The sequence below is a fragment of the Pseudorca crassidens genome, chromosome 7 (genome assembly GCF_039906515.1).
Source record: "Pseudorca crassidens isolate mPseCra1 chromosome 7, mPseCra1.hap1, whole genome shotgun sequence".
NCBI lineage: Eukaryota > Metazoa > Chordata > Mammalia > Artiodactyla > Delphinidae > Pseudorca > Pseudorca crassidens.
The window spans coordinates 989,356-1,252,041 of NC_090302.1; the positions used below are offsets into that span (position 1 = coordinate 989,356).

Here is a 262,686-nt window from a genome sequence, read left to right on the forward strand (position 1 = left end):
GCGCGAGCGGGGGACGCCTGTGTGCGCGTGTGTGCGGGCGTGTGTGCAGGGTTCGCTGAGACAGTGACCTGGGCTGTCTCGAACCTGCAAGGAGCCGAGTTTGGAGAGGTTGGAGGGGTTCGCGTCACTGCGTGCAGCCTTGCGTGTCCTTTAACATGACTGAATGTGTCGTGCCAGTTTGTGTGTGTGCGCACACGCGCGTGCACGAGTCCTCACCCACAGTCAGTGATACTTCGGGGCCTGACTCTGCTGGCTGGAAACCAAGGCGTGTGGAGAGGCCCTAAACCGTGCCTCTGGGAGAGGGACGGCGGCGACCTCTTCTCCAGAAGGCTCAAAAATGGGGGAGAGACCTCATCTGCCTGGCCATGTGACTTGGACTCCCCCCAGAGGGTTAAAAAGAATAGAAGGGGTGACAGTGGCCGCCCCTTGTTGAGCTGGATCTTCCAGGAGAGTCTGAGGGTCTGAACCAAACCAACTGTGGAGAGACCACGGCCAGAGGGAGTCGTCTCTGCAGCAGATGGGACTAAGGTTAGACATCAGGAAGCACTTGCTGATGCGGGGATAGACATCCCATACATATCCCCCCTTTCCACGCTCCTCCCCTTGGCAGCCCCTCTCCTAACTCACTCCCAGCACCCCCTCCTGCCCCTTTCCAGAAGCTCCCTGTCCTCTGGTGCTTGTGATCCCAATTCTTTGTCCTCACCGTTCCCCCCACCCAGTGTGCTTCCTTCTCCCTAATTCAAAGGATGGCTGAAGCTCCGCCTGCTGCCAGTGACATCACCGTTTCCAATAGCAACTGAGGATTCTGCAGACCCAACAGCAAAAGCCCCCAATGGGGACAAAGCAGGGTCGCCTCCACACCTAAGTGATGTCCGAAGCAGTGGAGAGGGGAGGAGCCATGTCCCTCCCAACAGGGTCACACCCCCTGCAGCTCTCACCACTAGGCTTACCTCCCCACACCCAGCCCAAAGCAGACCCCGCGGGACTCCCTGGCTCTGAGGCAGGGACTGCAGTGCTTGGCCTGCTCCCTTTCTTGTCCCCTTCTCTCCTGATGCAAGAAAATCATTGCTTGGAGGCGAGTCTCCCTGCCTCCGGCTGCAGCCCCACAATTCTCTCTGTTGTGGGATTGAGGTCTGTAGTGGAAGCAACACCAGCCCTGGGGACACAACTCCTCCTGTGGAGTCTCAGGAGAGCATATGGGGTGTGCTCAGGGGCCCAGAGTGGGCCCTATCTCCACAGGGTCTGCGGCCTCTGGTAGCTCAGCGCTTGGAGGCTGCCTGCGTGCCTGGGAACGGGCAGCCGCCAGCTGCTGGCTCTGGTGTGGCCCAGACAGCTCCAGCACATTGCGGGGAGGGAGGGATTCAGCAGGGGGCTGCCGCCAGAGGTTCAGGCCCCTTCCACCCACCCCAATCCCCCAGTCGGGGGTGCTGGAGAAGCTCCTACTGGTCCTGGAAAAAGAACTTCGAAATAGCCAGAAACCTGAGGGCTGGCTGTTCCACAGCTGGGAGCTTGAACTCGGTCTCGGTCGGGGTACTTAGGCCGCGGAAATTGCGAAGCCCTGCGAATCAGGCCTCGTTTCTCCCTTTAGAAGCCAGTTCACCAGCACACCACCGCCTCCCCCAGGCTGGAGGTGCTCAAGCTTCTGTCCTGAGGCCCTTGCGTGTCCCAGGCCTCAGCCCCTCCCGTGCTTGAATCTCTCCTGGGCTCTGCACTCCCTTTCACCTTGTAGGCTTCCTCCACGCCTCCAGCAAGGGGGGTGCGGTTGCAGAAGGCCTCGACCTTGCTTTGTCTTGCTGTGGGTCGCGGCTGCCTGAGGCTCTGGTCCTGCGCTGGGATTCTTGAAACCTTATTAAGAACGTTTGGATCCCCGTGGAGCCCTAAGCCTTGAATACCAGGAGATTTGGGTAGGAACGGGGGTGACGGGCTTCATCGTTTATAAAATCAGGCGTGCCGATCAAAGAGGTAAAGCCTTGAAAGCTTCCAGTCCTGCACCTTCTCATGGTCTTCATTAACCAGGTGGGACGTCCGTCTGGCTGTGTTGTGGGAACGTGGGACATCGAGTTGACTTGCAGCAGTGAATAAATGCATATGCATGAATAAACGTACCTGTGAGACACGCGCGCACAGGTATCACCGGGACTTGGACCCCTCTGAATCCTGGCCCATCACACTCTGTGGTGAGGACCAAGGAGACCTGGGCTGCTGCGCCTGGCCTCGGTGGGAGCGAGGCCCTGTCGGCCCCATGGGGAGGGGGCTGCTTCAGTGCTCACTCGTTCTTCCCAACCCGTTCCTTCCTCTGGGAACTGCAGCCCCATGTGGAGCGAGCGGCTTCACCTCCTCCCCGACTCCAACCCACGGGCTCTAGCAAGGGCTGTCAATCATAGATACAGTCCCTCCTTGGCCTTGGTCTATTGGCCGAGAGGTAGTCACGTGACCCAAGCAGACCACTCAGGGTTTTTCCCTAAGATTTTGGCTAGATCAGAAACTGTGACAAGAACCCATCTCTGCATCTTCTCTGGAGGTGAATCTCTGAGAACTGAGCCACCTGTGGACACATTTCTCTCAGGAGGAAGCTGACAGGCAGGGAGGAGCCATTATGCAAGCTCTCTGTGCAGGCATCTTGCCTGTGGCCGGCCAAGTGGGCAGAGGATGGGCCTTGGCCTCGTGTCCACCCACTGCAAGGGCCCACCTCCAGACCAGGACTGGGGAGATGGGGCTGGCTGTCAGCAGGCCTGGCCACCAGGACTCTATCCTTGATCTGGGGGAGCCCAAGGACCCTCACAGACCACAGCTGCAGACACCTGTGGTGCCGTCTTGCTTGCCCTCAGGTTGATTTGCACTCGCACACCTTCATCCACATGGTTCTACTACCTGCCTCTCCACACGATCCCTCCTCTCCCTGTCCCCACAGTCTCTGACTTTCCAAATCCCACCTTTCCTGGAAGCCCATCTTCCCAACATCACAAACTCCCCACAGATCCCACCATATGCAAGGCTGGACTTTGACATTTAATTCACTCATAGACATTTACTGAGCTCCCACTGTGTGGCAGGCACTCCTCTAAATTATTGGGGTACAGCAGTGGAAAAGGTAGATCGCCGACTGAACATGTGGAAGACAGATAAGCACCTTAGACCGTTTCATGCCGCGCTATGTACCCCAAGGGAAAGGAAAGCAGAATACAGGGATAGAGCTCGATGGGGCCGTGTGGTAACTTCAACCTGTCTGCACGCTCTTTGACGCGCATCCCTTCAAAGGGGAGCCCAGTTCCTCTCTCCTCGAATGTGGATGGACCGAATGACTCTCCTACTGGGTGGAACGTGGCGGAAGTGGCAGTGTGACTTCTGAGGTGAGGTCTAGAAGGAACGGCTTCCCTCTGGCACTGTCCTTCCTGAGTCACCTGCTCTGGGGGAGGCCAGTGTGGACAGGAACTCTCTGTCAATGGCCCCCTGCCGGTGGCCAGCATCAACTTGCCAGCTATGGGAGTGAACCACCTTGGAGACTCCAGGGGCCCTCTGGCCCCCTTCGAGCCTTCAAGGGATGACAGTCCTGGCTGATGTCCTGACTGTCACCTCATGAGAGACCCAAGCCTAAGCCACCTTGTCAAGCTGTGAGAGACAATGAATGTCTACGGCTGTGGGAATCAATAGATGACTAAGTAATCAATTCAGGTTGCTTTTTTTCTGAATGAAATGAGAGAGCAAGCCCTGCACATATCTGAGGAAAGGGTGTTCCAGGGAGGGGGGTGCAAGGGCATGGAGCAGAGGGAGGGGGAGACAGGAAGGAGGCCAGAGGGGTCGTGGGCCAGGTCCTGTGGGATGGGGCTGGCTGTGTAGAGGGCCCCAGCTTTATTCTAATCAGATTGGAGGGATGAGACCAGGAGAGTGACACTGTTCAATTGACCTTTTAGAAAGGACCACCCAACTGCTATGTGGGTAACAAGGGAGGAGCGGTGTGACCAGCCAGGAGGTTACTGGGATAATTCGTGTGCCAGGCAGGAGGTGTAGAGGTGACAAGACGTGGGACGAGAAAGTGAGGGGTCACGAATAACCCCAGAGCAACTGAGAGAATGGCAGTACTACCACTGAGAATGGAAAGGTGGGGTCCAGGAGGAGTCAAGGAATCAAAACTTTTATTTTCTTATAAAGTTCCCACTAAGCTTTTAATCCTGCAAATTTTGATACGTTGTGTTTTTGTTTTTGTTCAGTTACATATTTTTTCTAATTTTCCTGTAATTTCTTCTCTGATTTATGGGTTATTTAGAAGCCTGTTGTTTAATTTTCAAATATTTGGAGATTTTCTGCATGTATTTCTGCTATCGATTTTTACTTTAACTTCAATATGGCCAGAGAACATATGTGGTATGATCTTAAATACACTGAGACTTATTTTATGGTCCATAATATGGTTTTTCTTGGTGAATATTCTATGAGCACTAGAGGAAATTGTGTATTTTTCTGTTTTGGATGTAGTGTTTTAATAAATGTAAATGTTTCTCATTGTGGTTTTTTTAAATTAATTAATTATTTTATATATGTTTGGCTGTGTTGGGTCTTCGTTGCTGCGTGAGGGCTTTCTCTAGTTGTGGCGAGCGGGGGCTACTCTTCGTTGTGGTGCACGGGCTTCTCATTGCTGTGGCTTCTCTTGTTGCCAAGCACAGGTTCTAGGTGTGTAGGCTTCGGTAGTTGTGACTCGTGGGCTCTAGAGCGCAGGCTCAGTAGTTGCGGCGCACAGGCTTAGTTGCTTCACGGTATGTGGGATCTTCCCGGACCAGGGCTGGAAACTGTGTCCCCTGCGGATACTTAACCACTGAGCCACCAGAGAAGCCCCTCTCATTGTGGTTTTAATGAGCATTTCCCTGAACGACTGATTAGGTTTAACATCCTTTCATGTGCTTATTGGCCTTTTGTATACTTTCTTTGGAGAAATGTCTATTCAAATCTGTAACCATATTATCAGATATATGTTTTGTAAATATTTTCTCCAAGTCTGTGACATGTTTTTTCATTTTCTTAATGTTGTCTTTAAAGTGCAAGAGTTTTAAATTTTGATGAAGTCCAATTATCAGATTTTTTGTTGTTGATCGTGCTCTGGTATATCTAAAACATCTTTGCCTGACCCAAAGCCACAAAGATTTTATTTTATGTTTTCTTCAAGAGTTTTGTAGTTTTGGTTCTCGCATTTAGGTCTGTGATCCATTTTGAGTTAATTTTTTATATGGTATGAGGCAAGGTGTAAATTCATTCGTTTGTATCTAGGTATCCAATTGACCCAGCACCATTTGTTGAAAAAGAGCTTTCCTTTCCCATTGAATTTTCTTGCTACCTTTGTAGAACATCAGTTGACCAGAAGCGTAAGGGTTTGTTTATAGAATCTGGATTCTGTTCCATTGATCTGTATGTCTGTTGTTATGCCAGGACCACACTGTCCTGGTTACTGTAGCTTTGCATTCAGTTTTGAAATCAACTAGGGTGACTCCTCCAACTTCGTCCTTTTTCAGTATTGTTTTGGCTCTTCTGGGTCCTTTGTAATTACATATACATTTTAGGATCAACTTGTCAATTTCTGCTAAGATTTGATAGAGATTGCAATGAATTCATAGATCAATTATTAAGACAACTGCAGTCTTGGGACTGTCCTGGTGGCGCAGTGGCTAAGAATCCGCCTGTCAACACAGGGGACGCGGGTTTGATCTCTGGTCCGGGGAGATCCCACATGCCGCAGAGCAACTAAGCCCATGCGCCACAACTACTGAGGCCGCGAGCCACAGCTAATGAGCCCGCGCACCTAGAGCCCGTGCTCTACAACAAGAGAAGCCACCGCAATGAGAAGCCTGCACACCGCAGTGAAGAGTAGCCCTCGCTCACTGCACCTAGAGAAAGCCTGCGCACAGCAACGACGACCCAACACAGAAAATAAATAAATAAACAAATTTATTTAAAAAACAACAAAAAAACAAAACCTAGTCCTGGCTTTAAAAAAAGAAAAAGACTGTCCCTTGTGAGCAAGACCCCCAGTGTCTGCCCAGGCCTGGCCTGTCTGGTGCTGGGATGGCCCAGGCTGGGCGAGCATCCTGGACTCTGGCTGCAGACCGGAAACCCAAGGTCCCAGGCCAGGCTAGGGTGGAGTGGGGAAGGCTAACCATTTGGGAAGCCTTCCGGACGCCCTCACACTGTCCCAGGACTGTCACTGTGGCAAGCAGCATAGTAACAATGACTGTCCACCAGGTCACACTGCTAGCTTCCAGAGACCCTCACACTGTCCCAGGACTGTCACTGTGGCAATCAGCATAGTAACAATGACTGTCCACCAGGTCACACTACTCCATGGACACTGGTGTGGCTGCCACCAGACGGCAAGGGTTCAGGTCCCCGCTCATTCTGGACGTGGACACGGCCAGGACACTGCAGGCCTGACTCCCTCCTAGACCTGCCGGCCCCGGGGTCCCCAAGGCTGAGGAAGCAGCCCCGGCCTGGACTCCAAGGAGGAAAGCAGGCTGCTCTGAGTTTCTGACTGAGAACATGGACCACAGAGGGTGGGAACTGTCCCGCCACCCGCTCCCCTGGGCCCAAGTGACCGCAGGCCCGCTGTGGGCCCACTCGGCCTCTCTGGCTTTGCTTCTGCTGTGGGGTCCAGGCCGCAGGCAGAGGGACTCAGGACCTTGCGCAGAGGGGCTCAGAGGAGGCTGATGGGGCCCGAGGGAGTGTAGCCGCTCCGGCCTGAGCTGAGGCCTGACAGGACAGGACGGGGCAGGACGGCATGGTGGCTCCCCGGCCCCAGGCGAAGCCGCACGGTGAGAAGCAGCAACCGCCCCGCGCTTCTCTGCAGAGATGAGGACAGTGTCCTCCCCTCACAGGGCGACAAGTTGGAAGCGGCTGCCCCTCCCTCCCTGGCAGCTGAACCTAGGGGCCGCGGCCCAGCCCCCTTCCCCGCCCGGCTGAGACCGACAGCAGGTCGGGATGGCTATCCGGAAACTTGGCCTGCACGCCTGGCACTGAGTTCTCTCGAGTTCCGCCCGAGGCCTCGGCCCCCAGGAACCAGTGGGACTGATGCCGGTGCCGGGGGCTCCCGTGGTGGCTGATTAGTCTGGAGTTTCACCAGGAGGGGAGCGCCGTCCCCGCCCAGCCTGCCGGCAGCTGCTGACGGATCCCGGGGCTCACACTCTGCCCCTGCTCTCTGGGGCCGTGGCCCCCTTGCTGCACCCCGGCAGCCTGGCCGAGGCAGGGAGAAACCAGCTGGCTCTGGTCTCTTGCCCCTGGCGTGGCTGCTCTGGGTGCCAGTGCCCGATGTCCCATCTGGAGAGCAGCAGGCGGCACCGGCCTCTTCCTGCTGACGTGGAGCGCATCATAAAACGCAGCCTGCCCAGCCGACGCCGCCCGCCCCCTCGCCGCTCCACAGTCCACGCGCAGCAGTGCTTTCCCCCGGGAAGGATGCTGTCCGGCGGTGGGTTCAGAGGCAGTGATCCCTCTAGCGACTTGGAGTGGACGGTGGCTGCGTCCACGCCTCCCGACCTGGGCGTGCCGGCGGGGTCAGGGCCACGCCCAAGGCCCACAGGACGACTTTGCATCCACCCAGGCGCTGCCACGTTTTTCAAGCCTCAGAATCGAACCTTGTGCCTTAGTTTCCTTCTCCCCGCTGCTCCACAGGCGAGCAGAGGGCCTGGGGCAGCGGAGGGTCGCCAAGGGGGAGGCCGAGGTTGAGGCTCCCGCCGCGGCCCAGGGGCTCCTGACTGCCACACAGGGGCACCCGGCAACCTTTTTCCTACACAAGTACAGTTAGTGGGGTAAACTGCTGAAGCAGCTCGCTTTTGAAAACGCTTTCTATTTCCACGTGAAGTTTCACACGTAGCACAGAGGGGTCCGGGGTACCCTGCACTGGGTTTCCTGCAATGTTTGCATCTTCCGTGATGCTAGGACACTGTGACCAGGAGACCCTGCTTGTGCTGAGCCCTTTCTCACAGGTGAGGCTCCCCTGTGCCCACCTAGCACTCGGGGGCAGCACGGTCAGTGGGTCCCTTCGCCACAAGGGCCTCCCTCCTGCTCCCTTGAGGGCCACACGCCCCCACCATCTCTAACCCAGACGGCCGCTAGTGAAGCAATTGAGTTGAAAGACGGCAGACCCTCGATTTTCCACAGAATGTGGGGATTCCCAATAAACACGAGGTGCTATGATGCCGCCTGGCCTGCTGACTGCAGTTTCTGACCAACACGTGTGGGAGCAACACCGCGGCTGTTCCCAGGGCCACGTCCATCCAGGGGCTGCAGCCGGCTGGGCCCTGAGGGGACAAAAGCCCACAGGCTGTGCTGACCCCGCTCTGGACCACCCAGGGATCTGCCCCATGCTCCGTCTAGCTCTTTCCCAGGGTCTCAGGGGAGCCCGAGGTGACCTAGTGGGGCTGGCACCCTGGGGACGGGCCCAGAACATGCCCTTTGAACCAGGTGTCGGGGGGGCGGGGGCTCCTGCGCCCTCAGGTTTGACAGCCTGTGACTCGCCCTCCTGCACATGCATCCTCCAGATGCCAGCGTTTCCCTGGTAACTCACTGCAGGGAGGGGCGCGTGAGGACATCGCTGGAACTGCCAGCAAAGCTGTGTGTGGGAGAAGACCTGAGGAGACCCCAGGGACGACCCCTAGAAGGGAAGGGGCAGGAGGGGAGGAAGATCTTTCTGGAACGGGTTCAGACAAGCCTAGGAGCTGAGCAGTAGGTGCACGTGCTGGGGAGCCCTCCTGAGGCCCAGAAATGTCAGAGCTGAGAAGGCAGGAAGCAGTGGGCTCCCCACGGAGGGAGTGGGCAGTTGGGGCCTGGAAAGCCCTAGAGAGGGGCCAAGTTTGAGGTTCACCAGCAGAGAACACTGGGTAGGGCCGTGAGCTGAGCAATCCTGGGCAGCACAGAACTGCTTTGCCCTGCTTATTGAGGGGAAGCATGCTCGCAGCAAAGTGCAGTGATCTTTATTTTTTTTAAGTCTTTTCTTCTTATTTATTTATTTGGCTGCACCAGCTCTTAGTTGCTGCACGTGGGATCCTCTTAGCAGCTTGCAGGATCTTTTAGTTGTGGCATGCAGGCTGTTAGTTGCAGCATGCATGGAGGATCTAGTTCCCTGACCAGGGATTGAACCCAGTCCCTTGCGTTGGGAGCGAGGAGTCTTAACCACTGGACCCCCAGGGAAGTCCCAGTGCAGTGATCTCTAGTACATCCTGAAGACTATCGAGTCTGTTGACCTTAAGAATGAGCAAAAGTGGATTTATTTGGGAACATCAGAGGAATTGCGATTTGGGACAAGCAAGCTACAGCAAAAGCCATAGGTAAGTCCAACAAACAAAGGAGAGGAATGGTTATTTTACAGAGAAAAATGAGGAAGTTGAGCGGTTTGTGTGGGTTTTGCTTTTTGTTGCTGTTGTTGTTTTTTGGTTTGTTTGTTTTTTATGAAAGCCCTTTGGAAAAAAGTGAGAGTTCAGGGTGAGGATGGTTTCTCATTGGCTAAGTTGCTGAGGTAGTTGATTTCTTGTACAAGATGCAATGTACATCTTTTCCTGTTGGGGCCTGTGATAGACGATTCTCCCCTGTTATGATTCTTCTGCTGTAGTTCATAATTGACTGTTGACCTGAAGCAAGATAACAGCCAATTATTTTAGCAGCCACATGGGTTTATTCAGGAACAGTAAAGAATTGGAAAACAGAACAAGCAATCTAAGGTGAAGGGCAGAGAACAAAGCAGTGCAGAGAACAAAGCAGAGGAGACTCTTTTATAGAGGAGAAGTGGGAGTTGCGAGGGGCTGTTCTAATCAAAGAATCCATTGGAAGAAACTGGGAGTTGGAAGTGTGGTGGCTTTTCATTGGCTGCACTGTGATGGTGTCTCATTGGCTGGGCTGTTGCTGGGAGCAAAATCCTCCTTCCTCCTGCTGGGTAGTAAGTAGTAACCTTCCTGTTGGGTCTGCAATTAAGGCTGCGCGGTAGGGTGTGAGAGCTCCCCCTTCTGGCCTCCTGGCTGCAGTTTAGTGAGGGTTCCCTTTATTACTTTTCACAGGTCCAATGGATGAAGACCCCAAGAGCCCGCCTGCCGCTGACCCTACGGCGGGCCCCCCAGGCCCCAGCCCCTCCAGGCCCCCGGGCAGGCCCCTGGGTCGAGACCTGGGGTTCGGGGCACAGGAGCTCCCCGCCGACGTGGCGGAGCGGTGGGACACCTGCTCAGGGTTAGAGCCAACTGAGAAGGCCTGGCCGATCCCCACTGCTTGCTCACAGGCCTTGGGGGAGCCGCACCGGGGCGCAACAGGACGCAAAGCCGCGGATTCCGGCGAGACCTGCTCGGCCGGAAGCCAGCTCCTCCTGTTGCCTTGGCCACCGCCCAGCTAGGAAGCGGTCGGCGCATGCGCAGAATGGCGCCGCCGCCAACCGCTGCAGGTCCCGTTTCTGCGCACGCGCGCTGCGCCGCGAAGGCTGGTCGTTGACTGCCGCGCGAAAGACGCGTGGGGGCGTCAGGCCCGCCGAGCGCTCTGCATCTCCGGGAGCCCGGCCTCCTGACGCCGCCAGCGCCCGCTCGCTTTCACGGGTCCGCGGCCCGCCCCGCCGGGGGCGCCTGGGCGCTGACTCTGAGCCCGGGCCGGAGCCCGGACGGCGGCTGCTGGCGGCACTGCTGGTGCTGGCGGGTGAGCGTCCGGCGGCGCCGGGCCCGAGTCTTGGCGTGGGACAGCCGGGCCGCGACAGCCTCCCCGGGACGGGACGCCCGGGACCCAGCATCGGACACGGGCATCTGAGACCGTGAGGAGAGACGAGGCGGGGCGCTCCCACTCCCGCTGAGCGCAGGACCCCAGTCAGGCTCGCCGCCCCCCTCCGCCGGCGTCTGGTCTAGAGCAAGCCCTCCCCGACCCCCGACCAGAGCTCCGCTCCCCGAACGGTTTCTTCCCGGCATCCTCCTCCCGAGACCCCCCGCCCCCAAGTCCCCGCGGTGCCTGGAGTAATGACCCCACCTTGCTAACCACAGTTGTCTGTGGTGGGCTTTGGCACAAGGACCCTGGACTGGGACCCTGGGCTCGGTAACGGTGGGCCCATCTGAGGCCCCTGTGCCTCTGTCTGTCCGAGGAGCCACCTGTCCTTGAATGGGAAGTAAGTTCACGCTGAACTCTGGTATTTCATTGACACCCTCAGCATTGAGTGTGTGTGTGTGTTTCTGGGAATAACTCCGTCAGTGGGGTTTTGGTTATCTGATTAGATTTGTATTTTAATTAGGTGGAATTTTTTTTCCTGGCCGCTGACATCTGCTCCCTAGTGCTTTGTCTGCTTTCTCATGTCTTCAATCGTCTGTCCTTCCTCAAGCTGCCCTCTTGAGCTAAGACATTCAGAAGGTTTCTTCTCAAACCCATTTCCTTTGATAAACTGCCCCGTCACCATTTAAAACTTTATAAGGACTTCTTCCTCTGATTCGGGTGTCTGTGTCCCAAATGCTGCTTTTGTCTTACTTCTGCCTAGAATCAGGAGGTTTTTGTCCAGCCACTGATAGGAGACCAAAGGAGGAAAAAACAAAACAAAACAATTAATATGATCTTCCTTACCTTCATTCTGTAATTTCTCTCATGGTCTCATAAAAATTAAGGAAAAACAAAACTCTTATGCGTTTTCCCCAGACAGACCCTGCAAGAGGTCCCTTCTGGTTCTTAAGTTTCTTTCACATCTCTGCTCCCGAACTTAAGTTGTGAACATTGAACTTGACCTCACTTCAATAAATGTGCCTGCTGGGGGTTTCCCTGGTGGCGCAGTGGTTAAGAATCTGCCTGCCACTGCAGGGGACATGGGTTCAAGCCCTGGTCCAGGAAGATCCCACATGCCGCAGAGCAACTAAGCCCATGCACCCCAACTACTGAGTCTGTGCTGTAGAGCCTGCGAGCCACAACTACTGAAACCTGTGCGCCTAGAGCCCGTGCTCCACAACAAGAGAAGCCTGCAGACCGCAACGAAGAGTAGCTCCCACTCGCCGCAACTAGAGAAAGCCCACGCACAGCAACAAAGACCCAACACGGCCAAAAATAAATAAATAATTTAAAAAATAAAGTGATGGAAAAATTGTCAACCAAGAATTCTATATCTAGCAAAACTGACCTTCAAAAATGTGGGAGAATTTAAGGCATTCACAGATAAACAATAGCTGAGGGAGTTCATCACCACCAGACCTGGCCTACGGGAAATGCTCAAGGTAGCCCTTCAGATTTAATGAAAGGACGTTAGTACCTCAAAGCCATAGGGAGAAATAAAGATCTGTGGTAAAGGCAAAACCATGGGCAAGTATAAGAACCAGTATTACTGTATTTTGGGTTATGACTCCACTTTTTATTTACTACATGATTTGGAAAACAAATGCATAAACAATTACAAATTCATGTAATTGTGCACACCGTGTACAAACATGTAGTTTGCAGTGACAACATAAAGCAGATGGAACTGCTTAGAAGCATAGTTTATGTGATTGAGTGAAGTTGTCCACCTCAAGTACGCTGTTATAAATTTAGGATGTTAAGTGCAGTCTCCCTGGTAAGCAAAGAAAATATCTAGAAGATATACACAAAAAAATCCACAGGAAAGCTACTAGAGATAATAAATGCAGGAAAGTTGCAGGGTACTAGATCAACAAACAAAGTCAGTTATGTTTCTACGCACCTGCAATGAACAATTCAAAAGGAAATTAAGAAAGCAATTCCATTTAAAATAGCATCTAAAAGAATAAAATAATTAGAAATAAATTTAACCAAGGGGGTGATTTAATTGTACACTGAAAACCATAAAACATTGTTGACATAAATTAAAGAAAACCTAAATAATTGGAAAGATGTCCTTTGTTCACGGGTAGAAAGATTTTTTTTTTTTTCTGGCTGCACCACGCGGCTTATACTTAGTTCCCTGACCAGGGATTGAACTATGGCCCCAGCAGTGAAAGCACCGAGTCCTAACCACTGGACCGCCAGAAAAGTCCCAGGAAGACTTAATTCTAAGATGTCAGTACTACCCAAAGTGATGTACAGGTTCAATGCAATCCCTATCAAAATTCCAGCAGTGTTTTTTTTCTTTTTTTTTTTTGCAGAAATTTTATGTCAATCCTCAAATTCATATGGAATGCAAGGGGGGGCCCTGAATAGCCAAAATAATCTTGGAAAAGAACAACGTTAGATGACGCACATTTCCCAATTTCAAAACTTCCTACAAACGCACAGTGTTCAAAACAGTGTGGTGTTGTCATAAGCATAGACATAGACCAATGGAACACAAGTGAGGCTCTAGAAATAAACTCATATATCTATGGCCAATTGATTTCTGCAAGGGCAGTAAGTCTATTTAATGCGGGAAATAATTTGTCTTCAGCAAATGATTCTGAGAAAATTAGATTTCCACATGAAGTTGGACCCCTACGTCACACCATATGCAAAAAGTTAACTCAAAGTGAATCAATGACCTAAATATAAGAGCTAAAACCACAAAACCCCTAGAAAAAAACATACAGGTTAATCTTCATAACCTTGGGTTTGACAACGGATTCTTAGATAAAACTCCAAAAGCACAAGCAACAACAGACACATGTTGGACGTCATCGAAGTAAAAATGTTTGTGCAGCAAAGGACACTATCAAGAGTACAAAGGCAGCCCACAGAATGGGAGAAAATATTTTCAAACTACAAATCTGATAAGGGTTTAATAACCAGAATATACTTTTTAAAACTTCTAAAACTCAACAACAAAAACAAAAACTCTTGAAACTCAACAAACAACAAAACCTCAAAAACAAAAACCCAAATTAACAAAAAACTAAAACTCAACAAAATGAAGAATGAAAACACCTTTTATAATGTCAAAAGGGTACCTTATATGTTATGTATAATTTAACACACACACACACACACACACACACACACACACACACGAACGTGGGCATAACTGCAGGTGCCGCGTGGGTCAGAGCTGAGAGCACTGGGACCTGCTTGGGGACACCCCTTGCCCATTCAAGACATTTCTCCAAAGAAGATTTATAAATGTGCAGTAAGTACATGAAAAGATACTCAACGTCACTAATCATGAAAATGCAAATCAAAATCTGAATGACAGACCACTTACACTCATGGGATGCTACTATTAAACAGAAAACAAGTGTTGGCAAGGATGTGGAGAAATTGGAACCTTTGTGCACTGCTGGTTGAAATGTAAAATGATGCAGATGCTGTGGAAAACATATGGAGGTTCCTCAAAAAATGAAACATAAAGTTACCATATGATCCTGCAATCCCACTTCTGGGTATACCCCCCCAAAAATTGAAAGCAAGGTCTTGAAGAGATATTTGTATACCCAGGTTCACAGCAGCATTTTAAACAATAGCCAAGAGTTGGAAACAACCCAGGTGTCCACTGATGGATGAATGGATGTGCATAATGTGGTCCATCCATACAATGAAATATTATTTACCTTTAAAAAGGAAGGGAAAAAAAAAAAAAGGAAGGAAATCCTGACACAAGCTGTGACATAGATAAGCCTTGAAGACGTTATGCTCAGTGAAATAAGCCAGACACAAAAAGATAAATTCTGTATGATTCCACTTACATGAGGTATCTAGAATAGGCAAATTCATAGAGACCGGACAATAGAGGTCACCCGAGGCTGGGGGAGGGGGAATTGGGAGTTGTTGTTTAATGAGTGAATGGTTTCTGTTTGGAAAAATGAACTCGTTTTAGAAATAATGATGATGCGTTAAAGCCAGTGCATTTAGGGACTTTCCCTGGTGGTTCAGTGGTTAAGACTCTGCGCTCCCAATGCAGGGGGCCCAGATTCTATCCCTAATCAGAGAACTAGATCCCGCATGCCGCAACTAAAGATCCCATAGGCTGCAACTAAGACCCAGCGCAGCCAAATAAATAAATAAGTAAGTAAGTAAGTAAAAGATTATTTGTGTTTGGGGGGGGAAAAAGCCAATGCATTTAAATGTGGTTGAAAGTGTATAACTTAATGGGCCAGAGCTGAAAGCCCTGGGACCTACTTTGGTACCTCCCATCCATCCCCCCTCCCCACCCTTGGTTCCTGGCAGCTTTGAGGTCTGAAAAGGGCAGAGTAGGTTGTGATGAGGGACTGGGCCTGGCTCCCCAAATCTGTGGGCTGTGGAGGGGGAATCAGGCCCCAGCTTTGTCCCCAAAGTCAGTGGCCCCGGGCAGTTGGGGGAAGGGCCCTGGACCCCCAGACATACCCGAGTGTTCAGGGTCACCAGGTGTGGCAGGACAGTCTCAGAATGCACCTCTCTGGGCCTTTTCAGTTCCACCCCAGGCATGGAGGAGCTGCCTGGAGGGTTGGGAGGGGGGAACGTGGTGGGTCTGTGGTGGGGGTGTTGGGATCAGGCCCCTGAGCTGATAGAGGAAGAGATGCAAGTGAGAGCAGCCTGGGGAGGGGCTGCCATCCAGGGGAAGGGGCTGTGAGTCCTTGTGTCTTGTCCTTGCCCCCACCCTGAAGAGGCCGTTGGGGGCCTTCAAGTGTAGCTCTCTCAACACAGGACAGGAATCCCTAGGTGCGGGGATGGGGACCCAGGAACAGGAACATGGGAACCTGGGCACACAGGGACACGGAAAAGGGGGCATGGGGACACAAGGATGGGGGCATGGGGGTGGACACACAGGGATGGGGACACGGGGCCGTGGGGGACATGGAGTCACAGGGATGGTGCCACAGGGATGGGGACATAGGGACATGGGAACACGGGGGTGGGCACATGGGGACATGGGAAAGTGAGGAACACAGGGACACAGGGATAGGGACATGGGGACGGGGACACAGGGACATGGGGATGGGGACAGGGGCTGTGGGATGATTGTGGGGTGGCACTGGGTGACCTCAGGGTGACTACACCCATAGGGTGGTGTCATGTGATGGACAGTCATTGTCACCATGCTGACTGCCATTGCAACAGTCCTGGGACTGTGTGAGGGGAAGCCAATGGGCCAGCTGGCCCGGTTTCCCGGCTGTGGCCAGAGCCCAGGACCCCAGCCCAGCCTGGGCCGTCCCAGCACCAGACAGCCCAGGCCTGGGCAGAGCCTGGGGGTCGAGCTGGCCGGGGACAGTCTTGGGAGTGGGAACGGGTGGCTCCCCTTCCCTCTGCTGCCTGGCTCACTGCCCACGTCCCCAGCAGGACTGTGGTCAGCACGGCCCCACCTGTGCTGAGCGGGCCGCCCAGCTTGGCCTGTCTGGTCCCTCACCGGGCCCTGGACTGGCACCGGGGGAGAGGTGGCCCTTCCGTCCTCTGGGTACTGCGGAGCCAGTGAGGGGGCTGGCCTGATGGGGAGGGGAGGGGGTCCCAGATCCCAGGCTTGGCCTCCTAGCCTTCTCCACCCCCACCAGCTGCCCAAACTCCTGCCTGGGCTCCGAGGCCCCCGCTCGCCCGCCCCCTGCCCAGCCACACGGGCCCTCACTGTTGCTCGGACAGGACAGGCTCTTCTTCCACGGCGGCCGACCCTCTTCGACGGAGCCCCCACCCCCATCCTCCTAAGGCTCCCTCCCTCCCTCTCAGGGCTCGTTCTGAGCAGCTGCTCAGGAGGCGGCCTTCCCCAGCCCTGCCCTTGACGGTGACCCTCCCCTGGGGCTGCCCGCTGGGGGGCCCGACCCAGGACAACGCCGTGCGGCCGGGAGGCGGCTGGGCAGCGGGGCAGGCACTTCCGCCCGGTGCGTGTGTGGCACGGCGCCCGGCCCTCAGCAGTGGCCGCTAGAGGACGGGTGACTGGCCAGGCACGTCCCCGCCCCAGCACCGGGCCCTCGAGCCCTCTGCCCACTTCCTGTGCCCCCACAGCGACCATCTTCGTGGTGACGCAGGAGCGCCAGAAGCTTGAGGACCCGGCAGCTGGCCGCCGGCGGGACACGGCAGAGCTGCTCACAGCCCCGCCCACGCCGTCACGTGAGGGCGTCCTGCCGGTCACGTGACCCCGCCCACCTGACCCGAAGCCGGCGGGCAAAGTGAACATGAGCTCCCCGCCGCAGGCGGCCCCGACGTGGGCCCTGGCCCTGGTGCTGGCCCTGCAGCTGCGCAGCCTGGAGGCCGGGGGTGAGTGCCGGCCCGCGGGCCCCCCACCCGGCACCCCCAGGTGCCCCCCGCTGAGCGCTGTGCCCTCCAGCCCACAGAGCCACGGACCCTGACTTTCAGGAGGCCTACTTCGAGCAGCTCCTGGACCATTTCAACTTCGAGAGGTTTGGGAACAAGACCTTCCGCCAGCGGTTCCTGCTGTCAGGTGAGGTCGCCCTGGGGACAGTTCCTGCTGTCGGGTGAGGACGGGCACCCCACGCCTCACCCGCCCCCTTGCCTCCATCCGACAGAGAAGTTCTGGAAGAGGGGCGAGGGGCCAATATTCTTCTACACGGGCAACGAGGGGGACGTGTGGTCCTTCGCCAACAACTCGGGGTTCATCCTGGAGCTGGCGGCGCAGCAGGGGGCCCTGGTCGTCTTTGCCGAGCACGTGGGTACCGGCTGGGGCTGGGGGTGGGAGTGGGGGCCAGACCGGGGCGCGGGGTCAGTGACCCCTGGTCTCCTGCCCACAGCGGTACTATGGAAAGTCTCTCCCGTTCGGTGAGCGGTCCAGGTGCCGCGGGTACACGGAGCTGCTGACGGTGGAGCAGGCCCTGGCCGACTACGCGGGGCTGCTCCGGGCGCTTCGGCAGGAACTTGGGGCCCAGGACGCCCCCGCCATCGCCTTTGGCGGGAGGTGCGTCCTGTCTCCTTTCTCTCTCGGAACAAATGCAAGCCTGGCCCCGGCCAGAATTTCTGTGGGTCTTAGAAGTTTGGGGTCCTTTGGAGGCATGGGGTGGGGGGCTCTGAGAAAGGAGAGAGGAGGCAGGTGTCGTCGCGGAGGCGCACTGGGGCCGGCGGGAGCGGGGTGCTGCAGGGTGGCGTGGGGAGCCACCCAGCTAACCCTGCGCCCCTGCCCAGCTATGGGGGGATGCTCAGCGCCTACATGAGGATAAAGTACCCCCACCTCGTGGCGGGGGCACTGGCAGCCAGCGCACCTGTCGTCTCGGTGGCAGGCCTCGGTGACCCCTACCAGTTCTTTCGGGACGTCTCAGCAGTAAGTGAAGCCTCCGGCCCCCGACCCCTCCCCCAAGCAGCCCAGGCTGCGGGTGCAGCCACACCCTTCCTTCCTCCAGGATTTCGAGGGCCAGAGTCCCAAGTGTGCCCAGGCCGTGCGGGACGCCTTCCGGCAGATCAAGGACTTGTTCCTACAGGGAGGTGAGGAGGCCGCCCCCTGCCTCCCTGCCCCCCATTCCCCCTCCCCCACATGTGCCTGAAGGCTCCAGAGGCCCTTGTCCTGCTCCTCCTGGCAGCCTATGACACGGTCAGCCAAGAGTTCGGCACCTGCTGGCCACTGTCTGGCCCAGGGGACCTGACCCAACTCTTCGGGTTTGCCCGGAATGCCTTCACCCTGCTGGCCATGATGGACTACCCGTACCCTACCGACTTCGTGGGACACCTTCCTGCCAACCCCGTCAAGGCGAGGCACCCACCCCTGGCTGGCGGGAGCCCGGGGAGGGCAGTGTCCTGTGGATAGGGAAGGGCCCGGCTGCCCTGGGGTGGTCAGAGCTGGCCAGCCCCAGGACCTTGCACCCACTCTGGGACCTGGGACTAGGGAAGGTCTCGAGGGGGGTGGCCGGCTGAGGGGCTCTGCTGGCACCCACAGGTTGGCTGCGACCGGCTGCTGAGCGAGAGCCAGAGGATCAAGGGGCTCCGATCGTTGGCCGGTGCGTCTGCCCACCTGCCTGGGCTGGTGTCAAGCGTGAGGGGCCCAGTGTTGGCAGGGGAGCGGGTGGGCTGAGGAGTGGGCGGGCAGCAATGAGGGCCGTACGGGGGCGGGGAGCGCAGAAGCCTCCACTTGGTCCCTGGGGCAGGAAGTGGCCATCCCCCTCATGGCCCAGCCTGGAGAGCGCGAACCCAAGGGCCTTCTGGGAGGTCCCTAGTGCAAAGGGCAGCACACCCCACCTCGGCCCACCCTGCTGGGAGGGAGAACATCAAGGTGGGCTGCCCAGCTGCCCTCAGCAGCCAGGACAGGAGCTGATAGTACAGATCCACTCCTCACTGGGCCCATAGGACCCCAGAGCCCCTGACACCTGCTGGACCCGTCTAAAGGGGCAGGGTGAGTGTCCAGGCACCCAGCCCCAGTACCCCTCTCCCCCAGGCCTGGTGTACAACTCCTCGGGCACGGAGCCCTGCTATGACATCTACCTGCAGTACCAGGTCTGTGCCGACCCCACGGGCTGCGGCTTGGGCCCTGATGCCAAGGCCTGGGACTACCAGGTATGTGGGAGCTGGGGGCCTGGGACTGCCAGGTATGGGGTGCTACATGTGGTGTCCTGGCCCCCTGGCCTGATGGTGGTGCGGGTGTCCTGCAGGCCTGCACTGAGATCAACCTGACGTTTTCCAGCAACAATGTGTCGGACATCTTCCCTGACCTGCCCTTCACCGAAGCCCTGCGCCAGCAGTACTGCCTGGACACGTGGGGCGTGTGGCCCCGGCAGGACTGGCTGCAGACCAGCTTTGGGGGAGGCGGTGAGGCTCAAGACAGGGTTGGGGGCGGCATCCTTCCCCCTGCACTGAGCTGCCTCTGTTTCCCACACTCCCTAGCCCCTGGGTCACAGACTTGGGGGGGGCCCACCCGGTCCCCACCACTGCTTGCTCTGTCTGTTTCAGACCTCACGGCTGCCAGCAACATCATCTTCTCCAACGGTGACCTGGACCCCTGGGCCGGGGGAGGGGTGAGTCAGGCCAGGAAGTCCCTGCCCTGTGTGGGTCCCGGCACTCTTGGCTCTGCACCTCCTTGGTTTTTGTTCCAATCTCCCTTCTTCCCTCCTCTCCCTTTGTTGGTTCTTTTCCTACTTCTTATGGCGGCCTGGCTTCTGACTCATTCGTCTTCACCTTTCATTTCTAATGGGACCGTTCAGGTCTATGCAGTCACCTCAAACTATTGCTTTAACTGCACCCCACAGGCTGGGACATGCAGCCTCCCAGCAGGTTGTGCTGCGAGGCTGAGGCCGAGAGCACAGTCTGCACCCCTGACACGGATGCTCCTTCAATGATACAGATTCAGAGCAACCTGAGCATGTCAGTCCTCGCCGTCACCATCCACGGGGGAGCGCATCACCTGGACCTCAGGTGTGGTCCTGCCTGGGGAGGGGGTGCAGTACCTGGCCTGGGCCGATGGGTGGACGTGGGCTAGGGTGGTGTGAGGCTCGGGGCCTGCCAGCCCTGCTGAGTGCCCCCCACGCCTGCTCCTCAGAGCGTCCCACCCAGAAGACCCCGCATCTGTCGTGGAGGCGCGCAGGCTAGAGGCCACCCTCATCGGCAAGTGGGTCGAGGCAGCGAGGCATGAGCAGCGGCTGCGGCTGGCACAGCACAGGGGCTCCGAGGCTGAGGGGTGCTCCCCCAGCAGGACCAGGGAGGACTTGCTGGGAGCCTGAGGCGAGTAAGCGGGGGAGGAGCCCTGGCCCGACATCCTGAACCTGGAGCTCGGCCAGGGTGGGCAGGGCCTTGCCCGAGGGAGAGGCCAGACAATCACTGGTGGCCTGTCAGGCATGTCCTGTCCCACGTCCTGTCCTGTCTTGAGGCCCTGGACACAGTGAACACACTTACACCACCTCCTAAACTCCGCTGATAAATAAAGCAGCGTCCTCAGCTCCCATCTGTGCCTTGGGTGACGGGGGATACCGGCCTTTCCTGCAGTGGCCAATCCACACCACCACGAGAGGCCACCCCAGTGATTCTCCACCTCCCTTCTCAGCTGTCCTCTTCATCCTCTTCGTCCCCAACCACTGCAGTGTCCGTCTGGGGAGCCCTGCAGCCCCCAAGTCCCCCTGCTTGGGGCCAGGCCTGGGCGGGGCCGGGGGGCAGTCTGCCTCACTCAGCGGACTCAGGCCCCACCGTGTGGGAACCCTGCTGTCCCGAGTCCCACACCCACCGCTGCCCAAGAGGCTCCTGCGCTGGGGTATGGGGGGCGGGGGTAGCGACAGGGGGCATCACGTGCCCCCCCAGCTGGGGAGGTCGTGCCAGGCAGGCAGCCACAGCCGTGAGAGGCAGGGCAAGAGGCCGACTGAGACACGGGCCCCGCACACCTGCCGGGCACCTGCCGGGCACGGAGCCTGCAGGGCCCGTGGGCAAGTGGAGGGCGGCAGCCCTGCCTGAGGGTGAGCGCACAAGGTGCGAGCGGAGGAGGGGCCACAGCAACAGGCCAGGCCCTGCCTGACCCTGGGTCCGGTGCCTGTGTAGAGGCTTCTAGGGGTAAGGACGAAGTCTTCTTACGTTTAACACAGAGAAGGGGCTGGCCTGTCCTGCAGGGTCACCAGGGCCTGGGAGCTAGGGCCAGCCGAGGCCCAGGATCCTGGCTTCTCTCTGAAAAGCTACCCCGGGGTCAGTCCTAAGGCATGGATGGAGCCGGCTGAAGAAGAGGAGTGAGGGCTTCCGTGGTGGTGCAGTGGTTAGGAATTCGCCTGCCAATGCAGGGGACACGGGTTCGAGCCCTGGTCCGGGAAGATCCCACATGCCACAGAGCAACTACTGAGCCTGCACTCTAGAGCCCACGAGCCACAACTACTGAAGCCCGCGCACCTAGAACCCGTGCTCCGCAACAAGAGAAGCCACCGCAATGAGAAGCCCGCGCACCGCAACGAAGACCCAATGCAGCCAAAATTAAATAAAATAAATTTATTTTTTAAAAGAAGGAATGAAATAGGTTGACCAGGCACCCTGAGAAGGAGCCCCAGGCGCGGACACCCCACACGCCAGGGAAGCGGGCAGAGCAGGTAGGGCCCGCCATGCTCACTGGCGCCGGCAGCCGTCACAGGCATATTCTCACCCTGGGCACCACTGTGGCCAGCACCTGCCCTGGGAAGCTGGCACTCCCAAATCTCTCCCCGGGGGCAGGGACACAGCTGACCTCTGGGCGCCAGACCTGACCCAAACACTGCCCCTGCCGCCCCTCCCCGTTTCACAGTTGCGATTCCGGAAACAAAGACACAGCGGGTGCCGGTTAGAACAAACGTACTTTTATCTCCACTGAAAAGTCCATCCATCAGGGTTGGCCTGGGAGCCAGTGAACTTGCCGGCCCAGCCCCGCCCAGCCCCTGCAAGGGCAAGGGGAGGATCCCTGAGTCCAACGTGTAAACACCACAGCCAGCCAGGGGCCCAGATCCCCATGAGGTCACGGATGCCCCCTGAGACCCCCGGGTTGGGGCGTGTTCACAGGCTGTGAGGCCTCGAGGCTGAGCTGTACCCAGGCTGTCCCCGCAGCACCTGTTTCTGATCTCATCATGGGCTCTGGGGACCCAGTGTGGCCCAGGACCCCTAGGAAGCCCTGCACGGCCAGCAGGAGGGCATTCGGGTTTCAGGAATGTAGTCACGACATCATTTTCTCAGGAAGAAGGAAGAGGCTCCCCGGGTGGACGGGACCTCCCTGAATCACAGCACTGATTTATTCCTACTTGTTCCTAACGGTGTCCCGACGAGAACCAGGCAAGGAGCCCAGACCCGTGGCAGAGCACCAGAAGCCCAGCGGCCACCCCAAGCAGCTGTGAGGCCCCGAAACGTCCTGGCCCAGCTGCTGCTGGCCTCGGTCATCAGCCCGGCCTGGAGCACTTCCAGCCGGCTGGGAGGACACCGCACAGCCAAGGTCAGGGCCATGGTCTTGCCCACAGGCACGCTCCATGACAGGACTCATCAGTCCCCCGGGCAGCACCCACTCGGGAGCCGTCCCGCCCTAGGAGGGGGCCCAGATGGGCAGGGGGTGAGCCTCCGTGTTGAACACGTAAGTGTCCAGGCTGAGCAGGTCTGGGTCGTCGGAGAAGAGCAGGTACAGGTACTTGAGCGTCTCCCCCAGAAAGAAGCTCTCCATCTTGTCCCTGGGCTGGGGATTGCGCGGGTCCTGGACGTTGCTGATGGAAGAGTAGCCGCCCGAGGGGACCTGCACGAGAGCCAAGGCCACGGCGTCACGACGCAGGCTCAGCCCTTTCAAGGGCTGCAGGCTAGAGGCCCCCCAGGGCAGGGTCTGGGGCGGTGAGGACACCAAGGCCCACAAGGGGACTGGCCGCCCCGGAGGTCAGCCGTGGTTCCTCCAGGGATCCCCTGGGGGATGCCAGCAGCCTGCAAGTGACCAGATGGAAAGTGCAACCTCCAGAACCTGTAGAGGTCTTGCAAAAGCCCAGAGGTCACCCGAGGGGTGTACAACCCAGCACCTCATGTGCCACGGGACAAAGACCAAGTCTCAGCTCTGCTGGGCTGGGCACTGGGCACTGGGCCCTGTGCAGGGCGAGACCTTCTCTGAGCCATGGCCCCGGCTGCACGATGGGTGGCTGGGCCTGAGCACAGCGGGGGTGGTGGCGGTCACGGCACCCGTCCTGGGGAGCAGCGGCCGAGACACAGACGACCCAGGAGGGACACGCCCTGTGCACCTCGGGCCGCTGCAGGGACCCGCCCCACCCAGGCTGGCCCCCCGAGACAGGGAGGAGGGATGCCCTGGCCCCCTGGGCCCTCCCCCACCCAGTCCAGCGGCAGGCGACGGCGAGGAGCTGGGGATGAGACCCAGGGGCGGGCGGCCTCACCCTCGCGTACGCGTTGAAGCTGCGGAGGATCTCCCAGCCCCAGTCCTGGTACTTGCGCTGGCCCGTGAGGCGGTACAGGTAGAACAGGCTCTCCACCGTCTCGGGCCGCAGCAGGTTGTGTCTGTCGGCGGCCTGGGGAGGAATGCGGGCTCAGGATGAGCCTCGCCACGCCCCTGCCCTGGCGCCCCTGAGCCGCACCAGCCCCAGCGTGGCTCACCTTGACCTGCACGTCCTTATGGGACCTCTGGGGGTGCAGGTTGAAGTGCACGATTTCGGGGCTCAGCCCCGTCTCCATCTGACGGTTCATCTGGTAGCAGGTGTCCATGAGCGCCTGGGCCAGCTCCATGTGGTCGGCGGGCAGGCCGTGGTGGGCGCCCAGAGCTAGCGTCCCCGGCAGGAAGCACACCAGGTGGTCCTGGAATCAGAGGGTCACCTCACCACCATGGACCTGCGGCCTCACGGGTTCCACACGGGTCCAGCGTTATCAGGCCTCCCGTGTTCCCAGGAGCCAACAGGCCTGAGTGCCGGCAGGGCTCCAACAGGGGACTGAACTGCAGGCCACACACCAGGGCCCCACGTGCGCAGGGCAGAAGCTGCTAGAAGGACCACCACCTCCCGGGGAGCACATGCTGAGCCGGGTCTCCCTCACCTCTTGCCCCAAACGGCCGATGGAACACCAGCTGCAGGAGGGCGGGGGAAGGGGGGCTGGGGGCAGGGGTCCCCTGGAGCACGGGAGGCGGGGCTTGGAGCAGGGGAGGGGCCCTGGCACCACACAGACCTCAGCTCCCCCTGTCACGGGACAGCCCAGGCTGCGCAGCCCACGTCCACTCGGGACGGCTCACACTCCGCGGCCAGAATCGCATGGTTCCCTCCGACGTCCGGAGTCTCAGAGCCATCCGATGTCAAGGACAGAGGGCGGAGCCCCAAGACCCCACTCGGCCGCGTCAGCCCAGGCTCACCATCTTGGCGCTGAAGCGGCCGTGGGCGAGCTCCCCCACGAAGGTCAGCTGGCCGGGTTCAGACCTGCGCAGCAGGTGCTTTCTGATGCCCTCCACGGCTTCGAGGTAGTCTTCCAGTAGCCTGTGCAGACCAGCGGGGCCCATGTTCCGGGAAAGGGCACGACCCTGAGCGCCCGTCCCCATTCTCGCGGCTGCCCTGTCTGGGGTGGTGCCCCGCCAGTCTCCGCGTGGAGGCCCGCGTCAGCCCCGTGGGCTTCTGCCCCCGCCCCTCACCAGGGCCCGTGCCTCCCAACCAGCCCCAAGGGGCCACCAGAGACCAGTCTCTGCCGAGCCCCTGGCCCCGACGCGCTCACCCCGGTTCTCTGAACCAGCCCGCGGGCTCCCCAGTGGGTGACACCCTCGTTTCACCCGTGGGTGATGGCCTGGAGCTGCCCCTGCCCCTGATTCTGGGTCACTGTCACCCCTGGGCCTGAGACTTGAGGGTTAATCTCTATTTTCCAACCTTGACAAGGAACTACGGCTGCTCCCCGGGAAGCGTGCATTTTCAGGGTCAGGGCACTAAGCTCGAGGAGGCCCAGGTGGCCCCGGTCGTCTGCCACGGGAGCGGACGCCAGAGGGGCGGCCACAGGCCCGAGGAAGACCCCAGCTGCCCGGCACTGACGAGCCGTGGACCCCAGCGGCCAGCCGGGCCCTGGCTCTGCACACAGGCTGTGAGGAGAACCCCACCCCGCGGAGGGGCCCGGCCCCAGCTGGCGCGGCTGCCAGTTCCCACCACCCTGAGAGCTGAGAAACGGGCCTCACTGTGTCTCCTTCTTCCCACCCTGGATCCACTGCTTCAGCAGGTACTCGTAGTAGCTGTCGGCCCTGGCGCCCAGGGTGAACACGCCCAGGTGGGTGAACAGCCCGCTGTTGGTGTTGATGAACATGGGCACCAGCCCGTCCTTCTTCCCGCGCAGGGAGTGCACGCGCCTGGTCACCTCCTCCACGGCCTCCTGGGGCACAGGAGGGCAGTGCAGTGAGCAGGGCGGGCTGCGCTCCCTGGATGCTGTCGCCCCGACGGGCCTGACCACAGGGCTGACCCCGCCCTCGCCACGGTTCTCAGCCCCCACCCTTGGGGGACATCTTAGGAGCAAGTGGCCACCGTAGCGCGTGTATGCGTCCTGACAACATGCACACGACCCCTTCAGTCCACCGATGGGCAAGGGACCTGATGACTCACTTATACGCGAAGATACACAGCAGCCCAACACACAAACTCAGAAAACAAACCACTGACTGTCAGAAAAGTTGCTCCAGCGAGACACAGTCACACACCCACGAAGAGGTACAAGTATGGCTGGACAACACACGAGGACGTCTGTGCAGGACGGGACCCGACAGGAGCCGTGTTGTCAAGATCCCCAGTGGGACACAGGCCAGAGCTCAGCAGGTGACCGTCCAGACACACGGTCAGCCCACACGAGGAAGCCTGTCTGCGCTTGGAAAGGAAGGGTTCTGACCAGTCCTGCAACCTTGAGGACTCCGTGCTCACTCAGCGCCCAGACTGCAGTCACTGCAGGAGGGACACGAACTGACCAGAATGGGGCCCATGCCAGAGCCCAGCCCTGTGCGGCTGCCAAGGGGGGTCGGCAAACAGTGCTGGGTTCAATCTGGGTGAGGGAATTGTTCTGGAATTACATAACGATGACGGTCACAGACATGTGAGTACACGCAATGTACACAGAAGACAGGATTTCTCGATATATAAACTAAATCTCAATTAAAAGCAAAAGGGAAGGCATCCCTGGTGGCGCAGTGGTTGAGAGTCCGCCTGCCGATGCAGGGGACACGGGTTCGTGCCCTGGTCCGGGAAGATCCCACATGAAGCAGAGCGGCTGGGCCCGTGAGCCATGGCCGCTGAGCCTGCGCTCTGCAACGGGAGAGGCCACAACAGTGAGAGGCCCGCGTACCGCAAAAAAAAAAAAAAAAAAAAAAAAAAGAATCCGCCTGCCAATGCAGGGGACACGGGTTCGAGCCCTGGTCCGGGAAATCCCACATGGCAGCGGAGCAACTAAGCCCGTGTGCCACACCTACTGAGTCTGTGCTCTAGAGCCCACAAGCCACAACTGCTGAAGCCTGCATGCCTAGAACCCATGCTCTGCAACAGGAGAAGCCACCACAATAAGAAGCCCACGCACTGCTACGAAGACCCAACGCAACCAAAACTAAGTAATTAATTAATTTAAAAAATAAAACAAATAAAATGCCATCCTTTAAAAAAAAAAGGAGAGAGAGAAAAAAAGCTGAACGAATAGAGGCAACCTTAGAGGAAGGCCCACAAGCAGAGACATCGTCCACAGGAGGGGCCCTGCCTAAGGCGGTGAGCAGACACTGCTAGAGGCAATAACACACAGAGAGCCAAGAACAAAACCCACAAGTCAGCCCTCCGTTCCACGTGCACCTGCTGGTCCCACCACACAGCAGGAGCCATGCCAGCAACACCGCTCCAGCCGCCCGCCCAGGACAGACATGTGCGTGGGCACAGTCCAGGTGCCACAGCTGGGACGACCACGGTGTCATCTGCACTGAACTGGCTACAAAACCCGGTGACTCCACACATCCCACGGCAGCAGCCACGACAGAGCCGGCCGCCCTCGCTGGCTCAGAAGAGTCCCGGACAACAGTAGGTGGACCCGGGGCCACGCACAGCGCCACACGACAAGACGTCCACTGCCAGGACCCTCAGGACACAGGACTGCACGGGGGTTGGGCCAGGCAGAGGACTCACCCTCCAGTCAATGCCTTTCATGCCTGCACCTCTGATATCACGAGATAATGGGATTCACCAGGAAAAACGTGGGACAAAACCAAAAACTCACTGGTCTCTGGCCCCAGGATCAATGACCACACAGACCTGCACCTGCCCCACTGAAGCAGAGACGGCCCCGCTGCAAACCCGCTCCAGCTGGAAGCACAGCCCCTCCGTACCTGAAATTTCTTAACTCCCGTGAGACGAGAGAGCTCTCGGAACTCCAGCTGAATGCTTGTCACCTCGGCCACCGTGCTGTCAGAGGTCCAACGCGGTGGGTGGGCAACTCCAGTGCCGATGTTTACGTCGGAGTACGGGATCTTAGAGGGTGTTTGGAACGCAGGCATTAACCGATTTCCAAAGTCCTCCTGATACACAACACAGCGACGAGTCAATGATCCCTGTCCCAGAGCGGCCTGTCTCCATGGCATGACACTAACCTGTCACCCGTTTCCACCTAATCCAGTGGAGAGTTGAGTTTGCTGGCTTCATGTGGCCCCACCCCTGAAGAGCTGCAGAAACCGAGCTGGACTCAACCAGCTCTGAATGACCACGCCTGCGGGCAGCGGGGCCACTTCAGCCACGCACGTGCACGGAAGCAGACTCGAGCGCGCAGAGGGGAGCGCAGACGGCGAACAATGCCTCCCCACCCTGATCCCACGAGCAAAGGACCGACTGTGCGGCACTCGAGACCCCAGGGCCCCCAGGACGTGAGCCGCCCTGGTGCCAGGACACTCACGGCCTTTTCCAGAAAGAGGACATCCCCGGACAAGTGGAAGGCGCTCAGGAGACCCCCCAGGATACGGATGGTGCTCTCAAACAGGTTGACGTCCACATTTTTCTGAAATAATAACTTCTGGGACACCCACTTCCTGGCTTCTTCAAATTCTATCACATGAAACAGCAGAGATACAGGAACAAATTAACAGTCCAAGCGTTTCCCTGACTGCTCCCTCTGGGGCCACATGCATCCCCTGCAGGGTTTCAACATCACTTCCTAGTGCAAGAGGGTACCCTGAAGGCTTCCAATCCCGCAAAAAAAATCGAGCCAGTGTGCAGCTGGGGGAAGGCCATGCAGCACGAGGTCAAGTGCGCGACAATCACAGCCACGCTACAAAGGACCACGAGGGTGAGTGAGTGGCAGGCGGTCTTCAGCCCAATCAGAAAACTTAAAGCAGGTGTTTAAAATGCCAGTTTAGAAACACCTAGAGACACACCATCCCAACTTAGCCCCATCTGCGCGGCACAGGAGGACATTAGGGAGAGATTCGGGGCGCTGGCGGCTCCGTCAGATCACGTGTCACCTCCCACCACCGGGCCCCGCCTGACTGCAACAGAAACACGGGCTGGGAACGCCCCTGGAAGCCCACCTACAGCCTCACTCAGCTCTGGGCAGGGGGCGCAGGGGACACTTGGCCTGAGCATCCCCAGGCCGCCTGGACGTGAGGGGACAAAGGAACTGCCCACGGCCAGCACGGCCACCCTGGCGCCCAGGACGAGGGGAGGCGCAGCCCAGTGGGACACGGCGCGTGGACACCTTCCAGGCCAGGCTCGCTCGGGCCCGAGGGTCACGCACGAGAGCTCGGCCCCCCAAGCTAGGGATGAGCAGATACCTTTCTTCAGACCCAAAATCCACATGGTGTCCAGGGCGTCGATCAGCGTGAGGCCGAGGCCAAACCACTCGCTGAAGGACTTGGACACGGGCTTCAGCTCGTCGTGGCCCCAGGCGAACTTGCGGTATCCGGCCCACGCGTGGCGGAAAGCGGCGACCACAGCCTTCTGGCGCTCGTTCTGCGAGGCTGCGAGGAGGGAAGCGGGGCGTGGGCGCCCGGACAGAGCTGTCCTGCAGCCCCTCGGTGAGGGAGGCAGGCGGGGGGCACCGTGGGCTGCAGTGAAGGTCTGAGCAAAGACCCGCTGCCTGGCCCGGGCCCATCCGCCTCCACCAGAGCCCGGCGGGGACCACCCTCCGGGGGGCAGTGAACACTCGCAGAGCAAAGGATCGGAGGCCGCGGGACCACTACGGCTGCGATGTGCAGTCTGGTTTGGGGACATCAAACGTGACAGGCGCTGGTGACCCGGACAAAAATACCTTGTCTGGCGGTGCTGCGTCCTGCCCGATCAGCTGCGGACACTTCCAACGGGGACGAAACGGGGAGCAGAACCACCAAGGCCACCCCGACACTCCCCAGGGCGCCCTCGGGGCGCGTCCAGAGGCTGCTTCCCGCCACACGCGGGGGGACCACGTGCACACACGTGGCTACCGCGCAGGGGAACACGTGTGTCCACAGCTTCGCCACATGTCCCGTCAGTGTCGACACCCACGGCTCTGCCGTCCATTTCTAACCCCACACGGTCGCCCCGTGTCCCCACGTGCATGGCCACGAGTCCCCACTCCGGGCTCTCTTGTCCTCCCTGGGGGCTCCAGCACCGAGAGCAGAGGGTCCCAGTGGGGACCCAGACTCAGTTCTCCTGTCCATGGAATGGGAACAGGACAGACTGACCCCTCAAGGGGCGACATGAGGACCGCAGCACCCAAGGCCCCTGGCTGCCCGGACACAGGCAGGAAATGAGCCTCCCGCACACACGTTCCTGTGCGGCTGCAGCGCCGGACACGGGACGACAGCCGCCAAGGAGCCCCACGTCGTCTGCAAAGCTCTAAGGGGTGCCAGACGCTGAGACCCGTGCGTCCTTGCACCTGGGTGTCCAAGGCTGAGCAGCGCTTGTTGGGACGGCAGGAGCCCCCCGCCGCCCCGCCGCTCTTGTGCGTGTCCGCACGCCCCCTCCCTCAGAGTGCCCAGGGGAGGCCCGAGAGGGCGCAGGCGGGACCTTACCTGGACTGTTCCTCATCCTGAGGGCCTGCGGGGAAGGCCTGGGGGCGGCCTCTGCCTTTCTCGGAGAGAGCTGGGGGCCCTGCTCCGGTTCGGTCCCTGTGCCCCTCCAGCTGCAGTGGGAGTAGAGAGAGAGCTCAAGGCAGGGGCAGAGGTGCTGAGGCCCCGCGGTCGAGGTCGAGGTCGAGGTCGCAGCCGAGCTGGGCTCAGGCTGGGCCTCCACGCCCTCCCACCCCCCACGGGACACACACTGTCTGCGAGGAACAGAAACCAGAAGGTGCACTATGCGTCAGGCTGCTTCTCTCTTTTCCAGGAAAAGAAATACCACAGAGACCGCCTGGCGGCCTCTGCGTCCCCATTCAGTCCAGCTCTGCTGTACCTGACGCGGCTCCCCTGCGCGTCGTCTTCCCAGCGAGCCTCGCCGGCTGCCTCTGCCCTCCTCTGGGCCTCGTCCTGCCTCCTATCCTTGGCGTCTCCATCGGGGGCTCTGATCTGCAGGTTGGGTGGTCCCCGTCGGAAATGCCTTGGAGGCTTCTGGACAGACACAAGCAGAGACAAGAGTCACTCGTGAAATGATTCAATCGTCCATCTGGGACGCTGCCCCCGTCTGACCCGGCCCTGTGCAGGGAGCACTGTGGACTGGCGGAGCAGCTGCAATTTCCCAGAGGAAATTGTTTTCATTTTTCATACGGCGGGCAGCTCTGGGAGGAGCCCTTTACTCGCCAGCTCCTGGCCCTGACTACCCGGCTGGAGGCTCTGCCAACGGGCGAGTGCCACCCTGGACAGCGGGTTAAGCCGCTGGCAGGGACGTTTCCGGGTGTCAGACCCTGAGGGTAGCAGGGCTGGCAGGGTGAGAGCCAGCACGGCCCCATGGATGGAGCCGCAGACACCGTCGCAGGCCCGCGCCCGGACTCCCCAGCTTCATCCTCGGAAGGGCGTGGCAGAGGTGGCCAGTCAGTGACAGAGCGCTGCGGGGAGGGCAGCGCCCCTCCTGGCTCCCAGCCAGCCCTGACCAGTGCGCATGATGGCAACCCCTCCAGGATGTGAGGACGCTGAGTTGTGAATGGAGAAGACTCTGCTTTTCAGCATCCGTGGAAACCTTGCTGGCAGATCCCGGAAAGCATTCTCCTTCCAGGGATTCAAACCCCACCCAGCTGGGCCCCCCTGGTCAAGAGCGCGGGTGTGGCCGAAACAAGGATGCATCGTTGCTCAAACAGGTCCTGGGGACGAGGGCTGGCGTCTGAGCGGGAGAGGAGGTCCGAGCGGCCCCAGGACTTGTGCCAGGGGAGACACAGGTGTTCAGCCCCTCACGTCCAGCCCCTCCTAGACACCAGAGACGGGGTCGTGGACGCTGAAGTGGGGAAACGTGCCGCACTCTGCTTTCACAGGACCGTGAAGGTCAGTAGGCAGAAGAGCAGCCACAGAAGCGGCAGGAAGAATGCTCGTGGCTCCGGAGGAGAAATTCCCTCTTCTACCCACAGACCCTCCAGTGAGACACGGGGAGAACGGCTGCCTGTGTCTCCCCGGGGCAGCCCTGCAGGGGTGTGAGGCCAGCACCCGTCCCAGGATCCTCTCCCTGGGGGGCCCTCGGCGCACCCGCAGTGCAGGGTGTCCCCAGGTGCAGAGCGCCCTGGGTTCTCCAAGGCCATCCCCCCCAGAGCCACCGCCCTTTGCAGGGGACTTTCCCTGGCTCTCTGGCTGCCCAGACTGCCCTCTAGTCTCCACGTCCTCCCCCCGCCCCACCTCCCCCACCCCGGAAGGCGCCCCAGGGCTAGACCTCGCCCCTACTTCCCCTTTTCTGGACAGCAGGCACCACGCACCTGCACACTCCCAAACCTCTCTCCCAGGCCCCGACTGACGCTCGGGCAGGTCCAGAGCGGAGTGCCCACCTGAGTGTCCCCCGCCAGTTGCTCCCAGAGAAAAGGGATGGGTCTCACACCTACCAAGGATCCGGCACAGCAGATGCACAAAGAAGACGAGGGACAGAATGGCCCTCTTCCTTTGCCCCGTCTCCTTCATCCAACCAGCCCAGAGCAAGAAGTGTGAGGTTAAAACCTCAAACAAATGGTAAGAAACAGAACCCTTCCCAGACTGTGTGAAACAGCACGTACTGTCTCGAAATGCTTCTGGCACAGGCCCGGGTCACAACTCCACGTACAGTTTATTCAAAGTACCTGAGGTGACGCCCCCGCGAAGGTTTCCGGGTTCTCAGCGGCTCTCCGAGGAGCTGGCAAGACGGGTGGATTTGCGGGTCTCATCTTCGGCCCTTCTGCCGACCTGCTGCCCACGGCTAAACAAGAGAATCTACTTTATCTCAAATTCGCCACAAAGCCTGGAGAACATTCAACGTGCACTCGAGACGGCATCCACACAGCTATGACTCCGTGTAAAAGGACGCGGCGGGACCTCCGGAGAGGGCCGTTCAAGCAATTCAAGAATGGCCAAAGGGAATCAAACCTTTTCCAAAGCACCTGGCCGTTTCTGTCCTTATCCCCACCCACATCCCCGTTGCTCTGCCTTTATGATTTCCGTTTCGAGAAGGGCACAAGGTGGCACACGGGCCATTTACTGGAGCAAACCTACAGCAGCTCTGTAGCCCTCCTCCTCAAAGAAGCCACCCTAGAGCAATTCGGAAGGGACCCTGCACCTCCTCACTGGCACCCTGCCCGGCCCTTCCCAGCTCCCGGTAGCGCGTGTGAGGAATCCACGCGACGCGTTCGGACTCAGCATTCAGCCTCAGGACCTGAATCTCACTGCGAGACAGAGAGGGTGAGATGCCGGTCCTCACAGCAGACATTTGGGGAACAGTCACACAACCTCAAATTAACAGCCACCTCCTAGCCGAGGCTTGGGAACACTCTAGGCTTCTCTGTTTCGACTTCCTGCCACTGTGTCGAGTCTATGCCTCCTGCAGCTGCGAGAGCCGCTGCTGCCGCTTAGTCCGACCTCAGGAACCCCCACGGATCCCAGCGGAATCGTGGAGCTGGTACCTTTCCACTCGTCGGCCACACTGATGTAGGACAGGAGGCCGCAGAGCATCAGGCACGCCAGCAGGAAGAGGACCACGTTCCGCTGTAACCTCGACAGCTGCTTCCATTTCTGAGAGAGAGAGACAATGGCACTTTTTACTGACAACAGCACAGCTGGAAATCTCTCCCACTGTGACACACTCCGTGGGGGCGACGAGGAATTCCGGAGCCCAGCGTGGGCTCTGCTGCTTTTGAACCGGAGGAAGCTGCCTCTCGGCAGGGGCCGCAGGCTGGGATGATCCTGCTGCAGACGACACACCGCGCGGGCCCGCGTTCGAGGAGAATGCAAACCCACGCGGAGACCGTTTCTGGCTGCCACGGGGACAGCGGGGAAAGAGCGGCAGCCCGCGTGTGCCGGCTCAGGCTCCGCCGGCCTCGCCTCGGCCCTGCAGCCCGAGACCCCGGGAGCCGCGTTCGTGCGCTCGCCCCGGGGAGGCCCCCAGGCCGCCCCTCACCCGCCAGAACGAGCGCCGCCTCAGGCCCTGGCCGCCGTCGTAGCTCCGGCCGGGGCTCAGCGTCACCGAGATGAAGTCCCGGCGCGGCGGCAGCGGCGGCGGCGGATACATGACAGCGGCAGCGGGCCGGGGAGCTTCGCCCTCTGGCGTCGTCAAGAGGCCCGGCTCCGAGCTGGGCAGTGAGGCCGGCAGGTCCGACGCCGGTAGGCGGCCATCGCGGCGCCGTCGACTCCCCGCCCATCGCTCTGAGCCAATGCGCCTTTGCCGCGCCCTCGGAGTCCCATTGCGCCTGCGCCCGCCGTCGCTGCTCCTGCGTGCGGGCTTACGTGCCACGGCGCGCCTCCGTGCGTGCGCGGTGACGTCACGCCCACCCTGCTCGCTCCTGCGCACATCTCGCTGGTGTGGCTGCGCAGCCTGTGGGGTTTCCGCTCGAGCCGGTTCCCCTGGGATTTCCCTGTCATTGCGGCCCCGCGCGGCTTCCCCAGGGCCCGTGGGCCGTGGGATGGGCCGGGCCTTCTCGGGCTGGCGCTGACACCGGGCAGGTGTGCCACCGCTCCGCCATGTCGGCGGGGTGCCTCTGCGCCCCAGACCCCAGATCTCGACCCCGCCCTCCCCCACCAGGTGGATTTGATCCGGGTGCCTGCCCCAGAGCCTGGAGGGGCTGGGGCCTGGCGGGGCCGGGGTCAGCGAGAGGACTGGGGGCCCGTTGCACAGTAAGAGGCTCTGGGAGTTTTCATCCATGGACCTATCAACCTTAAAAATAGCTGGCTATTTTATCAGCAAAATGAGTTTATTCAGGAATGGCAGAGGAATCGCAGTTAAGGGTGTGCAAATATAGCCTGTAATAGCCATGTCCAGAGACCAGGGAAAGCAATAGTACTTTACAGAGAAAAAAGGGCAGTTGGGAAGCGCTGCTTTGTATGAAAGTCCATTGGAGGTGGGGCTTACTGTTAGGTTTGGGGAAGTTCAGAATGCCATGAAGCCTACCTGGATCCTACTGCGTCCTTGTTCCGAGATCCGGTGACCTAAAGAGCGATCCTGAGTTCGAGCAACTGCAGTGTTTCCTTGGAGGCTTTAATGCTCCTTTGAAACCAAAAGTGTTAGCAGTTGGATGATGTCTTCCTGTGAAGAGGTTTGAGGAGGCGAGCAGAGCAGCTAGTCATCCACATACTGTAATAAAGCAGAGCCTGCAGGAAACAGCATCCGCATCAGCCTTTAAGCCTGGGAAAAGCAGGAAGGAATTTCAGTGAAACCTTGGGGCATTCATGTCCAGATGTATTGTCCTTCCCAAGTGAAGGCTGAAAAGGTCTCAGCTAGCCTTATCAGCTGGAATTCAGACACACCTCGTTTTATTGTACTTTGCTTTATTGCACTTTGCAGATCTTGTGTTTTTTTCAAATTTAAGCTTTGTGGCAACCCTACATCCAGCAAGTCTGTGGGCGCCATTTTTCCGACAGCATTTGTTCACTTCCTGTCTCTGTGCCACATTTTGGTAATTCTTGGAATTTTTCGAACATTTTCATTACTGTTATATGTGTTATGGTGACCTGTGGTCAGTGATCTTTGATGTTACTATTGCGAAATATTAGAACTTGCTGAAGGCTCGTGATGGTTAGCATTTCTTGGAATAAAGTATTTTCAAATTAAGGTACGTATATCGTTTTTTAGACACAATGCTATTGCACATTTAATAAACTGCATTAGAGTATGAACATAACTTTTATATGCACTGGGACCAGAGCATTCACGTGACTTGCTTTATTGTGATACTCGCTTTTTTGTAACGGTCTAGAACCAACCCCGCAATATCTCCGAGGTGTGCCTGCAAAGCGTGTGCAGCACAGATTAATAACAGTGAAAAAATGTGCTTTCAGTAGGAACGGATGCTGGTGGAGTAGGGAGGTTAAGAACAACAGGGTGTCGAGGGGCAGCACGTTGATTATTGCCTGCAGGTCCTGGACAGGCCTCCATCCTCAGCCGTTGGGCTTTCTCACGGGTTATATTTAATAGTATTACAGAGACTAGCACAAGGGGTAGTGAGGCTCTGAGCCTTGGAATCCTCTTACGGGCTTTACACCTTGAAGGGCTTCTTTCCTCATAGGGTATTGATTAGTTCTGGGGAGAGGTTTCGAGGGACCTATTTGAGTCTTAATGGGAAGAGCACTGTGGGTTTTGCCAATATCAGTTGGAGACGTTTTGCCCATAAGGAGGATGGTAGCTGACTCAGCAGGGACGAATGAGCAGCGTCTCCCGAATCAGCTCCAGGACCGTCAGAGACAAAGCAAAGCCAAGCCAGTGAAGGGTCACTGAACTCACCTGGTTGGCTATTTTGACTGTTACTGTGAAATTCTAGAATTATTTCCCCTTTTGGGAGAAAGAAATTCCGGCATATTTGCTGAGCTGTCTCGGCCCAATAAATGAATAGGGGCGGAGAGACTAAGGAGGGAAGTGTGGGTATCTCTCAGGGGCCTAAGCAAAAAGGAACAGGTTCAGGGACAGGACCCTGTTGAGGTTCATCAGAGACCCCCACTACTTGGATCACTTTCGTGCTCCGAGGCCGGGGCTGCTTTACCGCAGTTGAACTGAGAGTGAGGCTCTGGTGCCAAGAGATTGATTCCCAATCTGGAGAGTTGTTTTTCTGAGCTGATGAAGAGGGAGGGTTGGGAAGAACCCCTGTGGTTCCTCAGAGGCCCGTTGGTGGTGGTCAGGAGGGCGTTGGAAAGGCTGGTTAGAGGGCTGAAGGCACTTGAAGCACTTACACTTGTGACAATCTTTTCCCCAAAGTCCTGGCTTTTTGCGATAATAGCAGGAACTAGGAGGGTTTGGGTTTTGTCTCGGGACCTTCATTTGCTGGAGTTGAAGGTTAAGGGTTTGAGTGGACTTCCTTTCAGTTGAATAGTCTAGAGTGCAGATGAGTTGGTGGCTAAATTAGCTAAATCTGGAGTGGACACGGTTTCCGGTTCAAGCCTGGTCCTTTTATCTAGAAGGGAAGGATCCCAGTTACGCCTGTTAATGAACACAGAGTTAAAGGCTACCTGAGGGGATTCGTGACCAAAGCAAACTTGGGTCTGATCGTCCATGCAGTAAAGCCAATCTCCTGACACCAGCGTGTGAGGAAGGAAAGGGCAGCGTTTACTGCAGGCGCTAAGCAAGGAGTCCACGCAGCTAGTGCTCAAAAGACCCAAACTACCTTAACTCTTCCAGGTAAAGGTTGTTGTTGTTTTTTTTTTTTGTTTTCTTGTGGTACACGGGCCTCTCACTGCTGTGGCCTCTCCCGTTGCGGAGCACAGGCTCCGGACGCGCAGGCTCAGCGGCCATGGCTCATGGGCCCAGCCGCTCGGCGGCACGTGGGATCTTCCCAGACCAGGGCACGAACCCGCGTCCCCTGCATTGGCAGGTGGACTCTCAACCACTGCGCCACCAGGGAAGCCCCAAGTAAAGGTTTTTAAAGACAGGGTGAGGGAGGAGGGTTGTGGGGTGTGTGATCAGCTCGTGGACATTTTTTTCTTTTAATAACTTTACTGATTTTTTAAGAAACATTTATTTTTGGCCACGTTGGGTCTTCATCGCTGCGTGCGGTCTTCCTCTAGTTGCGGTGAGCGGGGGCTACTCTTTGATGCAGTGCTCGGGCTTCTCATTGCAGTGGCTCATCTTTGTTGCGGAGCATGGGCTGTAGGCACGTGGGCTCAGTAGTTGTGGCGCACGGGCTCAGTAGTTGTGGCACACGGGCTTAGATGCTCCGTGGCACGTGGGATCTTCCCGGACCAGGTCTCGAACCCGTGTCCCCTGCATCAGCAGGAGGGTTCTTAACCACTGCGCCACCAGGGAAGTTTGGACATTCTTCTGATGGGTTGGTGGTGAGGTTATTGGGAATCAGCGTCATCAACCTTCTGGTTCCAACCGGTCTGGGGTCTACATGCTGGAGCGACAGAATACAGTTAGCTTCTTCCACCTGGTGGGGTTTTCAGTATCTGCAACACAGCTCAAGAACATGGCTCAGAATATTATCTATAGCCCTTGAGGAGGAACTAAAGGTCCTTGGCTTTGTTTAATGGCTAAACTATTGTTTTTTGGTATTGTTTGTTTTTCTTTCTTCTGCATTTTCTCACTTCTCTGATTAAAGGTACTCTTGGAACTCGGGGAAGGCCTGGGAGACTAAAGGTTTTCTACAGACAAGAGGCAGGTGGAGGACATGGTGGGGGGGAGGGGCTGTTCTGGGAAGGCCCCCATAGTGTCCTGCTCGTGTACAGATTCAGTCTCCAGAGGAAGACCAGAATTTTCTTTAAGGACAACCTGAAGTCGACTATAATAGCTGTGAACACGTTTGTCAGATCGTTGCCTGCCAGCCTGAATTTTGTTCCCATCAACAAGCTTAGGAAGAGCTTTTGAAATGTTCAGTAAAGATCTCCAGCAAGTCCCCATGCCTGTCAAGAGTCAGGGTCTGTTTTTCCAAATCCCTTCCAGATTCCCGCTTGGTTTCATTCAGTATGGGGCCTGACCTTCACTAATAAGCCTGTGGACTAATTGATACATATCTGAGAAGCCAGGCTGACAAGTTTGAATCACTAATGTTAAATTCTTCAGCAAACCTATGGGTTTCTCAGCTACTTTCAGAAGATCTTTGGATTTTCTGAATCCAATTGTTAGCCATCTATGGATGGCTAACAATTCAACTTTACTTAGTTCGGGGAACATAAAACACTAAGGATTTAGCATTTGGACCCCCAGAAGGTTTAACTTTAATAAGTTCAGGGGAGGGGGAAGTGGGCAGAGGTTTTGAGAAAAAGGGGAGTCTCAGCAGGAGGGTTAAGAGGAGGGGATGGGAGGCCCAGAGGAGGTGGGGATGGCAGGGGGTGAAGGGAAGGCAGGGCTGGGGGCACAGGGAGGGGAGGGGAAAGGCCTCAGAAGCCATTTCGTGTTCTTTCAAGTGCTTGCTCGCCTCCATTAGTTAGGTTAGAAGTAGTGTTTTGTGAAGAGGCAATTTTAGAGTCCTGGATATGTTTGGAAGCCTCAGGGTACAAATTAAAATAAGCATCCCAGAAATTCCCTGGCAATCCAGTGGTTAGGGCTCTGTGCTTCCACTGCAGGGGCCGCGGGTTCAATCCCTGGGCTGAGGAACTAAGATCCCACAGGCTGGAAAAAAAAAAAAATCCCACTCAGTCTGTTTAGTTTCAGAGCCATGGCTTTCTGAGTTGATTCTCAGACAAACAAGTTTGGGGAAAACCAAAGTTCCCCACAATGGCCACTAGTGTTCTGAATTATTTCTGGTTAAGGGACCATAGTTTTTTTTTTTCTTGCGGTACACGGGCCTCTCACTGCTGTGGCCTCTCCCTTTGCGGAGCACAGGCTCCGGATGCGCAGGCTCAGCGGCCATGGCTCACGGGCCCAGCCGCTCCACGGCACGTGGGATCTTCCCGGACCGGGGCACGAACCCGTGTCCCCTGCATCGGCAGGCGGACTCTCAACCACTGCGCCACCAGGGAAGCCCGGGACCATAGTTTTTAAACATGAAACCAGCTGAGGTTCCTGAAGAGGGGCCGCACTTAGGGCATCGAGATGACTGGGATCGCATCTCTCAGAGGATTTCCCGAGAGCAAAAGAGAAAATCCTAAATGACGTGACCCCAAAGAAGTGTTACGAAAATTCCAGCACAGGCTGGGCGGACACACCTCGTGTCTCCTTGTTTTCCAATAAGGAGAACAAACAAGTATTCAGCAAAAGGACAGAGCCTTCCCCAAAAGCCAAAAAACAGAACAGATGGATCCCAGATAAAGCCAGAGAGCTCAACCAGGAGGGCCTGAATACCAGAGACTGGCCAAGGGCATCGGGCGGCAGGGCCGTCAGCCCCCAGGCTTCTCCTTCAGACCCCACTTCTGGACACCAAGTCATGTCCACTTTACAAGTAAAGCGGCTATTAGCTCTTTTACCAGCAAGATGAGTTTATCCGGGAATAGCAGAGGAATTAGAATTCAGGACGTGCAAACCACGGCTAACCACAGGCAAGTGCGGAGAAGAAAGCACAGGACCATTACTTTGCGGAGAAAAAGGGGACGTTTCACTTGTGGGAAAGTCCATGGGAGGAAACAGAGTTCAGGGTGGTGACAAGTCTCCTTGGCTGGGCTGTCGCCTTCCTCCTGTCCAGGGATGAGTGGGGGGCCCAGGGGCAAGCAAGCTCCCCCTTCAGGCCTCCCTCAGCTCAGGGCCCCTCCCTGGTGTTTTCCAGGCCCCAACTGCCCACTCCCTCCGTGGGGAGCCCACTGCTTCCTGCCTTCTCAGCTCTGACATTTCTGGGCCTCAGGAGGGCTCCCCAGCACGTGCACCTACTGCTCAGCTCCTAGGCTTGTCTGAACCCGTTCCAGAAAGATCTGCCTCCCTCCTGCCCCTTCCCTTCTAGGGGTCGTCCCTGAGGTCTCCTCGGGTCTTCTCCCACACACAGCTCTGCTGGCAGTTCCAGCGATGTCCTCACGCGCCCCTCCCTGCAGTGAGTTACCAGGGAAACGCTGGCATCTGGAGGATGCATGTGCAGGAGGGCAAGTCACAGGCTGTCAAACCTGAGGGCGCAGGAGCCCCCGCCCCCCGAGACCTGGTTCAAAGGGCATGTTCTGGGCCCGCCCCCAGGGTGCCAGCCCCACTAGGTCACCTCGGGCTCCCCGAGACCCTGGGAAAGAGCTAGACGGAGCATGGGGCAGATCCCTGGGTGGTCCAGAGCGGGGTCAGCACAGCCTGTGGGCTTTTGTCCCCTCAGGGCCCAGCCGGCTGCAGCCCCTGGATGGACGTGGCCCTGGGAACAGCCGCGGTGTTGCTCCCACACGTGTTGGTCAGAAACTGCAGTCAGCAGGCCAGGCGGCATCATAGCACCTCGTGTTTATTGGGAATCCCCACATTCTGTGGAAAATCGAGGGTCTGCCGTCTTTCAACTCAATTGCTTCACTAGCGGCCGTCTGGGTTAGAGATGGTGGGGGCGTGTGGCCCTCAAGGGAGCAGGAGGGAGGCCCTTGTGGCGAAGGGACCCACTGACCGTGCTGCCCCCGAGTGCTAGGTGGGCACAGGGGAGCCTCACCTGTGAGAAAGGGCTCAGCACAAGCAGGGTCTCCTGGTCACAGTGTCCTAGCATCACGGAAGATGCAAACATTGCAGGAAACCCAGTGCAGGGTACCCCGGACCCCTCTGTGCTACGTGTGAAACTTCACGTGGAAATAGAAAGCGTTTTCAAAAGCGAGCTGCTTCAGCAGTTTACCCCACTAACTGTACTTGTGTAGGAAAAAGGTTGCCGGGTGCCCCTGTGTGGCAGTCAGGAGCCCCTGGGCCGCGGCGGGAGCCTCAACCTCGGCCTCCCCCTTGGCGACCCTCCGCTGCCCCAGGCCCTCTGCTCGCCTGTGGAGCAGCGGGGAGAAGGAAACTAAGGCACAAGGTTCGATTCTGAGGCTTGAAAAACGTGGCAGCGCCTGGGTGGATGCAAAGTCGTCCTGTGGGCCTTGGGCGTGGCCCTGACCCCGCCGGCACGCCCAGGTCGGGAGGCGTGGACGCAGCCACCGTCCACTCCAAGTCGCTAGAGGGATCACCGCCTCTGAACCCACCGCCGGACAGCATCCTTCCCGGGGGAAAGCACTGCTGCGCGTGGACTGTGGAGCGGCGAGGGGGCGGGCGGCGTCGGCTGGGCAGGCTGCGTTTTATGATGCGCTCCACGTCAGCAGGAAGAGGCCGGTGCCGCCTGCTGCTCTCCAGATGGGACATCGGGCACTGGCACCCAGAGCAGCCACGCCAGGGGCAAGAGACCAGAGCCAGCTGGTTTCTCCCTGCCTCGGCCAGGCTGCCGGGGTGCAGCAAGGGGGCCACGGCCCCAGAGAGCAGGGGCAGAGTGTGAGCCCCGGGATCCGTCAGCAGCTGCCGGCAGGCTGGGCGGGGACGGCGCTCCCCTCCTGGTGAAACTCCAGACTAATCAGCCACCACGGGAGCCCCCGGCACCGGCATCAGTCCCACTGGTTCCTGGGGGCTGAGGCCTCGGGCGGAACTCGAGAGAACTCAGTGCCAGGCGTGCAGGCCAAGCTTCCGGAGAGCCATCCCGACCTGCTGTCGGTCTCAGCCGGGCGGGGAAGGGGGCTGGGCGCGGCCCCCAGGTTCAGCTGCCAGGGAGGGAGGGGCAGCCGCTTCCAACTTGTCGCCCTGTGAGGGGAGGACACTGTCCTCATCTCTGCAGAGAAGCGCGGGGCGGTTGCTGCTTCTCACCGGGCGGCTTCGCCTGGGGCCGGGGAGCCACCATGCCGTCCTGCCCCGTCCTGTCCCATCAGGCCTCAGCTCAGGCCGGAGCGGCTATACTCCCTCGGGCCCCCATCAGCTTCCTCTGAGCCCCACTGCACAAGGTCCTGAGTCCCTCTGCCTGCGGCCTGGACCCCACAGCAGAAGCAAAGCCAGAGAGGCCGAGTGGGCCCACAGCGGGCCTGCGGTCACGGGCCCAGGGGAGCAGGAGGCGGGACAGTTCCCACCCTCTGTGGTCCATGTTCTCAGTCAGAAACTCAGAGCAGCCTGCTTTCCTCCTTGGAGCCCAGGCCGGGGCTGCTTCCTCAGCCTTGGGGACCCCGGGGCCGGCAGGTCTAGGAGGGAGTCAGGCCTGCAGTGTCCTGGCCGTGTCCACGTCCAGGATGAGTGGGGACCCGAACTCCCGGCCTCGCAGGTACACCTCCAGTCCCTGGAAACAAGCAGGTCATGATGCCCAGGTATCCAGCCCCTGGGCTCCGGGTGAGATGCCAAGTCAGCCTGGAGTCAGCGAGGGGCAGGGGAGAGAGGCTTCTAGAAACAAGGCTTGGATGTCCTGAGACATCAGGTCAGGGCAAGCCGTCCCCCAGTGCAGGCCAGAACTTTCCAGAGAAAGGGGAGCCAGGTCTCCTGCCCCAGCGACGTTCCCACCGGCCCAAACCCCAGGCTCCGATGAACCTGGCTTGTCCTCCCTGACCCCTCGAGGCCTCTCGACACCTCACCGCAGCCCACGTCTCGGAAAGTTCTCTGCAACTAAGGGGCCGCTTACCCCGCTCGTCGACTGAGGCAGAGCTGTGACTTCCCACCAAGCTCCCAACCCGCCCCCGTCCTCTGACCACACAAGCCCGACCCCAGAAGAGCCCCAGATGGGCCTGGCGGCTCTCACCTCTCCGGAGTATGACACCAAGGGCGAGATCTCGCAGATGGCCGGAGGCTCTCCGCTGCCGGGTGGGCTGGGGGGTGCACTTGTCAGCATCTGCTCGGGGGTGCGTACCCCAGGGCCCTCCCCTGCCCTCCCACACTGGCTGGCCCAGTCCCCACCCAGCCGAGCTGTCCACACCTGCCGCCCTCCTCGCGGACAGCTGGGCCCCGGGCACCGACAATCACAGAAGGAGACACCTAAGGTCTTATTCTTTCTCCACCCTGAAAAATGACCTGGTGCCGCTTTCTGGATGTCATGCCTGGGTCTTGGCTTCAGAGCTTCTGATGAGCAGGGAAGGCGTGACCCCCATGTCCCCTGGGGCTCTGAGCAGAGCTTGAGGGCCGGGCACACAGCCATCTGCCTTTGGTGTGGGGCCGGGGCGGAAGTGCCCACCCCAGCTCAGACCACAGCACAGCCAGCAGGGCCCTGGGGCTGGGGCTTGGGCCGCGACACCCTGACATCCCATCCTTCGGGTCGCACCCTGCAGCCCACGCTCACCTGGGCTGCTCGGGGAGCCGGGCCCCGTGTGCGTCCAGGAAGTGGGCTCCCGCCTGCAGGGCCCACCGGTGGTGCTGAGCGAGCAGGGCCCGCCGCGCCGTGGAGGGGTTGTCTCTCTCAGCCGAGTCAGCGTTCTTCAGAGGGGAGAACTCCTCCCCCCGCAGCACTTGGAAGGCCACGAAGTTCCTGGGAGGGCGGGGACGACAGCTGGGGACCCAACCTCCCAGCCCAGACGCCCTGGTCCTGGGCAGGTGAAGGCCAGGCCGGGCGACAAGGACTACGTGGGGGTCTGGTCTGCAGGCAGCAGGCTGGGGAGGGCCCCGCAGGCACCGTGTGAGTCTTTGTTCCTGAGATTCCGGAGCTGCCCTTAGTCCTCCCTTCCCTCCCCTTCCCACCAACCCCACCCCAGAACCTGGGACCCCAGGGTGAGGGCCACATACCCTGGGAGTCCCCAGCAACCTCGCCTGGAAACAGCTTCCTAGCTCCCGGCCAGGGGCAGGTGGAGGGCTCAGGAGAGAACATGGGTGCCCTCCAAAGTCCACAACCCCAAGGGCTCCAACTGCCCCAGACGCTCCCTGTGCTCCCACCCCAGGGGCTGCTTCTTCTGGCCTTCTTGCCCTGAGACCCGCCTGCAGCCCCCCAGCTCCCCCCTGCAAAAGGGCACTCCCACTGTGAAGCCCCCAGCTTCCACTTCCCTGCCTGGCTGGGCCTCAGAACCACCACCAAGTCAGGGAAGGGAAGGAGGAAGAAATGAATGACTTCTCCACTAACTTGGCAAACGGGAGCACATCAAACACGAACTTCTCCATCTTTATCCCGTTGGGCTCGAGTGGCTTCACTGGATTCCCTTGCTCATCCACGTAGGGGACCTTCTTCACAGCCACGTGTGGCTTCAGCAAGGGCTCGAACTCCCTGGGGGACAGGAGGCCAAGGGGAGGAAAGACACAGCTCAGACAGGACATGTTGGAGCCCCAGCCCACCTCCCCCATGCCCGGCCAGCCGGGGCAGGTGGACAGATGGACACAGCAGGCACAGGGCGGTGGGGGCTGAGCCCTGTCTCTGGAGGGCCAGGCATCCTCATGCACCCCGGCCTGAGAGCTGGGCACCATCGGCCACATCCCTGCCCAAGCCACGGGGTGGACGTGGTGCCTACGGGCAACGGCCCCCACCCGGGAGCAGGGCCACGCCCACTCGGCCACAGCCTTGTACCAGATACTGGAGCGCTCTGCTGCCTCCAGCTTGTCTGAGCGCAAGACCCTTTCCGTACCGCACCCCACAGCCCCACCCAGCTCAGGTCTCCCCCAGTCCCTGTGGCCCGGCTGGCCGCCCTGCACACCTGGTGGCCATCTGGAGGAAGTCTCGCGTGAAGAAGTGGTTGCAGATATTGCCCGCGTTGTAGAGCAGGCCCCCTCCGGGCGCACGCAGCCGGGCCGTCTCGGGGCTGATCTCGCTGTACTCCACCACCTGCGGGACGCCGTCTACCTGGCACACCACACCCACCGGCTCCTCGGGGGACGCCTTTTCCACCACCTGCGGCCGCCACGAGCGGACGGGCGGGGACAGCTGACTGGGTCGGGCCCGGCGTGCGGGGGAGGAAGGGGCGGGGCCAGGGCCTGGGAGGAGGGCGGGGCGTGGAGGGCAGGGCGGGGCGCGGAGGGCAGGGCGGGGCGCGGAGGGCGGGCGGAAAGGAGAGGCGAGGGCGACGCGAGGGGGCGGCAGGCTCACCTTGGCTCCACAGTCGGCACCCCGCAGCACGCAGAAGCCGATGAAGACCGGGTCGGCCAGTCGCACCAGGATGTTGTCCACACAGTACACGTGCACAAACTCTACTCCGCGCCGCTCCATGTCCTCTAAGACCTGGTGGTCCGCCAGCGCGCAGTACAGGCCCCCGTTGCCATCTGCAGAGGGAGAAAGCAAAGGGTCTTGGAAGGGCTCCTGCCGGCCTCAGCCAGCTAGTTGAGGGCGCGCTAGAGGCAGGCGAGGGCCCCCGGGGCTGGGCCTTGTGCCTGAGGCCGCTGTCTGTCGCCATCCAAGTAGCCCTGCGGCTGTTCCACGTGACAGGTGGGAATCAAGGCCCAGAGAGGGAAGGCCACTGGCTCAGGACCATGCGGCCTCTGTCCCCGGCCTCCTGACCCCCAGCCAGCTCCACGTGGTAGGCCTGGCGGACCCTCCCTGCCGCAGGGATGGGGGGGTGTACCTGGCGCCATGGCAACCTTGTCTTTCTGCTCCAGGATGGCCCTGCCATCGAAGGTCACAGCAGGCAGCATGCGCTGTTCAAACATGACCACGTTGTTGGGGTCCAAGTGGAAGAAGTCATGCTCCTTGAAGAACTTGGCTGTGGGCCCCAGAGTGAACTCACTGGTCATGATGTACCTGCAAGGGGAGGCAAGCCTGAGCCAGGCTTTTGGAAGGCCTGGCCCCTCCGGTAGACGGGCTGACATCAGGGTGCAGCCTTAGGGCAGCGGTCAGGCCTCTGCCTGGGTGGGTGCTGGGCTCTGTCCGGGGCTGTGCTGGGGTTGGGGTTCAAGTCTTGGTGTAGAACAGGGCTAGGGCTACACGGGGCGGATCACTCTGGGGCCAGGGTAACGCAGGAGGGCACACCAGGGCACGGTGCAGCGGGTCCCATAGCGCTCGCCAGCCAGCTGCTCCACCCGCCGAATCCGTTCTGCCTGCAGCTGATACAGGGTCTTCTGGCTGGGCAGCCCCACCTGATACATGCCCTTGGGGTAGGTCACGCCCAGGCGAGTGCCCTGCCCACCAGCCAGCAGCAGCACAGCCACCTTGTTCAGGGCGATCTGGTGGAAACCTGGGGGCATGGGGCGCCATGAGGGGATGCCTGGAACCCGTCACACAACCACCCTTTCGTTTTAGAGCAAACCAAACTTGTGCCTGGGACGGTGAGACGTCTGATAGTCGCAGAACAGAACGATCCAGATAACATTCTGATTTGGGCCTGGGCCTCACCCAAACCTAACCCTGCCCCGGCCCCGCCGAGGCACTGACCATAACCTCCTGGGTTCACTCCCAACATAGGTCCTCCAGAGGAAACACCAGGTGGGCCTGGCTGGAGTTGTCCAGCAGGGGCCTTGGGCAGGCTCCCCTGCAGGAGCGACTGCCTCCCCTCCAGGCCAAGAGGCAAAGGGCGCAGCTGCGCCGACGCTGGTGTGAAAAGGAGCGTGTGCAAGTGTCTAATGGGTCCCCTGCTGTCAATACGTGGGCTGGGCAGCTGGCCATCCAGGCGTGCCCAGCACAAAACACTCTCCCCAGGGAGTGCGGCCTAGGGGCGGCTGCCAGCATGGCAGCGTTCGGGGGCTCCAAACCCCAGCCCCGAGCTGGTGCGTGTGAGAGCGTCGATTTCACGAAGGAGGCAAACTGAACTCCAAGTACCCCCTCCCCTGTCGCCCCGCTCTGTGGGCGAGGCCGCCTTCCGGAGGCTGGGGCGCCCGCCGCCTGGACCTCCGCCCCGCTTACCTTCCTCCTCCCAGAGCCGCCGCGTCTGGGGGGCGACCCCGCTCGCGCTGCCTACGCGCTCGGGAGGCAGGGGCCGCAGGCGCGCGGCCAGGTCAGGCGCGGGGGCCGGAGGGCGCGCGCAGGCGGCGGCCGCGCGCCGGCAGTGCTCGCGCAGCGCCTCGGGCTCCAGGAGCTCCAATTGGGCCAGCAGCGCGGCACGCGGGCCCGGCGCCAGCTCGGCGCAGAAGCGCAGGAGGTGCTCCTGGCCGGCGCGCTGCAGCCGGGCGCGCACGTCCAGCTCCGAGGCCATGTCGCCGCCGCCGTCGGCCGCGCTGGCACTCGTGACCCGCGCTCTCGGACCAGCGTCACGGGACTCGGCGGGCGGTGCCGACCCCAGCTGGGCGGGCCCGGGGCGCCCGCCTTGACCCCGCCCAGGCCCAGCGCGGCCGGGTCGCGGACCCCCGCCCGCCCCGCTTCTTTTCGGCCCCGATCCCGCCCCGGTCCCGCCCCCGATCCTCCCCGCCTCTCTTCGGCCCCGGAGGCCACGCCGAGCCCCGCCCCTGCCCACTGAGGCGCGGGAGGACTGACTTCAGTTCTAATTCACCAACCTGCCCACAGCCCTGGGGGGCGGGGCACCCGAGGGAAAGGCTAGGGTCTGTCCCTGCCCGTGGACCTGTTTGCATTTACCAAGACGCCTGGCGCCGGGGACAACAGTCCGGGGCTCAGTGAAGAGGCCAGCCGACTCACGGCTGGGCTGGGGAGGACAGAGCCAGATCACCAGCAGGGCTGGGTGCCACCCAGCAGGGCCACCCTGCCTCCTTGGGGGCTCCCTTCTTCACATCCTCCCTCCTTCCCCTTGCCACGTGACCGGAACCAAGCAGGAGCTGCCCCTCACCCTGCCTTGTTCCTTAGCTATCTGGTTTTAAACACCTTGCTGTTTACAAACTCCCTTGTGAAAAATATGAAAGAGTAGCTTCAGCCACTTGAAGACAAAACTTTCTTTTAGAAATGAGTTTTATTAAGTCTGAAAGTAATACATGCCCATGGTTAAAACAAGTTCAAATGGTGCTTAAGGACCCAAAATGAAAAGTAAGATCTCCCCCAGCCTGTCCCAGGGAACCTGTGTTAAGGCCCTTGCCTCTCCTGGCAGGCAGGTTCTGCCCATAGAGCCCCACCCCTTCCACTACCCTTTCTGGGTTAGGACGTGGCGCTTCACAGCCTCCTGGGGGCCCACTGTACCTTCTCCTGGACCTGAAAGAAGTCAGCCTGCCTCAGGGCCTTTGCACCTGAATGGCTCTTCCTCAGAAAGTCACGTGACTTTCTGCCCCACTTTGCCAAATCTCGCCTCACAAGTCACAGTTGGAGAGACCTTCCCATCCTCTTCTGTTCCTTCGTGCCTTTCTACATTCTTCCCTGCCTGACTTCCCGATGAGAAGTAAACCCCATGAGAGCTGGATGCTGTCTGGTTCACTGCTCTGTCCCTCACTTTAATTTTTTTTCTTTTTTTTTTTTTTTTTGCGGTACACGGGCCTCTCACCGTTGTGTCCTCTCCCATCGCGGAGCACAGGCTCCGGATGCGCAGGCTCAGTGGCCATGGCTCACGGGCCCAGCCGCTCCGTGGCATGTGGGATCCTCCCGGACCGGGCCACGAACCCACGTCCCCTGCATCGGCAGGCGGACTCTCAACCACTGAGCCACCAGGGAAGCCCTGTCCCTCACTTTAGATCCACGCCCAGCACACAGTGGACACTCAGTCAGTGTTTGTTAACGGAACGAACGTGTTGGACCCCAAGCCTAGCACAGTGACTGGGCCACACAACTGGTCGAGAGCGCGTGCTGAATGAGTGGATGGCCTGCTCCTGTAGCCTGTGGCAGAGAAGGGCGGCCCGGGGCAGATGCTGGAGCTGGACGTGAAAGGCAGGGAAGCAGGGAGCAGAGCAGGCTCCACACCCCAGGCCAGAGTCCACCCAGCTCTTACTGCCCCTGCACACGTGCCCTGGAAGGCAGGTGTCAGAACATCAACTTGGGGTCCATCTTGGTCAGGGTAACCCCTAAATCCCACCTCAAGGCGTGGGTGAAAGTGAGATCAGCAGGGTTGGGACGATCGGGGCTGGGGAGCCAGAGGCCCCTGCAGGGCCAAGAGCACGAGAGCTGACCCACCCGGGCAGCCGGGGCGCAAACACGCGGGAGACGCAAGGAGGCAGGGGCGGGCGACAGCTTCCCGGACCCCTGCCAAGGGCACGCTTGTGGCCGTGAAGCCACCTTTCCTTTGGACTAGGGCCTAGTCCAAAGGGTTCGGGGGAGCAGGACCTCAAGGCCAACAAGGGTTCCTGGTTGTCACTGTGGGAGTGGAGGCCAGAGAGCCCTGGGGTCTGCTCCGGACTGGAGGCAGGTGCCTGTCCCTCCTCCCACACCCCGTGCTGGCTGGGGACAGAGGGGCCCAGGGCCCCTGCCCACTCCAGGGAGCTCCAGGCTGGCACAGTGAAAGGTACAACTGAGGTGGCTACCTCAAAAAGTTTAAGGGCCGCAGAGCACCTGCCTTGCCTGGGGCTCTGGGAAACTGCCCCAGGTGACAGCAAATCTGAAAGCTGATGCTGGGAAAGTGGGCCAGGCTGGAAAGCAGCTTGGAAGGAGGAAATCAGACTTCAGGATAAGAAGGACACGGGGGCCACGCCTTAGTCCCACGCCCAGAGCTGCCACTGATTCCAGTTGCCTCCATGGCTTCCTCCAGTGCCTAGCCCGGGGCCACGGAAAGCCCACAGACCAAGGGCCAGCGGGGGCCACCTTCCCCACAGCCCTAGATGCCCTGAGAGGCCTTTGCTTCCTCAACACAGTGGGTGCAGGCTCACAAGGGCCCTAGTCTCGTCTGGGTCCCGCTGGCCACGTGGCCCTGAGAGGCAGCAGTACCACTCACTGTCCGCTGGCCGCCGGCCTCCACACCCGCACTGACCCCCATAGAGCTGTCCCCAGGCCTCCCCCTCGCACAGGCCTTGCCCTGGCATCCCACACAAAGATGCTCTTTCTGCTGCGACCTCCAGGGTGGTTTCTACGGGGCACCACTGAGGACCAGCCCCTGCTTCCAGAGAGCACAGGGCGCAGCCAGGAGCAAACAGGAAGGGTGTTCCTGGTAGGAAAGCCACCAAGTGCAAAGGCCCAGAGGTGAGGGAATGCTGGTACCCTAAGGATAGGCGAGTGGGGTGGGGGGGTGTTGCTGGAAGCAGAGAAGGAGGGGGGAGGTGAACTGTAGGACAAATGGCTTGAATGCCCCCTGGGACTTTGGCTGGTCCTGACACTTTGGGAAGACAGGGACGGACCAGTCTCCATGGGGTGACTCCAGGCTCACAGCTTTCTAGGTAACCCCCAGATTCCTTACCACAAAAGAGTCCTCACTTTGAGGGGTAACCCCAGGGGAGAAATGGACCCAGGACACTCCCTGGCCAGGGCAGCTGCCCCTACAGCCTGAGACACAGAGCAGTGCCTGGGGCCCAAGGACACAGAGACCCAGGTAGGCAGGCCAGCCAGAGGGTGGAGCCGAGCCCTGTGCCAGCAGCCTGTCTGGAGGAAGTGTTTGGCGACTCTTTGCTGTTTTACCCCTGAAGGCGGACAGTCTGCTTCTGAAGCAGCAGATAACACATGTGCAGTGTTCAGTGGCAAGGCGCCAGCTGCATGTGGAAAACTGTCAGGGGAGGGGAGGGAGCAGGGCAGGGTCTGAGGACAGGCTGTGGTGAAGGCAGGGGTCCCAGGGGGTACTTCCCTGGTTTGGGGGGGGGGTACTTCCCTGGTTTGGGGGAGGGGTTCCACCGGTTGGTCCTGAGATGGCCTCCCAGAGCTGGACTGCAGGCTAAGCCCTGTCCCCTCCCAGACTGACCAGATGGAGTGACCACATCCTGGCTAGAAATGAAGCAGAGGCAGTGGTGGCGGCGGTACACACGGCTGCCTAGCTGGCCTGAGGAGGCCATGAGAGCCCTAGGAGCAGCTGGAGGAAGTGACCAGCCAGAGTAAGGGGCCGGAGCAGAGGACCTTGCGAGCAGACGGGAATCTGGGGACACGGGAAACGTGGCTTTGTCCTGCAGCCGACAGGAAAGGCCAGGCTATCCCCAGGGGCCAGAGGAAAAGCTAGCAGCCGTGGGGACAGAGAGGCCTCTGTGAGGGGAAGCGCCCAGCTGGCTGGAGCCCACAATCCTCTTGGGGCCCGCCTGGCGCAAGAGAAAGGAGCCCCAGGGTTGCGCCGGGGGACCCTCAGCGAAGAGCGCCCAGGGGAGCTAGAGGGGGAAGGTGGGTGTCAGGAGGGCTGTGCTCCCCATCCATATCCCAGGAGGCCACCTGGGGACAGGTTTTCTGCCGGGCGCCTGGCCCCGCCCTTGGGAGGTGGGTTGGGCGGCCAAACCCCGCAAGGGCGGAACCGCGGCGGGAGGGCTGGGGTGGTGGGGGTTGGGAAGTATAAGGGGGCCGCTCAGGGGTCCCTCCCCCACCCGCGAGGTCGGGAGGGAGGCAGAGTTGGGGGACCCAGCCCTCTACTGGCCGGGGGCCTCCGCGCGAGGCTCCGACCCCTCCGCTCGAAAATCAAACCGGGCTGCCGGCCTCTCAGCCAATCGGAGAGGAGATGGGTCAGCCTCGGCCAATGGCCGCCGCGAATGCTAATGAGCGCTGACAACGCGAGGAAGCCCATTCAAAAAGTCGCAGCTATTGTCGCGACGGGTTGCGTGCCGCCGGGCCCGCCGTCGGGGCGCGCGGGGACGGACTCTGGGCCACGCGGGGACCAGCCCGGGGCAGGCCGAGGACCGAGGCGTGCCGGCGGGCGCCCATGGCCGGAGCCGCAATGGCCGAGCCCGGCCGCGGGCCGCCTTCCGCGCCCGCGCCCGGCACGGAGGGTCTGCCGCGCGCCTTCTTGCAGAGCCTGCGCACCCTCTTCGACATCCTGGACGACCGGCGGCGCGGCATCGTGCACCTGCGCGAGATCGAGTCCCGCTGGCAGGGCGCCGACGCTCGCGAGCTGCCCCGCGGCGTACTCGAGGGCCTGCGCCAGGTGGCCCCGGCCAGCGGCTACCTGACCTTCGAGCGCTTCGTGGCCGGCCTGCGCACCTCACTGCTGAGCGCCGACGGCGGCACGCGGGCCCCGGCGCGCGCCCCGGCCCGAGGAGGCTGCCCGGCGCGGCCCGGGGGGCAGCCGCTGCCGCCGCAGCGCCTGGTGTTCGCGCCGGCCGACGAGCCGCGGACGGTCCTGGAGAGGAAGCCCCTGCCCCTGGGCGCGCGCCCCCCGCCGGCCGGCCCGGGTGGCGCGGCCCGGAGCCTAGAGAAGCTGTGCAGCCCGGCGGAGGCGGCGCCCGGCCCGGAGGAGCCCGAACGGCCCCAGGGCGCGGCGCTGGAGCGGAGCCCGAACACGGACGCTGGTGAGTGCGGGGCGGACCCCGGCCCCGCCTCGTAGCTCCCCTCGCCGGCGCACCGAAGAGTGGTGCCCGAGCATCTCCCAGCGGGGGGACAAGAGCGGACAGCTCTTCATCGGCTTCTGAGCCTGGTACACACCTGGCGGCCCGGAGGGGAAGAAACCTCGTCCCCATGCCGGTGTGCTCAGGGACCCGGGCCAAGGGGCTGGTGGGTGACTCAGCAAACCCCACCAGGAACCCACTCTGTACCAAATCCTAGCGGGGCACCGGGGAACCTGTCCAGTATGAGGGGGCTCTCCACCTCCAGTAACTGCCCACACTGGGGACACCTGGGCCCTTGGGCTCACCTGGTGACTTAGGCAGAGGCAGTTCTCACTGGTGTAGAGCGAGGACCCCCAGACTGTGAAGGGCCCTTGCTGCCTTCTTGAGTCCCTCTCAGTCTGACGGCTCCGCCAAGGGGCCTGGGCCCGCGGCCCCGCTCTGAGGCCGGGGCAGGCAGGAGCTGCCAGAGGTGGTGCAGGAGGACCTGGCGTAGCTGCCGGGAAAAGGCAGAGGGGTGGGTGGTCTCCAGCCCAGTTTTCCAGGCCTGGAGCCGTGGCACCTCTGACACCTGGGAGGGACCGACCACAGCCCCTGGGGATGGCCTGGCGTCCGGTCCACTTGGCAGGGACAGGAGATGGCTGAATGGTCCCCTGTTTGTCCCCCAGAGTCTGCCCTGGGAACAAGACCTGCTTTATGGCTGTGGGCGGGGGCTGGGCCCCTCGGCCCATTCAGCCTGTGCAGGTGCAGGCCTTCCACCCGGGCAGCTGCCAGCCCTTTCTGTGCTGGCCACCGCTCTGCCAGCTTCGCTGGACCCCCCCCGCCCAGGCTTGGACATATTCCCCAGCCTGAGACTGCCAGCTGGAGCTGCGGCGACCCCCTAGCCTCCCTGGTGAGCTAATCCAGCAGCCCACCCGAGGCTGAGGGCTCCCGCACGCAGGCGCCTCGCTGCCCAGCCTCCCTGTCCCCGAGGTGTGTGTAGGGGGAGTGGGCTTCTGCGTGTGCCTGGCCTGAGTCCAGGGCTGGCGCAATCCACGCGGCTGCACAGCTGGAAATCAGCCGTGGGTTTGGGGTTTGGCGGCCTCAGTCCTGTCGTCCACCCGGCTTTGCCCTGGTGCCCTGTGTGACATGGGGCCCCTCACTGCAGCCCTCTGAGGTCCAGCTCCGGGGTCGGGCAGCTGGCTGCTGCCCACCACGGGGCAGGGTTCACATCCGTCCCTCTCTCGGCTTCAGGCCAGGGCTCTCGCTGTCACCTTTTGCAGGCAGAGGCCCAGCCAGGGCGTGTGGCACACTCTTTGGGCGCCAAACCTTGAGCTCCAAGAGCCCCCAGCACCCCGGGAGGAGAAAGGCCTCCATGCGCACAGCTTCCCAAGCCCTCTCGGAGGCCCAGGTCCCGCTTCCTGTTCCCTCTCGGAGCTCAAGAGTGCACAGCAGGCCGGCCTGGGCTCCATAAGTACCCGCTGCTCTATCAGGCCCAGACACAGGTGCTGATGCCTCTGCCTGCTGCCCAGCCGCTGGGCGTCCAGCGTGCCGTCCTCTGGGGGTCCCGGGGCTGCCCTGCAGACCTGACAGTGCAGACGAGCCCAGGTGTTCCGGGGTGTCCTGTCCCCCTTCCCCCGCGGTGCCTTCTCTGCTTGCCGGGCAGCCCGGCAGGTTGGAACGTGAACTCGGCCTGCCTGGAGCCTGTCTGCCAGGGCTGGCTGGTGGCCTGCGTGGCCACCTGGTGCCAGTCCTCTGGGTGTGCCCCTAGCAGGCATACCTGTGCCCCCTTCTTGCACCACCCGCCCACCACTGTGCGGGGCGGGGCACAGGGCTAGGGAGCCAGTGGAGGGTGCCCTCCTCACCTGCACCCCACTCCTGCCCTCCTGGGCAGCCCTGCACATACGCCCCCATCCCCCAGGAAAGCCTGCTGGCCCTCCAGGAGGCTCTCCCAGGGAAGTACCTGGCTTTCCAGCCCCCAGCCGACTGCAGCTGGCCACATTCGCTGTAGGAGTTGCCTGCTGAGGGCACGGCTGGTGCACACACGCAGGGAACTAACTTTATGCTGCAGTCACCTTCCCGGGAGAAGTCAGGTCTCTGCCACCCATGCCCCACGTTTCTCCTGCGTGAACTCCAGTCACCCTTAAAGGGCCTGGGTGGGCAAGGAGACAGGAGTGGACTCCAGAGGCCGCCTCGCTGGCTCCGTACCTAGCAGCCTTTGAGCCCCTGAGGTGCGGGCCCTGGGTGTGCACAGATGAGCCAGATGAAACGCCTGCCCTCAGGGAGCTCACGCCTGAGGCGTGTGTGTGGGGTGTGTGCAAACATGCAGCCTCAGCGGCCACACGGCTCTCCCCAAGGCAGGTGTGAGGGGAGCTTGGGGAGGTCGAGTGGGGCCCAGACCCCAGCCTGGCACCGGCAGGGTGTGGAGGTTCTGAATTGCTGAGGAATCCCGAGGCATGCAGGCCGGCACACCTGGCTCTGCATGGCTGGGGTTGGTTGGCAGGGGGTCCGGGATGGGTCTTTGCGGGGCTGGGGGAGTCAAGCTTGACTTGGCAGGCCTGGAAGTGAGCCAGGCCCTCGCCTCTGCTGCAGATGCAGTGGCCTGCAGGGCCCGGGAGCTGGGCGTGGGGGACGCCCGGTGGGGCCCCCGTGCCCGAGGGGAACGTCGGAGACACACCATCACCAACGGTGTGGACTGCGACCTGGTGAGTAAGGGCCCGGGGGGCTCTGGGGGGCTCTCCATCTTGCCTGGCTTTGGCCTTGGCCCCCAGACGTGGCCTGCTGGACCACCCCTCTGCCCGGGAGGGGACAGCTGGTTTTGGGTTCTGGGGGATTCTGTGGCAGGAACGTCGGCAGTTCTAAACCTCTCTCCCCATCCTGCTTTGAATCCCCTTGCGGGCCGGCCCGCGGCCAGGTCAGCAAGTCCTTTAGGGGGAACGTTTGGCCCCCTCCTCAGCACTGCGCTGGCCCCTGCCTGCTTCCCTGCTACGGTAGGCCGGCCCAGCAGCCAGGGGCTACCACTCGCCGTAAAGAGAGGGGAAGGTTCCCCTGGGGAGGGCTGCGTGGAGGGCCTGAGGAAGGCCAGGGCCCCCCGGAGGAGGAGGCGGGCTGTGCTTCCCAGCGCAGGAGGGCTCACGCGAGTACGGGTGTGCGCACACGGGCCGGTGGGCCCGTTCCTGTGCGGGCTGGGTGAGTTGCGGACATAGACAGGTGCAGGCGGCACCCGCTATTACGCCCGTTGGCATGGCGCGTGCCCGTGTGTCGCAGCTGAAGCAGATGAAGGAGCTGGAACAGGAGCAGGAGGTGCTACTGCAGGGCCTGGAGATGATGGCACGGGGCCGGGAGTGGTACCAGCAGCAGCTGCAGCGCGTGCAGGAGCGCCAGCGCCGCCTGGGCCAAAGCAGGGCCAGTGCCGTGAGTGATGCTGTCCAGGGCTAGGCTGCCCCCCAGCCCCAGGCAGAGTGGCCCTCGCCCAACACACACAGTGATCACCCACCCAAACCCGGGCACCCCCAGCTGGGCACAGTGGCTGTCCCTCCACCCAGAATGCTGGGCCACGCCCCCCCCCCGTGATATTCCCCACCTGCTGCGACACCCCTGGGCTCCCTCAGCTCAGAGCAGTGACTTCCCCCCGCCCGTGGGGACCCCCTTCGAGGCATTGGGGCTGACCCTGGCCGGCCTGCGCTCTGACCACCCCTCCCCCACTCTCCTCCCAGGGCTTCGGGGCTGAGGGGAGCCCCCGCCTGCTGGGGCAGCTGCTACCCAAGGTGCAGGAGGTGGCCCGATGCCTGGGGGAGCTGCTGGCCGCGGCCTGTGCTGGAAGGGTGAGTGCTCGCCAGACCAGCTCGGTGCCGCCCTCACCCTTGTCCTAGGGGCTGTGCCAGGGCTGCCAGGCCTGCCTGACCGTGCCCTCCTGTAGGCTCTGCCCTCGTCCTCCTCAGGGCCCCTGGGCCCCGCCCTGGCGCCCGCCTCGCCCGCGGTCCCCAGCTGGCAGCAGCAGACCGTCCTCATGCTGAAGGAGCAGAACCGGCTCCTCACCCAGGTGAGCTGTGGGCGGGGTGCGTGGCCCGGGGCCGGAGGCTGGGCAGGCCCTGACTGCCCTCCTGCCCGCCCAGGAGGTGACCGACAAGAGCGAGCGTATCACACAGCTGGAGCAGGAGAAGTCCGCCCTCATCAAGCAGCTGTTTGAGGCCCGTGCCCTCAGCCAGCAGGACGCTGGGCCCCTGGACTCCACCTTCATCTAGCCGGCCCCAGGCACAGACGAGGGGCCTCGCGGCCTGGCACTCAGCCCTGAGGCTGAAGGCGCCCTGGCCAGCCCGAGCACCGCCCTCCTTCCTCCCTTCCAGTCTGGGCTCCCCTAACCCCAGGATGTTCTGAGACCCCAGACATTGACTCCATCTTGGTCTTGGGGGCCTGACCTGGGGTGGGACTCCATCATGCCAACACACAGCCCGAAGCTGCTCCTGCCACTGTCAGTGGACAGTGGGGGACACCCCCTCGTGTTCACCAGATCTGGGCAGCCCTGGCAGCTGGTGTGTCTCCCCTCCCACCTGGGGTCTCCAGTGGAAGGCACTGATCACACTAGGCTGCGTTCCCAAGAGTGGCCAGCAGAGGGCGCCACATGCACTGGTGACTGCGGCCTTGGAGGCCCCGCTGTGGTGTCTCAGATGGGGCCCGGAGTAGGGGAACCTGGGGCGGGCTGGGACACCTGCAGGTCCAGTGGGTGATTGGCCCCGGGGGTCCAAGGGCGTCTTGCCCTGCTCAAGACTAGGCGGCTGTCCCTCAGTCAGGAGCAGATGGAGGGTGGCCTCTAAGAAGGGGGTTCTGCTTGTGTCCAGTTCCAGGGGAGCCCCGAGGGCATGGTGTTGGGGATTCACTGGATTCGTGCCTGGGCCAAAGCTGGCCTGCTTGGTCCTCCCCACGGACCTTAGATGCTAAACAAACGGGCAGACCCAGGCCCCAAGCAGGGTTCAGCCTCCACATCCCCGGCCCCCAGCCCTGCCGGCCCGGGCTCTCCCGTTTCTGGGCTTTGCAAATGCTCTTCCGTCCCCGGGAACACCCACTTCCTGCTTCACCTGACTGGCTCCTGCCCAGCCCTGCACCTTGGATATAGGGGGAAGGAACCGGCAGAGGCTGAAACGGCAAAGGGGGTAGCCTTTGCCCTGAGGGTATCTGCTTTCCCCCTGAGGTCTTCGCGGAACTTGGAAGGCAGGACCAGAAGCCAGTGTCTGCCCCAGGGGTACTGCCCACAGAAGGCGGACCCTCCAGCTGCAGGGTGAGTGTGGAAGAAACCCGCGACTCAGGGAGAGGCCTCGTGGCGCTGGCTTTCCACGCAGGGTGGCAAATGCATCCTATTCATTTGCAGTCTGAAATCAGGCTGCCTGTGCGGCCCTAGAGACCCCAAGGGGAGAATTGTGAGTGGCCCCAGGTTGGCGGGGCCCAGGCGGCTGGTGGAAGCAAACGTCCTCGCTAGAGCAGCGAGTGTTTCTTAGCCACGCACGGGGGATGTCTGGGGCCGCGTTAAGTCTTGGGGGAGCTGTCTGTGCCCCGTAGGATGTTTAGCACCACCCCTGGCCTCTATCCACTAGATGCCAGCAACACACACACACACTCAGTTGTGATGACCAAAATGTCTGGACATTGCCAGTGCCCAGGGGGCAAAGTTGCCCTTAGCTGAGCATCTCTGCTCTAGAGCAATGCAACTCCACCAGGCCTCAAGGATTTCCTACAGACCAAGTTCCAAGGAAAATGAGCATCTCCAGCTTAAAAAAATGTTCACAAACACCACAAGGAAAGAATCTACCATGAGAGCCAGCAGAAACAGCAGATTCAGATATTCAATAATCAGAGAACATAAAATGGCTGTGTTTCGTACGCCTGAAGAAATAAAAGAGACCCCAGAAAATACGAACAAGGAATAGTCTTTATAGTTTCTTATTCTGTTAAAAAAAAGTGTAATCTTTTCTTCTATAAAGGTGACCGATAACATGAAAAAGAGTCTAATAGAACCAGGAATTTAAAATATATATAAAGATTTAAAACTCAAATGGACCTCAGATGGAAAATTTCAGCATAGCTGAAGGGAGACTTAGTGAATTGAAAGACAGAGCTTAGGAAATGGTCCAGAACACGGCCCAGGGAGACAGAGTTGAGAAATATGGACGAGAGGAGGGTCTTGAAAGATAAGGGGGAGAGGGCTGCTTGTCTGATTGGATTTCCTGAGAGAGAGGCTAGGGAAGGAGGGACAATATATGAAGTTAAACTGGCTTAAATTTTTCCAGAATTGGCTAAAAATATCAATTCTCAGATCCAGGAATCCCAGTGGATCCCAGCCAGGATGAATAAAAAGAAATGACATTTTCTCTTAAAAGATTGCTAAAGACATTGAGGGAGACGTCTCTAACCTTTACTGTGGGGTTGGGGGCAGGTGTGGTTATTGGGGGAGGGGTGAAGAGACAGTTCAGGGAAAACCTCTCCTGGACAAGTTGAAAGGTGAATGGATACCTGAACCAAGCCTCAGATGATGAGTGAGATAGAGGCAAGGGAGCACATGGGTCATGCCAGGAATGGAGAGGTTTAGAAGAGGAAGAGTTCAGGAGGCGTAGAGCCAGGGCACGATGGGCTATGGATGGAGTTTGTACTTTTTCCTGAGCTCTGTTAGAGAGCTATGGAAGGATTTTAGTTGGGGGTTGCCTATGTGTGTTTTATGTAGCTTATAGATGTTTGTTATAGAAAAAAATAGAAAATAAAAATAAACAGAAAAAAAATTGTTAAAGAATCCAGAAACAGAAAAACAATTTGCTGCAAAAGAGCTGCCACAGTGGCATCAGAGGCCAGAGAGAGTGAAACGCCGCCAGTGGCTGAGATTCTATACGTAATTATTAACCTAGAGGCCGCGCCCCGAGAAACTGTCTCTTGAGGGTGAGGGCAAAATAAAAACATGTTCGTACAAAGTTGAGAGTTTACCACCAACAGCACTTGACTAAAGGAAATTCCAGAGAAGGATTTCAGAGAGAAGGTACAGTTCAAGAAGGAATCACAGACCGGGGTGGGTCAGTTAGCTGTGGCTGCAGAACGAGGCAACTTAAAACTTAGTGGCTTAAGGCAACATATTTTCTTGCCGTTTCTGTGGGTTAGGAGCTGGGTGGCTCTGGCCTGGAATCGTGTGAGGCTGCGGTGAAGATGATCTGCCGGGGCTGCAGTCTCCCCTGATGCCGACTGACAGGCAGGACCCACTTCCAAGACAGCACATCCACACGGCTGTCGGCAAAACATCGCCGTTTCTTGTCTCCGTTGTAACAATAATTAATGATGATGATTTGTGGGAGAGCAGGACAGGACCCAAATAACGTCAATAATGCCATAAAAATGGGGAGGAGTGATTGGAGATAAACAGTTCTAAAGTATAATTGTTCAGGGACTTGCCTGGTGGTCCAGTGGCTAAGACTCCGCGCTCCCAATGCAGGGCGGCCAGGTTTGATGCCTGATCAGGGAACTAGATCCCACACGCATGCCGCAACCAAAGAGCCCAGCTGCCGCAACTAAGACCCAGCACAACCTAATTAATTAATAGTAAATTTTAAAAATTCATCAAGTGTTAAAATAATAAAGTATAATTGATCATAAGGAGGGAAAAGATATTAACTTTATATTTTATTTTATTAAATATGTATGTTACAATAACTGGGAGAACCAGATAAAATAACTGCTATTCGGTGTATACCTTCCAAAGAAGGGAGGGACAGCGAAATGGGGGAGAAAAGGGAAAAGAAGTTCAACTCTACAAGAAAAAAAAATCAGAAAACACATAATAAGGGACTTCCCTGGTGGCGCAGTGGTTAAGAATCCACCTGCCAATGCAGGGGACACAGGTTTGAGCCCTGGTCCGGGAAGATCCCACATGCCGCGGAGCAACTAAGCCCGCGTGCCACAACTACTGAGCCCGAGTGTCACAACTACTGAGCCCGCGCGCCTAGAGCCCGTGCTCCACAATAAGAGAAGCCACCTAATGAGAAGCCCGTGCACCGCAAGGAAGAGTAACCCCCGCGCGCCGCAACTAGAGAAAGCCCGCACACAGTAATGAAGACCCAACGCAGCCAAAAATAAATAAATTTATTTTTAAAAACCAATAAAATAACATAAAATTGACTCACCACGTATGATGGTTAATTTCACGTGTCAGCTTCGCTAGGATAGGGTGCCCAATCCTTTGGTCAAACACAGAATTTGCCGTGAAGGTATGTTTTCGATACGACTGACGTTTACACCAGTGGGCTTTGAGTAAAGCAGATTGTTCCCCATAGTGTGGGTAGGCCTCATCCACTCAGTTGACTGACGTTTACTCCAGTGGGCTTTGAGTAAAGCAGATTGTTCCCCATAGTGTGGGTAGGCCTCGTCCACTCAGTTGAAGGCCTTAAGAGAAAAGACTAAGAAACCCCGAAAGGAAGGATGTCGGCTTGCAGACTGCTTTTGCGCTCAAGACTGCTGCATCCAGTCTTTCCTGGGTTCCAACCTGCTGACCTGCTTTGCAGACTTCAGACTTGCCAGCTCCTACAACCAACCGCATGAGCCAATTCCTTAAAATAAATCTGTTTCTCTCCCTCTCTCCCTCTCTCCTCCCTGCCACCCCCATATATATATTCCTGTCGGTTCTCTTTCCTTTCTCTGGAGCACCCTAACACATCATACACACAGCGATTGCATTCTTGGGCATTTATCCCAGAGAAACGAAGACTTATTTTCACGCAGGAACATGTATATGATTGTTCATAGCAACTTCACTGGTAGTAGCTCCCAACTAGACACTGCTCAAATGTCCTTCCTTCTATGGGTGACTGTTTGAAGAAACTATGGTCCATCCACACCACGGGATACAAATCGGCAATGAAGAGGAAGGAACTATTGATAACACAGCAACATGAATGCACCTCAGGGAAATTATGCTGGGTGGTGAAAGCCAATCTCAAAAGGATACATTATGTGTGACCCATGCATGTACCAACCGGGAGATAACATGATTATGGAGATGGAGGGTGTGGGTTGGCTGAAGGGCGGTGTGAGGGGTCTCGTGGGGATGGGTCAATTGAATTTCTTGCTTGTCGTGGTGGTCCCATAAGGCTACACGTGTGGTAAAATTGCAGAGAGCTACACACACAAATGAGTGCAAGTAAAACCAGTGAGAGAGAAGTACGCTCCTTAGGTTGTACCAATGTCAATTTCTTGGTTTTGCTATTGTATGATATGTTAAAAAATCTACCTATCTATCTATCTATACGGCAAGACTTATCAGAACTATAAAGAAAAATTGACAGACTCACCATCACAGTGAGAAATTTTAACATATATCTCTTGATAATTGATAGGATATAGTAGATTTGAACATTATTGGTAATGTTGATCTAATGGACAAATCCAGACCGAGACACTCACTAATTGGAGAATTCTTCTGAAGCACACGGAGAGCATCTATAACTATTCATGACCACATGCTGGGCCCAAAAGGCAATGCAACAAATATCGGAAGATTGCTCTCATGCAGACTACATGATGCAACCACGATGCAGGTACCTTAGAAAACAGCCCAGACTTTTGGATATTAAAGCACACACACTTCCCCCCAAAAAACAAAACCAAAAGAAACAAAAAAAAAAAAAAGGGGAGAAAAAAAGAAAAAACACACAAAAAATAAAAAACAGGAAAAAATAAATTTAAAAAAGGAAAAAACCCACACCCACATCTAAACAATTCATACATCAAATAAGAAATCACAATGAAAATGAAAAAAATTATCTAAATGAAAATAAAAAGAGTGTGCCTCAAAAGCAGAGACCAGAGGGAAATGTATATAGACACTTAGACACATCAGGAAAGAAGAAAGCCTTGTAAGAAGTGAATTAAGCATTGAACTTCAGAAGTTGGAAAAAGAAATAGAAATAAATACAAAGAATATAGAAGAAAGAAATTATAACACATTATATTAAAATATTTTTATTGACTATATATATGTACTCGACACATTTTTTTGGCCACGCTGCGTGGCTTGTGGGATCCTAGTTTCCCCACCAGGGATCGAATGCGGGCCCTTGGCAGTGAACGTGGAGTCCTAACCACTGGACCACCAGGGAATTCCCCGACACTTTTCTTGATGCTGGGGAACATCCAAACAAAAGAGACACGAAAACTCCTGCTCACATAAAGTTATATTTGAGTAAGAATAATAAAGGTTAGAGCAGAAATTAGTGAAATGGAAAACAAACACACTTTATAGAAAACATCCATGAAGGCAAAGACTTGATTGAGGAAACTAACGAAGTGCAGAAGCATCTGCCTGGAATAGTGAAGAATAAAAGAGATAAAAGGCAGAAATAAAATGATTGAGCAATTTAAAAAAATAACAACATATGCTGCAGAAATTAAGTAGATGTTAACAGGATTTTTTTTTTTTTTGCCCTGCTGCACGGTATGCAGTATCTTAGTTCCCCAACCAGAGACTGAACCCGTGCCCCCTGCAGTGGAAGCGTGGAGTCCTAACCACTGGACCACTGGGGAATTCCCACTAACAGGATATTTTCAACAAGATTATGCCAATCCATTAGCGGTGGATACATACCTCATGGCAGATTATGCGTACAGGACCCAAAAGGAGCAAATGATAGAGCAGAAAATGGATACATCTGGACTAATCAAGCACTTCTATGATTTCACTGCAAAGGACTCGTGTCCCCAGTATACATAAAGAATTCCTGCAGATCTATAAGGAAAAGATAAACAATCCCTAGAGAATGAACAAAGATTTGAAAAGATGCCTCATGGAAGACAGGAAAGACTCTATTTCTTCAGTAATCAAGGAAATGACATTAAAAGCTCAAAGAGAGGACTTCCCTGGTGGCGCAGTGGTTAAGAATCCGCCTGCCAATGCGGGGGACACGGGTTTGAGCCCTGGTCCACATGCTGTGGAGCAACTAAGCCCGTGCGCCACAACTACTGAGCCTGCGCTCTAGAGCCCGTGAGCCACAACTACTGAAGTCCGCGAACCACAACTACTGAAGCCCCCATGCCCTAGAGCCCGTGCTCTGCAAAAAGAGAAGCCACTGCAATGAGAAGCCTGCATACCACAGCGAAGAGTAGCCCCTGCCCACCGCAACTAGAGAAAGCCAAGAGTTGCACAATACCAACCAAAATGGTGGTGTGTGCTCTTGAGATCGCCAGGTGGCGCCACCATCCTGAAAACAGTGCAGCTATTTGCAGGTGAACCTGCACACACAGGTGCGCTCTGGTCACCAGCTCCTAGGCTATTCCCCAGGGAAAGGCTTGCCCGCGTGCAAATGTGCACAGGAGCAATCTTAGTGAAAACAGCCTGAAGCCAGGACCCCCGACACACTCACAGCTGAAATGCGAGCTTTGCAACACTCACAGCAGAGGACGATGCAGCAACGGGGCGGACCATCTACAGCTTCACAAGCCAGCGTGCTGAATCTCAAAAATACAGTGGGAGTGAAAGAAGCAAATCCCAGAACAGTATTCCAGTATAAAAAAAAAGAAGAAGAAAGAAAGGGACTTCCCTGGTGGCCCAGTGGTTAAGAATCCCCCTGCCAATGCAGGGGACACAGGTTCAAGCCCTGGTCCAGGAGGATCCCACATGCCGCAAAGCTACTGAGCCTGCACGCCACAACTACTGAGCCTGTGTGCCACAACTACTGAAGCCTGCGCGCCTAGAGCCCATGCTCCGCAACAAGAGAAGCCACCGCAATGAGAAGCCCACGCACCACAACCAAGAGTAGCCCCCGCTCACCACAACTAGAGAAAGCCCTCACGCAGCAACAAAGACCCAACGCAGCCAAAAATAAATAAAAGATAAAATTCTAAAAAAAGAAACAACCAGGAGAAATAGCACAATATATTATTTAGAGAGATGGAAAACTATAAAGAAAAGCAAGAGAGTAGCAAGTACAAAAGTCAAGAGAGTAGACACCTCTGGTCAGGACAACCGAAGGCTCTCTGATATGCCTGTTCCTGCACTGTGATTCTTTCCACAGGGCATGTGTACCGCACTTGCTCTCCTGTCTGTCTGCTGCATCTCACGAGGCAGCACGGGCCTCCCCTGACCCGGGGAGCCTTTGACAAGCCTGCTCTCCCCTGGACCGGTGGTGGGTCCCCCCACATGCCATGGAGTCCGTGAGCATCCCTCGCTCACTGTGCATGCACGCAGCCTGGTATGCCTCTGGCCCCATAGGAGGTGCTCGGCAAACGTCTGTTGAATGACTTGATGAGCACGTGTAGAAAGGGCGCAGTGAGTGAAGAAGATGTTTCAGCCACGAGACACTGTGGCTTCCGATGGAGAGACTGAGCCAGGGACAGCCAAGACCTTAACCGGCCCCCCTGGGAGGTCTGGATCCTGTCGGGGGGGAGGAGGGTTCTGAGGACCCCTCTCCTGAGGGCCTCTCCCGGCACCTCTCTGCAGCCGCATGCCTCTGCTTGGAGCCAGGGCCAAGCCATGTGCAGCACATCTGGAGCCCCACCCCTGCTGAGGTTCCCGGAGGCCCAAGGCCTGGGGCTGCCCCGCCAGAGCCCCCTCCTGCCGGTGGGCTCCTGCCAGGGCCTCCCTGCCGCCTGTCCCCCAGCCCAGTTTCCAGGGTCCCATCGAAGGAAGTCTCTGGGCCAAGAGGGGATTCCCGCCCTGGTCTCCCTGGGAGAGAACTCGCTCCCAGTCTCCGCCGTGGCTGTTCCATGTCCCCTGGCTTCTTCCCTTCTTCTCTCCCCAGGCTAGTCTGGGCCCCTGCCACGAGCACCAGGGCAGGGTCCAGTTCTCTGTTCTCCAGGACCCCTCCTCTCAGGTCTGGTGGGGCTCCCTTGGGCCTAGAGGGGTGAGGAGGGGGCAGGGGCCGGCCGGCAGCACCAGTGTCTCCTGCCCTTTCATGTGCAGGCCTCTCTCTGGGCCGCCTTTGTCTCTTACATTTCAGCCTAAACTGCAGGCCTCTGGCTCCTCTGAACTTTCTGGGGTGGAAGAAAGGGCCTGGGGGAGGGGGAGGAGAGCTGGCAGGAAAACGGGGCCTGGAGCCCTGTGCTGGCCTGCCGCACCCAGTGTCTCTCTGCTGGAACCCAGCCCGGCGGGGCTGGGGAGGCCCAGCAACGTCCCGAGTCGCCCACCCTTCCCACTGGGGTCCTGAGCTGGAAGAAAGGCTCCTTTGCTGGGCCTGAGACACCAGACCCTCAGCCTGGGCAGCCGTCCCAGCGATCCCAATTGTCCCTGCCGGTTCCACCCGGCCGGGCCATTGCCCAGACCCTGTGCCCATCAAAGGCTGTCCTTTTGGTCCCCTAACCCCGCCCCCATCTGCTGGCTCTCCTGGGTGGTCTTGCCACATGGCTCCCTGCTGCTGGAATTCCTATTTTGCACAAAATGGGGGTGGCCCCTGGCCAGAGAAGGGGGTGATGCTTGGCCAGGGTGGCACACAGGGCCCATGGGGATTCCAAGCACAGCGGCCAGTCATTTCATGGGGTGGAAGGGCTGAGCTGGGTCCTGCGACCAGCTGAGCACTTAGCCCAGTGTGCAGGGACCTGGGTGCTGACAAGCCCGGCCTGGGGGACCCTCTCCCTCATCCGCAGAGGCTCCTCCTCCCTCCTTGGGAAGCCTCTGGCCTCCCCAGCCCAGGCTTCTGGGTCCCCCAGGAAAAGGGGGCCACCGGGGTGGGGGGTGGGCCAGCCTGAGCGTGGGTTCTCTTGTTTCTGGGCATGGTGCGGCTGTGGCCATCCCGTTCCTCTCTCTGCCTGTGCCCTCATCTGTCACCTTGGAACTGTGTGAAGTAGGTCTGGCTTCACCCTGCTTGGCACTCAGCTTTGAGGTCTCAGCACCTCCAGAGCAGGCTCAGCCTGGGTCAGCTCAGTGTCCTGGGGGGTGACCAGGGCGATGCCCTGCCATGCAGCCCAGGACTGGGTCAGCATCGCAGGCTGGCCAGCCCTTTCTTGCCGGGAGGGCATGGCAGGGGCCCAGCCAGGAGCCCACGTGGTTCCTGTAGCTGGCGTTGCCTCCTTCCTTCACGACCAGGCCGGGGGAAAGCCGGCTCTGAAGCGGCAAGACCCTTGGAACAAGCCTGCCTGGGCGGCAGCCCAGCCCACCCCCAGGCCAGGCCTTCTGCCGCCGTGCCCTAAGGCCCGAGGGGCTGGGGGCTCTCTAGGTCCTGCTGGAGCGGAGTGCCCAGAGGCAGAGCGTGGTCGGCAGGCGCTTACAGGTCAGCGGGACAGGTCAGAAGGGGTGAATCTTTGGGGCTGAGCGGACAGGAAGAAGGTGGGACATAGACTCAGGGCGCCAGGGCTGAGACCAGGGCGCTGAGAGGGGCAGCGCGGGTGACTCAGCCGCCGCGTCTCTCACCTGTGCTCCGGAGCCAAGCGGGAGGTGGGCGGGGCGGCCCGCCAGTGGGCGTGGCAGCCGTGGACCGGTCCGCGCCCCGCCCCAGGCGCCTACCCGCGGTCCCGGGACCTCGGCCTCCGGCTCCCCGACGCCGCGCCGTCAACGCCTGGTCCGCCCCGCGCCCCCATGGCCGGGAAGGCGCTGTCGCTGCTGCCGCCGCTGCTGCTGGCCGCGGCGGGCCTCGCCGGCCCTCGCCGGCCTCCTGCTGCTGTGTGTCCCCACCCGCGACATTCGGGAGCCGCCCGCCCTCAAGGTGCACGCTGGAGCGCCCTGGCAACCCGGCGCAGTCCGGGAGCTGCTGGCTGGGCCGCGGCGCCGGGCGGAGAGGCTCGGACCGAGCAGGGCCAGGCTGCGCCCGCGTGGCAGCCGGGACCCCGCGCGCTCCGCTCCCGGCCCGGCGGGATGAGGTCCCAGGCCCCTCACCAGCGCTCTGGGTCCCGGTCCAGGGCGCGGCAGCGGCGCTTCCGGGGGACGCGGTGCGGGAGGCCGAAGTCCCGGGAGCTCTCCGCTCGCCGCGCCCGCCGCGGAGCCTTTCGCGGCGCGGCCGAGGGGCGTCTCTCCACACCCCGCGGCTCCCTGACCGCGGCCCGGCCCGCGCCCCCAGCACGTTCGGCCTCCAGGGAGGCATCGCCTCGGGGTTTGGCCCAGATGGGGTGCGACAGGCGCTGGGGCCCAGGGACTCCTCCCCAGCCTCTCCGGTGGCTCCCACAGTGAGGGGGCAGCCCTGGCTGGTCCTGAAGGGGTCGGAGCGGGCTAGGCCTGATCCCCCCACGCATCCCCGCCAGACTCAGCCTCCAGGAGCCCGCCCTCCCTAACCCTCTATTGGGCTTGTGGGCCGGCCTGATGCGTGGGTGGATGGTAGGTGCTCTAAGGCCCAGGAGCCCAGGATGGAGATCGCTGGGGTGGGTGCCCTGTAGCCAAGGGCGACCACCCGGTAGGGGTGCGGTGGGGCGGGCCACTTGGCCTGCTGCTGCTGGAGTTCCCTGTGTCAGGGAGAGGACCAGAGGGGCCCCCTTCCCGGCTCAGGAGGGCATGCTCTCCAGACCGCCTCCTCCTATTGGAATCCAGGCCCCTGGGGGCAGGTGCTGGAAAGTGGCTCTTGCAACCTGGGTGCTGACCGTCACCCGCCCGACCTGCCTGGAAGGCCCATGTGGCGCCGGGGCAGCTCTCTCTGGCCCTGCCTTTGAGGCCCAGGGAGGGGGTGTCTGCTTATCGCAGGCCCACGCGCAGCCTCAGTCCAGCTTTCCCCCTCGCTTCCACATCCTCAGGTTGGGCTGAGGTCAGAGAGGTAAGGACAGAGGGGAGGAAGGAAGAGCAGGCCCGAAGGGGCGCTTCCTGAAGCTCTAGCTTTTCTCCTGCAGCCTGGGGACCTCATGCCCCCCCGGGCAAGGTTCCAAGCGTGGTCCCGGGACCCCTGACTCTGATCCTGCCCCTCATTTGCCCTTGCCAGGAAGGCTCCCGCAGTCAGAGGGCCATCCGCCTCCACTCCCACTCTCCCCCCAGGCAAGCTGTGGCACAGTGAGTGTCCCTGGCCTTCTCTGAGCCTCAGAGCTTCATTCTGAAGCTTCCACCCTCGACACAGGGTGGGGTGGGGTGGGCTGGAGAGCTGAGAGAGTCAAAGGGCATGGCTTCAGGCCCCCGCCCCCCCCCGAGGCTGACCTTCCCCCCACCCCCAGTATGGCATCGTTCTGGACGCCGGCTCTTCCCACACATCCATGTTCATCTACAAGTGGCCAGCGGACAAAGAGAACGACACAGGCATCGTGGGCCAGCACAGCTCCTGTGATGTGCGTGGTAAGGGTCCCCTGTGCACTAGGCGCCCCCTGGCCTGGACACCCACTCACTGTAGGGTCTCAGGAGCCCTCTCCGGCCTTAGCCTTTGCAGACACCAGCCATCAGAACCCGCTGCTTGATGCCAGGTGGGGCCCAATCCAGGCAGGAGCTGCAGGAGCTCCCCCAAAGACAGGCTGCGTCCCTTCTTTTCCTAGAAGAGAAGCCCCAGGAAACAGTTGGAAGGTTTGGGCCCTCCCTGGCCCAAGACTGGCCTCTACATCCCAGGTGGGGCAGGAGGGGGTCCGAGGAGCCAGTGGGCACACCCAGGCAGGCCCCTGGGCAGGCTAGGCTGGGTTGACAATAGCCAGTGCTTTGTCCTGCCACCTGTGTGCACATCCACTGGGCAGGTGGCAGCTCAGAGACTGTGGGTGGCACACGGGCGGGCCCTTTTGTCTCTGAACTGGTCTCAACTGCCGCCTGTTAGGAGCGCAAGCCCCTCCCCCACCGCCCCCGCCCTGCTGGCCTATGGTCCACCTAGAGGCTGCCCACCAGGCTTAGGCCCCTCTTGCTGCCTCCCTCTAGGTGGGGGCATCTCTAGCTACGCTGACAACCCTTCTGGGGCTGGGCAGAGTCTTGTGGAATGCCTGAACCAGGCGCTTCGGGATGTGCCCAAGGAGAGACACGCGGGCACGCCCCTCTACCTGGGAGCCACAGCGGGCATGCGCCTGCTCAAGTGACCTCCTGGCCCCGGGGACCACGACGGCCTCAGCACAGGGCAGGCCCTGCATGTCCCCCGCAGCAGCCCTGGGCTGGGGCCCCCTCGGCTGGCTGTGCACCCCAGCAGCAGGATCACGGCCATCTGGGGAAGATGTCCCTCAGAATCCTCCCTGTGTCACAGCCTAACCAATCCAGAGGCTGCGGCCAACGTGCTCGCGTCCGCGACACAGACGCAGACGCTTTGACTGCCGTCGTGCCCGCATCCTCTCAGCCCAGGATGAGGGGCTGTTTGGCTGGGTGGCCGCCAACTGCCTGCTGGAGAACTTCATCAAGGTGGGCCCGGTGGCCCCCACCCACTGACTGACCTCACCCTCCACTTCCCACAGTATGGCTGGGTGGGCCAGTGGTTCCGGCCAAGGAAGGGGACGCTGGGGGCCATGGACCTGGGGGGCGCCTCCACACAGATCACCTTCGAGCCGGCCAGCGCAGCTGAGGATCCGGCCAATGAGGTCCAGCTGCGGCTCTACGGCCCACAGCTTCCTCTGCTATGGCCGTGACCAGGTCCTCTGGAGGCTGCTGGCCAGTGCACTCCAGGTACCCTCCACTGAGTCCTTCTGGAGGTAGGGAGCCAGGGGGAGTGGGGGCCGAGGGCCCAGAGCAGAGCCCGAACAGCAGCCGTACTGAGGGGGGCTTCTCCAGGAACCAAAGTTGGGCTTTCATCAGCTGTAAGGACAGGTGGGCAGGGATCCAGCATGGGTAAAGGCCCAGGGGCTGGAGGTGAGCCTGGTGAGTGGCTGGCTGGGGAGGAGGGAGGGCCAGGGCCACATCTCAGAGGACCTGGACAGCCTGCCTAAGGGGGTTGCTTTTTGTCCAGCAAGCAGGGGGAGCCATGGATTGCTCCTGAGCTCAGAAGTGATGTTGCCAAAGTGGAACTTGTGGGAGATTTATCAGCTGGTCCTCTGGGGAGGCCCTCCTAGGGTCTTAGGGCGGGGATGGTGGGCACTGCTTGGAGTGGTGGTGTTGCCACACACACCCTTGTCATCTGCCCAGACCCACGGCTTCCACCCCTGCTGGCCGAAGGGCTATTCCACTCATGTGCTGCTCCAGGATGTGCATGAGTCGCCATGCACTGCAGCCCAGCGGCCCCAGACCTTCAACAGGAGCGCCAAGGTCAGCCTGTCGGGAAGCAGCGACCCTGCCCTGTGCCGTGGCCTCATGTCTGAGCTCTTTAACTTCTCCTCCTGCCGCTTCTCTAGACGCTCCTTCAACGGCATCTTCCAGCCCCCTCTGCCTGGAAAGTTCATCGTGAGTCCAGAGGACTGGGGTTGGGGGGCCGGGGGCGTGCCCCGAAGTGCTTGGGGTCTGGTCACGGTGTGACTGTACCCCCCTCACAGGCCTTCTCTGCTTTCTTCCACACGGTGGACTTCCTGAGAACTGGGATGGGGCTGCCCGTGGCAACCCTGCAGCAACTAGAGGCGGCCGTGGTCACCATCTGCAACCAGACGTGGAGTGAGGTGAGGCCTGCACCCCCCTCCTCCAGGGCTGCTCAGGGGGCTCCGCCAGCCAGTGTCACGCGTCCTGATCATTCGTTTGCTCTACGAGTAGAGGGAGTCTTAGGCCTCTCAGAATGCCCACTGCAGTGGGGGATACACTGTTCATCAGACTTGAAAAGTGGCCAGGCTACGGCAAGGAGGCCGGGAGCCAGATGAGATTGCAGAAGCCTCCCTGAGGCCTGACCCTAGAACCAAGATCAGGAGGGTAGAGGGAACAGCCAGTGCAAAGGCCCTGGGGCAGCAGGGAGCATGGAGTGGACAGGGTGGGGAGGCGTGTAGCTGGGAGAGTGTGGGGGAGAACAGCCAAGCAGGGGAGAAGCAGAGGACTCAGGGGAGACTTAGCAGATAGAACTGGGGGTGGGGGAGTGAGAAACCCCCAGGTTTCTGGCTGCCACCATGGACTGGACACTGGCTCAGGTGAAGGATGGAGGGGTTCGGACATGCAGAGGAAGAGGTGACTCCGGGAGAGGCACTGGAGTGTCTCTGGAGTGGGGCTCGGTGGTGACGCAGGCCCCATCCTGTCCTCTTCGTGGCTAGTCTCAGACAGACTTGGGGCTGCTGGAAAAGTGGGGATCGGGAGGCAAGCCCAGGGGCCTGGGGTCAAGCCTAGAGCTTCTCCTGTTACCCCGACCATCGCCAAGTTTGCTGCAGCCCTCTGCCCGCTGCGTGGCCACCCCTGCTGTCCCCTGGAGGTCCCCCTCCCAGGCGCAGGTTCTTGCTGCCATCTGGAAGTCACGCTGTTCTGCCCTGAGGAAAGAGCTCTGCCTGGGGGAGGCCCCCTCAGCCTCGTTCTTTCTGGGACCTGCGGGGGGGTCTCCAGCCCTGCATTGCCTTTCTGTGTCTGGTGGGGCAGAGATCTCCCGGTGGCCCCTGGCCCTACAGTCTCCCACCTGCATTCCAGCTGCAGGCTCAGGCGCCGGGGGAGCGGGCCCGCCTGCCCGACTACTGCGCTGGGGCTACATTCGTGCAGCCGCTGCTGTGCCGCGGCTACGGCTTCGACGAGCGCACTTTTGGAGGCGTGACCTTCCAGAAGAAAGTGGGAGCCGGTGGGCCCGCGCGCAGGGGGGCGGGGCCGAGGGCGGGGGGGCGGGGCCTCCCGGGCTGCGCCTAGGCTGAGGCCGCGCCTCCCGACCGTAGGCCGGGGACACCGCTGTCGGCTGGGCGCTCGGCTACATGCTGAACCTGACCAACCTGATCCCCGCCGACCCGCCCGGGCTGCGCAAGGGCACAGACTTCAGCTCTCGGGTCGTCCTGCTTCTGCTATTCGCCGCCATGACCCTGGCTGCGTTCGTCCTTCTGCTGAACCGGGCGTGCTCTGCCAAGTCGCCGAGCGCCATCTAGGGGCGGGTTGGGGGCAGCTGCCCCAGCCCCAAGTCCCCCATGCCTCACCCCACCCCACTCTCAACATCTCTGTCCCTAATGAAGCCCGGGAGCAAGGCTCTGGCGACCACGCCCACATTTGGCCGGATCGGCGAAGGCAACCGGCTCCAGCGCCCTCCTGCCCACTCCTGCCTTGGCTTCATCGCTGGGCGTAGTGTGCCTCCTCCTCTTACTGTGGGTGGGGATTCAGACACCCCGCAGCCCTCAGCCTGTGAATGCGGGGTTGGGTCCGCAGGGAATGGAGTCCTGAGAGTCCCCTCCCACCCCCAGTCTTGGGTTTTAGGGGGAGGGTCAGAGCCCACAAGCTGGGAGCCAGCCCAGCGCCTACTTGTAAAAATTTTGTAGTAAAAAGTTTTTCATAGAGCAGTGGAGAGAATGTCCGTGGGGTGGGGCGTCTCTGCTGTTGCCGGCCCTCCCTCGCTACAGTTAAAAAAATTTTTTTTTGGCCGCGTTGGGTCTTCGGTGCTGCGCACGGGCTTTCTCTAGTTGCGGCGAGCGGGGGCTACTCTTCGTTGCGGTGCGCGGGCTCTAGGTGCGCGGGCTTCAGTAGTTGTGGCACGCGGGCTTAGTTGCTCCGCGGCATGTGGGATCTTCCCGGACCAGGGCTCAAACCCGTGTCCCCTGCATTGGCAGGCGGATTCTTAACCACTGAGCCACCAGGGAAGCCCTCCCCGCAGTTGTGTTGGGTGCACAGGCCCCCTCCTGGACCCGAGGGAGGACCCCGGTTGTTTCTACTTCCTTCCTCTCTGGGCCCAGACCTGGGGTGGTGTTGACTGACCCTGGTCTCTTGCTCCATGGTTGTGGCCTGGAGTAGCTGCCAGTTGGTTGGCCTAAAAGAGTCCCTGAGTCCCTTGAGTCTTCTCTGGCCAGCAGAGCCCCTGCAGCAATGGCAGATCTGCAGCAGTGACCTAGGCCAGACTGGAGTCTGGGCCCCGGCCTCGAGCTGGCCTGGGTGCAGGTGCGAATGGCAGGCCGGAGAGTGAGTGGGCAAGGCAGCTGCCTAGGGTGCAGGCAATGCTCAAGACCTGGGGGGGGGGGTGAGGGGCAAACCCTCAACAGGAGGTGGTGTCGGGGGATGTGGAGATCGGGGCCAAGACGGACGAAGGGCCCATTGCTCAGAAGGATGACCCTTGCCAGGAGCCTGGATCTGGCGCCAAGCCGTGCAATCACACCAGACGTCGCGTCCCTGCTGCCTGGGTGCTGTTTTCCGCGTCCTCAAGAGACATCAGCCGCCCCCACCTGCCGCTCCTGCAACCCCCCTTCCCTAAGCACTGTTTTCTCCAGCGTGGGAACGCGTGGTCTTGGCGGCATCTCCCCGCCGCCTCCCCCTTTCTGGGAAGTGAGCTCAGACACTATTTCTGTCTGGTCATGCCTTGTGTGGGAGGATGGCAGTCCTTGTTCGCTCATCACCCCCCTGCCCAACGCACGCACCACGTACACTTCTGCTGGTTTCTGAGCCATTTCACAAACCTGAGGGCAGCCAGCCCCATCTTCGAAGTTTTGAAACACAAAGGGCTGAAAGGAAGCACCGTGCTGGGGCTCACCCCCCCCCCCCCCGCACTTGTTCTCTCAGTAACGTGAGCCTGGGAGGTTTCCAGGTGGGATGGGGTGCGGGTGCTCTCAGGAGGCAGCCGGTGGGGGTAAGAGGGGGCATCACAGTGCTTGCTGTCGTGGGGCACCCCGGAGCTAAAAGGCTGTCACCTGGGCACCGTGGACAGCTCTCAGCTGGCTGTCATCAGTAGCTCCAGGTCACTCTTGCCCCCTGGTGGCCTCACTGAGAGCGGCCGTCCCACTGCAACCACCGTGGCCGCCGGCACCGACCTCGTTCTGTGCGCGTGTGTTTGCCTTCACAGTGTGTCTGTATGCCTGGGTCTTTGCGCACACCTGGGCACCTCTGTGCACCTGTCCAGCTGTGTGCGCCTGGTGTCCTTCCAGGTCCAGGCAGGTCCTCCGCTCCCGGAGGGTGGGGGTGGGGTGGGAGTTAGCAGCCCGAGAGGGACGGGGCCCGGGGGAAGCGCATCCCGGGGAAACCCATCCCCAACCAGTCCCTAGCCTAGAGAACATCCCCGGCAGCACAGGCGGCAGTGGTTGAGGCACCCGGAGGACTGGCTGGATGGGTGGGTGGAAGGGGGAGCAGAACTGGAGGGAGGGAGAGGGGGCGCAGCCTCACAGCGTCGTCCCGCCCCCGCAGGTGGAGCGCGCAGGCGCACTCCCGGCACGCGCGCCTCTCGCTGCCTAGCCTCCGTCCCGGATCCTTTGCCGCAGCGTCAGCGCCGCCGCCGCCTCTTTTCCTCATCCTCCGCCTCCTCGGCCTCTGCCTCCTCTTCCTCCTCCGCCCCCTCCTCCTCCGCCTCCGCCGCCTCCCCCGGCGCGGCGCCCGGAGCCCGTGCCCAGCCCCCGGCCGCGCGGTGCCATGCTGCCCCGGCGGCGGCGCTGAAGGATGGCGACGCCTGTCCCTCCGCCCTCCCCGCGGCACCTGCGGCTGCTGCGGCTGCTGCTCTCTGGCCTCGTCCTCGGCGCGGCCTTGCGCGGTGCGGCCGCCCGCCGCCCGGGTGAGCGAGTGCACTGGGCGCGGGCCGCGCGCGGGGCGCCCCGGGGACGGGGATCGCCGGGCGTGGGTCCGGCAGCGCGGCGCCGCCGTCATCCTCCCCGCCGCCGCCCTCGCCAGGGCCCGCAGGCCTCGCAGGCCCCGCGGGCCCCGCAGGCCCAGCCTGCGAGCCACCGCGCCGGCCCCGCCTCTCGCGGGTCGGGAAAACAGGCCCGGCGGGGAGGGCGCGGCACCGGGCTGCCGAGGGGCTCCTCTGGATGGGGCTTCTGCCGGCTTCTGATGTTGATTCGCTTCATGTCTTTGTCTGGGTCCGTGAGCCTGGTGGGTCGGTGTCTCAGGAGGGCTCTCTCTGCGTGGCCCCGCGGCCTGGAGTCTGCCCCGTGGGCGTTTCTGTGTGTGCGCGTCTCGGGCACCGCGGGTGCGGGCCCGGCCCTGGGTGCCTGCCGTCCTTACTGCCGGTGTCCGTCCTGGAGTCGGAGTCGCAGTGCTGGTCGGTCCCTGTGCCTCGGGTGGTGGACATGCGCCTTGCTTTGCTGCCATGGTGGGTCTGAAGTTTCCCTGGGCATCTGACAGCTTGTCCCAGGCTTAGGGTTTTGCTCTGGCCTCAGTGGGGACAGGAGGAGCTTACAGTCTCTGCGTCCACACTCACCCTCTGCTCTGCAGGGCCCCTCCATTCTGTCTTCTGTGCTTGGGGTTGGAGGGCACCCCCCAAGGTAGACTGAGGCAGAAAGGGATGAGCCCAGGGTCCTGGGAGATGCTCCTGGCTCCCCAGGTGGGCACTGGGGTTCCAAAGGTCTGCAGGAACGCAGAACCCAAAATGCACTCTGCCAGGTGGCAGAGTTGGGAGACTTCGTACCCATGACTTCACTCATTTTTCCTGGCGGCCCCGTAGGAGAAGTGTTGTTCTCAGCCCATTTTACAGATGAGGAAACTGAGGCACAGAGAAGTGACCACTGTATGATGCCGCTGGGATGCTAACCTGGGCCGTGCGTGTGGTCTGCATGTGTGGCCTCAAGAGGCCAGAGCAGGGCAGGCTTCCTCCTGGCCACAGCACCCCTGGACAGAGGCCTGGCACCACCAGGGTAGGCTCCCCAGGAGGCCTGAGGGCCAGATCATGGCTGGCCAGGGATGGTGGAGGCTGCCTGCTGCCGGCCTGGCTCCAGGGCGTACAGGGTGGGGCCTCCTGGGGAAACGGCTTATAGTCCCAGTACTGAGCCTCTGGGCTGGGCCGGTGCCGCCCAGCTGCTCATCAGCTCTGCACCCAGGTGCGGGGCAGGGTGCCAGGCACTCTCCAGCTGCTGCTGTTCCTGGGACCTCGTCCCTCACCCTGAGTCTGGAGCAGGGGCCTTCCCAGGGCTAAATGGGCAGCAGCCACATGGTCCCAGGGTGGGGGACTGGGAGTGGAGGGAGGCCCCGGAACCCGGAACCCAGAGCCAGCTCTGGAACTCAGGCCTCTACCCTTGCTCTGGCGCACTCTGGGTTCTCTGCACTAGGGGCCGGGGCTGCCTGGCTCCCCAGGTGCCCAGCTGGTGGGTGGGGTCCAGACGGACCAGCTGGCACAGGCTTAATGTTTAACTAGCCCAGGCCCTGGGCCCAGCTCACTGATACGGGCGCCTGCTGACCCAGGTTGTGCTGGAGGGGGGATCCCTGGGATGGCAACCTCAGCCCACTTGCCCACCTGCTGTAGGAGCTGCTGGAACTTCCTTGAAGGGATGCCTACAGCCAAGAGGCTGTGGGTGTCAGGTTACCAAGGAAACCAAGCCAGGCCAGCCAAAGTCTGGAGAAGGACAGAGCGGGCATTCCCGGATGCCCCATGTCACCCTTCTGCAGCAGGGACTGTCCTGGTTCTCCGAGATGTGCCCACCCGCACCTCCCCAGACACCACTGACAGTTCTGCTGGGTCTCCCCTGGCTCCGCTGGCTCTGCTGTCCAGTGAATGGGGCTAGTGTCCCAGGTCTTGAGACATTCCCCACCTTTTTTTTTTTTTTTTTTTTGCGGTACGCGGGCCTCTCACTGTTGTGGCCTCTCCCATTGCGGAGCACAGGCTCCGTATGCGCAGGCTCAGCAGCCATGGCTCACGGGCCCAGCCGCTCCGCGGCATGTGGGATCCTCCCGGACCGGGGCACGAACCTGCGTCCCCTGCATCGGCAGGCAGACTCTCAACCACTGCGCCACCAGAGAAGCCCGAGACATTCCCCAGCTTTGAGGCAACTCACCTTCTGCATCCAGAGAGGAAACTGAGGCAGAGAGGGCCACCGCCCTCCACCCCCCAGCATCAGAATGGGAGCCTTGGTCACGTGTACAGGACACTGAGGTCTGGGCCCCAAATTAGAAATGGCCTGGCCTGTAGTCCTAGGCCTTCCCCAGTCCCTGGCAGTGGTGGCTGCAGGAGTGACCCCGGCCTGGCTTGTGTTTCCGAAGCAAGTGAGACTGGCAGACTCCGTCGCATGTATCCCCAGCCCCAGCGGCTCGGCTGTGCCCTGGGGACAAGCCAGTGGTTAGATGTGGGGCAGTGATTCGACCTGTGCTGTCTCCCAGCTTGGCCCTCTAGGGCTGTAGGATGTCATGATGAGGTTTGCGGTGGGGTGGGGAGGCAGCCCTGAAATAGGAGACAGCCCCGAGGTGGTGGGAGGGAGCGACCTGGGCCCCGCCCTCTGGGGCTCCCAGGTTGGGCAGGGGTGAGAGACTCGCTCTAGGACAGGTTGAGACTGGAGATGGGACTTGGAGCGCTGCAAGGCCCTAACGTTCTCTGGATGGTAGGGGACAGTTCCTGTGCGGAGAGCTGGCTCAGGTCAGGGGAGTGGACTCTGGGGAGGGAGTGAGGCAAGAGAGTTCCGATAAGTGTTAGGACTGTTTGTTTTCCTGGTTCTGATTCCCGGTGCAGGGGAGGAAGGGCCCGCCCAGAACAATGGCCGGAGCCAGGCTTGGCCGGCTCTGTAGGGAGGGGTTGAGGTGGCCAGGACAGTCCTACTTACTGTGCAGGGGCTGAGTCAGGCTGGCCGTGACCCTGTTCTGCCTCCGCTTTCTTCTCAGATGCAGCCGTCTGTCCTGGGAGCCTAGACTGTGCCCTGAAGAGGCGGGCGCGGTGCCCCCCGGGTGCACGTGTCTGTGGGCCCTGCCTTCAGTCCTTCCAGGAGGACCAGCAGGGGCTCTGTGTGCCCAGGATGCGCCAGCCCCAGGGTATGGCTTCCTCCCTCCCCCACCTGGTACATTTGACCCCAGCCTTAGCTCTCAGGTCTCCTGCGCTTTGTGGGGTGCCAGGGACTCTCAAGTCGCCCTCCAAGTGGCCTGGCGATCCTTTCCAGATGGTACCAGCCCAGAGCTGGGTGGTGGGCTGAGGCCTGGGGCAGTTAGCCCCTCCCAGGGCAAGAGGTATCCAGTGTGAAGTGCTGGGTGATTCTGGGAGAGGCGGGGTCAGAGTTCCCCAGGCTTGGGTTTCCGCAGGGCTGGTCCCAAACCCCTCAGGCACCCACTTCTCCGCCCGCTGGGCCGCCCCTGCTCCCTGCCCAGCGACCCCTCTCTCTCCATCGCTCACCTGTCCTGTCTGATTGATTGTGCTGGCGGTGCCCTGCCCGCCGGCCTGAGCCCAGAGTCTGTCGGGATGGTGCCAGAGTGACTCCAGGTGTGATGGGGCATTGCAGAGGGTGCTCTGGGGGCTGAAGAGTTGGGTGGGCTGGGAGGGGCTTCCTGGAGGAGCATGTTCCTGGCAGCGAGCGGGGCGGGGGCCTGCTGCAGAAGGCGCATGCTCTGCGCTCTGGGTGCTGAGCGGGGGCGTCTACTCGGAGCCCCTGTCCGGACTGTGGTGCCCACGGCAGGGCCGAGGGGGACCCAGCCACGGCCCCGCCCCAGCTGCGGCCCTCCCTTCCTCCTGATGGCCTGGTGGGGGCGGGGGTGCAGAATGGGGCTTCTCCGCATTCCTTGGGGGGTCCTGCTCGTCTTGGCAGCGGAGGCAGTGGGCCAGGTGACACATTGTCCCCGTGCTCCTCCCACCACTTTGTGGGTAATGCGTGGGGTGTGGGGCAGCACCCCTGCCCTTCTCCTGGCCTCTGCACGTTCCCATAGCACCTGCACCCCCTGCCCGCTTTCCTGGGAACGCTGGTGCTCACACAGAGCTCCCTCAGTTGTCACCATGGCAACCGGGATGGCCAGGAGCAGGTAGGCTGGTACCTGGTCCTCTGGCCACAGGTGCCTGGGAGGAGCCTGCAGGGAGAAGGAGGCCTCGGCCTGGGGCTGGCTCCCAGATGGGCCTCTCCCTCTCTCCCTCTCGGAGGGCGCCGGGTAGCTGGTGTTGCCAGGGAGGGGCTGGGGGCCTCTCCACCTGATAGCCCTTCACCCTCCCCAGGGGAGGGCTTGCCCCAGCCCAGACTGGAAGAGGAGATCGACTTCCTGGCCCAGGAGCTAGCCCGGCAGGAGGCGGGGCACTCCAGGCTCACGGCTCCACCCCAGCCTGAGGGGCGACTGCGGCTCCTGGAGGCTGGTGAGACCCCGCCCCCTTCCCCTGTCCAACTCCCCACCGCCCTTGACCCCGGCCTGGTCTTGCCGTTTAACTTGCTCTCCCTCTGCAGCATCCACCCTGGGGCTCTCAGAGCGTGGCCGGGGCCCCAACCTGGGCCTCCCCTCCACGCGGGGAGCGCCCACGCCCCGCACCTCCTCCCTGCGCTCCACTGTGTCATCTGGGCCTGTGCACATGTCCCCGCTGGAGCCGCGGGGCGGGCGCGGTGACGGCCTTGCCCTCCGTAAGTCTGGCCGGGCGGGGAGGCAGGGTCCTGCCCGAAAGGCTGCCCTCACTGCGCCCCCTCCCTGCAGTGCTGATCGTGGCGTGCTCCGTGGCCGGCGCGGCCGCCCTTGCCGTGGCCGTTCTCTGCTGGTGTCGGTGAGCATGGGGCCGGGCTGGGGGCGGGCGGCCGGGCGGCTGGGCGGTGACCCCGCGGGTCTCAGGTGTGGTGTCTCCACTCCCCGCAGGCTGCAGCGAGACGTTCGCCTGACCCAAAAGGCCGACTATGCGGCCCCGCAGGCGCCCAGCTCCCCAGCCACGCCCAGGATCTCGGTGTGTGGCCGCGCCCGGCCCCGCCCCGCCCCGTCCCGCTCCGCCGCTCTGCCTCGGCCTGACCCTGTCTCCCCACTCCCGCAGCAGCCCGGGGACCAGCGGCTGGCGCACAGCGCGGAGATGTACCACTACCAGCACCAGAGGCAGCAGATGCGGTGCCTGGAGCGGTGAGAAGCCCCACCCGCCCCGCCCCACCCCTGGCCCAGCCACCCCTACCCCGGCCCGCTGCTCCCGCCCCTATCCCGGGCCACTGGCACCTGGAGGGTGAGGGAGGACCCGACGATCCTGCCCCCACCCAGGCATAAGGAGCCCCCCAAGGAGTTGGACTCCGCCTCCTCCGACGAGGAGAACGAAGACGGCGACTTCACGGTGTACGAGTGCCCCGGCCTGGCCCCGGTGAGTGCGGGGGTGGGCGGTGGGTGTCCCTCCCCAGCCCTGGACCCACCTAACGCCAGCGTTCGCAGACTGGAGAGATGGAGGTGCGGAACCCACTGTTCGACCACGCCTCGCTGTCCGCGCCCCCGCTGCAGTGACCCGAAGGCTGATGCCCACCCTCTCGTGGATGCGCGGCCCACGGGGGGGGGAGAGGCAGGCCCCAGCCTTTGCCATTAAAGAGACTGTGTCCTGACACGCGTGTGCTTGCGGCTGGGGCCCCGGGGCGGCTGGGAAGCCCTTGCCGGGGAGACTCCCTCTGCTGCCAGGGACCTTCTCTGCTCCTTGCACCTGCCCCCTCACATCTGGACACCCCCAGTCGAGGGGAGGAAGACAACCCGAGAGACAAGGCACGGATTGGGAGTCCGGGAGACAAGCCAATTAAAGTACATTTCAAAACTTTGGCTGGGTGTGCCGGAGACTGACCTCCCCCCTCCCCGCCACTGGGAGGGACCCTGGAGCGGGCCTCAGGCTTCCTTCCACGCCCCTAGAGAGGCGGGATCTCTGTGCCCTTCGTGGGAAGACCCTGTCACCGCCTGCTGGGGAAGGGAGGCTTTATTTTTCCTAGGCAGAGGACCACCCTAACCTCTTTCTCCTCCAGGCCTCCCCCCACCAACACTCGTGCCCCAGAGCCGGGGAGGGGAGGAGTGCGGCGCAGGGCCAGGCCAGTCTGAAGTTGATGCCCCTCCCTCAAGACCCCGTCCTCTTGTGTGATAAAAAGGGCTGGGAGCGGGCACCCCAGGCCTCCGTTCCTGCCCTGTGTCCACATGGGCTGGAGGGCGGGGAGGGACGGCATGCAGGATTGACTGTGGGCCCCTGCAGCCTGTGCGGGGGGCACGCCAGGCAGAGCGACACAGGCTGCACACAGGTGGGTGGGCCAGGTCAGGGGACAGAGGTGGCAGGGGCCCTGAGTGTCAGGAGCTGGGTCTTGGTGCAACCCAGTCCCCCGCCAGGGAGCAAGGAGGCCAGTGGAGGGGGAGGGGACCTCCAGCTGAAGGCCCGGAGTGGTGGCCGAGCTTCGTGGTCAGAAGTGCCGAGACTGGGCCTGGCAGCGGGGTTTCTGGGGTCCAGGGGCAGCGGGGCCTGGTGCACACAGGGTGTGGGTATCACACCTGTCTGCCTCCCCAAGGCTGGGAATGAGGGATGGGTTGGGTTCAGAAGCCCCTTAGTGATTCCTAGGGGTGGGGCGTCTGGAGAATGCTGGACCTCTGGCTCCTAGATGGATGGGGGCAGCCGTGAATGGGGAGCACAAAGCCAGTCTGGGACAGTCACGTCCCTGAGGTGGGGCTGGGCCGGGGAAATGGGGTTGGCTCTGCTTAGAGCTAATGGCTTGTCCTAAAGCGGTATGTTTCTGGGGCTAGAGCCCACCCCTGACTCCTGGGCCGTGGCCTTGGGCTGGCCCTCAGCAGGAAGCCTCAGTTTTCCTTTGAGGCACTGGTGTGGGAGATGAAATGGGCCGGGTACAGGGAGCTGGGAATGAGGGTAGGGTGGGATGCAGGCAGGACGACGAGGACTGCTGTCCACTGTCATCTAATCTGTATCGTGAGGGGAAATGGCCACAAAGAAAACTGGGGGGCAGAGAGGTTAAGTTCCCACTCAAGAGCAAGGCACCCAGCTGATCCGGCCAGGCCAGTCCGTCTCGCCAGCAGGACCTGCAGACCCAGGGCCGGCGGCTCCCCTGGAGCCCTGGGGTCAGTCCCCGGGCTCCTGGTACTTGCCTTTCCCACCTCGTGCTGGCCTGACCGGGGCAGAGAGCGGCCACCCTACGTGCTGACCACTGTCACCTTCCAGACGACAGCACCTAGGCAGCAGGAGTGGGGAGCACGCAGCCCCAGCCCGAGGGGCGCCTCAGGGAGAGAGGGCCAGAGCCTGGCTACCCAGCTGTCTGCCCCAGGGGTGGGCCTGAGCAGAGCCAAGTCCAGACACGTGCCCAGAGGCCCCCTGGTGGCCATGCTCCCAGCCCCCGGCTCCTGCAGGAGCGGGCTGAAGGCGGCAGAGGGAGCCCGCACACCCTTTACTCCCAGAGAGAGGGTGAGGCAGGGGCTCAGGGAGTGCCTTTGGGAAGGTGGGCGCCCAGGCTGGCAGGTGGCCAAGGGCGCCCCAGGTTGGGGGTGCAGCTGAGGGAGCAGCACGAGGGCAGTGCCGGAGGGCAGTCACAGCAGGCAGCAGCCTCCCCGTGGACCACCTGGAGGCCACCAGCCCCGCCAGCCCTCCTTCCTTTCCTGCCCAGGCTGTGGAGCATGGCCACATCCTGTCCAGGGGGAGCTCCAGGACCTGCTGGGGGCTCCTCCAGGGCCCTGGGGTGGTGCAGGGTGGGGACTCGGAACCCCGGAGCATCTCAGCCACCCAGGCTGGCGGGAGGACATCTCCTCCTGGGGTCTGCAGCTGGGGAGGCTCCCACTGCCTAGGCTCTTGGCTAGGGGGCCACCCCACCCCGCGGCCTGTGCCAAGCACCATCTTGGCCCCAGGGTCTATGCTGGGCTGTGGCAGTGTCACCCTCTGGCACCTGCACTCGGGAGGACAGAGGCCAGGGAAGCTTCCTAAGGAGCGGAGGCACACATGCATCACCGGCCCCGCTCCCCCCCCACGCCCTCTAGTGAGAACCGGGTGGAGGTGGGGTGAGGGCTGCCAGAGATGGGGCCTGTGAGAGTCCCAGGTGGGCTCAGGGCTCCTGGTGCGGTGGCCAGGAAAAGTGCTCGTGGGCAGGGCACCTGGGCTGGGGACGGGAGCAGCAACTCCAGCCCCAGGGCAGCCCCCTGCACCCCAGGGCCTGTGAAAGGAAGGGTGGTTGAGGATTTGACCAAGCAGGGGCCGGCTCTGTCTGAGCTCGCCTGGGGCCAGTGGAGGCCAAAAAAGCCAGATGGGGAGCGGACATGGAACTGCTCGGGGCCTTGCGCCCGGTGAGTGGGCTGAGGGAGGCCCTCCTCCCTGGGGGACCCCAAGCCCCTGCCCTCCCTTCCCTGACCCGGTCTGCTGGCCCCTAACTCGTTGCGGAGGCTGCCGGAAGGGGGATCCTCTTCCCTTGGGCCCTGGGCAGTGGGAAGCAGGGACCCTGGGGAGAGGCTGGGGGCCGTCTGATCGGTGCCCGCCAGGAGGCTGGCCCTGGAGCAGCCCTGCGCTCAGCTGCGGGAGTGACCCTGTGTTCCTGGGTCCCAGATGCTCACGGGCTGCTAAGCTGGAGGTGGGTGCCCGCCGGCATCCCAGTGACTCCGAGGCCCAGGGCTGAGCTGGCAGGAGGAGGCGCCACTTTCCCTTTGACTCAGACGCTCTCACCTTTTTCATTTTCCTCTGAGAACCTCTCGTTCTGACCCATCTCTGGGCCAACCTTGGAGCCCCATTTCCCAGCCAGCAGGTTCTCACGAACGGGGGGGGCCCCAGTGACTGGCAGGCATGCCAGGGGCCCCTAGGAGCAGCAGACCTCACGTAAGGGTGGGGGAGGTTCCCTCAAGTCCACCCAGGAAGGGAGTGGGCTGCGGGTGTGGGTGAGGCCGGTGGCAGGGCCCCAGCCAGCCTGGCAGTGCAAACAGGAAGGGCAGAGGCTCTGGCAGCCAGGAGCCAGGTCACTGGCAGGCTGTGGCGGGATCAGCTCCTTCCTGCTCTCCCCCACCGCCCGAGGGGCGCCTGCCACAGGCAGAGGGGGTGTTCTCCTCCGGGGACCCTGTGCCAGGGAAGAGACGCCTGGGTGGGACCAAAGGCCCAGTGCCACTGTGGTCCTCTCTCTAAATGACGGGTGCCGGAAGGGCAGGGGTGGCAGCAGCTGTCTGCTCCGGTCAGGGCCTGACGCTGGCCCGCGGGAGCCAGGCCTGGCGGCTGCATCCACACCTTGGGCCACCAGATGGTTTCCGACCAATCCCGCAGGCCCCGCTCCGCCCCCTGGACGATGTTGCACAAGGCCTCACCGCAGCTCAGAGGTTATGCAGGGGGTGGGGAGCCTCAGAGGGGCCAAATTGCCCCCCTTCTCCTGGACTTGCCTCTGTCCCCCTCCATGGGTCTGCCACCAGCTCCCCGGTTCCTGCCCTGAGGGAACCAGCCAGTCGTCACCGGAGGGCGGGAGTTGGGGGAGGCCAGCAGCCCCGGGAGCCCGCGTGGATCAGGACAGGGACTTCGGGGCGATGGGAGGCGCCCAGGATGGCGTGGGCGGCAGATCCGACCACTGGTTCCTGGTTGCTGTTCCTTCCACGACACCCAGCCCGCAGCCTCCAAAAACTGGACTGGCCTGAGGCCTTTAGGACACTAGCATGAGGACTGGGCCTTGCCTAGCCACGTCCAGCCAGGTTGAAGGAAGCTGATGGCTGAGCGCGGGGTGCAGGCCAGAGCCAGGGCTGTCCAGCTCCGAGGAACCAGAGCAAAAGGGGAAGGAACAGGACCTCCATGCCTGGGCCTCCAGGGCTGGCCGGACGGCGGGGGAGGAGAGGGACTCTGGACTTCAGCCTTCCTTTTCCTGGAGCGGGTGCCAGCCCCCTGCCCACGTCAGGGACAGAGCGACTCCTTCCCTTTCCAGCCTGGAAAGCCCCCTCCCTGCCCCCACTCCCACCCTGGGCTGTGGGACCTGGAAGAAGAGACCTGGAGACCCCAAGGGCAGGCCTCCCACCCCAGGTTCCTGCAGCTCTTCCCGGCCCGGCCAGAACCTGGGCCCCGCCGCCGGGGCTTCCACAGACACGGTTCCTTGGGAGGGAGAAGAAGGTGTGGCAGCCCCACAGCCCGCGCCGGGGCCAGGCCCAGCCCGGCACCTGCCCACCACGGGCGCGTGCTGGGGCCTTGTGTGGGCAGACGCTCCTAGGACCCCTGGACGGAACCCCTCTCTGGGAACCTGGGTTCTGGGACAAAGGTGTTCTAGAGGCAGCAGGGGTGGGGTGGGGTGGAGTGGCCCAATTAGAAGCAAAGAATAGGACAGACCTCAGCCTCCTGGCAAACAGCTGAGTGCAGCACATCTGCGGCAAGAGGGTCTGGGAGCCCACAGCGGAGCTGAACGGGCGGTGAGCAGGGGAAGTGGGTGATGACACAGCACTGGGGGAGGTGGTGCTGGCCGGGGCTCGGCTGGCCTCCGAGGGAAGCGTGCCTGCTGTCCACGGGCACCCCAGGCCTGGGCAGCAGGCAATAGCTGGGTGCTCAGTGGCTGGGCCACCCTTCTGGGGCGGGGGCCACCTCCGCTCAGGATGGCCTCCCTTTCCCTGAGGTCCCACGGGCCCTCTCCTCCTCCTGCCTCCCGTGCCTGCCCCGTGCATCACCTCCAGGCCTTTCCAGAGGCCAGCCGGGTGGGGGACACGGTCCTGGACCCTGGCTGGGCGCCCTTCCTGTAGCCGCCTCCCCTCAGCAGCCAGAGGGCTAGAGGGGGAGGCGGGGTGAGGATGGCAGTGATGCCATAGGTCACCTCGGGGCGGGGGCGAGGGCGGGACGGGAGCGGGAAGGTACCCTGGTTGCCCTCCTCCTGAGCAGATGAAAGGACGGCGTTTCGAGGTGGGGCTGGGTGCAGGGGTGCAGCCGTGATTTCAGGGCATCCCCGTGCAGCCGCGGCTGTGATTTGAGAACCTCCGGCTTCTCGAGTAATTAATCTGGGAGCTGCCAATGCATAATGCCGGTGAGTGTCTGGTCTTCGGGGAAGCTTGGGCTGGGAGGATGGGGCCTGGGGTGAGCCCGAGGAGACAGCCTCTCTTCCTGTGTCCTGTGCAGGGGTAAGCCCCGCTCCAAGGCCTCGGGCTTTGGGGGGCCTGGCGGTAGCGGCTCTTCTCTCGGCCCTCTGGCTCCTGTGGCTGCTCAGATCGGCCCCTGGGGGAGCTCCGGCGCCCCAGCCCACAATCATCATCCTCATCTGGCACTGGCCCTTCGCCAGCCAGCCCCCAGAGCTGCCCAGCAATACCTGCAGCAGCTACGGTGTGGCCCACTGCCGCCTGACCACCAACCGCAGCCTGTTGGCCAGCGCCCACGCCGTGGTCTTCCACCACCGAGAGCTGCAGACCCGGCAGGCCCGCCTGCCCCTGGCCGAGCGGCCGCAAGGGCAGCCCTGGGTGTGGGCCTCCATGGAGTCGCCCAGCCACACCCGCGGCCTCGGCCGCCTCCGTGGGGTCTTCAACTGGGTGCTGAGCTACCGGCGTGACTCAGACATCTTCGTGCCCTACGGCCGCCTGGAGCCCCGTGAGGGGCCTGCGCCGCCGCTGCCGGCCAAGAGCAGGGTGGCCGCCTGGGTGGTCAGCAACTTCCAGGAGCGGCAGCGGCGCGTGCAGCTGTACCGGCAGCTGGCGCCCCACCTGCAGGTGGACGTGTTCGGCCGTGCCAGCAAGCAGCCCCTGTGCGCCGACTGCCTGCTGCCCACCGTGGCCCGGTACCTCTTCTACCTGTCCTTCGAGAACTCCCAGCACCGAGACTACATCACCGAGAAGTTCTGGCGCAATGCACTGCTGGCCGGCACGGTGCCCGTGGTCCTGGGCCCCTCGAGGGCCACCTACGAGGCCTTCGCCCCACCTGACGCCTTTGTGCACGTGGACGACTTCGGCTCGGCCCACGAGCTGGCCGCCTTCCTCGCTGGCATGAACGAGAGCCGCTATCGGCGCTACTTCGCCTGGCGAGACCGGCTCCGAGTGCGGCTGTTCGGCGACTGGCGGGAACGCTTCTGCGCCATCTGCGCCCGCTACCCCCACCTGCCCCGTGGCCAGGCCTACCAGGACCTCGAGGGCTGGTTCCAGGCCTGAACTCTGCCGGCTGGAGGAGGCCGGGGAAGGTGGCTGGGAGCCGGAGGCGTGGGCGGAGGCCTGGGTGTTGAAATCCAACCCCCCGGCATCCGACCAACCCCCATGGGCAACCCACAGGCTGACTTGGGGTCTGGGGATGGAGGCCAGGAAGCAGGAGTAGCCTTGGCAGGCTGCCCGGAGGTGGAGGCGGGTGGGCACTGGAGCCACTATTTGGGGGCAGAGGTGTGAGCAGGGAGGGAGCAATGGGGGTGCACGTCGCTGGGGCCCATCAGAGTTGAGAGGCTACGGAGGCCCTCCCTCCCCACCTTGATCATACCTTGGGCCGGTCAAGGCTGTCCTCCTGAGGTCTGTGGGGGCAAAACCTGTAGCCACGGTCCCCTCGTCCGGGACGTGCAGGCTGGAGCCCCGCGTACAGACCTGTGTGGCCCGGACCCGAGACAGCCAACCAGCTTCTTGGGCTTTTGGCAGCCTGCAGTCAGTCCCCTCGGGGGAGGGGACACCAATCAATAAAGAAACAAAGGACACGGATGGCATGGCACGCGTCGAGTCTGCTTCCCGCTGCCACCCTGGCCACACGGGCCTTTGTCCTGGCTGGATCCCGCCCTCTCCATCCCAGACCTCTGTCCTCCCAGCTTGCTTCAGCCGCACTGAAAGGCACCGCAGCAGAGAGCCTTCCCTGACTCCCCAAAGGCCTGGGGGCGGAGAGCAGAGGCCAAGGACAGAAATGCGGCTGGGGCGGGGGAAGGTGCCCCATCTCGAAGGCCTTGGGATTTCATTCTCGGGCTGCAGGGTGTCCGAGGTGTGACGAGGTCTGGTTTTTGACGGGGGGTTCCCTCTGACTGGTGGCTGGCGGCAGCACGGGCATCGAGGAGGCACCAGGGTTACTGCTGCAGCCGAGGGAGCCCTCGTGGCAGGCTGTGCGGGGGGGAGGGGAGGCCGATGGTGAGCCTCCGGGTGGTACTGACAGGGCCCCAGGAGCGCGTTCGCCCCGGCCCCAGGTGGGGTGGGCAGCAGGTGGAGGCAGGAAGCTGCCCGCCCCCTTGGCGTGGCTTGTGGGAAAGGCCCACCGGTGACTTCCGGCCCTGCCCTAGCCCCGGTACTGGCCGAGGAGAAGGAAGTGTCCTCAGGCTGCTGGGTGGAGCGGTTGGGGATTGTACTCTGCCCCTCTTCCTGGGACTGCTTCTCCTCGCCCGGTGAGGAAGGAGCTGGGACGGGGTGGGGAGGTGCGGCCCCCAGATCTGCCACTCAGTTTAGGATGCGTCTTCTTTGTGCAGCCCAGACGTTGGACACCACTCGGTTTGCCCGTCCCGTTCACAAGTTGGGAAACTGAGGCTGGGAGGAGCCATCAGAACCCACCGCCAGGCCTCTGTTCCCCGCAGGGGCCGGCCTGACCTCTGCTGGCCTCCCTGGGAATGGACCGCCCCACCTGGCTCAGACCCGGCCTCCGGCTGTCCCGCCGCTTGGCTCCGGCAGGCACCAAACCACCTCTGCGGAATTCACTGGACCCCAGACTCCCTGTGCAGAGGCCAGACTCACCCTCGCATATAGGGAGAAAAATGAGCCACTCACAGAGGGAGCAGCCTCAGTCTCCCCGAACTCCGGCCTACCCCGCCTGCAGGGAGCAGTTCTCTCTCTGGGTCCCTTCCCTTCCTCGCTGGGCCCAGGGAGCTGCAGCCCCGGCCGAGCCCAGCCAGGCCAGTCCTGCTACTTGGTCACCAAGCGGCTCATTCACAAGGAACGCAGGAAACTTTTACAGGGGTAGGGCAGCCCACCTGCAGCCCCTCTCACCAGCCCCACCCCCTCGTAAGGGGTACAGGTCGGGGCTGCACCCAGTGGGGCAGGAAAGCTGAGCCTTGAAGCAGGTGAGAGCAGGGCCCGCCCTGTGCACAGGTGGGATCTGCATGCAAGGCGGAGCTCCCCTCCCCAGGTGTGGGCGGCTGCCTCCCTCCAGGCCCCAAGTGCCCTGGGCACTGGGACCTGTCTCTTAGGTCCAGATGAAATTCCTGCCATCAGCCCTTCTGCGGGGAGGGCAAGGCGGAGGTGGGGACCTGGTGGGGGACGACCGCTCCCAGCATCCCCTCAGGGCGCCCTCGGCCAGGGCCAGTGACGACCTTGGGGTGCCTCTGTGGGAGGAGGGTTTCAAGAGGGTGGGGCGCTGCGCACAGGCCTGGCGCCCGTGAGAGAAGAGCGCCCTGGAAGGGAGTGAGTCGGGGGTCTTGGTTTAGATGTGGGCTCTTGGGCGCGTCACTTCAACGCCTAGCGAGGTGGGGGGCGACCAGAAAGCCATTCTTGGCGGGTCAGAGCTCCAGGAACGGCCCGGACGGGGGCGGGCGGGGGCCCCGAGCGGCGGGCACCGGGCGGCCCCTTTAAGCGGGGGCGGCGCAGGCGGGGGGCGGGCGCGAGCGGTTGTCGCCGCGGCCGCCGGGGCGGAGCCAGCGCCGAACCGGTCCCGGACGCCCGAGACGCCGCCCCGCGCGGGCGATGCCGAGCGGCGCGGCGGGCGGCGGGGCGCGCAGAGGAGCGGGCCGCGGCGCGGAGGCGGCCGGAGCGCGGCCCCGCCATGGGCTTCCTGCACCAGCTGCAGCTGCTGCTCTGGAAGAACGTGACGCTGAAGCGCCGGAGCCCGGTGAGCGACCCCGCGCGCCGCGGGCCTGCGGGAGCGGGAGGCTGCGCGCACCGGGGCCAGCGGCGCGCTCCCCGCGAGCACGTGCGGCGGCCCGGCCGGGCACGCGCGGACCCCGGGCAGGCGGGGCGGAGGGCCGGAGACCCCTCACCCGCCCCCGCCCCTGCCCGCGCTCCGGCCTCCGGGGAGGGGGCTCGCCAGTGCCCGGCCCGCCGCCCGCGTCCGCTGACATTCGTGGTGCTCGGATGAGTCACGGAGCGGGCGTCCTCCACAACGCGCTCTCCGGGGCCAGCTTCGAGGGTGGGAGGTGGCCCTGGGACCCTGGGGTCTTGAGAGGCTCTGCTTCCCGGGGCAGAGGGCTGGCTGGGTGTATGGGTCCAGCTCAGAGGCTCTGTGGTCTCTGGACCCAGCCCCCTGGCGCCCCTGCAGGGACCCTGCCCCTCCCCTCCGTGCAGCAGCCCTCTGTCCTTGGGCAGGCACCTCTCCTCCCCCCTCCCCCGCCCACATCCACTGGCCCTTGCTCCTGCTTTCTCACCACCGGCAGTGTCCTTGCTGTGCCAGCCTCAGCCAGCCTGAGTCCCTGCATCCTTTTGTCCTTTGGGGCCATCCTCCCTGAAGCTGATCCACTCTCTGATCTCCCCCACCCAACCTCCTCTGGGGACTGGGTCGTGCTGTTTGGAGCTGTGACCACCCCGGCTCTCTGCCCTGTGCCTGAGGTTGCAGGGCACAGCAGCTGTCAGGGGCAGAAGCCCCGGTGAGGGGCGGTGCCGGAGTGGGACGGATGTCATCATGCCGACCGTCACTGCTCTGGCCCTGGGAAGGACAGGGGCATCTCCTGCTGGCCTGCCCAACCGGCAGCAGCCACACACACCAGAGAGGCCTGGGCAGCTCGGGTTCCTGACTGGGCCCTGGGGATTTTCCAGGATGGGGCCCAGAGCAGGTCAGGGTCTGGAGATGGAGCCTGAGGCGGAGGCATCCTCTTGCCCGTCTGGGGTCTGGGAGGCTCCTGTTCCCCCTGGCCCCGGGACCCCTTGGGCTGACCAGCTCCTGCCTGGGTCCCTCCTTGAGAGGGGTTTTGAAGTGCACAGTGGGAAACCCAGGCCTGCAGCTGGGCAGGGTGGCCATCGTCGCCGGGGCCTGGCAGGATTCCCCTGGGCACCTGGCCCTGGCAGGGAGCCAGGGCTGTGTACACTCCCTGCCCGGGGCGCCCGGGGCTGGCTGGCACTGGGCTCCATGATCAGGCCTGCAGCCTCGGGCAGCCTCTGGCGCACCTTCCTCCACCTCAAGTTTTGGGTCACTGGTGACAGCAGGGCAGGGATCAGGGATGAAGGGGGACTGGGACATGGGCATGCAGTAGTATCAGCCCCAGAGTTCTTGGCAGGAGGGACCCCCAGGGGCTGGGAGCAGAGGCTCCAGTGACGGCCCCAGCATCCACGGGGGACCCCGAGGCTCGGGGAAGGGAGCAGTGGCTTGTTGGGTACCTGACAAGCAGGTGGGAGGTGCCCACTGACCTACACCCAGGAGTAGCTCCCGTGTGCCAGGTTGGACCTCCCCCAGAACCTTCCTTGCCCCTGCCCCGCGGCACTCCAGGGCATGGTTAGGCATCTGGAGGTTCTCGGTCTGTGGCCACAGCAAACCAGAAATTCCTCCTCCAGGGTGGCTGAGGCCTTGCTGGGCCCACGCCATGGGCTGGGGCTGGCTAGATGTCGGGCACAGTCCCCCACTTTTCTGGGAGGGTCTTGGGCTTCACACTTGGACCCCTGGGCTTGGCTGGCAGAGGTTGTACCCTGCGTGCTGTGTGCCTTGCTGAGGGGGGCGTGTGTCCTGTGGAAAGCTTGGTCTGGGGAGTAGAAACCAAGGATCTCTGTGCCCTGCTTGCTCCCTCTTCCCAAGCTCTGTGCCTCGGTTTCTCCATCTGTCAGTGTGGCCTGTGCCCTCTTAGCTGGACATCGTTCTACCCTGGGGCCATAGGCTACTCCTGGTGGGGGGACCAGGTCACTGTCACCAAGTCCCTGGAGTGGGGGGCAGCACCTCCATCCTCAGGCCTCACCTATTCTCCCCTTGACGCAGGAGGAGGGGGCCCGGAGTGGGACAGCATGGGGTGGCAGGCTGGTCTCCAGGAACAGGGGTTTGACCACCTTGCAGGCCGCTGGGTGGGGCGCCCAGGTGGGGCTGAACCTGTACTGCCTGCCGTAACCAGATGCCCTTCTGGCCGCCCGCCCGCCAAGCAGGCCTCCCTCCTCCCAGCAGCACGTGCGCGGCCGTTGCTATAGCAATGAGGAGGCAGCGAGGCCTGTTGCTGCAGTTACTGGTGGAGGTGCCTGGTGGCAGGGCGGGTGCGGCTGGGGCTGGCCCCGCGGCCATGACCCTGGCCTCCCGCATGCCGCTTGCACACGGCCACCCTCGCGCTGCGTGCGTGTGGCAGGCGCCTCTCCCAGCCCACGATGCCTCCTTGGCTGGCCCTGGGCTGGATCCTGGCTCCGGGTGGGGGTGGAGGCTGGCGCGGGCTGGCGCGGGCGTGGGGCGCAGACACACGGCGGGGTGTTCCAGACCACAGAGCTCTATTGTCAAAGCCCAGTAAACAGGGCAGCAGCTGCCCCCGCCCCGGGGCACCGGGCTCGGGCCCTGGGCCAGAGGGAGCGCCACTCACTGGGGGCTCTGAAGTCTGTTTGGGGTGGGGGGTGAGGGTGAAGCAACCCTGGTGCCTCTGGGAAGGGTTGGGGGTGGTCCCCCAAAGAGCAGCCGGCCCGAGGTCCTCCTCCCCCTTGCACTCCTCCCTGCCCGAGCCAGGAGAGGTGGAGGTAAGAATGGCAAAGTCCTTCCGTTTTCCAGGTGAGACAGAGAGAAGTCTGGGCTCCTAGGCCCCTGGTACTTCTTTGCCACTCCGAGCAGGTCCCAGCAGGGCTCACCTTGGTACCCAGCCTGGAGTGGCAGGAGCTGCCCTGGGAGCCCTGAGCTGATGCCCCAGGCAGGCAGGGCCACTGCGCCTGCCTGAGTCACCTGGGGTGACGGAGAGGGGCCGGGGCAGAAGGAGGGACCTGTGCCTCAGGGACTGGGGGCTGTCAGACCCCTGAGCAGGTCCTCCGGGAGGCCCAGGGCCCTGGGCTACAGCCAGGCCTCCCCGCCTAGGCCCTTGTGTGGGGGTGTGACGGCACCACAGTGGCGGGAAGGAGGGCTGACCCTGGGGGCGTGCGGGAGCTGCAGGCCAGTCCAGAGACTGCCTCCGAGATCTTGCCCAGGCGCCCCTGCGGATGGGAGAGAAGATGAGCTGGGCAGACACAAGGGTCAGAGTGGACCACAAGCTGGCTGATTTGTCTCTGCTGGCCTTCAGTGTGACAAGCAGAATCTGGGCTGGGGGTGGGAGACCTGATTTGCTTGAGCCGGATGACGCTGACCCTCTCACTCTTCAAAGAGGTCCTGGAAAGAAGGGGCCGTGATCTCTGTGGCCCTGGGGGGGCCTGGCGTGACCTTCTGTGGCCCTGGGGGAGCATGGAGGGTCCGGGCTGGGCTGGGCTGGCCCTGCGGGGAGGGTGGCGTGTGTCTGGTAGGGAGAGGAGGGTTTGGCTTTGTCCTGCCCAGCGCTGGGCAGGTGGCGTGGGGGGCCGGGCCGCCCCGCACAGTGGCTCACTCAGCCTGCCCTTCCCAGTGGGTCCTGGCCTTCGAGATTTTCATCCCTCTCGTCCTCTTCTTCATCCTGCTGGGGCTTCGGCAGAAGAAGCCGACCATCTCTGTGAAGGAAGGTGAGGGGCCTGGGGGGAGGGGAGGGGCCCGGGCACAGCCGGGTGGGCGGGGAGGGCAGGCCCTCACTGCAGCACACACGCACGTCCCGGTGCAGTCTGAGTGCCCGTCCCCTGGTGCGGGCCCTGGCCATGCCTGCTGGCTGGGCCGGAGAACGTGGCTGGCCACGCGGCTGCGAGGTGACCGAGGCGCCCGTTTCTCACTGTTCTCCTCTGTTCTGTTCTGCCCCTCCCCCGCACGGTCTCTGTCCTCCTCCCGGGCCTGCATGCAGTCTGTAAGTGCGCGGCCGCCGCCTCCTGGCTGGCCCGGGCGGCAGCCACGGGAGCCCTGCGGGGCCTCCTGGTGCGGCTTGAGCCCTCCCCCGCCCGCTCGCTTGCATTAACAGCCCCTCCTGGCCAGCTGGGTCCTGCAGGGCCCCCTGCCCGCTGTCAGGAGCGGCTGGCTCTCGGTGGGTGGGGGTGGGGGGAGGTCAAGGGTGGAGGCCCCTGGACCACAGTGGCTCCCAGGTCAAGCTCCTCGGGGTCAACCCTCTGTCTGTGGGGTTGCCTGGCCCCGCCTTGCTGGGCTGGGGTGCCTGGCCACTCTCCACTCAGACCCTTGTGGGCTCCTGCATTCACTCTGCTAACCAGCTGGCCAGAGAGGTCAGAGGTCGCTGCCCAGGAGGGGCCCCCGTGCTCCCCTGGGCCCTGTGGGCAGTGCCGCATCGGAATCCTCGGGAAAGGTGTCAGAGCATTTTGGCCTTGACTGGCCGAGGGAAGGGGGGCGCTCCGGGAGTTGTCGGGAAGGGGTGGTGAGATGCCCTTTGACCTCTGACCTGCTGGGTCATTTGCACTAGAACTCTTGGTCCTCTGTTTCTTGTCTGCTGCCTGAAGCTGCTTTTCCTTCCTGACTTTCTCTAAATCTCTTTTCTCGGCCTGTCTCCCTCCCCCTTCTTGATTCCTCCCTCTCTCCCCCCGGCCCCGCCCTGGGCCCTCTCACCTGCCCGCCCCCCAGCCTTCTACACGGCAGCCCCCCTCACCTCTGCCGGCATCCTGCCCGTCATGCAGTCGCTGTGCCCGGATGGCCAGCGGGACGAGTTTGGCTTCCTTCAGTACGCCAACTCCACGTGAGTGCCCCCTCGGACCTCGGCTGCCCCCCGTCCCAGGCCTAGGCGACCTGCGGATGACATCCAGTGGTGGTGGTGCAGGGTCACGCAGCTGTTGGAGCGTCTCAACCGCGTGGTGGAGGAGGGCAACCTGTTTGACCCCGCGAGGCCCAGCCTGGGCTCGGAGCTCGAGGCGCTGCGCCAGCACCTGGAGGCCCTCAGATCTGGCCTGGACACCTGGGAGAGCCACCTTGACCAACCTGCAGGTGCGCCCTGGGTGGGTGGGGCAGTGCGTCTGCTGCAGGCGGCCAAGCCCCGAGCTCTAGTGTCAGCTGGGTTTGAGGCCCAGCTCGTTCGCTTCCTGCCCTGGGCCTGCGTGTGCCTTGGGCCCTGCTACCTACACGCTGGCTCTGAGTTCTCAGGGTGCACGTGCTTGGGGCCTGGCGCGCCACCCGCCACTGTGACCGAGCTGTGATGCCGGGAGCTCAGCTCTGAGGCTGTCTGGGGCACGTCGGCCCCAGGCAGGGCTGGCCTTCAGCCCCATCCTTCTACCTGTCCAGTGTCCTCCTTCTCTCTGGACTCGGCGGTCAGGGACCCACGGGAGCTCTGGCGTTTCCTGACGCAGAACCTGTCGCTGCCTGATGGTACGGCCCAGGCTCTCCTGGCCGCCCAGGTGGACCTGCCTGAGGTGAGGTGTCTGCTTCCGGGGACGCTCCCGGCCCTGGCCTCTCCGCTCTGCCCTCCCCTGGTTTCGGGTGGGAAATGCAGGGCCGCCAGCCTGCGCCCCCAGCCTGAGCCGTGACCCCTGCGCGCTCTAGGTGTATCGCCTGCTTTTTGGTTCTTCACCTGCCCTGGATGCGGGGTCAGGCATCCCCAGGGATCCGGAGCCCTGGAGCCGCCGGGGCAGCAATCCCCTATTCCGGATGGAGGTGAGGGGGACTTTTAGTGGGATGGGAGACATGTTGCCTGCTTCTGGGTGGGTGTCTCTGCTTGGGTGGGTAAGATAGGGGCCCCCTTAGGGGTGAGGGAGAGTCCCCAGGAGTTTGTGGTTGGCACGGGGAGGGGATGGTGATGTGTCTCCGTCCCTACCCGCCCGCCCCCCCTAACCTATTGTTGCAGAACCTGGGTGGTCTCAGACCTGGCACAGTGGGTGGGGCAGGGTCCCCATCTTGGGCCAGGCCCTTGGTTTCCTCTTGGTGGGGGCTCCTTCTCAGCTGTTCCCCCGCACCCTGCCCCAGGAGCTGCTGTTGACCCCTGCCCTCCTGGAGCAGCTCACCTGCACTCCAGGCTCCAGGGAGTTGGGCCGGATCCTCACGGTGCCCCAGGGTCAGGAGACAGCGCTGCAGGGCTACCGGGACGCCATCTGCAGGGGTCAGGCCGCAGTGCGTGCCCAGCGCTTTTCTGGGCTGGCCGCTGAGCTCCGGAACCAACTGGATGTGGCCAAGATTGCCCAGCAGGTGAGGCCCTGCCTGCCAGCTGGCCCACAGGTCTGCTGCCAGGGCTCCACGGCGTCACGGCACTCCTGGGCCTGAGGCTGTGCATGGGTCTGCCTGCGGCCCTATAAATGCTGTGCCTTGTGCCCCCTGCCCCCCAGCCTGCTCCCCTCCTCCCATCTAGTGTCCCCGGAGGGTGTCCTCCTCATTCTACCTTGACCTCATCACCCATCTGCAGACCAGCCCCCAGACGCTGTTCCCTTCCCTGGGCCTGTGTTTCCCCACTTGCCCCGTTTCCCCTCAGCTGGGCCTGGATGCCCCCAACGGCTCCGCCCCGCAGCCAGCCCCTCCCCGGCGGCTGCAGGCGCTGCTTCAAGACCTGTTGGACGCCCAAAAGGTTCTGCAGGATGTGGATGTCCTCTCGGCCCTGGCCCTGCTGCTGCCTCAGGGTGCCTGCACGGGCCGGCCTCCTGGGCCCCCAGCCAACGGCCCTGGCGGGGCGGCCAACGGCACCGGGGCTGGGGCAGGCGTGGGCTCCAACACCACGTCCGAGGAGGGTGCCCCGTCCGCTGCAGCCCCGGCCTCCTCCTCGGACGTGCTGCAGGGCCAGTGCTCAGCCTTTGTGCAGCTCTGGGCGGGCCTGCAGCCCATCCTGTGTGGCAACAACCGGTAGGTGGGTGGCAGGAGAAGGTGAGGGTGGGGGGAAGACAGGTGGGGGCGGGGCCCAACCCCAGGCCTGCTTCTGACGCCCCCTCCCTGGGCTCGGTCCACTGCCCCCACTCCACCTCCGTCAATTGACACTTGGACCTGCTCTGAAGCCCTGCCCCTCGCCCCTCCCTGCCAACGCCCCACTCCACCCTGAAGCCCCGCCCCACGCCCCTCCCTGCCAACGCCCCACTCCCCCCTGAGGTCTCACCCGCCACCCGCCCCAGCACCATTGAGCCCGAGGCGCTGCGGAGGGGCAACATGAGCTCCCTGGGCTTCACGAGCAAGGAGCAGCGGAACCTGGGCCTCCTCGTGCACCTCATGACCAGCAACCCCAAGGTCCTGTACGCGCCAGCGGGCTCCGAGGCAGATCGCGTCATCCTCAAGGTGCGCGCGTCCGCCGTGTGATGCACTTGGCCTGCGTGTGTCGTCTGGGACAGGAACTGGAGGAGCTGAGCAGAGGGTTCTGCAGGCTGGGGTCCCCTGAGCAGAAGGGGGCAGGTGGTGTGGTTCGTAGAATGGGCACGGGAGGGGTGCGGCCCTGGCTCTCCAGCTCTGGCTCGGCTCTGTGGGTGAGGGGACCTGTAGGCAGGACGTTTTGGAGGCTGCCTTGGGGAGGCACTGGATGGCTGGTGTGGTGCAGGGTCCTGGCCTGGCTGGACATGGCCAGGGCCGGGCAGTGCTGGTGAGGATAGAGGAGGGGCCGCATGCAGAAACCGTCCAGAGCAGCATCCAGTGGGTGAGATTTGGGCGGGGCAGCTGGGTGGTTTGGGGCCAGCTGAGGGCACGGTGTCTGTGGCCATCCCAGGGTAGAGCTCCTGTCTGGAAATAGTAGAAGCCAGGGCTGGAAATGGCCCAGGAAAGGGCGAGGCTGTGGAGGGGATCCCTAGGATGACCACGGGGGAGGACGAGGACCAAGTGTCAGGGCTGCCCAAGAGATGCGTGGAGCGGTCCCCCAAAGGAGCAGGGAAGGTATTTGTGGGGCGGGGACCGGAGCCGTGCTTCTCTGGTAGCTGGGCAGAGGGGCTTTCAGCGGAGGCGCTGAAGAGAGGCCTGGAGGGGGAGGGCTTGGAGCTTCCAGGTAGAATCTGGCCAGACCAAGATTAGTGCTTGGTGGGGACTGGCCAGTGGCTGGCCCCCAGCCATGGGGGGAGGCAAGGAGTGAGAATCCCCTTGCTGGCCGGGGTCCTTGAATGAGCTCATGCTCTGCCCTCACCCTCTGCAGGCCAACGAGACCTTCGCCCTCGTAGGCAACGTGACTCACTACGCCCAGGTCTGGCTCAACATCTCAGCTGAGATCCGCAGCTACCTGGAGCAGGGCCGGCTGCAGCAACACCTGCGCTGGCTGCAGCAGGTGCTGGGGGTGCTGGGCTGGGGTGGGGGTGGCACGGAGCCCACTCTGTCCTCAGGCCACCCTCTGAGCTGGCCTCCTTCACCCCCCAGTATGTGGCAGAGCTGCGGCTGCACCCGGAGGCACTGAGCCTGTCGCCAGAGGAGCTGCCGCCTGCCCTGCGCCAGGACAACTTCTCCCTGCCCAATGGCTCGGTCCTCCTGCAGCAGCTGGACACCATCGACAATGCGGCCTGCGGCTGGATCCAGTTCATGTCCAAGGTGAGTGGGCGAGCCCCGCGGTCTGCTGGTGCCTGGGGTCGGCTCTGAGGATGCCCCTTCCCTCCCCGCAGGTGAGTGTGGACATCTTCAAGGGTTTTCCCGACGAGGAGAGCATCGTGAACTACACCCTCAACCAGGCTTACCAGGACAACGTCACCGTGTTTGCCAGTGAGCCAGTCCCCTGGGCAGGTCCCGGCCCCTGCTTCTCTGCCTCCCCCCTCCCCTAGTCCCTCCCCACCCCACACCCCTTGACACCCGGTCCTCGGCCCTGCCCCTCACCCATCCCCTTCCTCGGCCCCGCCCCTCGTCCCGTCCCAGGCGTGATCTTCCAGACCCGCAAGGACGGCTCCCTGCCACCCCACGTGCACTACAAGATCCGCCAGAACTCCAGCTTCACTGAGAAAACCAACGAGATCCGCAGGGCCTACTGGCGGCCGGGGCCCAACACCGGCGGCCGCTTCTACTTCCTGTATGGCTTCGTCTGGATCCAGGGTGAGGGCCGGCCCTGGGGCCGCGGGGGGCGGGGCGCGGCCTCCGCTGACCGCTGCCCCCCACCGCAGACATGATGGAGCGCGCCATCATTGACACCTTCGTGGGCCACGACGTGGTGGAGCCAGGCAACTACGTGCAGATGTTCCCCTACCCCTGCTACACACGGGACGAGTGAGTGTGGACCGAGTGCTGGGTGCCTGGGGCTGGCGTGGAGCCCCACCTTCACGCCCCTCCCCTCCCCCTCCCCAGCTTTCTGTTTGTCATCGAGCACATGATGCCGCTCTGCATGGTGATTTCCTGGGTCTACTCTGTGGCCATGACCATCCAGCACATTGTGGCGGAGAAGGAGCATCGGCTGAAAGAGGTGCGGGGTTGGAGCAGAAGAGATGAAGGAGAGGGAGAAGAGGGGAGGGATGGAGGGGGGAGATGGGGGAGGGGAGAAGAGGGGAGGGATGGAGGGGGAGATGGGGGAGGGGAGAAGAGGGGAGGGATGGAGGGGGAGATGGGGGAGGGGAGAAGAGGGGAGGGATGGAGGGGGAGATGGGGGAGGGGAGAAGAGGGGAGGGATGGAGGTGGGGAATGGGGGCGGTAAAGATAGAGGTTAGGGCTTCCCTGGTGGTGCAGTGGTTGAGAGTCTGCCTGCCGATGCAGGGGACGCGGGTTCGTGCCCTGGTCCGGGAAGATCCCACATGCCGCAGAGCGGCTGGGTCCGTGAGCCATGGCCGCTGGGCCTGCGTGTCCGGAGCCTGTGCTCCGCAATGGGAGAGGCCACAACAGTGAGAAGCCCGCGTACCGCAGAAAAAAAAAAAAAAAAAGATAGAAGTTAGAGAAGGGGGAGGACTACAGGTGAGGGAGGTAGCTGTGGGCGGCCCTCCCTCCCCGGACCTGGGCTGGCAAGGCAGGGGCAGGGTGTTCCTTCCTAGTGCCCCCGTCCCAAGGTCTCATGCCCGCCCGCCTGCCCACAGGTGATGAAGACCATGGGCCTGAACAATGCCGTGCACTGGGTGGCCTGGTTCATCACGGGCTTTGTGCAGCTCTCCATCTCGGTGACGGCGCTGACCGCCATCCTCAAGTACGGCCAGGTCCTCATGCACAGCCACGTGGTCATCATCTGGCTCTTCCTGGCTGTCTACGCCGTGGCCACCATCATGTTCTGGTGAGCGCTTGTGGCTGGCAGCGGGCTGCAGGGTGGGCCTCGAGGGTGGCTCCGAGCGTTCAGGTGTGGCTGACAGCCGTGGCCCTGCGTGCCCCCAGTTTCCTGGTGTCCGTGCTGTACTCCAAGGCCAAGCTGGCCTCGGCCTGCGGCGGCATCATCTACTTCCTGAGCTACGTGCCCTACATGTACGTGGCGATCCGCGAGGAGGTGGCCCACGACAAGATCACCGCCTTCGAGAAGTGCATCGCGGTGAGGGTCGTGGGGGGTGGGCCGGGGTGGGGGTGTCCAGCCTCCTCTCCCCCACTGACACCGCCGTCTCCTCAGTCCCTGATGTCCACGACAGCCTTCGGCCTGGGCTCCAAGTACTTCGCCCTGTACGAGGTGGCGGGCGTAGGCATCCAGTGGCACACGTTCAGCCAGTCGCCCGTGGAAGGGGACGACTTCAACCTGCTCTTGGCTGTCACCATGCTGATGGCAGACGCAGTCGTCTACGGTGTGCTCACGTGGTACATCGAGGCCGTGCACCCAGGTGCCAGCCCTTGGGAGGGGTGGGGGAGGGGAGGAGGAGGCTGTCTCTAGGGGGACCCATGGCCTGGGGTAGACAGTGACCCCAGACCCTGGGTCAGCCTCCCCTCTACCCCATAGGCATGTATGGGCTGCCCCGGCCCTGGTACTTCCCACTGCAGAAGTCCTACTGGCTGGGCAGCGGGCGGACGGAAGCGTGGGAGTGGAGCTGGCCGTGGGCTCGCGCGCCGCGCCTCAGCGTCATGGAGGAGGACCAGGCCTGTGCCATGGAGAGCCGGCGCTTGGGTGAGCGGGCACCAGGGCGGGGACGGGCAGTGGCTGAGCTTCAGCGGCTGGAGGCAGCCCTGGCGCTGACCCTCGGCCCTGGTGCAGAGGAGACGCGGGGCATGGAGGAGGAGCCCACCCACCTGCCGCTGGTGGTCTGCGTGGACAAGCTCACCAAGGTCTACAAGAACGACAAGAAGCTGGCCTTGAACAGGCTGAGCCTAAACCTCTACGAGAACCAGGTGGTGTCCTTCCTGGGCCACAACGGGGCTGGCAAGACCACTACCATGTGAGTGTGTGGGGGTCGGCCCGGAGTTCCTGACGGAGCGGGCGGCAGGGAGGGCTCCCTGCAGGAGGCGGGGGCCATGACCCCGCCTCCCCGCCCAGGTCTATCCTCACCGGCCTGTTCCCACCGACATCGGGTTCGGCCACCATCTACGGGCACGACATTCGCACGGAGATGGACGAGATCCGCAAGAACCTGGGCATGTGTCCCCAGCACAACGTGCTCTTCGACCGGCTCACGGTGGAGGAGCACCTCTGGTTCTACTCGAGGCTCAAGAGCATGGCCCAGGGGGAGATCCGCAAGGAGATGGACAAGTGGGTGGGGCTCGGGTGGGAGGCGAGGCTGCGGGCAGAGGCACCGGCTCCGGAGGGCTGGTCCGACCCTCCTGTCCTGCTCTCAGGATGATCGAGGACCTGGAGCTCTCCAACAAGCGGCACTCGCTGGTGCAGACGCTGTCCGGCGGCATGAAACGCAAGCTCTCCGTGGCCATCGCCTTTGTGGGCGGCTCCCGTGCCATCATCCTGGATGAGCCCACGGCCGGCGTGGACCCCTACGCACGCCGCGCCATCTGGGACCTCATCCTGAAGTACAAGCCAGGTGGGCGGGGCGCGGGGTGGGTGTGAGCAGCCCCCTGCCCAGCCCTGCCCGGCCGCCCGCCCCGACCCCAATCCTGACCTCCCGCAGGCCGCACCATCCTCCTGTCCACCCACCACATGGACGAGGCCGACCTGCTTGGGGATCGCATTGCCATCATCTCCCACGGGAAGCTCAAGTGCTGTGGCTCCCCGCTGTTTCTCAAGGGTGCTTACGGGGATGGCTACCGCCTCACGCTGGTCAAGCGGCCTGCCGAGCCCGGGGACCCCCAAGGTCTGTGCTGAGGCTGCCTACCCCGGACCCCTTCCCAAGACCAGTGAGGTGGAGGGGCTGGGCCCTCACCATTGCCCCAGTGGGCCCAGGGTGCTGGTTGGGCCTGGCTCACACTCTCCGCCAGCCCCTGAGTGAAGCCTTCCCTACCCTCGCAGAGCCAGGGCTGACAGCCAGCCCCCCAGGTCGGGCCCAGCTGAGCAGCTGCTCCGAGCCCCAGGTTTCCCAGTTCATCCGCAAACATGTGGCCTCCTGCCTGCTGGTCTCGGACACCAGCACCGAGCTCTCTTACATCCTGCCCAGCGAGGCCGCCAAGAAGGGAGCCTTTGAGCGCCTCTTTCAGGTGTGGGGGTGGGGCTGGGCTGGTGGAGGGGTTGGGGCTCAGGGGAGAGGTCAGTGTAGGAGGTGGAGCTGCCCAGGAGCTGTGTTCAGCAGAGGAGGTGGGGCTGGTAGAGGAGGTGGAGCTGGGGTAGGGCTCGGCGGCAGGGCCAGCAGAGGTGGGGCTGCAGGGTGAGGTGGGACTGCTGGAGGAGGTGGGGCTGGGATCAGGGGTGGGGCCAGTGGAGGAGGCGGGGCTGAAGGGGAGGTGGGACTGTTGGAGGAGGCGGGGCTGGGATCAGGGGCGTGGCCAGTGGAGGAGGCGGGGCTGAAGGGGAGGTGGGACTGTTGGAGGAGGCGGGGCTGGGCTCAGGGGCGGGGCCAGTGGAGGAGGCGGGGCTGGAGGGGAGGTGGGCCCAACCCTCCCTGTGCGGTCCCCCCTCCCACCCTGAGGTGGGCCTCACCTAGCTCTTTCACAGCACCTGGAGCGCAGTCTGGATGCCCTGCACCTGAGCAGCTTTGGGCTGATGGACACGACACTGGAGGAGGTGTTCCTTAAGGTATCGGAGGAGGACCAGTCGCTGGAGAACAGCGAGGCAGGTGAGAGGCTCCAGAGCGGCTGACCAGCTCTGCCCCTGCCCCCACCCCCCTACTCCACCAGGTCCGGACTTGGGCCTCACTCTTCCTCTGTCTGTGGGGGCCAAGGGTCTTAGGTGGGAATAAGGATCCAGATCTCCCCAGGGTCAGACTGGGTCTGGGCCCCTCCGTGGGTAGGTGAGTGTGGAGGCTGGGGTCCTGGACGGGCCTGCAGGTGGCAGGCAGCCTTGAGCCCCACATCCCCTTCCGTGGCTTCTCTGCCGCTGCAGACGTGAAAGAGTCCAGGAAAGACGTGCTGCCTGGGGCCGTGGACTCATTGTCGAGGGAGGGTCACGCTGGCAACCTGGCCCGGTGCGCAGAGCTGGCACAGTCACAGGTGTCGCTGCAGTCTGCGTCCTCGGTGGGCTCTGCCCGTGGTGACGAGGGGGCCGGCTACACCGATGTCTGTGGCGACTACCGCCCCCTCTGTGACAACTTGCAGGACCCCGACAACGTCAGCTTGCAAGGTGGGCGGCGTCTGGCTGGGGCCGCAGGGTCCCTGGAGGGTGGTTAGGGCCCCCTGCTCAGCAGCCCCTCCCGTGCAGAGGCCGAGGCGGAGACCCTCTTGCGGGTCGGCCAGGGCAGTCGCAAGCTGGAGGGCTGGTGGCTGAAGGTGCGCCAGTTCCACGGGCTCCTGGTGAAGCGCTTCCACTGTGCTCGACGCAACTCCAAGGCGCTGTCCTCTCAGATCCTGCTACCTGCCTTCTTTGTCTGCGTGGCTATGACGGTGGCACTCTCCGTCCCAGAGATCGGTATGGCTGCCCGGCCAGGCATCAGGACGTCTGCCCTGCTCGGGAGCCGTGTGGGGAACCCGCACTTGCTCTGGGCCTGGGCGCTGCGCCTGAGGCTGGTGGGCATGCTCCTAGGCTCATCTGGGATTCCTGCCTCCTTGGGGTCCAGACCCCAAGCTTGGGCCCTGTGGGTATTGGGAAGAGGGGACCTGGGCCTAGGGGATGCTGGCAGGCCATAGAAACCTGCTCAGGCTTCCCCATGCACCCCACCAGGCGACCTGCCCCCGCTGGTCCTGTCTCCCTCCCAGTACCACAACTACACCCAGCCCCGCGGCAACTTCATCCCCTATGCCAACGAGGAGCGCCGGGAGTACCGGTGAGGCCGTGGGACAGGCTGCCCTGCGGGGTGGGGGCCGGTGCGAGAGCTGGGAGGGGGGGTCCTGTCCCCGAACCCAGACTGGCTCTGTGCTCTCTCAGATTGCGGCTGTCCCCCGACGCCGGACCCCAGCAGCTGGTGAGCACCTTCCGGCTGCCGTCAGGCGTGGGTGCCACGTGTGTGCTCAAGTCTCCGGCTAACGGCTCGCTGGGGCCCACGCTGAACCTGAGCAGTGGTGAGTCGCGCCTGCTGGCCACGCGGTTCTTCGACAGCATGTGCCTCGAGTCCTTCACGCAGGGGCTGCCGCTGTCCAACTTTGTGCCGCCCCCACCCTCGCCTGCCCCGTCTGACTCCCCCGTGTCCCTGGATGAGGACCCGCCGCAGGCCTGGAACACCTCCCTGCTGCCCACCTCCTCGCCAGGTACTGGCTGGTGGGGATGCCTGGGGCTCGGGGCAGCACGGGCTGGGCTGACTCTGCCCGCTGTGCCCACAGAGAACTGGACATCGGCACCCTCCCTGCCACGCCTGGTGCGGGAGCCCGTCCGCTGCACCTGCTCTGGGCAGGGCACCGGCTTCTCCTGTCCCGGCAGTGTGGGCGGGCACCCGCCCCAGATGCGGGTGGTCACGGGTGACATCCTGACCGACATCACCGGCCACAATGTCTCTGAGTACCTGCTCTTTACCTCTGACCGCTTCCGGCTGCACCGGTGAGCCAGGCGGGAGGGGCGCGCTGGCCGTGGGCGAGGAGCGGACACCCATCTCCCGCCTGGCTCACCAGTCCTCGGCTTGCTGCCCAGGTACGGGGCCATCACCTTCGGTAACGTCCAGAAGTCCATCCCAGCCTCGTTTGGCGCCCGGGCCCCGGCCATGGTGCGGAGGATCGCGGTGCGGCGGGCAGCCCAGGTGAGCGCCGCTTGGCCCCGGGCCCCGGCCCTTCTGGCCCTCGCCCGAGGTCTGCAGGGACCGACGTGGCTCTCGGGGTCTCTGTGTACTCCCCGCAGGTTTTCTACAACAACAAGGGCTACCACAGCATGCCCACCTACCTCAACAGCCTCAACAATGCCATCCTGCGTGCCAACTTGCCCAAGAGCAAGGGCAGCCCTGCGGCCTATGGTGGGTGAGCTGGGGCGGGGGGTGGGCCAGGCCGGGCGCAGAGCAGGCCCCTGAGGCTGCCCTCCCTGTGCCGCAGGCATCACCGTCACCAACCACCCCATGAACAAGACGAGTGCTAGCCTCTCCCTGGATTACCTGTAGGTGCGGGGGCGGGCGGGGGCGGAGGGCGCCGCTGTGGGACTGCGTGCCGCGCAGGGCTGAGGGCCGCCTCGCCCCCAGGCTGCAGGGCACGGATGTGGTCATCGCCATCTTCATCATCGTGGCCATGTCCTTCGTGCCGGCCAGCTTCGTGGTCTTTCTGGTGGCTGAGAAGGCCACCAAGGCCAAGCACCTGCAGTTTGTCAGCGGCTGTAACCCTGTCATCTACTGGCTGGCTAACTACGTGTGGGACATGGTGTGCCCCCAGACCCCTGGCTGTCCCGTCCCCCCCCGTCCGCTGCTGGGCCCCCGGTTCTGCCCCCGGGCCCCCCACCCCCGCCCCCGGGCCTCACCCCCTCCCTGGCCCCTCACCTGCCACCCCTGCTCTGGTAGCTCAACTACCTGGTCCCGGCCACCTGCTGTGTCATCATCCTATTTGTGTTTGACTTGCCGGCCTACACGTCACCCACCAACTTCCCCGCCGTGCTCTCCCTCTTCCTGCTCTACGGGTAAGGGGGAGTGGGCGGGCAAGGGGAGTGGGCGCAGGGCAGGCTCGGGCCGCCCAGTGACCTCCGCCCGCCTGCCACCCGCAGGTGGTCCATCACCCCCATCATGTACCCGGCCTCCTTCTGGTTCGAGGTCCCCAGCTCGGCCTATGTGTTTCTTATCGTCATCAACCTTTTCATCGGCATCACGGCCACCGTGGCCACCTTCCTACTGCAGCTCTTTGAGCATGACAAGGTGGGGCGGGGCGGCGGGATGATGGGATGGAGGGGCGCTGGGGTGATGGGATGGCGGCGCGGCGGGGCTGAGGCTGTGCCCTGACCCCCGTGACCCTCCAGGACCTGAAGGTTGTCAACAGTTACCTGAAAAGCTGCTTCCTCATCTTCCCCAACTACAACCTGGGCCACGGACTCATGGAGATGGCCTACAACGAGTACATCAACGAGTACTACGCCAAGATCGGTGAGGCCGGCAGGGGGCGGCAGCGTGCGCCCCTGGGCGGGGAGGCTGAGGGGCTTCCGGGCCTGGGGGCGAATGGGGGCTCCTGAGGCCCAGGCCCAGCCCTGAACCAGCTGCCCCACAGGCCAGTTTGACAAGATGAAGTCCCCGTTCGAGTGGGACATTGTCACCAGGGGCCTGGTGGCCATGACGGTCGAGGGCTTCGTGGGCTTCCTTCTCACCATCATGTGCCAGTATAACTTCCTGCGGCAGCCGCAGTGAGTGGGGCGCGCCGGGCGACTCACGGGGCGGGGGGGTGGGGCCAGGCTGGGCGCCGCCCCCCTTCCCGCCGTGGCCGCGGTGGGGCAGGCGCCGGGCGACTCACAGGGCCGGGGGGTGGGGCCAGGCTGGGCGCCGCCCCCCTTCCCGCCGTGGCCGCGGTGGGGCAGGCGCCGGGCGACTCACGGGGCGGAGGGGTGGGGCCAGGCTGGGCGCCGCCCCCCTTCCCGCCGTGGCCGCGGTGGGGCAGGCGCTGGGCGATGGCGGGGGTCCCGGCCATGCCCTCGTGTCCTCCCAGGCGCATGCCCGTGTCAACAAAGCCCGTGGAGGACGACGTGGACGTGGCCAGCGAGCGGCAGCGAGTGCTGCGGGGCGACGCTGACAACGACATGGTCAAAATCGAGAACCTGACCAAGGTGGGCCCTGGGCGGGTGGGGGCGGGGCTCGGGGTAGGGTGGGGCCCAGGTGGAGTCCGCCGGGTGGTGGCCCGCCTGCCCCGCTGAGTGGGCCGCCCGCTCACCTCTGACAGGTGTACAAGTCGCGGAAGCTCGGGCGCATCCTGGCTGTGGACCGCCTGTGCCTGGGCGTGCGTCCTGGCGAGTGCTTTGGCCTCCTGGGCGTCAACGGCGCGGGCAAGACCAGCACCTTCAAGATGCTGACGGGCGACGAGAGCACGACGGGGGGCGAGGCCTTTGTCAACGGGCACAGGTGCGGGGCACGGGTGTGGGCAGGCGGTGTCTGGGTGGGCGGGGCGACGGCAGTGACCCGTGCTGACGGCGCTGTGTCCTCAGCGTGCTCAAGGAGCTGCTCCAGGTGCAGCAGAGCCTGGGCTACTGCCCGCAGTTCGACGCCCTGTTCGATGAGCTCACGGCCCGGGAGCACCTGCAGCTGTACACGCGGCTCCGCGGCATCCCCTGGAAGGATGAGGCCCGGGTGAGGGTCGCCCGGCGGGGGAGGGGGCTGGTGTGTAGCGTGGGCCCCTGACGTCATTCTCCCTCCCAGGTGGTGAAGTGGGCCCTGGAGAAGCTGGAGCTGACCAAGTACGCGGACAAGCCTGCCGGTACCTACAGCGGAGGCAACAAGCGGAAGCTGTCGACAGCCATTGCCCTCATCGGGTACCCTGCATTCATCTTCCTGGTGAGCCCGGGGGTGGGATGGGGGTCCAGCGCCCCGGCTTTGTCTTCCTAGGGGGCCCGGGGGTGGGATGGGGGTCCAGCGCCCCGGCTTTGTCTTCGTGGGGGGCCCGGGGGTGGGATGGGGGTCCAGCGCCCCGGCTTTGTCTTCCTGGGGGCCCGGGGGTGGGATGGGGGTCCAGCGCCCCGGCTTTGTCTTCCTGGGGGGCCCGGGGGTGGGATGGGGGTCCAGCGCCCCGCCTTTGTCTTCCTGGGGGGCCCGGGGGTGGGATGGGGGTCCAGCGCCCCGGCTTTGTCTTCCTGGGGGGCCCGGGGGTGGGATGGGGGTCCAGCGCCCCGCCTTTGTCTTCCTGGGGGGCCCGGGGGTGGGATGGGGGTCCAGCGCCCCGCCTTTGTCTTCCTGGGGGGCCCGGGGGTGGGATGGGGGTCCAGCGCCCCGCCTTTGTCTTCCTGGGGGGCCGGGCAGGAAGCAGCTGGTGGGGCTAGCTGGGGTGAACGGGTCCAGCAGCTGAGCCTGGCACCACCCCCAGGACGAGCCCACCACAGGCATGGACCCTAAGGCTCGGCGCTTCCTCTGGAACCTCATTTTGGACCTCATCAAGACAGGGCGCTCGGTGGTGCTCACTTCGCACAGGTCCGCTCGCCCCCGCCCCCCCCGCCCCCACACATCGGGCCCTCCCCACCTCCCGTGCCAGCCTGTGCGTCTCGCCCTCAGCATGGAGGAGTGCGAGGCGCTGTGCACGCGGCTGGCCATCATGGTGAATGGGCGCCTGCGCTGTCTGGGCAGCATCCAGCATCTGAAGAACCGGTGAGCAGCGGGGGCGGCAGGGACGGTGGGCTGTGGGCCGTGGCAGGCGGAGGCTGGGCTCCCCTGGCGGCCGGGCTGGGGCCAAGGGCCTGTCCCGCAGGTTCGGGGACGGCTACATGATCACGGTGAGGACCAAGGGCAGCCAGAACGTGAAGGACGTGGTGCGGTTCTTCAGCAGGAACTTCCCGGAGGCCGTGCTCAAGGTGGGCGGGGCCCCGGGGCGAGGGGCGGGGCGGGGCGGCACTGCCGAACGGCCTCTGACCGCTGTGCCCCGCCAGGAGCGGCACCACACAAAGGTGCAGTACCAGCTCAAGTCGGAGCACATCTCGCTGGCGCAGGTGTTCAGCAAGATGGAGCAGGTGGTGGGCGTGCTGGGCCTCGAGGACTACTCAGTCAGCCAGACCACCCTGGACAACGTGAGTGCCCTGGGCCGGGGCCGCGGGGCCCCCCTGGGCGGGCCCCCACCCACCCCCTTGTCCCTGCCCACCAGGTGTTCGTGAACTTCGCCAAGAAGCAGAGCGACAACCTGGAGCCGCAGGAGGCAGAGCCCCCCTCGGCGCTGCAGTCCCCGCTGGGCCGCCTGCTCAGCCTTTTCCGGCCTCGGCCCCCCACCACTGAGCTGCGGGCGCTCGTGGCCGACGAGCCCGAGGACCTGGACACGGAGGACGAGGGCCTCATCAGCTTCGAGGAGGAGAGGGTGAGCAGGGTTCTAGAGTCAGGGCAGCCAAGCCGGCCAGAGAGCCCAGGCTCGGGGTGGGGGTGGGGCTGGGGGGTGGCCCCGGGGCCCCTGCTGTCCTGAGCTCACGGGAACAGAGGGACCCGCCTGGTGCTCAGGACTGTAGTGGACACAGGAGGCCTGGGCACAGGCAGAGGAGACACACCCACACAGACCCCAGCACAGCTTGGAAACGGAGGGCATTTCAGAGACAGAGCGGAGGTGGGGGGAGCAGAGCCTGGGGACAGCAGCCACCGGCCTGGCAGAGGCAGGCCACGTGGGGAGCTGACCACTGAGAGGAAGCTCAGGGCGGACAGAGGTGGCAGAGCCTGCGTGCGGGCCAGCCTGGGGCAGGCGCGGGGCCAGACGCCCGACCAGGCCTGTCCCTGTCCCCCAGGCCCAGCTCTCCTTCAACACGGACACGCTCTGCTGACCGCCGGAGCTGGGTCAAGGTCACGCTGTGGGAACGGAAGTCGGGCGGTGGCTGAGGTCCCACCCTGTGCCCCCAGTGCCCGCCCGCCAAGGCCCTGGAGTGGGAGGTCCAGGACCAAGGGCTTCAGGCCCCTCCAGCCCCGCCCTCCTCGGCCATCGCGCCACCCTCCCCTCATTGTGCCAAAGGCTGGCCCGGCCCCGGGCTGCGCACACCCTCACCCTGCTCTGCCTTAAAGCCTTGGGGTCTGGCCAGCCCCTCGCCCCTGCCCAGCTCTGCCTACCACCCCCAGGGCCACGGGGTGACCCGGGCTGCCAGGCACCGCCCGACTTCTCCTGGCGACCCCTGCCCTCCTGAATGGGCGGTTCTCTTACACCCAGTTTGGATGGTGGCTGCTGCCAGCCTGGGACTGGGGGGCGGGGCTAGGTCCCACCCAAGGCGCCTGTTCATTCTGCTTCGGGACGAGCCTCGTCACCCTGGTTTCCCACAGGGAGCCGTTGTCGTGGGCCGGGGAGGGGGCTGCCACGGGGCAGTGGGCCGGGTAGCAGAAATGGGGAAGCTGGCCCCACCGGCCCGGTGAGGGGCCGGACCCCCTCCCCACCCCCTCCAGCTGCCATTGCTCTCCCACCCAGCTTGGCCCCCTGCCCGCCCACCCGGGAGCCAGACCCGTACGGAGTGCACAGATGTTTGTTTTAAATAAATAAACAAAAAAGTTCACGCCAGCTTGTGTGTGTAGGGTGGGGTGTGGGGTGAAGGTGGGCGCGCTGGATGCCAAGGTACAGCCCCTGCCCCGTAGGCCAGGCTCAGGGTGGGGGAGGGTGACGGGGTCAGCCTGGAGGAGGGGTGGGCTCCTCCCCCTGCAGGCCGGGGCTCAGAAGAGAAGAGTTTCCAACACAGGGATGAGGTTGAGGACAGCAGCCCTGGGACCTCGGGCCAGGCCGAGCCTGCCCCGCAGGGACTGTGAAAGGAGGAGGGCGGGCAGCCCCCGAGAGCCCTCGGGGGGCTGCTCTGTGCATGTGGCAGGGACGGCGGGGAGGGTTGCTTAGGGACAGTGCAAGTGGCTGGGGTAGGTTGTGGTCTGGTTAATGTTGGTGACCACAGGTTTGTTCTCACTTCTTTAAAAACTTTGAAACATGGTAGAAATTTCATACAATGCAAGTGGATAGAAAACACAAATGGAATGTCTGTGTTTGTACTCGTCAGAGGTCAGCCTGCAGGATACACACAAGCATAGGCTCAGAGTGACATACACTAATGGGTGGTTTTTCAGTTTGCTGGGTTTCTCTCTCCCACTTGGCCTGGTTTGCTAGGGCTGCCATAACAAAGTACCATAACCGCGGCGCCTTAAACACCGGACGTTTACTCTCACCGTCTGGGGGCCCAAGATCGAGGTGTCGGCAGGTTGGAGCCTCCCGAGGCTGTGAGGGACGGTCTGCTCCCTGCCCTCCCAGGTGCTGGTGGTTTTCTTTGGGGCCTTTGGCTTTGGAAGCGTCACCCGCATCTCTGCCTCCACCTTCACACAGGGCTCTCTCCCTGTGTGTGTGTGTCCACATCTCCCCCTTTTCTATATGTATGTATATATTTTAAAAACATGTATTTTTGGCTGTGTCGAGTCTTAGTTGCGGTATTCGGGATCTTCGTTGCGGTGCGTGGGCTTCTCTCTAGTTGTGGCCTGCATGCTTAGTAGTTGTGGCACGCAGGCTTAGTTGTCCCATAGCATGTGGGATCTTAGTTCCCCGACCAGGGATTGAACCCAGGTCCCCTCCTTTGGAAGGCAGATTCTTAACCACTGGACCACCAGGGAAGTCCCTCCCGTTTTTATAAGGACACAGCCATGTTGGGTTAGGGCCCATCGTAATGACCTCATCTTAACTTGATTACTTCTGTGAAGACCCCCTCTCCAGATATGGTCACGTTCTGAGGGGTGGGGGCTTGGGGAGGAGGACTTCATCTGAATTTGGAGGGGACACAGTTCAGCCTGTAACACTAGTAAATCTCAGGCTAGTGAGACCCACCTCCTCCGTCCGCCCCTGTGGACGCACCGGGACTCTGCCACACCCCGGGGGACTGCACACCCGTTTGTCCCTCGTGTACTTATGGGGACGACTCGGTGGCAGGTGTTTACCAGGGACGCCCCCAGAGTGTGTTTCCCCCACGCTTGCCAAGAACGTGGTTGCCACATTTCTGCCCGTTGTAACCACAAACCGTATGCATGTCGGTCTCATTTGTTCTTGGAATACGTGTACAACGGAACACAGTCATGTGTTCTGTTGGTGTTTTATTTCCTTTTTTCTGCACCGCGTGTTCATTTGTCCATGCCACCATTTTTCTAACGGACGCATAAGGCTGCCTTTACACACAGGACGTCTGGCGAACAGGCGCAGGTGTGGAGGGGCCTCGGCCCTTCTCCAGGGTGGCAGGGAAGCAGGAAGGGAGCCAGGAGACCCCCCAGTTGTTGAGGGCAGCCCCATGGTGGTGGCAGGTGGTCCGGAGGCCCAGGCTCCAACTCTACAGTATGTCGAGGTCAGCCCCAGGCTCAGGGGGCCTCTGCCAGGAGCGCTGACCACTGTTGCTTCCGGAGAGGGTCTGTCGGGCTGGGAGCCTTGACGGGGGAACGAGGCCCTGGGCTTGGAGTGGAAGGCGCCGTGCATATCCCACTGCTGCCACCAGGTGGCGCTGCCCCACGATGGCTCCTCCCTAAGCCCCCCTCCCCCCCCAGGCGCTGGGCCCCAGTGTGGGGAGTCCGGTGAGTGGCCCTTATCGGGGCGGGCCGGCAGGCGCACACCTGTGAGGCTGCCCACTCTCCCAGCCTCCTCTGGCCTCCTTCCAGTCCAGGGTGGGGAGGTGGAGCGGGGGTAGGGGGGCGAGGTCCCCATGGCTCAGAAGATTGTGGCTTCTAACCCCAAACGTTTTCTCTTTTAAAGGTTAAGAGCAGGGAGAAACCCGCCCTGAGCCCACAACGGAGGAGCAGGGGTGTGGGGTCGGCCGGGTAAAGACACCTGAGCCCGGCCCGTCCCCCTCGGGCACGTTTGGAATGTGGGCCCTGCCCTGGGTGGGGGTGGGGGGGCTGTATCTAACGGAGATCAGTACGTGGGAGGGGGGCGCCCCTCCCAAGGATTTATCACTCCTGTAGTGCCCTGGTCGGCAGATGCGGAAACAGGCTGTGGCCGAAACAGGTTGTGGCCGGGCTCTTCATCTCCCTCCCGCTCCTCGGCTTTCTGGGCTGGGAACCCTCACAGGCGGGGGGGTGGGTGGGGGTGGGGGTGGGGGGTGGGGGTGGGGGGGTGGGGGGTGTCCACTGCAGGGAGGGCTGTTGGGCTCACGGTGGGGGCGGCCCTGCTCCAGAGCTGCCCCCTCCCAGGTCGGCACCCCGACTGCCAATGCACTGGCCTCCTCCACCACTCCGCCCCCCAAGCCGTGGCGCCCCCGGTCCAGCTCCCAGCACTCAGTTCTCCACGGTCACACCCTCACGCCGGCACTGAGCCCTGGCTGCCTGTGCGCCACCTAGGTGACTCCACAGGGCGGGCTCCCGGGCCGGGGAGGGCGGGGCGCTCGGGGACCCTTAAAGGGAGCTCCGCACGTCCTCGCCCAGGCCCTGCCGCCGCTCGAAGCTCCCCACCATGGCTGAGACCGCCAAGCCAGGCTGTTTGTCAAGGTGCCGGGCTGGCCGGGCTGCAGGAAGGTCTGGGGAGGGCTGAAGGGTGGGTCTCTGCGGCACGGTCCGCACCCCTTGCCCTGCGCTAGGCTCCGGCTGTCCTTGGAGGCTGCGTAGGTGGGGGCGGCGAGGGGGGTAGCGCCGGTGAACCATTCCCAAAGGGCTTGGGGTGGCCTCACCCTGACTCCCAGCCTTGACTCCCGGGCACAGCCCAGCCCTCCTGAAGGAAAAGCCCCTGGGGGGCGGGCACGTAGCAGGCAGGGAGCAGTGCCGAGACCCGGTGGAGGCTGGGGTCAATGCAGCAGAAGAGGGGCTGTGCCAGGCAGCCTCCGTGCCTAGATCTGCCGACCCCAGTGAGGGGCTGCCAGGGCCTGGCCTCCTCCCACCCTTGAAGCCCGGGGCAGCGAGGTACCCGGTGCAGCAAAGTGAATCACTCCGGAAACAGCTCACTTGTCCCACCCCTTGCGACCAGCCTGCAGGCCCTGGTGCCCAGGGGCCTGGCCTCAGCCCATGCTCTGAAAATAAGGGCCGAGGGACCAAGCTCCAGAGCCAGGCTCCCGCCTCTGCACCCCTCACCCCGGTGCCCTGGCCCAGCCTCCAGGCTCTCAGCAGCGCTGCAGCCCTCCCCGCCTCCCAGGGACCGAGTGAAGGGCCCTCGCGGCCGCTTGTCCAGGCCATGCCCAACTGAGTTGGAGCCCTAGCCTTGCTCCAACCTCTTGGCAGTGGGAGGCCGCGGGGCTCCTGGGTGTGCTCCCTGCTCCGACGCCCCTCTACGCCTCCCATCCAGGCAAGCGAGGACAGCGAGAGCGTGGGTCACCGCCCTTCTTGTCAGAGGCCCCACGATCCTGCTTCTCAAGGCGTGTCCTTCACACTCGCCACCGTGGACCCCGCAGGTGAGCCCCTGCCCCGGGAACCCCTTGCTGGCTCTGGCCCTCCTTGTGCCAGCCGCTGGCACCCTGCCTTGTGCCCACAGGTCCCCAGATGTGCTGAAAGACTTTGCCCCGGGTTCACAGCTGCCCGTCCTGCTGTATGACGGCGACGCCAAAACGGACACGCTGCAGATTGAGGAGTTTCTGGAGGAGACGCTGGGCCCCCCAGAATGAGGGCCCGGTGCGGTGGGAGGGGCAAGATGGGGCCCTCAGGCAGGACACCCCCAGGACAGAGCCCGGGGCCCCGCAAGGGGCAGCAAGGGTCTGACCCAAAACCCCTCCACCCTCAGATTCCCCAGCCTAGCGCCCAGATACAAGGAGTCCACCGCGGCGGGCAATGACGTCTTTCACAAATTCTCCGCCTTCATCAAGAACCCGGTGCCCGCGCTGGACAATGATGAGGAGGGTCCGGAGACACGGCGAGGCTGGGGGGAGTGGCGCCCCCGGCCGGCTCCTCACCGCGCTCCCCGCCCCCAGCCCTGTACCAGCATCTGCTGTGCGCCCTCGCCAAGCTGGACAGCTACCTGCGCGCGCCCCTGGAGCACGAGCTGGCGCGGGAGCCGCAGCTGCGCGAGTCACGCCACCGGTTTGTGGACGGCGACCAGCTCACGCTGGTCGATTGCGGGCTGCTGCCCAAGCTGCACACCGTGAACGGGAGCGCCGGGCCAGGGGGGGCAAAGCTGGGCGGGGCGGACCCTCGAGGAGACCCCGACCGCGCCCCTCGCCCGCAGACGGTGTGCGCGCACTTCCGCCAGGCGCCCATCCCCTCTGAGTTGCGCGGCGTCCGCCGCTACCCGGACAACGCCCTGCAGGAGAAAGAGTTCAACTACACGTGTCCACACAGCGCCGAGATCCTGGCGGCCTACCGGCCCGCCGTGCGCCCCCGCTAGCGCGCCCGCCTTCCCCGCCACCCGCCCGCTCCTCTGCAGCCCCAGAAAGGCATCTCTGCCTCAGTGAGCGGGTACGGACATACGAGGACCAGAAGCCCCGCAATTTCTGCCACCCCCAAACTCCCACCGTGAGACGCTCAGCTCCAGATGACAGCCAGGAAGGACCGGCAAAGAACCCAGTGGGCAGCGTGCGGTCCATACCCCCACTCCTCAGGGATGGCGGGACTGGATTGGGCTCCCAAACCAGTCAGGCCAGGGTGGGGCGGCAGGATGGCTGGGGAGGGTGGGGAACAGAGCCCCGTCTGGGCAACTTGGGTCTCCAGGCCGGAGGGCGGGCCCATATTCCTCAGCTCTGCCCCAGGTGGCAGGCAGGCCACCCCCATCTCCCTGGTCATCTCGTGGGGTTTGCATCAGGGAGGCGTGTGCCCGGAGGGACAAGAGCAGAGTTCTAGCCTCTCAGAGCCCCAGCCCCACCTCACACAACCTTCTTGGCTCCTGGGCTGGCCAGGCAGGGACAGCTGGGCAGGTGGGGAGAGCCAGGCAGCTCCACCATGGAGCGCAGAGCCTGACGCGGCCCCACGCCCAGACCGCAGGCCTGGCAATCCCTGAACCCTCTCCTGGAGCCAGCCCCCAGGAACCAGAGCCTGGCCCTGACCTCTGTGACCTCCGCCAGATGAAGATGTTTATTTGACGGGGAAGGGGCTGGAGGAGCAGGCCTGTTCCTGCCTGGCAGCGGGATGGGCAGGTGCCAGTGGGAGGGTCCCAGGGGCTGCCCCTCCCCTGGCAAGCAGCCTCCCGACGGTCACACTTTTTGCTGCACCTTCAGGGGTCGTCGAAGTCTACACCACCAGCTGGTTTCTTGCTGGGAGAGAAGAGGGAATGACACCATGGGGGTGTGGACGGGCGGGCAGGGTCCAGGGATGGACCCTGGGCACAAGAGGGAGGGGGAGTGGGTGGGCACCTCTTGAAGCCAGGGTTGATGAGAGACTCTCCCGGACACCGCCTCTTGACCCCAGGTCCAGGGCCAGCTCTCTGAGGATCCGGGTCTGGGGAAAAGAGAATGAGGGAGGGGGGCTCTTGAATCTAGCAGGATGCCAGGGCCACAACCCCTTCTCCACACAGACAGATCCTCTCTCTGGGGAAACTGAGTCACCCAACCCAAGTCACAGGTGACAGGCCTTACCTGGTAAGAAGAGCGGAGGGCCCACCTGCCGGGAGCTCTTCCTGGGGCTGCTGGCCGTCTCCTCTGCAGCAGCTGGGGAGAAAGCAGGAATGGAGGCCCCAGCAGGGGGACCCCAGTGAGAGTGTGAGATGCATACCCCCCACCCTACCTGCCAGCCGCTGCTCCAAGCTGCACACGCGCTCTGCCAGGCCCAGTGTCAGTGCCTGCAACCTGGAGGCTGCCTCTGGGACCGGCACCTTGGAGAGATCAAATTCCAGCGCAGAGGGCCCCCCTGAAAGGGTCAGGGATGCTCTGTCCTCCTGCAGGGTGAGAGTCACAGCTTGCTGCTCGCAGGCTGCCCTGGGAAAGGAGGCGGGCTGAGCGCTGTGACCAGACCCACTCGCCGCTCGCTCCCCATCCCACCTGCCCCCCCCCAGGGGCTCACCTGAAGCGAGGGGTGATGTCTTCAGCCGCACTCAGGCCAAAACGGGCTTTCTACAGGGCACAGGGACTGGTCACCAGGTGCCTGACACCCTAGGACTACTGGGGACACCCCAAACCTGCCCGACCCAGAGCCGCCCGGTACCAATCTTAGGACTACAGCTACAGAGCCGTGGGAAGGGTGTCTTGACCCTTCCGGGGAATCCCAGGCCGCCCCCTTCGATCCCACACGTGGTCCGCGCTGCGGGCGTGGGGTGCTGGAGGCTGCCGGCCGCCCAGGAGCCCTGTTACCCACGAGGGCCGCCAGGCTGTCCGGCGTGAAGCAGGTGCTCCAAAGCTCCGCGGCGTCCGTCACACTGCAGGGGAGGGGCTGTCAGGCAGGACCGCCCGCAGAGCTGCCCGCAGCCCTGCGGACCCCGCTACTCACTAGAGGTTGAAGCCGCCGCGTTCCCACGTCCCACTGCCCTCCCCCTCGCAGTAACACACGAAGCGCGGGGGTCCGGGGCCGGGCGGCAGCGTGCAGAGCGGCGGCGACAGCGGCGGCGGAACCATGGCACCTCGGCAGGCGGAGGGACCGGGCGGATCCAGGGCCGCCTCGGGACCTAGGGCCACCTCGGGACCTAGGGCGCCTGCGCGGGCGGAAGGCTTCCGGAGCGGGGACGGGGCCCGTGCCAGTGGGCGGGCTGGGGGTGGGGGGGGCAGTGCCGAGCGGTGCCCAAGGGGCCTGCGCGGGGCGGGGCTCGCTGGGCGGGGCTTAGTCACGGGACGGTGCTTGCACCGGTGGGGGCGGAGCTTCGTGCGCAGGGCGGGGCTCCCGGGCTGGGCCGGCGTGTCCTGAGAGCTGTTTTACGGGACAAGGGCTGTGCAGCGCGCTCCGGGACTCGGGAGCCCGCGCACACTTCGGGGTCTCTTTGAGCCTTACCCCCTGCTCTGTCCCCGCTGAGTCCGGGGTTCCCCCCCTTCGCGCAAACCCTGACTGGGCGCAGGCCGCGCCGACCACTGCTCTGGCCTCAGACTGCTTTGACCCCCTCGCTGATTGCTGCGGCCTCCCCCTCGCACCCAGCTTCCTATTGTCAACTGAAACAAGTCAAAATACGAAAGTGAATAAAGTACGGTAACCGGTGCAACAGGCTTCCGCCACTCGTTCATGCATTCCACAATGTTTACCCAGCACCTGTTCTTTGCCTCGTGTTGTCCCGGGCCTTGGGCACACCTTCATCAAGAGACAAGGTCTCTGATCTCCTGGAGCTTGTGAGAGCTCATGGGATGGACAGATAAACAAACGAAACATGCAATCCTCAGGTCGTGCCAAGTGCCTGTGACCTGGAAGAAGAGAGAGGTGGAGCGCGCCAGGAAAGAGGGTACCAGGCAGAGGGGGCAGCCTCTGCGGAAGCCCCATAGTGGACACAGAGCAGCTGTGCTCAGGGCTTTGCTAGAGGCCAGGGTGCCCGCAGCGAGGCGTACGAGGGCGGCAGGTGGGTTTGTAGGCTGTGCTGATGCACTTCAAGTATGGCTGCAGCCAGGCCTGCCTCGTCGCCTGCTTCCTCCTATTCGACAACCCTCACGCGACAAGCCCCTTCCCATGAGGCTCCTGCCTCAGGACCTCTGCATTCGCGGTTGTCTCTGCCCGGCACCCCCTTTCCCCAGAGTTACTCACTCCCTTCAGGTGTTCACTCAAAAGTCACCTTCTCGGTGAGGCCTTCCCTATTGTTTTATATCCAGTTTCAGCACCCGGCCCAACATCTCATGTCCTCTCTCCTCTTTCATCTGTTTTCCAGCTTGTCACTACATAGAGTACATTCTGATTAACGTGTTGTGACAGCAGCCTCTACGATGGCCCCCAACCACGTGCCTCCTGCGTTTGCACCTTTGTGTAGCCCTCCCCTGGGTGTGGGCTGGATTGAGTAACTGGCTTCTAGCCAATAGAATGTGGCAGAAGTGATGGGCTGTCACTTCTTTCTTTCTCTGGAATTGCTCACCATGACATGAGGAGTCCCGTGGCAAAGGACCAAGGCCTGGCCAACAACCAGTGAGGGAGCTGAGACACAGACCCCTCCCAGCTGAGCCTTCTGATGAGAACACAGCCCCAGCCCGTGGCTCGACTGCAGCCTCTCGAGAGATTTTGCGCCGAGGGTCCAGAGCACCCAGGACCGGATTCTTGACCCTCAGAAACTGGGAGACAATACACGCTGTTGTTTAAAGCCACTGAGTTTCAGGGTAATCTGGTCTTCAGCAGTAGGTGACTAATATAGCTATTTATCCTGTTCATTGCCAATTTTCCCCATGAGGTCCACAAGGGCAGGACATTCTGTTTTATCTGCCGCTGTATCCTCAGTGTCTAAACAGCGGCTGGCACATAGAGATATTCAATAAATATGTGAGTGAGCGGATGCAGAGTGGGGAGTCTTTGGAGGGTTTAAGCGGGGGTGGGCTGGGGAGTGGTACTTCTGATTTATGTGTATAAAGCCCATGTTGAATGCCATGAGGTGAGGGGATGAAGGGCTGTGGGAGTGGAGGTGAGGGGGCCAGGGAGACTAGAGGGCTGCTGAGTTCCTCAGGACAGAGCTGTGCCAGGGGCTCAGAGTGGAGTTGGAGAGAGGTGCAGGGGAGGAGGGGAGAGATCATGGTGACCCCTGCATTTAGGAAGAGTAGAAATGCCCTTCCCAGGACTTCCCCAGTGGTCCAGTGGTAAAGAATCCACCTTCCAATGCAGGGGACGCGGGTTCGATCCCTGGTTGGGGAACTAAGATCCCACATGCTGAGGGTCAGCTAAGCCCATGCGCCACAACTAGAGAGAGAAAACCTGCACGCCACAGCTAGAGAGAAGCCCACGCGCTGCAAAGAAAAATCCGCGTGCTGCGACTAAGACCTGACGCAGCCAAAAAAAAAAAAAAAAGTGCTCTTTCCAAGACGACTGGGCTAAGGCAGGACTGGAGAGGACATGGGCGCCTCTCCTTCGTCTTATGAGCTCTTGATATGGCTGTATGTCTGATGGAGATGAATGAAAGCTGCTGTGTACACAAGACTCTAGAGGATCAGGCCCAGAGATGTGAGTGTGGAGTCACCAGCCCCCGGGACAGCCTTAAACATTAGTCCCTCCAGGCACAGTGCTCAGGCTCTAGGAAGTTGTCTCTAGGTAGAATGTGGTAGGCTGAATAATGACCTCTAAAGGTATCAGGTCCTTAATCCCTGGACTTGTGTTATCTCATATGTGTTGACCTAAAACGATAAAATAGCCAGTTATTTTGCCAGCAGCGTGGGTTTATTTGGGAAGAGCAAAGAATCACAATTGAGTGCATACAATCTAGGGGAAACCACAGGCAAATCCGAAGAACAAAAGACAGGAAACTCTTTTATAGAGGAGAAGGGGGAATGGGGTGGGGTGTTCTAAACAGAAGAGTCCATTGGAGGAAACTGGGAGTTGGAAGTGTGGTGGCTTTTCATTGGCTGAACTGTGCTGGTCTCTCACTGGCTGGGCCGTTGCTGGGTGGGAAGAAAAATCTTCCTCCTGCTGGGTAGTAACTAGTAACCTTCCTGTTGGTCTGCAATTGAGGCTGCACAGTATGGGGTGAGGTCTCCCCCTTGTGGCCTCCTGACTATTTTAAATAAGGTTTCTGTTTATTCATCTTTACATGCTTTCGCTAAAAGCATTGCTGGTCAACGGTCAGGTTTTTTACAGATTCAGCAACTTTCGTCCCTTGATGCCAGGGAGGACCTGTCCTGGGTGTCCTGTCCCATGTGGAAGGGAGAGTGCACATATGAGAAGCCTACTGCGATCACATTCACGTAACAAGGAGGGGTAGGAGGGAGATCCCTCAGGAATTTCCCATCTAAAGTTTGTGTCTTAGAACAGCGAAAAGAGCAAGAGCACACTCAACACAGAAAGAATTAAACAAGCACTTCGGGAAGACACAGCTGATGAAAGAAATTTGCACATATTAAGGTATGGGGAAGTTATTCTGGATTAGACATACTTTGGCTTGAACTTTACGCTAATTAGAACAGTCTGTCTTATGGCCCGTCAAACGTAAACTGTGTATCTGCTTTAACCATTAAAAAATGAGGAGGAGGAGGAGAAAAATGCATTACCTGATGGTTTAGAATGTCCACTTTGAATACAGGGGTAAATGCTGCGCGCTGCCCCTCCCCAGCAACACCAATGCCAGTATTCCTTCGAAGATGAGATTCCCTTCCCAGACGCCAAGGTCATGCTGACTTGCTGTGTACCTGCTAATCTGTTTTGAAAACTTGAAGAAATGTACCCTTGTCACGTTTGATGTTTGTTGTTCTGACAAGATATTAAACTGTGGCTCAGGCATCCGAATTGGAGCCGGGTGGCCATCGCGGATGTGGTTTCAGACAGTTCCTGCATCACTGGGGACTTGAATTTTCTGAGCTGTATCAGACTCAAGGTCATGACCAACTGTTCTCAAAATAGCATCTGCTAGTTGCTGCCACCAGCAACCTTCTCATCTCAAGATCTCTCCTGGCAACTATGCATTTTGGAGCCCAACCAATTCTTGCTCTATAAGCACCTTCCTTATTGCCAGCTCCTGTTCTAATTCTTGACAATTTACGTAACTTTGCAGTTTTTGCTCGTATAGGCCTCCCCCATTGTGTAGCCTGGGGAACGCAAGTCAAGTGCTTCTTGAATCTGGGTCTCTGCTCTGCAGTCCTCAGTTTAGCTCAAACAAAACTTGTCTCTTCCTCTCGTCCATGTAAATAATCAGTAACCAACCTCAGCTGGCTGAGAGGGAGGGTTGGAAAGAAAGAAAAGACACAGTTTAAGAAAAAAAAAAAAAAGAGGGAGGTTTGGGAAGAGCCCCCGTGGTTCCTCGGACCCCGTCTCTGGAGGTCAGGAGGGCGTTGGAAAGGCTGGTCCGAGGGCTGAAGGCACCCGAAGCACCGAGGTTTGGGACAATCTTTTTTCCAGTGACCCGGCTCTTTGCAGTCATACTGGTGGGGTCAGAAGAAGGCCGATCGGGGGGCCTTTGTTGGCCACCTAAGGACTTTGGCCTTTACTCTCAGTGAGATGGGACCCACTGGAGTAGTTGCGAGCAGAGGAGGGTGCCAGCCGACAGATCTTACACACGCAGCCCTGGGCTTCCGGGTGGAGAACTGGCTGAAGTCCGCCCCCGTGTGGCCGGAGCTGGGAATGCAGGACTGGGCTGATCCGCAGCCGCCAGGGGCATGACCCTTCCTGGGTCCAGAGGGCCCCTGGCGGGCTGCCCCCCAATGGGCCGTGAAGGGAAAACTGCATCTCCTCACTCCAGATCCTTCCCAGGGGACATGGGAGGGTTGAGTTAGTGGGGAAGGAAGGGACCGAGAGCCTGCTGGAGACTCTTCCCCCCACCCCGCCCCGCCTTAAATCCCTGCTCCTGGGCGATTTCCACCACGTCTTCTCTTGTTCCACGTGGAAGCTGAATGACAACCGACAGAGCAGTTGATCAATAGATCAGCTGGGAATTTCCTGGCGGTCCAGTGCTTAGGACTCAGCACTTGCTCTGCCGGGGGCCCCGGCTTTTATCCCTGGTTGGGGAAGAGAGATCCCACCAGCCACACGGCGCTGCCAGGGGCAGAAAAGAAAAGCAAGTTGACTGCGAGTTCATCACCAGTGTCTCTGCGGGCGCCTCTGCTGGTTGGCAGGTGGCATCTTGGCTGGGAGGTGCTGGATCTCTGGGCCTTCCCACCTGCTCCCACATAGTGGGACTGGTGTCAGGCTGGGGGGAGGGGGGAGACCCTGCCCTTGTAGTGTCTGCAGAGGGCCAGAGGCCGGCAGGTCGGCCAGGTGGCAGGGGCGGCGGCGGGGCCTCCAGGTGTTGGGTGCAGGTGTGGAGGGGCTGTCTGCGGTCCCTGGGATGCGGGGCTCTTTATCCCAGTGACCTCGCCGTCGGGTAGGACAGGGCTGTGTTTCTCAGGAAAACTGTCTAACCGAGTGAAGAGCAGAAATGATAGTATAACAGACCGTCACCCAGATGCAACCACCATCAACATTTTGACATATTTACAGCTGGTACGATTTTCTTCTGAACTAGTTACGTGACAGGTACTGTGCCATTTTACCCTCAAATCCTTCAGGACCAGTCCTTGAAGGACCGCGCTGTTTCCCTCAGAAACACACGGCAGGACAGAGCTCTGCCTTGAGGGCGGGGGTCGAGGGAGAAGGGGTGCTGGAAGGCCGCCTGGGGGGGGGAGCGGCGCAGACCCCCTCGGGCTGCGGTTTGGGAGGACCCCAGGGCCTGTGGAGCCCAGGCACGTGCTGGGTGTGGGTCGGGCAACTGCGAGGGCAGCACCCCTGGCCTGGTGCCCGGGGTCAGTGGGGGACCCAGGGAAGCCACTGTGATGCCCTGTCTGACCGATGGAGGATCCTACCACCCGTGGGGCCAAGCCTCGGCCCCTCCCAGGCCTAACGCCTGCCTGGGTGGTGAGGGGTCCCGCTCCAGTCCCTCTGGGTCCCCAGAACCGGCCATGGAGGGGCCTCCCTGCAGGGTTGGAGCTGAGCCCCGCACTGTCCCTCTCCGGGCGGGTCCCAGGCCTCAGGGGGACCCAGAGTGCCCCTGCCCCGGTCCACACGGTTCCTCTGCCCAACCCCCTATTCCTGCCCCCACCCAAGAAAAGCACAGCGCTGGCTTTTCGAGACAGTTTATGGTGCTGGGGCCTGGGGGTGGAGGGAGGCCGCCGCTCTTTGAGGAGGGCTGGGTACCCTGAGCCCCAGCATCACGGGCCTCTTCTCCAACCCCTGGGCTGGGTCCCTGACTGCAAACCAACCGGGCAGCAGCTGTGGGGAGGGGCGGCATCCTCTCACCTCCTCCTGCCCTCCCTGGGCCCGCCCCGGGGCCCCACTCTGTCCCTCCCCGCCGCTGCCCCAGGACGGAGGACCCCCAGAGTGCAGCCCTCTGGCCAGGAGGGGCCTCCCTGGGTCAGCAGGGCACTGGGTCCGGGCCAGCCCCATGCACTCACCTAGGCGAGGGCGCCAGCACACTGGTCTGTGGAAGAGAGCAGGGCCCGAGGAGACACCCAGTGCCCCCTCCCCGGGCTGGAGGCGCTGCACCCTCCCCGGAGTAGCCAAGCCTCCTGGCCTGTGACCCCCCCCTGAGGGGCACCGGCCAGGGCACCGCCCACCATCCCCTGGTCCTCCTGTTCTGGGTCCGGGGCCAGTGGAGTGAGGCTTGGGCCCTGGCTCCCCCCGACCCGCCCCCCACCATCAGGGTCTAGGGTCTTTCAGCTCCTGCAGCCCTGAGCCGGCACGGGGACAGCGCTCACCTGACTTGGGCAGCAGGGCGCCCTGGCTGCGGTTCAAGCCCACTTGGGGTACCAGCTGCTGCATCTTCTGGGCATCTTCAGGAAATGGCTCTGGGGCCCGGGCTGAGAGCAGGGAGGGCCGGTGAGCAGAGAGGCAGGGCTGGGAGGGGGAGGGGGAAGTGGGGAGCAGGGGGTGGGGAGGGACCCCAAGGAGACACTGGGAGATGGTGGTTCCACCTGCCACCGAGTCAGAGCTTGCTGCGAAGGGCACGTGGGCACTACAGACCAAACCTTGCATGTGGCCCCCAGAGAAGGCCGTGATGGGCTGAGGGACGCGTCAGGAGTGCTGCCCCTCTAGCTGGGTCACCCACCACCCATCACCCACTGTAGGGCCGCAGCCAGACGTTCCTAACGTCCCGCTTCTGCGTCTTGGAGTACAACACGGTGAAGTGCTTGTAGTCGGCGAAAGCCACCCGGATGTTGGTCTGGGCCATGGCTGGGGAAGCGAGAGCCTGCTGAGCTGGGCGCCGGCTCAGGACGCCCCGTCCCCTCCGCACGGCCCTGGCCGAGCCAGCCCTGCCGCTGCCCACCCTCTGTCTCTCTCCCGGCACTGCCCACCTCACCCGCGCTGCTGAGCCGCCCGTCCACGGCATCCTTGGTGAGGGTCACGTCCGTCTTCTGGCACCCGCCATCGGGCCTGGGGAGGAGGACCCCAGCAGCCTGCACAGTAGCCCCGGTCAGGCCGCTGCGGCCCCACTGGGCCCCCTGAGCGGGGAGGGTCCGGGCCAGCCCCCAGCCCCTGAGGACGCTGCCCGACCATGACACAAACGGCTGCCACTTAGGTGCTGCCGACGGCCGCGCGTGGGCGATGGTGTCCAGCCTGTCCCAGGGCCCACCTGTCCCCGCCGTCACATCGATGCTTAATCACACAGGTGCTTTATAATTCACTTACAGGTCAGGAGACACCGTGGGGGGCAGGGGGACACAGCCTGGGGTTGCGGGGTCTGTGGGGCCTTCCGGTTTCCCCTCCAGACACACACGCACGTGCACACCCACACACGTGCGTGCACGTGTGCACACACGCAGCGCACGCACGCGCACACCCCCACGCACACCCCCCACACGCACACACAGCACACACTCGCAAGCACACACGCACACACCCACCCACGCGCACGCACACAGCACACACCCACGCGCACGCATGCACACGCGCACGCACGCACGCACAAGGACGCTGCTCCTCCACGCCCAGGCCTCAGGCGGGCCCCTCGGGGAGCAGGCGAGCTGCAGCTGCTGCTTTAACGGCCCCCGCAGCCTCGCGCAGGGTCAGGGTCGGGCCTGGCTCTGGCTCCCTGACGGGTCAGGGACACCTCTGGCTCCTGCTGGCTCACGTCTGACCTCACACCGGCCGGGCCTACGGCCAGTCCGAGGTGGGGCTCCTGGGATCCCTTAAGCGGGGTACCCAAACTTGAGGCCCAGGTCGCCGTTGGCCAAAGGGATCACCAAGACCGCGGGCATCTTCATGCTGTCCTTGGAGTCCAGGAAGCCCTGGTCATCTGACACCGCCCCAGCCGTGCACCAGATGCCCTGGAACTGCAGGGAGGGGACAGGGAGAGCTGGGGGGCAGCCCCTGTGCCACAGCCTCCCTGACCTGGAATCAGGGGGCGGGGCAGCTGCCACTCATCCGGTCTGAGGCCTGGGGAGTGGCAGTGAGCACAGCCCAGAGGCGGGGCTGAGGGGCCTGCTGTCCTCCGCAGCACACCCACCCCAAGCTGGACGAGCAGACGGACGCGAGCTCTGTCCCCTGTCCCCAGACATGAGCTAAGCTTGGGCCAGAGAGGGTATGGGCAGGGCTGGGCTGGGCTACCCCAGCCCTCCAGCCTCTCTGGGTAGAACGCAGCCAGAAGGAGGCTGTCTGTGAGGAGCAGGTCTGGCCTAGGGAAGTCTGGACACACCTGGCTGGTGTCAGAGTTGGCCTGGGTGGGGACCTGGGCCCGCTGGGGATGCCGCGAGCAGCGCGAGGGTCCAGCCAACGAGCAGCACCTGCAGCGTGGTGGAGGGTGTCTCTCGTCGACTGCACGGGCTCAGGGGCGGGGTAGGAGAGTTGAGGTGGCCCCTCCCACTGTGCCTTTAGGCCCTCAAGACACCCTGGGGCGCTGGCATGCTGGGACAGAGCCCACTGTGATGGGCTCACGATCGAGGTGCACCCTGGAGCACCTTGGCCCAGTGGCCCCCAGCCACCCCCGGCCAGCACAGGTGTTTCCTCCTGGGGAGGGGCCGTATGCCCGAAGCAAGGGGAGGCGAAGGCCCGGCAGGCGCTCTGGGACGGGGCCCCCAGCCCTTGGCCGAGGGCCAGCCTCAGGCCCCCTCCTCCAGGAAGCGTCCCAGAAGTCCACCCTCACCTCTGAGCCTCACACCCTCGGTGCCTGGGCGGGGCCTGGCTGACGTCTGCCTGGGTGGGGTCTGGTGGGCTGCAGTGGGCACTGCACATTGTGAGCCAGGAGAGCCCAGGACAGGGGCCTGAGAATGGCCACGCCGGCCAGGAATCCGGGGGCTAGCAGACGGTGAGGGACTGCGGGGAGGGGAGACCGTGCTTCGGGTCTCTGGCTCAGCTTTGGTGCCAGAGGCCTGGCGAACGGGCAGGGCCGTGCCCTTGAGGCCCAGGCCAGAGGCCAGGCGACTGGAGACTCTCAGGTAGCCATGGGAGATGGGAGGGTGGCCTGTCTCCAGCCCACTCAGTCAGTCTGTCCCAGTCCAGGGGGGCACGGACACTCCGGCCACCTTCGTCTTGGTCCCCGCAAACCCGTATCTCTGCCCAGCCTGAGTGCACTAATCCCACGCCTTCAAAAACTGCCCTGGGCCTCGGGCCTTTCCCGGACGGGGGGCAGCGGGCAGGCTGTGGGCACCTGACCAGGACCGGCTTAGCTGCCGCTGGGCCTTGAGGGGCTGTGGTGAGATCAGGGCCCCGAGTGGAGTGGGTGGGGGACGCGTCGGCGCTTCCCCTAAGCTGTCCTGGCCTCTGACCCAGCCGTGTCTTCCACTCCACCAGGCGCCTGGCTAGCGGGCCCTTGCTCACCCCTTGGGGGTGTCATGCAGAGCCAGCCTCCAAGATTTTACAGGGGGGGTAGGGAGACCTAAGAGGGCGGCGGTCAGGTCCCGGGGGCCTGCCAAAGCCAGGCCCAGGGGGGCAACGACTGCAGGACAGACAGACAGAGGCCAGGCTGCTGACTTGCTTCCGGAGTTTATTCTCAGAGCTGGGATAAAGCCCAAGGGGCAGGGCCGGTGGCGCAGGAGCCGGGGCTGGGGTCTTGGGGGTGTTGAAGGAAAAGGCTGAGCAGGGCAGCATGGCCAGGTCCTGAGGGCTGGGGTCACCTGGCCAAGAGAGCAGGACCTGTCGGTGTGGCGGGCAGCACCGCAGTCCGGGCCCCGGGCCCCAGGCCCCTGCTGGCTGCAGGCCACGGGGGAATGGCCGTCCCAGGGCCCCACCCCCTGATGGGGGCCTCCCCGCCCTGCCCTCCCCTCCCCTCCCGGTTCCTGTTCCAGCCGCCAGCCCCTCCTACCCCAGCGACCTCGCGCGGAACCCCGGTGGAGCCCCCTCCTCCTCGGAGCAGCCCCAGGGGCCTGGACCAGCCTTGCATGGTGGGTGGGGCTGTGGGGAGCGTGCACTGAGCGACCAAGTGAGTGAAGGAACGCATGGGCGGGCACCGCTGGGTGAAGGCGGCCCCCAGCACCCCACTCACCTACGTGTTCTCCTCCATGCACTTGTCTGCCAAGAAAAGCCCGGGACGGCGGTCAGCGCCCCAGGCCGGGCCACCTGCCCCGCCCCACCTGTCGCTAACCCCGCGGCCCTGGAGAGCGTCTCGGTTGACCCTCAAACTGCTGACTGCAGCACACCACCCCGCTCCCTGGCCCCGCTCCTCCAAACAAGGAGGGGGTCCCGTCCCTCCGGGGGCCCAGAGCAGGCTGCCTGCCCCAGGGAGGCCGTGGGCGCTGAGACTTCGGGGAGCCCGTGCTGAGCCCAGGGCGCTTGTCCCTGTGTCCCCACGGGCACACCCACCCCTAGGGCTTGCCCCCCACCGGGCTGGGGGCCTACGTATCCTGGGGGCCGACCCGGGGCCTGGCACACAGTGGGTGCGTGGTGAACACGGGGAGGGGGTGTTTCAGGCCAAGGTCACGGTGTGGAGGACAGACTGCCCACACTCTGGAGGCCGTGTACCGGTCAGCGGGCGGTCGGCTGGATGAACCCCAGGCCTCAGCCACCCCCGAATCAGGAGACCGTGTGTCTGCCTGTAACCTGACCTTAATCCCTCCCGTCAGATTAGCGGCCCCTCACCAGTCTGCGGCAGGAAGACAATGCTATCCTCTGTGAAGCCCTGGGCCTTGGCGAAGGTGGCGAATTTCTCCTTGATCTCAGCTTTGGGGGCCTGGGTGCGGCCTGGGGCAGAAGGAGAAGCTGCTGGCCTCCATCCGGGAGACCTCGCTCGGCCCCCACCCCCAGGCTTGGGGAGTCCCCAAGCTGCCCCGTGGGCCGGGCCTCAGGCCGGGCGGCGGGAGCTGGCGTGGGGCACGTACTGTAGAGCGTGGCCATGCGGAAGTCCTGGCCGGGGCCTCGGAAGCTCTCGGTGTAGAGCAGGGCATAGGCCTCGTAGTCCGTCTCCACCACCGACACCTCGTGGTTGCCGCTCCAGTCTGGGGGCCCAGGAGACAACCGCGGTGGGTCGGGGACCCCTGGGGAGGGCGCCTCTGTGGGCCGGCGTGGGAGGGGCCCTGATGCCCCACGCTCTGTCCAGCTGCCTTCCCTGCCCCTCCCCAGCCCGCTGCTTCCTGCCAGCACAGCCCAGCGGCCCCAGACCAGAAGTCCTGGGGGCCCAGCAAACACACAGGCTCAGAAAATCGGGAGTTCATGGGACAGCCACAAACTCTGCAGCCAAACTCCTCTCGGGAGGAGGAGAGATTCGCAGTGGGGAGGTCGTTCCCGGGCCGGGAGTGAGGAGGCCCGAGGTCCTGGGGCGGAGAGCTGCGGAAGGTGTGGGGGAAGCCTTGGGGGCAGCGGGACGGGGCAGCAGACAGCTGGGGAGATTCCATCCCGGGGCAGATCCAGGCCGACCCTGGCAGAGCAGCCATCACCGCCCCCCTCCATGTCCTGCAGGGCAGGGTGTCACCCAGAGTCCCCGACCAGCAGGTGTCACTCCTGAGTTGACCCTGGGGTCTGGCGAGGGGCCCCACTCACGGGGGCTGGTATAGCTGTAGCAGCCTGGGGGGCCTGCAGGACGCAGCAGCAGAGTCCGGGTCTCACACTGGTCTTTCCTGTGGGCAGGTCACCCGCGGGTCAGGGGTCAGGCAGGGGTGGGGGCTGTCCCTAGACCGCGACCATGGGCAGGGAGCTCTCGGCCCCAGAAGCCCGCCCCGCCGCCCACCTGAGGAAGGTAGACGTGAGATTGAGGCCACCGTCTGCCGCGGGGGCCACCACCGACTTGCACATGGACAGCACCTTCTTCTTCTCCAGGAACCAGCTCGAGTTGGAGGCGAGGCCCGAGGTGAACCAGAGCCCCAGGAACTGCGGCGAACGGCCCCCACCCTGGTCAGCCGGGACCCTCCCGGACGCGCCATGGTGGCCGCCCCGCTCCTCCCCCTCCCCTCCCCCACTCTCCCCCATCCTTCCCCTCCCCGCCCCTCCCCCGCCCTTCCCCCTCCCCCTCCTCTCTAGCCCGGCCCCTCCCCCTCCACTGGGTCCGGCCTTGCCTGGCCGTGGAGCTGGCGCCAGAGGGCGCCGAGGCCGTCCCTGGAGGGGTCGGAGCAGGGCGCGGGGCTGCGAGACCCACTCCGACTGTTCCCACAGCTCCCGAGGGGGAGCGCGCCGCCAGCTGTGTGTGTGTGTGTGTGTGTGTGTGTGTGTGTGCGCGCGCGCGCGCGCGCGGAGTGGGGGGAGGGTCGCGAACGCGCGCGCACTCGGTTGCTGTGGCCATCCCCTGGCGCCGCCCTGTGCAGCATCCCCATCTTCGCGCTCGCCCACGGAGTTGTGTCCTAGGACCCAGGTGTGGAAGGTGTGCCTGTTTTCCCTGGGCATCGTGAGCTCGTTGGGCTAACCGTGTTGGGTCAGGGCTGACGGGCACGCAGGTGATCCGCGTGTCTGCATGTGCCGTGTGGGCGCTCGTGGACACAGGTTCTTCCCTGCCAGTCGGGGGTAATGTACCCAGATCTTGGTTGGCGAATTGCCCGGGAAGGCCTCTCGTGGTCAGCCTCCTCCTGCCGGTCCAGCCCTCCTTCCCTTCAGCACCCCCTTCCCAGGGAGAAAATTGGGCCCCAGGGAGCACCCTGCTCCCTACACGGCCCTGTCCCGCCTTGGGGACCCGGCAAGGAGCCCCTCACCTTGTCCTCTTGGAAGTTGGGCTGCAGGGCGGCCTGGGCCTGGGTTGGAATCTGCAGGACCCCCAGGATCCCCAGCAGGGCCAGCCCTGTCCACAGAATGTTCAGAGCGGCCATTCTCCCAGAGCCGAGCAGGCAGCGCAGGCAGAGAGGCAGGCAGGAGGCGCGGAGGCCACCGGGGAGACCCCTATTTATGAGCCTGGCTTGGCCTCCACCCAGGGCACAAGGACAGCCCACTGGAGGCTCGTGATGCTGGGGGCAGGACAGGGCAGCTGAGCCCAGCGGCCGCTGAGCCCCCCACAGGGCTGCTTATGTAAGAGGCACTGACTAGGACAGGCCTGAGCGCTGCCACAGCAGGGTGAGCGGGGGCGGGCGGCCAGAGGCCCCTGCGTGGCTGGTCCTTTCTCCAGTCCCAGAAAGTCCCGCCGCAGCAGCCTGGATGGGGGCAGGGGGCAAGATCCTCGGTGCTGCCCTGCCTCTGGGGCCTCTGGTCACTTCCCACTGGGGACTGGGAACCCCCCCGCCCCCAGCCCAAGCCCTACCACTGTTCCATCTCCAAGCCTGGCGACCCTGGGAGGGGAAGCGAGGCCCCGTTTGCACTGTATGAGTTTGATCCTGAAAGGCCCAGCAGGCCCCGGGGTGACGGGAAACTTGGGCCACGGTAAAGAAGTCAAATCTGTCCCCGAAGCAGAGGCCGAGGGCCGGATGTGCTGGGCACAGCCTCCCCCGACAGCCAGCTGTCGGGGCTCTGGCTGGGGCCCCTGGGCACCTCTTTCAGCCCGGGGCCCCTCTGGCCTTGGGCGTAGGCCCATCCCCCGCACCACGCATCCCCGCCTGCACCAGTCCCGCCCACCCTGTGGAGCTCAGCCTGTCCTGTTACCTGGGGTGCTGAGGCTGGTACCTCCCCCAGTGGCAGCGGATTACAGAGAAGGCCACCTCCCTGCAGAGGCCTCTCTGGGTTGATGGGGTCCCGGGCCCTGTTCACATCTGGCAAGTGTCACCTGTCCCCCTGGTTCTGTCCAAGGCCACCCCAGGCCAGCCAGGGCCTCAGCACAGGACTGAGTGCGGTCAACGGCTCTGAGCAACGGTGAGTGGGGTGGGTGTGAGTATCTGGGGTACGGGCTGGGAGGGATGAAGCTGGGGAAGGAGGTCCCGTGTGTGGTGCAGACACAGAGGGGACGCAGCTGTGGCCGGTGAGGGGACAGGGGCTGGTCACCCCTAGACGTAGGCCCGGCTCCCGGCAGGGTGCGGGCTCCCGTCCCAGTGCCTGGCACCTTCCGCCCGGGAGCTGGATTCTTGGCAGCCCTGGCCTCGGGCTTTGGAATGGCCCCAAGGTGGCCGGAAATTATCGAGGGGGAGGTGTGGGTCAGGGCAACTGCCTGAATGGGACCAGCATGGGCCCTGCCACCCACCTAGTGGGGGCAGGAGGGTGGGCATCAGGCCCACGGGGGTCCTGGTGAGGTCAGGGTGCCTGCAGCTCGGCCCTGCCTGGACCCCTCGCTGGGGCTGTGAGGCCGGCGTGTACCGCCCTTTGTCGCCCCTCCCCAGTGGCCCAGGGGTCTGGGAGCGCAGACTGGGTTTTCTGAGGGGGCACCAGGGAGCTCCCTCAGCGGGGCTGCCTGGGGGAGCCGCTGGGTGGGCAGTGCTGTGCAGAGGGTCTCCTACTTTCTCACCGGTGCTGGGGCTGTGGGAGCCTTTGGTGTACGAGGCGGAGGCCAACATGAAGCGGGGGGGGGGGGTGGGGGGGTGGGCAGAGAGAGATAGGAGGCACCTGCGGTGGGGGGCGGAGTGTGATGGGGGATGGGGGTGGAGGTAAGGAGGGCAACGGTGCAGGGGAGGGGGCAGAGGCAGGCCTGAGACCCCCACCCCTCTGGCCTGGCCTCCCATCAGCTCCCGCCCCTCAGGCACTGTTCATGCTCTAGGCCGTGTGGGGACAGTCCGTCAGAGCAGGCAGGAGTGGGGACGGGTGCCCGGACCTTGCACTGCCCCTGGGCTACCCTGGGAACCCCTTCGCAGCGCTGGGGCCTTTCGTGGGCAGGGCTGGGCTGAGGCTGGGGCCCTGGACTCCTCCCCCACCCCGGGCTCTCCCTCAGGTGCCCCTCCAGCCCCTTACCCAGTCCTCCTGGAACTCGGGCTCCAGGGGACCCTGAGCAAACTGGAGTTGAGTGGGGGCTTGGGCCTGGCCCAGCTGCAGAGGACCCAGGGCACGATTTCGGGGCCCAGGAAGTGGGTTCCTGGGCACTGCTGGGCCCGGCAGGTGGAGGAGGGGTCCCCCTGGGAGCCCTATTGATGGGGACACCTGGCATCGGCCCCCCAAGGGCCGATGATTCACCTTCTGCCAGGTCCAGGTAGGGTTGGGCCATTGCCAGCAACTCCTGCAAGATTTCTGTCCCTTTCTTCCCTCCCCCTGGGGCTGTGCAGGACGGAGGCTGGGCACGGGAGCGAGAGGGGGATCCCACAGGCACCAGGACCCCGCTGTGCCCTCTGCACCCCTCCGTTCTGCTCTGAGCTTGGCCCTGCGTGTGGTCAGCAGCGCCGGCTGGGCCATCTCCGCCCTCCAGGTGGTGGGTACGTGATGGACATGGGGGTGGTGAGGCTCCTCCTGGCACCCACTGAGCGCCAAGTTGCCCGGTCCTGGCAGACCAGGGGCTGCTCCCTGGGTCTCAGGGGGACAGGTCTGAGAGGGCAGGGTGCCTGCCCTGAGCCCGGGAGCCAGACCCTGGCCTCTCAGGAGCCCACTCCCAGCCCTGGCACCAGGAGAGACCCCCGGGAGGCTGGCCTGGGGTCCCCGCCTTGGGTTCCTCCCCGTCTCTGGGCCCATCGCAGAAGCTGGCAGCTCTGGGTGCGGCTGGGCTCAGGCCTTCCGTGGGCCTGGGGGCATGTGAGCCGCAGACCTGGCTGCTCAGCGATCAGTGGAGCTGAGGCTGCAGTATCCCTGGAGCCCGAGGCCCAGGCGTGCGGGGGGATGGGCACCTGCCCGGGAGGCGAGCTGCTGGGCTACAAGGATGCCGAGAGTTGGCCTGGAACTTGAGAGGTCACTGCTGCCAGCCCCCTGCTTCTGGCCCAGCAGGTCAGAGGCAAGCCCGGGCCCAGGCCTAGGCTTGATCTCCTTGGGGGGCAGTGACGGGTCCCAGTCCCCAGGCAGTATCCCCCAGAGATGGTTGGCCCTTCAGAGCTGAGGCTCTCCCAACACCTGGTGGCCTCTCGCTGACCGGTGGCTAATGGAGTGTCCGCTGGTCTTGGATTGGGGATTCACAGGGACCTCATGGACCCCACCTACTTGCTGCTTGGCCATCAGTGCCCCCAGCCTGCGGGAAGGGGCTCTGAGGGAGCACTGAGCTGGTGGGCAGGGGAGGCCCCACTGGACCCCACCTCACCCTTCAGGCCTGTCCCCCGCCCTCCAGAGGTGGCTCACAGCCCCGGAGATCACCCCATCCGGCATGCTCCTCCCATGGGGGTATCCCCAGCCAGTAGATTTTAAGTAGAAGAGGGGCAGCGCCCAGGGTCACCTAGAAGCTTCTAGACAGAATACTCCAGAAAATCACCGAAGGCCTCGTCCCCTTTCCCTGCCCCCTTTCCCAGCTCCTGGACGGGTCCAGCCTCCAGGGCTGCCCTGGGAAAGACCCGAGGCAGCCCGGTGGAGAGATGGCCAAAGCGGAGAGTGGCCGTGCTGCCTGGTGGGGCACTGGGGCTGCAGCACGAGACCACCAGGGCTGGGTACCGACGGGACAGCCAGCTCAGGGCTCCTCCGGGTGCAAGAAGCCCTCCACGCCCCCGCCTGGGCTCCCCAGAGGATAGCTGCTCTGAAGTTTAAGGAGGCATCCCAGACTCGGAGTGTCCCCGAATGAGGCCCTCTCTGAGTTTCTACCCAGACCACAGGGGGCCCACTCTGCCCCCTGTGCTGGCCCGGCCTCTGTCTCCTCGTCCCCTCTCTGCTTTGGGTTGGCCACTGTCGACACCTGGCGATGACCATGTCTCCACCTGGCGTCTTCTTTCCCAGCCCAGGAGGTTGCGCTGCCCCGGGAGCCAAAGCTGGGGGAGGGCCAGGGGGGTGGGATGAAGCACTGCTGCCAGACCCCAAGGGGCCCAAGGATGGTCACGGCCAACCCGAGGCTCCTCCTGGCCAGCAGGAGCCCAGGGCCGGCCGGCTGCCTCTGGAGGTAGAGTGGCTGCAGCATTCTGCCTTAGAGAGGGGCCTGGCAGGGCTGTGGGGAGAGCGGCCTGCCCCCCACCACGGCCCGCAGCCCCCAGCCTCCCATGTGTGTGACACTCTGGATTGGGTGACCAGAGCAGGTGGCTTCCAGAAGCATCCAGCCCGGCGGGGGGTGGTTGGAGCTAAAGCATGTCCCCTCACCTGTGGAAGGCTGGGTGCACGGGCTCTGGGTAGGAGGGGCCTGCGGGCACCAGGTCTCCTGGGAGCATCGACGGATGGGCCCTCCTGAGTCACTGCGGCCAGGCTGGGCCCCCCTCCCCCCGAAAGGACCCCAAAGCCAGGACTGTTTCTTGTGGGGTCTTCCTCATCCAGGGCCTCAGTGAAGTCTCCTGATTCTGGAAGTTTTCTCGTGCCTGTGACCTGACCGTGCCAGGCTGGCCCAAGGCGCTGCAGGATCTCCTGGTCCCGCCAGGGGAAGCAAGGCCACCCCTGGGGCCTGGGCCTGAGGTCCTTGGACCTGGGCCTAAGTATTCTCCTGCAGTGGGCGCTCCTGCCTTTCACTCAGGGCCCAAGGTGACCCCTGGTGGGTGGGAGCCACGGCTCTGATCAAGGCCTGCAGCAGGGGGGCACCTAGCAGGGGTGGTGCTGGGCAGGGCTCACCTCGGCCAGGAGCGTGCCCAGCCCTTGGGGGCGGTTGCCGGGGAGTTAAGTGGGGACAAACGTCAGAGAGGACACTCAGGCTGCCCGGCCTGGGCCTGCGACCCGGGGCTCTGGGTGCCGCCCCTCAGCCCCAGGACGCCACTGTCGTTGCGCAGTCCTGCCGGCCCATCCGGGCACCAAATGTTTACTCCTGGTGCGGGAGGGGTGAGGGGGACAGATGTGGCCTCGGGAGACGAGGCACAGGCAAGGCCTTGACTGGCTGTGAGGATGGGGTCAGCCAAGGGCCAGGCTGGGCTCCAGAGGGGGTGGGTCCAGCATTTCACGAGGGCCCGGCCTGGGCCATCTGAGAGCGGGGAGGCCAGGCAGAAATGGGGCGGGCGCTGGAGAGCAGGAGGCCTGGGGCGCAGGGAGGGAAAGGGGCAGGGCCTCTGGCTGCCTCACCTCGGTAGGCGCTGCCTGGGCCCCAGGAGGCCCCCAGTGCCCCAGCCTTCCTCACAGCCCCCTCAGGCCTCGGGGGACACTCGCTCTGTGAGGCCTGAGCGCTGGTCGGAGGGGCAGGGCCTGTTTGCACAACCCCTGCCCCCAGCCCAGGCTCCTCAGGCAACGCCCACGGGCCCCAGGCTCACTGCAGAACGGGCCGCCGGGCACAGAGGGCGTGCACGTGCCTGTGAGCGTCCGTGCACCCGAGGGCATCCTCCCTGTGCGCACGTGTGCGTGTGTGGGTGTGTAAGTGGTGTACGCTCATACGTGAGCTCTGCGTGTGTGAGGTTGTCACGTGTAAAGGCCCAGAGACAGGAAACACCAGGGACGCTGGGAAACACTCCTGAAGCGAGGGGACAGGGTGGCCCAGGGCAGGGGGGCCTAGGTGGGGAGGGTGTGGCCCGAGGTGGGGGGACCGTGTGGAGGGGGGAAGGTGGTCGGAGCAGGGGCACCTGGAGGTCTGGGCAGAGGCAAAAGAGGTGCCTGGGGCCGGGGTCCTGGTGGCGGCCTGCTGCCTCCGCTCTATGCTCCCGACGCAGTTAAGGAAGGCCGGGTCGGGGCCTCCCTCACCCGCTGGGTCTCTTCTGAGGCCCTGAACCTACTTGTGTCCTTGCAGCGTTAACCTTTCATCTCAGGACTGCCCCCTCCCCAGCCCCCAGCACAAGTCCCACGGGCCTGTCCCCGCCTTCCCTTGGTCACACAGACGGGCCCCTGTGCGTCCTCTCTGCCCTCAGGGTACCCTCCCCTGCCCTGGCCTCCCCATCTGACAGGCTGTCCCCCCTCAGTCCCCTCCTCCGTGCCCCTCGTCCAGGGCCGCCCTCGCTGTGCCTTTGCTTGGCCGCTGCCCTTGGGACCTTCTGCTGCTCGACGGGTCCTGCCTGGGACCCTCTTCTCGAGCCCCAGCCCCCAGCCTTGCTACCTGGGTCCTGATGACCTGCTTACCAGGTGGACCTGGGCCAGGACAGGCGTGTCTGAGGTCTGGTGCCCACCCCAGCTGGGCACACAGCCCCTCCTCAGTGGACACGGCCGCCCGGCCCCTGCACCTCAGGCCCTCAGGCTCCCGGGCCCCTTCCCCAGTGTCGGCCCCCGGTGCCCCGCCCCAGCTGCCGCAGACCTCCCAGCGCTGCTTTGGGGCAAAAGGCAGTGTGGTCCCGGGAGATGCCCAGCGTCTGGACAAACGCGACAGGTTTCTCCCTCAGCTCAGAATTCAGCTCCTTCCTCGGCCCCGTGACCGAGAAAGGGGTGAGTCCTGGGAGGAGCCTCCCTCCAGACCGCGCCCCTCTGTCCTCGTGGCCCTCGACCTCCGCGTGGAGCGCCAGGGAGAAGTGCTGACAGCTATCTCCACCCCGCGCGTCTCCTCCTGCTGGTGGGGGGCTGCTGAGCACGGCCTCCCTCTGGGTGTCCCCCAGGCCCCCCCTGGTCGCCCTGTGACCTAAGGAGCAGCTCTGGGCCCTTCCTGGGTGGGAGAGCCCCCTTCCAGGCCTCTGAGGGGTCCTGGTCTGGCTGCCCCTGGGGACAGGGCTGTGGACCCCGTGTGCGCGGGCTGGGGCCCCGGTGGGGAGTGCTTGGGCGGAGGGAGGAGGGAGGAGGCCCCTGGTTGGAGGGGCTTTGGGGACGGGGGGCGGGGCAGGTGGGTGAACCGGGTCGGGGAGGCTTGGGTCCTTCCGGAACAGTCCTGTTGCCACACGTCTCCCCTGGCGGCCCATCCCTCAGGGGAGCCTGGCGGGAAGGCTGGCGGATGCAGAAGTCGGGTGTCCTAGATGAGGTCACCAGGTCCCCTGGGCCCGTCTCTCTGCCACCAGCCTGGACCTGGGTACCTTCCTCCTTCCAGCCGAGCTCTGGCTGCACCTACCTGGCTCCTCTCCCCATTGCAGCCCGTGCTGGCCGCCCTCCCTCGGGCTGTTAGCCTGCCCGCCTCCAGGCAGGGGCTCTGGGTGTCCAGCCTCATCCTGAGGAGAGAGAGGTGATGGCAAAGCGATGGTCGTCCTTGAGCTTGAAGATCGCCGAGGCCGTCCTGAATCAGGACTGGTCCTCCCCGAAGGTGCTGCCTGCTGGGCCACGAGGGAACGCTGTCCCCGGAAACTGCGCCGAGCTAGGGCTGAACAGGCCCCGGGAGGCCCGTCCCACACCGCCCGGGCATCCAGGAGCTAGGGGCCCTCTCACCGGGCAGAGGTCCCCGCGCTGGACCTGCCCCGAGGCACGAGCAGAGACCAGAGGCTCCCTTGGGTGTGGCAGGGACAGGATGACCCTGACCTTCCCGAGCCTCAGTTTCTCCGTCTGTGCAGAGGCACCGAGATGTTCCCGCCTCACCGGTGCTCCGAGGGCTGTGGCCTAAGGCAGGGCTGGAGTCGGTCTGGGCCCGGCTGCACTCGCCCTCTTTCCTCCTGTCCAGGCGAGTCCTGAGCCTTCCGCCCCAGATGCCCGCTCGGCCCACCTTCTCCAGGCTGTGCCAGGGATAGACCTTGTGGCAAGGCCAGTTCGGGCCCCGGGGTGACTGAAGCCCCGGGATATGTTCGGGGCCCTGGGCCTGGGTCTGCCACGCTCCCAGCAGGATGAGGCCACCCGCAAGGGTCCCAGGGGCTCCATTCTGAGCGAGGAGGCAGGAGGCCTGGGCGGCCGCTGGCCTGGCAGGTGGTGGAGGCGTGGCGGAGGGGCTGGCCTGGGAGCCCCTGTTAACGGGTTCACCTGCTAGCCGCCACCCCAGGGCAAGCTCACCTTCCTCCAAATCCAGTAAGGGTGAGGTTTTGCCCCTTTGTCTCCTGGGTGCAACTGGGCCAGGGGGAGAGGTGCGAGAGTGAGAGCGTCCAAGGAGGGCTTGCGGTGGGGAGGCTGTGAGGCCCCCCTTGGACGTGGCCCAGCGAAGATCAGACAGTGGGTCCTTTTACCCATCTGGCCCCGTTCTGGGCCCTGGCCCTAGAAGTGGGTGGGACAGGGGCACCTGCTGAGACTGCCAGCCCACGGGGACGTGCCCCAGCCTGGCCTCCTTACACTCACGTGCCCCCGGCCCCGTGTCCACTGTCCGAGCAGTCGCCACCCCACACTGGACATCAGGGTCTCCTGGGCCAGGACGCCTGCTGGGAGCGCCCATCCAGGCCCGGGGGGTCACACAGGCACCTGAGCTGAGGGCCTACAGTGTGGAACCCGTCCCCGCCTGCCCGGTCTGGGAGATGGCTGAGTCGTGCTCTGGTCCCGGCGCAGGTGGCTGGGTGGGGGGGGGGGGGGCAGGGGGGGACAGAGAGTGTCAGTGCCAGGCTGGCCAGCCACTGACCCCACTCTGCGCCCAGGTCCGGTCTGGGCCAGGGCCGCCTGAGGCCACCGCCATGTTCGGCAGCCCCAGACCCGGGGGAGCAGGCAAACCTCCTCTTTCCCGGACACGGCAAGGTCCACTGCCCCATGGTGGCTGCCGCCTGGCCACAGTGGCCCCCACCCTTCCACTCCCCGAGTCCTGAACGGGTGCCCCTGGGTGAGGTGGACCCGGCCAGGGGGTGCCCCAGAGAGAACTCGGCCTGGCCGCTGACCCTTGGCAGGGCAATTCTTGGGGGCCTGGGGGGATACAGGAGTTTCTGGGTTCAGGGCTTGGTGCCTGGACCCTGGGCGGGGGCGGAGCACACTCTCCCACAGAGCCCCGGCCCGTGATGTGCAGAACTGGCTCTCAGCATGGGACCTGCCCACAGAGGTGGCAGGCAGGTGGGGAGGGTGCAGGCTGGAGGGTCTGGGCACCTCCCTCTGGGCCTGGGGGGCTTCTGGACCCCCTAAGGCCTTGGGAGGGTATTCTCCTCTCTCGGGGCTGAGCAGTCCAGAGGGTCCCCCGGCCCCCACCCGGAGCTCAGCCTGCATTGGCAGAAGCAGAGCTTCTCACGGATCCTGGGTCTTTGCTTACACACCCACTCCCAGGCCTGCTCTCCGGGCACCTGGGATCCTCTCGGGAGATGGGTCCCTGGGAAGCCTGGCTGTGTGCGGAGCTGTAGCCCCCCGGCTAGTGGCTGAGGGGCTCGGCCGTGCCCCAGGCAGGCCAGTCGCCTGAGCTAAGGGGACCCGGAGAGCTGGTAGAACCTCATTCCTGGTGTGTCTGGGAGCGTGTCTCTGGGAGAGATTAGCCTGTGATTTGGGGGCCAGAGGAAAGCGGGGTTGGGGGCCCCATCCAGCCCCCGGGAGGCCCAAATAGAAGAAAGAGGTGGGGGGCAAAGTCACTCCGCTGGAGCTGAGCCGTGACCCTCTTGCCCTGCCTGCGGACGTCGGCGCTCCTGGCTCCTGCGCTTTTGGACCCAGACCAGGGTCTACACCTCCTCAGGTCTTCGGACTTGGACTGAATCGCACCCCCCGGTCTCCTGGGGCCCCAGCCTGCAGACGGCGGACCGTGGGGCTTCACAGCCTCATAACCGTGTGAGCCCGTTCCTAGAATAGATTTCCCTCACAGGCATCTATACACATATCCTATCGGTCCCGGTTCTCCGGAGAGCACACAGGGGCTTGTAGACAACCCCGAGGGGTGGCTGATTTCAGCCCCTGGGGCTCGGGGGCTCAAGTGGGGGCGGGGCAGAGAGGAGGCTGCTACCCGGAGGCGTGGGCCTCGGGGAGGGGGCAGCCTAGATGCTCTGAAGGGCCGTCCTATCAGCAGACCAAGAATTAGTAAAATAATAGAATATCAGGAAATGTCGAGGTTCGGGAAAGACTAAAAACAGAGGTAGAAACCCCGGATGATTAATCGAGACACAGAGACAAGGCACAAATCAACACGGCAGGAATGAAAAAGAAGTCTACAGATATCCGAAGGATAACGAGAGGAAACCGCCACGAAGAGATGGGGAATTTCCCAGCAAGCCCAGCAAAGTGGATTCAGGAAGAAAAAGTCTGAGCAGAAGCCGGACCCGTCGACAGATCTTCCCACCGCGGCACCACAACGCGGTCCGTTTTCCTGGGGGTCACTGACTTGCCGTGTCCTGCACGTGTGCAAAGTGTTTGAACGATAAGATTTCTTTACATAAACTGGAAATTTTAGACTAGTTTTAGATTTACAGAAGAGTTGTGAAGGTTCCCATACACCCCCCACCCGGCTGCCCTGTTGTTAGCCTGTCACATTAGCGTGGAACATTTGTCACGGTTAATGAACCAGTGTTGACACGTGATTAACTGAAGTCCATGCTTTATCCCATTTCCTCAGTTTCCCCCAAATATCCTTTCCTGTCCCAGGACCCCATCTGGGAAGAGCACGACAGTCGGTCGTCAAGGCTTCTCAGGCTCTCTGGACTGTGACAGTTTCCCAAATGCTCCTGGCTTTTGCTGACCTTGACAGTTTGGAGGCCTGGGCAGGGATCTCGTAGACCACCCCTCTGCTGGGATTTGGCAAAAAAAGCCGGGTGTGACTGTGGCTTAGATGAGACGGGAGTTTGTTTCTCTTTGACGTAAAAGCCCAGAGGTGGTGGCTGGGGCCCACGTGGGGCCTCGAGGCTCGCTGGCCCTCCTGCCAGTGTCACCACCGTGCATGGCCTCTGCCCCAGTTGCTGGCTCCACCATCACCAAGGACAGGGGCGAGGGTGCCCCTCTCTCAGAAGGCTTCCGGGAGGATGCGAAGGTCACCACACGTCTGCTGTCTAGACTTAGCCGCGAGGCCAAGATCGGCTACCTGGGAAGCCGGGAATCGCAGTCTGCGTTCCGCGTGGCCGTGTCACTGGCTCACGCTGAGCCCCACAGACAAGAAGGGGAGGCAGCTCGCGCCCCTCCCCAAGGACGATGACCACAGGCCCCGCGCCAGGCCCACACCCGCCCCCAGCCGCGTCCCGGCCTCTGGGTCTCGAGGAGCTTCTCAGAGTGTTGAGACCTGAAGCCTGAAGCCAAGGTGTCCCCTCCCGACAGGTGCCGATGTCCTGGCCAGAGGCTCCGTGTGCAGAAGAGGAGCAGAGGCGGGGCAGCCTCACTGGGAAGTGGCAGCGCTGGCGGAGGCCCTGGCGCACAAGGGACCAGGACGCTTTCTGTGGGGGGAAAGGAAGGGGCTGGCCTGGTAGCCCCTGGTGCTGGAGCCTGGAAGTTGCTCCCTGGCCACCGTCTTCTGTGGCCGACCTCCCCAGTCACCCACAGTCAAGCCACCGCACAGGCCCAGAGGCCAGGACGACCCTCCTCTCCTTCCACATGAGGTCAGCGTCCTCTGGGCCACGGCTCTGCGGCCCCCAGGTTCCAGGCCCTCCAGGGCACACCCTGACCCCCGCTAGTCCGTGCCGGAGATCCGGGCAGACCCTCCCCGTCCAGCGGCCAGCTGGATCCCCACACTGGGCAGAGGCGGAGGCAGGCCACTGCGGAGCAGGGGTCAGCAAGGGCCTGTTTCAGAGGCTCACAGATGAGATACCTGGGGGGACCCTGGGTTAGAGAGGGACAGTCAGAAGATCTCGAGGGGAGGTGGAGTGGGGATGTCGGGTGCTGGGGCTCCCTTGACCTGTGGCAGGAGCAGAAGGGAGCCAGTGGCAGGTGGGGAAGGAGCCAGTGGAGTCCCAGGGGTGGTTGGAAACCCAGGCCTGGAGTCAGGACAGGGCTGCAGTCACAGGTGGTGACAGAATAGGGGGAGGGAGGGGCGGCTGGAGGCCTGTGCCTGGAGGCCCTGACACAGAGGAACCAGATTCGTTAGAGGCTGCAGAGAGGCGAGGCCGGAGGGGAACCAGGAGGGCCGTGGGGTGAGGCCTGGGGGAGGAGACCGGCCACCGGGATCAGAGGTCAAGGGAGGCCACGGAGGTTACGGCCCAGAACGGGGCTTGTGGGCCAGCGGGACCCAGGCTCTGCCCACTCCTGGAGAGAGGCGCGTCCTTCCCCGTGTGAGAACGCTGGGCACCGCCCCCCGCTGTCCCAGAGCCACGGGGACAGTTGTGCGTGGGACTTTGCCTGGCCATGGGGGATGGAGGCTGAGAGGCCTGCTCGGCCCTAATGGACGCTGGACTAGAAGACGGGATCGGGACAGGTCGGGAGGGGAGGAGCCGAGAGGTGGGCGAAGCAGGGGCCTCACTGCCCAGGCTGGGTTCCCATGGCCGAGACCTGGGCTCAGGGCTCCGTCCAGCTCGGCCACAGCTGGCCCCTCAGCCCCGAGGTCCTCTGGGCCTCAGGCGCTTGGCGGGGCCGTGGACCAGGGTCGCCGGCTGGAAGGATTAGGGAAGAGGTGGCGTGGGCACCGGGCAGGGAGCCAAGCAACGGGGCTGCAGGCGGCCGTCCTACTGACGCCGGTCCAACGCGGTGTGGTGGAGGGCGTGGCTGGCTGCCCTGCGTGGCGTGGTGGGGGCGGGGCTGGCTGCCCTGCGTGGCGTGGTGGGGGCGGGGCTGGCTGCCCTGCGTGGCGTGGTGGAGGGCGTGGCTGGCTGCCCTGCGTGGCGTGGTGGGGGCGGGGCTGGCTGCCCTGCGTGGCGTGGTGGAGGGCGGGGCTGGCTGCCCTGCTGTCCGGCAGACGATGAAGTTGGGGTCTGCACGGTGGCCCCAGCACCTCCCCGCAGGCCCGGGCCTGAGCTCCCCGTGCCCTGCGGTGGGTCTGACCTCGCCCAGGGCTCTGAAGACCCAGATCCAGGCCTGTAACAAGCGTCCAGAGCCAGACTCGGAGAAGGACGGGGCTGGCGGGGGCCTAGGGAGGGGCTGCACCGGGCTCCCGGCAGGGCTGGGGCGGGGGCACAGACTGTCTCTACAGCCTCAGGGTGAGCACTGCTCGGAGGAGCCGGCGTGGCCGAGGTCGCTGTCAGCGGACCCAGGGCGGCCTCCCCAGCCCACGGCTCCTGCCAAGCTCGGCAGCGCAGGCCCAGCCGGGGCCCCGCTGCTGGGGAGGGGCTGCTGGCCTGGGCTCCCTGGGGCGGCGTTGGGGCCTCTGCCTACAGCCCCTGTGGCTCATCCTTGGCCCGGCTGGCAGCCCTCACGGGAAGTGCCGGGGAAGGCCACCATGTCCCCTAGCACTACGAGCTGCACGCAGACGCGGCTTCCAGATCACAGCGCCCTGTGTGGGCGACCACAGCACCTCTCTGAGCCCGGGCGGAGCGGGACCCTCATCTCTATCCAGACGGGGGCTCGGGGGCTGGTCCTTCCTCCTTTCCTCCTGGGCTCAGAACCGAGTCCGTGTCAGTCCCCGTCCCCTACCTAGGTGTGGCCCGTGAGTCCCCTTCCCAGGGACACACCCACATGCACATCCCCACAACCATGCACACACACACACACCTGCACACACACACCTAGGTGCCCACGGCCACTTGTTCTTCACTCAGGGCTACCCGCGTCTGCAGCCCTGGGGTTCATGCCCCTCCGTCTCTGCCCCGGCCCCTTCCCCGGCCCCTTCCCCGGAGCGCGGCCGGCCCCCTCCCTCCATGCCTCCCGCCCCTACTCCTCTTCCCCTCCACCACCAGGTGGGGGTCACCTGTCCCGCACCTGTTGAAGGATGACGTGGCTCCTCCCCCAGCCAGGCAGGGGAGGGGTGGGCGTGGGGTGCCCCTCCCCCTCCCCAGAAATAAACAGGTTAGGGGGTTGGGGCTCTGAGCATCTTGACCTGCAAAACGAGCACTGCAGGGTGAGAAGAAGGGCCGCACGCTCCCCACATACGTGCTGCGCCCACGCCCTGTCCCGGCCCCCCAGGGCTCAGCCACAACCGTCTCCAGATGGCCGGCTCTGGGCGGGGGCAGCTCCCTGCCCCGGAGCCACCCTGCCCACTTGGCCCGAGAAGAGCCAGGCCAGGGCAGGGTAGGCACGGATGCTGCGGTGGCCTCCCAAGGGTCCCACCCCATGGCGCCATGGGACCCGGCGGCACAACGGGCACCAGCGTCCCCGAGCCCCAGGGGCCTTGTGGGAGGTGAGACCTGACACAGGCCCCAGAGACATGGGGGAAGATCGGTGTGGGGACGTCGAGATCAGGCCAGTTGGACAAGCCAGAGCGGGGTCTGCTTCTGGGACAGCCCTGGCCTTCTGCTGCCCTCCCCAGCCCAGACCCAGGGCCGCTGTGCCACTCAGCCCGGCCCTCCCCCCGGGACAGAGCCAGGGGACCCCGCCCGCTGAGGTGCAGTTGCTCTGGGGGACGTGTGCTGTCTAGGGTCTCAGAGGCCCAGTAACTGACGGAGTGGAAAAAACCTGACTGCCAGCTAATCCACACAGACCTAAGAAATCCAATAACTTCCTTCAAAACAAAATAGCTCCCGCCAGGCATTCCTCCCTGAGCCTCAGAGCATCCCGCCCCCCGGGGGAGGTCCTTCCAAAGAGAAACAAGAGACAGTGTGTCTCGGGTTGGAGGCCAGTGTGCACGTACGTGTGCACGTGCATCTGTGTGCGTGAACACGGTAGAGACGATGTTTCAGCGCCCGCTCCCGCCCCCGCAACAGCCTGGGGAACCGGAACGTCCTCGCCGGGGGAGGGAGGTGGGCGGTCAGACCCTCCCCGCAGTCCTGCGGGCGCCCAGGCCGCAGTCCCAGGTCTGTGGCCACGGTGGCCGGAGCCCCTCCGCTTGAGCCCACTCCCGTTTCTAGTCTGCCCGGAGGACACCAGAGGTGGTCCCCAGGATGGCTGCCCGGGAGGAGCCCTGGGTGCCCCTTGTCTTGCTGGCAGCCACGGGTCGTGGGTGACACCGGACACCCTGACATCCAGGCCTGGGACAGTGCAGCCGGAGCTCTGGCCGCCGGGCACCCTGGCCTCGTAAGCCTTCTCCAGCAAGGTCACCAGCGAGGAAAGAGGGCTGTGATGGCTCTGGGGTGCTCCAGGGCAGGGGTCAGGAGGGCCCTGCCTGCTGGGCTGGTGGTGGGCCTGTTCTCCCTCCGGCTCCTGGGAACCCGTCAGCTGACAGGGGGCGGGGCGGAGGGAGCCTGGCCTGTCAGCCCCCGCACTTCCCCTCTGTGCTGGGATCCAAGCCCCTCGGGTCCGGCTCCTTGGCCAGGTCAGAGGGCCTGCAGAGGTGGGCAGCTTGGTGGGGGCCCCTTCCCAGGCCGAGATTGACCCTGGAGGCCTCACCAGCCCTGGTCCCTGGGAACCTGCCCCGTGGACCCGCCCGGAGGTGCACAGAGCCCCGTCCACACAGCGCTTCCCCTTCTCTCTTCCCAGCAGAGGTGTCTGGGCTCCTTGGGAACTGGGAGGACGCATCTTCTGGTCCTCCCCAGGCCCCAGGGTGAACAGAGGGACTCCCCAGGTTACCCTGTCACACCTGGACTGGGTGGCCCCCCAGCCACGTGACACCATCCTCCTCAGGGGCCCTGTGTCCTCACTGTCTGCGTCGGGAGGTCCATTGGGTGACGCTTCGGGAACCAGGCAACCAGGCCCAGGTTACCCTCTGAGCGGGGGCTACCGGGAAAGGTGCTTCCCCAGGGGCCAGAGTGGGCGCTAGGCCTCAGGACCCAGAAGGGAGGGCAGAGGGCAGGGTGGCAGGGGCTCCAGCTCAGCTCTGCACCCACAGATCCCGTTCCCCAGGGCTGACCACTCAGGACCCCGTCACCCTGGCCCTCCTTCTCTCTACATTCCTCTTCCAGGAAACAGGCAGCGTCAGCTCTGGAAGCGCCCAGGGGGCTGGTCCTGGGCCTAGCAGGCCCAGATGGTGATGGGGGCTCTGGGGCCAGGATGAAGAGACGAGCCAGCTGCCCACAGGGCCTGAGGCCACGGCTTGGGGCCCACAGCGGGGGCCACACGGCTCCAGACAGCAGCTCCCCGGGTCCCATCCTGAGCCCCTCAGGGGCCAACATTCCAGGACGAGCTCTGCCTGGTCTGCCCTCCCCCCGTCCAGCTCAGCCACCCACCATGGGACCTGAGCGGGGAGGTGGGCGCCGGGGGTTCGCACAATCCCGTCCCCACGCCCAGGCCCTCCCTTCCCCGACGCCTGGTCATGGTGTCCGTGTACAGGACGAGGGGGGTCGGGCACCTGCCTCCTTGCCCTTTCCTGATGCCGCTTGGGTTTGATGGTCAGGCCACATCGGGCGGGTCCATAGCCACTGTCCACACTCACGGGATGCCTTACCTGGGTCCCAGCATTCTGCACGGGAGGGAAGCACGCAGGGTGGGTTCCTGCTGTGGACACCCCCATCCTCGTGCGGTCCCTGTCCCTGGAACTGTGGGCTGGCTTCTGAGGACTGACCACAGTGACAGCGGGGGCAGTGCCCGGAGGATGGCTTCTATCTCAAAGGACGCAGGGAATGTTTTCAACCTGGCAACATGTGTATGGTGCCAGGGGGGCAGTGCCCGGAGGATGGCTTCTATCTCAAAGGACGCAGGGAATGTTTCCAACCTGGCAACATGCGTATGGTGCCAGGGGGGCAGGAACCAGAGGTGCAGGGGGAATTGGTCACTGACACGTTCTGTGACCTACCTCCTGTCCGGGCAGGACACCTGCTGCTCCTTCCAGGGGACACAATAACAAAATTAGAGAAGGTGACTGCCCCCAGCAAAGGAAAGGATTCTCCTATTGGCTACTGACCCCAGGCAGGAGGGGAAAGTGGGTTTCTGTACAGAATGAGGGCCAGGAGAGCCGCGTGGGAGCACGGAGCTCCCTGGGGGCCGCCTGGTACTTCCAGGTCTGCAGGACAGGCTGGTGGGACCATGGCCACCAAAGACTCAGCCGCCTGGGGGATTGGGGGGGGGGTCGTCCATCAGGCGTGAAGCCAGGCGGGCTGCGGGCGGGGAAGGCGGAGCGGGCAGCGGAGAAAGGAGGGCCCGCGTGTCGGCCGCACCCCAGGCCGGGCCCCGAGTGAGGCCCAGCGTCCTGGCCTGCGTCTCTCTGCTCGTGCGCGTGTGTGATTCCTTCGTGGTTTTTCCTTCTTCCCATTACAGTTTTATATACATGTCGTTGGAGGTTAACTTTATAATCGTGGTTTTTTGGAAGCAGAACCTTCCGTGGGGCTGCGGCCGAGTGTGGGAAGTAGGTGCTTCCTCTGGGCGACAGCTGCGGGGGCGGTGCGGTGCCTCGGGTTAGGAGAAGGCGGGCATCTCCTCACCTGCACGGGGGATCCCGGTCTCTTTAGGGGGAAATCATCCTCTCCCCCTGTTGCCGGGAAGATCGCGTGGGCCTGGAGGGGAGTTAGAAGGCCGCCGTGCAGGGGGGCCATTCATCAATTCAGTGCCTTTCGGCCCAAATCTGCCCTCCGTTACCCTTCGTTTATGAGAACTTCACGCCGCGAGCAGCTCTCTGCCGCTGGCCTGATGTTCGTGTAGGGGTCCCCTCGCGGGATCCTGCACCCCCTCCTCCTGCGGGACCCGCGGGGCTCAACCCGCAGCGGGCGTCACGCGCCCCAGTCCTGACGCGGGTGGGTCCTGTCTACCGTCCTCAGCGCCGCCGCAGCCGACTGCTCTGCCCTCCTGACTTGCTGTTTTTTCTTGTGACAGTTTAGTAGGTGTTGTTTTGTTTTGGACTTTTCCCGTTCCATGGAAATATCCCACTCAGGCGTGTAAAGGTGTCCACGACATCTTCTTGTGACCGCTTAAGTCGCCTCAGGCTGTGTTGTGACGCTGTGTCTTCTATTTGCAACACTGGTTATTTGTACTTTCCGTCTGTCTGTCTCTCTGCTTCCTCCTTTCTTTCCTTCTCCCCTTATTTCCTCATTTCTTTCCCTTAAGCGGACTTGCCCAAGATCTGTCTACTTGATTAGCCTTTTCGGAAACCACCTGTGACTATGCACATCTGCTCTGTCGCTTTTTCCGTTTCAGTCGTGGCCGCTCTGCATTGTTTCTTCCTGAGCCACCTTGGGGGTTCCCGCTGCTGCTCTTTCTACATTTCCTGAGCGAGAGGGTTAACCCTTCTTTGGTCTCCGCCGTGAACACATGCAGACGAGGCCAAGGGCCCCGCTCTCCAGCTGCAGGTATGTTTCACGAGCTTTGATGTAAAGTGTTTTTAATTTGTTTAGTTCAAAGTATTTTCTGATATCCATGTGATTTCCTCTCCGGCTCATCAGCTGTTTAGAAGAGCATTTCTTTTTTTTTTCCCTTTCCTTTCTTTTTTTAAATTGAAGTATGGTTAATTTACAGGATTGCTAGAAGAACATTTCTTAATGGCCAGGCCTGCAAAGATTTTTTTAGAAGATTTGATGTATAACACGCTTGTTTGTCATCAGATAACATACTCCTCCATTTTAATCTTTCTCTTTCTCTTTAATCTTTTTGCTTTGTGGTCTAGTAGTTCATCAATTTTTGTAAATACCCTTGTGGGCTACCTTTATGTGTAACAGTCAAAAACTGGAAACCCTCGAAATGGCCGTCAGCGGGCAGACGGACAAACAGCCTGTGGTACATCTTTGCTTGGATACTACTCAGCAGCAAAAAGGGATGAACACCAATTCCAGCAACAATACAGACGCATTGCAAGGTCATTTTTTCTGAGTGGAAGAAGCCAGTAAAAGTGTAGGTTCTGTATGTTTCCACTTACATGAAACTCTGGAAAATGCAGACATCATCTATAGTGACAGCAGCCGTTGTGGGGAGAGGGGTCCAAAGAAACTTTCTGGGTGACGAACACGTTTATTTACCTTCATCGTGATGGTTTCATGGACATACACATATCTAAAACCTTAACAAAGTGTCCACATTAAAGGTGTTCAGTTTGCTGTATGGCAGTTTTGTCTCAATAGAGCTGTTGGAAAGGATTTCCTTGTGTGCTTGGTGAGAAACATCCGTCCTAAGGCTGTGGAATGCAGTGCCCTCCCCATACCCACGTTATTCAAATCTCGCGGTCCTTGTCGATCAGCACCCCTGCTTGGACTGCTGTCTACTGAGGGAGGTGTATAAAGTAATCCCACAGGGATTGTGGGTTTGTGTCTCTTGTGGGTCTGTTATTTTTGGTTTGGTTGTTACAAAGCCATGTTATTAGTCACGTACAAATTTAAAATTCTTTTATGTTCTTGATGGATTGATTCTACTATCGTTATCAAATAATCTCTGAATCACTAGTAATTCTTATGTCTTCAAGTCTGTTTAGTCTGATACTACTATAACGTTCATTGGATTAGTATTACCCAGGGAATCTTTGTTTTGTTTTGCGGTACGTGGGCCTCCACTGTTGTGGCCTCTCCCGTTGCGGAGCGAAAGCTCTGGACGCGCAGGCTCAGCGGCCATGGCTCACGGGCCCAGCCGCTCCGCGGCATGTGGGATCCTCCCGGACCGGGGCACGAACCCGTGTCCCCTGCATCGGCAGGCGGACTCTCAACCACTGCGCCACCAGGGAAGCCCCCAGGGAATCTTTTCCTTTCCTTACCTCCTAACATTTCTTTACCCTTTTGTCTTAAATATTTCTCTCATAAAACAGCGTATGATGGATTTTTTAAAAGTCCTGTCTGATCAGCTTGTTATTTTAAGAGGTGCATTTAGTTAACTTTATTTAATGTAATAACTAATACATTGGGGGTTAGATTACCATCTTATTTTGTGCTTTATATTTTCCCCACCTGTTTTTACCTTCCTGACACTTCCTTGGATTATTTTTCAATTCATCATTTTCTTTGTACTAATGTGTAATAAATATATGTATATATACGTACATGTGTATATATGTGTGTATATATGTATATAATTGTGTGCATATATGCATATGTGTGTGCATGTATGTATACATGTATATATATTATGTGTGTGTGTATATATATGTGTGTCGGCAGAGTAGACGCGGGGACTTCCCTGGTGGCGCAGTGGTTGAGAATCCGCCTACCAACACAGGGGACATGGGTTCGAGTCCTGGGCTGGGAGGATCCCACACGCCGCGCAGCAACTAAGCCAGCGAGCCACAACTACTGAAGCCCGCGTGCCTAGAGCCCTTGCTCCGCAACAAGAGAAGCCACCGTGACGGGAAGCCTGCGCACCGCAACAAAGAGTAGCCCCCACTCGCCGCCACTAGAGAAAACCCACGCACAGCAACGAAGACCCAACGCAGTTAAAATAAAATAAAAATTTTAAAAACCACAGAAACACCAGACACGGGATTTCCTGTGACGCAGCAGCCCCATTTGAGCATACAGCTCTGAGCCGTTTTTACCGGCAACACGCCGACAGCAAATGTGAGGGTTCCCACGCCAGCCAGCTCTCTGGTTCTCCGGCACCCACTGGGGGCCTACAACTCAATTTTGACGCTAGCTACCTGGAGTCAGTGCAGACCCCACAGGTTAGGGTCTCGACCCCACAGGATTGTCCTCACACCAGACGCCACTACTTCTCCACCGACTATGAATCGGGCTCCCGTGATCCCTCCTCAGGCTATTTGCTAGAGCAGCTCACAGAGCTCAGGAAAACAGTTTACTTGCTATTTCCGGTTTATTATTAAGGACACACGATGCACTGAGCAGGGCTGGGGAGCACATCCTTCACACCCTCTGTGGCCCGCCTTCCCCCGGGCTGCACGTGCTCACCAAGCTGGAGCCTCTCCGACCGCACAGCTGGGGGGTTTGGTGAAGGCTGCATCGCGCAGGCGTGGTTGATGAAATCGTTGCCCGTAGGTGATGGACTCCCTGGAGGTCGAGCGTGGGGCTGGAAGAGCCCCTGGTCTTGCTGGACACCAGTCCCCACCCTAGAGCTTCGTAGGGGTTCCTAACCACGCCCCCCCGGAACCACTGCTCCGCCTTCCGTCTCCGTGGGGTTCCTGTTCTGGACCTTGCACACACATGGAACCACACAACTTGTGGGCTTTTGTGTCCGGCTTCTTTCACTCGGTGTCCTCAGGGTTCATCCATTGTGCAGTGCGTGTCAGAATCCTCTTCCTCTCCGTGGCTAAAAGAGATCCACGCTGCGGTGCAGGCTCACAGCCCCCGGAGCTCTCCTGCCGAAACCGGGAACCGGCCCCCGCACGCGGAGGGCGACGAGAGACAGCAGAAGAGGAGGACCCTACAGGTCGGCAGGCGCCATGAGTGAGGGAACAGGGAACGTCCTCACGAGGCTTGTCCTGGGCCGCAAAACGAGTAGCTCTCCGCACCCAACGAATCCGAACAGTTCATTCAGGGGCCTTAGGGGCTTGGCGGGCGCGTGTGCAGCTCAGGTGGCCCAGCCGCACAGGGCTCTCTCCAGGCTGCGTCCTGGAAACAGCTCCGCGGCCGGCACTGGCGGAGGCGTGAGGAGCCTCGATCGCCCTGGTCAGCGGCGGTCACGTCCTCTGTTGACGGATGGCTGGGATCTTGTGTTCATCCGTCGTGGACACTCGGCTGTCCCCAGTGTATGGCTGCTGCGGACCTCGGTCCCTCACAGCAGGTGCGCCAAAGTTACCGAGAGCAAAGGCTGTGTGGGCACGTGTGTGGTGTGCGCCTGTGCGTGTGCACGTGGTGTCTCTGTGTGTGGTGTGTGTGTGGCACGTGTGCGGAAGACCCAGGCAAGGCCACGTTTCAGCATCACCCCCACTCCTCTCCGCAGCAGCCTGGAAAACTGTGGCTTCCTCACCAGGGAAGGGGGGTTCTGACCCTCCTGTGGTCCCGCCCTCTCCCACACCCAGGCTGGTCCTGCGGTGGCCGGAGCCCGTGTCCCCTCTCCCTCTGAGCTCCCACAGTTCTGCAGCCGTCCTCCGGCTGCCCTGGCTTGGCCCCACCACGCAGGGCTAAACCCCAGCAAACTCCTGGGGCCTCAAGGGCCCTCCCTCCCGGGGGCGGGGCTGCTCCCCGGCCCTTCCTCCCGGGGGCGGGGCTGCTCCCCTTGAAATGGCCCCCAGGTGGCGGTCACTGCGTGCACCCAGATGCAGCTCTGTCTTCCCGCCCATGCAACCGCCTTCAGGGACCTCAGAGACCTAGAAGGAACCAGAACTGCGCTAGCTCGCAGGTTCCTGGACTCAGTATCTCCAGCAATGTCGTGGGCACAGCTCGGGCTGGGCCCACACGTCCGCCCGGCCCAGGCCAGCTGGGTTAGAATCCCACTGCGGGGGGTGGGACGCGGTCTGTGGCCCTTGCCCACGTCTGCCCCTGTCTGGCACACAGCTGCCACACTTCCCGGTCTGCAGGGAGGGCTTGGCTGAGAGAGATGGGGGGCTGAGCCCATCTGGGGGGTTGGGTTTTCTGATGTCTCCGTGCCTCTAAGGATCCAGGTGCCGGCGAGTCCAGGGCTTGGCTGGACCGCCCGTGTCCTTGGCCTCAGGGCCCCCCATTTTGACTCTACAGGGTCTCTGCTTGTCGAAGGGCAGAAGGTGGGGTTCCAGGCAACACTGACCCATCCTGGGGACAGGCTGGTAACCGGGCTGCCCAGAGCGTGGGGAGGGATGTCCAGCCAGGCTGAGAGAGAGGATGCGGGTGGGATGAGCGAGGGGGTGTCCCAGGCAGCCGGCCAGCAGGACAGCTGTGGCAACACTCAGGCCGGCAAGGGTGGGCGGCGTGCTGTTCACGGTGACTGTTCAGGCTGTACTGACGCTGAACAGCTACTCCTTGACTTGGCCGAAGTCAAGCCACCGGGAAAGGCAGGGCCCCTGCGCTCGGAGGACAGGGCCGGGTAGGAGGGTGCAGCGGTGGGAATGTCCTGCAGGGCCCCTGCGCTGCTGTCACCGAGGGCCGGGCCCTCTCCCCCTGCCCGCAGGCGTGGGCAGCTCAGGGCAGAGTTTGCCCTTCAGACTCTTAAACGCGGCACCTCTGTCCTCCCACCATGACAAATACAGCAGCCGCAGGCCCGGCCTCACTCTTGCAGCACCCTTCTCTGTCCAGCCCCGGCTGTGCCCTGCAGGACCTGAGCGCCTGTCCCCCGCCCCCCAGCCGTCCTTGGGGGTACAGGCCCCGGGTCCTCACGCACCGGATCATGGCATATGCCGCTTCCAAGAGGTTGTTTTCATTTAGCGAGAACGTTGCTGTGGAAGGGCTCAGCAGGGACCTGTCTTCTGGCTTGTGGGCGCTGCCCGCTAGGCCGGGGACAAACCACTCGCCCTGAAGCCTCGAGGGGCTGGGGGTCGGCAGAGTCCAGGACGGCCCAGGACCCCCCGTGGCACTAGGCAACGGCTCCCAGGCTGGGCCTGCCCAGGTCACACAGGCAGGAGCCTGAGGCCGCCCTGGGCCTGGTGGGGACGGTGATCCTGGCCCCTGGCTGGCCTCTCTGGGCCTCGGTTTCCTCATCTGCGCAGAGGGAGTGAGATATGTCCACCTCACAGGGACGGGTGGGGATTACGGAGGGAATCCAGGGTCCTCTTCTGCTGGCTTCAGGGGTGCACGGGGGTGCCGAGAGCAGGGCTGGCCGGGCTGGATTCCCTGCACTGCACTTGGCCGGCCCCCTCCCCCTCCCTCCCAGCCCCTGACCTGGCTTTCCTGGAAGCTCTGCGAAACTGAGCTGGGGACTGTCTGTGGGGGTGAGGTCTGGCCCTTCAGGGCCCTCGGCAGGGAGAGTAGCACCCACGGGGCACACCACGGCCCCATCCCGGCAGGGACGGAGGGGAGAGAAGTGGCCGTCAGTGCTGCCGACGCAGGGACTCCCCTTTTGTGGGCCTGCTTCGCAGGCGCTGCTCCCTGGGGGTGTATCTCTTGCACTTTCCTCCTCAGGACCCTGGCGGGAGGAGAGGTGGGTGCAGAGGGCTTGGGGGTGGGCTGGGCAGGGGCGGGGCCCACCTCAGCGGGGGGGCATCTGGGTCCCAGCCTGGGGAGGTGGGGTGCCCGCTGGGTCCAGCAGCTCCCGGGGAGGGCCCCGAGCTTCCCATTCAGATTCCTGAGAGCCAGGCTCTGCACCGCTTTGGCCCCCATCCCGGGCGCCCCACGCTGGGCTCAGAGGCCTGCCGTGTCTCTCCTGCAGCCTCACCCCAGCTGCACTCCACCGCCGGTGGAGGAGAGAATGCTCCGTCCCAGGACGGGAGCATGACGTTTCCTTGCCCGATGGGGCAGGGCTGGGGCATCCTCGCGGCAGGAACATGGCGCAGAGCCTGGGCCTGCCAGCCTCCACGCTGCTGCACAGTCCCTGAGGCCAAGGTGGGGGGCCCTGCAGTCACAACCCAGAGGGAGGGCAGGGGGCAGGGCAGGCCAGCCTGGCGGGGTGGGGCACCCACACGCTGGTCCTGGGGACTGGGGGATAGTGGGGGAGGGCGTGGGCAGTCCCCAAAGAGCCCCTCCTCCCCACTGGCAGCGGAGTGCGTGGGTCCCGGGCTCCATCGGATAGCGGGAAGGACCTGTACTTGACCCGTGGGCCCGTCCTGAGTCACCGCCTCCTGCCCTTGGCCTGGGGCAGCCTGTCCTCAACAGGAGCCCCAGCCAGGCCACTGGGAGAGCCCAAGGCCCAGGGCTTCAGGCCCTGGCTCTGTCCCAGGCCCCCTCTCCTCTGGGAAGGGCCTGGCCCTCGCTGGGGCCCTTCCTCCCCCGGGAGTGTCTCCCGTTGCCAGCTGGACGGCCGCCAAGGCCTCTCCAGGTCAGCTGCAGGCCCCGGGCGGGGAAGGGGCGGGGGTCTGGGCAGCTGAGCCCCCATGCCTTGACCTCCCCGGGCCTGGCCAGTTAGCACAACTCACCTGCTTCCAGACTCTGGCCACAGCGAGAGGAGTTGCAGACAACAAGCTGGTTTTCCTGGAACTTCCCAAAGGACCCGTCATGCTCCAACAGAAGCTGGGGCGGCAGCTCCCCCAAGACCTGGCCTCCACCTCCCACCCTGCAGGCCCCAACGACCCCGCTGACCCCACCCTGATCCTAACCCCCCTGAGATCATGCCTAAAACCTGCCCCTCTGCACTCCTCCTGGGCTGGGGGCGCTCTGCCCCCCTCAGGTGCTGCCCTCCCACTGGGTGCTCTGGGGAGATCTTGAGGGGCAGCAGTCGGCCCCTCCACAAGTACGCCCACCCCCGCGACCACCTGGCCTTCCCGGGTCAGCACAGGCGCCTGCAGCAGCGGAGGCCAGGCGGGGTCCCCACCCCACCCCAGGCCTGAGTGGTGCCCTAGGCCCAGGGATCCCACCTCCAGGCCCTGTTCATCTCCCTGGTGTGGGGCCAGCAGAGCAGGGCAGTGCTGGGTGAGCGCAGGCAGCGTGGGATGACCCCCCGAAGGCCCCCCACGTGCTGGGGGAGCTGGAGGTCCCCTCTGCAGTGAGGGAAGTCTGGCCCCGTCCCCACATTCAGGGGCCTGGCCCGCCTGTCCACTGGAGCTCCTGTGTGGACAGGTGCCCAGCAAGAAGGGCCAAGCAGGGGCTTCCCTGGTGGCGCAGTGGCTGAGGGTCCGCCTGCCGATGCAGGGGACACAGGTTCGTGCCCTGGTCCGGGAAGATCCCACATGCTGTGGAGCGGCTGGGCCCGTGAGCCATGGCCGCTGAGCCTGCGCATCCGGAGCCTGTGCTCCACAACGGGAGAGGCCACAACAGTGAGAGGCTCGCGTACCGAAAAAAAAAAAAAAGAAGGGCCAGGCACAGGGAGTTCCCTGGTGGCCTAGTGGTTAAGATTCAGGACTTTCACTGCCGTGGCCCAGGTTCAATCCCTGGACTGGGAACTCCCGCAAGCCACATGGCAAGAAAAAAAAAAGAGAGAGAGAGAGAAGGGCTAAGCACAGAGCACCTGGTGGTCCCATGACAGGGCCAGCGATGCATCTGCTGTGGGACCACAGCACCAGGGGCCTCGGACACGGCAGCCTCACGTCCGGGCGAGGCCAGTGTGCTCCAGGTCAGTGCTCCTTGGGCGTGAGCGGCCCTTCCACGTTCCCCGACTAAGACTGCCAGTTAGAGGGTAGTTTCCATAGAGTTTTCAAGGTTTTTCTTTCTTCTAAGATATTAAAAACCACCTCTCATAATTAAAAGGCCCAAACAAATTATAATTAATAAATACCTTTACATAAAAACGATTCATCTGGGGCTTCTCTGGTGGCGCAGTGGTTAAGAATCCGCCTGACAATGCAGGCGACACGGGTTTGAGCCCTGGTCCGGGAAGATCCCACATGCCGCAGAGCAACTGAGCCCGTGTGCCACAACTACTGAGCCTGCGCTCTAGAGCCTGTGAGCCACAACTACTGAGCCCGCGAGCCACAACTGCTGAAGCCCGCGTGCCTAGAGCCCGTGCTCTGCAACAAGAGAAGCCACCGCAATGAGAAGCCCACACATAACAAGTAAGAGTAGTCCCCACTCGCCACAACTAGAGAAAGCCCGCGCGCAGCAACAAAGACCCAACGCAGCCAAAAATAAAAACAAATAAATAAATACATTTAAAACAAAAACGATTCATCTAGAGCTACAATTGTTTCACCCAGTTTTTGAAAATTTAATTAGAGCTTGTTAAACATTTTAGCAAAAGCAAAATGCATTGCGACGGTAGCCCTCCGTTCCCCACCGCCCCCTCCCATGGAAGGAGCCAGCCGCGGGTGGGGCTGGCCTGCTCTGTGGCCTCGGCCCTTTGGTCCCTTGAGAGGTCCTGGCGTGGTCCCTGGGATGCTCAGCTCTGCTGGAAGGACCCTTTCTTCCCCAGAAGCTCTGAGAGGGGCCTCTAAGGAGCCTGGCCTGCCCACACCCCAGAGCAGAGGCCCTCCTTTCTGTCTGGGAGACGCGGGGCCAGGCATACAGTGGTCTCTCTGGGGCCCGGCCAGCTCTGCGCTGCAGCCCATGTGACACAGGTGCCCGTGTGGCCTCCAGCTCTGCTCTGCGGGGTCTTTGTCTTCCCTTCTTCCCACCAGCCCTGTCTGCCCTTCTGGGAGGCCGGCGCCAAGGGACACCAGGTGGGCATGGCCCAGACTGGGGTGTCGGGCACAGTCCCTGCCCGCTGTGGACACACCAAGCCCTCCAGGGCTGCGGGCTCCTGCCAGCAACCGCCACCCCAGCCCTCCTGGTCCGGACTGGGCCAGCGGGTGCGGAGGGCAGGTGGGCATGCAGAGGTGGGGCCAGGGGCCTCTGACCCTGCTCTCCAGGGACCAGGCGGCGGTCCCTCCCGTTCTGTGGCCTACAGCTCACCCACGGAGGCCTGGTCCTCCCCGCAGCCCAGGGAAAGAGGCTGCTGGGGGGCATGAAATGGGGCTGGGGTGGGGGTCCAGCTCCCAGGTGCCCCCTCAGCCTCGCCATCGTCAGGGAACGGTGAGCACTGGACCTCAAGCTCCCAGGGTCAGGAACCTGCCACCTGTGTGCCCAGAGGCTGGCCTGCAGTGGGCGTTTCAGGAATGCTCATCAGACAGACCCTAAGGCTCCCCAAACAGGGCGACTTGGGCCCTTCTCCCAGGCCCGGCTTTGGCCAAGCCAATGACCAGCTCCCCGACTCTCCAGCCCCGGTCCGGCCCAAGCCGGGGGCTGCCGTTTGCCCGGAAGCTCTCCCCAGGTTCTCTTGAGGGAGGCTGCCCCTTCTCCTGATTAGGGGGGGCACAGTGGGAGGGGGACAGGCAAGCACACAGTGGTCTGGCCGGGCTGTGTGTGTACCAGGCACAGGCGTCCACAACGTCCCGGAGACAGCGCTGACTGGCCGTGGCTGTCGCCCAGCAGGGGCGGGGGCGGGGGCGGGGTGAGGGAGGGAGCGGGGCGGGAGTCCTGGGACCCAACAGGGCACTGGGTGGGTGGGCGTGCGTGGGGGGCAGCACCCTCCCACGTCCCCAGCGCTGTGGGAATTGGCTGATGTTGTCAGCTGTTTAACAGGACGGGTCTGGACAGGCGAGCTCTTGTGGGCAGGGGCCGGAGCTGAGCCCACGTGGACCCTGGCACCGCAGGCGAGAGCACTTCCCTCCCTACGGCCCCCGGCGGCTGTCCCTGCCGGTGGGAGCCCCGGGCAGACCCTGGCTGGAGGGACGGAAGGACAGCTGGATCCCAGAGTGATTTGCTCTGTACTCGCGCCCTTTGGTCTCTGTTTCTCGGGCATCAGATGGTTGCAACCGCGGATTTTCTCTTTGGCGTTTCTTCCACTGTCGGGGACCCTTGGTGAGGGATGGGCGGGTTGGCCAGGACATTGGTGTGTGGAAGGGACGCGCAGTCTACGGGGGGGTTGGGGGTGTGTGTGGACCTGTCCCAGCACTCGACCCCCTCCCAACAGTCCACAGTCACTCGGAGGGGCCCCTCCAGGCAGCGGTTGGGGCGGCGAGGACATCGTTTCCAGTCCCCGCCTGCCTCTCCCTGGGCCTCGGAGCTCCCACGTCCCAGAAAGGTCTTCTCTACAGGCCAGAGGTCATCTTGTGGGCCCTCATGGCTGGTGACCTCGGGCTGACACTGGGTGTGGGCTCCTGGGGGCAACCCAGTCTGTCCAGGGGTCCCTCCCTCTGCACCTAGAGCCCCCGTGCTCACCCCAGTACTGGCAGGCCTGCTTCCCCCAGGTTGGGGTACAGATCCCCCCACCTCTCTTTGTGCTTCCTGGCCGCTCACCCACATGATCTCCCCTCAGGGGCACCTGATGCCCGATGCCAGGAGTGGACTCAGCGCCGGGGGGGTCGGTCCCAATCGCGGGCCAGTCTTGTGCCCTGTCTGGCCCTGCTAGCCCCCGTGGTGGCTGTGAGGGGCAGCTCAGCCTCACATCCTCCTAAGACAGATGCCAGCTCACCCCAGGCCCAGGCACGACCCAGGAAATGGAACGGAGCCTCCCTGCCCGCCCCCTTGAAACTGCCTACCCTCCCCAAGGGCCTTTCCTGCCTTGGCCACAGGGCCCCCTGGGACTCTGGGCCCCTGCCTCCCAGGAGGGCGCTCAGTGGTCAGCAGATGACAAAAAGGACCTGAGGGGCGGGTTCCTCATCCCTCTAGAAAAGACCGACATGTCTGGACAAGGCGAGTTCAGGTCCTGGGCCCACCCGGGGCAGCCCAGCGAGGCCAGCAGGGCAGGCGTGCAGAGTCAGGGAGCAGGAAAGACAAGGACAACCACAGCGCGATGGCCAGAGGAGAGGACACTGGGGACAGGGAGTCTGGGCACTCTAGGCCTTGAGGAGGAGCCACTCCCCACCCCTACCTCCCTGGGGAGGGCTCTTCACCAGGAGACAAGCCGATGCCCTCCTGGCTCACCCGGGAAGCGGCCCCACGTGTCCGTGAGATGACAGGTGGGCAGAGACCCCGGCCGGGTCCAGCGTGGAAAGGAAGAATCCAGGAGCTGAGACTGACAGCGTTTAATGAAGGCAGCGCCCCGAGCTCCTGGCGGCGAGGCGCAGCTTCAGGGGCGGACGGGAGAGAGCCCCCCACTCAGCAAGGGGGCGGCGAGAGCCGCACCTCCAGGGCCCTGGCTGCTTGCTTGGTGCAGGGCTGCCGCCGGCCTCCTCCTCACTTCTGCAGCACAGATGAGACCCATCCAGGAGGGAGCCGCGCGCTGCCAGCCCCCTGCCACACCGCCCCACCGGCGCTGCCCACTCACCATCCAGGACGTGAAACTGGTCCGCGGCCTCGCAGAAACCTGGGGGCCGGGGCTGGGGTCAGGGGTGGCGGGGCCGGGGCGCGGGGGAGGGCGAGGTGGACCGCGGGAGACGCAGGGACACTCACCATACTTGGGGAAGAACAGGATGTGGTCCTCGGTCAGGTTGGCACCCTGGACCCGCTGCTCAAACACACTCAGGAATGATTCGCTCACAGGGAGCGAGCGGGCTGTGTGCGGGACACACGGGGCTCCTGGGCGCCCGCTGGGTGGGTGCGGGCTGGGCGGGCAGGGCGCTCTGGGAGCTGGGCTGTGTGCCGGGGGCTGTGATCTGACCCCTGCCCCCCACCCCCGGTCTCCTCTCTGTCCCCACATCTGGGCCTAACGGCAAGGGCAGGGGAAAGGGAGGGGAGCGTCCACGTGCCCATCCGGGCCCACCCAGACGGCCCTGCGGGCGTGCAGACCCGGTCCCGTGGGGACGTACCGTACAGCTTCACCGACAGCTGCCGCGCCCGCTCCAGGTACAGGATGGCGAAGCCCTGGTAGTCCGTCTCCCCAACGACCACGTCCACCGGCCCTCGGGCGCCTCGGGCTGGGCAGAGCCAGGTCAGGGTCAGCCTCACCCCCAGCCCTGAACCCTTGTCCCCATGGCCCGCACCTCACCTTGGAGCAGAAAGCGACCTGGGAGCCCCGTGTCACCGTAGAGCTGCCGCACCTGCCAGCAGATCCCATCCCTGGGGGGTGGGGGTGGGAGGAGGCACAGCAGGCTTGGGGACCCCAAACTGGGTGGGGCCTGCCGGGACCCTGGTCGCAGGGCCGCAGGCCATAGCAGGGGTAGAGTTGGGGGCCGGGGTGGGAGTCGGGAGGCTGGGTGGGGGCGGGGCTCCGTGCCGGGACTCACAGCTTCCGCAAGGTGCTGACAGCCATGGCGGCACCCTGAGGAGTCACGTGCAGTGTGCTGGCCTCAGCCCGGTGGCCCTGCTCCTGCAGGGAGCGGCACGCAGAGGCCACGGCCACAAGGAACCAGGTCCCTGAAAACTGGAACAGGCCCCGTGAGGGCACGCGGGGACGGGGGCTGCAAAGCTGGGCGCGCGCCGCTCCGGCTCCCCCAAGCCTACCCGCTGCGCGTCGAAGTTGGCCTTGGGCTGGATGGCGCTGATGGGGGACGGGGGCCGAGGGGGTCTCTGAACCCTCTGACCCAAGGAGCCGACGGCCAGGAGCAGAGTCAGGAGGGATGCCGTCCTGGGGGGCAGCATGGCGACAGCAGCGACGGTGACAGGCCTGGGGGAGGCGCAGGGCAGGATGGTCAAGTCCCGGGTCGGAGTCCACTGCCTACTGCTGCCCAGCCGTCCGGCCCGGGAAGTCTGTGTGCATCCCCCACCCCCCCCCCCGGCCCTGGGCCAAGCAAACGGACCGCCCCCCACCCCGGCCCTGCCCCTGCCCCGGCCTCCTCACGAACTCAGCCTCACCCTGCACATCTGACCTCGGCCCTGCACTTCCCGGCAGGGCCCTGTCGCCATGTCCTGTGTACAAAGTCCGAGTTGACCTCTGGCTTCTTGCCCACAAGCCCCCACGTGACTTCCAGTGTGGCTGGTGCTCATCCCTTTGCACATTCATCTCCCTTAAACCGCCAACAGCTCCTTGAAGTACGGACTAGTCTCATCCCCACAGCGAAGAACACTTGTGCCCGACACTGGGAAGCGCCGGAGCCTAGTCTCGAACCGGAGATCTCGAGCCTCGCCCGCAGCCCCGCCCACGACCCACGGCGCTCGGCCGCCGCCCCTCCAGGCCGCCAGGGGCGCTGTTTCTGGAGAGACCGAGCAAACACAGGCGCACAAAGAAGCACCGCCCGGGCCGCGGGGCCTGAAGCGCAGGCGCAGTAACAGCCAACGCGGGCTGCTGGGCTCGGCCCTCGACGGCCATCGATGCGTCGGGGCTCGTGACGTTGGCCTGGCGGGCTCGGTCATAGAGACGCGACGGCCGGAGCGGCGACGGAGGGCGGAAGCGGGTCTGCGGGCAGAGGCCTGGCGCCGGGGCGGGGGCAGCGCAGCCGGGCGGAGGCGGCCGCGGTGAGTGGGGCCGGCCCGGGGAGCGTCGACACCAGCCATGTCCGAACCCCGGCCCGGACCCCAGCGCCCTGGCCCCGGGGAGCGTCGTCACCCCGCCCCGATCCCGGGCCCGGTCCCCCGGCCCCCGTCCCCAGCTCACCCGGCAGTGGCCGCACTGGCCCGTCGCCCACCTGGCAGGGCTCTCCTAGGCCAGAGGGCAGAGCCCAGGGCCGGCTGGCGTCCCTGGCGGCGTCTGGGGCAGGCGGGCTGGCCCTCGTCCCGCCGCCCCAGGTCTCTCCCGAGAAGGATCCCTGTCCCATGTTGACAGCTCCGAAGCCTGGGGCAGCAAGGTCAGAGAGGCAGGGTGCACAGGGGCCACCGACCCTTCGTTTCTCGGCCTCAGAGCGGTCACCAGCCCTGCCAGCCAGACGACTCCCTGGGATCCTGTGGGGGGCGGTCAGAGGGACCCGCCCAGGGCCCCACTCAGGACAGAAGGCCTGTCCCGAGGAGGGGGCTTTTGGGGTGAGGGTGGGTCTGGGGTCTCAGGGCCCGCCGCCAGCTCCGCCTCAGGCTGGCCCAGGCCCGGAAGCTGCCTGTTCCGGGGATGACTTGGCCTTTCCGGGGACCCTCAGGAGTGCGGGGTCCAAGCAGCGTGGCCGTCCGGGAGGCTTGATGAAGCTCTTGGATCCTCGGCCGCGGGGGTTCTCCGCACAGGCTTAGCCCCTGGAATTCCCAGCGGGGCAGTCGGCGGGCTGCCTCAGCTCAGCCGCAGGCCCCTGCGCCTCTCCTTGGGCCTGGGGGCTGGTGTCCTCCCTGGTCCAGCTGGCGGCTAAGGGGACCGTGCATGGGTTTCAGGGCCGCCTGGGCAGAATGTCACGATGGACGAGGGGGGCCTACCCCTGCTCCCCGACAGCCTCGTTTACCAGATCTTCCTGAACTTGGGCCCGGCCGACGTGCTGGCCGCGGGGCTGGTGTGCCACCAGTGGCAGGCCGTGTCCCGGGATGAGTTCCTGTGGAGGGAGCAGTTCTACCGCTATTACCAGGTGGCCCGCAACGTGCCCCGACACCCAGGTCAGCACCTGCACTCCGCCCTGAAGCCCACTGGTGCTCGTGCTGCTCGAGGACAGCCAGGCTGTGCCTCAAAACACAGGGCCTGGGAGGGAGGCCGAAGGGTGGGCAGGGCTGGCCCTTGGCTGTCAGGGGCCTGGCTCTGAGGCGTGGGGCCCCAGTGTGACACGCCCGTACACACACAGCGGCCACATCCTGGTACGAGGAGTTTCGGCGGCTCTATGACACAGTGCCCTGCGTGGAGGTGCAGACTCTCGAGGAGCACACCGACCAGGTCCTGCACCTTAGCTTCTCCCACTCAGGCTACCAGTTTGCTTCCTGCTCCAAGGACTGCACCGTGAAGGTGAGGGCGGCTAACCCTGTAGGGAGAGAGGGCCAGGCCACGAGTGACAGCTGGCCCGTTTGCTGCATCCGCACGGGGAGGCCCGGGACCTGGACCACTGGCCTGGATCACCCGGGCTGGGAGGCTGGGGCTGGGCGGCCCTAACTGCCTACAGAGAAAAGAGGGTCCTGCTCGCAGCTGCTCCAGAGCCGGCCCCAAGCTCCACGTACTCACATCCCTCTGGCGGTCTGACAGCCAAAGACAAGGGGCCCCCACCGGATGGCGGTTTCCAAGCACTGGCTCAGCGAGCCGACCAGGAGAGGGGCCCCGTGCAGGGCGGGATCACGAGGTGCGCCTGCTCGGCTCCCCATGCAGATCTGGAACAATGACCTGACCATCTCGCTGCTGCACAGCGCAGACATGCGGCCCTACAACTGGAGCTACACCCAGTTCTCCCAGTTCAACCAGGACGATTCTCTGCTGCTGGCGTCCGGGGTGTTCCTGGGGCCCCACAACTCCTCCTCGGGCGAGATCGCCGTCATCAGCCTAGGTGAGAGTGGGCCGAGGGTGGGCGGCCCTCACACCGGTGCTGTCCCACCCAGGCCCCTGCTCCATCTCCATCTCTGCCCTGACAACCCCGCCCCTAATGCCCAGCTCCGCCCCCCGCCTGGACAGCCCCCCCATCCCTCCAGCCCCCAGCCCCACCTCCCCCCCCCCCCCCGCCTCGCCCCATCCTGCTGCTCCCCGCAGACACCTTCGCCTTGCTGTCCCGCGTGCGCAACAAGCCCTACGACGTGTTCGGTTGCTGGCTCACGGACACCAGCCTGATCTCGGGAAACCTGCACCGCATCGGGGACATCACGTCGTGCTCTGTGCTCTGGCTTAACAACGCCTTCCAGGTGCGCGCGGGGGGGCCCTGCGGCCGGCGGCGGCCCCCAGCAGCCCGTGCCCACCCCTGCGCTCGTGCCCCCAGGACGTGGAGTCGGAGAACGTGAACGTGGTGAAGCGGCTTTTCAAGATCCAGAACCTGAACGCTAGCACCATCCGCACCGTCATGGTGGCCGACTGCAGCCGCTTCGACAGCCCGGAGCTCCTGCTGGACGCCGGCGCCCCTGGCGCAGGCCCTGGCTGTGTCTTTGAGCTGAGCAGCGACAGCGAGGACCAGGCAGTCAACCCGGGCCCGGCCCGCGCCAAGGGCTTGCGGCGCGTCCTGGAGGGCCGGGCCCAGCCCCAGCCGTCAGAGTGTGCGCTGGAGACCAAGGCGGCCGAGCTGCTGGCCCAGGGCCACACCAAGCCCCCCGAGCGCAGCACGGCCGCCGCCGGCAACAAACTCCTCATCTTCACCACAGGCTGCTTCACCTACTCGCCGCACCAGATCGGTGAGGGGCCCGGGCTAGGCTTCCCGGGGTGGGGCGGGGCCCGTCTGTGCGCAGAGTCCCTTCCTCTCTTTGCCCTGGGGGTGAGCACTTGTGCAGCCCCCCGGGGCGCACCTTCGGATCCAGGGGCACAGGGCCGGTGGCGCCGCGGGCCTCTGGGCGCTCCCAGGCACTGAGGCGCTGCCCACTCGGCCTCCACAGGCATCAAGCAGATCTTGCCGCACCAGATGACCACGGCGGGGCCCGTGCTGGGCGAGGGCCGGGGCTCCGACGCCTTCTTCGACGCGCTCGACCACGTCATCGACGTGCACGGACACATCATCGGCATGGGCCTGTCCCCCGACAACAGGTGGGCGTCTGTTGGCAGCCTGGGTGGGGGCGTCCGCGGGCCCTTACTGAGCAGCGCGCCCGTGCAGGTACCTGTACGTAAACAGCCGCGCCTGGCCCCGCGGCTCGGTGGTGGCCGACCCCATGCAGCCGCCGCCGATCGCGGAGGAGATCGACCTGCTGGTGTTCGACCTCAAGACCATGCGGGAGGTGAAGCGGGCCCTGCGCGCCCACCGCGCCTACACGCCCAACGACGAGTGCTTCTTCATCTTCCTGGACGTCAGCAGGGACTTCGTGGCCAGGTCCGGGGGCGGAGCCGGGTGGGGAGGGGCCCCAGTGGGCGGTCGGGGGCTCATCCCAGGCGCTCTCGCAGTGGGGCAGAGGATCGGCACGGCTACATCTGGGACCGCCACTACAACATCTGCCTGGCCAAGCTGCGGCACCAGGACGTGGTCAACTCGGTGGTCTTCAGCCCCCAGGAGCAGGAGCTCCTGCTGACGGCCAGCGACGACGCCACCATCAAAGCCTGGCGCTCGCCACGCACGGTGCGTGTCCACCAGGCCCCGCGCCCGCGCCCACGCCCCTTCTTCTCCTGGTTCGCCAGCCAGAGGCGCTGAGGGGCGCTGGGACCCACCGAGGAGGCCACGGAGGCCCATGGCCCTTTTTCGGGGGTTGAGCTGCTGCCCAGAGCGCGCGGGGGCAGAGAAGCTTGCTGCAGAAATGCCTTAGGAGGGGGGCCCCGCGAGGCCACGGCGGGGGACGGCCTGGCCCCCACCACGCTCGTGCACGCACACCGCCTCCCACAGCTGTGACGCTCAGCCTTGGGCAGCCGGGGCCGTCTCTGGCTGGCTTGGGCTGCACAGGACACTGGGCCCCCACTCTTCACCCACCCCCTTCCCCTGGGCCTGGGCTCTGGGACAGTCTGCACAACACGTTCCCCTTGGCCAGCCCTGTGGGGCCCTGGCGGTGTTTGCTGGGCCCAGCCTTGCCCAGGGAGCCCAGGCTCCCTCTTCTGGGAACTTCCCAGCGTCAGGGTCGAGATGTGGGCCAGGCTGCCATGGGCCCAGGGGACCTGCATGTCGCTGGTTCAGGATCTGAATAAAAGGTTGGCAACAGCACAGCGCCGACCAGTCTGTGCGGGGAGGGCGTGGCATCTATACGGGCCCTCGTCGTGCCTGCTGGACGGGGCGGGTGCCCTAGGCCACACGCTAGGAGCTGCCCTGAACTGGGCAGCGGGACGCGAGTCTGCGTCCCCAGCCGCTGCCCCCGCTGCCTCTGTGGACAAATCCCCGAGCGCAGACTCTGCAGCACGTCCGGCACGTGTGTGCTCCCCGCCAGCAGGGGGCGCAGAGGGACACGACCTGGCAAGAATCCCCGAGCGCAGACTCTGCAGCACGTCCGGCACGTGTGTGCTCCCCGCCAGCAGGGGGCGCAGAGGGACACGACCTGGCAAGAGTCCCCGAGCGCAGACTCTGCAGCACGTCCGGCACGTGTGTGCTCCCCGCCAGGAGGGGGCGCAGAGGGACACGACCTGGCAAGAATCCCCGAGCGCAGACTCTGCAGCACGTCCGGCACGTGTGTGCTCCCCGCCAGCAGGGGGCGCAGAGGGACACGACCTGGCAAGTGCCGGGCACCGGGGACGGCAGGCGGGGCGGGGGTGGGGGGGGCCGGTTTCAGGGCTTGGAGTTCTCAGGGGGTGCCCTGGCTGGGGCAGGGGCAGGGGCAGGGGCAGACCTCTGGGGCCTGGCACGTGACAATGTGGACACAGCGGAGGTGGCAGCAGAGGGGCGGGGGTGGCCCCAGCTGTACCCTCAGGCCTGGCCCAGGCCCATCCTGGGGGCTCACCTGGCCTGCTTGCTCAGCTCGGGACACCCCGGGGTGGAGGTGCAGCCCGGCTGCACGTGGAGCGATGGTGCTGAACTGCCATCGGCTCCACACTCGGCACGCGCCAACGTGACGGTCGAGAAGACACGTGGATGGGCCTTGGGGGACAGCGTGTTTCTCCAGGCCAGAGGCAGCGGTGAGCAGAGGCTGTCCCGGTCGCCTGCGGGGTCGGAGCCAAGCTGGCCGCAGGCAGACGGGCTGGGCAGGGCCGGGTACAGACACGAGGTCGGGGAAGCTGACCCAGGAGGAGTTCAGACTGGAGGGCAAGGTGCCCAGAGGAGCCAGCCAGTGGCACAGCTGCGCCCCGAGGACAGAGCCCCAGCCCCACGGCTGCAGCGGGGAAGCCTGGGCCCCTGGGTCTGTCTCCGAACAACTGGACGGGTGAGAACAGGGAAGGGAGCTCAACAGCAGCGGAGCCCGAGCGCTCTGCCTGGGACCCGCCTGGAGCTGCAGCCCGGAGCCCAAGCTCGGCCTCAGACAGGAGCCAGGAATCCCCACGGGTAGCTGCGAGGTGACGCGGTTTCTGGAAAAGACTGGAGATATGTTTAATTTAAAGCCGTCAAGGAAACCTACAAAATCTATAAAACAAAAGCAGCTGAATCGGAATCAAAAACATGCAGAAATCGAAAAATTAGAAGGGAGCCAACAGAGGAGAGGGTGATTGGAACTAAATGCTTAACACACGGAAAGAAGGCTGGACCAGGCCCACCTGGTGTGAGGACTGGGAAGCGGGTGACAAAAAGCAGAGAAACAGAAACGTGCCAGAGGAGCGGGGAGGCCCGGGAGGCGGGGGTGGGGTGGGGGGGCGAGCAGGTGGAGGCGGGGTTGGAAGAGGACACCCATCCCCAGAGCACGTGCGAGCTGAGGTCTGATTGAGGGCAGCAAGCAGGCTCGAGCCTCCAAGCTCCATGGGAGGCGGGTGCAGGTGGGGAGGCGGGTGCAGGTGGGAGCTGGCTCGAGGCCCTGCCCCTCCGGAGGTGTGGCCAGAAACCTGAGCAGAGGCTTGGGGCAGCCGAGGGCTCCGCCATGGCAGGCGGGGCAGGGGCAGCGGCAGCACTGGGGCCCCAGCACTGGCACCTCTCGCCGGTGCCCACCCTCAGTTCCTGGGCCTGCACGGCACAGCCGCCAGCCTGCCATGGGGTCGGGAAAGGGGACTTGTGAAGCTGAGTGAGTGCAGAGAGGCCGGGTGATCCCCGGGGGCTGTGTGGCCCCAGGCACAGCCGGACTAAGGAGGGGCACGACAGAGCAGGGTTAACGGGAGTGCCAGCTTGCAGGCTGGAGGCCAGACGGGGTGCCAACAACCAGACCAGAGGGAGCAGCTTGAGAAACAGCCCGTGAAGTGGCTGTGACGCCCAGGACCACCCGTGCACTGCCCGTGTGCTCCTCGGGCTCAGGCCAAGGCTCGGTGAGCTTGCAGAGCAGCGCGCAGGAGCGGCCGGAAGAGCGTGGCTTTCGGGGCTGGGCTGACGTGGGGTCCAGCCCGCGGGTGGCAGTGGGAACTGAGCCTGGGCCTAACCAGACCCACACCTGTAAGGTCAACGTCCAGAATCTAATCTACAGTTACCCAGTACACGAAGAGCTGGTTCGTTCAACTCAAGGGAAGCCAAGGACGCTCAAGTTACCTGACACAGACAGAGTGGCCATTATAAAATGCCTGAGTGAGCAAACACATTCTGCAGTGGATGTTAAGATATAAACAAAAAAGGGAAATAACCAAAAATTAAACCTCTAGACAAACTCCATAGCAGGATGGAGAAGTCAGAGGAAAGAGTCAGTGAACTTGATTGAAGACAGGACAACAGAGATGGTCCAACCTGAACAGGCGCGCAAAGGTCGAAGCGCGAAAGGAGAGGAGGAAGCGATTTGAAGAAATGATGGCTGAAAACATCCCCAAATTTGGATATAAACCTACAGATTCAAGAGGTTGAGCAAAAGGACAAACTCAAGGACATCCACACCTGGACACATCTAAATCGGTGCTGAAAACTGAAGACAAAAGAAACCTGAAAGCAGTGAGAAGATGCACCTCGGCCCCCGGGGAGCAGCCTGTGGTGACTACAGATTCCTCATTAGAAACCACGGAAGCCACAGGAAGTAGCACTTTTTTTTTTTGGGGGGTGCGCTGAGGGATCTTAGTTCCCTGACCAGGGATTGAACCTGGGCCCTGGCAGTGAAAGCCTGGCGTCCTACCCACTAGGCCACCAGGGAACTCCCAGAAGTAGCACATGTTTTAAGTGCTGGGGAAAAGGAAAGACTCAGCCCGGAGTTCTATATCCAGTGAAAATGATCTGCTCTAACAGAAATGCCGATGGGAGCTCTTCCGACAGGAAGGAGATGGTGTCAGGAAACCTGGACGGTCAGCAGGGAGGGGACAGCAACAGAAACGGTGAACACTCTCCTCTTGAGTTCTCCAAACACATTCCGCTGCTGAAAGGAAGTTTGTTATGGTGTCGTCTGGTGACGTGTCCAGCACACAGAGGTAAGGGGGGAACCACAAAGGGGCCTCCAGGGTGGTAAGGTTTCTATATCCCAGTTAAAGAGCAAACTACTGATTCCAAGTAGACTGGAACAACCACTAAAACCATAAAGAGAGTCAGTATCACAACAGATGAACTAAAATTGAATACTGGGACTTCCCTGGCAGTCCAGTGGTTAGGACTCCGCACTCCCAACGCAGGGGGCACGGGTTCGATCCCTGGTTGGGGAACTAAGATCCTGCATGCTGCATGGTCAAAAAAACAAAACAAAACAAAACAAAACAAGCGAACAAAAAACCCAGAGAGAACCAACAGAAAACAAACACAAAATGGTCAACTTATATCTACATATCAATAATTACATTATTGTCAACGTGAAACTTAAAAACAAAAAAACCTACAACCCAACTATGCCATCTCTAAGAAACTCAAATATAGTATAGGTTAGTTGAAAGTAAAAGGATGGAAAAAGGTATACCACAAAAATACCAATGAAAAGAAACAGGATGTTAATATCAGACAAAGTAAAGCACATTTCAGAAAAAGTCTGTTACCAAGAAAAAAGAGGGACATTACACACCGATACAAGAGTAAATTCACCAAGAAGATATAACAATCCTGCATGTGTGTGCGCCTAACAACAGAGCCTCAGAATACACAAAGCAAGAAGTGACAGAATGAGAGGAGAAATAGATGCATCTGAAGTTACAGTTGGAGACTAGGTGCTCCTCTCTCAGTGAAGGTCAAACTAGTCACAGAGGCAGCAAAGTGCAGGCGAACTGAGCCCTCCCCTGTGCTAGCTTCCTGGATGGCTGGAACAAAGTACCACAAACTGGGAAGTTTAAAACAACAGAAATGTATTGTCTCAAAGTTCTGGAGGCCGAAAGTCCAAGGTCAAGGTGCTGGCAGGGCCACTGTCTCTGGGGGAAGCCCTTCCTGGCCTCTTCCTGGGTTCTGGCGTTTGCCAGACATCAGGCGCTCCTGACCTGTAGACGCATCACTGCAGCCTTCTGTCTTCACGTGGCATCCGCCTCCGTGGGCCTGTTCACGTGCTCTTCCCTCTGTGCACGTCTGTGTCCACGTTTCCCCTCTTCAGAAGGACACCAGTCATATTGGATTGAGCCCACCCTAATGACCTCATTTTAACTTATCTCTGTAAAGACCGTATTTCCAAATAAGGTCACAGTCTGAGTTACTGAGGGTTAGCACTTCATATCTTTTGGGGAGTCACAATTCAATACATGACAACTATGAGCCAACTGAATCTAATCGATACGTGTGGAACACTCCCCTCACCGACAGCAGAAGACACGTTCTTTTCTCTTTTTATTTATTTATTTAATTTATTTATTTTTGGCTGCGTTGGGTCTTCGTTGCTGCGCGTGGGCTTTCTCTAGTTGCAGCGGGCGGGGGCTACTCTTCGTTGCGGTGCGCAGGCTTCTCATTGCGGTGGCTTCTCTTGTTGCGGAGCACGGGCTCCAGGCGCGTGGGCTTCAGTAGTTGTGGCACGCGGGTTCAGTAGTTGTGGCTCACGGGCTTAGTTGCTCCTCAGCATGTGGGATATTCCCGGACCAGGGCTCAAACCCGTGTCCCCTGCACCGGCAGGCGGATTCTTAACCACCGCGCCTCCAGGGAAGCCCTGACATGTTCTTTTCAAGTGCACATGAAACAGCCACCAACGTGGACCACAGCCTGCACCACAGAACGAGCCTCAGACACAGGAAGACGAGGGGGCACAAGTCAGCTGGGAGCAGACAGCACACATGATGCTGTCCCTCTACTTGAAGGTTTGTGTTTTTTTTGCCGCACTGCATCCATGCGGGATCTTAGTTCCCCAACCAGGGATCGAACTCGTCGTGCCCCCTTCAGTGGAAGCACAGAGTCTTAACCATTGGACCACCAGGGAAGTCCCTACTCGATGTTTCTAAATGATTATTTTGTGCGTTGAAAAAATAAGATGGAACTAAAATTCTAGATAACATGGAAGACAAGGGAGTAGGAGGTCAAATAAAGGCATAAATTAAAACTCACATCCCAGTGGGAATGCCAGATGGTGCGGCCACCTCGGAAGGTAACTTGACAGCTCCTCCGATAGTTCAACACACGCCCCACAGCTCCCCTCGGAGGCATCTTCCAGGAGAGAGGGAAACACACGCCCATGCTAAGACTCGTACACAGTGCTCACAGCAGCCAAAGGCGGCCCCACCCACGCGTCCATTACTGCGTGTCCGTCCACACCGGGACGGCCATTCAGCTTGAGGCTTCAGAACCTTGAAAACCTCATGCTTCAGGAAGCAGACATCAAGGGCCAAGTTGTGCGACTCCTGATACGAGTGTCCAGCACAGGCAAATTGGTGGAGACGTGGGTCAGGGGTTGCCAGGGGCAGGGGGCGGGGGACGCGAACGTCCTAAACCAGGTTACAAGGCAGCGGCCCGCCCCCAGGTTCCTCCTCTGGAGCTCAGTTTCCCCCTGGAACCCTGGTTCCCTGGCAGAAGTGACTCCACAGCAGCTCACACTCCTCAAGGGCAGGGCTGGCGCCTGCAGTCCTGACCGCAGACGTCCACTCCTCGCTCCATCGCAGGGCGGGCACCTGTCCCGAGCTCCTCTGGCAAGTCCCCCAGATGGAGACCCTTCCCGCTGCAGTCTCTGAGTCCACGCCCTTCCAGCGCTACCTTCTCCGGACCCTGGGCACCTTGGGGCAGCCACTCCCGTGCCCACGTCCCACCTTCCCAACGAACGGGCTCAAGTCTTCCTTCTGCTGTCACCTTCTTCCCGCTCCTTGTCCTTGTGGCTGAAGAGTACCTTTCTACGCCTCTCATTTTACTGTTCTGTTTCATTTTAAGGGTAAGGAAACAAACTCATTAATCTACTTGGTTTAACCTGAAGTGACCTGATGGAAACACACACACAAACACCATATATAAACAAACTTCAGACGTAAAAACCCAGTATGTTAAAAACAAACAGTATGTTTAAAACTATCAGAAGAGGACTTCCCTGGTGGCGCAGGGGTTAAGAATCCGCCTGCCAATGCAGGGCACACGGGTTCGAGCCCTGGTCCGGGAAGATCCCATGTGCCGCAGAGCAACTAAGCCTGTGCACCGTAACTACTGAGCCTGCGCTCTAGAGCCTGCAAGCCACAACTACTGAGCCTGTGAGCCACAGCTACTAAAGCCCACGCCCCTAGAGCCCGTGCTCCGCAACAAGAGAAGCCACCACGATGAGAAACCCACGCACCGCAAAGAAGAGTAGCCCCCGCTCCCTGCAACTAGGGAAAGCCGGTGTGCAACAATGAAGACCCAACGCAGCCATAAACAAATAAATAAATTTATTTATTTTACAAAACCCCAACCATCAGAAGAAAACAGTATTTGTCAGGCCGGTGGGGGCAGGGGGCTGGGACTTCTTGACTAAGGGGCCAGCGGCACTGTCCATGACCCGCGTGTGTACAAGCGCTCCATTTCTGTGCACACCTGCACACGCAGCCCGCACGTGCTCCACGGCCAGTTTCCGGGAATACTGGGAGCTCTCTCCGACCAGGAGGAAAACAGGACCAACACCCCAGCAGGCAGGCGGGCGGCAGGCAGGGACCCTGGAGGAGCAACGAGCCTGCACGCACAAGCAGCAAGGGCTGGACGGGATGGGACAGGCAGCAGCGGGGATGTTCTGTCCAGGTTAGGAGGGCAGAGCAGGGAGGCATGTGCCCGAGGGAACGTGGAGGAGGGACACCGTCTGTGTCTGCGCCTCGCCTGCCGTGCCATGCTCAGCACACCAGGCGTTCCCCTGGGGGAGGGGAAGAGGGATCTGCAGAGGACTGGGTACACGAGCCTTGCTTGTGTGTGACCACAGAGACAGAAACTCAAACAGAAAAGGATCCAGATCCATGAGGGCGGAGCCTTGGCCAGTGAAGGAGGTGGTGAGAGGGAAAGGAAGCAGGACTTCAACTTTTCCGCAATGTTTCTCTTTAATTAAAATACAGAATTCAAAACGTGTACACGTGTTAATTCTGGACACACGGAGCTTATTACTCTGTGCCTTTCAATTCTTTAACTTCTCAAAACAGAGAAGCGACAACGTTGTCACGGGTCCTCCGTAAGGACTCCACTCGAGCACCCAGTCCCGGTCACTAGTGCACCTGGGTGTGGCCAGCTCCCGGCCAGGACGCCGTGCCCATCCTGCAGCCCCGGGCTGAAGCCCTGACCGGGTCCAGCCGAGGTGCAAGCCTGTGCTCAGGCTGCCCGGGCTCTGCCGCTGTCGAGGAAACACCTGGAGGCCGGGCAAGTCCTGGTCCTGGGGAGATGCCACCTGTCAGGTCCCAAATGCAGACAAAGCCGTTGGCCACCCTTCCAGGCCCGTGGGCCCTGCACGGAGGGGCGGGGCAGGCCCAGAATCGGGGGCACGCACGTGGCACTGCTCTCCAGGGCAGACCCTGGGGAGCCTGAGGGACGAGGAGCTGCCCAGCTAGTAACATCCCAGAAAAGAGAATGGCTGGCTTCACTGAGGCCCGCACCAGCCAGCCTGCAGTGTCAGGGAGCCCACGGAACCACTCAAGGAGCTGGCGACACACGGGGCGTGCAGGCCAGCAGGCCAGGAGGCCCTGGCCAGAGTCACTGATGGCCAGGACGAGAGCCAGATGGACACCACTCACCGCAGAGATTCAAGGGTTTAACAGCAACTCCTCCACGCCCAACAGGGAAGCCAACGTGTCTTGCGGAGGCTGGGCAGGGGGGTGCTGGACGTGCGCCCTGCACGCGCCATGGGGCAGGGGACATGGGATGCCCTCCCCGCCTGCCGGCCTGGTCAGACTGGCCCAGCAGGGCTCTCCCTGGAGTGGCAGCCGGGCCCGAGACCGTCCCTCCTCTCCAGCAGCTCCTCACTGTGGCCCCGGCCGCCCCACTGCAGGCTGAGGGCTCCACACCTGCACAGCCCACCTGCTGGGGACACACGGGCCTACAGCCCACCCCGATGGCCTTGGGCTGAACCCCTTCCCGGGAGGCGGCCCCTGCCTCTGGGACGTGAGCTCGCAGGTGCCCGCCCAGCACGGTGGCCCTGCTCCCGTGGGCAGCAGCTAGAGCCCTGTCAGGTCCACTATGGCCTTGATGAAGATGGCGTCATCACGCACGTAGGAATTCTTGGCCTCCATCTTGGAGACGGGGCAGAAAAGCGGGCAGCCGCTCGCGATGTTCATGTCGCTGACCGGCCTCTGGAACGAGGATGAGGTCACGTCGGGCCTGAAGGCGTCAATCACATGCTCCCGGTTGTTCTGGTCCAGCAACATCAGGGTCACCTGGGAGGAGAGCGCCCAGGGGACAGCACGTGAGTCACAGCCTGCCCAGCCGGCGGGAGCCCGGTCTGCAGTCGCATGCCAGGAGCACGGCCGCCACGGGTCTGCCCGGTCTGTCCGTCTGTGCCCGTCCCGGCGTCTTCTGTCCACTGACACCAGGATCCGAGGCTGAAGCCCAGGACCCCGCGCCACGTCCATTTGTGCTTTTTTCTGACAACACTTGTCTAAGGGACGTTTTCTCACCAAAGAGCTCACGCAGCTGTCCCCGCCCCCAGGAACAGCACCCCTCAGGGAGAAGCACGAGCCAGCCCCGCGCTCAGTGACGCCACCTCCTCCACGATGGCCACGGGGCTGCCCAGCGTCGTCATGGCGTCTGTCCTGACTAGTGCCTGGGTCTCCGATTCCTCCCCCACGTGGGCTCTGGCTTCCCAAGGGTTGGGCCATGCCCTCAGATCAAGGCCCCCTGGCGGCCCCCCTTCCTTGGGACAAACTCTGAGGCAGAACCACCACTAACTGCTGGTCCCGAGTGGCTGACCAGCGGCATGGCCCAGGAGACAATGGACACTGCCCGAGCACTGAGGCGTGGTGACGCCGACACCTGTCACCCACGGGCTCCCGCGTGCCCGCACAGCCGGGGCAGGGCCTTGCGCACCTTCTGGTTGAAGGGCCAGTGCAGGAGGGCGTCGTGGGGGCCCTTCATCAGAACGAAGAAGAGGGACAGGTGCGTCCCGCGCCCAGTGCCATCTCCGTTCAGGTAGGCGCGCAGACACATCTTGTAGCCGTACCTGCTGGTGTAGAAGGCTGTGGGGAGGTGCTGGTGAGCGCCCAGGGCTCAGCCCATGCGGCCACCTCCCCCGGAAACACACACGCGCCACTCAGGGTGGAGGGCACAAGGAGGGAACGTTCTCCTCCAGGCACGCAGTTAGCTGCTCGTGCAAACAGACTTCTCTTGAAAATGGAAGTAGTAATCAGACACAGCACTTTTAAGAAACCCTAAATGCGACCCCGCACTGGCCCTGCTACCAACCGGGAAGGAACCTCAGGGGCTGGACTGAGACTTGAGCACCAGGCAGGGGCTCTGGGCAGAGGAGCTGCGGTTGGACTGAGCCCGACCTGGACAAGTCTCATGTCCAACGGGGAGCAGAGGGGGCGACCACGGACACGGTGGGCCTGCCGTTTAAGGAACGAGATGTGACCCTGACGTGAGGCTGGTGACTGTGGGCTGAGGAGCTGGCTCCGCCGGGGGGCCCTCCTGCTCCCGGCCGCAGCAGGGGGCAGACCCCAGCCCAGACATGCGGGGGCCCAGGGTGGCAGCAGCTCAGGGGGAGGGCAAGTTCCGGAAGAACACCTGGGGAGAAGATGGCGGGCGTGCGGCCAGCCACGGCTTCCTGGCGCTTCCTGGCGAAGTCCGGGATCTTCCAGATGAACACCCCGTCGAAGGTGGACGCCTCCATCTCGTGGACCTTCTGCTCCAGGTCGGCCATGGCCAGGTCCTTCAGGCCGATGCTCCTCTCCAGCTGCTGCACCTGGGGGCACGGGGCCCGTCAGGACGCGCCCCTGAGGCGCCGGGCCAGAGGGGCCTGGGGCTCACCCGCCTCCACAGAGACCAGCTTCCCTCTGGGAGGAACATGCTATGAAACGACCCCCGTGCCCAGTGCCTCAGCCTTGCTGGGTCAGCTGCTCTCGGATGGGCTCCATGCCCACGAGACCCCCGACCCCAGGAGGAAACGTGCTCGCTCGTGGGAGCCGCGTGAAGCTCCAGGCACGCTCCCCACGGCCGCCTCTGCCCCCAGTCAGAGGAGAGACTCCACCAGCGGCCTCGCTGAGCCCCGCGTCGGGCCCTGCGGGAAGGGGCTCAGAGAAGAGCTCCGTTCAGGCCCAGCGCGGAGAGCCGAGTGCCCGCTGGAAATGCAGGCGCTGTCCTCAAACTCCTGGCTCTGCAGCCCCCTGAGCCCCTGGCACCCACCCGACGAGGCCTGGGCACCGCGGGCGAGCGGGCACAAACCTTATTGCTCAGGGCTTCGATCCTGTCTTGGTCCAGCCGGTGCTGCCGGCCGCAGGCCTCGGCAGTCACGGCCACCCGCTCCACCTCCCGGTTCAGCACGCAGACGATGTTCTCGAAGGTGGCCGTCTTCCGCTCCAGGGCCTCGCACCTCTGCAGCAGCTCCGCCGCCTGGGAGGGCGCTGCCCCCGGGCCTGGCGTGCTGGCCCCCCAGCCCTGCTCGCCCTGGCTGAGGAGGGGGGGCCCGGCCTCCAGGAGGGCGCCCAGAAGCAGGGCCAGGTGCTCCCGGAGCCGCTGCGCCTCGTGCTCCTGCAGCCTCTCGCCCTCCACCTGCCGAGGCACGACGCCCGCTTTCAGTCCCGGGGGCCCGCGGCCGCACACCTCGCTAGAGCACCGGAGCCTGGCGCGCGGCGGCGACACAAGGGTGACCTGCCCTCTCGCTCACCTGCCAGCACTGCGTCTGTCACTGTCTGAACTCAACCACGTCTGCGAAACACAGACCTCCCTACGTGACTCACTCGTGTTTCAGGTGATGGGAGGAACACCGCGGCTGGGCGGGGGGAGGGGGATAGAACCCATCTTAAATAGTCCCTACAGATCTGGCTTTGCAGCCACATCCCTTCCAAAGCTCCACAACGAGTTTGGAGGGTCAGACAGCCTCAAAAAGCCTAAAGTGGAAAGAAAGGGACGAACCTCCGCGTGAGGCCCAGCGCCCGGGAGCGCCCTGGGATGGCCGGGCACCTGAGGCTTCCGGAAGCTGGGCCGAGGCCAGCTGGGTCCTCAGGGTCAATAGGACACTCGTCCTCACTGGGACGTGAAGAGGCCGTGGCAGCGTGTGCCCTAGGCCCTTCCTCTGGCCTCTAACGTCCCCCACGCCAGGGATCCCCGGGCCTGAGCGGGAAATGACCACACCGTGTTGCCCAGAAGCAGGATGTCAAACACAAACCCAGGGAACCCTGGGTTCACCCTCATTAGAAAAAACAAAGCAGGACACCGAGACCAAGTGTTGTGAAGTCACCAAGTGACAACACCGCCAGGACTGCTGCCACCGGAAATGCTGCTGGGGTGTCGCTGAGAGCAGAGGGCTGGTGTGCCGTATCTATAGAGCCAGCCTCCGCTTGCAGGGCCTGCACACGCCCCGCCCTCGGGGGCACAGAATAGGTGGGAAAGGAGGGCAAGGGCACATAAGCAGGGAGCTGCCCAGGCCCGAGGGAGCCGCACAGAAGCTGGTAGGTGCGGCGGGCAGACAGGAGGTGGGTCAGGGCCCGGGGCAAGTCAGCACGCTGGAGGACAGCCAGGCCGGTGACCGGGGTGTGGTGACGCAGGAGGGCCACGCAGGCCACAGAGGTGAGGCGGGGAGGCAGAGAGGCTCCAGGACCCGTCTGCAGGCAGAACGGAGGCTCTTCTGGGAGACTGGATGTGATGGGAGAGACAGGAGGCAGCTCCAGAACGACCACTGTGCTTTTGGCCAGAAGAGCCGGGTGGAGCAAGGTGTGCTTTTTGGGTGAGGTGAGAGGACGGGCAGAGGGGCCATCGCTAGACCTCAGGGGGCAGCGACACGCTGGGGGTTCCCAGCAGCTGGGCGGTCAAGGCTGGGCACCAGGGATCACCTGGGGGACGAGCGGACAGAGCCGGGACACCTGAGGGCCGGATTGGAGGTGGAGTGGAGACCGTGTCCGCACGGCGCGGTCACGTCCGCCGGCCTCTGCTTGGGAACCAGGAGCTCCCGGTGGTCCCGCCGCAGACCTGGACTCACCATCTCGGGGCAGCCGACAGCGTGGAACCTGCAGGGGACTCGGCATCTACCACATGTCCTGACGTGGTCCTGAAACTGACGGGCCTGACATCAGACACCGGTCCCCCTCTGCTCCAGCCGCTCCCACACCGACTGGGTCAGCGTCCCATCAAAGGACCCTTGCACCCGCCCCACTGGCCTCTGCACGCTCGGGCCAGACAAAACCCCACAACCTGCCCCCAAAGCCGCAGTGCACACTCACGCACACACGCGAACACGCGCACGTGTGTGTTTGAGGCACGGGGGCCGTCTGGGATCGCCCGCAGAGCCCGGCCCGCGCGTGGGCCTCTGCGTCCCAGAGAGCAGCCCTGCCCACCCCCTCCCTCACAGGCCGGTCTGAGGCCCTGGGGCCTGGGGGCCGACAGCCTGGGTTCCAAACGGAGCCAGGAGTGAGACCAGCAGCCTGACCAGGGATCAGACCCCACTGCTGACCCGGCGTGGCGCTGGCCCATGGCCACACTCAGCAGAGCAGAACCCATGACCCAGAGCGTGGCCAGCTGACCCAGCAGTGTCTGGGCCGAGGGAGACACAGCCAGGCCGGCATTGCCAGGAGTGCGGGGAGGGGAAGGGGCAGCCACTGGCCTCCACCTGCCAGGGACCCAAAATGTGGGAAATCAGACTTACGCCTGCAGGAAACAGAGAATTTCCTCTGCACCTGGGAGCGGAGAACGATCCCAACTCTGGATCAAAATCCAGAGACAACGAGAAAAACCTTGCAAAGTGCCCCCAACACAGAAGCAAACCAAAAGCACCGTTAACTAAAAGGACAAACAACTGCAACTTACAGCCCTGATAGACAAAGAGCTCCAAAAACAGAGAAAACAGGACAAGTGCCCTGCCAAGAAACGCACGGGAGTCACAACTGCTCCCCAGGAAAGAAACGCAGGTGAAGTTCAGGCAGAAAGCTCGCGGTCACGCTCACAGCTTGAGAAATGCCGCCTAAACTAGCCTGGGTGCTGTTTTCACCCATCACGTGGGAGAGGCGTGCGCGACCGAGGACAGCTCGGGAGGGGTCCGCGCCCCACCAGCTTCCGGAAGCACCCTCTTCCCAGCTCTTGCCCTGGAGCACTGTAACCGTTGCACAAATCCACGAGGGCGCAACCTCAGAAGCTCAAAAGAAGAGACGAAGGGGCCTCATGGAACAAACTGCAGCTGCCTCCCCGGGGACCAGGCGCGGGCTTCCCACAGGCATGTAAGCATACGCCCTCCCTCTCTCCCAGAGCATGGAGGCCGCCTGGCCGCCACCACCACCACCGACTCAGCTCCCAGCACAGCCAGGGTGGGCCTGGGGGCCTGCCTGTGGAACCAGCGCCACAGCAGGAGCACAGACAAGCCATCGCCCTGTCCTCAGGGACAGAGTCCTCAGGGACAGAGACCTCCCGCAGCGAGAAGAGCCAGGTAAACAGTCCAACTGCCCAGATCCCCGCTCCCTGGGGCCAAGTGGCTCAGACGCAAGGCTGCGCAGCCGGAGGGGGGGAGGGGGGTGGCGGGAAGAGGAAGAGCCTGCGACCCCACCCCTGGGAACCCCACCCCCAGAGCCGAGGTGTGGCCTGTCCTTTGAACACCACGCTGCTCAGGGGCACCAGGGGAGCGCTTACTTTCTCGCGTGTGATCTTCTTCTTGCCGCAGCCCTCGCAGGTCAAGGGGAACTTGGGGCAGACCTGGTGGTGCGCCTGGAAGAGACGGGGCAGCCGTCAGAGCTGGGGCCAGGCCAGCAACGCTCCTGAGCCCCGAGGTGGAGACGGCATGCGACACGGGGCTCTGCAGATTCAGGACCTGCCCTCGCCTGGCAGCCGCTGGGGCAACACCAGGAGGAGGAGCGCCCCAGCGCCCCAAGAGTACTGCCACCCGGGTGCCAGGCTGGCGGACCTCCTGGTGGTGGGAGACCCAAGCGGCCAGAGCACCTCCGAGACCCCTGATGAGATGCGCAGCGTGGGCGCCCCGAAGTCTCGGGCCCTGGGCTGCCTCTAGAGCTGAGCTTCCCGGGTGTGAAAAACACCTCAAGGACCCGACCAGCCAAATGCAGACTAACGGCCGGCTTCTTCAACAAACAAACGGCAGAGAGAAAAAGACACCCACAGGGAAAGGCTGAAGGTGAAGAGACCTGCAGACACCAGGGGGGCGTCTGGGTCCCGACCCAGCAGATCCACGTGACCCACACGGACAGACTCCGGAAACGTGGGCACCGAGCTCACTCGTGACCTCAGGAAGCGGGAAGGTGGCCCGCCCTTCACAAACAAGCGACGACTTCCAGATAAAGCCCCACGGCGTTCGGGGCCTGTTCAGCGTGAACCCAGGGAGGCTGCTGCCGAGCGAGAGCGAGGGTGGCGTGGCCGCACGCTGCCGTCCCCCTGTGCAAGCTTGCCCCCGGCCCGGGGCCGCCAGGAGCCTCCGGGCCGCCGGGCGCGCGCTCACCTTCATGTCGGCCGAGCAGCAGGGCGCCCTGCAGTGCCGGCAGCTGAGGCTTCGCTCCGGGCACGCGTGCTCCAGGTGGTGCTCCTTCTCGCCCAGGCGCACCCGGCCTTTACACGCCGGGCACTCGGTCAGCACGAACGGGCAGTGTCCTTCGTGGCAGCTCTGGCAACGAAGGGAGCGAGGCGTCGGCGGAGCGCCCGTGGGGTTCTGGGCCACTGCCCCGCCGGCCGTGGACCGGTCTGGGTTCGTTCTTGGCGCTAGGCCACGGGGGCCACCGCGTTCACTCCACGACCCCTGCTCCAGCGCAGAGATCAGGACCCAGATCCAGCAGGCGGCACCCCGCCCTCGGGACACAGAGGGAACAATGAGAGGGGCTGCGGGAACAGGTTCTAAACGGACGGAGGGCAGAGAAGTGATGCCCTGGGGACCAGAGCGAGAAGCGGATGCAAACGCAGGCGCCCACCCGTCCCGACGCCCAGGCTGAGAGTCCCCGTTCCCGCCCTCCTGGAGCTGAGGACGTGCAGGGTGACGTGGCCAGGGAGGCAGGGGCCCAGCCTGGGCTTCCGAAGGGTCAGGCGGGGCCCAGGCAGAGCCCAGTAAAGCCAGCAGCGCGGGGAGGCCCCGACCCGGACAGGCGTGGCCCTGAGCAGCGCAGCACTTGGGGGGCCGCGGCAGCGGGCTGAGCGGAGGTGGCAGCGGCTGAAGAGGTGAGAAAGGGTGGGACCCGGAAACAGGGCTGCAAGCCTAGGGGACAGACAGAAGCTGTGCGCAGCTCTCAGGAAACGCCGGCCGGGAAGGGGCACAGAGGGCGGGCCGGTAAGCAGAGAACGGGAGATGACGGTTTGTTTGCTGTTTTTTAAAAACTGTGGTCAAGTACGCATCACACAAAATCGACCCCTGGTGCCTGGGCACCGAGCACATCCACGCCGTGGGGTCAGCACCTCCACCAAGATTCAGGCTGGGCGCCTGACAAGCTGGGGCAGCTCAGGGCCCCCGCAGAGCTCGTAGAGCTCCGCCGCAGTGACCTTGAGGAAGGAGGAGCCTCACGCGGGCTCTGTCTCCACGTGGCCCACAGTCCGAGGCCGAGCGAACAGGCCGGCTGAGTCTCCACCCCATGCAGCAGGCTTGGCTGCCAGGGCCAAAGCTCACCATTCGGGGAGTGAGCAGTGCTGCCAGGTGAACCCCAGAGACATGGCACGTGTGGTGCTCTCCCAGCAGCCGGGGTGTGGAGACTTCAGATGTGGTGCCCGTGGCACTCCCGCCTCCTCACAGGACCCCGGGCTCCACGTCTCCGCAGGGACACACGTCAGATGGAACTCGGCCTTCTCAGCAAGACTCCCCTGTGACCCCCCTCAACCCGACGGGGCTCTGTGGACGCTGCCGCAGAGGCCCGGCCCCAGGACACAGACCGGCCGTGCGGGTGGGCAGGACGCCACTAGGTACAGGGAGCAGAGCAGAGGGGACACCTTCCCCGAGGGCTCCTGCTCCAGCGACAGCTCCTTAAAGGCTCCACGGCGGCCACGCCCGGGAGGAGCTTCCCTCGACCGCCAGGGCACCCCCAGCTTCCCCAGACAGGGCCCTGGCGTGGCCACACTGAGCACAGCCCGAACAACCACACCGAGCCACAGGGGAGCCCCGGAAACAACCAGGCTCGTGAAACAGAAACGACAGCACCCAGAGGGCACCTGGATCTGATCAGAGCCAAAGAACACGCTCAAGGTGAGCCCCGGGGCCACTGCACAACTGGAGAGGGACGCCCGCGGCCAGCGCTGAGCACCCGGCCCCACACGGCTCGCCACTCAGCGGGTGCCCCTGGGATTCAGAGCCCCGAAGCGCGCACCTGGCGCAGGAGCAGCAGCGTCCTCACAGGCTGGCACGGGCTCCGCGGGCTCCCACTGCCACCAGATGGCTCAGGGAAGCAACACTTCAACCAGAGTTCAAGCTAAATGCTCAGGCATTTCAACTTTGGATCCCCTGACACGTGAGCACATCCGACTGCTCACCTTTCAGCTGCAAAGTGTCCCCATCAGCTGGTCCTCCCTCAGGTCCGCGCGGACCCCTCCTCTGAAGCCCGAGGCCCCTTCTCCCTGCTGTTCCTTCCACGCAGCCCCTGCTTCTCGCTTCCAGGAAAGCAGTCCCCAGGGCTGCTACGTGTGCTTGGCAGGCACTTCTAACACCTTCTAACTGAACTGGAGTCTTAATTCCCTGAGTTTTTAGAAAACACTAGGCGTGGCTGCAAAGGAAAAGCTCATTCAAAGGCTGACCAGGATTTGCCCCGCCTCGCCACACTCTCAGGAGCTCAGCCGCAGCCTCAGCATTTCCCAGCACCGCCCCAATTCTGAGCAACCCAAAGGGCAAACGTGTTGGCTCCGGGCTGGGAGCAGGGCCACCGCTGCAGCAAGGTGGCCACCCCACGCCCCGAGGTGGGGTCTCACCCCAGCTAGAGAGAGGTTTACCCGACGTCAAAGGCTGCACCGAGAGACCCAGAGCAGTGCCCGTCTCCCACGTGACCAACCCCAGGGACTTTCCTGAGTTCCCCGGGTGCAGCCAGGGACTTTCCAGCCCGCATGCCTGCAGGGCCGGCGCAGGGCCCACGGGCTGGCTGCGGTCCCAGGCCCTCGGCCAGGGGCCTGCGAAGCCACCACCCGCACCAGCGGCCTGGAGACGGCAGAAACGCCAGAGGACGCGGGAGCTGGGGTTATTCCGCCTGTCCCTGGGGGTCTTTGGTCCCCTCAAAAGGCGACACAGTACCCGCTGCACTCCCTGCTGGGGCTCCCCACCCGCCCAGGAGAGACCCTGCCCCGAGGCCAGCTCTCCGGACAGCGCTGGGCAACAGCTCAGGCCCGTCTGCTGAGCAGGGCCTCGGTGGCAGCACCCCCTGCCTGTGCCCCTGCCCCACGGTGGCCCCTGGGCGTCGGAGGCCTCTGTCCACGGACTGCAGTCCTACTCCCCGGAAGGGCACAGAGAGGCCTCCGCTTCCAGGCCCAGGTGCCCGTCAGAGGAAAGCCCAGCTTCTGTCCACCCGGCCACTGGCTCCTCCCCAGAGACAGCCAAGCTGCCCCTCTGGCAAAACGCAACCGAGAGCCTGAAGCCCACGAAGTCGAGTCGGTCAAGACCAGCGGATGCCGCCGCGCAGCGCCCGGGACGGGAGGCGGGAGGAGCCCCAGGAACCCAGGACCCAGTTCCAGAGCCGACAGGCTCTCCCGTGTCGTGACTCAGTCGCAGCCCGGCGCCCACCCCATGGCAGGGAGGCTGCTCCGTGGCCTGGGCAGCCCTGGGCGTAGGCGAGCCGGGTCCCCTGCAAACAGCCCCTCCAGCCTCGCCAGCCTCGCCGCATGGGACAGCAACAAGGCCTCCCCACCTTAAGGACCCCGCCCATTACTCTGCACCACTGCACACGACCTCCCGGCCCGGGCAGCCTCCACTCCACCTCCTGTCTCACAGGGCTGGTTCCCGCACGTTCTGTCCTCCTCTGCTGGGCTCATCTCCCTGAGACCCCAAAGCTGATTGAGCGTGGCCTCAGCGTGATGTCCCCAAGGTCCGTCCCCGCTGTAGCCTGGGGCGGGGCTCCCTTCCTCTCATGACTGGACACTATTCCGCGGCACGACCAGCCCACATCTTGTGTGTCCCGCCCTCTGCCAGGGACACTTGGCTGCCGGGAACAGTGCTACTGGGAACACTCATGCGCAGGCACCTTGGAAACGGAAGTTTTTAAGGGCGTTTGATCACCAGGAAGAGTGTCCGGAGGGGCTCGCAGCCGCAGGTTCAGCTGCCGGAGGCCCAGCACACAGGGACCCCAACTTGCCAGCCTTGCACGGCAGAGACAGGCCTGCAAGATACGCACCCGGCCACTGCCCTTGTCCCTGGCCAGATGCCTTCCTGTGACCCCAGAACGGACGTGCAAGCTACTCCCGCGTCTTCCAGTGGCAGCGCTATCCAAGTGAGGAAAGACAACGAAGTCCCGTCGGCGAGAAAGCTAGTTTCCTGCCTGCGCGGCGCTCTCAGGGCCGGACCAGGGTCCCCGCACACACCCCTGCTCACCGCCACCGCACTGCGGCTGGAGGACCGCGTCCACGGACACACCAGGAAACAGCCCAGACAGGGTGAGCACCCCACCCTGGGCCACACGCCCGGCTCCCCCGGCTCCAGAGTCTAGGTGGGCACGTCCGGAGCAGCAGCTGCACCCCCTTCCGCGGGACTCAGGCGGGCTTGAAGCTGCTCTGCGGGAGGGGCTTCAGCCAGCGCAGGGCAGCCCCTACCTCGTACTCCTTCAGGGTCCCCTTCCAGGTGCAGCCCTCGCTGGAACAGACGGCTGGCAGGCTCTCTACCTCCCTGCGGGCAGCATTGTCCGGGAAAGCCTGGGGAGAGAGCGTACCTTGGGTAAGCCCCCTCCCAGACGCCCACCCGCCTGGCGCCCCACACCACGAGCCTTGCGGGGAGACTCGGGACCAGGGCGCCTCTCCCACGGCCGTTCCCAGGTTCCCTCTCCCCTCGACACCGTCAGTGTGGACGGCTCACTCACCGAGCTGCTCTCCAGGATAGAGACGCCTTCCTCGTAAATGCCCTCGTTCACGCAGGCGGCACAGTTCTGGGGCCCGGAGCTGGTGGGGAGAGGGGGAGGCCGCACTGTGAAACCCGCCATGGAGGGTGGGAGGCCCGCGGCCTCGCCAACACAGGCCCACGCCACGGCTCGGGCTCTGGAGCCTCTGTCGGCCACCGGCGTGGCCAGCAGACACGACGCACCGTGCGAGACACTCGGGGCCCAGCCCCAAACCCCGGTCCGTCTGAACGCGACCCGCGCAGACGGATGCCAGGACCAGGGGCTGCTGTCCTCCTGCTGACGGGCCGGAGGCCCCACCTCCCGACCCCGCAGGGACTCGGGCGCCCAGCGCAAAGGGAGCGGGAGCCTCTAGGCAATTTTAAACTGTCCGCTTCCCACCAGAGACAAGGAGAAGCAGGGAAAACAGACTCTAAGGAGATGCTTGACTTCACCCCACACCAAAGCAGCCCTGGGCCACGCGGGCATCAGCGTCCGCTCCTGGCAGCTCCCGGCGCCCCTACCTCAAGATGCTGCTCAGGCAGAAGGAACAGTAGCGGTGGCCACACTGAGCCTGGAAGGGCCTGCGCAGGACGTTCCTGCAGGCCGAGCACAGGTACTTGTCCTCTAGCTTGGTCCCCAGGAGGGTCTTGGAGAAGCCAGGCTGCAGCAGGTCCAGGGAGGCGGGAGGGGTCGCGCTGGCTGCAGCCATGAGCACCGCAGCCCCACCAAGGCCAAGCCCTAAGGGAGAGCACAGCGTGTCACGGCGGGTCCAGGGATGTGCAAGGCCTGGACCATTAGGCCTCTGAGAGGCAGGACGTCAGCGCTCCGGGGAGCCCAGCGCAGGCGGGGCTAAGGCTGAGACAGCGGGCACCCGCACGCCCGCCGCAGCCCTGGGCCCAGCGGGCTGTCCTTGTGGCCGCCCGGCCCGGGCCTCTGCTCCCAGGCCAGCTGGCCGGGCTCGCATCTGACCGTGATCGCGGACCCCAATCCTTACGCCCTGCCGTCTCCCCAAGGCTCCAGGTGCGAATGTGTCCTTAGAACATTGGACAGCTTGGCAGGCGACGGCCCCGGGCAGGCCCAGGAGACAGCCGTACCAACCCTCAGCCCCAGGACAGGGGTGCAGCCTGCGTGCAGCTGCTGCTCTGCTTCCGTCCCCACAGCCAGGGTCCCTCTCGCTTCAGAGCTGCCCTTTGCCGTCCACCAGGCCTTGGTAAGGCCGCCACGCAAGGTACCCAGGATGGGCGAGCGGGCGGAGGGCCCCCCACAGCGCTCAGAGGCCTGCTCTTCGTCCGCTACCCTGGCAGGCCACCCCAGCCCTTCGTGCAAATCCCCGAAGAGCCATCCCTGCCCCCGCACGCCCCCAGCACACACGCCCACGTCTGCTCTGGGGTCTGGGCATGGTCAAGTCAGGACACTATGAAACTCTGCCCCTTTCTGGGGCGCGGAGGCGGGGGGGTCTGCTTGGGCAGCGACCATGCACAGGAGGCCACGTGCACTGTCCTAAGCTGGCCTGACACCGAGGGGACAGCACAGACGGTGTCGTCCCCTAGCTGCTGGGCAAAGCCACTCTCAATCAGCTGTGGGGTCTGTAACACAGGAGGCCTTACTCGGAGGGCACTCCGCAGCTCCCAGGACGTTTCACAACCGACATTCTTGCCTCCAGCCACCAACAGAAGGGACGCTGTGCCCGGGCACCTCGGGAGGGCACACCTCTGCCTCTCTCGCGCTCTCTTCACGCTGGCAGGCCTGGCCCCTGGAGGGGCCATCTGTCAATTCGACAGCTGGGGGATCTCATTCCTTCAAGCCCTCACAACACAGACGTGCAAGCATGAGAGGTGCCTTTATTAGTAACACCTTTTGGTCGACGATGTGAACAAAAAGTCCCAAGAGCTCACGGACACGCCCCCAGTGTGGGCCAGGGCAGCTCAAGGTCAGGCTGCGGTGGCCACACGCGTGTGTGCGTCTGGAACACAGGCCCGTGAAGGTGCACTCCCTCCCGCGTGAGAGGCATCACGTTCCTAGCTTCCCTCTTTTTCTGGTCATGCTAACTAAATTGATTTTGTAACCTTGATGGTTTAAAATATCATGGCTCCAAACTACATGAGAAAGAGGAGTTTTTATTTTTGAATATAACATGAAAAAAAAGCCACCTTCTTTCAGTCGAAACTCTGTATTTGTTATAAGGTGTTAAATAAAATGAAATGTGGGGATTCCCTGGCGGTCCACCCGTCAGGGCTTCACACCTTCACTGCCGAGGGCGCGGGTTCAGTCCCTGGTTGGGGAAACTAAGATCCCACGAGCCGAGCCGCGCGCGGCCATAAACAAATAAATAGACAAACAAAATAAACAAGATGAAACGCAAAGGCCTCTGTGGCTGCAGCCATGTTTTACACAGGCAGGGCCAGAAAGCAAAATAAAAAATGGAGCTCGTGCAAGGCGTAAGGATGAGGGTGACGCTTTTCTCGCTGCCAACCTCAAACACGGTCTCCAGCGGACCTGTCAGGAGAGACTTTCTTCTTTTGCGATGACTTTCCGCCCGAATGTGGCCGGCCTGGGGGAAACACTTTCTGGCCGACTGACCACACCTTCTGTGGCAGATTGAGCCCATTTTATTAATCCATGGACCTTTACTCCTGTTGGACATAAAAGAACCACAAACGGTCTCTTTCTTGAGCAATAAAGAAGGAAAAGGCCCCAACACACAGTAGGCCTCGTCTTCCCCGCTCAGCGGTCACAGCTACCTGGCGCAGCAGGAGGGTGGGCGGCCACGCGGTCAGAGGGCGCCCCCGCCACGCCCTAGGAGGTCTCAGTGCTTAAGGCCTTAAATGTCTTATTCAAGTCACAGTTATACACTTGAACCCTCAAGAACCGTAATGGAAAACATCATACTCTAAAGCGCCGTGCCCAAACTCAGCACCGAAAGCCACCCGACCTGCCCGAACATCAGAAGAAACCTCCGCGTCTCTGGCCCTTTCGGACCCTCCTGGCGCCACACACTCCACCCACCTGCAGTCACACAGGGCTGGGGGCTGGGCGACCGGCAGCCTTTGTACTTAGGGGTCAGATGTTACAAGCCTCCAATATGGAACCAAACCCCCCTACTGGTCCTTCCAAGCTTCCAGTTTATCTTCCAAATCCTGACTCTCAGGTGTGGTGGTAAACAACAAGAACTACATCCATTCACACGACTCACCAGGGAGTGTGAGCGAGCACTCCCACACGCCCGGCCCCGGCCTCACACTTACTTCACTCCCCAAACATGCTCCAGACGGGAATGCACTAACTTTATACAACAAACTTGAATTTTGTTGGAACGGCATTTCTACTAGACACAAAACATCATTTACAGGATAATTTCAGTTACGTGAAGCTCGAGGATAGGCGAAACTAACCTATGACAATAGAAGTTAGAACAGCAGTTACCCTTGGGGTTGGGAACTGGGATACAACAGACGTTGGGTCTTCGTCCTGGTTCTTGGCGCAAAGCACCCAGAACCCCTGGGGCTTCCTGAGCCATGGGGACAGAGGAGCATCTCCACGGTGGGGGGTGGGGGCGGCGACACTGGCCATTGACTTAATCACCAGTATTCAATCAATCCTGCCTTCAGAACCGAGCCCCGGTGAAACCCCTAAACGACCGGGTTTGGAGAGCTTCTGGGTTGAACACGTGGAGGTGCTGGGAAGTGGGGGCTGGAGAGGGCATGGAGGCTCCACGTCCCTCCCTGTACCTGGCCCTGTGTGTCTCTCCCAGCGGGCTGTTACGCATGTTTCTCTGAGCCCTTCTAGCAAATTACTGACCCCAAGGAGGGGGTCATGGGGACCCTCAATTTACAGTCAGTCAGTCAGAAGTATGGGAGGCCCCGCCTCCCCACTGGCATCTGAAGTGGGGTGGGGGCAGCCTTGTGCAACCAAACCCTTAACACAAGGGGTCTGTGCTAACTCCAGTCGGCCAGTGTCAGAACTGAATTAAACTGCAGGATGCCCAGTCGGCATCTATCAAGAAAAGTAGGGCTTCCCTGGTGGCGCGGTGGTTGAGAGTCCGCCTGCCGGTGCAGGGGACGCGGGTTCGTGCCCCGGTCCAGGATGATCCCACATGCCACGGAGCGGCTGGGCCCGTGAGCCATGGCCGCTGAGCCTGCGCGTCCGGAGCCTGTGCTCCGCAGTGGGAGAGGCCACAGCAGTGAGAGGCCCGCGTATCGCAAAGAAAAAAAAACAAAAGCCAGGCAGAACTGCTTGGTGTGGGGAAACCCACACATCTGGAGTCAGAAACCCCGTGAGACGCGAAACAGAGAAGCTTTCCATGTGGGAGGGTCAGTGCTGCCTGAGGGATGCGAGGGCTTCCGGAAGGCAAGGCACGACTGTATATGTGGACACAGGCGCATCTGCCTGTACGTTTAGGACTTGTGCATTTTGCTGTATGTATGCCTCATTTTAAAAAGAAAGAGATGGAGTTTCTATTCCCGAGAGTCGAAAGAAAGATGGTGAAATCCCTAATTATGGTACACCCATGCACGTTTATCCAGAATAACCCTGCTTCATAATATTAACAATGGCAGAATAACCTCAAAAACCGGTTTTAACACAAAAGAAGCCCCCCAGGTGGGGCTGCATCTCCCTCCTGCCTCCCCACCCCCAGGAGAGTGGGGGGGCATCTGGCACCCCACCGCTGTTCTGCCATTTCCTGTGCCCCCTTCCCAAGCCCAGGTCCCGCCTGGGTACACAGCAGGAGGACCCCGGGAAAGAGCCGTCCCTGTGAGAAATCACAGAGACCCCGACTGAGCCGGAGGCCGCTGGGCAGCTGGGCTCCACCGTCCTCAGTCCGGTGTGTGGGGGTCAGGGACTAATTCTCAGAAGGCTACGTTGCTGCCCAAACCAACATCACATTAGGTGTCAGAGCACTTGGTTGCCGGGGGCCACCTGTTGCCAGCAGACACACGGGTTCAACCCAGGAGCTTCCCTCTGGGATGCCCCAACGCAAGGACCAAACTCCCCCAAATCCACGCTCCACTGAAAGCGGTCCCTGCTGCACGCCACGCTGGGCCCCCAGGTCCGAGACTCCTGAAGCAACTCCCGGGGACCTGCGACCGCACACAGCGTGTGTCCTCATCCACGTGAACGTTACGCTGACACTACCTTCATCTTCGTTCAAGCTCAACGTGATGCCAAGCGTTCTGGTACCAACTTAACGCCCAACAACCGTTTACACTAAAGCACACAGCAAACGCTGCGCCGTCCCTCCCGCCGCGCCCACTCACAGCTACTCGTGCCACCAGCACGCCCAGATTCTTATGAAAACCTGGGGCCGCTGATCAATGACGCAACGCTTCGGCCCCTTTGAGGCCTCAGCCCCGCCTCACGCCCACCTCAAGCGGGCCAGGAAATCCACTGGCTCTACCCGCTACAAACATCCAGGACCTGACCACACTGCTACCACTGGGCCCGGCCACCGTCCACTGTGACCTGACTCACCGCAGGAGCCTCCCGAGGCCCTTGAGTACGAGCTGGGGACTTGGGCTCCTCCCTCAGACCCCCAAGCTTCCAGGGCCTCTGCTGCTCGGCTTCCTGAACAACCCTCGCCTCCCCGCACCGTTCCTCGGCCCGGGCAGCATCGCGGGCCTGGAGGCAGGGAAGAGGGACCCGGGCCCATGGGAGGTGCAGGGGTGCCCTCCGTGCTCCCAAGGCTCCCGCCGGTCACTGGCTCCTACACCCGTGTCTGACCCTTCCTCCGTGCTGCACCACTGGCCCAGCCGGGCACCACCCCACCACAAAGCAGGGCACCCCAATCCTGGAGCCCGCACTGTAGTCACCTCCACTACTCACCTCCTACCCCCACCGCTGCTGTGTCCTCGCCTCCCTAAATCACAGCCAGTCCCCAAGAACACCTGCCCCAAACGCCATCTCCACCGCCTGCTGGCCCTGCAGGGAACACGGTGGCCACTCTGTTCCTGCTCGGAGCCAGGGGACAGCTTCCGCGGAGCCTGCCCCCCTCACTCCCCGAGGCTCAGCTGCCCAGGCCTTTGGGGGTGATCCTCACCCACCTCCGTGAAGGAGCAGGCCCAGGACACAGGGAGGACAGGGCAACAAGCCCAGGTGTGGACACAGGAACAGACGGAAGGGGTGCACCCCATTCTTGGCATGATCTGTGGAACCTGTGGGTCATTTTTTCTGGGTTTTCTTCTCTGGACCTTCCTCCCCTTGCCCGTGTGTGTGCTGCCCTGTGGTGGAAACCCACCTGCCGGACCGTGCCCAGTCCACGCTGGTGTGCTGACCGGGTGGGCGGGCAGGCAGGCGGGCAGGCGTCTCTCACTGCCAGAGGGGGGCCCACACCTGGCTCAGAACTAAGTCAGAAGGCCTTTTCTTCCCAGAGAAAACATTTTCTCCAGCACCAAGTGATGGCTGTAAATTCCGTGCTCTAGTCCACAGTTTACGACCACTGTTGAAACAACCCATTTCTCAGGTCCCCAGAGGAATGACATGCGTGTTTGTCTCCCCAGAGGGCGCGAGCCTGTGATGTACATACGGGACCTGCACTCTGTCGCTCGCATGGATGTTTCCAGGCTCCTGCTGTGCATCACGCGTGGAGCTGGGGAGACTGGGCAGCACCGTTACCGATGCGGCCAACAGGCGAGGGCCACAGGGCACAACGCAACCGCAGGTGGCACAGGTCTGGGACGCAGGGGGGACACCGGAAGGGCCCATGGCGCGGCCTGGGTGTGTCAGGAGGTGCGCTCAGGGCTGTCCCAGGCCAAAGGACCAGAGAGCACAGAGGCCCAAATCACAGCTCCGGCCTTTGGGAGCTGCAGCCTCACGGGGGCTGGGCTGTGTCCCCAGGTGTGGGGCTGAGGTGCGGGACCGGCCAGGCTGGGGCCTGGAATCAGAGAGAGCGGCTGCTCGAATGTGTGAAGATGCTACTGCTGAAAGCACTGAAAGCTTCTACTCCTCAGAAAAGCTTTCAAAAAACCACTGCTTAGGATTTTGTTTGTTTGAAATTCAACGCTGAGTTCTGCGGTATGTAAATTACACTGCAATAAAGCTGTTAAAAATAACTCAAACAACAATTCTGGGCTCTTGGGACCCCCACCTAGAGCCAGTAACTGAGTGGCTAAACGCTGTCGTCCTCGCCGGGGACATGTGGTCCCTGAGTCACGCACGGCCCGGCGTCAGGCCTGGCACGCCCCCTGCTCTGCTAGATTCAAGGCCGGGCGGAGCGGCTGCTGTCACAGGCGCAGCTGTCCCCAGCTCTCCCCCGTCCCCACCGTCCAGTCCACGAGGAGCCCGCTCTGCCTCCAAGGAGCGTCTGGCCCCGCACACACAGCAGTTTTCTGAGTCCCCACGCCAGGCTCCGTCCGCCCCGGCAGCTCCCTGGACCCCTGCATCCTCCCCATCCACCTCGGGGCTCGGTGTCACCGTCGGACAAGGCCCAAGCTCGGGGGGTCGGAGACACGGGGAGAGGGCCCGGGGCAGCAAGCGACAAGCGGCGATCCCCGAGGTCCAGGCCGCCCGCGGAGCCCGTCCGGACCCCGAGCGGGGCAGGAAGCCCCTCGGGGACAAGAAGGGGTGGGACACCGCAGCCGAGGCTCGGGGGCGGCCCGGGGGGCGTGGACCCCGCGCGGACCCGGGCCGGCCGCCGTGGACGCCCCGCCGTTCGCGAACTTTCCTGTGAGGGGCCCGCTCCGACTTTCAGTTTCCGGCTCCGAGAAATCCCCTCAGGCCCGCGCGCCGCGGCGGCCGTGCCTCCCGCCGGGCCTCCTGGCACCGCGCGCCCCCCCGCCCCCGCCCCTCGACCTAGACCCCGAACCCCAACCCCAATCCCCGCCGCGCGACTCACCAACCGCCGCCGCGCGCCCGGAACTGCCTGCCCGCCTGCCGCCGCCGCCGCCGCCGCCCCGCCCACGAGCCCGCCTGATGGACTGATGTGGAGACCTACCAGGAGAGAGCAGGAAGCCACACAGGGCCCCGATTGACCAGCTTTCTCCCCCGCCCCCTGCTTCGGGCCCTCCCTCCTGACGGACTGACACAAAAGCCTACCAAGTGCCGCAGAGAACCACAGCGGGCGCCGATTGGCCAGCTTTCTCCCCCGCCCCTCCCACCTCGGGCCCTCACTACTGACTGACTGACACAACAGCCTACCAGAAGCGCGCAGGGAGCCGCAGCGGGCGCCGATTGGGCGGAGCTGACGCGGCTAGGGTACTTAAGTCGCCCGCGGACGCTCTCTAGACAGAGTCTGTCTTCGCTGGCGCGGCTCCGTGGCTGGAGGGTGTGGTCCCGCTGTTCCCGCAGAGGGTTAGTTCCAGGCGCAGGGAACCAAGGCGATACCCGGCGCAGGGCTGGGCCCCAGTGTGGGTTACATTTATGAGAAAAAGTACAAATAGACGCCGCTCACCTATAGGGTAGGAAGGCTTTAGAGCTCTCCTTTCGGAGTAGTGAAATGTTCTAGATCTAGGTAGTGGCGACAGTTGCCCGACATTACAAAGTACAAATGACACTGAATTGTAAGCTTTAAAATGGTTTAAACGGTGAATTTTATCTTATGTGAATTTCACCACCAAACAAAACAATATGCACAGCCTATGGCACATGGACACACACGAGTGGAAATATTTAGAAAGGAAGCGCTGGTCTTGACCAGAAAGAAGGGACGGCACACTGCCGCTAAGTGTGTGGCCTGAGGACAAGCCGTTTCTCATCTGCTAAAGGAGAGTGGGGACAATTTGGATTCTCTCCTGTGGAACACAGCTTTCTAAATACCTGAGAACAGCGTCTCATCTGATACCAGCACCCGGAAATGGGGACGGCTCTCCCCATTTTGCAGAAAAGGAAAGATTACGAGAGGCAAGATTCCTTACCCAGGTCACACAGCACACTGGGCACCCCCGCTCCAGGGGGAGCATCTGAAGCCACGCAGACTGTTCAAGGACAGAGTAAACGACACAGGCAGGCTGTGAAGCCACATGATGTAAAGGGTCCACGCTGTGTCCAGAAGTACTCACATCACACTGCATAAATCATTACTAGGTTTGGAGTCGGAATTCCCCGATCGCAAACGCCACATCCCCGGGATACAGCAGCAAGGCCCCTAGGCCTCCATTACAAGTTCCGTGAACTTCAAGGCTGAGTTTGCCACCAGCAGCCGTGGAAACCTCCTCAGTCCCCACCTACGCGTTCCATGAGGTTTCCCTCAAGGCCCATAACTAACCGAGCTCTCAGGTGTAAGGAGGTTTCTCCTCCTGGGGTCTGGGGGGCCGAGGCCATCCTGTGAACCCACTGGCAGCACGGAAGGAAGTGGCTCTTGCTGCAGAGAGGAGGTCCCCCCTCAGCAGCACCCCTCTTTCTTCAGGGTAAAGTGGAAGTTGTTCGCCGGCCTTCTGCAGTGACTCCCTGGGGAGAGTCAGACCTCACTCACCCTTCCAGCATCGGGGACAGCACAGGAGCGCTGGGCTCAGGGCCCCCTCAGCCCACCCTGCATCCCGAAGAGATTTCCTGGACGAAGGTCTTGCTTCCCGGGAAGGAGGCTGCCTGCAGCCCTCGGCACTGACAGGGCTGAGCCCATCTCGAAGGACCTGGCGATGCTTCCAGCATGAAAATGATTTCATATCTCTCAGACTGCCAGTTTCAGAGGATTTTCCTGAATACATTGTGTGTGTGTATGTGTGTGTGTGTGTGTGTGTGTGTGTGTGAGAGAGAGAGAGAGAGAGAGATTCTGACAACAGGCCCCCGAGTTGAGATGGGGTAGAGGGAGCCTCGGCAGGGAGGGGCTGCTGACTGAGAAGCGGCCAGCCCACCCCCGCCTGCCAGCTCAGAAGGGTGACACCTCGATCCAGGCGGGCTGGAAAAGGGATGACTCACTCTGGTCGTCGGGCAACTCAGGGGATTCCCACGCGGGTTCCTTCCTGCCAAAAAGAAAGCAAAACTCAGCCTCTGAGGCAGCCATGCGGGGAGGTGGCTGGGACAGCCCCGAGCAGACCCTAGAGGGGGCCTGCGTCATCCACCTGCTCCCTGAGGGCTGGGGTCTAGGGCCTCTGTCCTGTGCCTCAGTGCCCCCCAGAGAGAGGCGTGGGCCTGGCTACAGATCCGGGTCGATGCTGCGGTGGACGCTGGCTTTTCACAGCTCGCCGGCCAGGCAGGAGAGGCCCCAGCAGCTGCCCACTGGGCCTGCAGACCCCGGGGGAGGTGCTGCCGCGGCCACGCACTCTGCCCCAAGGCCCCCTTTCCCAGGCCCCTGGCGCCTGCCCCGCCCCCTTGGCTTTCCTCCCTCGGGTCCTGGTCTGCGCCCAGGACATTTCTGAATGCTGGCGGTACCTCCGCTCCCCACTGGCATGGCCAGTCCCCTTGGACATCTCACCTCCCATCCTTTACTCACCCAGGCCTCTGGGAGACAGCACTCAGGGCCAGGAGGCAGGAAGGCCGACATGGGCCCCCACTTAGGACCCTGGACATGGGCTGCCCCTCCTGTGCCGGTGCTGTCCCCAGAGCAGAGGCCGGCACTGAGCAGAGCCAGCCTTCCAGTACAGCCCACTTCCCGTCCTGAGAGCTCGGCCCCGCTTCTTTTCTCGCTTTTCAGACATTTGAAGGTCAACCGCGGGCTGCAGCTTCTGAAAGGAGCTGGTTTCACTCTCACTGTGTAATCACCTGATGGATGCGTTTCCAGAAAGGCCGGCCTCCAGCTCTGCCCAGAATTCCCCTGCCCGGGAGTCAGCCACAAGGGGCTCCCCCACTCCCCCTCCTGGAACTGCACAGCCAGCACCGTCCCTCCCCAAGAAAAGGAGAAAGACGAGGCTGGTGAGACCCCGCAGCTGACTTCATGGCAGCAGCCAGTGCTCTGGGACCAGGACCGCCCACACCCAGGCCCTAATGAGGTGCAGAGAGCACGGTGGTGACAGCGTGCACATAGCGCTGCGTCCTCTGTAAGCAAAGGTGGAAAATAATGGTTTCCGTGTCTGTTTGTACTCTCTGTAGACTTGGGAAGGGTGCGGGAGAAAGTAATCAACGTGATGGGGGCCAAGGAGCAGGCCGTGGTCACTGTACACCATCCCACAGTTTTTAAACCACCTGATGATACCACCGATTCAAAAGCATTTGGTTTTAAACAACAGAAGGTCATTTCGGAAGCTCTGGAAAACACAGAAAAGTACCAGGAAGAAGGCAAAGATCACCCCAAATTCCCCCACCCTGCCCAGATTCCCCACTCAACACCCACCTCCCTTCAGCCGATCTCAGAAAACGGACGCCACCCCACACCCGGAACGGAAGGCCTGGGGGACAACCTCACATGCAGAATCACAGGTGCCCGGGCTTCCCTGGCCAACCCTGGCCTCCGATCGCCAGGCCGACCCGGCCCCAGGGCCTTTACACCGGCCAGTGCCTTGCCGGGACCAGCTCCCTCACTCCCCGGGCGAGGGCTCAGCCTGGGCCCTCTGCAGGTCCTAGGGTCTCAGATAGAGGAGGTCTCTCCTGCTGGCCCTGTGTTAAGTGGGTCCCCCCACACACACACCCCGTGGGACTAGACTCGGTTTGTGTGCCCGTGTCCTCTGCCAGCTGGGTCATTGAAGGGCAGCGGCCTTTTCGGCCTCATTGGGGAGCAGCGGCGGGTCCGCGCGCGCCCTCTGCCGGCCACATCCGGAACTGCCGCTCTGGCCCCTTGACTCCGGCCGGACCTCCCGCCCAGGCACCGCGCCCCTGCTCCCTGTGGGGACCTTGCTCCACCGCCTCACTTCGGACCCGCAAACCGTAAGATGGCTCTGCTCACACTCGGACCCAGCAAGTGATCACCTGGCCAAGGTCCGCAGCTCTGTGTCGGAGAGGCTCGGGGTGGCCCTCAGGGGTCTCCCCGCCCCACCACTGCCAGCCTCTTCCATGGGGCTCCCACCTGTCCAGGACCCAGCATTCTTCAGCTCAGCTGGGACCTCTGACCCTGGTTCTGCCAGCTGTCAACCGTACCTCCTTGCTTCCCCAAACCCCAGGCCCATCCTCGGCAGCCCCCACTCTCCAGCCGGCCCCCTCCCCTCCCCTGGCCATCTGTAGAGCCCTGCACCCGGCTCAGTCTAAGTGGTCCTGCTTTCTGCAGCTGAAGGAAGTGGCCACCAGTGCGCAGGAGAAGCTGGCAGCCTCCTCCACTGCCCAGTCCAGCCACTCACCCTCCTGGACCACAGCCCATCCTCTCCTCCCGCACACCTGGCCTTTCCAGTGCTCGCTGGGGACGCCCAGTGGATCTTGTAACTCCCCTTCTCCATGGGACCAAGTGTATTCGGTGACAACGGCAATGGCTGAGAAGAAAAGCAAGCTGTGAAAATATTTTCTTGCTGAACTTCATGTACACAGCCATGTGAATAAAAAGTAAATACATTCCATAAACAGTACAAAAAAGGGGAAAGTGATGGATCAAAACTTTCTTTACGTTATGTATTTTCTCAAAAACAAGGGGAATACTTACACCGACATATCCATTTTTCACATTAATGAATAACAGTATAGACCAGTTTCTGTTTTTGAGTCTTAATATCTGCAAATTTCACAGTGCTTTTGTCACCATCAGTCTTTTTTCTTCTTGTCATGTTCAATAGAGTACCCAGCCATATTTGTCCATCTATTTTCACTCGTAGTTGATCAAAGGATACTTTTTATTGACCTTAATAAACTCGTGGTAATTTTCTCTCACTTGAAACCACAGACGCACCAAGTTAGGAAGAACCGTACGTACCTCCTGCAGATTGTGATTCTGTTAGTGTCTTTGGTCAAAGCCGATCCCTGGTGCCTTTCAGACATCTCCGCAGTTGAAAAATTGTGAATTCCAATGGAAACTCTGAGTGGCTGTATAGAACGACAGGGTTGAAGTAAGTCGGGCGCAGTGGCGGTGCTAATGTCACCTGCTTTGCTGTTTAAATGCAGGAGCGCAGAGTTCTGCCAGGGCTGGAAGTACACATGACACCCAAATGTTAGGAACATCCCCCCGAAACACAGGGTGTAGCTGATTTCCACGTAGGATACAAAGCGTGCTGGAGTTTGCCGGTGCCAGCAGCCGACAGGAGACATTTTGAGGAGGAGTATTTGTATTTTATCACTGACATCATTTAGGATCACTACATGAAACTTCAGCTAATTGCATCATATACGATCTACCCTTTGGGTCCCAGAGTGAGGGGGGTCGTCAGAGGCTAGCTGCGCTGGCTCCAGGCAAACCCAGAGGCCCCGGCCCCTGAGCAGGCTGGGCTGCAGGGAGGGGCTGAACACTGTGTAGGGACAGCTGGACCCCAGGTCCCATCTCCAACCCACACAGCCAGGCAACTTCCCTCTCCTCACTGCTATGGAAGGCAGGAGGTGATGAATCCAAGGGCTCTCTAGCCTAGGGATGCCGGGCTCAGTTCTTCCCCTTGGCGGCCACCTGGCTGGCAGTCAGGCTAAGGAGGAAACAGTGGGTTGGCCACGTGTTGCTCTTTGGGACCCTCAGACGAAATGGCTCTGTCCCACCCTGATCACCCCAAAGAGGAGCCCACCCTGGCAAGTCCTGCCATGCACATGAGGCTCCCAGCTGCTCCCAAGGGCCACCCTCTTGGATGAGACAGACAGCCAAGGGTTGGGACAGTTGCGCGAAAGACATCAAAACAGATGAAAGGAGGGGGAGGGAGGGTGCAGGTACCTGAAAAAAAAACATGACCAGAACTAAACATGGTAACCTCAGAGGGACAGAGAGAAGAATATGTGAAACAGGGTGCTATAAATTTCAGTGCCGTAGAAGGAGCAGATAGACTAGAGCAGGGAGCACTTAGAAAATAAAAATGTGATACCAAATTAAAGAAAAAAGTCAGTGAAAGGGTGGTAAGTTGAGGAAATCTCCCAAAAGTGGAGCAGAAAGAAAAGGAGTTAAAAATAGAAAAGATAAGGACATTCACAGCCCCAGGAGGGAATCTAAGATCTTAGTGATAGGAATTCCAGAAAGTGGAAACAAGCAACGAAGGGAGTTAGTTATTGAGGAAAGAGCACAAGAAAACATTCTCAAAGTGAAGGGCCTTATTGTCCAAACTTAGGGGGTCTAGAGTGTGGAGCACATGGTGGGGAAGCACACCAAGGCCATCACCCTGAGGTTGCAGAGAAAGGAGGGCAAGTAGAAGGTCCTAAAACTTCCAGATGGGGGGAGGGGGGAGGGAAGGGAGAGGAGAAGGAGGGAGAGACAGAGACAGAGGCAAAGAGAGAGAGGAGGAAGCCCACACAAAGCAGGTCATAAATAAAGGACTGACAAGAAAGACATGGGACTTCTCAACAGTAATATGGAAACTAGAAGACAATAGAGCCTGACTTTGAAATTCTAAGAGAAAACATATTCCAACCTGTAATTTGTTGCTCAAAGTATCAATCAATCACCCTGAGAGTTGATGATGGGATAAAGACATTTTCAAACATGTTGTGTCTCAAAAAATTTTCCTCCCATGTAGTCTTGGTCTGAAAGTTACTAGAGCCTGTCCACCAAGATAAGAGTGAAAGGAAAGAAGATGCTGGCATTGGCTCCAGGAGACAGAAGAAACTCCTCAAAAGACAGTTCCAGGCTCGGGTCTGGACGAAGACCACCCAACTTTGCTGGGGAGAACAGGCTGCAGAGGATGAGGCTTGGGAAACACAGGGATGGCCAGTCACCTGATGGGTGGAGAGGAGATCTGCAGCCCCGACAGACAGTCTGGGGCTGAATTAATGGGGGTAAATAAAAATGAAGTGAATTAACATGCAGCTAATCAAAAAAATTAGAGACACTTGTCAACACAAGGAAAAAGTGATGGGGGAAAGGAAGTAGAATCCTAATGCATTATGTAGATCTGCTGTGAACAATACTTGTACAGTCATATTCATCAGAATACTAACAAAGGATGTAACCGATAACTTTTAAGTTAACAATGAGTAACAAGTAGCTTGTTGGTCTGTTGATCCAACCTGACATAGTTAGCTTCCATAGGGTGTTCAGCCCCTCTCAGCCCCCTGACCACTCCTTTTGCCCTGGTCAGTCCAATTCACTGCCCATACTCCCCTGAGCACTGCCTTCACCCCATGTTCACACCCCCATCCTCCACACTGGCCAGAGGGCTCTTCCCCAAAGGAAAACCTCAGTGGGTTACTCCTAATCCTCAAAGGCTCCTTCTTTTCAGAAAGTGCCTGTCTAGGGACTTCGATGGTGGTGCAGTGGTTAAGAATCCTCTTGTCAATGCAGGGGACACGGGTTCGAGCCCTGGTCTGGGAAGATCCCACATACTGCAGAGCAACAAAGCCCGGGTACCACAACTACTGAGCCTGCGCTGTAGAGCCCGCGAGCCACAACTACTAAGCCTGCATGCCACAAGTTCTGAAGCCCACATACCTAGAGCCCCTGCTCTGCAACAAGAGAAGCCACCGCAATGAGAAGCCTGAGCACCGCAACGAAGAGTAGCCCCTGCTCGCCGCAACTAGAGAAAGCCCGTGCACACAGCAACGAAGACCCAATGCAGCCATAAATAAATAAATAAATAAATAAATAAAATATTTGACTACTAGTGAAATTTTTCCCTTTTTTTTTTTTTTTTTTTTTTTTGCCACACCTTGTGTCATGTGGGATCTTAGTTCCCTGAGCAGGGATCGAACCTGCACCCCCTGCATTGGAAGTGCATTGTCTTAACCACTGGACCACCAGGGAAGTCCCAAATTTTTCCCAATTTGATGAAAAACATTAATATATAGATCCAAGAAGCTCAGCAAACCCAAGGAGGATAAATATGAAGAATGGTATAATTGGGCACATAATAGGAACCCCCTCCCCCCCCCAAAAAAGAGAAAATCTTGAAACAGCCAGAGAACATGTCACATTACATGCAGGGCACAATGATCAAAACAGATATGAACGACGGATGATTTATCATTGGAAACAATGGAGGTCAGAACACAATGGGACAATATTTATAAAAGACATCCTTCAAAAATAAACACAGCAATTCCTCAAAAAATTAAAACTAGAGTCACCACATGATCGACAATTCCATTTCTGGGTACATATCCAAATAACTGAAATCAGGGTCTAGAAAAGATACGTGTACATCCACGTTCACAGTAGCACTACTCACAGTAGCTAAATACGGAAGCAACCTGTGTTCATCAATGGCTGAATGGATAAGCAAAATGTGGTATGTACGTGCAATGGACTATTATTCAGCCTTGAAAAAGAAAGAAGTTCTGACACAGGCTACAACATGGAGGAACCTTGAGGACGTCATGCTGAGTGAAATAAGCTAGTCACGGAAGGACAAATATTGTAGGATTCCATTTATATGAGGTTCCTAGAATAGTTAAAGTCCGAAAGTCCGAAAGTAGAGTGGTGGGTGCCGAGGGCTGGGGGAGAGGAGGAATAGGGAATTAGTGTTTCATGGGAACAGAGTTTCAGTTTTACAAAATAAAGAGTTCTGGAGATGGATTATGGGTGATGGTTTCACAGTATCATAAATGTATTTAATGCCACTGAACTCTACACTTCAAAAATGGCTAAGATGGTAATTTTTAGTTAAGTGCATTTTATCACAATAAAATATGCTTTTTTACGGAGGGGGAAGGGATGACACAAAAGCTGGGCTGCCAGGAAGTGGGGTCCTTGGGGCCACCTCAAGGGCTGTTGGCCATGGTGATCATGAGCTGCCTTTGAATGTGTGAGTAGCCCCTCCTTCGTGAGGGTACAGACCTTCACGTTTACTAGATTTTACTGGATAGTATTTAGTTGATAACTTTTAATGCTAATTTTCACCAGGGAGGGACTTCCCTGGCAGTCCAGTGGTTAAGACTTCGCCTTCCAATGCAGGGGTTGCGGGTTCGAGCCCTGCTCAGGGAGCTAAGATCCCACATGCCTCGCGTCCAAAAAACCAAAACGTAAAACAGAAGCAATATTGTAACAAATTCAATAAAGACTTTAAAAATGGTCCACATCAAAAAAAAAATCTAATTCTCATCAGGGATACAATATTCAAGTTAATATCTTTATTTGCGAAATAGAGAAACAGCCATGTTTTATCTCTGTTTTCCAGAAGGCTACAGAATTCTCTTTTCCCTTCTCCATGAATGGAGATGTGTGACACTGGTTACTTTAGTGAAGGCAAGCAGGGGATTCATTAAACAGCAGTGGTGTGGCGCCTCAGGGGAGATGTGAGCTGCTCACCAGGCCTCTTGAAGCTGATTCTCCATGCCACCTGCTGCAGCTTCGCCCCCAAAGCTACTCTCCCGTGGACCCTGAGTAAATCAGGAGCACCCAGAGCCAGGAGGGGGTGAGCACGGGTGACCCGACAGGGAATGGGTCGGGGGGAGGGGCACAGACACCTGTACCACCTGTGCCCTGGTGGTAGCTCATGCCACAAGGACGGGGGCTGCAGAGGTCTCTGTGGCATCAGGCCTGGACTCCTGACCAAGGGCCAGATGTGATGATGGCTATCCTGGCAGACACCTGCATGGACAGAAGACACCAGGGTCTAGGATGCCCCCTCTCTGGGCTGAGCCAACCAGGGCAGATGCAACACCACGGAGCTGATGCAACTTCTCCTTTGGGGATCACAGCCCTCAAGAGAGGGCCTCACTCGAGGGTTCACATGGCCGGGTGTTGCTTCAGTTCCAGGAGTAGGATATCTTGACTTAAAGAGGTTAAGACCGCCGTCTCTTTCTAAGCAGCCTCCTCTCTCTTCACACTCTTCCTGGGCCCGCTGCAGTGACCACAGGCATTTTTGGGACCCCACTAAGAGGAGCTTGAGTTGGGATGCACTTAGTTGGGGTACATGGGATATTTTTATGCTGTTCACAGTCTTGCTGGCCTGTCCTGGGGCAGGTACATCTTCTACATCTGCCAACTACTACCCGCACAGCGCCCGGAACTGGAAGTACGTGGAGCAAAGGAGAAACAAGGTTTGTCGTATGAACCAAAAGGGAGTCTATGCAAAATTGTTAGCAGAGGACTCGGCTGTCCTGACTCCTGGATAGAATGTGTGGATTTAATTACAGAAAACTCAGCCAGAGTTGGAGTCGACTCGGGACTGGCCTGTACGGTGTGCCGTCATGCCTGCCATGCATGTCAATTACCCCAAACAGGAAGAGATCTCTGCCTACACCTTGGGCAGGAAGGTGCCCCTACTTACCGTCAGGCAGGAGGAAGGAAACTTCCCTCCACCCCCCAACAGCCCAGCCAATCAGAGACTGCAGCAGTCCAGCCAACAAGAAGCCTCCATTGGACCCCCAGCTCCCCAAACTCTTTGGTTATCACAGCCCGTCCCAACTCCCCCTTCTCCCTATAAAAGCAAGTTCTTCCTGTTCTCCCGATTTGCCTATGGTCTGCCACAGTTTTACTATTCTGAACTGTAATTCCTAAATATACTTGCTCTTGCTGGTAAGATAACTGGATGTTATATTATTAAAGTGTACACATTTATCAGAATTCCTGTGTTGTGGAGCATAAACCTATAAGAATGCTACAAAGAGTGAGCACATCTGTGCGAAGCGCAAGTATTACCCAAACCGAGGTCAACGCTAACAATCAGAGACAAATTTGATCACACAGCTTAGAAAAATGTCTGAATTGTCTTCCTGTTCTTTCCGTAAAACAATTCTGCAAAGTCATGATGTGGCATTCAATGAGGATACAGCCAAAAATGTAAGCAAAAGCATTAGAGATGCATTCATTAATTCATACAAACGTTATTTTTCTGAATTTTGTGATGTGTGGAGTTTGTCAGTTTTTTTAAATTTATAGACTTATTTTCTCATTATACAAGATTATCATAGGGCTTCCCTGGTGGTGCAGTGGTTGAGAGTCCGCCTGCAGATGCAAGGGACGCGGGTTCGTGTCCCAGTCCGGGAAGATCCCACATGCCGCAGAGCGGCTGGGCCCGTGAACCATGGCCGCTGGGCCTGCACGTCCGGAGCCTGTGCTCCGCAACGGGAGGGGCCACAACAGTGCGAGGCCCGCGTACCGGAAAAAAAAAAAAAAAAAAAAAAGATTATCATAAAATAACTATAAAATATTACAAAGTTATTGTTAAATAACTTATTCACGTTATATTATGATACATATATTACATATTGTAAAATTATGTATATATTATATTTTTCAAAATATACATGTTATACAAAAACATTCTCTTTTGTAACTAATTTTTTTTATAATTTTATATATTTCCTTGGAGTCCTCCCACAAAATATATTTGCTTCAGGCCCCACCTAACCCGCACCCTGGCCCCCATCATCTTTGCATCACGTGAGCAGAACTCCAGAGAAACAGAACTTCCATTTGCGTGCCAGGTGACCAAAAAAGGCATGAAACAGAAACTAACCTCAACTACAGGAAAATCAATGAGGCTACCTTTCCCTTGCATCCAGTCTGCGCGCCCACCTTGCCCGCGAGGGGCCAGGCCAGGCCGGGGCTGCTCGATCCCCATCCCCAAAGCTGCGACCAGGAAGCCAGGTGTGGACCCCAGTCTCCCTCCCCCTACCTGCTCCTCCCCCGAGTCCCCTCTTCTCCCCTTCTCGCCCCGGCGCACAGTACCCGCTACTCGCATTTCCCCTTCCCCTCCCAGTACCCCTCTTCACGTCCTGCGCCCCGACCCCGTTCCAGAGCCACCCTGCGCCGCCTCCCCAAGCCGGGTTCCCCTTCCTCCCACCCCCTCATCCTCTCGCCTCCCCGCCCACGGCCCCTGTACCTCTCATTGCCCCACATGCCCCTCATCACCCCCCACCGCTCCCAAGCGCCCCTCCAGCTGCCCCTGGCGCCCCCCCCGGCCACCCCCACACACAACACCCCCCAGCGGCCGCACGCCCCGGCCGCGACTTCTCCCGCCCCACGTCACGCACCTCTGGCGTTTCCACAGACGAGCCGGGCACGGATTGGCCCCGAGCCGCGGGAAGTGCCCGCCCCCAGAGCCGCCGGCCAATGGGAGGAGGGGGCGGGCCCGAGGCGGGCGCCGGAAGCGCTCGAGCGACTAGGGGTCGTCGCGTCGCCGGGTTTCGAGCAGCTGCCGCGGAGCCGCCGGACGGACCGCCAGCGCCGCCTGCCCCGCCATGGCTGAGAGTGACTGGGACACGGTAACGGTGCTGCGCAAAAAGGGCCCCACGGCCGCCCAGGCCAAGTCCAAGCAGGTGCGGGCTCAGCGCGGGCCTCGGGGCCCAGGAGCGGCCGGGCGGGCGGGGCGGACGCGGGGCCGGGGGCGGGGAGGACGCGGGGCTGGGGGCGGGGAGTGGGGACTGGAGCAGGGACCGGGTGGGAGCGGAGCGGGGACAGGGGGCGGCGACGGGGCGGGGGCCGGGGGCAGGAGTGGGAGACAGGGGCGGGGTGGGGGTGGAAGGGTCCGGATGGTCTTAGGGCAGTGACACAGGCCTGCGGGCGAGGCGCTGGACCTCTTGGTGGGGACAGGTACATAGGGACTGGAGGGGAGCGGGGCGAGGTTAGCGGGGTGGACCTCGGGGCGCAGATGGGGGATGGAGCGCAGATAGGTGGTGGGTCGAGGGGAGGGATGGGACAGGGGCACGGTTGCCTGGCACCCCCGCCCCAGGGTCTCTTTCCCGCTTCTGCGGGCTGCCGGGTGCCTGGCCAGTCCGCTGCCGCCTGTGGAGCCCACTGAAGCACATTGCCGGTCATAGGGAGTCCCTGGCCCCAGGCTGAGGTGGCCTAGGACCCTGCGTCCCCAACTTGCAAGGGTAGCCGGCATGCCCTGAGGGGTACTTGGGGCAGAAGGTTCCCTGGCTAGTCCATCCGGGGTTCATCTGTGAGTCGATGTGAGGGAAAAGGGGAAGGGCAGTTTAGTCCCCACCCCTGCTTGTTTCTGCTCTCAGGCCGCCTTGGGCCAGCCTTAGACACGCAGTGCCAGGTCTGGGCCAGGACTAGCTTTGGCACTGGTGATCAGCATTCATTGACCTGCCCAGGACTTCTCAGTTAGTCAAAACCAAACTCACTCTTTTTTTTTTTTCCCAAAGGAAACTTAATAGCCACAAGCTAGGAATCATGTGAACAGCTCTAGAAAGCATCTGTGCACCTGTCACACTGAGAATGTCGCACAGTCATGTCTCTGAGGTGTCAGAAGCTTCAGGAAATACACTACATTAATACTCGGGGACTGTAGATCGGGGATGTCGCTGTCTTTGCTGATGTTGGGGACGGGGGCTGCAGGCTTTGTGCGACGTACTGTCTTTTATCAGGAGCCGGACTGGCTGAGGAAGGCCAGACCAGGTCCTCACTTGACGTTCCTTCCTGCTTTTGCAGGAGAGTGTACTAGAGACGTAAATCTATTTCAAGTGTGGGTTTCCGAAAGGAATCCATTAGCACGTTGTTTTCAGCAGCCAAGACGTGAGCTCTTTCTGTTTTCCTTAGCAGGAGTTTATTGAGAGTTGCCTGGATATTTGGTTGTAGAGGGATTTGTATAATGGGCTTTGGTTTAAACCCAGCATTTGCTTGTCAGTGCTTGGAAAAGCATCAGGTACTAAGCACGTAGCACTGCGCTTAGGGGCATGAGCTCGGAGCTCACGGGCTCAAAAAGCGCCAGGCGTTAGCAGTGCGCTGACTGGCTGACAGCAGCCTAAACCGGTGTTTGCCAAATACTGCAAAGCTAATTTTGACCGAAAAACACTTGCTAATTTTCCAGGCCATCTTAGCAGCTCAGAGACGAGGAGAAGATGTGGAGACTTCCAAGAAATGTAGGTACTCGTGTGTCCACTCGCAAGACCGGGGGGGGTGCTCTTGGGGTTCGTACCTGCAGACGCGTGAGTGCTGCCCCCGGGCTGTCGGGTGGCTGCTGGCAGCTGAAGCCGCCGCAGAGCTGGGCGACGTCAGGGATCTTGTGAGAGCAGCTGTGGTTGGCGTAGGTCAGGAGGGATTGTTCTCCTCCTTAGTTCACAGATTCTGGACTTGTCCTTTGCGTGCTCTTGTCCCCACTTTGGGTGGCCTGGCCTAGCACGTCACCCTGGGCACAGGGCGCCTCTTGGGCCTGGTTCCCATTCTGAAACGGCTCTCCTTCGGCTTCATTGCAAACCCTCTCCTCTGCTCTTGCCTCGTGCCGGTCCAGGGGCCGCCGGCCAGAACAAACAGCATTCGATCACCAAGAACACAGCCAAGCTGGACCGGGAGACCGAGGAGCTGCACCACGACCGGGTGACCCTGGAGGTGGGCAAGGTGATCCAGCAGGGCCGGCAGGGCAAAGGACTGACGCAGAAGGACCTGGCGACGGTGAGCGCGGCGGGTCCCCTCCTCCCGGGCCGTGGTCGGGCAGGCGGGAGGCGTGGGCTCCGCTCTCCTGGTGACTTGAGGGCTTCAGTTCGCTCTTGCCCCGGGAACCCTGAGCCCTCTCGGGGGGGCCGCACGAGTCGGCTGTAACTTCCTGAGCTGCTATCCGCTCAGACCCTCGGCCTGCACAGTGCCGCGGGGGTCGGCGCCTGAGGCGCCTCACCTGGATGTGTTCTAGTCTCCCAGCATCTCCTTCTGGAACTGACGTGTGCAAATACTCGTTCTCTTTAGAAAATCAACGAAAAGCCACAGGTCATCGCGGACTATGAGAGTGGCCGGGCCATTCCTAACAACCAGGTTCTGGGCAAGATCGAGAGAGCCATCGGTGAGTGTCCCGCCATCCTTCAGTGGGTCTCGGCTGCCGCTGCCTGACCGCGCGCGGTACGGCCGCCCCTCCTGGGTGGGCTTGGTGAGGAGGGGCGCAGGAAGGCCCCTGGGGCCCCGGAATTCTCCGGCGCCTGAAGAAAATTCCCACGAGCGTGTAGCGTCTGGGCGCCTCCCCCTTTGGCATCTCCCCGAGCCCCCTGTGCTGTGGGCCTCGCTCTCCCTGCCCCGCCCCCAGCATTGGCGGCAGCGTGGCTCCCAGAGCGAGGAGGCCTAGTTCTGGGGAGGGGCGTCCTCTGTCCCCATGAAGACGGGCAGGCACGTGCTCTTCAGAGTCAGGCGTGGAAGCTAGCGTGGTGGGCGTGGTGCTCATCGGTTTCCCGCCCCTCCACACACGCGCCCACTGCCCCCCGCCTCCAGTGGAGCCTGGGAGCCGCGCTCAAGGGTCGGTGCTGGTGCCGCTGCCCCCTCCGGGGCAGTGGGTAGTGGTGCTGTGGAGCTGCCCTGTGCCTTGAAGACCCAGGGGCGAGCTGCAGTGGTCATGGGCCGGTGGCTCTTTCAGGCCTCAAGCTCCGGGGGAGAGACATTGGGAAGCCGATCGAGAAGGGGCCGAGGGCGAAATGAGCACAAAGCCTCGAAATCAGTGCGTTCCGGCTGATCTCGTCTGGCTGGTTCCCCTTGACCACCAGCGCCAGCGCGGGTCTCCTCACCGGCCGTGCGGAACACAGGGCGGTAGCCCTGCCCGGGAACCCCCTCTACCCGTACCTGCTGTCAAACTAACAAAACCTTGCAGCGTGTTTGCTTCTCCTGATTGTTTTCCTTCCTGTCCCCGTCCCTCACGTGGGGTGCAGAGCGCTGCCTTCCTCTCCCCCGGGGTCTGCCCTGTCACGGCTGTGGCTCCAGGGAGCTCGGAGGGGGGACCGCCTCGCACACGGTGGGCAGCCACCGTCTGGGAGAGGAGCTGCGTGTCCGGCCCGGCTCGTAGAGAAGCTAATAAACGTTTGTCGCCCTTCCTGCTGGTGCTGAATCCTTGCTGTCCGGCCTCGCCTCTTGTGCCTGCAGCTCCCCCTCCCTCTGGCCCCCAGTGTGGCGAAGGGCTGTTTGCATGCAGCACTGCGGGGGAGTCTGCGGGCCAGGCGGGTCGCTCTGCAGGCTGTTGCTCGTCACCTCTGCTGGGACGGTTAGTGGGCGTCCATCAGCTTCTTGGCGCCAGACCCTGGCCCTCCCCGGCACTGAGTCCCTGGTCACATCGTTCCGTGCAGAGCCCAGTGGGCCGGGGTGGCAAGGTGGAGCCACCTGGGCTGGAGTCCAGGGTACCTGGCCATGCAGGTGTGGCCGTCACCCCCTCCCCTAGGACAGCCATGCCCGGGGGGCCTTCCAGACCTGGCGGGTGGTGTCTGAATCTCCCTCGTGGAAGACCAGAGCCTGGGACTGTCCCTAGGTCAGAAAGACTCAGCTCCATTTTATTAGATGAGGGTGGCGTGTGGGCGGGGACCTTGACCATGGGAGGGTGGACACGGTGACTTTTATTTGGGACAGGGGACACATCAGGGCATTCCTCCTCCAAGTCCAGCTCCATGCCACCTTGGACCCAGTTAAGTGTCTGCTCCTAAGTCTGTCACCGGCAGCTCTGGGGATTTCTCTCTGTCTTAAATCAGATGCAGAATCTCCCGGTGAGGTGGGGCCCCTGATGGGCCTGGGTCGGAGTCCCACTAGGCTGGCCAGAGGCTCGCTTGGCCTGGGGCAGGGGCTTCTCAGGTCCCGCTGCGCCTCCCTCCTGGTGCCCCTAGCCCCTGGCGCCGTCTCCGGGGACTGCCTGTTTCCAGTCTCCTGAGCCACTGAGGCACGTGGGAGGGGCCCCCAAGCACATCCTCTTGGGCAGGTCGGGGAGCCCGGGGAGCCCCCGCTTCCTGCTGGCCTCAACCTTGGCTGGCCAGCGGGGGGTCCCTTGTGGGCCGGGCCACTTATTGCTGGGGTATGTAGCTGCGGCCCCTGTGAGGGTGAGGGATGCAGGGGCTCGACGCCTCCTGGGGGGTGGGAAAGGTGTTGGTCCCTGGGCCACGGGGTCTTCTCTGCGTCATCTACTGGTCATTGGTGACCGATGCTGGCAGGGTGACATGGCCCTAGGAGGAAGGAGGAGATCTGTGGCCACCGGGCAGCGGTGGCCCCGCGTGTGGGAGGGTCCTGTTCACCGTCCAGCCGAGTGCAGGGCTCAGGGGCTCCTGCCCGCCACCCCCCCCAGGGCTCCTACCGCGTTGAAGAGAATGTTGTCAAAGCTGGGGGCCACGGTGTCCGTCTCCCCCCAGAAGGGGCAGCCCCCCCTGTTCTGCAGCCAGCGCCGTCCCGCAAGTCCAAGCAACACCAGCAGCATGAGGAGGAGGAGGGTGCCACCAACCACCGCTGGCACCGACGTGGCCACTGCTGTGTCTCCTGTGGGTGTGGGGTGCGTGACCCGGGATCCGAGCCCTCCCTGTCAGCCCCACGCCCGGGCACGGCCGTCCCCACAGCCCTGAGGACTTCTGCGCCCCCCGCTAAAGGAGGGGCGCCGGTCGTGCCCACACAAGGCTCCCAGCTGAGGCCGGGCCCTGGTGGGCAGGCGGCTGCCAGCTGCGGAGCTGGGGGAATCGAGGCCCCAGGCTAGGGCCCCACCCCGCCTTTGTCACAGAACACCAGCAACCGCAGGTGCTGCAGCAAGAGGCTGGCTGTGGCCTCTGGCCTGACCGGACGTGGGGGCGCGGAGTGCAGAGGCCGGGGAGGGGCGCCCCAGTCCTGAGCGAACAGGGGCCAGGGGCGGCCCAGCCTGGCATGGGGCACAGCGGGCGAGCGAGGGGACGGTGCAGGGCCCGGCCCGGTGGCTCTCCTGGTCTCTTGGGCCAGGAGCAGGCCGCTGGCAGCCACGTGGGCCGTGAACCACCGAAGCTGGTGAAGGCCCAGACCCGGGGCAGGGCTTACCCTGGCTGGGTGTAGGCAGCTGGCAACGTTGCCCGGCCAGGTACTCAACGTCATCCAGGGCAATGGGCCCCAGGGCTGGCTGGCCGCCCAGAGTGGCTTCAAACACAATCTAACCGGGAGGGAGAAGAAGCTGGGTGGGCCCGAGGAGGAGGATAGCCCCTCCTGAGCTCCTGAGCCCCCTGAGGTCCCCCGGCTCTGGGCGGTCCGGCCTCACCTGGAACTCCTCGGCGCTGGCCACTTCCACCTGGCCTTCCAGCCACTGGTGCCGCAGGCGCCCGCCCGCGCCCCACACGGCCAGCTGACCCCGGGCGCTGCTCAGGAGCACCCTCAGCTCACCCTTGTCTTAGAGCAGGGGGCCAGGTGTCAGACCCCCGACCCGGCGGGAGGCGGGGCTGCCCCCGTGCCCGGTGCCCCCACCACGCTCGCTGCCGGCCCGACTCACAGAAATGCTCAGGAAAGCCCATGTGGTACCAGAAGCGGAGGCAGGAGGCCTCGGTGGCGGGCAGTGGCTGGCTGCGCAGCCAGGCCGCTCGGCCCCCCGGGCCCAGCACGCCCGTTTCGAAGAGAGCAAAGTGGCCTGGCAACGAGAGAGGGCACGGTGCCCCGTGGACCGGATGGAGCCAGGCCCCCCTGACCTTTGGCCTCTGACCCTGGCGGGAGCCTGGCTGGGCTGGCCGGTTGGCCCGGACTGGGGTGAGTGAGGTGTGTGGCCGGGGGTGTGTATGGCGCTGGGGTCCCTTCCCGACTCAGACCCACCTGCCTCTGTGCCCAGGGTGTGGTCCACAGGCGGCTGGGGGTAGCGGGAGGGCGCAGCTCCACTGCTCCAGTCCCAGCTGTACCCGCCCAGGCCAGGCCAGGGCAGATGGTTCCAGCCACACAGACCAGCCTCAAAGTCACAGGAAGCTGCAAGGGACTTGGGCAATAAGCGGTGCTGCCCCCGTCCCCGGGGCACCACCGCTGCGGGGGGTAGAGGTCAGGCCAGGCGTCTCGGGGGAGGCACGGAGCCGGTACCACCAGGAGCCAGGCAGGTCCCAGGGCCAGGCCACGGGCTCCCACCTGGCCGAGGGCAGGGCCCATCCTGGAGGAGCAGGTCGTCCAGCGCGATGTAGGAGCGCTCCACGCCGGCAGCCACGGCCTCAAACACCACCTGGGCGGGCACGGGGCAGGGGGGCTCGCTTCCGGTCGGTACTGGATGGCCCTTGGGGGTGAGGAAGGCCCTCCACCCCGCTCACCCTCCAGGCCCGCTCGGCCTGCAAGTCCACGCTGCCCAGGCGCCAGGCAAACCCTCCATCGGTGCCGATGCTGAGCACCTGCCTCCTCTCAGCCTCCTCCACGTGGACCCTCAGCGTGCCTGCCACCCGAGCAGCCACAGCCCCGGTCAGCGGCAGGGGCGGCTCCCGAGCGGCCTCCAGCAGGGGCCTGAGGGACCCACGGGCCCCGCTCCCGGCAGCCCCTCACCTGGGTTGCGGAGGCTCAGGTGGTACCAGAAGGTCAGGCAGGCGGCCTGGGCCAGGGGCCTGTGCTCCTCTGAAATCAGGGAAGCCACGTGGCCACGGGGCAGGGCCTGCGGGCTCATGTCCACCACCATGTAGTGCCCTGGGGGGTGCCAGCGTCAGCCTGCCGGCCCCCCCCGCCCCGCCCCTGCCCCCCAGCTCCCCACCCCCACCCCACGCCTCTGCCCCACCCCCTGCTGGCACCCTGAGCCGTCTCTGTGGTGTGGTCTGCAGGGGGGCCCCGGGCCGCCTGGCCCGTGGCATTGGTCTGGCGTGTCCAGAGGCCCCGGCCCCCCGTGGAGAAGCCGCAGGCTGAGTCCTCGAAGGAGCAGCGCTTGGGGGCCCAGCAGGGCCCGGGCCGCACAGTCATGTCGTCCAGCGCCATGGTGCCGTGGTACCCGTCCCGGAGGCCCTCGAACAGCAGCTGGGGGACAGCGGGGGGTCAGCTGTCTGGGGCCTTGCCCTGCCCACCTCTGCCGGGCACCGGGCCTCACTTGGTACTTGGCGCTGGAGTCCTGCGGGTGGTGGAGGGTGGCCCAGGCCTCATGCCAGCGGTTGCCGTGGGTGCCAGACCGCGACCACAGGTGCCTTTCTCTCTCCCCTTGTCGCCTCATTGCCAGGCGCAGAGTCCCTAGGGGGAGGCAGGGTTTGGAGGGGACAAGACCCCGACTCCTGCCTCTCACCCCTCCTAGAGCCCCGACGGGCCCAGAGACAGAACTCGAGCCCCCCATGGGCCTCCACCGCGGCCCCGCCCAGCACGGGGTCTCACCGATCTGGGGCCCATAGAGGTGGTACCAGAAGGAGAGGCACTCCTGAGCGGCCGCGGGTGACTGGGGCCAGGTGAGCAGGTGAGCACCGGGGCCCTGGGCTGGGGGTTCCGTGGGGTCTAGGAGCATGAAGTGGCCTGCAGGCGGGCCGTGGGGCTGAGCCGCAGAGACGCCAGGCTGGGGACACTCAGCCCAGAGCTCCCCTCTGCCCCCTGGGAGTCCGGTCTGGGAGGCCCCCGGGGTGGGTATGGGAGGCCGCTCCGAGTCTGAGAGCCGCCCCCAGGTCGGGGCGCCCCTGCCTCACCTTGGCCTGTGGTGTGGTCGTACCCAGGGCCACGGCTCTCGACTCGGTGCCAGTGGGCATCTGTGAGGTGGCCAGTGTGCCAGCCGCAGGTGCCCCACTCAAAGTTACAGGAGATCTCTGGGGGTAAGGCACTGGGGGGTCAGCAGCCCCCGCACCCCTCCTGAGCCCCGAGAGGGTGGGAGAGACTTGCTCCCGGACTGGGGACTCCCGGGGGTTCCTCGAGGAGGCCTGGGTGGGAGGCCCCTGGGTGGGGACTGGGCCACGGTGGTCACCTTTCTCGGTGACCGCCGCAGGGCTGCAGTCCTTCAGGGTCACGCTGTCCACCCCAGCGCCCTGCTGGCCAGGGCCATCCAGGTCCAGCAGCCCAACGAACTCCAGCTTTACGGGGGCGCGGGGGACGGGCCGGTAAGTCAGGGCCGGCTCCGCGTGCCCCTCGCCCCCCGCCCCAGGCTGCCCGCCTCACCCGGAAGGGCCGGTGGCGAGCCCCGAGAAGGACTGTGTCCACTTTCCAGCCCCCGGAGCTGCTGCCCGCGGCCTGCCACACCAGCTCACGGCTGCTGCCTTCCACCACGACCAGCTCCAGGAAGCCTGGTAAGGGGTCACTGTGGGCTGGCCCGCCCCACCTCCGCCCCAGGGCTGGGCAGAGGGCCTGGAGGGACAGCGGTACCTTGGGGGTGACTCTGAAAATAGTAAGCCATGTGGAGTTCACAGCGGGGGCCAGAGGGGCCCAGGGTGGGTGTGAGGACGCGGGCCTGCTCTGCCAGCTGCCCCCAGGCCCTCTGCACGGACAGGAAGTGCCCTGGGGAAGAGCAGGCGTCTCAGAGCTGATTCCTGAGAATGGGGGACACCCCCCAATTCAGAGACCCTCCCCGGTGAAAAGAAGCAGAGCGGGGACCCTTGTGCGGGTGCAGTTGGAAGGCAGGCTGCAGGCTGCCCTGGGCGGGGCACTCGGGCCTCACCAGCGGCCCCGCTGGCGTCCATGCCAGGGCTCCCGCTGTCCTGGGCCGGGAGACGCACCCACTGCAGCCGCCCCACACTGGCATCCTCCCAGCCCCCGGCCGAGGGGGACTCGAAGTCCGTGGTGCCTGCAATGGCAGCCGGTGTGAACGGTCCCGCCCACCACTGCGAGCGGGGCTGGTCTGGGGGAAGGGAGGTGAGGGCTCCCCGCACCCAGCTCCGCCTCTTACCGCATTCCTGCTCGTCCTCGCCCCCAGGGCACTGCTGCTGGAAGTCACACAGCTGCTCCGGGGGGACACACAGCTCCCCACACAAGAGATGTCCGGGCTCGCAGAAATTCCAGGGCTGCAGGCTGGACAGCTGGGACCGGGGACCTGGAGCCCAGAGCCCAGGAGGTGGGCCAGCCACCTCTGTGGGGGCAGAGCAGGGATCAGGCAGGTGGGTGGGGGCTGTGCCTCTCCTCACGGGGGGCGGGGGGGTGCCCAGCAGGCTCACCTGGGACTGGTTTGCAGTGGTCAGACAGGATGAGGTCATCCAGGCCCACGACGCCCCCCGGGCCCGTCTGCCCGGCCAGGAGGATCTGAGGGCGGAGGCGGCTCTGTCATCCCTGGGTCTGCTCCCTCGAGCCCTCTCCCCACGACCCACACCTCGTACCTGTCTATCGCTGGACGCTCCCTCCCGTCACCACCCCAGCCCTGCAGGAGGGGCCTCGGCGGGCAGCCCCTCCTCCTCTCTGGCTTGCCTTCCTGCTGAGACAGCGGAGGGGCCCAGACCGGACTCCCTGAGGGGCCCCTGGACCTCCCCACGTCCCTGCATGGTGCTGCCCTCGCCAGCCTCACCCGAAAGGGGTGCTTGCTCTGGATGTCAACGCGGTCTCGGACCCAGGCGGCCCCCAGTTCCCCGTGGCGCCTGCGCAGCAGGACAGCGGCCTGGGGGGCGCCAGCGCTCCGCGTCTGCAGGAACACCTGGAGGCAGCCGGCCTCGGACCCGTGCAGGTAGTGATAGAAGGTGAGCTGGAAGGGGAGTGAGCATGTCAGGGGAGGCTCTCCAGGGCCTGGGCGATCAGGGTGGCCACCCTGTGTCCTCCACCCGCCTCACCGAGCACTTCTCGGGGGCCGAGGCCTGGAACTCGGGGCTGGAGAGGATGGCTGGGGCGCTGGGCTCTGCCACGGCCACCAGGAAGGAGCCTGGGGAGACAGCAGGCGTGAGCCGGGCTGGCAGGGGTGCTGTGGCCGAGCGTGGCCCGGGTGGCGGCCGGGGTCCCCGGGGGGCCTCACCCTGCGCGCTGTTCCGGCTGTGGTCACGGTGCGGCCAGGCGGGGTGCTGCGGACCGCCCGCGCTGTGGTTCCGGGCCCAGCCCTCTGAGCGGTTCCACAGGCCCAGGCCCCTCTCAAAATCGGTGGCCGTGTGGTGGTCTAGGGCGGGAAGCGGGGCTCCGGCTACCACGCGGGGCCTCCTCCCTGGGCCCCCTGCCTCCCCGGGCCTGTGCTGATGGCCCCAGCTCCAGGTGGACAGGAGCTGCCTCACCCCCAGAAGGACCGTGCCAAGGGACAACTCCCGCCCGAGGCCCCGCCAGCCCCGGCTCACTGCAGGTGGGCGTGTCTTCATCTGAACCGTCGCCGCAGTTGTCCTCCCCGTCGCACAGCTGGTGGGGCTCCACGCAGGCCTTGTTCTGGCAATGGTGATGCCCAAGGGGGCAGTGCGCCTGCGGGGCTAGGGTGGGGGAGGGTTAACCCACCACCCCACCCCAAGGCTCCGGGTCAGGGCAGCTTGGGGAGAGGCTCAAGGCCGGAATGAGGGGACCACGGGCTCCTGCTAACCCCTCCCCCACCCAGGGGTGTGTTCATGGCCTGGGGACCTTACTGGGCAACCCACAGCTCCAGAAGGCCACGTCGTCCAAGGCCACAGCACCCCTGCGGGTGGCGTTTCGGGTGGCAGAGAAGGTCACCTGAAGAGAGCGAGGTCCCTGGGATCTCAGGCAGAGCTCAGACCCTTCTCGCTGCCCCCACCATGCGACCGTCCCCGTCTCACCCTGAAGTCACCCTGGATGCGGCCGGTGGGCACCACCAGCTCCTGCCAGCCTGGGACCCAGGGCCCCGAGCTCCGCCACAGGGTCAGTGTCTCCACACCGTGGGTCAGCTCCAGCCGCAGCTCGGCCACACCTGCAGTGGGGCGTCCCAGGCATCTCAGGCCCCGGGACCCCTCCCCCCGCCCGGTGGCTGCTGCGCCCTGCCCCAGGACCCCTGCCCGTCCCGTCCTGGGGGCTCCCTCCCGTCTCTGCGGCAGCTCCCCTTCCTTTTCCGGTCCCTCCCCTCGGGACCCGCACGTGGGGCTCACGGTCCTGGGCCCGCACCTCCAGAGGCCACGTGGTACCAGAGGCTCAGCTCACAGGAGGGGGCTGCCTCATGCAGGGTTGGGGAGCGCAGGGCTGCGGTGGCCACCTCTCTCCCACGGTGTGTGCCAGCAGCCGCGTACCAGCCTGGCCGGGCCGAGAGGTCAGGAGACCGGGCGGGAAGCACAGAGGGGAGGGCTAGTGTGGAGACCCGCCCAGGCCTCACCGAGGTCAGTGCCCAGAGTGTGGTCCGAGCGCGGCCCTGGACCCTCCGGCGTGGCCCCTGCCCGGTCTCGGAGCCAGCTGTAGCCCGAGGTGCTTATGTCCCGCCAGCCACAGGAGTCCTGCTCGAAGTCGCAGGCGAAGGGGGCGCCCAGGGTGGGTGAGGCCCCGTGGTAACCTGCAGGGCAGGTGGTCAGGTGGGGTGCCTGCAGGCGCCGGCCCTGCCCGCTCCCCGCCCGGCCCCGGCTCACCGCACTGGGCCTCGTCGGGGCAGCCCCTGCAGTCACACACAAAGTTGCACACGGCCTCGCGTGGGGGCCTGCAGCGGCTGGGGCCCCAGGCCCAGCCCGGGGACCTTGCTGCCAGCAGAGAGACAGCCAGGTGGCCTGGGGTAGGGAGACACCACATCCCAGTTTGCCTGGGACTGTTCCATGGCCCAGAAACTGCTCAGACTCGGGCGTCCCGGGACATAGGTCACACTGCTTTGGGGTCCAGGCCAGGAAGTCATGCAGGGAGGGGGCTGGGTCTGTGTCTGGGGGCCTGGAACCCAGAGAACTGCCACCTGGGGGGTCCCTGTCAGGGCCAAGCAGAGAATGACTGAACCTGGGGAGGCTGCCTGCGTGCCAGGATGGGGGGTGCATGGGCGAGCAAGGGACCAAGGACCCCTGATGTGGGACACTCCCTGGGGAAGAGAACAGGAGCCCAGCAAGAAACCGGAGGGGCTGCCAGCAGGGGGCCCCCTCAAGGGGCTGCATCAACGGGTGGCCCAGGCCCCCCAGAGCTCTGTCCAGGTCAAGAGTGGCTGACTACCATCTGCCTTCAGGGCCCTCTCACCTTGGAGCCCAGGTGGAGATGGAGGCCAGGGAGAGCAGCACCCTTCCCCGGCGGGGCCATCCCCAGGACCCCAAGGGCTCGCCTGCGTCCCCCACTGCAGGCCGTCCAGGGCCTGAACCCCTCCTTCTCTGTAGGCCCAGCACCCGAGCCCCCGGACACTCCTGCTTCGGGAGCCAGACCCGACGACTCACCCAGGAGCAGGACCAAGACGGGCAGGAGGTGGCCGGGCAGAGACATGGTCAGGCCAGAGGAAGGGAGACCAAGGGGCAGTGTGTGCACCGGCCAGCCTGGTGGGCACTTTTCCTGGTCATCAGCCCGAGGCCCCACCGGCTGACTCTGCTCTAATCGGAGAGTGGGGCTCAGCCCCATCTGTACCTGCGGCCCCTCGCCTGGCCCCGCCCTGCGCTGACAAGGACGGGCACCTGGCTGTAAAAGCATCCAGGAGAGGGGCCCCTGGCCTAGGTGGGCTCCCACCTGCCTGGCTCCTTCAGGCCAAAGGTCAGGCTCCGACCATCATGCCCACTGCTGCCCAGCCCTGCCGGGTGGAGGCCCCACTGGAGACAGCACCGAGTGACACCGGCCTCGGCCGCTTCTCCCGGGGTCTCTGACCCCACACCTGCTGGGAATTCAACTCAGCCTGGCCCGGGTCGCCAGTAGGAAACCAGCTTGTGCAAACCCCCCATCCAGCCCCTGAGTTCCCTGCACGGGTTGGGGCAGCCCTAGCAACCCGGGACGTTGGCCTCCATAGCTCAGCCTGTGGGTTCCTCTTCGCTTGCTCTTACAAACGATGGACAGACTATTCGTCAGCAAGTGTCCTGAACGGTGTGGGCTGGACGCTGCCAGGCACAGGGTCCAGAGGAACCTAGAGACTCTGGGGCTTGTGGCACCGACCCCCCTGGAGGATTTGGAGCCAGGCTCCACCCGCAGTTTACTACGGTGCAGCCTGGGGAGCTTGTCTCACCTGAGCCTCAGTTTCCTCATCTTTGTTTTAAAATTTATTTATTTATTGGCTGCGTCAGGTCTTAGTTGCTGCACGTGGGGTCTTTTGTTATGGCGCACGGGCTCAGTAGTTGCGGTGCGTGGGCTTAGCTGCCCTGCAGCACGTGGGATCTTAGCTCCCCGACCAGGGGTCGAACCCGCCTTCCCTGCATTGCAAGACGGATTCTTAACCACTGGACCACCGGGGAAGTCTTCCCTCGTTTTCAAACGCGGTCACAATGGTGCCTGCCTGGACAGGCTCCCGTGAGGGCCCTGGAGGCTCACAGGAGGCTGGCACGGCAGGGTCACAGCCTCGGCAAGGGGCACCTCTGCTCCCCACAGCCCTGCGCCAAGAGAAGGGTCTTGGGAGAGGGGCTCCCAGCTCCAAGTCTGAAGCCCTGCCTGTTTACTTGGAGCAGAGCCTGTGGCTGCGGCGCAGGGCCGTGGGGCCTGACCTTGGAGTCGAGGGGTCGTAGACTGCCTGACTCATGACCTCAGTTGGCAGCTGGCCAGGAGGGTGGTTGCTGGCGCCTGCCCTCCCTGCACACTGGGATGGGTCCCCGCCTCGGCAGGCCCGAGGGACTCGGCCCTAGCTCCTTGCGTAAGGACTTGTCAGGCCTCCTCCCAGATGTCCTTGGGGATAGCAGGTGCGTGGAGAAGCAATCAGGCCATAAACGGCGGCAGCAGCCCAGGGGCCCCCTTATCAGGCCCCAAAGGGCTGAGTGTGCACTGCCACTCCCGGGGCCCCCAGGGGTGGAGCGGGGTGAGGGGCAGCCAGGAGTGACCCCTAGTCAGGGGTACAGAGAGGTGACCTAGGAACAGAGAAGCCAAGACACACAGCATTCAGGGACCAGCAGAGGTGACGATGCTTTTAATTCTCCCCAGAGAGGTAACCCCGGGCACTGAGGCCTGGCCAGGGTGGCAAAGTGCCAGGGGGTGCAGCCCAGCCTCTTGGGAGGTGGCCTTGAGAACAGAGTTCCAAGTGGGTCGCTGGAGGTGGCTGGTCTCAGGTGGGCCTCAGTAGCCGTCGTCGGCCCAGGTGACCTCGTAGTCAGGGTACCTGGCTTTGAGCTTCTCAGTGGAGACGGAGTGCTGGGCGCGACCGTAACCCTGAAAGGAGAAGGCAGCTCTCACAGCCCTGTCCTGGCTCTGGGCGCCTGGTCAGCAGGGACACCAGGGGCCAGCTCAGGAGGGGGCTGTCATCCCCTCCGACCACACCAGGGCGCTCTCCTGTGGAAGCGTGGCCACCAGGGTGAGCAAATCTTGAGGGAGGTTCCTTTAGCTGGAGGCCCAGACCCCTCTAGGTGCCCCCGTGTATCTGCTGGTAGCTTGGTGAAGGGAGGGACAGGGGCCTCTTAGTTTCACCCCAGCACTGATGGCCTCAAAGCACTAAAGGATGACGGCCAGTCAGGCTTTTGGACCAGGAACAGCACGCAGACCGTCAGAGCAGAGGGGCAGGGGGCGGCTCCCTCCCACCCTGTGTGCTTTCTGTGTCATGCCACGTGAGAAATGGGGAGCCTACAGGCCCCGGATGGGGGGGTTCTGCCGCCGAGAAGGGCCGGAAAACTGATCACCCCAGGTCAGGCAGCTTGGAGGGCCAGGTCTCCCCAAGCCAGGACTGGGGCCCTCGGCCCACCCAGGCCCGAGGCTGTGGGCTCACCATGGAGTAGCCGTACACATGGATCTTCTTGTCCTGGCTCTGGTGGGAGATGCGCCCGCCCCCCAGGCACACGCAGTCATAGCCTTTCTTCTGCATCTCGCCTGATACCTTGTCATAGATGTCCGCTGGGATAGGAAGGGGGGCTCAGCACGCGCCCTGGCTGCCCTTGAAGGCTGAAGGGGTCTGAAGCCCCGCTCTGAGCAGCTCCCTCCCCAGGAAAGGAGACCCTCTGGGAAGGGATGAAATGGAGGAGGGGGTGCACCCGGGCAGGGGCGCTGGGACTAGGAGGGAGGAGTCGGGCCATGGCAGCCCCTCGTCTCCAGGACCATCTGGGTACTCCAGACTCTGGGTACTCCACGCTCCTCTGGGCCAGCCAGGGATGAAACCGGGTACAGGATCACCTCCCACTACGCCCCTCGGCCCCGCCCGCAGCCGTGGCTAGTCCCGCCCACAGACACCGGAGACCCCGCCCCCTGGCCCTCCGCCCCGCCCTCACCGTGGTACTCGGCCCACTTGTAGCCGCGAACGATCTCTTTGCTCTCCCCCGCCGGGGCCCCGGAGGGCGGCACCGCGTGGACTCGAATCAGCACATACTTGAAGACGCCGTCGGAGTCGATGTCCACGTCGGGGATCTGGGAGAGGTCCGCCGCCGTCATGTTCCCGGAGCGCACTCACCCCCTGCAGCCCGCGGCCCTTCCCCCACGCGACCCGGGGCTGCGCCGACAGTGCGGGAGGCGGGGCCTGGGAGCCCATGACCAATCCTGCGGGGTCATGCTGCCCGAGCCCAGTGCCTCAGCCAACCACGCGGCAACCCGCGGCACAGACTGGCCAATCGCGATCCAGCTCCTTGCAGCCCAGACACCACGCCGGCTCCACTTAAAGAGGAACTTGGGACCGGGAGTAGGTGGTGGCTCAATCCAGCCCCCGTAAAAGTTCCTTTCCAGGGAGCTTGCGGGGAGGAGGGGGGTGTGACAGGCCCCTTTGGTGGGGGTTAGGAGGCTCATGAGGCCCAAGGGACGCGCGCCGGCCCTGGCGCCGTCCCCCACGTGACCGAAGGCCTCCCTTCCCCTACAGCGATCCTGCTGTCCACTCCCGCTGTCCCTTGGCTTCCCTCCGGGTTCCCCCCACCCCGTGCCCGAGGGCCTCCCTCCCCAGTCCCCCACCGAGGCCGAGGGCCTCTCTCTCCTGCTTCCCACTCCGCGTTGCTCCATGGTGTCCCTCCCAGGTTTCCGAAGGCCCCCCCCCACGCCTCCGAAAGTCTCCGTCCCGCGTGCCACCCACTCCCCCGCACAAAGAATGAGGCAGCAATGGCTACATTCGAGTTTTATTTTCCTTGGTTCGAAAGCGCTCGCCCTCTGGAAATAATCCCGGCCCAGGGTCCTTCCTGGAGGGCCGGCCCTCAGGCGCGGGGCAGAAGGCGGAGGCACCCAGGCCGGGGGGCGCGGCGGCCAGTTTGGGAGGCCGCGAAGGCGGGTGGAGCAAGCGGGGCGCGTGGCCGGTGCAAATGCGCGGAGCCGAGGTGGGCGCACAGGCATTTAGGGGAGGGAGATGGGCGCGGGTGCACGGTCAGGGGCGAGGGCCGGGAACAGAGGCGGGGTTTGGGGGGGGGAGGTCCACAATTTAATTCAGTCGATGCCCCACCTGGCCCCAATGGGGGACTGGGGGCTACAGGAGGGCCCTTCCGGGCTCCCGGTCTTGCCCCCTCTCCAGGTTACTCGCCATCCTTGGAGCCCGGGCCAGGGCCAGCGGGCACCCCGGGGTAGGGCGGGGAAGGACGGACACTCGAGCGTGCGCTCCCGAGGGCCGGAGCCGGGCCCCCTGGCCGCACCACAGGGCACGGCTAGAGCGAGCGTTCGGGGGCGTTTGTTTAATCGCGCCCCCACCCCTCCGGTGGACCACCGCCCTGGCGAACCTGCTCCCATCCACGCTTTCCCCGCCCTGCTCCAAACTGGGAACGCCCCTCTTCTTTGGTCCTCCCTGTGCCTAGGAATAGGGTCCCTGCTGGACGGCCTCCTCGGCCCCTCCCGCAAATCCATCCTGTGCACCTGCTTCCTGCCTCCCTGTATACCTGCTTCCTGCCTCGCTGTGTGGTTAGGGCCTGCGCTGCCGTTTGCACCCCGGGTCTGCCCTGGCACACGCCTAGGGCCATCCTGTCGGGTGAGGGCAGGCAGCCCGATTCACGCCCAGCCAGGTCTCAGGTCTGGCCAGCGCCCCTACCCATACGTCCGCTCTGCTTCCCCCACCCAGGACTCCCTTCCCTCTGGCTGGGTGTCTTGCACCTTGGCTGAGGACCCCCGAGTACCCCTTCACTGCTGCTTGCCCAACCCCTGCAGCAGGGCGGGCAGCGCAGTCAGTTTGCCATGGTCCGGCACAGCAGGGATGGGGGCCAGCGGAGACACCACGCGCAGGTCCCCGCCGGCCCTGCCCATCAGGCCAGGACGTGCTTGGGATGCGGACACACCGAGGCCAATCAGGGGAATTTTCCCTCTAGAGGGGAAAGGCCTCTGAGCAGGACGCATCCCAGACCACAGGAGGCGGGTGGGGAGTGTGTTTAAAGGGACGGGACTAGGCTTTGGTTGACTCGGGCTCCTGGACCAGGGCGAGCCGGGGTTGGAGAGGTTCCAGGGAGGCCCTGCAGACGGACAGGGGTCGGACGAACCGATTATGCGCGGTGGGATCTGCAGCAGTGACCCCTCCGCGTAAAGGCAGGGCGGGCTGGTCCTCAGACCCACCCCGCCTCCCAGCGGGGAGCACCAAGCGGCCGAGGACCGGCCCTTGGGGAGGCCCGAAGGCGAGCTGGGGGAGAGGGAGCCGGGCGGGACTGGTCTGGGGGTTGGGGGGGAAGGGGGTTCGCAGGAAGGCGGAGGGAAAGGCGGAGCCTGTGGAGAACGCAATGGGGCGGAGCTTTTGGCGAGCTGGGCGGGGCCTGAGTGGACTGGGCAGGGCTCGGGTGGACTGGATGGGGTTCAGGGTGGGCCCTGGGTGGACTGGGCGGGCCCCGGGCGCGCCCTCGCGGCTCACATAATGTCATCCAACAGGTTGGCACTGGCCACCCAGTCTAGCGCGCGTGGCTCGGAGGCGGCCATGATCATGCACATGAAGGGACGGCCTGTGCGCCGGTCCGTGGGGTAGATGGTGGTGGGTGTGAAGCGCCGGTTGGCTTCGACGAACTCGCAGAGCTGCTCGTAGACGCGCGGGAACTCGTGGCGTAGGAAGACGCCGCGGAGCCGCAGCTCTCGCTGGATGTGGATGAAGGCCACCTCGCGTGCTCGCCGGCCCGCCTCGCCGTCCTGGTCCAGGCCCGCAGTGCCGGGCGGCGGCGTCAGGATCAACGTCTCCATGTCGGGTTCGCGGCCCCGCGCCGGGGGCGGCCGTGCTGGGCTGCCAGCCGCCAGCGCCACTTTGGCGAACTTGCGCACCGTGGGTCCGGGGCTGCGCGGCGCGGGAGCTGGCCGGGCAGGGGCGCCGGGTGGCACAGCGCCGGGGCCCACGGCCACGGACACGCTGAGCAGGAAGCACTCCGCCGGCTCGTAGAGGCGGCCGGCGGCCGCCAGCTCCCGAGCATAGCTGCCCAGTGGCGCCGCGTGCATGGCCAGCTCGCGCAGCGACAGGTAGGTGGGCGACAGCAGCAGCCCCTCGAGGCCGAAGCGCAGGAAGTTGTCTGCGGAGCCGGGACTCGGGAAGCCCAGGAAGAGAACGCCGCGGCCGCGCGACAAGAAGCCGACGCGCGCGATGCGCGAGAAGGCGCGGTGCACTGGGCCGCTGTCGCGGCAGAATTGCAACACGTGGCGGCACACGCTGCCCACGCGGCCGTACACGCAGCGCACCTTGTGCGCGTCCCAATCCTCGCGGCGACAGAGGCGCGAGCAGTAGTAGGTGTAGCAGCTATGGCAGGACTTGAAGTAGAGGCAGGCGTTGAACATGGTCTCGGTGCGCCCGCAGCGCGCATTGGAGCACGTCATCAGGTCATCCTCGTCGGCGCTGGGCTCCGGGGACGCGTCGGCCGCCTGACCCGGGCCCGCGGGCTCCTCAGCGCTGCCGGCAGACAGGGGTGGCGAGCGCGGTGCCCGCGTCGGGACCCCGGCGCCCGAGGGTCGCGAGTCTAGCAGGCGCCGCAGCTGGCGGCCCAGGCCGTCGGACGCGGGCTCGGGCGCTTGGCCGGCTGGGGGCCGCGAGTCGATGACCAGATCGGTGATGAGCTCGTCCAGCTGTTCGAGGCTGCGCTGGCGGCCAGAGGCGGGGCCATCGGGGACGGCGGGCGGAGGCGGCCGCGGGCGACTCCCCAGCAGCTCCCAGCTCCTGGCGCTCGGGCGCTCAGCCGCGCGCAGGTCGTTGTCGGTGATGGTGATCTCCGGCGTGACGTACCAGTTTCGGGCCAGGCCCTCGCCCATACGGCCCTTCTCCGACAGCGACGTCTCGGACAGCGACAGCGCCGCGTAGCGTCTGGGCGAGGTGGACAGGTTCACTATGACGGGCGGACGCCGGCCTTCGGGGGATGTGCCCCGCGGCTCCCGTGCCTCGCGCCCCAGCAGGTTCTCGTAGCTGCGGCCGCGGCCCAGTGGGTCTTCGCGGCGCGGCGCGGGCGCCAGGATGTTGTCCCAGGAGCGCGAGTAGTGGCGGCTGTCGGTCGCTAGCCGGGGTGGGCTGGTGCCGGTGCCGCCGTGCCACGAGGCGAGCAACGGGCCGGGGTCCGGGGGAGGAGGCGCCACCTGCAGGGTGCGGTAAGGCCTCGGGCCCCAGTCGCCCCAGGCCGGGCTGCTGCGCGGGTGCGGGTAAGTCCGCGTCAGGGCGTCTCGATTGCGGTACCGCCCGAAGTCCTCAGTGTAAAAGGGGCGGGCGGCGGGGTGAGCCCGGGGCTCTTCGGGGGCGTAGCGGGGGCCGCAGGGCGGGCCGTAGGCTCGGGGGGCCTCCCCGTAGTAGGAACGGGAGGGTGGTTCTTGGACGGGGAAGGTGCGAACTTCCCCCGCATAGTAGATGCCCCCGTGTCTTGGACTGGGCCCGGGTGGCTCTTCGGACAGAAAGGGCCTGGGGTAGTAGCTGTCGAAGGGCGGTCCAGGGCTGGCCATGAAGCCACCGGGGTGGCCCTCGGGTTCCTCGGTGTAGAAGAATTGGGTGGGGCCCGGCGGGGTGGTGAAGGGCAGACTCCGGCGCTCCGCGTAGTCTCGCGGCCCGAGAAGGGGCCCATCGCAGTACAGCGCCCGGGGGTCGGCGCAGTATGAGTCACTGGGGGTGGGGGTGAGCGAAAGCCCCACGTGGCGAGGCCCGGGCACCGTGAGGCCGTGGAGCTGCGGGGCGGCGCGGGGCCAGGGCGCGGTCTCGGTGGGCCCGCAGGGCCTCGAGCTCCGGGCGGCATGCTGCAGCACCGCGTCGTCGGGCTTGACGTCCAGGCGGCAGCGGACGTGGGGGGCCGGCCCCGCGGGTGGCTCGGCCGGCGCACAGCGGTTGGCGGCGGCGCACAGGGGCGCCATGCGGCCCGGGCCGCCCCGCTGAGGCTGCAGCTTGATGGGGTGCAGCTCGTTGGCGAGCGCGCGCAGCGCGGGGTACGCGGGCTCCCGGCGGGGCGATGCGTCGGCCGGCGCCGCCCGCTGGGCCTCCCGGCCTCGGCGCGGCGGCACAGGCGGCGAGGCGGGTGCGGGTGCCAGGCCCGGGGCCGCACGGGGTGCGCTCTTGGAGCGGGCGCGGCGCCGTGGCTCGCCGTCGCGGGATCGGGCGCGCGGCGCGGCGGGCTCCGGAGGCGGCGGCTCCGGACGGGCCTCCATGGCCTCCCGGTCCAGTGCCTCCAGGAAATCGAAACTGCGGCAGTGGCGCTTGTTGAAAGGCGCGGGCGCAGCAGGCCGGGCCATTGGGCGCTCACATGGCGGGGGCCTCGACACGGGCCCCGGGGCCGCCACCTTGATGTCCTGGTACACGGTCGACACCAGCAGGTCCGGCGGGTCCGTGCGGGTCATCTTAAAAGAGGCCTCCAGGCTGCAGCTCACTCGGCCTTTTGGGGCTTTCGCCCTGAGGGGAGACGCGGGTCAGGGCGGCCCCTCTGTAGCCCAGGCCCCGCTAACCCCCAGCGCTGGCCCGGCTTACCTGGGGCACAGTGGGCGGGGCAGCCCTGGCCACGGGCCTTGGCCGAGGCCGCAGGGACTTGCTCCATGCTGGCGTCAGAAGCACCTGCAGGAGGAAGCCAGCTGTCCGGCCACTCAGGTCCCGCCCCCTCATCCAGACCATCCTTTCTGTGCCACTTTCTGTTGGGATGAGGCGGGTCAGCCAGAACAGGGATGTCATTGCAGTGGTTCCCGAACTTCTGCGCCCACTAGTGACCACTGGGCAGGCTTGGGTAGACCCCCTTTCCTGGGACAGGCCAGCAGCGGGGTAGGAAGAGTGGGGGTGTGATCCCAGCACCACCACCGTGGTGCCCACTGCTGGAGCAACTGGGTACTCCTTTGGGGCCTTCACAGACTTCTTCACAGAGCAGGTGGCTGAAGCCCCCTCCTTAAGACCCAGTGCAGAGCGAGCCCTCCACTGCTGCAGTGTGAGGTCCTGGCCCCGGCCTTCAGCAGCTCCACTCAGTCACCTGATCGTCCCGCCCCACCTGCTGGCTAGGCTGGACAGGCAGTCCTCCCCCAGCGCTGTGTCAGGCCCCAGGTCCTGAAGCGGCCCCACCGGGTCCAGGCATCTCGGCTCGTGGACTTGCCGGCCCCACCCTCAACTCTCCGTGTGGCCCAGGCCAGAGTAATGCTTCCAAAGGTCACAGTGGACCCTAAAGCTCCCTTTCCTTTGCAGAAACATCCTTTGACTCTCCCTCATCTTGGGGTGGCGAAACCCACTAAGATCTTTGGGGCTGTCACGAAAAGCCCGGGAGAGCGACCCCCCATCTTTGCAGTGAGTACACTGCAGCCGGCGACCGGGCCCTGGTTGCAGGACCACGTGGGGGCTTGCGAGCCAGGAGCTCGAGGCTGCCCCTGGGCCCCTGAGCAAAGCACCAGGCCAGGAGGCTGCCAGCCGGGGAAGCAGGGCGGTGGGTGGGTAAAGCCCCCGCCGCCCCCGGTTCTCAGGCAGGCCCTCCCCACAGCCGCTCGGGAAGGCGCCATGGAAACCTGAGGTTCCGTGCCCCCGCATGCAGGCTGAGCTGGGGTCCAGCCCTCCGTACCAGGCTCACGTTCAGACCTGAGCCACCGGCTTCACTGGGTACCCAGAGCCTGGACAGGCTGGGAGGAGCTCAGACAGCGGTACAGGTCCCCACTTCCTCACACAGGCTGGGGGAGCGTGCTCCAGGGTGAGCTGGGTCCTCACCTGGTAGGACCTCTGGTCTGGTTGACCCTCTGTGTCCCGGGTGTGCCAGGGGCTTCCTGCCGGCAGGGCTGCCCTCCTGGGTCAAGGCCACCCAGGCCCAGTGCCTGCCCCCAGCTCGGCCTCAGGCGCACCCCAACTGCCCCTGGTTTGCAGGACCACCCCCTCCCACTCCCTTCCATCTTAAAGCTAGGCCGGAATTGGGGGCTGGATGACGGGGTGTGAGGCTCCGCCCCAGGGAGGTGACAGCCAGGCCTTGGTGCTGCTGTGATGAGGAGCTAGACCGGGCGACACCCCTGCCCGTGGGGATGGGACAGTCCGCCCTCGCCGGGGTCCTAGGCCTAATGAGCCCGGCGGGTGGCCTCCCCGCCAAGCAGCCCGGCCCCTGCCCCGAGCGCCCGGGTGGGGGGCCGGCGTCCTCCAGGGGCGGCACCCCCATCCTTGCAGGTGCCGCACCTGCGAAAGACCCGCGGGGCAGCGGCCTCGACCCCTTACCTGGGCGGTGCTCCCCCACCTTGCCCGGTGGGCTGCGCAGGCCCGGCGAGCTCTGCCGTCCCCCGCGCTGCCGCCGCGTCCCCGGCACCAGCAGAAGCTTCCAGGCAGCGGCGCGAGGCCGCCGGGCCGCTCAGTGCTGCCCCCAATGGCGACTGGCAGGACTGCACTTAAAGGGGCCGCGCCGTGGGCCGGGGACGCGTGTGCCCCGCTGGCTCCAGGTTGGGGCTGTGGCTGGGCGCGAGGTGACGGGCTCTCTGCAGCCTCAAGGGCAGGCCTGGGGTCTAACGAGGGGACCCGGGTCCAGGGGGCACCTGGCCGGTCCTGCCAGCCCCCATCTCCAGGACACCTGCCCAAGGGCAGCTGGTGGCCTGGCAGGCCTTGGAGCTGAAGCCTGGAGAAGGCCCAAGCCCTGGCCCGCACAGCAGACAACTCCCGGAATTCAAGCCTCGGTTCAGCCCGGGCAGGAGCAGATGGGCGGCTCCCCGCCCTGCTGGCCTCTGCGCTGCAGTGCTGGAGGTGCCAAGCCCTCCCCAGGTACCTGGGTCCAGATGGGCACCACCTGAGTGCCTGCAGCCTCCTGTCCCCAGGATGTCCAGCTTCCCCATGCAAGCGCACACTCTTGCGCTCCCCGCCTCCAATGTCCAGAGGCTGCTGCTGCTGCTCTGGGCAGCTCTGCACACCCATGAACTGCATGGTGACAGCCTCCCTCCAGGCCCCTCCCACACACGATACTGAGCAGGAAATATTCTAGCTTGGCAGAGGGGCAGGTCACCTGGCAGAGGAGCAGGTCACCGATGCCCTTGGCTCCGAAGGCCGGGACCTGCCACACTGTGGGTCCGTCAGATGAGGGGCCCTGGGCAGTACGGTCAGTATGGTCCCCACGTTAGCAGGTACTACAGGGACAGTCGACCTCACAAACTCTGGGCTAAAGGGAGCCCCTAAGGTATCTGGGGTCCAGCCCCCAACACCTGCCCACTGATCGATGGCCCACGGCCTCGTGGGTGCGAAGCTCTCTAGGCACGGCAACTGGGGAGGGGGAGGCCCGGCCACCAGGCCCCGCTTCCGCCTGCACGCCCTCGGAGGGAGCAGTCCTCTGGGCACCTGTGGGGTTGCGGGCGGGGCAGGGCCCTGCTGACAGCTGGCGGGGAGTGGCCTGTGGGGTTAGGGTTGGGTGTCAGGTGGGAGCAGGGACACACAGCTGCCCTCAGAGGGCTGGACCGGGCACACAGGATGGTGGCCGTGCTGGTCCCACCTGGATAGGGCATGGCACACGGAGGGCTGGGCCTGCTGGAGGCTTCCTACCCCCAAGGGTAGTCATCCCTCAGGGGAAAAGGGCTCCGGGGCCTGAAGGTAGGGTGCTAGGACCTTCCTGCCCACCCACGCCGACCGGGGGCTGGGGGCAGGTGGGCCCGTCCCAGCCGGGCAGGGGCCCCGCAGCAGCATACACAGATGCGCAGTAAAACAGGAGAGCTTTATGGTCCGAGTGGTGTGCAAGGACAACAAAAGAACACGAGTGTTGTGGGCCTCCCCGCTTGGCCCGCGCACGCCCGAGCTCAGGTGCGGGTGCAAAGCCGGTCGCCGTGCCTGGAAAGAGCTGCCCCCAGAGACGCGCCAGCGTCGCCTGCCCTCTGCGCACAGGTGCCCCAAGGGTCTGGGGACCAGACGTCTGCAGAGCCGGCGCAGCTGAAGCGGAGGCCGCTGCATGCAGCGGGCCTGGGTGAGTGCGTGCGGCGGGCCGAGGGCAAGCAGGGGCCGGGCGGGCGACGGGAACATTGCCCCAACCCTGCAAACAGCCTCACGGGCTTCCTCGGCCTCAGTCCCATCCCTGAGAAGCGCTGGGGGCCGGCTGCCCCTCCCCGCAGGGCAGGCCCAGCGCCCCCAGCACACGCGGAGCGCCCTGCGGTCTGCGCGCCAGGCCTAGAGCTCCTCGTAATCGCCGCCCCCGCGGAGGTGGCCGCCTGGGGCCCCGCCCCCCAGGAAGGCCTCCAGCTCGTCGACCGCAGGCCTCTCTGTGCCCCGCCGCCGCCGCCGCTCCTCCCGACCCTTGTCCTCCGCTTGGTCCCTGCTCTTCTTCCGCCGGCTCTTCTTCTTCGCGGCCTTCTCTTCCTCCTGGGGGGGGGGGCGTGCAGCGTCACCCGGGGGCTGGGAGAGCTGGGCCCGCCCTGCCCAGGGGCACCCGGGAGGGCTCAGGGAGCGTGTGTACCTCTTTGCCCTTCTTCTTCTTCTTCTTCTTCTCCTTCGAGGGAGGCCTGCCCTCCTTATCTGCACGGATGAGACGCAGCCTCAGCTCCCCGTGGACCAGAGGCCAGGCCCTCCCCGGGCCTCCCGGACTGGTGTGAGCCTGGGAGTGGGCGGGTCTAGCAGAGGCCCTGAGCCGGGGTCCCAGTGTGAGCACAGCCCAGAGTGAACACCCAGCACCTCAAGCCTCTGCCCTGGGTCTGGGTGGGGCCCTGGCTACAAAGGCAACAGGAGCCGCTCCTGTGGACGGGCCGACACTTCAGCACCAGGACAGGCCCAGGAAGGTCCTTTCCTCCCCACTTTGGGGACGAGGCAGTTCCAGGACCGGCCCAGGTGACGCTGCTGGGCTCGAGCTGCCCAGGGTGGAGGCTGGGGATGAGGCAGGGAGCGGTGGAGCGGGCCAGGGTTGTCATGGAGCACATGGGGGCTCAGCAACGCAGGGCCGGACTGAGGGCTCAGAAGAGCTTGCAGCAGCGCTGCCCACGCCGCCAAACGCCTCCCCTGTGGCCACTCGGTCAGCTGCCTCAGCTGCCCATCCTTCCAGCCTGGTCCTGGCCTGAAAGCCTGGGATGTCGTCAGAACACAGCCGAACCCCAAGCAGGACAGAGAAAAAAGAAGGAACTGGGCTTCCGGCCCCGCGGGATGGCCTCGCTGCTTGCGCCCCTGTGCTCTGGGGCCCCCAGGTTCAAAGGCACAGGTAAGGGGGTCAGAAACATGGCCCCTGGCTGGGACACAGTACAAGTCACCAGTGCCGACACCGCTGGATGGGGAGGGAGGGGCAGGCGTGTCGCCCCGCAGCTACCTTCCTCGCTGCTCTCCTTGCGGCCTGTGTTTTCCAGCCCCAACCCGAAGAGATCCGAGTCGTTCTTCAGTCTGAAGGAGGGGGCAGGGGGTTTGGGGGGCGGGGGCGGCTGGACAGGGCCGGCTTCCTCATCCGTCACGTCCGAGAGGTCCTCTCGCACCGGGAACTCACCCTGGAGAAGGAGCGGGCAGGTGGGCCGCTGAGCCCCTCCCCAGTTCCCTGTCACGTGACTCCGTAAGGAGGCTCCTGCGCCGGCCCCGCACCACGGGCTCACCCAGAGTGACGACGGCCCGAGCGGGGCAGCCGTGACGCCGAGGCCCCCCACCACATCCTCCCCAGAACGGGGGCAGCCTGGGCCTGGCACACGCAGCCCCCTGCGGGGCAGCCCTCCCGGCTCAGCCAGGCTGCCCTGACTCACGCCCCCCGAGACCCCTGCTGCGTTCTCGTGCCTCCCGTGCCTTTCTGCCATTCCCCACCCACCACTCGCCCTGGACTCGGAGGCAGCGTGGTGCCAAGATCGGTCCTCACCGCTCTCCGCTGAGCATCTGAGTCACTCTCAAAGTCAGGGTCGTCCATGACGAAGGAGAGCATCTGGGCGGCAATAGGCCCCTCGGGGTCACTCTCCGATGACACCTGCTTGTCCCCCCCGTCCTCCAGCCCCGGAGAGGAGCCCTCAGTGCCGCCTGGCCAGTGGGGCTCTGTGGCCTTGGGAGCTGCGTCCTGGTGTGGCCTCGAGGCCTTCGTGGAGGAACTGCAGGACACACAGGAGGGTCACGGAGCCTGAGGCTGCCCTCCCCCGCCGGACACCCCTTCCTTCCCACCCCCAACATACCGTTTGGTCCCTGGTTCAGAGCACTTCTGGGGGGCCAGGACGGTGGCCTCGTGGTGCCCTGCCGCCACCTCTTCCTCCTCGCTGGACAGAGTGATGTGCTCCCTGGGGATGGGGCCCGTGGGTGGCAGGGGCCTACTAGGCGGCTTATCTTCAAGGTCCACGTCGTCCTGGAAACCCGCCACCATTGGGTTCCCCCCTGGGGCCTCCCCATCACTGCAAAGGACAAGCAGGGCAGTCAGAGGTCACGAGTGGGGTACGGAGCACCCACCCTGATCACCAGGCCGCTCTGTGCCAGGCAAGGGCCCTGACGGCGGGGTTGTCCACCCTTGCATGGATGCAGCAAAGGGGGATGCACTTCGAGGGTGGCCTTGGGGGCTGTCCCGTGTAGGGGACCCACCACACTGCAGCAGAGCTGTGGCAGAGGTCGACAGGAGAGCAGGCGTGAGGTGGGCTGAGGAGAGGACAGAGATGCCCCTGTGCGGTGGGAAGCCACGGCGGGGCCCGCGGGTGGACACCTGAAGTGGGTGCCCTCCCGTGGGGCGGTGGGGTGAGGGGTGTGGGGCCCAGGGTGATGAGGGGCTCAGTGATGCCGGGGCCCTCCCTTGGCAGGGGCACAGTGCTGGCTTCGGCCTGGTATTTTGCACTTTGGGACACGCGGTGGTGGTGGAGGCGGAGCGGCGGGCCTCACTCGGGCTCGGCAGCGGGAAGGGAGAGTGTGCGCCGGGCCTCGAGCCTCTCCCGTGCGGCCCTGACCGGCCACCTGCTGCGGGAGAAGCTGACGGCAGCTCTTTGGCCCCAGGGTTCCTCCTTCCACCCGGCCAAGGCTCTCAAGTGGCATCAGCCCCAGGAAGTCACTGAGAGGAAGATGCCGCCGACGACAGGCGGGTCACCGGCTCCCTGCTCCCTCCCTGCAGGTGTGAGGCTGCCCTTCCCGCAGCTCCTCAGGCCCAGCTCTGCTTCTGTCCCCAGAGCCCAGATGGGGTGCCTGTCCCCTCCGCCCGCCCAGTGCCAGGGAGGCAGCAGAGTCCACACCTGACGGGCCGAGGGCCAAGGCTGAGGACGGCAGCAGCTACCCGCCTGCCTTCCAGGCCCCGCGCTTACCTGTCACTGTCCTGCGGGACCTTGGCTCCAACTTTCTTTTCATCCTTTGGGGGGCCTACGTCCTCCAGGAAGCTGCGGTCAAGACTGTCGTCAGGAACAAAGTCCTCCACGTTCTGGACTCTTGCCGGGGCCTCTGAAGCTGGGGCCGGCTCTGTGGACAGCAGGCACCAACTCTTGCCCAGCGCCCAGCCCAGCCGGGTCCACCCCAGGCTGGGCCACAAGCAGGATGCTGTGTGGCTAGGCTGTGGGGCTGCCTGCCCAGCAGGGGTGTGCCCCACTTGGGATGCCTGTGCCCACCTCCCGAGGGCTGCTTCTGGGGCCTACCTGGGGGTGAAGGGGCCACCTCGGCCGCCGGCGAGGTCCCGAACAGCCGCGAGATGATGCTGCGCCGGGGGGGTGCCGTGGGGACCAGGGGGTGTGCAGGGGCTGGCGGCGCCTCCGAGGGGCAGGGGGGCCCCGGGCAAGCCGAGGGGGCCTGGAGGGGCGGCTGTGGAGCCGGCTGGGGTGTGCTGGGGCTGGAGCTCCCCGTGGACACTGCACTCAGAGGCACCACAGGAGATGGGGAGCCCGAGGATGGACTCTGCCCGTTGGTGGCCAGCGGGGACGCGTGGCCACGGCTGCGGGCCTCCATCATCTCAAGGAAGCTGGGGGCAAACAGGGCAAGGGGTGAGAAAGCCACCTCCCCGCGCCTCCTCCTCTGAGGCTCCTCAGAGGCTGCTACTGCTGTGCTGGTGGGGACGAGGTGTCCCCGCTCTCAGGCTCAGAGCCCCTACCTGCCTTTCCAGGTTTCCCAGCGCAGGCTGGTGGCAAACACTGCAAGCGCCCCCAGGGCGGGGAGTGATAGGTGCGAACACAAACACTGGCTGGGAGTCTCTTCCCTCAAGGGGAAGGGTGCACGTGTGCAGACAGGCAGGCTTTGCTGTGCCCCCGCCCTATGCCCCCTGACCCTGTTTCTAGAACCCACCTACAGGGACAGGCTGCAACCCTCCCAGACAGGGAGGGGCCTAGACCCGGGCAGCCTGGGCCCGACCGTCCCACTGACTGAGGACCCTGGTGTCACCTAGGCCTGTAGCAGGGCCCTCCTCCCGTGGGGTGGGCTTTCAAACAGAAGGTGTGGAATGGAGAGCCGGCCTGTGCTTGTGGGCCGGGGTCCCGGGGGGCTGGGGTGTCCGGGCCAGCCGGCCTCACCTCTAGGTTGGTATTTGGGTGAGGGGGTGGGGGGTGGGAGGAAGGACGGGCAAGGCACTGGGTCCTGGCGCAGGCTGGGAGCGGATCCGCCCCAGACCTCGTCCGGTCCCCCAGCTGCTCAGGGGAGGTCACAGGGACACCACAGCCGAGCCCCCCCATGGTGCCGTCTTCTTCCAGTGGCCTGGTCCTGGGGGCTGGCTGGGGACGGACGCTGTGGGGAGGCTCCAGATGCCACCTCCCCAGGGACCCTATGCTTGGTGACGCCGGGCGCCCAAGCTCTCCGTCAGAGAACACCTTGCAGGAGCTGGTCAGCCCCAGGGTGGCATCCACAGCAAGGCCAGCCTGGCAGACGGAGCAGGTGAACCCCCCCCCAGAATAACTCCTGCTGCCCCCCTCTCGCTGTTCCAGGACCAGCAGCTGGATCTTTCTCGGGAGACCCAAAGGCCCTTCCTCGAGTCCCTCTGGGGCAGCTGGGAGGTGCGAGGGTCCTGCCTGGGCCGCAGCCAGAGCCCGTGCTCCAGGCCGTGAGCACAGGTGGGCCAGCAGCCTGCGCCCCACCCCCCAGCCCCAACATTTGGATAATTCAACAAAACAAAGGAAGCAGCTGTTTTTAGGGGTGGTTCAGGGTTAGGCCTTCCCCCACGAGCTGTGGAAGGCGGACGGGCCTGCTACCTGCTCTGGGCGCCCCAAGACCCTGCGAGGGCAGAGGAGGGCCTGCCCGGGGGCTGCTCCCCGCCCGCTCGGCCGTCCTGCTGGAAGTGGCAGGACAACGCCCCTTCCTCCACTATCAAGGGCCAGGAGATTTCGTTCCCACCCAACACGCCTTCCCAAGGTCAAGGAGCTCTCTCCACTGGCATCAACCTCGGAAACCTATGTCAAAACAGGGACGGGGCCTCGGCTGGAAAACGCCAGGGTGGCCGGTCTTGCTGGGGCCTGCGGTGGACACGTGGCCGGGTCAGCGGCTCCCCCTTCTGCATGCCAGGTGGCCGACAGGCGGGCCGGTCTGGACAGAGGCAGGCGGGGGCCAGGCAGCTAGAGCGCCTACAGCCGCACCGGGCCCGCACGCCGTGTTCCCTCCACCCCCGCAAGGCACGCAGCTGTCTGAGGGCAGCAGCTGCAGAAGCACCTCCGTGAAGTGCCGGCCACGCTGTGTGCCCATCACACCCAGTTAAAGCAGGCCGGGCCCGAAGTGCCCAGTGGGCGGGGGCGGCAGGGCCCTGGGGTGTCCAACCTCACATCCTCAGGGTCAGCAGGAGCCCGGTATCTGCTTCCCAAGAAGAGCCGAGGCCTGACAGCGTGGAGAGAGCCACCCTCACCCCCTTCCCATGGGGCCTGGACCACATTCAAAGCTGAAATGACTCCATTTCTTTGAGCAACACACCTCCACGCGGACAGATCTACCCGGGTGGGTGGCACTCAGGCTGCGGGCCCGCTGAGCGCACACCCGAGCTCAGAGGGAGGCCTGGCCCACAGGGTGCACGTGCCACCTGCCCGCAGAGCCCCGCCTGCAGGGTCTAAATGCTGAGGGCAGCCGCGGCCGACATACATGTCGTAGTTCTGGTCCTCGGTCTCCTGCTGCACGGACAACTCCTCCAGCGTGGCATCGATGTCCAGCTGGTTCGTCTCCAGCTGCCGCAGCAGCGTCTCTCTCTACAGAAAGGAAGCAGACACCTGAGCCGGGACCGTCGCTGCGGTGAGCCACCCCTTCAGCCTGGCGCCCCTCTCGGCGGGCCCTTGATGGACAAAACCACCTGAAGCTGAGTGCCTGGAGCCGGGAGCCCGCACGGCCTCGCCCAGGGGGGCACGATGCCTCGGCTGCTCTGCAGGGCTCCAGGGGCAGAGGTCGTGATGCGAGCGAACCGCCCAGAGAGACAGCGCCCTGTTCACACAAGGTACCCCAAAGTGTAAGAAGCCCCAACACTTGCTGAAAACCACGCGCTTCCTGCCAGCCCCAGGCTCAGGACCAGCAGCGGCTTCCAGCTTCCATCCTGCCCGACGCCACCCCCCAACCCACGCTGCGGGCGTTTTCCTGCGATTTGTGTGCACGTTTTACTTGGACAGAAGGTTAAAGGGACTCCTTCAGGCGACGAGGATCAACACCCAGGAAAGGGTGGCCAGCACGTCTGCGAGGTCCGGACACCCTGAAAACGCCCGCCGCCCTGGCCTGCAGAGGCCTCATCCCGTCAAAAGAAGGCGAGAGGAAAGGAAAGAGCCGCTCGCCCGAGTAAGTTCCACATCCTTCTGGAGAAGGGCCACGGGTCAACGTCCCAGTGACAAGCCGCGTGGGTGACACGTGTCCCCGCCATGTGATGAGCAGGGCAGTCACCTCTGGGGTCTCGCACACAAAAGCCCATCACCCATCTGAGGTCAGACAGACCCTGAGCCAGGCACGTCTGAAGAACTGTCACAGCCCAGCGCAGCCGCGGAAGAGTGACCACCACGTGTGGGGTGGGCTGGGTGGGGCCCAGGACAGAGGGCCGGCGGGAGGTGCCGACAAAGCCTGGTTCTGTGGTCTTGATGGGAACACGTGGAAATGTGAGGCTGCAATCGGGGAACTGAACCGGGGCACGGAACCCTCTGCGCTCTCTGCAAACCTACAACTGTTCCCAAATACGAAGGTCAGTAACACCAAGAGCAAAGGGCTGCACGGTAGGCAGGGCCCAGGCAGGGGCTTCTCGGGCCCATCCCGGCACCTGTCGCCAGAGAGGGGCCAGGTCCACAGCGGGGACACAGCGGCACGGCCACAGGGAAGATCCGAGGCGTCCTGATCTGGGTGCCGGGGCCGAGTGCACCTCCTCGGTGAGGACGGACACACGAGGGCCCCAGCAGGGGTCAGCGCAGAGGGTCGCAGCTCCCGGGAAGAACATGCAAGGACACCCATGTTCTCCCGCAGCTGGTGGGTCCGTGGCTCCAGAAAGGCCCAGGTCCCAGACCACCAGGCAAGGGGAGGGGACAGGGTGGGCCATCCAGGGGCCGCCAGCATCCGCACACGGCATCCTAACGGACGGCCTCGCTCCAACCAAACCACCAAGCTGCCCGCCCGCTCGGGCCCCGTCCCTGCGCCACAGCGGCCCTGGCAGATCCAAGCCCCACCCCCTGCACCCTGCCGGCAGGGCTCACCTGGAGCTGCAGGAATGGGATGTTGAAGAACCTGTGCAGGTACTTGAGCCCGAAGCTGTTCTTCATGGAGGACTCGGCGTAGCGGAAGTAAGAAGACCCTGGGGGCCTGTTCGTGAAAAGCACGGAGACATGAGACACGGTGGTGGCAGCGGGCAGCGTGGCCTGGCCCCAGCACCCCCTTGCAGGGCTGAGTCGCCTCCTGTGGGTGACGGGCTCATGGTCCACAGGCGGAGACCTGAAGTTCAGAGGGCTCTGCTTAGCCGGGCGCCCACCAGGGGATGCCTGGACCAGGAAGGTGCTGCCTGCCTGCCCGGCAGGACCTCGAGGCACCATCCCCAGTGCCCGGCCCCGGCCTCAGAGAGGGAGGGAGGCCGCCCCCACCTGGCACCTGGGGCTGCTCGGTGCCAGGAAGCCAGGTGCCCACCCACACCCCGCCCTCCAGGTCTGCGTCCGCATCCCGGAGGGGCAGGGTGCGGGCCAGGCGGGGCAGGGAAGCCGGGGGAGCTGGCGCACCTGGGGACCCGGGGCTGTGCAGCTGGGTGGGCGGCCAGGGCTCGAGGCAGAGGAGGGCGCAAGCAGGAGCGTCCCAGGCGGACAGGCCGACCGCAGCAGCCGCGCCTGCGAGCTGGCACCCACCTGTCCAGGTTGTCGATGAAGTCTCGCGCGTCGTCGGGCAGGATGACGCGGTGCTCGCCCATGTCGCGGTAGTTCCCCAGCACGCACACAGGCACGTGCGTCGGCACTTTGGGAAGCTCCCGGAGAATGTAGTTGAAGGTCCTTGGGAGGCGCATGTGGGGAGAGACCCGCCTTAGCTTCCGCCCCAGGGAACAGCGTGGCTGAATGGCCAGCATGCACACTGCCCACGGCCAGCCCTCAAGAAGCACTGAGTGGGCCAGCGCCCTCACCACTGCTTGGTGATGTCGAACATCATGACCACCCCGTTGCAGTTCTTGTACACGTCCAGGAACTCGGCATCCAGGGCCATCTCGGACTCCGCCTAGGGATGGGGGAATCGGGCCTCAGAGACGGTGCCCCAGGCCAGGTCCCACAGGCGAGCACCTGCCAGCTCCTGGGAAAGGCTGAACAGGACTTTTACAACTGAAAAGACAATGGCTATTTTCATTTTGGGAAAAAGAAACATAGACGCAAGGTTATCTGGGGTGGAGCCACACCGTGCCTGCCCTCGGCTGAGGGTCTCCCGCAGTGGCCGGCGGCGGCGTCCCGACCTTGGGGCTCACAGACGCTCCACTCTGGGACAACGGAGCAGAAGAAATGCGTCCCAGAGAACCGCCCAGAGCACACACACCAGGGGGGCTGCAGTGCTGGGGCGGGGGCAGCATGCCCACAAAGACCACACAGACCTGGGCCAGGCGGTCACTGGATCTTCCTGTCCTAAAAGGGAACCCTAAAGGCTGCCCGCCGTCAGGAGGCCGTCTACGGACGGGAGGACCCGGAGAGAAGGGCCCTTGGAAGCCGTCGGAAAGCTTTGCAGCTGGCCCCTGAATTCTTTGTGTCGAGGTGGCGGCCGTGGTGAGAGCCCTCTCGGAGCCACACTCATGCCCACGTGTGCCTGGGGCCACACCTGAAGGTGTGCCTATGCTTTTAATGGCTGAGGCCTTTGTAACACGGAAATAAAATTTGGCCACTTCACCTAAATACCTCTCAGGTCACCCCAACTCCAAGTAGGGTCTGGCGGGCATCGCTGACACAGAGCAGCAGCTCAGGTGACCCCAGCCACCCCAACGCGACCAAGGGCAGCACGGGAGTGGCCACTGAGTCCACCAGCACAGATGGAGTCCTCAGGAGGGCCAGGCCAGGCGGGAGGCAGAGGGGTCTGAAGAACAGATGCCTGCTCACAACCCCCCACCCGAAAGAGTGGGCCACGTGGGAACAGACGCAGCTCACCTCCTGGGGTTCATTCTCCATCTTCAAGGCATCGCCTCGCTTCTTGCATTTTCCTTAAGAAAAGACACAAAGTCACGGGGTGGAAATGCTGGGCCCAAGGATGGCCTGAGGGGGTAGCAGCCCCTCCTTGTGTCCCACTGCCCCCCATGCCCCTGCCCCCGCCTCCAGTAGGTGCCTTACGGGCTGGGGTTGGAGCCGCCGGGACCCTAGGGCAGGACCTGGCCAGGACCCCAGGGAGGCCACGGAGGCTCCCTGAGCCGGTGCTGAGGGTGGACGAGCTGGGCTTGGGGCCAGGAAGCCGTGGAACCACCTGAGCAGTAAGAGCTCCCATGCCCAGCCTCCCTTCCCTCCATCTCAGACATTTCTGACAGGGGAGAAAGGACCACTCGTCACCCTAGGGTCCTGGGGCCCTCAGTCTCAGAGCAGCGGGCTAGGTGAAACCAACAAACCGGGGTTCGTTTATTAGAAGGCCGCCCTCTGCCTCTTCCACAGCCTCTCCCAGAACCTCTCACCACCCTCTGATCCCGTCTCTGGAGGTGCCCCAGCTCAACGGACGCTGGCCACCTCGCGCCCTCCCAGTGGATGCCTGGGGCCATGGGGTCGAGGCCCGAGCACCACGACTGCCGACAGGTGTGGCCAAAGCCCAGGACGTGCCACCACCACCCAGCTGCGAGCAGAGCGGAACCTGGGCCGGTGCTCCTGGGAGGAGGGCCGGGCAGCCAGAGTTACGCCGCGCCCACGCCCGCCATGAGGGGCACCATGTCTCAGCCGCTGCCACCCCCCTCCAACTCGATGCCCTTTGCTGCTGTGGACGAGCCTCGGACCGTGTCCAACGGGGGACCAGTCAGGGTGGTAGAGAAGGCACGTTTCCTTCCCACTCTGCAGATGACACCAGATGACGGAGCCGTGGGGATGCTGGATGCTCATACAGAATGCTGCCCCTGCCCCTGGCCGCCAGCACACGAGCAAGCCTCCTCTCCACGCCGCAAGGAGCTCTGTGGTGAACAGCCACCCAGGGAACTGTGGCCAGCCCATCACTGCCCTTCCATGGGCGGGAAGTGGGGTGCTCGGAGGTTCCCAGAACAGGGCAGTGCCTGCCTCTGTACCATGAGGCCGTTCCCCACACTGAAGACACGACATGCTGCTGCATGGAAGGGGTCCCGTCAGCAAAGACAGAGCCCATTCTGGACATGTGCATCCTGTCCCGAATGAGTGCAGACCCAGGGAGTCGGAGCCAGGCACGCGGGGCAGGGGTGCGGGATGTGCCGGGGCATGGAGGGCAGCCTGGCCCGAGCGACGGCTCCCCCTCACATCCGGGATGGCGGCTGGGCTGCAAGGGGCTGCTTCCTAGTGCTACCCGGCCACACGCACACAGGACGCAGTGCAAGCACGCTCTGGAGCACGAGGCCCCTCCAGGCCCTGTGGGGTTTAAGGCATCCTGGGGGCAGTAGCCCCAGCATGGCGCTCGGGCTCAGGGCAGCAGCGTCCTCACCTGGCTCGATGGGTCCTCGGGACCCAAACCCACCTCCAAAGAACGTGGTGTAGGAGAGAGTGCGTGTCCTGCACCAGAAATCACAAGCTCGTAGAAGACAACGTCCCTTTGTCCCTGAAGGACGGGAGGAGCTATAGCAGGCCTGCGGGGTCCGAGGCCGGGCCTGGGGGTCGGAGGTCAAAGCTGCGAGGCCAGACCACGGTGTGCACAGGGCACTGGCCCCAGGAAGGAACAGGAGCATCACACAGGAGGGGCCTGTGGCCTGTGTGCGAGGAGGAGATGAATGGGATGAGACGCTGGGGGCGAACGTGCCACGCCCCCACCCCGGCCCGCCTGCTGCCCACAGGCACGGCCGTTTGGGGTCTGTGTGCGCGCTGGGGTCCCCGAAAGCTCAAGCCACCTCAGAAGCCAAGGACCCTTGGCCCTGGGCCCAGGGGCAGGAACAAGTGGGCTGCCACACCCATGGTGCTGCAGGAAGGGCTCCCTGAACAGCCCCACAGAGCCTCTGGGTGTGGTCCTGTCTACCCTCCATGGCCACGTGCTCAGCTCAAGTGGGTGGAACAGGTGTTTCAAGAGCAAAGACCACGGTGCCCCGACTGGTCAGCACCGGGCGCTCCATCCTGGACCACACACCCGGAGCCCGACGGCACGCTCAGCACAGAGCCAGGCCTCCGACGGCCCCTGTGCCCAGGAACCAGAGTCAAGGGAACGAGGCGCCAGGAGGCGGCAGAGGAGGGGCCGCCAGCGAGGGAGAGAGGACAGCTGTTCTCCTCCACAGCACAAGCAAAGCTTGAAAGAGAAAAGCACACTCACAGAAGGATCTGACTTACCTTTGTCAACCACATCCCAGACTTCAACTTTCACGATATCATCAGTGGCTAGAATAGGGGGGAAACAGTAAGATGAGCATCCAGTGTGAACTTCCGGTTCCAAAGATGGGCCACGCGGATGTCACTGTCCCCACTCGGTGCCTCCCCGCCCAGGCTGGCGGGTGCTGTGCCCAGGACACCCCTCCCTGGAAGGCAGGGAACAATCTGGACACCTCCTCCGCTGACACGACCCCGTATCCCGAAGGGTCCCTGGGGCAGGCTCGCCCCCAGCCTGAACCCGGCCCCCGCTGGCCCCCGGCTTCTGCGGGAAGGCCCAGTCCCTGTGATTCTGCCCTGCTCCTTGGTAGAGGCCTCGGCTCCGCTGCTTGCGGGGGGCCAGGGCAGCAGGCTCTGGGATGGGCCAGTCTGGCGTCAGGGCCTGTGCACGTGCCCGGGCTGTCAGCAGGTCCACCCACCACCCCAGGGATTCCGTGGGGAAAGGGGAGAGGCGGGGAACTGCCGGGCACCTGCCACCAAGCTGCAGGGCACAAGAAGTGCGCTGTCCCCGCCAACTTCACCCAGACCGGGAAGGGGTGCCCTGGGGGGGAGGCTTCCCTGTGCAGCTGGTGGGCAGGGCAGCACGAATGCACACAGCTGTCCTGCGTCGCGGCCTGGCCGTCCCTAGGAGCAAGCCGGAATGTCTACAAAGGCCCGTGTGTCCTGCTGTTGGCCCGCTGGATTTTTTTTTCAGCGAAAAGGAAGGTTTAAAATGGCTCAAAGGGCTTTTGCTTTCTGGCTCCTGGGCACGCAGAGTGGATTCGCTCCCTCCCAGCAGGGCGCCCCGTGGCCGCTGTCCCCAGGCGCGGAGTGAAGGTGCCTGCCATTCTGCCTCCGGCCGGGTGGCCACCAGGTGTGTTCTGCCCATCAGGCAGCCTCGCCAACAAACGCCCTCCCAGGACCCCGTGGGGACGGCACCTCACAACTGCCGCCGAGAGCCGGGCTCCAAGGCCCAAGGGGCCTCTGTCTGCCGCGGCCCAGCACGCGCTGTGGCCGGGACGCTCCCTGCCCGGAGGCTCTGCCCCTGGGACGTCCGAAGCTCCGGGCCTCTGGCCCCGCTCCCCAGGTGGACCGAGTCTCCCACAGGACAGGGGACTTCAGGGCCACCCCAAAGCGGCTCTCATGAGCCCCCGAGTTCACGCGTGTGCGGTGTTCCTGTGGCGACCCCAGGCTGGGGGCGGGCGACGGGAGGAAGGCCCCACCCAGCAGGCCCCGCCCCGCCCCCGCCGCCTCACTTTTGTAGCTCCAGTGGATGCTGGTGACCTGGATCTCCTGCGTGGGGATGTACTCCTCCACGAACTTCTTGCCCTGCAGCCGGTGCCACAGGGCTGTCTTGCCCGTGTTCCTGTCCCCTCGGATCACGATCTTCACTGCGGGGAGAAAGCACAGATGAGGCACACAGTCAAGGCAAAAGGCAAACTTTCATCCCCCGAGCGGGTCCACGCATGGCTTCTCGTGCACAGACGTGGCCAGTGTGGCTGGCGAGCCAGGAGAGCTGGGTGAGGTGGGCTGGCCGGGACCCCCCGGAGGGACGAGGCCGTGGGCACACGTTCGCTCCCTCGGGGCACCGGCAGCCCTGCTCTCCCCCAGGCCCCCGACGGACTTCCTCCGGGGCAGGTGGTCGACCTCGGGACTCTGCACTCGGGAACGCAGTGCTCCAGAGCTGGGTGCCCGTGGGGCAGGTTGGGGCAGGCTGTGCTCACCTCTGCAGGCCCCACGATTCCCACATCCGCTCCTACCCTCCTTTCCCAGAGCCCTGGCATCTTCGGGGCAGGATTCTGCAGGACGCAGGGCTCCTCAAGACCACATCTGGGATGACAACAGGAAACCTGGACTCTACTCTGCTTACTCAGCCGGTGTTTAGGAGCGTGTGCACGTGGAGGGCTGGGGGCAGCGTCTCCCCCACTGGCACCGGGCACCGGGCAGGGCCGGCGTGGTCTCCGTGTTTCTCACCCGGTCGTCCTGTAGGGCGCCGTCTTCTAAGCTTTCAATGTCTGGCACGAAGTCGTCCGTGGCATCTTATGTTCTAGGCTTCGTGGTTGCTGCTGCGTACTCTTCATCCTCCCTGGTATTTGTTTTGCCTTTTTAATTAACCTTCCCAGAGGCTCGTCTACTTGACCAGTCACGCACACACACCCTGTGTGTTTTGCTGGACGCCTCCACTGACCCTTCTTAGAAAGCACTTGCTCCTGCGTTTTTCTTTGTCGTTTACTTCCTTTCTTTCTTGAGATTTCTCCTGGGTTTCACACCGTACTCTCGGGTCGACCAGCACAAGCGTGTGGGCTGTTCATTGTCACTGGATTACAGATACTCCTCTGACCCATAAATTACTGAGAAATATTTCTAAGCTCCCCCGGAAAGTTGTCCTTTTCGTTATTCCCATCCAGTCTGGCTCACGGTGGCCCCAGAATGTGGTTTCCATGGCACGTACCCTCGGGGTCTGCTCGGACGGTCGGTTTTGGGAAGGCTCCTTGGTGTGAGCGGGGCTGGGCGCAGACGCCTGCTCTTCACTGAGTCTTGCTCTCGCCCGGCCGGCTGTCTGACCTGCGCCCAGCGTGAGTCCCCACAGCTCCGGCACGAGGACCCCACGGGTGCGGCTTCCTCGCGGCTGATACTGACCCACCGCGTGGTTCCACGACCCTGCTTTCGACCTTTCTATGCCATCGTGTGTTGGACGTGTCTCTTACACATCACACAGCCAGAAAGAAATCAAATCGCAGTCTCTCTTTCACTGGTGCGTCTGCCTGTTCACATTCCCTGGTTGCCAACAGCGGCGGGTAACCCCCTCCGCCACGTGCGGTCATTTCCAGTCACTGCCGGGGCTCCCTCCCCTCTTTTCTGCCTCTTTCATGTTGGACGAGGGTTTTTTTAATTCCCCTTTTGCCTGGTATTTATTTGGAGGGTTTGAGATCTATTTCCTTTCTTAAATCTTTAACACACACCTCTGCTGCAGTGAAGCCTGAAGTTAACACGTGTCCTCGGCTCCCACTTAAACACACTCTGGTCAGCGCCATCGTGGGTTACACGCTGATTGCTAGCGTCTGGCTCCTCCTCCTGCGCTCCCCACGGTCGTCACGATGCTTGTTCACCCATTCCCGTGCTGACCTGTGCGTTGCAAACCTCCTCCATCTCCCGAGCCCCCTCTCCACCTGTCTGGAGTGCCTCCTCCGGGACTTATCTCAGCAGGAGCCTTCGCACAGCAACCGTCCCGCTGAGGCCGGAGAGGGGCTTAATCGCACGCGCTCACTTGGCGTAGATTTCTAGGCCGACCAGGACTTCCCCACAGCAACGTCTCCGCCACCATCACCGTCGGCGTGTTGTCAGGCTCCTGGCTGTCCCTCTGCTTGCACTGGTCGCTTCTACAATTCTCCTCTTTGACTTTGCTGTCCTGAAATTCCCATGATGTGTCCAACTCTGGGAGTCTGAAAGCCCTGGCCTTGGGTTTCTTGGAGTTTCACGTACTCCGGGAACTCCGGGAAGTCCTAGCCTGCATTTCTGCAGTAACCACCTCTTCTCCACCCCTGCTATTCTTTCCTTCTGAGACTCAGATCACGTGTGTGTGGGCATCGCTCAGTTCTGGGCCCGCATCCCCCTGCCAGGTGCCAACTCCACCTTCAGCTATTACGCTGCTTCGCCCACCTGCCGGCTTTTTGTTTGCGTGACCGTGCTCTTTCATTTCTGCAGGGTCTCTTTGGTTCTTTTTTCAAACACGGCTTGTCTGTCCAGAGTCTTGATATAATCTTAGAACTGCTTCCTTCTTTTATATCTTTACCAATTTTAACATGTATTGATATTTGTTTTCTATTGTTTTGAGAATGAAAAGTCTTAATTTTCTCTCTCTTCAACTGAAATCCTTTTAAAATTTGAAATTTACTCTTCAAAAAAGTTAATTAGAAGAAACCGTACAACGTCAGAAATAAATAAAATGACCTGCTTTCATCCATTAAAAAAAGGAATTGGCCTCTACTTTTAAATTAAAAAGTCCAATCAATCTCAGAACCTTGGACACTGGCTCAGATAAGCTAAATAAGTGATCCACTGAAAAACCTGTAATTAAGATTCTCCCAAGAAGCGACGAGGAGCCCTTACTTAGGAAGCACGTGGCGCTTTACGCCAGGCGTTTTACTAAACAGAATAACTCTATTTCTATTCTACGTCTTTTCTTTCATTCTAAGCAAAGCTACAACGCAGAAGACCCAAGAATCTCTTCTACTCCGATTCAACAGTAATTCACTCACACTGCCACACGTTTCCTGCAAGATCGGGAATCTCGTTTTTGTGTTTTCATACAATAAAAAAAGTGGTTTATCTTGGATGCAAATGATGCAATCAATCACTCTGCAGGAGGCACAACTGAAATCCAGCGATGCCCTTTCTCCGTACCACCAGCAGGGGTCACTAGACACACGCCCAGCTGGCCACCTCCTCCTGGGCAGCCCCTCACCCCCACCGCAGCAGCGGCTCCTCTGCTCAGAGCCCTCTGAGGTGTCCCGTTCACAGAGTCCCCAGGACGGTGTGAGGGCCGCACTTCTGCGGCTTGGCCCCCCGTGCTTCTCTCCTGATCTCGCTCCGCTGTGACCCCTCGGCCCTTCTCCACGAGGCCCGCTCTGACCTACGTAAAGTCCCAACCCCAGCCCCCACCCTGCTCCATTCCTCCACCCTTCAGATGGGTGATGTGGTTACCGCCTCATCATGCTTAGTGCCCACAGTCTGCCTTTCCACCCCCACTAGAATGGAAGCTCCACAAGGCAGAGACTGCCGTCTGGGTTTTCACTGATCTACGCTCAGTAAATATTTGCTAAGTAAATGAACGCTTGGGAAGGAAAACCTATAAATGAAAACGTGGCAGATCACGGGCAGCAAAGGCTCGGGAATTTGCAAATCGGCCCTGCTGGGGCAGGTCAAATAGTTTGCCAAACACAGCTGTTTATTTCCGAGAGAAAAAGCTCTCTTACCCAGAAACCAGCCTTTCAAAGGTTTCTTGGCAAGGAGGTGTTTAACTCCATTTTAAGTGCTAGCACTGAAATCCGACTGGCCAGGACTCTGGCTGTCCCAGCGTCTGGAGGCCTTCTCAGTAAGGAATGCAGCCTGGAGCAAGGGCACTCTGGACGAAACGCACAAGACCGGGCCTCCTCACTGGACCCAACACGGGTAGAAAGAGCAGACCAACACAGGTAGCATCCTTCCACTTAACACGCGAATGACTTCCAAACCAAGGACAACGTCCAATGTCTCATTTGGGTTTTGATTCTAAACGGGATGTGTATGCTGGGACTCTGCATGGGTGTCACTTCTCATCGTCATAGCAATTTAAAAGAAAACGACTTGTCTGCCCCAGGAGGACAAGGTTCTGTAAGAGACAATCATCAATTCTTACCCATAAAAGTCCTGAGTCTATAACTATCGTATTGCTGGTTTGCTCTCCTAAGTAAGATGTTTTGGGAAATAAATATTAGAAATGTTCTATTCTACTGACTAATAAAAAAATTTTAAAGTTTCAAAATTGCAGTATTAGCCAACTACAGGGGCAGCATCACCCTGAAATGTCCTGTGGGCACAGCACCCCGTTTCTCTCAACTGCACCACCTTTCGTTCATTTTGTTCCAGATCAGAATCTGCCCCCCCTCTCCCCAACTTCCTGAGGCGGGTCTCTTCTCTGGAAGGACTCCAATGTCCTTTCTACTTTTTTTTTTTTTTTTGCGGTACTCGGGCCTCTCACTGTTGTGGCCTCTCCCGTTGCGGAGCACAGGCTCCGGACGGGCAGGCTCAGCGGCCATGGCTCACGGGCCCAGCCGCTCCGCGGCATGTGGGATCTTCCTGGACCGGGGCACGAACCCGTGTCCTCTGCATCGGCAGGCGGACTCTCAACCACTGCGCCACCAGGGAAGCCCCATCCTTTCTACTTTTTACTCCCGCCCACCCAGGACCAGGGGGTGTGCCCACCAGGGAGTGCTTTTCCAAAGGTGAACATTTTTCAGGTCCAGTTTCCAAAGGACTAAGATTAAGTCTTAAAAAATAATACCATAAATAGTAAAATTAAATAAGGGAACCAAAGGTGGATTGTAAAGACTTGTGTAAATGAGTATTTTGACTTACTATTATCCTCTTCTTGGAATGTGAGAGAAATACACACAAAATTGGGTAAAATACATGCAAAACGATCCCTCTTTTAAACCCAAAGTCTTTCCAATCAGTTTCTTAATATGGTACATTGTCACCAAAATCTGGGTCATCACAGAGACTGAAAGGCTCCCCTGAAAGTAGCAAAGGGAGGAATGTCCAGTATCTTGTAGCAATATATAGAAATACTTAAAAAGGAAAACAATTTAAAAGCAGAGAACAACATTAAAAAATCTTTAAATACCGCTAGCAAAAAGCCAGCAAGATGGAAAAACTTTAAAGAGGTCAAGAGGACGGTCAGCCTCTAGGAGCTACACAATTTACATAATTTATAACTGAGGACTGGAAACGACCTGGGCTTTCAGGGCATCTGGTAAATAACTCCTCTTTCCCGTAGGAGAAAAGAAATCTCTACAATAACAAGTAAGAGAGTAAGAGCCTGTGCCTTCTGGAGCTTTTCTAAATATATCCCTTACAAATGCTTCTTTTTAAAAAAAAAGGGGGGGGGCAAGAGCGTGCGGTGTAGCTGACATTCCGTCTTCAAACGGGGTTCGAAGTCTACAAAGAAAAATCCCATAGCTCAAACTACCGAAGCCGGCGGAGTCCTCCGCTCTCTTCTCTTGCGGGTGACCCCACGGTTCACGGATGGAGAGCTCCACCACCCACTTTAAGAAGCGTCATACACCACAGACTCTCCCCACGTTATGTAAGAATCCCTCTTAGACGAGGTCACCTGGGCCAATGAGGGTACCGCAGACGCACCAAGAACCGCCTAGACCAATTTCACTCGAATGTCCCACCGTGCCAGCATTCCTCGGGAATGACCCACAGGTCAGAGGGGAGCGCCGCGGGCCGAGGAGTCCACCTTCTGGCCCTGGGGTCCTCTAGGACCTCCTCTCCGGCCCGCATCACCTCCCAACCCCAAGGGAACGCCCCTGGGGCACCCGCAACGTGCCCGGCACAGGTAAGGGCTCAGCTCACCTGCACACAGACGGCGAGGCCCTCGGAGCGCGACGGGTCCCCCAGCGCTTCCCGGGCGAGGCCCGCCCCGGTTACCACAAGTCCTGGACGGCGCGGCTGGGGCCTGCGGACCCTGCGGGACGGCGCCCGCTGCACCCGTGCCCCCACTTTCCACGTGCCCCCGCAGGAACCCCACGCCGGGCTACACTCACTGTTGTACTGCACCCCCTTGGCGAAGCGCCTCTGCAGCGCCTGGTTCATGGACTGCAGCCCAGCCGGGATGTTCTTGTCGCGGCCCGGAGCCTGCTCCGACCCCACCAGCTTCTTGAGCGCGGAAAACATCTTCCCGCTCCCACGTCCGAGCCCGGCGCGGCTCCCGAGTTCAGCGGCAGCGGCGGCGGCTGCGCGGCGCGGATCGCACCATGTCCCGGGCCCCGGCGACTGGGCGCCTGTCTCGAGGGCGGCTCAGGGGCTCAGCCGCGGAGGATCAGCTTCGTCCCCCGCGGACCCCGGCGCGGCCGCTCTGCACTCGTCAGCGCCGCCATCTTGGCGCCGGCTCGGCGGGGCGCGCGGCTACGGGGCACCGCGAGGGCCACAGGAGTGCGGCGCGCGGAGGGGTGCGCGTGCGCAGAGCGCTGCGGTCGCGGGGCGTGCGGCTACGGGGCGCCGCGAGGGCCACGGGCGGGTGGCGCGCGGAGGTGCGCTCTTGAGCCGGGCGGTGTAGGTGCGGGGCGTTGGACTCCGCAGTCCCGCCTTACGAACTGCCCCCAGGGTTTCAGCTCAGCTCAGACCCCCGTCCGCATCCCCGCCCGGACCCCCTACTCACTCTTACCCCCTGCACCCTCGGGCCCAGATCCACACCGAGCACCCCACTTCGCCGCAGACTTCCCAACGCTGTCCCCCACATCTGCGTCCCCTCAGGTGCCCCGCAGTCCTGGAAAATTGTTTATTTGTGTAACCAATGACAGCATGGGGGCGGGGTGTGCTGGCGAGGCGGGTTCTTCCTCTTCCGGTCACTTCTTCTTGGCTACCTTGAGCTTCCCCTCTATCAGCCGCTGGCCCTGCCTCTTGATCTCGGCCCGCGAGGGCACGTAACTGTGGTCCACGTCGGCGAACTGGAAGGTCTCTGCAAAGGAGTGTGGCGGGGGGGGGGGGGGGGCAGCCGCGCCCGCAGCCCGTCTGCCCCGCGAGGGTCCCCAGATCCTGGATTGTCCCCTGGCGTCCGTTCACCGCAGGGCCAATTGTACCAACGACGTATATTTCTTACTTTCTGTGTCCCTGATGCTCTGGCATTTGGGGTCTCGCACAGCCGGGGAGAGAGACAGACCAGGGCTCACCCAGCCCTTCCAGAGCCCACACTCGACCACCTCTGTCTAACGCACACCCCATGCCTGAATCACCCAAGGCCAGGTGCCAGGCAACTGGAGACAGCCCCTGTGCCCCAAACCTGCTGGAATTATTTGAACGGGCAGATCTTAAGCGGTGTGCCCCCTGCCTTGCCCTTCCCACAGAAACTCCAATAAGCGCCCTGACCAAGGCCTTACCCCCTGCCTGCCTACCGGCACTGGTGCCTCCCTGTGTCACAAAAGGTGGTAAGTTCTTTCAATGGCATTAACTTCACCAAGTCACCTCCATAAATTAAAAATCCTGTGGGTGCAACTGACACACCCTTTCCATCCCTTTAGCCCCTGTGCCTCCAGGCCGCCCTGGTCAGATGCGGCAAGCACCGTCCCCAGCCTCTGCCTCTGCACAGCTCAGGCCCACCGCCAGCTGCTGGGCGGCCCGTGCCTGCGACATCCTCCTCCACACAGCTCAGGCCCACCGCCAGCTGCTGGGCGGCCCGTGCCTGCGACATCCTCCCCCCTCTCCTCAAAGCTGATCCTGGTGTTCTGCTTCTCCTTCAGGGCCGAGGACTCCAGGGCATGCCTCACCTTCGTGTGGACCTGCAGGGCATGGGGACTGTCAGCTCTGAGGGCACACGGGGCGTGTGGGCACCCCCCGGGCCAGGGCTACCTCCTCTGTCCTGGGCAGCATCTGCGCTCGGTCAGCCAGGTACAGCAGCTTCCCCTCGCAGTATGCCAGCTTGCTGTACACATCCAGGGTGTCAGAGGGCAGCGCTTCTTTCTGTGGCCAGGAGGAACAAGTCGTCTCCCTCTGGCCCCTCCAGGGGACCCTCTGTACTGGGGGCCCCTCCACGCTTCCCTGGTACCTGGGCCGTGGGCAGGGGGACGCCCATCAGGCGGATGTGGAGGTTGTCGATGCCAGTTTGGATGGTCAGCAGCAGCTCTGGCTCTTGGCCATGTTGGCGTGGGCCAGCTGCAGCCGGGCTTCCTCCTCCTGCAGCATGTCCTTCATTTTCTTCTCAACAGACTTCAAGCTGTTGAGGATGAGGGAGGTGGGTAGCGGACTGAGGGCAAGGTCGCGGAGTCCCGAGCAGGCGCTGTGCTGATTCGGGCTCAGGAGCTCACACGCGGGCACTTGGGGCCCCTCGGCAGTGGGTGCGCTCAGCTCCGAGCCTGGTGCCAGCCACGGGGCTGTCAGTGAGGAGGAGGTCAGGGGCTCCCGGGTGCCTGATGGAGCTGGGCATCATGCCCTCCGTCGCCAGCTCCTTCGTCACGGCCTCCAGCTGCGCCCGCCTCCCCTCACCGCCCGCCACCTGCAGCGCCAGGTTCTCCTCCGTGCTCCTCTGAGCCAGGAAGCGGCCGGTGATGTCCTGGCGGGGCCGGTGGGGTGAGGAGCAGGTGTGAGCCAGGAGGGAGCTTGTTCTTCTGGCTTCCGGTGGTCAGTAACATTGACCGTGGCTGGGTGTTGAGGACCCGTGAGGCCCTCTGTGTGTGTCACCCTCGTGACAGGCAGAGGGGCCAGATGACCCCAAGGAAGAGCCAGAGAGACCACCGCCACGAGACTGCGTGGCTTTGAGTCACTCGTCCAAGGGTGGACAAGCTTACGTCAGGACCATGGACAGGAGCTCAAGGCTTACTGATGATAAATCCAGGGCGGATTAAAATAAAGGGGGTGGGGCGGAGAGGCAGCTGCTCACACGATGCTGTTGGTTTGGGAAGGGGAAGGAGTTAAGAGGTGAAGGCCGCCTCCTCGGGGTTTGAGATCCTCAAATTCCAGCGGGCTCTGTGCAGCCCCTGGAACACGGCTCGGATTTGCCATCTGCGTCCCTGGAGTGCCCGCTACTCTGAGCTGTGGGGCCGCTGCTTTGTGTGTCCATTCATGCAGCAGGTGTCTGCAGAGCCTGGCCCAGCTCAGCTGGGCCTTGGGCTGGGGCAGGGTCCCCACCCGTCCTTCTGCCCACACCCCAGGAGTGCCAGTACCCAGAGGTGAGAGCACCGCACAGCAGTCTAGACTTTCTCCACCAAAGCCGTCACGTCCGTCTGGTATTCGACATCAGCCTTGAAGGTCTCCCTCCTCCTCACTGGGCAGAGCAGAGGGGAAGGTCAGCCGGCATGCAGGAATGCTGTGGGAGCTCTGCGCGGGGCCGTCGGATGCCCCCGTACGTCGTCAGGGGAGGCCACCCAAGAGCTGGGTACCCGTCAGAGTCGCCTTCACCCTAAGTGGCTCCCTGCTCGGCCAGCCCTCGAGGGGTGCCCCGAGGCAGCTCCATCCGCAGGAGGACCAAAAGCGGCCTGGCACAGTGGGGCTCAGCGGGGCTTCTCCGAGGCGGCTCGGGTGCATTTCACAGCTGAGAAGCCGGGGGCTCAGCCACCCCTGGCCAAGAGCCCAGAGCCGGCAGCAGCACCTTGAAGCACGCGCTGTGACTGTTGGTGTGCTCCGGTGCAGGTCTAGCCAGGGAGGGGCCGGGGCTCGTTGGTCTCCCTCACCCCGGGCCCCGCAGGTTACCCCCACCTCACGGTGACCCACCTCTCGGGACCCTGGCTGGGGCGGCGGGAGCTGAGCGTTCACCTTTCAGTTTCGGGACCCATCAGGCTGGAGGGGAAGTGCAAGTCCCGCCGGCCCTGAGCGCGGAGGGGAGGAGGTGAGAGGTGTCCTCTGTGGCACAGGGGCTGCTGTGCCTGGCGTGGCCCGGGCGCATCCAGCGGTATTTCCCGCTGGTCTCCTTGGAGTGGATCTTGTCAGTGAGCTGCTTCTGCTGGTTGAGCCGGTCCTCCCATGCCTGGCGTTCCTCGAGGAAGGTGGCCTCCCCTTTGCCTCATGTTCATCTGGGGACACAGGAAGGGGGCGGGGGTCTGTCCCACCAAGGCCACCCGGGGTGCTGACCCAGCGTCAGCGTCAGTCCCCGCCTTCCCGATTTGGGACGCTCCACCTGCGACCATCACCCTCACCCTTGCGTTCTGCCCTCCTCTGGGACGCCCCCCTCCTGCCTGGCCTCTGAGCCTTCCCTCGCGTTACGCCCCTCCAGCTGGGGTCGCTCCGGCTACAGCCGTAGGCTCAGGGACCGCCTGGGACACGCCTCACAGATTTTTCTCTCCAGCCCCGGTCCTCTGCTGCCTCTGCCAGCTCCCCTTACAACTCACTAGAGTGGAATCCACGTGTCTGAGCACAAACTCATCATCTCCCCCAGACCTCCTGCCTCCCGGCACGTCCTGCTCTGGTGGCTCAATCCACTGCCTGCCTGGGCCTGCTCACGCGTCCTGGGTGCCACGCTCTGCCCTTGCCTGCACGTCTCACCCGCCCCGCCCCTCATCGGGGTGACCTCTTAAAGGCTTCTCGGCTCCGTCCGAGTTCGGCCACCCATCTCCACCACTGGTCTGGCCCAAGTGACCAGTGTCTTGGCCCTGGTCCTCTCCAGTCTCTGCAGCCAGAGCACACCCGTTTGGAGACACGAATCTGATTCCATCTCCTCCCAGGGCTCCAGGTTAGGAGGGCTGCCACTGCGGCCCCGCCACCTGCTGCCCACACAGGCTCCAGCCCCCACACCTCCTTTTGGCCCTGTTACACCCCAAGACTCTGTTGCCCAACCTCCAACCCCCAGAATCCGCCATTCACTGCCTTCCTGAGAAGGTCCGAACCCCTGGGTGGCCCCACTTCGTGAGGAGGGGGCAGGCTGGCCTGGCAGGGGCCTCGGCACAGAGTGGGTGAAGGGGTGGCACCTGCCCCGTCCAGGTCAATTCTCTGCCTTCTCTGTCTACCTCTGCCCAGGCTCACAGGTGGTAAGGCAAGCAGGCCGGCAGGGCAGCCACTGGACTCCTCCAGTGATGACGGGGGGTGTGGGCATGGGGGTGTCCCGAAGGACCCTGGGCCAGACAGGTTCAAGAGATAGTCCTGCAGGGAGGGCCCCCAGCCTGGGGCCTGCTCTCACCTTGGCCTCATCCGTAATCATCATGGCATCTTGGGACAGGACTGTCTCACCTTGACCTCATCCGTAATCATCATGGCATCTTGGGACATGACTGTCATATCCGACAGTTCCGAGCAGTAGTCAACCACGAGATTCTGCAGCTTGTCCAGCTCTGTGGGGTATCCTGCCAGCTTCTGCAGCAGAAGGGCAAGGGCAGGTGGGCACAGAGCCTGACAGTCTAGGGACTGCGGGCCAACCACAGGCTCCCCTGGCCCCTCCCTCGTTCTCTTCTGGCCCTCAAAGTGGACCACGTCTACTCCCCACCCCTCACCCCGGACTGTGCAAGTCCAGGGGACAAGTATAACCTGGCCTGTGGCCCCAGCCGGGCCCAAAGCAGGTGAAAGGACATGTTTGGGGAGGGAAGACAGCATCTTCCTGGTGGATTCTCTCACTGCCCAGGGCCAGAGTCCAGAGACACTTCCAAAGAAGTTGTGATGGGATGTCCCACCGCGTGAGCGGTGACTGTGAAACGCCGGAGGCTGGCTGCTGTAAGTGAAGAAGAGGGTCTCAAAACACTGGTGTGGGGTCAGAGACTCAGGACTCAAGGCCAAGGCTGTAACCTGACCAGCTAGCGTGGGGCCTCAGGAAAGCCTGGGTTCTGCCATGTGTAAGGTAGGGTGATAACGGCTCTTTCAGGAGGTCGCTATCAGGACGGATTGAGAAGGTAGAACGACGTGTGTTTAGCACAGGGCCAGGTTCGTAAATGCCCAATATATCTTGGCTCTTAGGACTCGGTTGTGGAAAACTACAACGCAGAATCTGCACTTTTTTTTTTTTTTTCGGTACGCGGGCCTCTCACTGTCGTGGCCTCTCCCGTTGCGGAGCACAGGCTCCGGACGCGCAGGCGCAGCGGCCATGGCTCACGGGCCCAGCCGCTCCGCGGCACGTGGGATCTTCCCAGACCGGGGCACGAACCCGCGTCCCCTGCATCGGCAGGCGGACTCTCAACCACTGCGCCACCAGGGAAGCCCTTTTTTTTTTTTTTAATGCAAGGGAGACTTCCCTGGTGTTCCAGTGATTAAAACTCGGCACAGGGGGCACGGGTTCGATCCCCAGTCAGGGAACTAAGAACCCGCATGCTGTGCCATGCGGCCAAAAAAAAAAAAAAAATGCAGATGACCACAGGAGTTATTTTTTTTTAGTGCATATGTTCTGAAAAGATAAGCAAGTACCACTGGGAGGACATGATGCATACAAGTGAAGGAGGGGCTGGACCCCAGGGTGCAGTCGGAGTGGGAAGGGGTGTGGGTAGGAGGAGTGGGCCCGGGAAGGACACGTGGGCAGGGCCACAAGGTGAGTCTCCAGGACCCGGGGCCTGAGGCAAGAGGGACAGGCTGGAGGACAAAGCTGCGTGCTGCTGGGCTCTGGGCACCGTGGGCAGGATTTGGGGGGCATGACCCCAGCTGCGAAGAGCTGCAATGCCCACCCATCCCACACCCTCCTCCAAACGCATTTCTACCTGTCACCCTCCCGGCCACACTGCCCTCCAGGGCTTCCCCTCCCCCAGCCCCAGCATGAAGGTGGGGTCTTCCCTCTCTCTCTCGGCCCCCCCTGCCAAGCTGCTCCTCTTTGCACCCTGGCACCCAGCCTCCAGCCCTCCTCTCCAACTGTCCTCGTCCTCACCATCTTCCACCACCGGGCCTGTGGCGGGTGCCTGTGCTCTTCTGTGTGGGGGCCAAAGGGGGCCGCCAGTGAAGGGGGGTTGCCTCACAGCAGGGCTCACGGCCCCTGGGGACTTCCCCCTGGCCTTCTCGGCAGGGAGCAGGGTGGCTGGCTTGGAAGAGGTGGGCAGCAAGCGGAGGTTACTGACCTGCTCAGAGGCAGCTTGCCCTGGATGATGTTAGGGGACTTCTGAGGGTGCAGGACCCATCTCTTGGCCTCAGAAGCCAGGGGATGAGAAACGATGGGGCAAAGAAAAAACAACACTAAACCATCAAATAAGAACCCAAACAGGACTTCCCTGGTGGTGCAGTGGTTAAGAATCCACATGCCCATGCAGGGGACACGGGTTTGAGCCCTGGTCTGGGAAGATCCCACATGCTGCGAAGCAACTCAGCCCATGCACCACAGCTACTGAGCCTGCACTCCGGAGCCTGTGAGCCACAACTACTGAGCCCGCGAGCCACGACTACTGAAGCTCACAAGCCACAACTACTGAGGCCCGCGCACCTAGAGCCTGTGCTCCGCAACAAGAGAAGCCACTGCAGTGAGAAGCCTGCACACCGCAACGAAGAGTAGCCCTGCTCGCCACAACTAGAGAAAGCCCGCACGCAGCGACGAATACCCAAGCAGCCAAAAATAAATAAGTCAATAAATCACTAAATTTATAAAAAACCAAAAAACAAACAATTCTGATGTAGCACATGATATGCCTTTTTGGAATAGCAAATAAATTCTTGAAAGAACGTTTCCCACCTACAAGGTGCCGCTGCTCAGCTTGGTGCCCAAAGCGGGGCTCAGCCTTTCTCGGGGTCACCCGGCCTGGGGGAGAGCTGCGCGCCAGCGGGTCAGCCTAACCCGGAGGGCACGCCTCCGCCGAGATTCCCGCCCTTCCTGGCCAGCTGGGCTCCCTGGGACCGGGATGCGGTCTCGGTCTCCGGGTGTGGGTTGAGGGGCTCACTTGTTTCAGGTGGTCCAGCAGGTCCACGTACAGCAGGTGGGTATTCTGGCTAGTGGTGATCTTGACCATCGTCTTTTCTATGTTGTTCTCCAGCTGACGGATGACCTGGGCGGGGAGGAAGGGCACATTGAGAGTGCGTGGGGACAGGCCACCTGGGAGTGCAGAGGCCGGCGGGGGCGGGGCTGGGCTTTCTTCCAAGGGAGCCTCATCCATCTAGCCCCGCCCTCCCACAGAGCCCCGGCCCCTCCTCCTGTGGCCCCGCCCCCATCACCCTGGAGGCCCCGCCCCGCTCCCCGCCGCCACCTGCGGCATGCGCGGCTCCTCCTTGGTGGCCTTGGGCTGGTTCTTAAGGCTGGCCAGCTCCAGCTGCATGCTTTCCAGCTTCTGCTCGCGCCGCCGCACCAAGTCGATCAGCACGTTGTGCATATTCACGCGGTCGAAGACGTACTTGCGCAGCTTCTCCCGCGCCACCTGGGTCGGGGAGGGCACGGCCCGCGCGTGGGTGCTCAGGGGCACGGAGCGCGCCTGCAGCTGGGCGGGCGGGGAGGGACCCGCGGCAACGCCACACGGACGCTGGGGCTGGGAACTCGCTCTGCTCCCCACCGGCTCCACGTCGTAGTGGTGCAGCGGCTGTGCGCCAGGCTCATGGGCACGTCCTTTCCGCAGGACTTGGAGGTGGTCCGCTGGTCATACTGTGGGGCGCGGCGGCTGAGCGGGGGGCTCGGCCCCTCTGCGTTCCCCCCCGCCGGCCGCCGGCCCCTCCAGGGATTCTCCCCGGGTTTCCTCTGCCCTGTGCTAGCCCAGCAGCAAGACCCCAGCTCCTGGGGCCGCAAGGGGCAGAGCACTGAAGGACTCCATCCGGGCCATCCCTGCTCCGATGTGATGGGGGTCCAGAGAGGCGGGTCCCTGGCTCCCATATATGGCTGCTGCAGAGGGTAGCCCAGGAAAGGGACCTCTGTCGGGCCTCTGGCCCTGCCCTCTGAGGTGTGGTGGGGAAACTGCCCCCCTCCACCCAGTTTCAGAATGGTTGGGGTTAGAGTGGGGAAAGGAGAGGAGGTGCCAGCTGTCCACCTGTGTTGGGGGAAGGGCTGTTTCAGCACGTGCCCCGCCCCCCCCCACCCCCAGCCAGCAGGTAGCAGGGAGGGTCCCTTCGTCCACCTTCTTGGCCAAAGCCCCCTCGTGGGACCCGCGGCGAATGTTGCTGCGCAGGACAGCCAGCGTGGCCTTGTTCTTGAACGTGGTCTCCTTCACCGCCTGGATCTGCAGCGCCCGACGTTGCTCTGTGTGGAGGGACAGGGCAGCCAGGATGTAGGCCAAGGGCCAAGGGCCTGGCCGGGATACCCGGGTGGGGTATGCTCCACGCCGGGCAGGACAGAGGTGGGGGCGTGAGTTTGCTGTCTCCAAGGCCGCACTCCTTCCTCCCAGCCTGCATGGGGGCCAGCTTCGCTGCTCAGCAGTGCTCATCTGGACGGCTCTCAGTGGACAGCAGTGCTGGGAGGTGGGAAGGGCGGGGTGCAAGCCAGGGACGGGCAGGCCTGTGATTTCTTCCAGACCCTCTAGCCACAGAAGTGGGTGGATCCCCTCCTGTCCCCTCTGGCTTTGAGGCCACCGTGCTTACAAATCTCCTTGAAGCCCCCAGCTTCTCCTCCCCCTGGCCCCTGCATGGCAGACCCCTCCGATCACTTCCCCCCAGCTCTGTTTGGGGGTGAGCAGTAGAGCGGCCCCCAGTCCATATGCCCTGGACCGTCCGTGTGTTAAGATCGTAAGTCCTGCCCCCAGGAGCCCCGGAGGCCCTGGGTCACCCCAGCGGCAGCTGCACCCTTGAGCCGAGTGACAGCCTTCAGCTCCTGGATCTGCCTCCACCTCCGCCTCACTACGGATCTTCATGGCGGCCCACGGCGCCCTCCGGGGCCGTCCGCACCTCCCACCCTCTCTGTGCTGAGCCTGCCCCGCAGAACCACAGTTCAGATTGCCACTGGAATCTCGGCCCATTGGGACGGGGGCGGAGGTTCTCAACGCCCAGGGAACCCAGAAATTCCTGGCCCACCCCGACGACCCCACCCTCTGCCCCCAGCCAGCCTTGGGGTTGCTCTCCTGGACACGAGTCTCGTGGCTGCTCTCCTAAAACTTCTGACCTCTCACTGCCTACAGGGTCTCCATTCCCTTACCCCACCCCAAGTTCAAACTCCAACCCTGGTGACCTGGCTCGTAAGACCCCAGCCTCGGCCCTGACTACCCCATCTCTCCCTGGGGAAGTCCTGGGTCCAGCTTTACCTGTCACTTACTCCAGGAGGAGTCAGTCCCCTCCCTCTGCACCCCCAGCACAAGCTTCCCTTCCAGCCACGTGGCCCAAGCCTGGGATTCCAGGGGTGCGCATCAGATGGGTTACTTCTTCCAACCTGCATGAGTTTGCCAACAAAGCACCACAGACCGGGCAGCTTAAACAACAGAAATTTATTGTCTCACATCCTGGAGCCTTGAAGTCTGAGATCAAGGTGTCGGCAGGGCTGGCTTCTCCTGAGGCGTCTCTCCCAGGCTTGTGGACGGCCGTGTCCTCGTGGGGTCTTTCCCCTGTACTCATCTGTGTCCTCATCACTTTCTCTTGTAAGCACACCAGTCAGACTGGATGAGGGCCCATCCCCATTTTAACGTAATCACCCCTTCAAAGGTCCTGTCTCCAAATGCAGAGTCATATTCTGAGGTCCTGGGGGCTGCAAACTGAGTTTGTGGGAGACACAGTTCAGCCATAACAGTCTTCACCCATGCGCTGTTACAGCACGCATCTTTCTCTGTGACTTCTCGAACAGATCCTTTACTTTTCTGGTCACTCTCTTTTTAAAAAGTGAGTCCAGTCCCCTCTGAAACTCGAAGTTCACCCTCTGCCCTCCCTCTGAGCCCAGGTCTTTCCCTCAGGGGGTTGGGAGTGCCTGCCGTGGGCAGGGTCTATTCCCTTGATGCCCGTGTTCTCCCAGGGTGTGAGGCAGAGCCTGTGCCCCAATACTGGTTCTCCTTTCCTCAGATGGAGAACCCCTGAATTTTAGTGGGCACGAGGCTGCCCAGAGCAAGCTGCCCTCCTAGGTGCCTTTGCACTAGGCGTCCCACATGACTTAGTTCTAGCCAATGCAGTGTTCAGAGAAGTGAGTGAACTGCCCTCCTCCTCCCCCTTTCTCTTTCCTGTTGACAGGGATGAAGACCTGATGGCCGGAGCCAGCACAGCTGCCTGGGACCATGAGGTGGATTTGGAATGAGGGCTGTTACAGCACAGAACACGCTAAAAGAAACCTGGGTCCCTGACTCCATACAGCCCCAGACCACCCACTTGAGCTTTTCCATGAAAGAAACTGAAAACTCTAGCTTGCTTATGCCGCGGTTATCTTGGGCTTCCTGTCGTTTTGCCTTCCCACGAACAGATTCCCCGGTGCATAGTGAGCGTGCAGTAGACGTTCTTTTGCGGGACTGGCTAGGTCAGCAGGCGCAGGGGCGGAGCTGGGGCTGGAGCAGCGCGGCCCTGTGTGCCTTCAGTGTTACCGGGAAGCCTGCTATAAAGGACGGTGGATTTGCCCAGGTGTTATATAATCTCTGCCTCTCCCTCTGTTGGGGGTGGGTGAGGTGGGCAGTCTTGCCCACCCAGGAACACTCCTCCATGTGGACAGAGCTCCAGTAAGCTGACTCTGGCCTCCTGAACCACTCACTTCCTCCTCCCCAGGGGAGAAGTGACTTAATCTGATAGGTGGGTTTGGAATGATAGGCAGGTGGGCGTGGCCACTTCCTGTCCCTTGTCTCCTGGAAGCCAGGTGCTGCCTGGCTGCACACCGTCTGCTCTGCTTCTCTGTGCCAGGCGGTACAGAAGCACCCCCGCATGGAGGGCCCATGGGGGCTGCCCAGAGTGTCTAATCCTGGGGTTCGGTGTTAGGAACAGCCCTGGCACCTCCTCCAATCAGCTGTCTGGTACCGAGGTGACATTTCTCTCATCTTCTTACTGCGCTGACTTGTTTCCCAACTGCTTCAGAACTCAGGCGGGAAACGGGAAACAGGAAAAGGCGTTTATTAGTCCCACAACCCCCGGCGGCAGCTGTCAGCTCTGACTGGGGTGGGCGGGGGGGATGCAGGGGTCAGAAAGGGCGTATCAGCAGCAGGAAGTGCAGAAGGCCCAACCCCCCACCCCAGAGCTGCCGCCCCCAAATATGCATGAGACAGGCCTGGTCTTCTCCAGCTCTGTGTCCACCACGTTTCTCACTGCCCTGCAGGAGGCCAGCCACCCAGGGGCAGCACGTCCTGGTCTGACCTTCTGGGCGTCCAGGCTGGGCAGGAGCAGTTTGCACAGGTCTGACAGAGCTGGCCATGCATGTGTGCAGGGGACATGGGTGTGGGGAGGCCAGCCTGGGGTGCAGAGGTGCTGAGGGCTGTGTTCTAGAACTCTCCGGCCCCAGGTCCTCTGTGCCCTGGCTGGAGCTCTCCTAGCTGTGCCGATCTGTAAGAGGCAAAGGGAGACAGCTAGAACCACACCCCAAAGCTGCGCCCGGTCCCTGTGCCCATTTTACCGGGGCAAAAACTGAGGCCTGTAACAGGAGGGATGCAGGCAGTGGAGGCCAGGCTTGAGATCAATCAGCTTGATGTCCACTGCGGCGCCTCTCAATCCGGCCGCTCTTCTCGGGGTGCCCACCCTCCTCGCTCTGCACTCGCCCCTCCCAGGGCCACCCAGACCCTCCTGGGTCTTCCTCCTGCACAAGGGCCTGGAAGTTCTGTCTGCCGCAGGCCCCCTCCCTCCCGCCCCCACCCCCATGCGCGTGTCAAGGGGACAGGCCTGTCCCGCCTACGCCCGGGGAATGGAGCCTCGGTTCCGCGTCCTGCTGCCCCCGGGACCCTCACCTGTGTCCATGTCTTTGGGGAGCTGCCCTGTCTCCAGGAAGAGCCAGAGGTTGCTGCATTTCTGCGACTCCACTCGGGTCACCCAGTAGCTGGCCACTGAGCCTGCGACTGGGGAGAGGCGGGCAGGGGCCAGTGGGCAGGGGGGCGGGGCCTCTGCACTTGTCAGGGGAAGGGAGCAGGGTGCAGGTTTCTTCCTGGGAGCGGTGGGGTCCAGCAGGGCTCCCACTGAGAACTGGAGCCCCATCCCCGGAGGCAGGGATGCCCGGAACCACAGCCCCCCACCCCTAGTGGGATCCACTTCTGCTGAAGAGCCAGCGGCGACGGGGGTGCATTTCAGGGGCGCCAGGCACCAGTCCTGGAGTACCCACCCACGGCCACCAGCACGTTCCACTGAAAGGGGTACGGAAACTTCTTCTGAACGAGCATCTGCAGGCCGACGGTCGCCCCGGTGCCTGCCAAGAGCCATGGTCCGCGTCAGCCAGCCCGTCCACGGGGCTTGCCAGGGGACCACGGGGCTCGCCAGGGGACCACGGGGCTCTCGGCCGAAGTGCTCGCGACACCTGCCAGGCTCTGAGCACTGCGGGCTGGCGACCTGGCGCCACCTGCTGGGGAGTCAGGGTGAGACAGGAGGGTGAGGTCTCTTCACACCCCAGGACAGACACCTGGACCCAGCCTACCTGTGACAAAGGTGAAAATGCCCTTCATGAAGGCGTTCGACTGGCACGCGGCATACTCCCCGAGTCCCTGGGATGGGGGAGGGGGTTGAAGGCTCAGTTCCCCGTCCCTCCTTTGGGCACACTCCGGCCCTGGGGTAGGGGACCACTCATCGTGAGGCCCTGGGGGCCTGGACACATCCCACCTGCCCCCACGCCCACCCAGGATGCCTCGATCTCCACAGCAACAGGGTCCCCCACCTCTGTCCCTCTTCTCTTCCCTGATAAGGGCACTCCCACCGAGGCCCCCGCCCCGCTCAGGTCAGCTTCTGAGGTCAGGGGCCCGCGTCCCAGGCCAGCCTTCTCACCGGGTGCTTGCTGGCCACGGCGTCGTCCACCCGGGACAGGCCCAGGTTCACCATGGCTGGCGGGGCGCGGGGAGCCGGCGGGGCAGAGCGGCGCCGGACCGGGCGGAGGGGCGGGGCCGGATGGGGCGGGGCGGGGCCTGGCGGGGCGGGGCCTGGCGGGCGGAGGGCCGGGCGCGTAGCGGGCCGCGCGCTCCCCAGGCCCAGCTCTGTGACGTTGGGTGGCCAGGCGGCGGCGCGAAGGCGGCCGCCGGCTAGCGCTCCTCCCCGCGGGCCCGGCCTGGGTCGTCCACCTCGTTTCCAGGCTCTCAGAGACATAATGATTAGTTAGTATTATTTGTGGGGGTGGGGCTTTGCTTACGGCATTACATCTACTGAAAACGACCACGGAATAGTGTATCCAAAGATGATATAGCGAGTTAATTCCAAAAACACCGTAAGCGCGTACTTGGCGCCAGTTCTGTGCTAGGAGCTGGGGGTCCCACGGAGGAGTCAGAGCTCCTAGCCCTCATAGAGCAGACAGGTAAACAGACCTGGGAGGAGGTCAGGAAAACAAAATGGGTAAAGCGTATGGAGAGAGGCCAGGGCCTGTGTGTACGTGTGTGCGCGCGTGCGCCCGCCCTCAAGGAGAGACCTGCGTGGGAGGGTCAGGCAGACCCTCAAGCTTCAACCTTGGGCTGCTGTGTGGG

At 62.9% G+C, this 262,686-nt stretch overlaps 22 protein-coding genes, 3 long non-coding RNA genes and 1 other non-coding gene across 47 annotated transcripts; 12 read left to right on the forward strand and 14 right to left on the reverse strand.

Moving 5' to 3' along the window:
* The first annotated feature begins 10,484 nt into the window (after nucleotides 1-10,484).
* Nucleotides 10,485-20,668, forward strand: DPP7 (dipeptidyl peptidase 7). Of its 3 annotated transcripts, XM_067742598.1 has the most exons (14): nucleotides 10,485-11,101; nucleotides 16,798-17,049; nucleotides 17,120-17,233; nucleotides 17,319-17,458; nucleotides 17,541-17,704; nucleotides 17,929-18,064; nucleotides 18,144-18,225; nucleotides 18,321-18,487; nucleotides 18,674-18,734; nucleotides 19,169-19,287; nucleotides 19,383-19,539; nucleotides 19,681-19,745; nucleotides 20,072-20,142; nucleotides 20,267-20,668. In XM_067742598.1, the coding sequence occupies exons 2-14, from the start codon at nucleotides 16,968-16,970 to the stop codon at nucleotides 20,445-20,447; spliced, it is 1,539 nt and encodes a 512-aa protein (XP_067598699.1). In that variant the 5' UTR covers nucleotides 10,485-11,101; nucleotides 16,798-16,967; the 3' UTR covers nucleotides 20,448-20,668. The 3 variants fall into 3 exon arrangements, with proteins under 3 accessions (XP_067598699.1, XP_067598701.1, XP_067598700.1); XM_067742599.1 differs by lacking the exon at nucleotides 10,485-11,101 and having other exon boundaries at nucleotides 16,677-16,996; nucleotides 17,127-17,233; XM_067742600.1 differs by lacking the exons at nucleotides 10,485-11,101; nucleotides 19,681-19,745 and having other exon boundaries at nucleotides 16,663-17,049.
* Nucleotides 20,669-21,672: 1,004 nt separating this feature from the next.
* Nucleotides 21,673-33,886, reverse strand: MAN1B1 (mannosidase alpha class 1B member 1). Of its 3 annotated transcripts, none has more exons than XM_067742597.1 (13): nucleotides 33,639-33,886; nucleotides 33,145-33,253; nucleotides 32,329-32,444; nucleotides 30,534-30,688; nucleotides 30,158-30,267; nucleotides 28,940-29,125; nucleotides 28,066-28,214; nucleotides 27,506-27,694; nucleotides 25,340-25,530; nucleotides 24,539-24,659; nucleotides 23,797-23,994; nucleotides 23,590-23,711; nucleotides 21,673-22,942 (listed from the first exon to the last, which is right to left on the reverse strand). In XM_067742597.1, the coding sequence occupies exons 1-13, from the start codon at nucleotides 33,747-33,749 to the stop codon at nucleotides 22,699-22,701; spliced, it is 2,001 nt and encodes a 666-aa protein (XP_067598698.1). In that variant the 5' UTR covers nucleotides 33,750-33,886; the 3' UTR covers nucleotides 21,673-22,698. The 3 variants fall into 3 exon arrangements, with proteins under 3 accessions (XP_067598698.1, XP_067598697.1, XP_067598696.1); XM_067742596.1 differs by having other exon boundaries at nucleotides 27,506-27,646; nucleotides 33,639-33,885; XM_067742595.1 differs by having other exon boundaries at nucleotides 23,580-23,711; nucleotides 33,639-33,883.
* A 14-nt stretch (nucleotides 33,887-33,900) lies between these two features.
* LOC137227198 (uncharacterized) lies at nucleotides 33,901-35,285 on the forward strand. The gene is made up of 2 exons (XR_010944739.1): nucleotides 33,901-34,351; nucleotides 35,044-35,285. It is a non-coding gene; the product is annotated as an uncharacterized lncRNA (long non-coding RNA).
* Nucleotides 35,286-40,483: 5,198 nt separating this feature from the next.
* On the reverse strand, nucleotides 40,484-47,116 carry UAP1L1 (UDP-N-acetylglucosamine pyrophosphorylase 1 like 1). 2 transcript variants are annotated; one of them, XM_067742619.1, is made up of 9 exons: nucleotides 46,783-47,116; nucleotides 45,913-46,117; nucleotides 45,509-45,684; nucleotides 45,037-45,209; nucleotides 44,648-44,775; nucleotides 44,083-44,223; nucleotides 43,312-43,497; nucleotides 42,778-42,844; nucleotides 40,484-42,324 (listed from the first exon to the last, which is right to left on the reverse strand). In XM_067742619.1, exons 1-9 carry the CDS (start codon nucleotides 47,069-47,071, stop codon nucleotides 42,241-42,243), a joined length of 1,449 nt encoding a protein of 482 aa, XP_067598720.1. In that variant the 5' UTR covers nucleotides 47,072-47,116; the 3' UTR covers nucleotides 40,484-42,240. The 2 variants fall into 2 exon arrangements, with proteins under 2 accessions (XP_067598720.1, XP_067598719.1); XM_067742618.1 differs by having other exon boundaries at nucleotides 44,648-44,841; nucleotides 46,783-47,113.
* A 4,128-nt stretch (nucleotides 47,117-51,244) lies between these two features.
* On the forward strand, nucleotides 51,245-59,289 carry SAPCD2 (suppressor APC domain containing 2). Of its 4 annotated transcripts, none has more exons than XM_067742624.1 (6): nucleotides 51,252-52,151; nucleotides 54,756-54,868; nucleotides 55,380-55,577; nucleotides 55,880-55,987; nucleotides 56,083-56,205; nucleotides 56,279-59,289. In XM_067742624.1, exons 1-6 carry the CDS (start codon nucleotides 51,566-51,568, stop codon nucleotides 56,405-56,407), a joined length of 1,257 nt encoding a protein of 418 aa, XP_067598725.1. In that variant the 5' UTR covers nucleotides 51,252-51,565; the 3' UTR covers nucleotides 56,408-59,289. The 4 variants fall into 4 exon arrangements, with proteins under 4 accessions (XP_067598724.1, XP_067598725.1, XP_067598726.1 ...); XM_067742626.1 differs by having other exon boundaries at nucleotides 51,256-52,151; nucleotides 55,431-55,577; XM_067742623.1 differs by having other exon boundaries at nucleotides 51,245-52,151; nucleotides 56,083-59,289.
* A 7,116-nt stretch (nucleotides 59,290-66,405) lies between these two features.
* Nucleotides 66,406-72,437, forward strand: ENTPD2 (ectonucleoside triphosphate diphosphohydrolase 2). Its single transcript, XM_067742643.1, is given in 12 exon segments — nucleotides 66,406-66,747; nucleotides 66,749-66,820; nucleotides 68,244-68,361; nucleotides 68,923-69,073; nucleotides 69,239-69,295; nucleotides 69,297-69,390; nucleotides 69,444-69,586; nucleotides 69,588-69,651; nucleotides 70,108-70,362; nucleotides 70,452-70,571; nucleotides 71,512-71,646; nucleotides 71,748-72,437. Coding segments are annotated over 12 exon segments (1,467 nt in total). The 5' UTR covers nucleotides 66,406-66,693; the 3' UTR covers nucleotides 71,952-72,437.
* A 1,752-nt stretch (nucleotides 72,438-74,189) lies between these two features.
* Nucleotides 74,190-80,421, forward strand: NPDC1 (neural proliferation, differentiation and control 1). Of its 2 annotated transcripts, none has more exons than XM_067742629.1 (9): nucleotides 74,190-74,542; nucleotides 77,572-77,718; nucleotides 78,881-79,015; nucleotides 79,104-79,274; nucleotides 79,345-79,411; nucleotides 79,501-79,585; nucleotides 79,673-79,752; nucleotides 79,885-79,981; nucleotides 80,050-80,421. In XM_067742629.1, exons 1-9 carry the CDS (start codon nucleotides 74,431-74,433, stop codon nucleotides 80,116-80,118), a joined length of 963 nt encoding a protein of 320 aa, XP_067598730.1. In that variant the 5' UTR covers nucleotides 74,190-74,430; the 3' UTR covers nucleotides 80,119-80,421. The 2 variants fall into 2 exon arrangements, with proteins under 2 accessions (XP_067598730.1, XP_067598729.1); XM_067742628.1 differs by having other exon boundaries at nucleotides 74,191-74,542; nucleotides 79,670-79,752.
* A 5,045-nt stretch (nucleotides 80,422-85,466) lies between these two features.
* Nucleotides 85,467-87,220, forward strand: FUT7 (fucosyltransferase 7). Its single transcript, XM_067742627.1, has 2 exons — nucleotides 85,467-85,595; nucleotides 85,688-87,220. Exons 1-2 carry the CDS (start codon nucleotides 85,583-85,585, stop codon nucleotides 86,701-86,703), a joined length of 1,029 nt encoding a protein of 342 aa, XP_067598728.1. The 5' UTR covers nucleotides 85,467-85,582; the 3' UTR covers nucleotides 86,704-87,220.
* A 1,967-nt stretch (nucleotides 87,221-89,187) lies between these two features.
* On the forward strand, nucleotides 89,188-109,820 carry ABCA2 (ATP binding cassette subfamily A member 2). Of its 4 annotated transcripts, none has more exons than XM_067742603.1 (48): nucleotides 89,188-89,329; nucleotides 92,973-93,066; nucleotides 94,058-94,169; nucleotides 94,251-94,414; nucleotides 94,709-94,836; nucleotides 94,967-95,077; nucleotides 95,387-95,605; nucleotides 95,886-96,250; nucleotides 96,514-96,673; nucleotides 97,512-97,640; nucleotides 97,730-97,897; nucleotides 97,969-98,065; nucleotides 98,216-98,389; nucleotides 98,458-98,560; nucleotides 98,639-98,753; nucleotides 99,355-99,545; nucleotides 99,644-99,794; nucleotides 99,870-100,074; nucleotides 100,191-100,355; nucleotides 100,443-100,623; nucleotides 100,722-100,934; nucleotides 101,021-101,217; nucleotides 101,305-101,487; nucleotides 101,643-101,827; nucleotides 102,282-102,402; nucleotides 102,669-102,905; nucleotides 102,984-103,190; nucleotides 103,443-103,545; nucleotides 103,647-103,966; nucleotides 104,039-104,252; nucleotides 104,343-104,448; nucleotides 104,547-104,658; nucleotides 104,735-104,795; nucleotides 104,878-105,052; nucleotides 105,190-105,305; nucleotides 105,390-105,537; nucleotides 105,639-105,762; nucleotides 105,884-106,016; nucleotides 106,316-106,433; nucleotides 106,547-106,725; nucleotides 106,809-106,950; nucleotides 107,020-107,154; nucleotides 107,681-107,784; nucleotides 107,866-107,958; nucleotides 108,059-108,161; nucleotides 108,237-108,374; nucleotides 108,449-108,655; nucleotides 109,071-109,820. In XM_067742603.1, the coding sequence occupies exons 1-48, from the start codon at nucleotides 89,264-89,266 to the stop codon at nucleotides 109,104-109,106; spliced, it is 7,308 nt and encodes a 2,435-aa protein (XP_067598704.1). In that variant the 5' UTR covers nucleotides 89,188-89,263; the 3' UTR covers nucleotides 109,107-109,820. The 4 variants fall into 4 exon arrangements, 3 of the variants coding, with proteins under 3 accessions (XP_067598704.1, XP_067598702.1, XP_067598705.1); XM_067742601.1 differs by lacking the exon at nucleotides 89,188-89,329 and adding an exon at nucleotides 91,756-92,127; XR_010944740.1 differs by lacking the exons at nucleotides 89,188-89,329; nucleotides 106,809-106,950; nucleotides 107,866-107,958; ... (2 more) ...; nucleotides 108,449-108,655; nucleotides 109,071-109,820 and adding an exon at nucleotides 91,638-92,127 and having other exon boundaries at nucleotides 107,681-107,696.
* A 2,903-nt stretch (nucleotides 109,821-112,723) lies between these two features.
* CLIC3 (chloride intracellular channel 3) lies at nucleotides 112,724-115,151 on the forward strand. Its single transcript, XM_067745441.1, is given in 6 exon segments — nucleotides 112,724-112,758; nucleotides 112,969-113,111; nucleotides 113,448-113,651; nucleotides 113,704-113,863; nucleotides 113,978-114,093; nucleotides 114,165-115,151. Coding segments are annotated over 6 exon segments (1,071 nt in total). The 3' UTR covers nucleotides 114,578-115,151.
* An 82-nt stretch (nucleotides 115,152-115,233) lies between these two features.
* On the reverse strand, nucleotides 115,234-116,857 carry PAXX (PAXX non-homologous end joining factor). 2 transcript variants are annotated; one of them, XM_067742635.1, is made up of 7 exons: nucleotides 116,608-116,856; nucleotides 116,476-116,536; nucleotides 116,185-116,234; nucleotides 115,909-116,099; nucleotides 115,761-115,832; nucleotides 115,539-115,623; nucleotides 115,234-115,439 (listed from the first exon to the last, which is right to left on the reverse strand). In XM_067742635.1, exons 1-7 carry the CDS (start codon nucleotides 116,730-116,732, stop codon nucleotides 115,400-115,402), a joined length of 624 nt encoding a protein of 207 aa, XP_067598736.1. In that variant the 5' UTR covers nucleotides 116,733-116,856; the 3' UTR covers nucleotides 115,234-115,399. The 2 variants fall into 2 exon arrangements, with proteins under 2 accessions (XP_067598736.1, XP_067598737.1); XM_067742636.1 differs by lacking the exon at nucleotides 116,185-116,234 and having other exon boundaries at nucleotides 115,909-116,059; nucleotides 116,608-116,857.
* A 2,563-nt stretch (nucleotides 116,858-119,420) lies between these two features.
* On the reverse strand, nucleotides 119,421-124,628 carry LOC137228295 (uncharacterized). The gene is made up of 5 exons (XM_067745442.1): nucleotides 124,615-124,628; nucleotides 124,046-124,341; nucleotides 123,808-123,918; nucleotides 123,444-123,545; nucleotides 119,421-122,107 (listed from the first exon to the last, which is right to left on the reverse strand). Exons 1-5 carry the CDS (start codon nucleotides 124,626-124,628, stop codon nucleotides 121,896-121,898), a joined length of 735 nt encoding a protein of 244 aa, XP_067601543.1. The 3' UTR covers nucleotides 119,421-121,895.
* A 2,022-nt stretch (nucleotides 124,629-126,650) lies between these two features.
* Nucleotides 126,651-129,969, reverse strand: PTGDS (prostaglandin D2 synthase). Its single transcript, XM_067742638.1, has 7 exons — nucleotides 129,795-129,969; nucleotides 128,843-128,982; nucleotides 128,656-128,732; nucleotides 127,998-128,114; nucleotides 127,759-127,860; nucleotides 127,166-127,191; nucleotides 126,651-126,797 (listed from the first exon to the last, which is right to left on the reverse strand). The coding sequence occupies exons 1-6, from the start codon at nucleotides 129,906-129,908 to the stop codon at nucleotides 127,166-127,168; spliced, it is 576 nt and encodes a 191-aa protein (XP_067598739.1). The 5' UTR covers nucleotides 129,909-129,969; the 3' UTR covers nucleotides 126,651-126,797.
* An 11,855-nt stretch (nucleotides 129,970-141,824) lies between these two features.
* Nucleotides 141,825-148,410, forward strand: LOC137227220 (uncharacterized). The gene is made up of 3 exons (XR_010944741.1): nucleotides 141,825-142,027; nucleotides 147,703-147,854; nucleotides 148,169-148,410. It is a non-coding gene; the product is annotated as an uncharacterized lncRNA (long non-coding RNA).
* Nucleotides 148,411-158,923: 10,513 nt separating this feature from the next.
* C8G (complement C8 gamma chain) lies at nucleotides 158,924-160,815 on the reverse strand. The gene is made up of 7 exons (XM_067742631.1): nucleotides 160,647-160,815; nucleotides 160,296-160,458; nucleotides 160,079-160,215; nucleotides 159,841-159,911; nucleotides 159,662-159,769; nucleotides 159,306-159,407; nucleotides 158,924-159,219 (listed from the first exon to the last, which is right to left on the reverse strand). The coding sequence occupies exons 2-7, from the start codon at nucleotides 160,431-160,433 to the stop codon at nucleotides 158,939-158,941; spliced, it is 837 nt and encodes a 278-aa protein (XP_067598732.1). The 5' UTR covers nucleotides 160,434-160,458; nucleotides 160,647-160,815; the 3' UTR covers nucleotides 158,924-158,938.
* Nucleotides 160,816-161,089: 274 nt separating this feature from the next.
* Nucleotides 161,090-165,436, forward strand: FBXW5 (F-box and WD repeat domain containing 5). 2 transcript variants are annotated; one of them, XM_067742616.1, is made up of 9 exons: nucleotides 161,090-161,246; nucleotides 162,081-162,296; nucleotides 162,479-162,636; nucleotides 162,991-163,165; nucleotides 163,366-163,514; nucleotides 163,589-163,994; nucleotides 164,193-164,340; nucleotides 164,408-164,620; nucleotides 164,692-165,436. In XM_067742616.1, exons 2-9 carry the CDS (start codon nucleotides 162,104-162,106, stop codon nucleotides 164,933-164,935), a joined length of 1,686 nt encoding a protein of 561 aa, XP_067598717.1. In that variant the 5' UTR covers nucleotides 161,090-161,246; nucleotides 162,081-162,103; the 3' UTR covers nucleotides 164,936-165,436. The 2 variants fall into 2 exon arrangements, with proteins under 2 accessions (XP_067598717.1, XP_067598718.1); XM_067742617.1 differs by lacking the exon at nucleotides 161,090-161,246 and adding an exon at nucleotides 161,291-161,575.
* A 6,555-nt stretch (nucleotides 165,437-171,991) lies between these two features.
* TRAF2 (TNF receptor associated factor 2) lies at nucleotides 171,992-195,858 on the reverse strand. 3 transcript variants are annotated; one of them, XM_067742614.1, is made up of 12 exons: nucleotides 195,077-195,858; nucleotides 194,563-194,606; nucleotides 185,238-185,454; nucleotides 184,699-184,777; nucleotides 184,436-184,534; nucleotides 180,177-180,338; nucleotides 179,360-179,434; nucleotides 177,723-177,797; nucleotides 175,970-176,296; nucleotides 175,313-175,490; nucleotides 174,617-174,765; nucleotides 171,992-173,967 (listed from the first exon to the last, which is right to left on the reverse strand). In XM_067742614.1, exons 1-12 carry the CDS (start codon nucleotides 195,151-195,153, stop codon nucleotides 173,749-173,751), a joined length of 1,701 nt encoding a protein of 566 aa, XP_067598715.1. In that variant the 5' UTR covers nucleotides 195,154-195,858; the 3' UTR covers nucleotides 171,992-173,748. The 3 variants fall into 3 exon arrangements, with proteins under 3 accessions (XP_067598715.1, XP_067598714.1, XP_067598716.1); XM_067742613.1 differs by lacking the exons at nucleotides 194,563-194,606; nucleotides 195,077-195,858 and adding an exon at nucleotides 194,120-194,525; XM_067742615.1 differs by lacking the exons at nucleotides 194,563-194,606; nucleotides 195,077-195,858 and adding an exon at nucleotides 192,545-192,596.
* A 4,434-nt stretch (nucleotides 195,859-200,292) lies between these two features.
* Nucleotides 200,293-200,365, reverse strand: TRNAG-UCC (transfer RNA glycine (anticodon UCC)). Its single transcript has one exon. It is a non-coding gene; the product is annotated as a tRNA-Gly (tRNA).
* Nucleotides 200,366-204,636: 4,271 nt separating this feature from the next.
* EDF1 (endothelial differentiation related factor 1) lies at nucleotides 204,637-208,299 on the forward strand. The gene is made up of 5 exons (XM_067742640.1): nucleotides 204,637-204,825; nucleotides 206,325-206,376; nucleotides 206,745-206,905; nucleotides 207,194-207,287; nucleotides 207,849-208,299. Exons 1-5 carry the CDS (start codon nucleotides 204,748-204,750, stop codon nucleotides 207,908-207,910), a joined length of 447 nt encoding a protein of 148 aa, XP_067598741.1. The 5' UTR covers nucleotides 204,637-204,747; the 3' UTR covers nucleotides 207,911-208,299.
* A 493-nt stretch (nucleotides 208,300-208,792) lies between these two features.
* MAMDC4 (MAM domain containing 4) lies at nucleotides 208,793-217,384 on the reverse strand. Its single transcript, XM_067745443.1, has 27 exons — nucleotides 217,339-217,384; nucleotides 216,565-216,672; nucleotides 216,318-216,491; nucleotides 216,113-216,238; nucleotides 215,791-215,921; nucleotides 215,623-215,707; nucleotides 215,347-215,472; nucleotides 215,037-215,174; nucleotides 214,858-214,946; nucleotides 214,599-214,772; nucleotides 214,255-214,339; nucleotides 213,990-214,169; nucleotides 213,762-213,887; nucleotides 213,470-213,601; nucleotides 212,803-212,919; nucleotides 212,501-212,635; nucleotides 212,226-212,362; nucleotides 211,936-212,155; nucleotides 211,697-211,834; nucleotides 211,471-211,589; nucleotides 211,295-211,385; nucleotides 210,995-211,141; nucleotides 210,681-210,815; nucleotides 210,453-210,580; nucleotides 210,239-210,347; nucleotides 209,538-209,716; nucleotides 208,793-209,409 (listed from the first exon to the last, which is right to left on the reverse strand). The coding sequence occupies exons 1-27, from the start codon at nucleotides 217,382-217,384 to the stop codon at nucleotides 209,368-209,370; spliced, it is 3,417 nt and encodes a 1,138-aa protein (XP_067601544.1). The 3' UTR covers nucleotides 208,793-209,367.
* A 1,583-nt stretch (nucleotides 217,385-218,967) lies between these two features.
* Nucleotides 218,968-220,513, reverse strand: PHPT1 (phosphohistidine phosphatase 1). The gene is made up of 3 exons (XM_067742641.1): nucleotides 220,282-220,513; nucleotides 219,786-219,910; nucleotides 218,968-219,235 (listed from the first exon to the last, which is right to left on the reverse strand). Exons 1-3 carry the CDS (start codon nucleotides 220,439-220,441, stop codon nucleotides 219,143-219,145), a joined length of 378 nt encoding a protein of 125 aa, XP_067598742.1. The 5' UTR covers nucleotides 220,442-220,513; the 3' UTR covers nucleotides 218,968-219,142.
* A 580-nt stretch (nucleotides 220,514-221,093) lies between these two features.
* Nucleotides 221,094-228,859, reverse strand: AJM1 (apical junction component 1 homolog). 5 transcript variants are annotated; one of them, XM_067742608.1, is made up of 3 exons: nucleotides 227,559-228,859; nucleotides 225,861-225,944; nucleotides 221,094-225,785 (listed from the first exon to the last, which is right to left on the reverse strand). In XM_067742608.1, the coding sequence occupies exon 3, from the start codon at nucleotides 225,731-225,733 to the stop codon at nucleotides 222,803-222,805; it is 2,931 nt and encodes a 976-aa protein (XP_067598709.1). In that variant the 5' UTR covers nucleotides 225,734-225,785; nucleotides 225,861-225,944; nucleotides 227,559-228,859; the 3' UTR covers nucleotides 221,094-222,802. The 5 variants fall into 5 exon arrangements, with proteins under 5 accessions (XP_067598709.1, XP_067598706.1, XP_067598707.1 ...); XM_067742605.1 differs by having other exon boundaries at nucleotides 225,861-226,018; XM_067742606.1 differs by having other exon boundaries at nucleotides 225,861-226,124.
* Nucleotides 228,860-229,010: 151 nt separating this feature from the next.
* Nucleotides 229,011-249,164, reverse strand: RABL6 (RAB, member RAS oncogene family like 6). Of its 2 annotated transcripts, none has more exons than XM_067742612.1 (15): nucleotides 249,015-249,164; nucleotides 242,338-242,472; nucleotides 241,067-241,114; nucleotides 238,745-238,797; nucleotides 237,745-237,836; nucleotides 237,476-237,616; nucleotides 236,840-236,945; nucleotides 235,266-235,369; nucleotides 232,856-233,175; nucleotides 232,532-232,682; nucleotides 231,431-231,643; nucleotides 231,127-231,349; nucleotides 230,599-230,770; nucleotides 229,762-229,820; nucleotides 229,011-229,667 (listed from the first exon to the last, which is right to left on the reverse strand). In XM_067742612.1, exons 4-15 carry the CDS (start codon nucleotides 238,763-238,765, stop codon nucleotides 229,476-229,478), a joined length of 1,794 nt encoding a protein of 597 aa, XP_067598713.1. In that variant the 5' UTR covers nucleotides 238,766-238,797; nucleotides 241,067-241,114; nucleotides 242,338-242,472; nucleotides 249,015-249,164; the 3' UTR covers nucleotides 229,011-229,475. The 2 variants fall into 2 exon arrangements, with proteins under 2 accessions (XP_067598713.1, XP_067598711.1); XM_067742610.1 differs by lacking the exon at nucleotides 249,015-249,164 and adding an exon at nucleotides 248,395-248,761.
* LOC137227222 (uncharacterized) lies at nucleotides 248,870-250,282 on the forward strand. The gene is made up of 3 exons (XR_010944742.1): nucleotides 248,870-249,304; nucleotides 249,694-249,774; nucleotides 250,087-250,282. It is a non-coding gene; the product is annotated as an uncharacterized lncRNA (long non-coding RNA).
* Nucleotides 250,283-250,391: 109 nt separating this feature from the next.
* On the reverse strand, nucleotides 250,392-257,997 carry CCDC183 (coiled-coil domain containing 183). Its single transcript, XM_067745425.1, is given in 9 exon segments — nucleotides 250,392-250,895; nucleotides 251,506-251,606; nucleotides 252,116-252,332; nucleotides 252,334-252,351; nucleotides 253,502-253,624; nucleotides 256,111-256,215; nucleotides 256,414-256,740; nucleotides 257,230-257,390; nucleotides 257,913-257,997. Coding segments are annotated over 9 exon segments (1,386 nt in total). The 3' UTR covers nucleotides 250,392-250,646.
* Nucleotides 257,998-260,139: 2,142 nt separating this feature from the next.
* TMEM141 (transmembrane protein 141) lies at nucleotides 260,140-262,123 on the reverse strand. Its single transcript, XM_067742642.1, has 5 exons — nucleotides 262,001-262,123; nucleotides 261,657-261,723; nucleotides 261,348-261,431; nucleotides 260,980-261,087; nucleotides 260,140-260,581 (listed from the first exon to the last, which is right to left on the reverse strand). The coding sequence occupies exons 1-5, from the start codon at nucleotides 262,052-262,054 to the stop codon at nucleotides 260,568-260,570; spliced, it is 327 nt and encodes a 108-aa protein (XP_067598743.1). The 5' UTR covers nucleotides 262,055-262,123; the 3' UTR covers nucleotides 260,140-260,567.
* Between the last annotated feature and the right edge of the window lie 563 nt (nucleotides 262,124-262,686).

Coding starts and splice junctions, on each gene's coding strand:
- PAXX (XM_067742635.1), bottom strand. CDS start 116,732: ATGGTTCCGCCGCCGCTGTCGCCGCCGCTCTGCACGCTGCCGCCCGGC. Junction 116,537..116,607: donor CGCGGCGGCTTCAACCTCTA/GTGAGTAGCGGG, acceptor CCTCCCCTGCAG/TGTGACGGACGCCGCGGAGC. Junction 116,235..116,475: donor CGGACAGCCTGGCGGCCCTC/GTGGGTAACAGG, acceptor TGTGCCCTGTAG/AAAGCCCGTTTTGGCCTGAG.
- PTGDS (XM_067742638.1), bottom strand. CDS start 129,908: ATGGCCGCTCTGAACATTCTGTGGACAGGGCTGGCCCTGCTGGGGATC. Junction 128,115..128,655: donor CTACAGCTATACCAGCCCCC/GTGAGTGGGGCC, acceptor CTGGGCCCCCAG/ACTGGAGCGGCAACCACGAG. Junction 127,861..127,997: donor CCGCATGGCCACGCTCTACA/GTACGTGCCCCA, acceptor CTTCTGCCCCAG/GCCGCACCCAGGCCCCCAAA.
- TMEM141 (XM_067742642.1), bottom strand. CDS start 262,054: ATGGTGAACCTGGGCCTGTCCCGGGTGGACGACGCCGTGGCCAGCAAG. Junction 261,432..261,656: donor CATTTTCACCTTTGTCACAG/GTAGGCTGGGTC, acceptor GGCTCTTGGCAG/GCACCGGGGCGACCGTCGGC. Junction 261,088..261,347: donor GAACGTGCTGGTGGCCGTGG/GTGGGTACTCCA, acceptor GCCTCTCCCCAG/TCGCAGGCTCAGTGGCCAGC.
- MAMDC4 (XM_067745443.1), bottom strand. CDS start 217,384: ATGTCTCTGCCCGGCCACCTCCTGCCCGTCTTGGTCCTGCTCCTGG. Junction 216,239..216,317: donor CACTCTGGGCACTGACCTCG/GTGAGGCCTGGG, acceptor CGGCCCGGCCAG/GCTGGTACGCGGCTGCTGGC. Junction 212,636..212,802: donor CGACCACACCACAGGCCAAG/GTGAGGCAGGGG, acceptor GCCCGCCTGCAG/GCCACTTCATGCTCCTAGAC.
- TRAF2 (XM_067742613.1), bottom strand. CDS start 194,351: ATGTATTCAGGAAAATCCTCTGAAACTGGCAGTCTGAGAGATATGAAA. Junction 184,535..184,698: donor CTATCCTGGAGAGCAGCTCG/GTGAGTGAGCCG, acceptor CTCTCTCCCCAG/GCTTTCCCGGACAATGCTGC. Junction 179,435..180,176: donor GCTGCTCGGCCGACATGAAG/GTGAGCGCGCGC, acceptor CGTCTCTTCCAG/GCGCACCACCAGGTCTGCCC.
- LOC137228295 (XM_067745442.1), bottom strand. Junction 123,546..123,807: donor CGTCTGGCTGCGGCCCTACA/GTGGGTGATGGG, acceptor CCCTGCTCTCAG/CCCGGGCCCCAGAGCCATTT. Junction 122,108..123,443: donor CGCCCTGCTGCCCAAGTCAG/GTGAGCGCTGTC, acceptor TCACTCGGTTAG/ACAGTTTTCCTGAGAAACAC.
- UAP1L1 (XM_067742618.1), bottom strand. CDS start 47,071: ATGGCCTCGGAGCTGGACGTGCGCGCCCGGCTGCAGCGCGCCGGCCAG. Junction 45,210..45,508: donor CAAGGTTGCCATGGCGCCAG/GTACACCCCCCC, acceptor CTCCCTCTGCAG/ATGGCAACGGGGGCCTGTAC. Junction 44,224..44,647: donor TTCCTCCAGATGGCCACCAG/GTGTGCAGGGCG, acceptor CCTGTCCCCCAG/GGAGTTCGAGCCCTTGCTGA.
- SAPCD2 (XM_067742623.1), top strand. CDS start 51,566: ATGGCCGGAGCCGCAATGGCCGAGCCCGGCCGCGGGCCGCCTTCCGCG. Junction 52,152..54,755: donor GAGCCCGAACACGGACGCTG/GTGAGTGCGGGG, acceptor CCTCTGCTGCAG/ATGCAGTGGCCTGCAGGGCC. Junction 55,988..56,082: donor CCGCGGCCTGTGCTGGAAGG/GTGAGTGCTCGC, acceptor GCCCTCCTGTAG/GCTCTGCCCTCGTCCTCCTC.
- DPP7 (XM_067742598.1), top strand. CDS start 16,968: ATGAGCTCCCCGCCGCAGGCGGCCCCGACGTGGGCCCTGGCCCTGGTG. Junction 17,050..17,119: donor GCGCAGCCTGGAGGCCGGGG/GTGAGTGCCGGC, acceptor TGTGCCCTCCAG/CCCACAGAGCCACGGACCCT. Junction 18,065..18,143: donor TCTTTCGGGACGTCTCAGCA/GTAAGTGAAGCC, acceptor TCCTTCCTCCAG/GATTTCGAGGGCCAGAGTCC.
- NPDC1 (XM_067742628.1), top strand. CDS start 74,431: ATGGCGACGCCTGTCCCTCCGCCCTCCCCGCGGCACCTGCGGCTGCTG. Junction 79,016..79,103: donor ACTGCGGCTCCTGGAGGCTG/GTGAGACCCCGC, acceptor CTCCCTCTGCAG/CATCCACCCTGGGGCTCTCA. Junction 79,412..79,500: donor GCCGTTCTCTGCTGGTGTCG/GTGAGCATGGGG, acceptor CACTCCCCGCAG/GCTGCAGCGAGACGTTCGCC.
- ABCA2 (XM_067742601.1), top strand. CDS start 91,771: ATGCCTCCTTGGCTGGCCCTGGGCTGGATCCTGGCTCCGGGTGGGGGT. Junction 97,641..97,729: donor ACCTGCGCTGGCTGCAGCAG/GTGCTGGGGGTG, acceptor TTCACCCCCCAG/TATGTGGCAGAGCTGCGGCT. Junction 104,796..104,877: donor AGCCTCTCCCTGGATTACCT/GTAGGTGCGGGG, acceptor CCTCGCCCCCAG/GCTGCAGGGCACGGATGTGG.
- RABL6 (XM_067742610.1), bottom strand. CDS start 248,524: ATGTTTTCCGCGCTCAAGAAGCTGGTGGGGTCGGAGCAGGCTCCGGGC. Junction 242,473..248,394: donor CAAGGGGGTGCAGTACAACA/GTGAGTGTAGCC, acceptor TTCTCCCCGCAG/TGAAGATCGTGATCCGAGGG. Junction 231,644..232,531: donor GTCCCGCAGGACAGTGACAG/GTAAGCGCGGGG, acceptor TGTCCTTTGCAG/TGATGGGGAGGCCCCAGGGG.
- PHPT1 (XM_067742641.1), bottom strand. CDS start 220,441: ATGACGGCGGCGGACCTCTCCCAGATCCCCGACGTGGACATCGACTCC. Junction 219,911..220,281: donor CAAGTGGGCCGAGTACCACG/GTGAGGGCGGGG, acceptor TTCCTATCCCAG/CGGACATCTATGACAAGGTA. Junction 219,236..219,785: donor ATGTGTACGGCTACTCCATG/GTGAGCCCACAG, acceptor TTCTCCTTTCAG/GGTTACGGTCGCGCCCAGCA.
- MAN1B1 (XM_067742597.1), bottom strand. CDS start 33,749: ATGTATCCGCCGCCGCCGCTGCCGCCGCGCCGGGACTTCATCTCGGTG. Junction 30,268..30,533: donor GCGCAGGGGAGCCGCGTCAG/GTACAGCAGAGC, acceptor CTCCCACTGCAG/CTGGAGGGGCACAGGGACCG. Junction 23,995..24,538: donor GCCGCTTCAGCGCCAAGATG/GTGAGCCTGGGC, acceptor CTCTGATTCCAG/GACCACCTGGTGTGCTTCCT.
- C8G (XM_067742631.1), bottom strand. CDS start 160,433: ATGCTGCCCCCCAGGACGGCATCCCTCCTGACTCTGCTCCTGGCCGTC. Junction 159,408..159,661: donor GCTGTCGGTGAAGCTGTACG/GTACGTCCCCAC, acceptor TCCCGCACACAG/CCCGCTCGCTCCCTGTGAGC. Junction 159,220..159,305: donor CCTGTTCTTCCCCAAGTATG/GTGAGTGTCCCT, acceptor CCCGGCCCCCAG/GTTTCTGCGAGGCCGCGGAC.
- FBXW5 (XM_067742616.1), top strand. CDS start 162,104: ATGGACGAGGGGGGCCTACCCCTGCTCCCCGACAGCCTCGTTTACCAG. Junction 162,297..162,478: donor CAACGTGCCCCGACACCCAG/GTCAGCACCTGC, acceptor GTACACACACAG/CGGCCACATCCTGGTACGAG. Junction 163,995..164,192: donor CTACTCGCCGCACCAGATCG/GTGAGGGGCCCG, acceptor CGGCCTCCACAG/GCATCAAGCAGATCTTGCCG.
- EDF1 (XM_067742640.1), top strand. CDS start 204,748: ATGGCTGAGAGTGACTGGGACACGGTAACGGTGCTGCGCAAAAAGGGC. Junction 206,377..206,744: donor TGTGGAGACTTCCAAGAAAT/GTAGGTACTCGT, acceptor GTGCCGGTCCAG/GGGCCGCCGGCCAGAACAAA. Junction 206,906..207,193: donor CGCAGAAGGACCTGGCGACG/GTGAGCGCGGCG, acceptor CGTTCTCTTTAG/AAAATCAACGAAAAGCCACA.
- AJM1 (XM_067742609.1), bottom strand. CDS start 225,733: ATGACCCGCACGGACCCGCCGGACCTGCTGGTGTCGACCGTGTACCAG.